Genomic DNA, 260134 nt, shown 5'->3' with positions numbered 1-260134 from the left:
CTGCCTTCCTTACTGTGTTTGATGTGCTCAGCCTGTAGCACAAGATGCTGTTAAGAGCAGTTAGTCTGTGTTTAGCTGCTGACCATAAATACATTATATTCCACAAATAGTAAGCATTTTAATTAATACACATGAGTTTAAAAGCTCTCATATCTGTCTGTAGTGATTTTAAGCGCTCTTATCCTGTGCTGAGCCACGTCTGGGAACAGTCATTTACACCAGAAGAAAAGGACTACAGGAGTGGAGGACAGGAGACAAGTTCCAGCTTTCATGGGTCATGAAATGCAAAGCTGGATCAGTGCTCTGGTTCTGTGCCCAGAGCAGCATAGTTGCAAGCCAGACCTGTAGCAGCGGTGGTACACAGCATGGCAGTGATCCAGGAGTTCTGCCTGTTGAAGGAGCCAGTGCGTATTCTTGGGTCGGTGAAAATTCCAGTGCTTCCTTTTGGGTGGCATTTTGTTATTTATGTATTAAAAAAAAAGAAAAACAGTTAGGAGAGGGCTCAGAGATTTGGAATGTTTTGGTAAGCCCCAGAGGGAGCAAAAGCAGTTTAGTCTGTCAGAAGGTTTTGTATTTTGTCGTATCACTTCTACCTTCTTTGTTTACACATCTCTTCCACTAAATGCTATTCCAGAAATGAGTTTGATTTCCATTTTAACTGTGTGCCTGAGTAAGCTGTTAGCAGTAGAATTGCTACCGATTTCAGGTATGTAGACAAGAGAGAAGAGTGTATAAGAGTGTACAAGGAGGGGACTCAGGAGAACACATTTGCTAAATACCAGATTGAAGATTTGGGAGAGGTGGGTTTTGGGGTTTTTTGTTTGTTTTATCGTTGTGGATGTCATTTTATAGCACAAACATTTTAATATGCTGCCTCCTTGTGGCTTTTTGTAATTATTTTTTCTATTTAGGACTGCATGAGAAAGATCCTATTTGTTGTGATCAGAAAGGAACTCAGTACTTTCATGCATTCACTTTTTTAATGTGAGTCAGGAACACAGATTATTTCAGAGGTTGAACCATTGCTAAGTCTTGAATATATGCTGTGCACATACCTAGAGGGATCAGGCTGATTCCATTTTCTAAAAATGGCCTCTCAAGACACAGTTAAGAAAATAAACATCTATCTCCTGGAGTTGTATATTAAATCCAGAGTTCATTGTGTTGAAGATTAATATTTCTCTGATGTGCTATTAATCTTTTGTAACGTGTCATCTCCTCAGACCTTGTGCTCACAGTCAACATAATTACTTTGTTCTTGTCAGGGCTTGTTTTCTTCTTAAATTTGTGTAGTCATACTTCAAACATAACTCACCTTAGAAAAGACCATTAGTCAAAAAAATTAACTATTTTATTATTTGGATAGACCCTGAGGTCTGCCTATGCCTCATGTCAAAGGATTCCTGCATATAACAGATGAGAAGCCTTTCCTCTCTTCTCCTCCCTCTTTTGCACAGATAGTCCATGGCTGAGCAGAATAAGCTGTAGGATCTGCTTCCAGGACAACATGCATTGTAAAATGAGGAGAGCACAGCAGTTCTTCATGCTCATATGCTGCAAAACAGCAGCACAAGGCTGTATGTTTCCAGCGTGTTCTTGTCCAGACTGAGTACAGGCGAAAAAGGCACTACAGAGAGTAAGTCTGGGGAAGAGGAGAACATGTAATCACAGGGTGTGAGGGAAGGAAAATCAATGCAAGAAAGACAAGCTGATAGAAAACAGGGTTTACAAGGTGAAGAGATAGGAGCACCGTATTTCTGTATCTAAAGAAATGTCACATTCTTTCCTGAAAGATGTTTCTAGAACCCAGCTGTGGGGCTGGACCATCTTATGAACTAACTGGAAGTTTATCTCATATAACCTTGTAGCGTTATACCTGTAATTAGTTAAAAAAGTTAGGTAGTTAAATGTGGCACATGGCTGAGACAAGTTTGCTTCCCTTATGATAGCAAAGGCTGCATGTGCATGGCCACAGTATGTCCTCTGAAAAGTTGCATTCAGTTGCAGTGTAGAATTTATCAGGAATGTGGCATGCCTCATGACAGCCAAGGGCCTACCTAAGTCTTTAATTACTGACTTCTGCTGTCCCCAGAACAGCTGTTCCTTTTCTGTAGTGGAAAGAGGTTGTCTTGTGTCAGAGCAGAAGAAAAGTGCAGCGTGTATCACCGAGTTTTGTGCTCACTGTCAGGTATTTCCCAGTGTCCTGGCAAGCTGGTAGAGAAGGAGGGGGGAGTGAAGTTTATTAATAAACAGCCCACTGAGAGAGAGCTCATGGCAAACAACGTAACCCTGAGCCAGGAAAAAGAAGACCCCTCCATTCTCTCACCACTCCTTTTCCCACCCTTCTGAGGCATTCGATGTTGGCTCCGTGAGAGGTCAGCTGCTCAGGACCAAGGCGGTGACAGCCACAGATTGTTAAGTGACACTTGTAGTCAAGGGACAATATTAGCAAGCAACCAGCCTGATAGTGGAGGTAAGAGCCCACATTTGTGCGCCTGACAGCTCATTTTATAAACCGTTATTGCTGAACATTGGTACCTAGACAGAAGTCAGACCCGTAGTAGGGAAGGAGAAGAGAGTACTCCCAAGCACACACCTCTGTCATGTTACAAAAAAACGTCAACTTAAACACCATATAAAACTCTTGCTGTGTGCTGTGTCCTGTGCCCTGGAGAGAAGGTAAGTACCAGTGCAAGAAGCAAGATTTCAGCTCCAGGACTGATGGCAGGATTGCAGTTTCTTACCGTTTCAGTGAAGAAAAAGTAAGTAAATTAAAACATTCATGACTGCTGATCACTCTCTTGCATAAGTTATTTGGGGGGATTATCCTGGAACGAAGCAACTGCAAAGATGGGGTGTCAATATTAAGCACACATGGTGATTGATGTTGCTGCAGGTTCTGGCAGCAGTGCCTACTGCCCCATTTTTAGCCTGTGTTCTCTTCTGGTTGGTGTATACATGTTCTTCCCGTGGTGACTCTGAATCTCACAGCCGCTACTTCAAACACACTGTAGTACAGGATTCCCAGCAGCATGCTCTGCTGGATGGATGGATCTGTTGAGAGAGTTTTATGGAATGTAAGCAAAAATGGTAGGCACTCCACAAACTGCTGCAACAATCAGGTGATGACCTGTGCTACTGTTACTTGCAAAATGACAGAGGATGTTATGGGCAAAGAGCGTCACTCTTATAGTGTCACAGAAACTTAATTGTGCCTGGAATGAAACTAATTGAACTGAGTTCCACAAAACCCCAATATAAGGCTTAGTAGACACAGGGTCAGATTTGGCACTACAGTTCTCCCTGGTGCTCCATGTGTCCCTGGAAATTGCCTTCACTTTGGCTGTCACCAGAGTCCTCCTCTTCTGCTGGCCTGTCCTTCCGACCCCAAGTATTCTCCTCCTTTGTGCAATACCTCATTAACCCATCTGTCCCTGAACTGTCACAGTTTCCTGTTTTAACAGGATTTCCTTCTAGTGGCTCTGCTTGTGTAACCTCTGTGCTGTGCTGTGTTTGAGCTTCATTTCTTTCCCTTGTCAGAAAATCTTTGTCTTGAACTCAGCTTTCACCCTGTCTCTGTATGTTTCCCTGTGCCCCAGTGTTTGTTTCTGAGACTTGTAGGTGATGCCTCTGTTTCTCAGTGCCCTGAAGCAGGATTCATGAACCTCAGGAGCTTGGTTCTTAGAATGCTTACTTGGTTGTGTTCCTCAGGCAAAACAGCCATCCTCCCTGGTCTGAGCGAGAAATCTAGTATGAGCTGAGAGAATGGCTACTCTGCTGTTCACCTGTGAGTGCTCTGGGGCGGACACAGAGTATTAAATTCTAAGTCCCTCGGACACTTAAAAATTCATGAAATGCAGGCACTGGTATAGAAGGGGTAAGAGCTATGCAGTAGTTTATCACAAGTTTGGGTTTAACTCCTGTTCCTGCTACAGGTTCCTTTGGCATTGCTGAGGGATACAGCTACTATATTTTTTTTCCCCTTGTGTAGGGAATTCCTGTTAGAAGGGCTTGCTGATGAGAGCTCATCTGGAGCAGAGCAGGTTTTCCTGGGATGCAGCTGTGGGCTGCCATTTCACTTTGTTGGAAGCGTAGAAATGCTGAATTCCCGTTTTGTTTCTGTTCTCCAGAGTCTCTGGCGTACTCAAATATTGATGCTCACATTGCAGGCTTATGTTTTTATTCCTTTTTCTCTGGAACAAAGCTAGTTCAAAAGGTGCCTGCCCCCCCCACTACAGTTACTCATTCCCACTTTGGATCACAAATACTGGGGGGGGGGTTAAGTAATTTTTTTTTTAACTGAGATTTTTTAACTGGTCTGGTTTTGCAAGGTTATCTGACAAGAGGTTGCATCAGCACAACAAAGAAGTTACAGGGAACAAGCTTTGGGTAGGAACGGAAAAGCTTCTTAAACCAGTTTTACCACCAGTGAAGATGTATGTGCAATTATTTCTTAAGTAATTGAATCCAGTGTATCTACCAATATACTGGTTTGTGGTCAAGGGTCCCAAGAAGGTAAACAACTTCAAAAGTTGACTCTGTACTGCTACATGCCTTCATGGAAAGTTGATGAAAAGAGTAATTCTTCCCACAGTTACTCATTGCCATGAAATTCCAGTTATTGTTTCCTACCAGGAGGTTAATTCTAGTTGCAGATTAACAATTTGGAATAGGAGGCTTATGTTACTTCCCACACTTGTTTTTAATAGTTGTCCCTACAGCACACATTAACTGGACTTCCCCTTGTTATCGGTCATTCTTTGAATATGTCTAATACTCTAATACCATGCCCTTTCTCAGGTGCTTGACTTCTGGCTGGCAACAGAGAAGAATCAATAGCTCTCAAGTAGATTTCTTTAAACTCAAACAGTATTACAGTATAAAACCATGACAATTTGGAAAATTACAAAGTGCCCTTAATAATTAAAAAAACCTCCGAGCAGCACAGCCTTTTCTTTTGGGAGCATCCACTCAAGGGTGATGGCAATAAGAAAAGATGCCTGAATGTGTGAACTTATAGTCCCCACCACCACCACCAGCCCGCACTGTCTTACTCTAATCTTACTGAAAATTGACTCTAAACTAGAGTTTGAATACAGCAGAGCACCTTTATACGTAATAAAATAGGGACTGGTAGCATGCAGGACCATAGCTTCTGTTTATGGGCTTTATTTCTGGTCCTCTGGTTGCCCTTGGGGATGCCTGTGGACTACACGTAGATATACGTTTGTATCTCTGATGTGGCAATTTCCATTTCCATGCTTTCATTGCTATTCTTTGTGTTGGTAGTTTTCAGACTGTCTTTCTAGACCCTGGAGAACCTGTGGATTGAAGAATTCTGTGAAAGTTGACCAAAGTTACTTTGTAGTTAAAGTCTCAAATATACTCCGTCTGTGTTTATTTTTAAGAACCTGAGAGTAGTAACTTGTTTCCACCATCTGAGAGGGACCCAGCTAAGATCTGCCTTGGTTGATCACCTGCAGGAACTTTCTTCATCTCACCAGGTCCCAACATGATTGAAGATGTTTCTGAATGCTCAGATTTGAGACATCTGAAATCATCAGTGATACCTGGAAAACTGCATGTCTGTGCCTCGTTAGAATGGCAGAATTCTGTGTGCTGCTAGTCAAAACATCAAAAAATAATGTTTTCAAAATGTGTACAGCATTAATTATGAAAAGAAATCCCTTCTAAAGAGCTGTAATATATTTTATTATTTTATTTTTAATTTTTTAAATTCTGCTTAACAACTTAGGGCAGTGATTAAAATGGGTGAAGAAAGGAGGGAATTTTATTGTGCAATGCATTCATCCTTGACTAGAAGTGTTAACTGTGTAGTGTCATGATGCTCTAAGAGGTGCAAGCATGGCAGTCTGGCCTGTGCTGGCCCTTCATGAGCGCTGAAGTGAAGTGCCTCACAAAGCCATTGCTGCAGTTTGAAGCAGATCTGTGAGTTCAGTGGCACAGTTCAGTTGGTATAAAAAGTGTGTTTCATCAAATGTGATTTTTGTGCTCATGTGATTTGACACATATAGGTGTTGCCACATCTTTCTATGATCTGGTCTGGGAGGCACTGTTTCAGTCTCCTGCTGGGACTAAACCGCTTGGTTTAGTTAAAACCTGTTGATGGAGACAGACATGCACATACTAATTTCAGAGCCTGGATGTAAGAGCACTTTGTCAGGGATCTGAAAGACACAAGTAGGAGGTTTTGCTCTTTTTCAATTCAGGCCAGGAATCTGAGTGTGTCTCCTGTGCAATGTCAGTGTCATAACGACTGAATGGATAGTTGAGACAGCCTTTCTCTGTTTTTTCACTGAAAAATAAGCAAGGAAGGATCTAGTTTGTGTTTCCATGCAGCTTTAGGCAAAATAAAAAAATAAAAAATTGTCAGAATGTCCCTAACAACAGCAGAAAAGGATCTCTTTCTCTGGGCACCTGAAGATGCCACAGAGACTCAAAAGTGCAACTGGGATTAATTAACACAAAGCGGAGGACAGGAAATGTGACACATCTCTCTACTTAAATAGCTGGATGTGTTTAGTAATTTTAGTATGTGAACAGGTACAAATAACAAAGCCCTAAAAGTCCTCAGTTGATGCTTTGCTGATCTCTTCTTTGCAATGGGTTTCTCAAGGTTAGTAAGAGGCAGCATGGGAGAATACTCTCTCCTCTGTAGTTAAATAGGGGATCTTGATGTTGAGTCTTGCAACATTCACACCTTCTTGTAAATGCTGTTTCCCAGTTAAGACCAGCTTTTCACACATGACAAGGCAGAGCTACTTTGCATCCCACAAGTCTTTTGCTGTCTGCCAAAAGGATGTGAGGGGGATATTTGTGAGGGTGGAAGAGCTGGGGGTTATGTGTGTGCGGAGTTTGCTGTTTTCATTAAAAGGCCTTGCTGGTCACACCACTTGTCTCTGAGGAGAAGTAACTGTCACAAAGATCTTAATGTTATGATGATGAGAGAAGAAAGCAGTCTAGGGTTTCTGTTGGTTGGATCTTTTAACACCTCTGTCAGAATGTGCCTCTGTACTCCCTGCCTTTCTGCTTGGATGTTCACCTCTTTGCCTTTCATCCTCTCCCCCGCCAGAAATCCTGAGGCTATTACTACATGGCATTTATCATGTTAAAAGCACGGTGATGACACGTGCCAGTCCTCAAATAATTTACTTCTGTGTCTGAAACTAATCGCTCCATTGTCCTTATTTTTTAATTTAACTTTTTGTGTCTCTCTTTTCTATGAGATCTGTTCCTGGGACACACTTATCAGCTAAACAACAGGCAGTATTACTGCGTGTAGTGTTGCCATGCTTCATTGTTTGATTGGTAGGCTTTTGAAAACATTAGCTAATTAATCCTTACTTTGTCATTGATGATAGGTGAGCATCGCCTGCCTAGTTTTATGGGTGAAAAACTGCCACTCTATACTTTGCCCAAGGCCACAAAGTCAAGGGATGACAAGGGGTTTTAAGTGCAAGGGTGAGTTTCATTCCCTGAATGACAGTATGAAGGGTTTATGGCCAGAATTATGAAGAGAGCTTAGAGAGCCTTATGCTGGCTGCATGAGCACATCACAGTTTGTGGCATTTGCTCACATTCCAAGCTTTCGTCACAGAAACCTATCTGCTTTCTGAGCTGGTGGTGTCCCGAGTTAAGTTCCTGCTGAAAAGCAAGGTTCACATCTCTCCTGGAACTAAAAGTAGGCAACAGTTCCCAAATCTGAGAAAAGCCACATCACGTGATTCTGAGGGCAGTACTGGAATGGAGGGCAGTAATAAAGCATGTACTAATGCCCTGTGAGTTTTGAAGGTCATCCTAGTTAATTATAGTAGCTAAAACCAACTTCCTGCATCTGTCAGCAGTTCAAAGCTAATACTTCTGTAAAACATTAGCAGTATATTTTCTTTGTATATCCTATAAAAAAGCAAAATAAAAGAGAAAAACCCACCCAAAGTCCCTCCCAGAAAACCCACATGCCAAAGTTACTGATTTTTTTTGCCACCAGTACTACCCTACAAAAGCAAAAAGAACTTTATGTTGGGCTCTGACTCCGATGCCAGATTAATCTTTCTGACGTGGTGGACAAATGGAGGACATTTGAAATGGTGGTGTTTGATGGAGAAGATGTCATTACAAGGTCCCAGTTTTACAGCGACTTGGTTAAAGCATAGTGCCCCAGTGCACGTGCACGCATGTGGAGTCTGAAGCAGAAGGTTAGCTGTTCCATATTTGGCAGAAATTACTTTTTTAAAGGTCTTTGATAATTTGAGTTTTTCAAGCTTCCTATTCCAAAGAGTTTGCTTGGTTCCACAAATAAACTTTAATTTGAAGATATTCTGTGAGCTCCTGCAAGGAAGGATCAGATCATCCTTGCCATTGGTTTCCCTGACACACACAAAATAATTCTTTGTGAAGAAGCAAGACAAAGGAAACCAGATAATTGCAGCATTCTGTTTGTAGATAGAGGCTGACAAAGGTATAAGAGAAGTTGAATTGACCAGCCCAAGATAGCTGAGCCCAAGTACTGCCTGTACTAGGAAATGCTACCAAATTTTATGGGTCCTACTCCAGGTCCCCGAGCACAAAAAATCTGTATCGCTACAAGGTCATTGCTGTGAGATTCTGTCATTTGGCCATTGTTAAAAGAAGCCAGGTTCTGTCTACTGGCCCAAAATGCTTGTTGTAGTCCAGACAATAATACAGTGGAAGTGACTGGCCAAGTAACTGGTGTCTTCAGCCCATCAGTAATTAGGATTGAAAAAGGGAGTAAGGGGCAGCAAAAACTTTTGTCCTTCATCCTTCTATTAGCATCTGCTTGCAGAGCTCAATGCTGTGTTTTGTTACCTTTCAGAAAAGTGGGCTGCTTAGTCTAGATACATTCTTATAATTAGGAGCCAGTTCTTTCTATTTGCTGCGCTTTCATCTTTTTTCACACAACATTTCTGCACAAACACCATAAAATCTCTTTGTGTTATGACTACCATCTAATTTGGGGGAGCATGTGTCTTTGGAGGAGTTATGAAAAACATCAAGGCTTACTTTATCACTGTTGCCTCTCAAAGAAAATTAAAAGATAATAATGGAAAGGAAACTAAACAAAGTCTGGATTTAAAAGCCAGAGCTTATCGGGGTATAAATCACTTTGAGATAATTCACAGCTTCAGTTGTCGAAGCAGAAGGAGCTCAGCACACATCTTGTATGGCTGTGGTCAAGTCATCCGAGCTATGGATTTGACCAGAACTGCTGATTTCCTACAATAATGCATACTTTTTGTTATGCTCTGTGGCAAAGGTGTGGCGGGATCAGCTGTCCCACCACATGAAAATAAACTCGGAGAAGGCATTAGTCAATTCTCAGACCACTTAGCAGAGTACCTGCTCTTTGTTGTCAGCAGTGACAACTGTGATGATGATGATGATGATGATGATGACGACGAATGCGAGTACAACCTACGTAAATGCATACTTTTATCTATGGGAAGCATTCATTTTGCTTCACTGCTGCCAGCCAGTCTGTCTAACCTTGGGAGGCAGCTTAGGACAGTTGAACAAGACATGAGATGCTTTTGAGTCGAAACTCAGGATAACATTGGAGAAGTTTCTAGACAGGATTTTTTTCTACAGCTGAGCTGCAGCTTCTCATAAATGGGTTTGATTTCAGGGAATGAAATAATAGTTATGAAGACATGAAATGGAAGTGTGAGGGAGAAAAATGCTGCATTCACGTCTTCCATTTCCTCTTTAGGCTGTAATTGTCCTCTCCTTTATCTTTTGCAGTCAAATAATAAAGTGTGAATTTAGTGACAGGTGACACTAGAGAGATAATACAGCCACAGTGTGGGTTTTCTCATCCTCTTCTACAATGCACACCTTCTTTGAAGTGTGCTTAACCTTTTGAGGTATGATAAATACAGATAAGCTCAAGAGTAACACAACCAATTTGGAGGCACAGTAAATAATTAAAAAAAAAAAACACAAACAAACAAAACCAACACCAAACCCCAGACAAAAAACTAAAACAAAAAAAAAACCCAAACAAAACCAAACAGCTTTCATTTAGAAAAAGAAGACAAATTGCAGAAACATAAAATGAACCTAGAAGTCTTTCCAGTGAAAGCACAGGAATCGGTCTCTAAGTTGATTTTAAGTCTGACCATTTTTCTTGGTCACATATCCTAAAATTATCATCTGACTGGTAAAAAATTTCTTTTACTCATTGTTTGTTTCTATTCCAAATTCAAGAATCTGTGAAAGACTGAGGGATCATACATCTCTAGACAGCTGCATTTCATTTCAGTGACTTCCCTCTGGGCAGCTCAACAAAAAACTAAGTGATAACTGAAGCCAGAAGTTGCTTACCTCCAAAAAAAAAGAGGGAGCAGGTTCATTTTGGAGCCCATGCAAAACTGCCGAAGGTAATTTTGATCATTAAAATCTGAGTATACCACATTGGTGATTTCAGTTCTTTTTGCAAAAATGGATTTCTTTTATGTTGCTAGGCCAATGCCTCAAGGTGTGTGCATGTGAATACATCACATACCAGCAAATGGCAGCCTGCAGGTGAAAAAGCCTCTTAAGATTGGATGTAAAAGCTGAGGCAGTATCAGAAACCATATCAAATAGATAAGACACATGCTGGAATTCATGGAAAAGTGAGGTTAGAGAATCACTGAGAATGAGTGTTGTAAAGGCTCAGTACAGTAAGAGATGGACTTGGGTGCAGTCCTCTGGCTCTGTTCAGTGATTTGTAAGGAACAAAGATTTCTGCTGAATATTAATTGAAGTCTGGTAGCAAAATGATGATTTTGAAGATGCTTGCAGACTTGGGCTAAGAACTTAAGATTTGTAGAGGTCCTGCCACTATCAAGTTGGATCTGAATTCCCATATGCAGTTTTGCCTATTCCTCCTACCTAAGTATTTCTGCACCCCATGGGATCAGTCATTTTCCTGTCTCTGTAACATTGATTTCTAAGTGTTGTCCCCAGACAGGGCCTTATCTTCAACGCTGAAATACTGTCTATCCAGGAGACTAGCCAGAGTACCTGGAGACTGTTCAGTATTCAAGTGACTTAATGTCCAGAGCCTGCAACAGCTGTTCTGGTGTCTGAATTGCCAGGCAAGTCCCTAACTGCCACCCCTCCGAAATGTGCATTTTGGACTCTGTGCTGCAAAGACCTTAGGGAAATGTCTCTCAGATTCTTCAGTCAGTGTTTTCTCAGCATGTTTGGAGTAAATGCATAAAACCTACTGCTGTACGCCGTTCAGTTGTGACACCTGAAGTAAGTGGGACAGAGAAATTAAGAGCAGAAGTAAAGCCCTCCATGCAACAAATATAAAACAGAAGAAAGATAATTCAGTTGGAAATAGACAGATGGCACTAATGGATCATTTATTTAGACTCATATTCTAGACTGTCTGGCTTTTGATGAGATGGGAGCAAGGAAAATCACACCTGCCTGCCAATGGCTGTCATTAAAAGTTCTATTAAATTGAGCAGTGGGTCTGCAGCTAAGGAGGCACTCAAAGCATTCCTGATAGTCCGAAAGAAGCTTAGGAAACCGTCAAGTACCTAGGAAGACAAAGTGGAGCTGCAGGAAGCTGCAGAAAAGTCTTCTGAGGTACTTGAGATTTTTCTAAAAGCATTTCTGATTATCCGCATGGGTTTGAGATGCACTGGTACTGGCATAAATAAGGATTCAGCATCACCATGCATGGTGCAGCACCCTGATTTGCACAGAGGTGAGGTAACATTCATTCATGGCTTGACTTTGCGAACGAAGATTTGGGAAGGGCTTTACCCACTCTTACTACAAGCACGTTGATGACTAAAAAGACCAATGTGAGATAGGCAAATCTGGTTGCAAAAAGCACAGCAAAAGGTCTCCTTGGGTAGTACAGGCGGGGCACAATTCTTTCTACATTGTCTTTTCTCCTCCAGACTATTTCTACATGAGTTCTCAAAGAAGTCAATGGCATTATGTATGGTGTGTCTCCAAGTATCCCAATTGGAGGCCAAGGTGGACCACTGATGGTAGTCAATATGGCCAAGGCTAAGGTGTTGTTTCAGGGAGTCCTTATATCTCCTCTTTCGGGCACTTTTCTTGCAGCTACTGGTGGCAAGTTCACTGTAAAACACAGTCTTAGGGAGGCGATGATCCTTCATCCTAGAGACGTGCCCTGCCCAGCACAGCTGCAATTTCAGCAATATGGCCTCGATACTGGTGACCCCTGCCTGTTCGAGGACAGTAACATTTGACACATAGTCAGTCCAATGGATGTTTAGAATTGTACGAAGGCAGCGCTGATAAAAGCGTTCGAGGAGTTGCAGGTGATGACGGTAGATGACTCATGATTCAGACCCATATAAAAGAGTAGACAGTACAATGGCTCTATAGACACTAATCTTGGTTCTTTTCTTCAGGTGTTTATTGCACCAGACTCTTTTATGGAGTTTTCCAAAGGCTCTGTATGACTTTGCTATTCTGTATCTCTTTGTCGATCGTGGCATCCAAGGAAATAATGCTTCCCAGATAGCTGAACTGCTGAACTGACTTAAGCTCTGACTCACCAATAGTAATGTGGGGATGATGGTAATCTTCTTGTGGTTCAGGTTGGTAGAGAACTACTGACTTCTTCAAGCTCACTTCCAGCCCAAAAAGGTCAGCCGCCTCTGCAAAACAAGATGTCAAGCGCTGCAGAGCTGCTTCTGTGTGGACAACAAGGGCAGCACCATCAGCAAAAAGCAGTTCATGGGCAAGGTGATTTAGGGTCTCAGTGTGGGCCTTCAGTCGCCTTAGATTGAATAGGCTCCCATCGGTACGATATCGAATATAAACGTCGTTTTGTTTGTCGATGTTTACCACAGCCCTTTGGAGCATCATGCTGAAGAAGATTGTGAATAAAGTTGGTGCAAGAACGCAACCTTGTCTCACACCATTGGTTATTCGGAAGGGCTCAGAGAGTGCATCGCCATATCTGACTTGGCCTTGCTGTTCCTCATGTAACAGAATAATCATTTTGAGGAACGTGGGGGGACAACCTAATCGTTCCAAGATGAGCCACAGGCCTTTTCTGCTCACAGTGCCAAAAGCTTTGGCGAGGTCAATGAAAGTTACATAGAGCCCGTTATTCTGTTCTCTACTCTTTTCTTGCAGTTGTCTGACAACAAATACCATGTCTGTGGTACTTCTGTTAGCTCTGAAACCACACTGACTTTCAGGTAGAAATTCTTCTTAGCGGGTACTAATCTGTTCAATAGTATTCTTGCAAGAATTTTTCCAGCAATGGAGAGCAGCTATACCTCAGTAGCTTGAGCAGTCTGACTTTACACCTTTTTTTGTATACAGAGCGATGATGATTGCATCACAAAAATCTGATGGCAATTTACCTTGTTCCCAACAGCACACAACTAGCTCGTGATATTTAGCATGAAGTGCTTGGCCTCTATGCTTCCAGATTTCAGGTGGGATTCCATCAACCCCAGCTGCCTTGCTGAATAGCTTTAAGAGTCTCTCCCATGGTAGGGTCTAAATCCAATTCATTTTTCACTGGATGTTGTAGAACATGCTGGATTCCTTCACCTTGGACTACACAGTTAGCACTAAAGAGTGTTTGAAAATGTTCAGACCAATGATTCAGGATGGAGATTTTCTCTCTAAGAAGTGTTTGGCCATCTGCACTAAGTAAGGGGCTTTGAACCTGAAATGTGGGGCCATACACTGCTTTCAGAGCCTCACAGAGTCCTCTGTGGTAACCCAAATCTGCACATAATTGAGTCTTTTCTGGTACGTTGAGCCACCACTTGTTCTGGATGTCTCGAAGTTTCTGTTGGAGTTTGCTACATGCAAGACGAAAGGCTGCTTTTCTTACATGACAAAGTGGCTGAGCGAGGTGTGCTTGATGAGCAGATCTCTTCTTTGTCAGCAATTCCAGGACCTCCTGGTTGTTATAGTCAAATCAGTCTTTGTTTTTCTTTAAGGAGAACCCAATGGATTCTACGGAGGACTGTAGGATGCTATTTTTGATATGCTGCCAAAGCACTTCAGGAGAAGAATCTATAGGATGATCTTCAAGCCTAGTTTGAAGGTTAGCCTGAAAGCTGTCCCTCACTGCAGCTATTTGGACATTATTAACATTGAGCCTTCTCAGAATGTTGCCCCTCTTAGGTTTGGGCTTAAAGTGGAGGTTAAGTTTGCAATGCACGATGTCTGTTTGACATTCTGCACTAGGCATCACACGGGTGTGACAGACATCGCAAACATTTCTCTGGAGTACTAAGACATAATCAATAAGGTGCCAATGTTTAGATCGAGGATGCATTGTCTTCCAGCTGTCTTTCTGCTGGAAAATAGTGTTGGTGATGGTAAGCTGCTGCTCTGCACAGAACTCTAGTAAGAGGCAACTGTTATCATTGCAGTTGCCAACACCGTGCTTGCTTAGTACTCCTTTCCAGGCTTCAAGTTCTTACTCGGGTGTTGAAGTCACCAAGGATTATGATCTTATCATCTGTAGGAACCTTTTGAGTGAGGTGACGCAGGTCGGAGTAGAATTTTTCTTTTTCTGCAGGGTCAGCCTGCAGAGTTGGAGCATATATGCTGAAAGGAACAACATGTTGCTTATTGTGTAGTGGAAGGCATAAGGAGATAATACAATCGGAATGACCTATCAGCAAATTTTCAAGTTAAAGATGATGGAGTTTTTAATCATGAAACCAATTCCAGAAAGACGACTTTCAGTTTTGGATTTACCTGACCAGTAGAGTGTATAGCCAGCACCATGTTCTTTAAGGCTACCTTCCTCATGAAGGTGAACTTCACTGAGAGCAGCAATATTGATGCTGAGTCGTGACAGTTTGTAGGCAATTAGAGCAGAACGGCTCTCAGGATGCCCACTGACCTCTGTATCAAGCATGGTTCTGATGTTCCAACATGCGAGTGTCAATCTGGACACACCTTTGGAGGCAGGTGTATGCCTTTGTCTCTGTCTTTGATAGACCGCAACAGAAGATGCCCGTTGGCTGTGGCTACCCAACCAGGTGGAGGGGGAGATGAGCTTTGGTTAGGCCACCTTTTCTAGGCCTCTCTCCATATGGAGCAAGCAGTGCCCTCCTTGAAAAAAAGGCTGCTTGGTCATTCAGGATGTTGCCAAACAAGACTGTCATCTCCTGGGTCAATCTTGAGCGACCAGTGTCCTGAACCGCCTGCATGCACCTTATCACCTGCCGTTTCGTCCCTCACCTGTCACTACAGAGCTTTGCAAGTGCGAGTAAACCCTTCAGGCCTGCGTAGTGGATTTTTTAGGTGAGGCACAGCATGTGTGGAACTGGTCCCACCCTTTACACCTGAGATTCATCTGCCAGGGCCTAATGATCTTGGATGGTGACAGCAAAGTCCTCAGGTCATAGGTTTGGTTAGAGATTCCTTCTCTTAGATGGAAGGACTTACAAGGCTGAACGAACTCCATCTGCCTGGGTTTGAAGTTAGAGTTGTCCTTCTCCTAGGATGGTTGCCCAAAGGCTAGCGAGCCCATCCTGCCCATGGACACACTTTGTCTGACACTTCAGTTGAGATTTATCTTGCATGGGAGACCCTACCGGAGGCATAAGCCACCACCAGCATAGTTCCCAACCTCACAAGGGCACGCAAGCTCTTTCCGTGCGACAAGGGGGTGTCTGTGAAAGAGACAGGTAGCATCTACAGACACACTAAACTAACAGAACCTTCACCTAAGCAGAACATGAAACCCTGCTGTGCCTGAAAACACAATTTGGAATTTAACCCACAGACAGTTGTTACTGCAGTGCGGTTGGTTTTAATTACTTGAAACAAACAAAACCAAAGAAACAGAATAACACCCACAAACAAAAAAACCCACCAAGGACTGGTTTTCCACAGTTTGTAACATATGCACCCATGGTCAATGCTAGTGGTCTTGTAGAAAATAAAGTGAATACTACTGAATTTGACAAACTCACATGCAGAACAGTGAGGCGCATCAGTAGGAGTGATGGGAATCAGTGGGAACTTTCTGTTTGGCTGGGAATGGGCAGTAGCACATGTGTCATCCGTCTGCCTGGGTGTTCCCATTTGGGGCAGGGAAAGTCTCCTGCCTGCCTTCTCCCCCTCCCCCCCCCCAGCCTCTGGGCCACTTGGGCACAGAAAAAAACAGGTTCAACTCTTTTGGTAGGGTCAGGAACATGGGTTTTATTTCATTGTCCTGCTGTGATCAAGTGCAGGCCCCATTCATATGACTGTATCATTCATTTTCCCATTTCTTGACCCTCCTTGTACCTCACTCTCTGCCTCAAGTCCCCTTGAATAAACAACCTGCCCCCAATTACTTTTCCTGGGATGGTCCCACTTTTACTAGATCCATACTCATACTTGGTATTTATGATATCAAGAAGGAATAATAATGACTTGGTATTTATGATATCAAGAAGGAATAACACTAACAATAGCAACAATAATAATGCTAATATGGCATAATAATTGGTATTGTTGTTATCATTATTATTCCCTTAGAGGGCATTATGGATATGGTTACCTCAGAAGCATCTCCTGAGTACTCCCATGTGGTTGCATGTGATGTCCAAATTCCCTCTTAAGGCCCTGTTAAACACGGGCATCCCTCTCGGCACTGTCTGTGGCTTTTGTCAGCTCCTCACGCTCCCTTATCTGCCTCATCCAGCAATTTCTCATGCCCAGTAGACCACATGCTGGTCTGTTGGCATGACCTTGTGGCAGGACCAAGTCAATGGCTTAGTGATTTTACCCAAAAAGGGAATAGAGAGAGCCCGTGTGAGATGGTGGGGTGTCCAGTTAAGGATTACTGATGGTTTTGCTGGCATAACTGTGGCTCAGTGCTCACAGCTGTGTATATGGGAGCTGTGGGGGGACAGGCCTCCTGTCTAAAATGGATTAACTTACTTGCTAAAGGTGGGAGTGAATGACCCAGAAATATTGTAAGCCAAACACAAAGATGGAATGCAACACTGGTTAGGAATGACTCATAAAGTGCTATTTAGGAAGTGTCAAATCTAGAAGCCTGTCCCCAGCACAAACTCTGCTGTTTTCAGGCTTCGTTACTGGCAATTTCTTCGTATTTATCTTCATTGGGTGGGGTCTTTCAATTATTTACCATTTCAAAGAGCAAGTGTAACTGCACCTCTTGCTAAATTATCAACAAAACATGGAATGGTTTGGATTTAAAGGGTCCTTTAAAGGTGATGTAGTCCAACCCCCTGCAATGAGCCTGGGTTTGGTGACTGCCTGCAGGTCAGGCTGGCTAAACGGCCAGCTGCTCCTTGTTCCTCATCAGGATAACATCTAATACCTGTGCCATGGCATTAGACAGCCACTTCAGCAGAGCAAGAGCTGCACCTTCTAGCCATCGCCCAGCACCAAACATACTGTTTTCAGCAAAAACCTGTCTCTTAAGAGATTGAAACTTACGCACTGTTTATTCATCATCAGCAGCCTTCCAGTACCTAAAGGGGGCTGACAAGAAAGCTGGAGAGGGGCTTTTGACAAGGGCCTGTAGGGGCAGGACAAGGGCCAATGGCTTTAAACTGAAAAAAGGGAGATGTAATTTGGGCAATAGGAAGAAGTTTTCCCCTGTGAGAGTGGTGAGGCCCTGGCACAGGTTGCCCAGCAAAGCTGTGGCTGCCTCATCTCTGGCAGTGTCCAAAGCCAGGTTGGACAGGGCTTGGAGCAACTTGGGTCTTGTGGAAGGTGTCCCTGTCCATGGCAGGGACTTGGAACTGGGTGAGATTTAAGGTTCCAGCCCAAAACCATTCTATGATTTTTATGAAATTTAACTCTTCAAAAGTATTCTGATTCCCTTGTTGAAACCTTTTTCAGCCTTTTACTGTTGCAGTCCCAGGGGAGAAGACTGTGTGAATGTATGGCAATAGAATACACATGTACATAACTGTAATGTGGAATAAGGGGTGGGGAGTTTCTTGATGATACTGGAGCATTTGATCTCAAAAAATCATGGGAGTCATGTGGTGTGGGTCTGTCTTTTCATTAAAGATTTTTGCTTCACTCTAGTGGCTATTGAATCGAAGTGCTGTACAGTGCCAGCTACTGCTCAGGGAAAGCTGAGTAGAGGTTAATGCTATCTGGCCTCAGGAAGGTTCAACCACCTTTTATACATTTTATGTTAATGGTCTCCATTTTGCATGGAGCACTAGCAGTAGCAAGATAAAGTGGAGGTAGCAATATAAAGCCTTCTCTGCTAGGAAGAACAGACAAAGGCACATGTGTCAGGAAGCCTGGAGAGGTGAGGCTGGTATCACTCATCCCTTGGGAAATGATGTGTTGAAATAGCTGTAGGAGAGTTTTGTTGTCTTGTGGCCATGGCCAGACCTTGCTCTTGTAGTGACTGAGGCCTGCTGGGATAGGGTGAAGGAGATGATGCATTGTCAATGTTGGAGTTTTTGCATTTTTACTAATTGCTCAGATCTACTGATGTAGGACATGAACCACAGATCAAGCCTGAGGCTAAGACTAGATCCAGATATACCTATGCTCTGTTTAGAAAGCAAGGGGGTCCAATCTGAATCTTGTGGCTCAACAGCCATGCCCCTCTCATCATTTTCACCTTCAATCCCTGTACTTCCAATTGCTTTTCCAATGCCACTGGACACAAACCCTTGATCTGAGACCAAGACAAGATCCAGTCGAACCTAGGCTCTGTCAGGAGTTTAGAAAGCAAGGTGGGGGTCTAGTCTAAACCACATGACTCAGTGGGAAGATGCTTATGCTTTTTGTATTCTAGATCTCTAATTCCTTTTCCATTTTCATTCAACATAAACTGTCGATCAAGTCTGAAACTAAGAAGATAATGGAGGCTCTGCTAGCAAGGCTGGCTTATACAGCTTTATATTCAGGTTAAAAGAAAAAAGCTAGTTAATAGAAAGAGCTTTATAAACCTCTTCAGTTTTGCAAGTAAATTGTGGTTGCTGTATACTTGTGTACAGAAATAAAGCCTTTGCTCAAGGTGGAAAGGAACAGTGAGGTAGTACCTGAGTTGTTGTTGCCACTTAACAGGCCCTGAAAAGCACAAGGTTTGTCCCTGGGTTTAAGAACTTGGGTATTCTTAAGAAACCTCCAACTAATGTGACCCCATAAAAGATGTAGGTGGAGTGAGCATGTGAGAGTAAGTAGCAGAGGGGGGAGACTGGGGCAATGTGAGCTATTATGTTAGCCACAGTGCTGCAGTGATTGTGCAGACTGGATAAGCTTCAACTGGCAAAAAAAAATGAGACTTTTCTGTGCATTAAAAGGATGTTACACGTGGCAGATTTAAGATGTGGCATAATTCCACCATGCCCTTTTCTTCCTTCTCCTTCCTCGGGTTGAGAAACTAAGTGACTGTAATGAACTGTCTGGGCCATGTTTGAGGGAAAACTCCAGCATTTAAGGCACAATAAAATAACTAGATAACAAGGCAAGATACATGCTTTTTAATTGCTGTTACTAGTTTTTCAAAGGGTGTCTGACTGTTGCAAAGATGGACACTTAGCAGTTGGCGCTGAATAGCAGAAACAAATATACAGAGGAACTGTAACAGTGATAATTTGGGTAAGGTATCCAAATGGGAGCTGTTGTTTCCACTGTGCTGGCAGTGAAGGAGAGCGAGGCGTTCTACATTGAACACTTGTACATGTTTATTTAGTTAAATCAGCCATTGTACACATTGCAGCTATGTATTGTTTGTGTTGTATTTTTCTTTTAATTTTTAACTAATACATGCCCTCATAGATATATTCAATTAGTGTTATCACCATGGGAACAAGATGCTGATTTCTCAACTTAAAATTCACTTCTTCTCACAGTATTCAAGTTCTCTGATAACACAGCAAAAAATCAAAATAAGAGGTGAATAACCATTATGTTGTTACACAGAACATCATCTGCACCGCAAAGAACACAACAGAAATGCATTTCTTTAGAGCCCCGTCCTTGAAGACCATCCTGTGCTATCTCGGTCAGAAAGGAAGCCGTGATGCGGTGGGGAATGTTTCATCAGGGGTCTCGGTTGGTTTGGCTGCTGAAATGTTTTATTGTATTAATTTAGCTTTCCTCCTATGTGGCACCTTGGGCAGGTCGGCCTGAAGGGAGCCAGAACTCCTGAGAGATCTGGGGCTTCCAGCATTGTGACTGTCAAGGAAGTGCCCTTGATCTGAGCACTGAGTGAGTCATTAAGGAACCAAAGGACCATGTAACAGTAGAAGGTCAGATAGGCTTGGAAAAAGCATTACTCTCAGAGGAGAGGGTATCTTATACTGGGGTCTTGTGTATACTAATAAAAACTCAAAAGGTGTTTAAAAATGGTCAGTTTGGGTATATGTATGTGCAGTACACATGCTACAACACTCCACAGCTCCCTCTGCTGCATATGAAGGTGCAGAACACCCACAGTGTTGGAATTCTACTTTCCCTTTTAGGAAAATAAAAGTGTGGACATGCTGTCATGGTTGTCAGTCAGTTAGTTTAGAAATATATATAGCCTATGTAGAGACAGAAAACAACACAGGAACAGAAAATAGCTTATGGACTGTGAGCACTTCCTTGTTAAAAAACTCCACGTTAGAAGGTAAAAACTGCTCGCTCAGTGCTAAGAGGGCTGACAAGCTGACAGGATTATGGGAGGGTTTGGGCTTGCCCTTCTGATGCCACATGCATGTGTTGGATAAGAGGCAATCTCAATAAAACACGGAAACTGAATTACTCTCTTGGTGCGGTAGGTAGGTCTGTCTCCCATAGGTACCTACAGTGCAGGAAATACCACCAATGAGGTGGTGTGGTTGGCAAAGCAGTGCTGAGAACAGGAAACTACAGCAGTTGGGATTATTAAATACACCCTGCCACATGTCCAGATCTAAAAGAGGTTAATCCCGTACACAAGTGTGCTGTACAGATAGCTGCTAGTGAGTTGGTTACCTAAGTGAGTGTTTCGTGGTTTTTTTTAATTTTTTTTCCTCTTTCTGGTAATGTCTAAGTGGCTTTCCAAAGCTCTTGGAAGTATGAATGGCCACAGTCAGCTGTTGCTTTGGGGGAACAGCTGAACTTCCAGTTTTTGAGCTTGGCTTTCAGAGCCTTCACTAGACTAAGTAGCTAAAGTGGAAGTCTTGCGGATGCAGTAGATCTGCAGTGCTTCCTTCTCAGCAAATCTGCGTTTGCCATCGATCATGTTAAGGTTTGTGTTGTGAATCATTCATGGGCAGCATCAACAGAGCTTGTAACCTGTGATGCTACTCGCAGTGGTCGGCAGTGTGCTTTCTCCAGTCCAAGTGCTGTCACTATATACAGGGAGTTTACATGTTAGCTGCTGTGGTGATTATGCATGTACATAGTTTGTTCAAGAGGCCTGTGCGTGAAGTCCTTTCATGGACACAAACGTCCTTTCAGGAAGGCAACGCAGAAGCAGCAGGAAGTGGCGATGTGAACAAACTCCCAGCGCAGCATAGCGAGGATGGTTCGGTGGAAAATGATCCTAGATGAAGAATGCTCTTTGGTCACAACTCATCTTACAGTGTACCAAAAAACTGAACAAAATGCTGAAATGAAAAATGGGGTAAGGAAAAAAAAAAAGAAGTCTCTATCAAGAAACAAGTAGATGTAACTGTGTCTTCTGGTAGTGATGTAGGTTGTGATGTGTGCACATAATGACGGTGAATGCTGTGTAAAGGGCTGGAGGGCTGGGTTGTGGCAGCTTCTTAGTTGTCCTATTTGCAGTCCTCTCTGCAGAGGTGCCTGAGAAGCTGCTGGAGGTGTTGTTGGAGGTCATCCTGTGGTAGTGCTTCTGGTGTGTCTTCCAGCTCTTCTATGTGCACATGTTGGCCATCCTGATCCTTCATCACACTCCTCTTGTGCATGCTGGACTTAGTGAGTGTTGTCCTTAAGCATGGAATAAAGGAGACAAGTGTGAGAAGAAGGAAAAGAAGGGAGGAAGGAGTACACACCACCACATCTCCGCCACTATGTAACAAAAAACTTGAGTAGGGAAGGAAAGTCAGACAGAGGATGAAGTGCAGCGTAGGCCAAGACAAACTGAGCAGCTGGGCAGGGGTCATAGGACATGGAGAAGGCTGAGGGTGGTCCCATTGGTGCACCAGCCAGCCCCTGGTTGCCCTTCTGCCTTGCCATTGGTCTGCTGGTGTAAGTGGTTGCACTTCAGACACACCCATCAATCCAGTTATTAGTTATGTGTTTGTTAATCCTGGTCTAGGAAGACTTCATTGACATGCCACACCATGCCAAGCCAAACCTTTTAATCACTGATCCATCCTCTTTCAGGATTTCTTTCTCTACCAAAGTGGGGAGCTGGACTTTCATTTGGTTACCTGCATAGCTCAAAGCCTCGAATGAAAACATAAGTCTCACATTAAAACACAACCCAAAAGCCTAAGACAGAAGCTACATTGCTCTTCCTAATGTATCTTCTAACATATAGCACTCATCTGCAGTAGTGCAGTTGAATGCTGAGAAAATGATGAATAAATAAACATTAGGAGCACATGCCTGCCATTTGCATCCTTTCAAATATTTCTTAAATGTACTGATCAGAGCAGAGCTTCTTGTCTAAGCTAATTTCATTTTACTAGTATTTGTACCAAGGCATCTCAGTACTTTCTGCGGCAAAGTAGCCCTACTCTATGCTATGCTGTGCCATGCTCGCAACACTCATCCTTTCTCTCTACTGGTGGCAGCTACTACAGTCACCTTTTTCCTATCACAGAAAATACTGTCTCTTGTATAGCCTTTCCTTCTACCACCTCAAGCTGCTACCTTGCAGCACTAGCAGTACTGAGGTGGATTTATGTGGAAATGATGGGTGATGCTCTGGAGCCTTGAATCTACCAAAATGGAAGAGGCAGGGCATGGAGCCACACCAGTTTTCCATAAAAAGTCTCCTTACAGTACACAGAAACCAACCTAATAGAAAAAAAAAAAAAAAAAAGAATTATTTCTATTTTCCTTTCATCTGGAGGTGAGTTCATCTTCACTACCTTCCACGTTATTCAAAGGGACAACAAAATGGATATATAGCAAAGCACTATCAGTTCCTTGTAGAAAATGCTACCTTCATTCCATACCCCTTTTCTCTTACTGAAACACCTACACTGACCAGAAAAAGAGGAAAACTGGGAAAGGTGCTACTTTACTTGTTAACTGTTGCTTCCCGTCGAAGACAAATACATCAACTCACCCAGAGCGCAGACTTGACTCTCTCAGTTTCCAAACTTCGGTCCGTGTGCTTTAACAGTAACTGTACCCATGATTTCCACCTTCATTGAAAGCCTCCCAGGTTTTTAAGATTCTTAAAATGTTTTACATCTAATTCTGTTGTGTTTGCTTCTTCCCTTCCTGCACACACACTTTACATACTAATCCCTTCATAATACAGCTGAGTATAACAACAGAGCATAACTGAGTTTACATTCTGTTTTCTATTTAAACTCTACTTTTGACACAGTCGAATTAGTGCCTAGGTACATTGTGACCCTTCATTTAATACTTTACATTTAAAAGGCATTTTTACCTCTTCAAAGTCCTCTTTGGCCGACGGAAGATCACGAGCTAGGCTGGCATCCCCCAGGTGTTTCTCCATCCTCTCGCCTTGAACTACAGTGCTCTTGATGACTTTGCTGACCTTCCGGCCTTCTGCTGGCTTGGACTGGAACTCAGGGGCAGTAGGCAAAACAGCAGGTTCAGACACGGTCACCTGTAAGGTTAGAAAGCAGAAGTATACTGGAGGTGAATGACATAATGCTAAGAATGCTTTTGGCTACTCTGTCATTCCTTCTTGATTGTGGCCATAGAGAACAATAGGAGCATCTCACTTTCCACACGTATGCATCAAAACAGCATGCTACCTTTCATTTCCTGCTTTACAGCTCCAGAATGAGACATTATGAGGCAGAAGGAATGGCTCTGGGATATGGCTACCCTGCACCACACTGCAGGCTACTGTACCAGCTCACCTGCTGAGGCCAACAGAGTTACACCAAGTAATAAGTGGAGCTCTTGCTGCAACGCCTCCCTGCGTTCATGCAAGTAATACCAATTAGCAGTATTGGTCCATACTTAACATTAAGTTATTCTTCTGAGAGACAAGTCACACTTGTAAAGCCAAGGAACTCTTACAGAAGCAACCAGACCAGAATGGTAGGGAAAGTGACAAACACGATTTTATTGGACAAAATACAGACTTACTGTATATGGGTTCCATATGAAAAAGACTGTATTTTCTGGTACGGCCAGCTAACTAAAACCGAATTACTTTGTTTTCTTGTTACTTTCCTCCTAAAGAGTTAACTCTGAGGATGAATTCTAGCAAGAGAACCACAATTCTGTTCTTAGCATTTTGAATGAAATTCGCTCGTTACCTGCCATTTTCAACTGCAGACCTGCCAAAAGCAAGCCCAGTGGCTAGCTTCTGGCCCTCCAACCTTACATCTGTCCATCCTGATATTGGTAGGGCTACATAGTGAACTAAGACAGGGAAAGACAAAGTGAAAGGTGCTTACCTTTGCCTGTCGTCATTGCTTCTTAATGACCTAGCTCTACAAAGAGTTTGCATGTAAGCGATACTTTTTTTTTTGCCTCTTCAAAGCAGTGAACACATTAGAACGTGAAACCTAATGTAACTGTCTAGTTTTAGAAAGGCTTAGTTGTGGACACCTGGAGAACATTGATCATTTCCTTTCAATGTCTGCTACTCTTTTCCTTAAAGTAAAATGTATGCTAACAAATACAGAATCACATTCTATCCATATGTCATTTAGTACGAAGCTGTTTTCTTTATGAATTCTGTACTTCCCATAAACGGCACAATCCATGTCCTCGTTCCCTCTTTCCACTTTCCCACCCCCACCTTTCTCCGTCTGTCTTTGGAGGCCTTTCCATCTGCAAGAATGGTTTTTCAAGTACCATTCAAACCTCAGTGTTTGTTTTAATGCAAGCAAGGGGTGTTTATGCTGCTTTGTATCATCATGAGGAAAGCATGAGATCTGACCTCTGATTGTTCGCTGTCGCTCTTCAGCACGACCCGTTTTACGACTTTGGAATAGCCATCTCCTTCTTCGATGGCAATGGGTTTCTGTGGCACTCCTTGCATTACAACTTCCTCTTTTCCTGTGCCATCTGGAGAGACGTATCGCCGGATGATCTTTCTCGTGACCTAAAGAAGGAAATAGAGCTTTGTCCCAAAAGACTTAACAAAACCATTCTTCCTCTTAATTGTAATGCTAAATGATCTTGCGAGTCAAGCCAACTCTTAACACATTGCAATCTCTCACAAAGAGAAATTCTTGTTCCTTCCATGCTCTACTCTTACAATTTTGCCATGACTGTGGATCTTGGACAGTAAGAAGGTAGCAAGGGGTGCAACTGACAATACCTTCTTTACCACCGTGTGGCCATGTTCATCTGTGTATTGCTCTTCTGTGACTGTTTCTGGTGGCATTTCAGGCATACCATCAGCCTGTACAACAAAGAACAAAGCTTTATGAAGTGAAGCCTTCATGTGGGTAAGTTTAAATAAGCACTGTCAAAATCAGTTAATCGGTTCAAGAACGGAAAACCAAAAATTACTGAGAAATGTTAGAAAAAACAGTTGTTCTGCAAATACTTAGGAAGGCATGCAAAGAAAAGCAATGCTGCAGTGGCCTGGCAAATATATGCTAGCCTACAGTGTCATGTGTGGGGCTGAGAAGCCTCCATCTGCCTCCAACTGAGGAATCTAACATAATTCGGCATTGGGTTAGCAGCATTACTGTAATCCTTCCTTCAAGAAAAGGTATCAGAATGGCTTATCCAAAGCCCATGCAGTAGTTGGAAGTGTTCCAGTGTCAGATGCAGTATCAGCCAAGTGGTTGTCCCAGCAGCAGACCTAAAGGTGTCACCAGGGCCCAGTCACCATTGGCTCATGCAGTCATTCAACAGTCAGTACCTGAATAATCACCCGGCGACGAACGACCCTGGTAGTGATCATCTCATCCTCATCCGAGCTGGTCTCCAGCCTCCCTAACTCCTTGGCTATTTCCTATTGAAAGCATGGAAGCAGTGCTCTGTTGTACGCAGTTCTAGGAGTACTGACTCATTTTTATCTAAAACTGTCTTTGATTTGAGGCGGGAGGCTTTGGCCGCTCAACTATGCATTAACTCTTTGTTAGTACAGTGAAAAAAAAAAAAAGGATGAATCTTTGTGGTACTAATTCTATGGGACTCTCTTAGTGCTCTTAAGGTTGCCAGGGACAAGCCTGAAAGTTGCAGCATGACATCACTGCACTTCAGGGGACTGGAAGATACTACTAACACTAGCTCTGGAATTCAAACGTATTATGTACAGTTTCTGTATTACTTACACATAAAATTATAGGAAAGCCTTTTAATTCTCTCTACCAGGAGGTAGAGAGTGAAGCAGATAGACAGCAGGACTAACCAGTTTGAACTACAGGACAACAGCCCCAGCACCGGAAAGATCAAGAAAAATTAGTAATGAGCATTGAAGTTGTTCTCTTTCCTGCTTAGGGAGGATTTAGCTATTTAAAGGAAGAGGCCAGAAGGCAAAGAGAACCTGAAAAGAACTATTTGCGAACTGTCAATAGTACACAAGCACCCAGGCGAAAATAAATAAGGTGCGGGAGGAAGGTGCTTCTTTTCAGTGGTTGTTGGTTTACTTTAATAAAAGAACTGAAGGGAACAAGAAGTCCATTATTTTTGAGGGCAGCTTTTCCTACAGGAGCCATCCTACCAAGTCCCAACATAACTAATCTTTCAAAGTCTGAGTTATCGCACACATCTTATATTGAACCTTTTTCTGCGATCCCAGAGGCAGAGCTCTGAAACTCTTCATTCTAGAGGCGGTACATTTGGCAATACAAACGGTAAAGAAAGAAGAGCTAGTTTCTAGGTGCATATCACAACAGGAACAATTTCAGTTAAAGTATAACTGTGTTGCCTCTGCTCCAACTTCACTGATAAACTCATCTGCCCAATTACGCCTTCTCCTTTTCTTCCGCTTCCAACCGGCAAAAGCGAGCTGTTTATTCTTAGACCTATATCTGCCAAGTCATTTACATTCCCTACTAAAAGCCAGTTGCTGTTTCCTTGCCTCTGACATTTTCTCTCCCAACATTGCCATAAGGTTCCTTTGTCTTACGCAACTCATAACCTACCTCCCATAGTTTTTTTAATTCTCTTCCATCTCCAGTCTCCATTTCTCCTTACTGCCTGCACACTACCTAAACATCATTCTCAAGTTCTTTTCTTCTGGTACATCCTTAGTATTCTGCAGTGTACCTCTTTTCCACCTCACTAACTTTACAGTATTTTTCACGTCATTCTTCATGCTGCTCTGGGCTAGTCGTGCCTGTCTTCATAGGCTTTTAACCTTATTCCTTTGTAACTTGCTACACCTGATTTTCACCATCTATTTGTACACAGTTTGTTTCTGCACCTGTGACTTACACTAATTCTCTCTCACATGCACGGACATAACTGTCACAGACAAAAGAACAATAAAGATAGCAGAACTGAAATTTCAGCCTGTCTGAATTTAGGATATGTGGCTTGCTTCAGCTTTGAAAACAACTGACTTTATACAACTGACTACAGCTAACACAGAACCACAGAGGCAAGGAGAAAAGACTCAGTTGCAGTTGGGGATTAATTAGAACAATTCAGAACAGTCTCATCTTAAGGAATGAGCGAGACATAAAGTTTGTTCATGTGTGTCAATTCTGTGAAAGCAGACCCATCGTTTACCTTTTCTAAGGATTCCTCTTCATAGCCTTTTCCAAACTGCTCTGTCTGTTCATCAGTTGACTCTACTATCACTAGACTAGATCTCCTCGGAGAGAGGAGCTCTGCAACCTGGCAGAGCTGAGTGTCCTCAGGCTCTCGGATGATGGGCGAGTCACCTCTCTGAGCAGACAGCAGGGACTGTGAGGACAGCTTCTTTCTCTCTTCCTTCAACATGCCGAAGCAGGTGGATTTCTCGCCTGCTGCATTTCCAGTTACTGGTGCTGTGGACCACTCTGTTCCCGGAGTCGTGATGCTGCAAATTGCAGGTTAGAGGGAAGTTACTACCATGCGGTGCTTACCAGTTGCCATAAATTAAGGCCCATTTTGTGCCAATTCCATATTGTTATGTGCCTGTTTTCTAGCTAAGTCTAGAAATAATCAGTACTCCTTGGCAGTAACTCCAGAGCAATCAGGCTAGGAGTCCTTTTTGTCTTCCCACCAGAGAAAATCTCCAACTGGATGTCCAAATGCTGCACTCATAAACTTGGTCTCCATAAAGTATTTATGTGAGCTTTGCTGTTGCTCCTGTCCTCCAAAACCTACGTATCACCTGTTATTTCCAGAAGGAAAGTGACTGGATGGCTACAGATGGATATGAAGTAACTACTCCATTAATTTCAAGCTATACAGCTGCAGGTGAGGAGAGATTGACCTTTACATAGAGTTCCAGAGCCTTACCCAACAGAAATTTGGTAGAGAATCTTACTTTGTTTGCAAAGTTATTTTCATTGTTTAACATTGCTACGATTTGAATGATACCACAAGTTATTTAAACAAATTATAACACATGTCACTACCAAACATACAGAAAGATAAGACATCTATCAAAGCAGATGTACATGCAGTATTTTCCTGTTGCATATGAGTAATTAACAGACACTTCCAATACTAAGATACCTCTCATCCAACTGAGTTTCATCAAGTAACCTCATAACTCCAGCAGTAGCTTGGAAAGTCACATCTAATTTGCACCAGTCATGACAATATTACCTGCTTCACCACCCAGGATCTTCTTCTGAGGGGACTTCTCCCTTTTCATGTATATTGTTAAAAAGACTAAAAAGACAACTATTTAAAAAATGGTGGGATTACAGCCTGAAAAAAAAGCCAGCCTGCAAAAATTAAATCTTTCCCTTCTGAAACTTTCGAGAGGCTACTGAACCGGTGTCAGCATTCTTGCTTCTTCCCCCATGCTCGTCCTAAAAATTAACTGAGAAAATTGTTACATTTTAATAGTAGGAGTCCAGATTCCTTTCTCCATAACCAATCCCACAAGTAGACAACAGCAGTAACAACACTTACAGAATAACTTGCACATAAATGGCTTTTTATCTGATACGAGTTGGGTTTTGACAGTTTGCTGTGCTCCCCTGCCTACTGCCCTTGAAACAACTATATTCTAAAGTACGACAACTTCATTGTAGTATACATTAAACAGTACTGCTCCAGCTTTCTTTTTTTTTATCCCATTCACCAGATTATATGTATTTTTATATAGTTTCTCTTGGTAGGAATAATAGTAGTATAATTCCTTACGAGTTATTTAAATTTCCAGTCCTGTTTTCCTCCTAGTTCACACTAGACATGAAGGGGAGCGATATTCCTGATATCACTATGCTCATTTAGTGTGTGCAGCAGTGTCTCAAATGTATTCTCTATTCCTCAGAAACATTAATTTCCTCATGGAAAATCCTCAGAAATATTGGTATTTTTCCCTATCAGTGCAATGTAAGTCCTCCACCTTATACTCTGCTTTCCACCTCTCACACTTGCTCCTGTGTGTAAAGCATATCGCAAGCAAAAGAATGCCCCCAAAGACCACTTGCTGGACTCAGCTGCACTTGGAACTCTTGGACCTGTGTCTCTACATCAAAGCTAATCACTCACAGGAACCTCATTTTTTGGAAGGGGATCTTTGGTAATATGCCTATTCATCAGCATGTGACTAGGGACAGTGGGAAGAAAGAAACATGAGCCTTTTCAAGTTCCTTTCCAAATGAAACTGACGCCACTGACAGCCCCAGATCAGAATTCAAGGCTTTGTTGTGCAGGTCTTCTAAATCTATACTTCACTGTGTGTTGCTCCCTTAAGTGCTTTTGCCTTCTCTGTATAAAACCCCATATCTGTTCATTTGGCCATTTGCAATTTACTTCTAAAAATCTAGTTCCTAATATGTGATTCTGAGTTTTGTAAGTAACAATTAAGTTGGAAAATTTTTGCCTTGAGTGAAAAAGCCATCCTGAAGTTAAAGGAAGGCTCCTCTCTGTAGTGCTAATTCCATTCAGTTTACCACAGCTTGCCATCTAACATGTGAGAAATCTATATGGTTGGCAAATACCCCCAAAAACCTCTACATTACATCTCTCTTCTTTCATGTGTACCAGACTGGATCATAGTTTTGTTTGCACAATGACAGACTGACCTGCCTAATCCTTAAGGTTTCCTCCTTAACCTGCAGTAGGAACTAACAAACAGGTGCATGCAATTGGAGGAGAATTCTAGTGTGTTCATTGTTTCAAAGAAAACTGCAAAATCCCCTTATTACACAGAAAAGAAAGAACCTATTCCATCATGGTTTCCTTCTGGTCTTTTGACACTTACAAATATTCCTGTGGTGAAGCAGACGTTTTTTCTGGCACATCTTGGGGTTTCCCTGAGAATTCAGCTTCGACTTGTTCCTTATGTGCTTGTCTCAGGAGCTCGGCCATTGATACTTCTGCCTCACTCCTGGGAGTGCTGTCTTGAAAAGGAGAATAACTGACAGACACATCTTCCTCAGAGACAAGAGGAGGGTGTTCAGTTGGCTCACTGTCTTTACTGTCTTTAGATATTCTGTGGTCATCTTCTTGCTTATGTCTCAAACTGTATACTTCTTCTTGCAGTGCAGAAAACCCTTTAAGAAAAAGAGAGATGACAAATGTAATTACAAGTCTTACTAGAAAGCAGAAAGTCCTTCATGTTCTCCATGCACATTTTAAATCCCTGGATGGAACACATTGCCTGAAACTTTTAAACATCTGGAGTGGGAACCTCTGTAAGTAGCTGAAGGAACACTGGATTACCACTGCTATTGCCAAATAATGAATCTTTTCAGTAACAGGCAAAAGGCAAATCACACAGAAATTTACCTAGAGTCAGTAATCTTAAAACCCTCAAAGTATGCAAGAAGATTCATAACAGGTTTTTCCCAGCTCAGTATGATAGGCTTTAGTTACACATATCCCAACCCCATAACCTCCACCCCCTTATTGATCTGCTTATGGGAAAAAATAACTACTCAGGTATGGACAAAGATATTCACATAGGGCTAGGTGCAAAAACTCACTCATTTACATGCTTGAAAGCATATAAACACCCACCCCAACCCCTAATCTCAAAGCAAGGGCTCTCATTGTGAAAAAAATGTACAATAACATCTGCATTTCTGTTCCATGGGTCACAAGCTTGGGATTTTCTTTTTCCTTATTAGGCACATTCACGAGGAACCTACTGAACTCTGACGAAGAGCTTGTGGGAAAAGATTGTACTGAATTTGGGTTGGAAACAGAGGTATACATTCTAAAAGTAACTGGTTGTAATATTAAAATGCTAATTATAGCAAGTAACCTTCTATTCCTGCACTCTCTTCAAGATGGGATGTTCACAGCTGTCTTAATACTTTACTAAGCTAGTCCTTCAATGTTAAGGATGTAAAAAGATCACCTCCAGAAAAGAAAATTGTCTTTCATGCAATCTGGAGGTGTTTATTTAGTTTGCAACCATTGCTCAAATTTACTGGACTTGGAAACTGAAGAAATCCAACAGCATCATAGCAAAATTACAATATCCTGAATACTTGAATTCAAAGATTTCTCCAAAGTTTTCCTTCTTCAAATTACAGTCCAATCCTAATGAAGCTTCATAACTTTCATTAAAGTACTAATATGAGAAAAAAACTCAACAAACCAGGCACTGGGATTTGCTGTAGTTTCTGACAAAATTCCTTTATATGCTTTGAAAGAATCGCCTGATGGAGAGATCTTATACCCCCTGAAATAGCAACTAAAGCAACATCATGGTTCCGTTCATCCCCATTATCTGTGCTAGCAAAATGGGATCCTAGCATTCAGTTGTAAGAGCTAATGGATTCTCCTAGTCAAATATTTCAGAACAGAAGCTAACACTCAGGTGAGATGATCCAGGCAGCCTGGATAGGGAGACCTTTACCTTCGCTGTGGTCCAATCCTATTGTTTGCTCCATTTCCACATATGTGCAAGTGCTGTGGACCTGCCTGGAGTCAATGCCGCTGGTCTCCATGAGGTGAACAATATCCATGCGGTTGATTTTTGTAAGACATTGGGTGAGATTGGTATCTGTGGCATTAGAATGACACCGTGTAGCCAAGTTAAGAATTTCACAAGCTCTCTCCCTTCTGTTTTCCACAGGGAGGACACATATAGGATACTGACCAACATAGTATCACGTATAAAATACAGATGCATTTAGAAGCATTACTGCATAAAATCTAAAATGAACCAAAGGGCTGACTATAAAAATTACCACTCATTTTGTCTCTTCCTGTAATCAATTTGTTTATAGTTTCCCCAAACATTTTCCAGTTAAGAAAAAAGAGGCATCTGTTTTTCCACTCTTTCTTTGTTATAGGATGTTCTGCCTCACCCTCAAATAAAGAAGTTTGATCTATTTCTCTGAGAACCCTATGTTGTGCCATATTACACAGAGAAGCTTTAAAAAAAAAAAATCTTAAGTATAACCTGTGATCATTCTTTCTACAGCCAACATTTTACCCAAATTCTCTTTTTGTGATTGTAATGAGCATCCGTCACCTCAACTAGCAAATAGAAGACAGTTATATGGACTGTAAGAGGAAACAAACCTGTCGCATGCTTCCCATCCCTTTCGAGCCAGTATTTGAGGAGAGCGTGGCTCTGGTCTTGAAGCGAATTTGGATTTTCAATTCGGATCTGGTGAATTTGCTCTTCAGTGAAATCCAATTCTCTTGCTAGCTCTGAAAAAGAAATCCACCTCTGTAAGGATGCCTTATTCTTTTCTCCCTGTCTTCAATCTATTTTACAGCCATCGTCAGCAAAGTAGATTACAGACTTCTCCAAAACCAGATTGTCTTTGCTTCTGTGTACCTTGTGTTATATTTAGAGGCATGGTTCAACAGTAAGTTCATGACGAAGACAGAAATGCTTACACCTAGAAATCTATGTGAGCTTTTATTTTTTCTGCCTATCGTTCCTAGTTCTGAGAGGCACACACTGTCATTGACCATATTTAGCAGTGATGAGCAGTCAAATAGCACAGTTGCAGAAATAGCACACAAGCAGATAAAAATATTTCTAGATGAGCACCCTGCTCAGCAGATTCTATCCTCTGCAGTATTGAATATTTTAGAAGGCATCATCGAAATCTAGGCAGAGGTTTTCACTTTTCATAATGCCATTTTGTAGTAGGGCTATATTAAAACATAGTACTACTACTCTGCTGGGCTTGTTTCATTTAAAGCAATGTCTACAACAGTTGAATAAAGGAAACTGAAAATACAAAACTGGGAATAACCGATGTCTTTCTGACATAGCACAGCCTCAGACTGCAGTCCACAAAAGAGAAATGTTTTAATAGTCTGTAGCATCTTTACTGTATCTGAAACCAGGACCAGCTTCCTGCCACTGCTTGCTGAGAAAGGTCATCGGATGAGTCAAAACCATGGAGAATTTGTGAGAATCCTACTGTTATTCCCTGGTCTCTGGATTTCTGCTGCTTTCAAAAAGAAGGATTCCTATTTTATTCCACTGTCATCACTACAGGGGCATGGACTTCATTTTGGAGGGTATCACATTTTAACAGGGAGGAAGGAACCCTAACCTCAAAGCATGGACAACATCATCTCCAGGCTGACTAGTAAACTGGTGTAACTGTAAATTTCAACAAACATACAGCAACTACACTTGAGAGTAAAAAAAAACAGTATAGAGTACAATCTTTGTTATCGTTCTTTTCACTGTAACACAACTCATCTTTAACTCCTACAACCTCACTTCTTTCCAAGAGCACGGGACCACTCTAGGGATAGATACAGAACACTGTCGACCCAATTTAATGGGTTTTGTAGCAATTTTTTTTTTTGATTGCACCATTTGACATGGTGCTGAGATTTCTGCCTGACTCCTTTTCTTTGTAAACAATTTTGAGCCAGTTTTCAGCCACAGATACCTGCATTTCACTCTGTGCTACTTTCGCTCGTACCCAGTCCTGTTAACTGATTCAGACCTATTTGATCCACAATGTTAAAGCAATTGCCACAAATAAGACCCTTTTTATCCGTTTTTCTTCAGGACAGTTCTGTAGAAAAGAAGCTCATGTAATTTATCCCTATAGTGGCCTTCCAGCTCAGGAGTCCCAGAACACAGATAATGTTTGTTCCTGTATTCATTTATCTTCTAGCCAGACATGTTGCATTTCACAAGGAAAAGGAGAGGAACATATGCCAGCTCTCTCGCCTGTCTCCATGGAGATGCAGCAAGAGCAGAGGCCTTGTCTCTGCATCCAAGTTCCGACCTAAAAGGCTATAAAAATCTTAGTACCCAGAAGACAGTAAACTACTGAAATATCTCTATCAAATATCTTTAGATAATCAGGAAATCATCTGAAAGAAACATGAAAACAGTGAGGAATGCTTCACTCCTTTCTGGACGACATGCATTTCACCTGTCCAGCTGAATCCAAGATGATCAGCAATGTGGGCCAGTCTTTCCTCCATCCTGTCCTGATCATCCTGTTGATCTAAAGGTCGAAGAGAACCAGAAGTTACCTTTTACAAGTTGAAAAACATTTCCATAGGTGATATAGCCCAAGAAGGGAAAGTGCCATTTCTTTTCTAACCGCTAAATGGGGCGAGGCTATTAAAACTGGTAACTCAGGTGGGGACTGTAAATACCCAGGTTTACCAAAGAAAAGCAAAACCAACAAAAACAAAACAATGAAAGCTTGATCTTTCAAAAAGCACAGGGCCATCCACATTTTCTATTTGAAAATCAGGCTTTCGTGAGAAAGTTTAAACAAGGACTGAAGTGACTGGTGTGCCTATTTTGGCCATGCATTTTATTCTAAAACTTCACTCTAGCAGCACATTGAGGACTTTAAGTCAAGAGCTGTGATTTTCCATGCCTCCTTAGTGAATACCAAGGTTGACAAATTAATTTGGACCAGTGCTTCTAATTCTGTTCTTTCCATCTTAGGGGAAGCTTTGTTCAAAGAGCCCATATGGCACTTAATATTATGGTTTGTATTTGAGATATCGGTAACTTAAGTGTCAGTGATGTTTTCAACAGGGTCATGATACACAATATTTACAATGAAGGCAAGGAAAAATAGGACGTTTGTTCACCTGTCTTCATTGCTTTCAGATCGTTCATCCCATCTCCGAAGCTACTTAGAGGATGGCAGAATTTTAGTTTTGATTTTCCCTGAAAGCACACCTGGATGGCAATATCTCGGATGAAAAAATTGCTTTGCATTAAAGACATATGCATGTTTCTTTTTACCTGCTGATTTCCATTATGGCTACTCAGTAGTAGTACACAAGCAGCGAGAGAAAAAGCAAATGCCAGAAAATTCATACTAAAGTTACTAGTGACACAGATTTTTTTTTGAGATACGGATTATCAAAAAAGTGACCATGAAAAAGTTAATTGTGTAACTTTCTATACCTTTCTTTGCGTAAGAACTCAAAAGAAAATAAATTTTCCTGTCTTTGTTTCAGTTCATGCCCAGTTATTTCACTATTAGTAAAAATTAATGGTTAAGAATAGGGCCAGGGAAAGTCAAAAGCCAAAATGTGCACAACCTGAGCCATCGGTTGGATGGTAAAGCAAGACATATATTGAGAAGTGCTTTGATTATTACAGTAACACTTCCCACAAGCGTTTATGGTTTGCAATCTTGAGATTTGTTTCACAGACAAGAAAAATACAGATACAACACAAAAAAAACAAAAGCGGCTCACTGAGAAAATAAAATGAACAACACAACCAACCATCGAAAGCTTAAAAGAAATGCTACACACATCAGGCGTGTATACACACGTACGGACGCACACCCCCACACACACCAAAGAAAACAAAATACAAGAAGTTTAATTCATGACATGCGTCGCACAGGGAATCCCAGTCGTCGGCAAATACCTTCAGCATGGTCATGGACATTTTCATCAGGGATACGTTCAATCTGAGTCTCTATGGACTCATCCCAAATAGGTCTGGTGTCAAAGATGTCTTCTGGAACTGACTGCTGGGTCTCACCGGATGGCACATTTTCAATAACTGAAACTTCTAGGGCACTACTGCTTTCATCATCTGAAACTAATTCTTGTTCTCTCTCTGACTGTGTGAGTCTTTCCACTAACTTGGACGCTTCATCGCTAATTTCTTCAAAGAATTCTATGGAATTTTTGTAAAGGTCAAAAAAATGTTCCTTACTTTCTTCTGTGGCTGTAGTGCTTCTGCTTTTAACTGGCAACCATGACGAAAATACTTTGGGTCTTGATGTTGTTGCCTCATCTGAGTCTAGCTCAAGGTTGATCTCTCTCTCCCTCTCTCTCGTCTCTGCTTCTGCCTCAGCATAACTCCTAGCTTTTATTGAACGCTTAGTCTTTGGGCCCATGTGAATACTTGCATCGGATTCAGATTTACTGCGGTTATCTTGTCTTATGGGTGGTTTGCCAGTCACATCCAGAGCTTTGGCTGACTCCAGCTTGTGGACAGATGCATCTGTGTACATATGCTGCTGTTCAGTTTTTTGGAAAGCTGCTTTGACCGGGATCTGAGACTTTGGTTTCGCTGGGTCATCTTTTTCTTTGCACTGCAAACCATCTAGGAAGTCATCTGTGGGAAGGCTCTCATTTTCCAACTGTTGCAATGCAGCAGCAGCTGTTCTTACAGGAATTTTGGATTTGCTTTCACAAGAAGGCACTCTCTCCATTACAGCAGTAGGGATTTCAATCACAGATCTCTGTTCCTCTGGTGAAGAGCCTGGGGACTCATCACCCTGTACAGAACTAACTATTCTAGTGACTTTAGAAAAATCTGATTCATTTTCTACTATGGACTGCTTGGGAGAGGTAGGGGAAGGCACCTGACTGCTCTCAACCACGTTGGTCTCTGTTCTGGAGAAAGGCTCAGCTTCAGAGGCAGTGGTTTCTTTCTTTGGTGATTTTGAAGAAGCTGAAATACCCATTTTAATTGGAATTCGGGATTTCAGATCTGCTTTTGTGGTGCCTGTGCAGACACCTTCATCCATCATTTCTTCCGATCTATCGCTACACTCAGATGCTGGGGGTGGATATTTCAAGGTATCCTTTTCTTGTACATCCAAGCCCTCCAATTCTAAAGGTGAAAAAGTTTCTGGTGAGCTCTTCATCTTACAAGATTCTATTTCTGCTGCTTCTTTCACTTCTTCAGATAAAGGAACTTCTTCCTCAGGCTGCTGCCCCATTTGGAAGAAGTGAAAGCTTTCATCTGGATAGTTCCTTTTGGTCATGTCAATGGCCCCACTTCTGGTCATTTCAAACAACTTTCCTTCCTGAAAAAGAAATGGATTCTGTTCACTAAGTGGTGTCCCTTCTTCGGTGGGCGTTCTGGCAGGCGTGGTGTCAGGTGTTGTGCCTTGTGATCGCCTGTCTACCATCAACCCAAATATTTTCTGTTCCTCTTCTTTCACCCGAGCTTCAAAGGCTTCATCATCTTCACGTATTTCACTCCACATGTCAGAATCCACATCAGTTTTAGTGATGACAACTCGACCAACTGATTTCTCTGTTTCATCTCTGATATCCGTAAGGGCAGATTCTGCTAAATTTGTGGAATCCAATGGTGAAGATCCCTGTGACGTTTTCTGAAACGCATCCTCTGTTTTGGGCTCTATTTCCATATATACTTCCTCTGAAAAGCAATACTTGCTACCTGTGTCTCTGCTAAGTAAAGCTTCACCAGTCTGATTTTTCCCTTCCTCGGTAGAACAGCTTTCCCTAGGCAGCAGATTTCTACCAGATCCTACCTTATTTTCAGGGTCAGTAAAGAAATGTTTGGAAGACATGTTCTCATAAGGGCTTACTATACTGCTTTCAGCAGCATCTGCTACACAGCTTTCCAGTTCCACTGTTTCAGCAGTGAGGGATGAATACTCTGGTAGGGGGTCCTCAGCATGAATCTCCCCTGGACATGTTTCAAAATCTGTATCTGCTTTTCCCAAACCACTTCCCGAAGTGAAGCAGTCAGCAGTATCACTTTCAGCCTGTTTGGCACGTTGTGGTACAGAGTACTTGGCGGTACTGTGTCCACAAGAACTACTATCTACATTCTCCAGCACAGCTCCCATTGAAATGAGATCTGTGCATGTTAATGATGAGGTGGCATCAACATCTTTTTTGGTAGTATCACATCGCTTGAGTGTTAGCAACGACTCAACGTGAACTTCTTTTTGAGAACTCGCATCAATGGAATGACACAGAGTACCCCCAGATTGTATGGCTGGGGCATTAGGACTAACAATCTCCCTGTTATTTGTACAGCCACATTTTGATTTGTCAGGTTCTGCACAACCGTCGGAATGACAAGCAGAAGTCGTACAGCTGACCCTGGGGATAAGTGGTTCTTCTTTGTCATCTTCTATCAGCTTATCCCCTTCCACTTTAACCACACCTATGCTGACAGAGCACCTTTCTGAATCAATAGGTTGAAAACCTGCTTCATCAGGGCTAGAGTAGGAGTCGATACTGGATGGTAATGGTGAGGGTGGCTGCACTCGGATCACAGGTTCCATTAAAAGGCCCGAATCGGCCTCTCTTTTCAGCTGAGTCAATTCTGGCTCACTTTCTGAAGAGGAAGAGCTTTTTCTAGATTCAGCTGTCAGCATCACCACCATAGGTATATCTCTGTCTTCCACAGCCATCGAGTGTGGTTCTTCAGCTCTACATGCAACTTCTGAATTGGCAATGGCAGCAGATTCATCTTGCTTACAATCCTTTTTGCAATCTCTCTTCTGTTTTGCTTCTTGTTCCAACTCATCAAACATTCTGATTTTGGTCACCATTTTAAACATCTCCTCTTCAGGGGTGAATCGCTTCTTTGGCTCGCTTTCCAAATCGTGCTCTGGCTCTTCACTGACTTCAGGGATCATGGCTGACTTTCGTACGCTGGACAGTGCCTGTGAGTCTGCTGTTTTAGGTGTGATTTCATAGCTAATTTCTTCAGAACTAGGAGTCTCAGGTGAAAGTGGACTTTTCCCTGAGCTCTCCATGAGGGACGTTTGCTCTAGACTGTCATCATCAGCACTTCCCTCAGGGTCACGGAGAATCCTGGAACGCACCGATGCCAACTCTGGGCAGGCTTCTCCTTTGCTAAGAAGGGACGGCAGAGGACCCTGCCCCAGAATGCCAGCCTTCACTGTTTGTTCTACAGGGCTACTTTCAAGAGAATCGCGGCAGGGAGACTCTTTCATAGGACTGGGCTCCAAAGAATCAGGTGTTTTGTGTGATGAGTTATCTTCTAGCACTGGGCTTGCCTCCAGGGAGTCTTTATGACTTATAGCCAAAGAGTCATCTGCAACTGGGCTAAAGTTTTCATTATCATGGCTACCAAGTGAAAGTTCCAATTTTTGGGGACTTCTAACCACGACACAGTGTTCACAAGTTATATCTTTGTCTTTTGCTAAAGCAGTACCATGTGTTTCAGAAGACTTAGTTAAATGTGCAGTGGTTGCAGATTCTGTATCCCTGCTAATATCTTTCATAATGGAAGCTGAGCTATTTTCTGCAAGCTTATCAGCCTCTTCTTCAGAGGCTGTAGGTACAAGCTCTTCCAATACACAGTCAGAATGAGACTCAGTAACAGCATCTAGCTGCCCTTCAGTAATACCTTTTTCATCTTCCTTTGGAGAGAGTTCCTTCCGAGAACATGTTTCTGCTGTTGTGGGAGCTCCAGCTGCTCCATTAGCTTCTTCAGTTGGCCCATATGTTTTCTTTGGTGAGAACGAAAGGCTTTCAGGGCTTGTTTCTGGAGTTTCTGCCAAACCCTCATGCTTATAACTTTCCTCAGAGCTGATCTGAGGAGTTCCATCCAGCAGGCTACCTGGAGAATCGGCCACACCTTCATGTTTCAGGCTTTCAGAGCTCCCATCAAAAGCAGAGCTTTGCAGAGAAAGAGCAGGCAGGAACCCGTCTTTCCCATACTCTGTGGGAAAAGCAGCACTGAAGGGGCTGGTCAGTACTTGCTCCAAGTTAAGTTCCCCCTCCTCCGTGACCGAAAGGTGCCGGAACTGTTGATATTTGTCATTGTCCTCCAGTTCTTCTTTAATGACATCAGAAAAGTCTGTTGAGGTTTTTCTGTCAGGGCTGATCTGGAAGTCGGCATCTCCCTGGTCATCAGAAGGCCTGCCCCTTCCAACCACTGTATCCTTGGCACTTTCATCATCAAACACCGGAGGGAGAGGTTCACTTGGTTTTTTGCTGCCCTGCTCTTTTACCTGGTCTTTACCAACAGTTTTCTTTGTAGTTTCAACAGTAGATAGTTGCATTCTTCCTTTTCTGGATTGCAGCTCTTTCTCTGTTTTTAATGCTGCACTTTGTTTGTCTTTCTGTTTGTCTGTCTTGTGGCTCATTACTCGCCTCATTTCGGTTTGTGAAACAGTTGTTTTTCTCCGGGTTGTTTCCTTCTCAGGGAGCTGTTGCTTCTGTTTGACAGATTTGTGTTCAAACAGTCCAGATATATTCTTGGATGGGTCTTGACCTGACTGAAAGGCTTTCATCAGTTCACGAACCGACATGGTCTCTTCAAGTCTTTCCGTCTTAGAAGAAGGGGAAACAGTTGGCTGTGCTTTATGCACTGCTGGCTTTTTGACTTGTATTGGTCTTTTGGAAGCCTTCTCAGCAGTGCCTTCTTTGGTTTGAATTCTGACAGGCAGTTTTGACCGCACTTTTTGCTCATCTTCCACTCGTTTCTGAAGAGCTTTAACTTTATCTTTGATTGAGCCAATAGGAGTTTCCTCTATAACAGGGGATACAGCTTTAGCCTCCAGAGCAGCTGTCGGCATTAGGCCAGGTTCCTCACAGCCTTGTGACACCTCCGAAGTGAGCTTCATTAATCCTGGCTGTTCTTCGCTGCTGCGCATCTTACCTTCCTTTTGCTTTGGCTTGTCTCTTAATTTTGTCCTAAGGGGCTTTTTAATTTCTAAGGCCAGCTTGTGTTGCTCCTGCAGACTTTGTGGTCCGGCTGTTGGGGATTCTTGTCCTTCTTTTTCAGAATCCCTGCTTATTTCTACAGCTTCAAATCTCTTCTCTACCAAGTCTTCTTGTAAGGCTGGTGGCTGTACCTTATGAAGAGAAACGTATGCTTTTAAGTCCTCTGTAAGGTAATCTACCATCCCTGCCACGTCTGCCTTCTCCATTTTTGTTGTCCCTTCATCTAGCCTGACTTCTACACATGTAGGTTCGGTGACTTCTGAAGGAGCATTTCTTCTGGCCTCCTCAATTTCTTCATCACTGACAATGACCCATTCTTCTTCTGAAAGTTCTTGTTTGGAAAGGGACTTCTGCAAAACATGTTCTTCTCTGGTATAGGATCCACCTCTCAGAATTTTATTTACTTTTTCTAAGTCTTCTTTCACTCTTTCAACTATTTCAAAAGGCTCTCCTGGCTCCTCCTCACTGGCTTTTCCAAGATCTTTCACTTTAATGGAGCCCAATTTATCAGAAGGGTCAGTTGTCAAGATGGCAGTCATTTTGATCAAATCTTGTTTCATCTCAGAAACTTCAGACAGTAAGTCTGGACTGGCTAATACAGGGACTTCATTAACCAGATGGCTTTTCAGGATAGATGTTTCTGTAGATTCTGTCTCGTCGTCTTTGATGCAAATGAAAAACATTGAAAGTAAAATGGAAATCAAAAATAGAGATTGGAAAATGTAATCAGAACTGACTGAAAATGAGAGTCTTTGGTTGCAGTGGTAGGAAGGTCAACAAAATGGGCCAGGAATGGTGGATCCACAAGATCTGAGGGTACAAGAGCAAAGCAAAGCTAATGGGGGGGAGGGGAGGAACCAAAGGAAAAAAACAAAACAAAACAAAACAAAACTGAAAAGGAAAACGGCAGGAAATAACTTGCTTAACTTTATCAATATAGCACAACCACACATACATTACCAAAGCTGTAACAAAAATCAGGACACCACTAAAAAAAACAAAACAACAGCAAAATTTAAAATTAAAAACAGAAGAAACACAGTGAAGTTACACAAAGATAGGCATCTCAAGATTGTTCAGATGTTACAGATCAATGTTCAAACAAAAAAAAAAAAGGCAAGAAAATAGGGAGAAAGCATTAGAACTGATTGAAAGTCAATTTCCTCTAAGAGAAAGCCAGTGTTAGCAAACTGTCAGAATAACATTGGCTTAACATATTTTTTTTTCTTAATGACAAAAAGTTAAAAATAACTCTACAGTAATCTAAATTATTATCAAATACGTAGAGATCTGAATCAGCTGCAAACCGGCATTTCATCTAAGGGGATTTCACACCTAAACAATGAAACGGTCTTTTGTTTTAAGAGGCATGGTCCTTTCCTTGGAACATCCTCATTGACAACTAAAGAATAGACTGAGGAAAGAGAAGACAGAGGAGAAAAGGAAAGATCGTAAGAAAAAACTGTGAATCAACTTAAAAGTGATTTCAGAGTTTTCAAAAATGTCATGTATGGCAACCAAAAATCAGAGACAGTCACACCAGACACACACATACAACTCATGTAAGGCAAGTTATTTCCATGCAAAACAAAGGTGTTGCAAATGCTGCTGGGTATGTAGCTTCAGTTAAAAAACAATCTTTCTAAAATTAATCACATAAATTAAAGAAAATATTGTAAAATATACTGTGGTGAAATATTTGTCTGTGCTATCAATATACAGTCAGCTGGACGTAGGTAACTCCCATTATGCCACAGCTGCCTCATGAGAATATTTAATCTCAGGAAGGTCTGCTAGAAAATATTTATTGAACAGAATGAAATGCTGGAGGACTGAGGCGAGTCATGAACAGAATGTAATGCTGAGAAATTGTATTTTTTTTTTTTTACTTCTAGTACATCACATAAAACTTGAGGCATTTCTGCACCCTACTCTAAATCTCAAAAGTAGTAATGCAAATATGAAGAACCTAAGCAATATGTAATTATCTGGATTTCTTTGTAAATAATATCCATTTTGCTACACTCTTGTGTTAAATATTTATGACGTCTATTAATTACAGCTGGATCGTGGGGCTTTGCAACTTTAGTAATACATATTTTCATAGATGTCACATGGATGACAATCGCACTGGCCACAGAGTCAAGCCAAGAAGCTTCAGATGGAAATAAAAGGCATATCTGAACGATATGTGGCTGGCAGCAAGAATGCTCACTTGGTATGATGTGGTTGGCCTCCCTCACGTCTGCACTGAAATATACTGTGAAATATTCTAGCTTGTATAACAAAGATGTTCATTCTGCCATGGAAGGTGAGTGCAGCACAACTGTCTCTCAATGTAAAAAGTGTTCGTTAATTATAACAAAAGGGAATGATCGTCCATTTGATCTTCAGGATCACAGCACTATGGTCCTTCCAGTTTAAACATCAGTACACTGCGAATAAATAACCCTCAGAAGATAAAGTAGAAAAACAGGCAAGACATTGCATTTTAAAAAAATAACAAGAAGGAATCAGTCGTTTCCTAACCAGATTTAAGAAATCACTGCTTTTGAAAACGGTTCTTTGTAGAGACGCTCTTCAGACCAAATTTATATTGATGTGTATCTTCATTAATGGAGATCTCTGGCCTCGTGTACCACTCGCCCTCAGTTTTCAGTAATAATTATGGCCTGATTCTGTATTTACGAAAGGCATATATGCTGTACCAAACCTAACAGTCAACATTTCCAGTCATATTTCACCACAGTAAAGGGTGGGGGAAGGGTTAAACAGATGGATTACTTTGGACAGTATCATTTTTTTGCATGGTTGTACTTCATGAGTTTATGAAATTTATCAGAATATTAATTACATTTAAAAGTGATACTGTCATTTATCTCAAATGTGAGGCAAGAATGTGTGTCAATAAATGGGCAAAACAAAAAAATGGAGGGAACGAGCATTCATACAAGCAAAAGAGCAATAGCAGGATCACTAGGGATGTCAAAGGAAAGTAAATGCTTAGATGAACTGTTTTAAACTGTATTACTTGTTAATTTATACATTAAAATGTATTTAATTGCATAGCTGCTTTGGTATTAAATTGTTCTCTATTACATTTTAAAAGTATGGGTGTTATTAGCAACAGCAGTTAATGCTTAGCTCTCTTTCATGCTTTATCCTTAACCATCTTTCATACAAACTCCATTATAACATTTTTTTTAAAAGATAAAATCTTACTTTTTTCTGAAGTCATATCAACCTGGAAGAGCATAAAGGGAGAAATTTAAAAGTTCAAATATAAGTGATACCTATGAAGTCTCTAGTGAAGTAGTAGAGCTTGAGTCAAATCCACTAGATGTACGGAGGACCACAGATTCATTGACTTACTTAAATGGAACCACAATCGGATTAAAAAAAAATGGTAAAAGCATGGCTTAATTTATTTAGTATTTCTATTAACAGAAAAGTGGTTACTTTGCTATAGTTACAGTCAATAGCAGATGCAGAATTCTGCAATATATTCTCTTTAAATGCAAAAAGCAGTAGAAAGGATGCAGACCTTTGAATTACTAGGTATGTTGTTGCTTTGCATTAACTTATCTCTTCCTGTCTAAACCAGAAGTGTCAAATATGGTCATGTGAAGACAGATGTCCCATCTGGAAGGCACCTAGTATGGTTTATGCATAGTTTCACTGTACATGTTCATTCTGAGATGATGATTTGCATTTTCACCTCTGTACTTCGTGATAATGAAAAAAAAAAAGCAGGTGTAGAAATGACTGCAGCCTTACTACTGTCTACAGCAAGAACTAAGACTCAGTGCCACTAACAGCTAATGGTACCTGTATAGGTATAGACTGAAAAAGCCACACAATTTTACTGTTACTCAAAAGAAAACACAGCACTTGCCAAAAAAAAAAAAAACCAAAAAACCCAAACCAAAAAACAGTGTCAGACCAAAAATTCAAGAAGCAAATCTTTAAGTTACCTTGTAATTCCTCTAAAGTAGAGAACACCCTAGACGGTAACCTAGGATCCTTAGGACACTTTAATTCCCTTTACTTTAAGTTTCTCCAAATCAATCTGGAATTATGTCAGCATACTAATTAATATTATTAACATAAAAATGAATAAAGTAAATAAAAAAATTCAAATGGAAGATGGTTTTAGCCATCAATAGTCTTGTGGGTTTGTGCTTTAGTTTCTCAGATTAAAATATAAGAAGTCATCGATGTCTGGAAAAATAATTTTCCAGTATCCTTTATGCTGCTTTAAGGAGCACTGATTTGTTAACAAATTTTGGAGACTTCCCTGGGGATGCAGAAACAGCATTATAGAGTATTAAAGAGTTAGTTTTGTGCTTTTGGTATGGAATCAAATGATAACCTGGTAAGGAATGCTACCTTCTGAATGAATACAGTGGGAGTTAGTTTAAAACTCCAATCCATGCCACAAAATTTCTGAGCTGTTTTGCCGTTCATAGAAAAAAATGTGTGTCAACTCTGGGGAGCAGGCTATTCCCACAGGGCTGGCACTCTCATAATTTCCAGCAGCATAACATCTTCAAAATGTGGGGATGCTTTTCTAATGTTACTCATTTACACAGGGGTCAGACCCCAAGAAACATCTGTAACTGCCAGGACAGGGCTAGGAATGGAGAGGGGAGTTGGCCATGCGTCCCAAGATGCAATTCAGTTTATGCTAAAGGTGCAGAGTTTATGGAAACTCTCCACCTTTTAGTTGGAGTAAACTTGTAACTCTTTCTGTACTAGACTCAAAAATCTATAAGACACAGTCCATTGGATGTTATAAATGGACAAGACTCGGGAATTGCTGCCCTTTCAGGTATGCAGGTAGTGTATTCGATCACAATCTGGTCCCAGACTCCCAATAGCAATGGGGAAGACATCAGTGGAGATACTTGTTATATGTAGGTCTGTTCCTCCAGTGCTGTTCTTCTTACCCACTGCTAACTAGAGGAAGCATATTAAGACTGTGCTGAAAGGTATTAACAAAATTTATACTATGCCAACAATCTACTGGCTCTGAATACTTTAGACAAGCCTAGTAGCAACCCTGCACTATTTTTAAGTTGTGGAATGGTTCTTGGAATCTGAAGAAACAATCCCATTTCCCCTTTTCTGTGCTGCAGAGAATAAAGCTTAAAGAGATATACTGTATGGCTTATTCTTGATCAAAATTATTTCTGTAATTATATTACAGAATATATAGAATATACAGAATTATTCTGTAATTATATTACAGAATAATTATAAAACTATTACAGAACTGTTTTGAAAGCCAAATGAACTATTATAGACCTCCAAAATCAGTGCATGTGATGCAGTAAAACTTTAATTTTAATGCAGGGAAAGTTAAACCCTGTAAATTCCAAATTTTGCACTTTTGAATGTACTCCTCCTCAGTTTTTGTAGCACCGAGCTGACAATTGATATGCTCATTTCACTAGGGATTTTATCTTCCAGGCTCTACGTGTTAGTTGTATTTTAGTAGTATGTGTAAGTAATGACATACTATTATAGCAACATTACCTCTTCTTCTTCTTCTTGGTCTGATTCTGATTCCTTTCAGTTCCAAAATGCCATGCAAAAAGTGAAGGGGAAAACAGAGCAGACAAAATGAAAAAGTTCTAGAAGAGAGTAGGAATATAACTTCCGACAACATTTAAGAGAAAAGAAGGAAATGCAGTATGTTTCTGCAGTTGATTTCTTACATCAAAAAAGCAGCAAACCTAAACAGTTTAAAACACAAAGGCTACAGAATTGAGCAACTTACAACAGAAAGGTTGTTTCTGGGTGTTAGACTTCTAGTGATCCTTCATATCACAACTTAATATATATATACATGCTTCTGCATCCATAAATTAGCACAAATAAATACTTTAAATAGTTCAGAATATTAGTCATTTAAAGTTCAAATATGTTATTTTAAAATTATATAAAAATACTATAATAAAGATCGTATTATATGCTAAAAATGTGAAGAAAAAATGAATAGCAACAGGCAAGATTTTGGGCAAACAGTCTAATACATTCCTAAAAGGCACGCAGCTAATCTGAAAAGGACAGCAAAAAAAAATCTGAATTAGCACAGAATAGCAATAAACTGACTTTTTCTAAGAAAACAAGCACTTCTTAATGTCTGATCTAGCTTAAATAGCAATCAAGCACCCTCCCATGATTTAGGAAAATTCAGCTGCTCTCCGTCTTTTTATTTATAAATACGAACTCACACTAGATTATTCCTCTCCATTTTCTTCCCTTGACCTTGGACCATTTTCTTCCCCAAGCACACTAATAACTGTTACAACAATATTCTGAAGAAAGACCATTTACACCACATGACATGCTCATAGATTCTTGAAAGATTTGATCACAGGTAGGAAGAAAAGTCAGTGTCAAAAGTCAATGTAATATTAAAATCTATTCTAAGAAAATACTTTTGACAGTCCTATAAACTTTCCAAATTCTAGAGTTCAAGTCTGCTACATTTTATTTCTATCACCGCAGATATACAAGGCAGTTAGCTAAAAACACTATGGCAAAGGCCAATTATTTCTAACTGGCAAATGAAAAAAATGACAAATAATTTCAGTCATTCTGTACTTCATACCTGAAGAACATCGTGTGACCTACAGACATTACCCTTACACTTTGTAAGTATGAAAGGTAGTTTCATCTCCTGAGAGGCGTCACAAGACATGGTTAGACAGTGTGGGAAGTCTCTGGTAAAATAAAACATGAACCTAGAGGTACTTGCTGAGTCCCAGGTCCATCTGGGACTAAACAGAATTTTACCCTGAACAGAATCTGGGTAAAATTTTCAGATGAAATAAGATTAGCACAGATCTAGTGCTAACAGCAATGGGAGATACGCACTGCAAATTGGAATTTGGCTCCCTTTGGTCATTCGCTTCTGAGTCATCAGAAAACATTCAATAACATCTTTGAACACTGGCTAAGAGTACCAAACCCAAAAAACTGAAAGGCCTTAGGTGGTATTGATGCTTCTTTAAAATCCCTGATTACGAAGCCTTAATAATATTTTGCCCTCCTACTCATTTCTTGTTTATATTATAATGCTGATGACTACAGAGCAGTATAATTTCACAGTACCTTTGTGTAAATGGGTAAAGTGATGTTTAAATTGCATATGGCTTGATGAACGAGGCCTCTTGTTGATTTTGGCTCCTTCATGAATGATAATCGTCCACAGGGTTCTTGTGTGGTGTCCCGCACCTGGTAGACCATAGACATTTCATCTGTCATTTTGCTATTTTGCGATAGGATTCGCTTCTGCCACTAGAAATTATTTAGCAGAAAGAGGCTAGGTGTGGGAGAAAAAGTCTATGTAGGGAAAAATAATGTGTTTTCTCTGACACCCCTCATCCCCCCCTTAAAATTTCTTTTGTTGCAAAAATTTTTCTCCAATGTATTGATAAATCCTATTCTTAGAATGAAGAAATTTGCTGGAATATATTTATAGATGTGATGATGATTATCCACAAAAGATACCACATCATGGCATACTTTAAAATCTTCTTCATAGTTGTTAGTAGAAACAAGTGTAAGCACTTGAAACTTAGGGTACTGGGGATGTACTTTTAGCTTTTGTACATAATGTCAGGAGGATTACATGTGATATCATGGGAGCAATATGACAGAAAGCATTACCCCAGTCTTCATTTTCTGAGCTAATAAAATTATACAGTTAGATACATGTGCATTAACTTTATCAGACTAAAAATACTAGATGCAAAGACACACATGGTTTCAAACCTCTTTTGGAAAAAGCCATCAGAGAGAAAAATATACAAAGGCAAAGGTGGCTGGGTGGCAGCAGCACTCTCTGCTGGTAGCACAGACCACAGCAAGAGCACTTTTTTCCGTGACTTACAGCTCCTGCAGATCTCCCGAAAAATGCAGACGAGCCCCGTGCACTGTGATGTTTGTGTCACGGGCTCTATAGCACTAGTTCACTTTCGATGAATGGCGGGTTTTTGGCTTGGCTTTTGTTTAAAAAAATTACCTACTCACAGAAAGTTTCTAAAATAGTTCAGTAATATACCCTAAAGGGATAAAATGATGTTATAGTAGGGAATTCAGCAAAATTAATTACTTTCTTTTTCCTTTGTTCTCAAAAATATGGTAAAAACATAACCTGAAATCTCCGAAAAGGAGCCATGCTTTTCTTACTGCACCCCCAAAGATGTTTGCATTGCTGCTGAAGGGAGGATAACTGGTTGAAGAACAGTTATACCTGTATTTACAGCCATATGCATATTTATAAGCGAAGGGTACAAAAATCCCATTTCGATAGATTTCTGCCATTTCTACAATGTTTTCTGACACTTTTTTGCATTTGACGTGTTTTCCTGCAATATATTGAACTTTGATACAGAAAACCAAACAAGATTGAGGTCAATGGCTCTTTAGATTATTAGGTAAAGAACAGGATTCCTAGACGTACCATTTTGGTGCCTGAAAGAATACTGTGGACTCCTTTAGATATAGCAGAACACAGGCACAGATCATTATATTTAGAGAAAAAAAATTACTACATTTTATATAGCCACTTCTGGTGGGTTTGACTAACCAAGTCAACATTTAATCCATTATTGTAAAATACTTTGGGACTGTTCTTCAGTCTGCTAAATTTATTCTGAACTCAGAAAATAAAAATACAATCCATAGCCGATACTGTAACATTACCTTAACAAACAGAGGAAGTCTATTTTCCTTGAAAGCAAAAAAACTGAATATATGATGTTGCCCACTTTTCGTTAGTGGCACCAAATTGCCAAAGCAGTCAACATAGATGGGTTTTCCTTCTAATACCTATTGAATGCAAAAAAGAAGCAAAATGGCAATTAATTGCAGTGGGGTGGTTAGGATTTCTTCTTAAGCATAATTCTAAAGTAGTTTCAACCAATTTCTTAAATTGCTAGCACTTGTCATCACTTACGAGGTTTGTTATGTACAGTTACCTAAAATCTGTGAACACATTTCAGATTATTAAATTCTAAATGGAATACACTGTAAATTTAATAACAGTGTGACACTATAAATGAGTGTTCAGTGTCACGAATCTAGCCAAATTCTCAATCTATATTTCAATATGGATTTTTTTACTGGCTATCATTTTAGTATACTTTGCTCACGTGGTGTTATCATAGCAGTCAAATAAATATTTTCTTCAGCAAACAAATCAAAAGTCCTTGCTTTGCCTGGCAGGATAATAAGCCAGCCAGGAATTATCATGAAGTTGCAGAGGACCTTTTTACCAGTGCAAAAGCTTTCTAAATTACATTACCTATGTGCTTAATCTACTTGAAATAGCAGGGAAACAGCAAGGAAAAACAGTATATATGAGCAGATTCTATTTATTTCAGCTGGATTTGTAAAGGCTTAAAGCTTTTGAAAGTCAAGCCTCAGGTACATGCCTCTCTGAAATGCCTATATAATGATACTGCCTACCTCTTTGGATTGCTGTTGATATGGTCCCTCCATACACTTAAACCTCAGCTTACCACATTTGGAGATACTCCCTTCAAACTGCCAATACATTAACATCACATCCTTACTTCCCAAAAATTCAGCTTGTCATTCAGTTTTATAAGCCCACACTTTATCTATCTGGTCTGCACAAGAAACGCCCATCAGGGCTTCAGGAACAGCAAGGACAAATTTTTTTAAAGGTGGGATTCTCAATCACTAAGCAGAAGAATATGCTATGCATGTAGTTAAAGCACTTTCAATTTGTTATCCCTTCTGAGAAAGATGATGGATCAAGAAAATTGGCATTTAGCAGGCATGTTGCTGGTTTCCACAAAGAAAAGCTTTTGCCTGTCCATCAAAGTAAAGCAGAATATTAATCAAACTTGCTAGTTAAACTTCTTGGCAAGCAAAGATGCTGATAAAATGTGACTACTGTTGACTGCCTTTTTGGTTAGTGATACCCACTTATGGAGTTACTGTAAGTTGAGATTTACCTCCCTGTTTTGGCTTTGACTATCTTCTCTTTTTTCACAACAGCCACTTAGTGTCAGGGTCAAGAATGTAACAGTTCAGCAAAGAACAACACCCTCAAAACTCATCTTTACTCAGACATTCCTCTAAGAGGAAGTAATTGAAAAATTCAAGGTGTCTCCTGGTAGTTTGATATAGAGCTAATTAAAACTAAGTAATCACTGTGGACCACCACAAAAATAACTATGAGCTATTTGGATTGAACTAGAGCTAGCCTGCATCAATAGAACTTAGTTTTAGGGTAACTGAGGGAAAAGTGTGTTTACAACCCCTATTCACTACCTGTCAGCTCCCTGTTGAGTGACTTCAGTCTTTAGTCTTTTAGTACACCTGAAAACCCCAGTGAAGCTAACAAAATTCTTACAGACTATTGCATTTTGTTTAATAAGAACCATGGGTAATGCTTCCTGCTTGAATAACCAGCCATCTTAAACAGATTTCATAATACTTAGGTGGCAGTAGCTGTCTTAGTTCAGAATCTTAATTAAAGAAATGATGACCCTGACATCAGATAAAAGGAAGACAAAAAGCCTGAAACTGCTGGACTAAGTGGTAACTCCCAACTTCATTTTATTACCTGATTTCCTAGCATAAAGTCAGTCTGGTTTCTCAATATACAATTTAAGAGGTCCACCATAAAAAAGCATCTTGGAAAAACAAATTGTTTCTATTTTGTCCTATAGCTTTTCTAAGCTTTAGTCCCGGAACAGAGAGCTCAGACTCAACCAATTCCATATTTACTGTCTATCTCCTTGAATCCAGATTTAGGTTGCAGTCAGCTGAACATAGCTAACCTTCCCACTATCCCTGTGGACTAAGAGATCAGCAAGTGCCCATTGGGAATGGAATTTCATAACTTGTATCTAGCAGCTACTTTTCCCTTACATCTAACAAAAGTCAGAGTTTCCATCTTACCATGACATGTTACTGCATCACGATGGTATTTGTTGGCACTATTATTTTTCAGGACTTGTGGCAGATAAGGTGGCAGAAGAAAACACATTAGAAAATGGAGAAAACTGTTTAAGATCCTTATACAGTACCTCCACATCCCTGCTCCTGGCAACTTCAGCAAAATTTTCTTGTTGTTCTAGAGTTTTATCCACCTTGTCATCTGTCATGCAAAAACATCTTAACCGTGCTTCAATAGGATCATGTGATTTGGCAAACACCACAAATTTTGCCATGTAGGGGACACAAATAATCTCTCTGTATACTTGTGAAGCAAAAGTAACAGATTCTTGGGTCTGTCGACAGTCTATTAACCAAAATCTGTAAAAGAAAATAAAGAGTTGTGTTTATCAGCACACAAAGATTTAAGCAAGATTATGTTTTCACATCTTGGCAGCCTTAGCTGGTAATGATACCAATTTTATATAAGTTAGAATAAAGTAGAACAAGTCGTTACCATTTGGGAAGAACAGCCTAAAAAGGCTCATGGTACCCCCTATGTATTTAGGAGCATGAATCAAAATCAACAAGGAAAAAATATCAGATGCAGACCCTTCAATAAGGTCTCCTGATGCACAAACTCCATGCCACTGCTTGCCTTTCTGAAAGTTCTCGCTTGGCTGGAAACTTTTTTGCTTCTAGAGACATGACTGGCTTTTAAAGGATTTCAGGGGTTCACTTATCCTGTGGCAGTCTCATAAACCTTACCTGAAGATTTATATATATGAACCTTCTCATATTTTTGTGTTTATAAAATATATTACATTTATGTTTATAATATTTAAATAGTCACTGATGGTTTACCAAAATCAAGAAATCCCAGAAATCACCACAATATTCAAAAAATGTTTTTCTTTTTCTATTCAAAGGTTGGCTATGGCATACACTTTGTTTTAATCTGAATTTGATTCCTAATAGTGAGAATATGTGATCAAATGTTTCCTGCCTTTTAAAAAAAAATTAAATCTCTTCTAGAATAAGTCCAGCGGTCTCTGCTTTCCATCTCTTTGGACAGTCTCTGATGATGTTTGAAATGATGATTACTCTTATCACTATCCTTCTAGAGCTGCCTAAAAGGTCTTTGAATTTGTTCTTCTTTATCAAACATCATTATTTAATTTTCATGCAGAATATAAGTAGAGAAGGGTGTAGTGGAAGTGTACAGTTCAGATTTCCCACTAACTGTGACTCTGCAATACGTGCCCTTTACCTAGAGAAATACAGGCTCTTTTTGACAGCTGCTTGCTGACAAACATCTGATGATGAAGAGAGTAATGCCCCATAATTGCTTGTATCTAGTCATATGCTGAGGGTGTCATTTCTCTTCAAGGTTCTGACTACACTTAAACTACAGAGTGGGCATTGCATCCCTTTCTCTTTAGCCCCCTGGAATCTTCCCAGGCATTGAACAATTTCCTGTTTATTCAGTGCTGGACATATCAGGATACAACACATGGGTGTTAGTGAACTCTGTACTAACTTCTGACGTAGCAGGAATGTGGTGAAAGTTTCCTGGATTTTATGGATAAGGAGCAGGAGACTGAAACAGCTTTAGGTATGTGTTGCTTACCCTTCAGGTCTCTAACAGGTGAAATATAAAGCTGCCTTGCCCCAAACGCTTATTTGTCTTCTGCCATCTAGCTTAAAGGTTAACAGTACATTTCTTATGCACAATATAAAAAATTGAGTGTCTTAGGTCATTGTAAATGATTTTGTAACACTGCATGCAAAATCAGAAATTATGTGAGTTTAGTCAGGGACTTCTAACTTTGATTTTGTAAGTTTTTTTGTTATGCATATTGAAGACCAGCGTTATATAGAATCATAGAATCACCTGAGTTGGAAAAGACCTTTAAGATCATCAAGTTCAACCATTATCCCAGCACTGCCAAGGCCACCACTAACCATGTCACTGAGGGCCTCATCTACATGATTTCTGAACACCCAGGGACAGTGATTCCACCACTGCCCTGGTCAGCCTGTTCCAATGCCTGATCACCTGATCACCCTTTCAGTGAAGAAATTGTTCCTAACATCCAATCTAGAACTCCCCTGGTGCAGCTTGAGGGCATTTGATCTTGTCCTGTCACTTGTTACTTGTGAAAAGAAACCGACCTCCACCTCACAACAACCTCCTTTCAGGTAGTTGTGGAGAGTGATAAGGTCCCCCCTGAGTCTTCTCTTCTCCAGACTAAACCCCCCCTAGGTCCCTCAGCTGTTCCTCATCAGACTTGTGCTCCAGACCCTTCACCAATGCCGCTGCCCTTCTCTGGACCTACTCCAGAACCTTAATGTTCTTACTGTAGAGGGGGGCCCAGAACTGAATGCAGGATTCAAGGTGCAGCCTCGCCAGTGCCCAGTACAGGAGGAAAATGTATGTATTTCTGTATCTGAGCCTATTATATTTTGAAGACCCTGAAAGCAGATGTGTCCACATCTGATTGCTACTACCCTTGCCTCAGTGAGTTATGATCATCACTGACTCACTTTTCATTGTAGTTTCTAACATATCGTTTTACCAACAGCATCTTTCTAACACATACACCAGTGGATCCCAGTCTGTGATACATGTACAAGACAAACAAACATGTTCAAAGCAATGGGGAAACATTCCTGGAATAAATTACTTGCTCTGCACCATGTGAAGCCAGGAGCTGCTACTGCTATTTCATTTGGGTACCACCATGACAGAGAAATACTTTAAGATTACAGGGTAAGGTCATAAATTGTCTGAGTTCACTAATATAATTCTTACGAATGAGCATCTGCCTCTTACAAAGTATTGCCAGTGCACGTGAATTGGAACAAGCCATCTCAGGACTGTCAAACATACACAGTTACTTAAGACATACCATGGATGTTGCAATGCAGGCTAGAACTTCAGCTCCCAGAACAGGTCCTTTTCTACCAAAACTACCTTCCTGTTTACTGAAAAGTACAGGTTCTTTAGCTTTTCTTTACGCCATTCAAGCCATGACAACCTTGCCCACTAATATCCATTTACAGATTTTCCCTATACCTTTGTCAAGAAAACTGACTTGTTATTTTGCAAAGATAACAACTTTTCACTATAATAATTTTACTTCTCTTCCCAAAATGTAACAGTGGAAATGCACCATTTTAGAAGCATTTTAGAAGGAGTAACATGTATTGCCTTCTTTCTCAGGTATCATTTAATTTAGTTTCTCTGTGGAGCTGATGTCATTTCTTTTAAATAAAATTCACAGTGTGGGTGGAAAGCATGCTGGAGTTTGACACCTGTAGGATGGAGATGGAAGTCATAAGAGGTCAAAGACACCTCAAAAGCTGATATAACCAACAGGGGGCTTATTACTTACTGTAGATTACATGGTATTATAACCCACAAAGCATACCTTTCAAGTGTGGTATCTGGTCTTACTCATCTGCAGTTGAACAGTAGTGAATTTCATGCTGTGCTTATCTTCAGAACATTTAACAAACACACTGGTTAAAAAACAGGCTGGTGACATTTGAAAGAAAGAAAGCATGTTTGGTACATCAAGGCCCTGCAGAATGATACTTTCCTTTTCATGTGTGGGAGAATTATGCTATGCTGGACTCAAACTGGAAAGGCTACATCATCTGAGAAATCAACATATGCTCAAAATGATTTGCTGTCATACACCAGGAGCTAAAAAGCTCAAATACTAATTTTTTAGAAAAGCTGCAGCTCAGGAAATGGGAAACAGCTATGCCTCAAATTCTGCAGTATTTTAGACAAAAGTATCTCATTCCCAAGCTCATTTTGGACTGCATTTGTCTTACGAATGAGAAAATTGTTCTCCATCATTAATGATATAACTACACATAAACAAGTTAGTGTGAATAGCAGTCAGGAAGCAGCAGCAGCACACAAGGGCAGATGCACTTTCAGACCAGTGCACAAGTGAAGAAATTCAAGTGAGCTTGTCCTTCAGCAAAGAAGGTAATAAATTCTTTGACTGTAAATACATTAACAAATCCCATTTTCTAACTTTCACAGCATTTAAAATAATGTTTTTGTTAAAGCAGACTGTCGAACATTCATTTAGAGCAAAATGAAGAAGTAGAACCCATGAAAAACTCTACCTGAGACCTTGCCTATAATACAAAGAGACCCTATATAATAAAAAATTAGAAACAGCAGTAACTTCTAATATGATCATTAGGATTAGGAAACATCCACTACACTACTATGGATTGTAGTTCCCTAAACTGTCATCCTCGTTGTGGTTGTATTTCATGTGTAGCCCTGCTAGGGACTTACTATTTTAGGGATTTTGACCTCTCAAAACTTGCATCTAGTCTCCACATCTGTTTCTTAAATTAATTTCTAATTCATCCATTTAAACAGAGCACTGCAGGTAGCAGATGAGAGCTAAAATGCACTTTAGGATCCCCTTCTTGTGGACCCTGCTGTTAAAGAAAAAGGTTCAGTTGAACTGAAAAGAAACATACATAAGCAAAGTATCCAACATAATGGGAAGAAAGCCATTTCTGACCTGAGAAAGTATAGAAAAATAATACCCTATTTCACTTATTGTTACAGTTACACTGTAGATTGGACTGCAAGAGCTGATTTCATGTTAACATTCAATAAATTATCTCATTAGATAGCAAACCTAATATAATAGGTTTATAACTGCTCTGGACACTCAACTTGTGTGCTCCAGGAAATTCATTGATTTTCATGGGCAAGTTTTCCAAGATATTTGTAACCATTTGCTAGACTACACACACTAAATGTAATAATTTCCAGGTCATGGACTGCAGCTCCTAATACAAAGGAAGAGAATTCTGAGCATTTCTGCGATATCAATCACACACAGAGTTCAAACTAAAATACATATATATATATATAATTTTTTTATATTAAATTCTGTTTTCAGAAAGACAGCAGTTGAATTTCATCACTAGAGCAGATGGTTAGAAGAGATTTTACAGGCGTTTCTTATTTGTAGGATATTCTGGAAGTAACATCTTTTCTAAGATGGATGCTGAACTACCCAAATAAGGGATTTCTGTTTCCATGGAAATTTGAGTATTTCTGCATCAGGGAGACAAGTGGCATTCAAAAGGAAACCTTTTTTTTTATTAGCTACCTCAAAACTGACTCTCATCAGGGAGTAACGATAGTACACAGGGTAATGGGTTTAAACCGAAACGGGAAGTTCAAGTTAGATATAAGGAAGAAGTTCTTTACTGTGAGGGTGGTGAGGCACTGGAACAGGTTGTCCAAAGAAGTTCTGAATGCTCCATCCCTGGCAGTGTTCAAGGTCAGAGCCTTGGGCGACATGGTCTAGTGTGAGATATCCCTGCCCATGTCAGGGAGCTGGAACTGGATGATCTTAAGATCCTTTCCAGCCCAAACCATTCTATGATTGTGATTACTATTTCAGAATGAAATGAGTATGTCATTTCTAGGATCAGGGCAGGTGGTGACTGCAAAGGACCAATAGCTGAGATTAAAATGACAAAGACATCATTTTCTTTCCGCAGCCAGTAAGGACTGCACAGCTCTGGTATGTAATCTGTCTGGGCTAGGAGGCTACAAGATACCTCGCCAATTGGTTCGCAGCATAAACAAAGGATTTATGTTCCCTCTACTACATCAACTGAAATAGCTTAAAGGAAGTACTTGTTGGGGGGAAAAAAAAAAAAGACATACACTTGAAAGTAAGACTATAAAACTCATGTTTTGATGCATAGGTACCTGGCAGACACATTTGTTGTGAAGGAAACACATTCATTAACAAATGTCAGTGGTGTTGTTCCAGTGATGTCTTCCCACTGGGCAGGGGTGGTTCCTCCTGAAATGAGATTAAAAAACCCAAAATGTTAAATTAAAGCCCAGCGAGTCTGCAACTTTCTTGCTTCTAAAAATATTTTATATTCTTCTGAGTTTTTAATTGTTATGAAACCAGAAATAAGCCCAGATGTGCCTTCTCCTCAGGTCCATGTTATTCCGCTAATGCTAGTAGGATCATACAGGATTCCCCTAAGAAAACAAAGCTCCCAAATGATTTTCAAATGTCTGTCTTGCAGAAGAGTTCCAGAAACATTAGCAAAGGCTGAATTTAGAGGGAGAGATGTAATGTTAGAAATTACTTTTGCTTTGTCTAGACTCTTCAACTGCAGGGCAAAATTGGCCCAGATATAATGCAGTTAAACTCCCTTTTGAAGTTTTCTAGACGATCCTTGCAGATTTACTGTTCCTCCAAGAAACATACTCAAACTGCCCTGTATTGAGGAGACCATTCCTCTCTATTTAAATGCAAACACTTTTTTGAGGGTGACATGTTGTATTTCAGCAGGTACCTAACATCTTTGTATCAGAAAATTGTAAAGGCATGGGTTCTCTGGAATGACTCATGGGATATTTCAGTGTGTAGTGTATCTTATGCTGGGTCAGTATTTGAAATCAGTTTGAAAATTAAGAAAGATGCTAACTTCTAAACAGAATAAATGTATGCAGCTCATTTCCACCTTTTAACTGAGACTGAGACGCTCATCACTTTCAAGTTATAGCAAGTACAAAGTGTTTAATTCCACTATTTTCCTTGAAGCATACTGCAACATTATGTCTGCATTACACTTACGCTGCTAGGCAGAGGTATGTTGGTTTTCAAGAAACAAACTGTAAGGAAAATGCAAAAAACCCAAGCCCAAAATCTATGATTATATTACACATCTCTTGTTAGTCAAAACAACAAATGTTATTTTTGCTATAAAGGAATTGTTTGGAAAGTAATTTATTTTCATAGGCTTTCATCCCAGTCACGTTTTCACCAAGATTTCCATGTGTACCATCAGCCCATGTTGACCAACAATTTAAAGATGCAGATAAAAAGCTCTAGTATTTGCATCCTACCTGTTATGCTGCATAGTAGCCTTAAAGTAGGTGTGTCACCTCCATAACCATTCATGATCCCATCGCTGGAGGCCTTAGGGATGGGAATGGTCATTGTGATGGGTTTATGGAACTTCCTTCTCCTGGGCTCCAGCGTGACTATAGGACTGAAGGTAGCCTTGTTGCCTAAAATCTTCTTCATAAGTTCGGTATGCATAGGTTGAGCCTTTCCAAAACAAAAGGCAATAACAGAACAGGTATTTGAGAACAGTTTAATGAGTATGTAAAGAACTGAGTCTGTATATTGCCACAAAACTCTTAAGCTTTTACACTAAATGGCACCATTTCCCTTGAAAATCTGCAGCCAGAACAACTGACTGCCAGCGAGAAGGGTAGATCTCCCTTTCTCAACTTTCCCCTGCCTCCCTCCTCTTCCTATCCCCTTTTTTGGTGCTTCTCAGACCCTTTACAGTATTAATTTAATTCACTTAACCAGTAGCAAATGACTTCCTTGTCACCTCTGGGGGTTTTGTCCACCTTAGAACAAGCTCTGAGCTATTTTAATTATTCAATTATTCATAGGGGATTTCAGCAAGGACAGTCTTCTGGCCAAGGTAAGCTGTGGATGTGGGCAGCAGGAGTCGGGGATGCAGGTAGGAGAAAAATTTCCCTCTCCTTTAGTAATTAACTGCTAGCCTGCTTTACTTCATGCTGAGAATCTGCAGATTTGACCCAACTATTACAACACTTTGTACTTCTCTGATGCCTTTCATAAGAAGCATTTAAGAAATTATTCTATGACCTGTTATGTTAATATCATCATCAACTAAATTGGGTGCTGTTCCCAAGATCATACAGACAGTTAACAGACAGGAATATCCAAAGCTTTGGCTGTTGAACAGAATTCTTTGTTATTATTATTTTTACTAGAAGCATTCTAGACAACAACCTACAACATCATAAGCTGAATAAGCTGGATCTCCATTCCAAAAAGGTGATTTCACATGGAAAAAAAAAAATAAAAGAAGAAAGAAAGATACGCCCTGTAGTTGTTTCTCTGTACCTGGAGGCCAACACGAATTCTTTTGGTGAGAGCCCCTTCTGGGAAGACTGCCTGCACTTGTGGTACAACAGTGCTGCTTAGCACACCACCCTCTGGTCCGATGAGATTACTGTCCTGTTTGATCCGGGATACCACTGCAAAGTACTGAGGGAAATCTCGGGTGACGATGCGGCAAATACGTTTCTTCTCAAGCTCCTCTGGGGTATCAAGTACTGAGGCCAAAAGAGAAGATGGTCAGAAGACAAGAGTTTTGTACAAACAATACAGTGTATTTCGAAGTACATTCAAGCTTTTCACAGTTTAACTGCAACTTACAAAAGCATTTTGTCTAGAAATCAAAGGGGAAAAGGAAACATACCCCAGTACTTTAAGTTCAGATAAAACAGAGAAATCAAGAAAGGAACAGAACTAACTGAAGGGAGCTTAAGACAGCAAACTCAAAACATTTTGACAAAATCCCCCCAGATTGGTAGGGAAGCAAGCAAAGGGATTGGTCCAAGCCCCTTTCTACTTCAAGTGCTTACACCATGGTCTGGAGTAGCATCAAGTAAACTAAACTCCAAATGAAAAAAGTACGAAAAAAGTACCGAAGTCTGAGTTTAGGTCTAAGTATTGAGTTGGCTGGTTTACTTTTGGAACTTTTTTTGTTAAAAAAAAATCCATCAAAACTAGTAATAAATTCTGCAGGTCCTAGACAGCCCAATGCCATTCTGTTCCCTCCAAAAGCAAGAGTACACATGACTGACATTTCCTTGCACACATGTAGCTGCTTGGTAAGCATTAGTATAATTGACTTATTTTGGAAAGATGTTTGTTACGGAAGCTTTTTGTTCAACACTAAGAAAAGAAGCAGCAAAAAATGTTCAGTGTAGCATCTATTCTCAACTTCATGATGGTGGATTTTGTTTTGTCCCACTACTTCAGCAGAACATGCAAGGGAAGCACAAGCATGCAGCGCACCTGCTGGCTTCTATACTGAAAACATGATTACACTCTAGTGTGACTGAAATGAAGTATCTGGAGAACGCAGTGTCTGAAATACTAGGGTGGTCCAAACATGAGGTGTTAAATAGAATAAATGGTAGAAGGCTATGACCCTCAGTTACAGAAGAAATGTGGAAGCAGAAGAAAAAAGTCACACTGGGTACCTTCATCCATCCCATTCAAGATTTCGTTCAGTTCATCTTCAGTGTATTCACAGAAGTGCTCCTTCCAGCTGTCCCCATTCTCACTGCGCAGGATCACCAGCTCTCGCTCTCTCCCACGCAGAGCAGCAAAATGGGGAATCTCCACAATCACAGGCCTGGCACAGCAACACAGCGCATTAAATGCACATGGGAGAGAGAAAGAAACAGGATTAACAGCCACTCTATTCAGTCTGCTACAAAGTGACCTGGAATTCTACCTGTTAAGCTAGAATGCTTCTGTATAATCCTAAATGAGTAGGTCATTAACACATACTAGATTTTTACAGGGACCCAGTAAATGTTGAAGGACAGATTGCGAAGTGCATTCACCTCTTTCCACAGTGTGAATGGTATCTGGTAAAATAATTAACAGGAAATTTAGCAACTGTTTTGATAATTCATAGAAAAACTCATGCTCATTTTAGTTGTCACTACTGTCTGGGTTAACCTGCACAACTTCATTTCAAAGAGAATCTACTGTAATGTATATCAATAGTGGGACAAATTCTGATCTCAGTTATACTAGTACAAATCAGAATAATTCATTGCAACTGGTAGGCTATTGTATTATGTGCCAATTTTACTTCTACATATTACAATGAATTTATTCCTGATTTACACTCTGGGAAAGATAAAAGAGGTCTGAGGAGATTATCTGGGTTTCTATTTCAGTATAGGAGAAAAGAATTAGCCTTGTTGCCTCACAAGCAGATGTCAATGTATGAATCAGTGTATGTGCCACATATATACAACACCTGCACATATATCTAGATCTACATATATATATATATATATATATGTACTCTTAGAAATAAGAGAGAAAATACAAATATATTTGTATATACACTTCTTTAATTAGAGGACTTCCACAGGTTACCATGTACGTAGTAAATGCCAAGTGTTCTATTATGCTGGTGCTATCCAACATATATGTTGATAAAAAAAAATTTAAAATTTACAGTAGATTCCTTTTTTCTGTCCCCATCCAGGTTGCTTTGCTGCAGACACCAAGCACATAGCTAGGAAGATTTCATGCCAAACAAAAATGAAGGCCACAGTACTTGAAGAAAAAGATACAAACATACCACCAAAACAAAACCACATATCACAAGGGTTGAAAAATGGTCCACTAAGGGTTAGGTATACAAAACTGCAAATGATAGAAAGAGACAATATCATGGGCATAATGACATAAAAAAATCATATTGCAGAAGGAGGAGGAGAATGGGGAGGTCAGCATCCATCAATTTCTTTCATCTCTCCTACCCAAGGAATTTGGTCCCAGGAGGCCCCAGCTGAAGGATTCGGCTGACCAAGCTTTCTCCCTCATTAAGTGGGGGAGGAGCCGTAGGCAGGTGAAGTTTACTGAGTACATCCAAAGCAGCAGTGAAAGAAAGAACATAAATAAGCTTTATGTATTTTTTGTGCCAGAATGCCAGTGCCACCCATCTGGTCCACAGAGTGGAATTAGGCTGTACACTGAATACAGTTTCATCCTAGTGAGGACAATTTGGTGATGAGCAAAATCAGTTTCCTTGATTTAGGATATTTCTTGCTTATGGGAAGGCAAAGGAAGTTTTGGCAGTGAACTCAACAGGAACAGAATTCAGACCTTAGAATGCATCTCTGTAAACAGTACAGTAATTTTCTGATTTCACTGCCAGCACAACATCTAGAAAAACTCTTGCAGGAAGGTCACAGAGATCTGAGAATGAATAAAACTATGCTATGTCTTTCAGGTGAAACATTCTCATCAGGTAGAAGAACCATTAAAAATAAAATGGGAGACACTCTTTAAGATCAATTTGTGTGTGACAAAGATAATGGTAAGACTAAAAGGGACAGCACAGTATTTCTTCTGCTCTCCTTCTTTCTTTCTACTTCTCTTTAAAAATGACCTGGTGGTATAAAGCATCCAATTAATAGCTTGTTTGCTGTTACTTGTGGTATTAAGAGCTAGCCTGTATGTCAAAAGAAATGGTGGCTTGCTCTTAGCATCACATTTGCAGTGTATTAGAACTGCTCTTGCTTTTTAACCATATTACAGGAAAAGTGAAATAACCAGAAGATGTCTTGGGTATGTTCTCCTTTCACACTCCATAGAAACGCAGTGGGCAGTTAAAAGCAACCGATCACCTATTTTCTCTTCCTCAGCTCAATCTTTTAGCAAAAGCACTAACGAAGGTAGTGGCTCTAATGACTGCCCGTTATAATAGGATTTTAAAGCAACTGATTTGTTCCTAAATGGACTGTAACTATTCCTGTTTACAGAGTCACTTTTTTTTACAATTCCTGAATGAAAGGGTTCCTTCAATCATCCACTTTTGGATGCCACAGTTGATAGGGAGAACAGTTGGTAAAACAAAGTGTGGAGAACTGCTGCTTTCAGTTGAAAAGCCCTATGACAAGCTCAGCAGCAGCCACAAATCTGATCTTTCTATGAGGTTTGCAGCATAGGACAAAAAAGACAGCCAAAATCTTCCAGAGTTGTCCCATTGCTTAATTTAGCAATTTCAACCCCAGAAAAATCAAAGGTGCTGTGCTTCCCTGATAGCCCAATTTACTGGTAACACAACACAAGTCTCTAAAACCATGCAGCAGTAACTTGTGTTGCACATGTAGCAGGCTTTACATTTGGGCTTTAGATCAGTGCTGTGCTAATCATGCCTTAGATGCAGATTATTTCCTGGCTGCAAAGGGTCCTTTCCCACTATAATACCACAACACCAAGTAATAGTTCTGTGCAAGGAAGCGCAGTAATCTTAGTGCTAGTGGTAGAAATACCTGTTTTCAAAGGAAAAGGCATAAAAGCTTTGTGAATTGTCAACTAACAACTGATTTGTATTTCACACAGCCGGTCTGTTACCATATGTTACAAGCATCTTTTCTGATAAAGGAACCATTTCAGTGCAACTTGCAAACAAGCAAAAAATAGACTGAAGATTTTCCATTAGGCCAGATGACAGCCCTTACCCAAGAAACTGAGCACCAGAAGGTCCCACTTCTATCAGGCGGCTTGCCAGACCTTCACCTTCCACCACAGGAGGCATGGTGGCCAGTCTGTGACGTTTCACCAACCGGCAAGTCACTCGTGTTGGAGCAGTGCATTTCCGTGGAGGAATAATGATTCGGAGTCCATTGTGTCTGCAGCCTCTCATGGCACCCCCACGAGCATCTACCATGAAACTAACTAGGAAGCTGAAAAATCAGGGGAAAGAAAATTAGATACAAGCCCTATCGAAGCGCCTTTGGTTACGTTCCACATACGTAACAAACTACGTATGTACATATCACTGTTTCTCAAGATGTACAATTTGAAAAAGCCTTTCTCCCATGTGAAGCACCAAATCATGCTAAGGTCATTTATTACATAAACTAACATCTGCTATCTAAGAGTTCTTCCAGAAAGTCATATTTTAAAGTGCTGCTGTTGGGACAAATACCAGCAGTCACTAATAAATGTGAGCACATGTGTCTCTACCTATTAGAGACAAAGTCAACTGCAAATACCACTACTCTGCACCTGCATGCATCTCCACTGTAAATCTGGCACTCTTTAGTTATCTTATTGAAGAATATTATTTATGACTTATGGATATAAAGCCAATTCTGATTGGAGGGACTGTAGGGGTTCGGGGTGATTTTAATATATCTATATGATCTTCTAGTTATTTGCTAAACTATAATTTCTAATAAAAAATGGTTTGGATTTTAAAAAAAATAAATAAAATTTCATTACGGAGCATGTGGATACAATTCATACTACATGAGTGGAGCTAGCACCTAATTATGTAAAAACCCAAAACATCCTTACTGTTTGATTTTGGTGACATGACAATACATGCAGTCACTATGTAAGAAGTTCATTTATGGATTTTTGTCTTTCCACATTACTTTCCACTGCAATACAATGTCCCAGTGGAAAACTTACAGAGGCAGAAAACTATCTTTAGAGAGCCCTCTTATTTTTCTTTTTCTTTAAAAGGGAGAAAAACATTTCATGAAACTTCTTTTGTCCTGAACTTTTAATAGTGCCATATATAACCAACAGGCAGATTTTGACAGATTTGTTACAAAGACTGGGGACATTCTTGGGAAAGGTGTAGAACTACTTCTATTTATTTTTTTTTAACTGATTTATGACTTAGGATCATGCCTGATGTGGGATGGGAATGCCAGATTGCTGGAAGTGAAAGAGTAGATGAGACAGAATGGTACCAGGCCTACTTCTAGCCACTAAAATAGAATCATCACACTGGGAGTCGCAGAAATGCTACTGAAGGACCTGCAATAGAGAAAAGCCCTTATAACATGAGTAACAAATACAGGTATTTTTCCACCGTTCCCTTGACCGTTCTGTGCAACAAAGATTGCATCTATTTCTTGTCCACACAGCTACAAGTAATTTCACATGCTGTAAAAACACAACACTCAACACACCGTGCAAATCAGAAAAATGGGTGATGGAAAGGAGCTACAAGCGCCAGTCAGAAGCACACCATGCACCACGGATGCCAGTCTTTCTCACGCATGCAGTCTCCTATTCTACTGCCATTCATATACCTCTAGGTTTTGTTTAGTGTAAAAGTCTGGGTAGTACAACCATTATCTCATTCCTTAGAGGTTGGTGTTTCTGTGGTTTTAACAAGGGGGGAAAAAAAGAAAATGAAAACATTTTACAGCTTTGATTCTCTGGGGATTATCTGAGAGCTTGGAAGCTTCCTTCACAAAACACACACTTTATACATACTAAAGCACAGATGAAAGAAGAGCTTAAGCGATACTAAATGCTCAATTGTTGCAATAATACTGTAGCTTTATCAAAGTGGTTCTGAATTACATTTTGGAGAATCGGTCCAAGTCTCTATTATGATGGATGCATTTAGAGGTAGTTAACAATACTGAGTGCTGGAAGAAGAGTTTCACATTTTGATGCTAATACTAGGAGCAAGAGAAACACCACCCCCACAATTACCCAAACCTAATGAGTGCACTTACTGAATTAAATTAACATTCACATTTTTCATTGTGTAAGATGTCATGAATACAATTTTTAGGATTCAGTTATTTCCATTATTGACATACTACTCAAGATTGAATACTTTAACAACCAGATAGCCTTCTTTTGCTGTCCATCACTGAAATATTACTGTTAGGTTATCTATCTGTCTCATGTCCTCCTTAGCTATCTCCCCATGTGTCTCAGCAATGCCAAAACCATGGTTAACTGATAGAAGAATACATAGACACAAAAGGTAAGGGTCCAAATCAAATAATCTCCCTTCTGAGCACAATAATGGGTTCCATTGCTTTTAATACAATCCTTTTTCTCCTTGTAGTGACTTCCTTTCAGACTAAGAGATAAGCAGAGTGCTGAAATCGTGGTGCCGTCACATAAAGAACACCTTATACACTTCAACAATTAAGATAACCAGCTTGTGGCATAAAACCAATATAAAAGCCAAAGAAGCAGGAGTTCTCTTTGCTTTTGACTATCTGTAACAAACTTGTAGCTCACCGCATACACACAGTCTTATCCTGTGTTCTCACACCTGTAAAACTCAGGATCTAATACAGATCAACTAAAAATGGAGGGTGGCATTTGTCTCTAGCAAGCACTCAAGATGCAGAGGGATAGCTCTGTGTGTTCAGGCCTTAAAGCTGCAACTCTTTCCTTCAGATCAAGTTTACTGAATGTGCTGGTGGGTCTGTCAGTCAATCTATCACAACATCTATCGGTAATCAATCACTGAAACCAAGCATAGCTCCAAAGAGTGGAAAAACAGGCCAAGGTTAAGTATCACTGGAAAGTGGACATCAAGAAAACAGAATAAAAACAGTAGGGTGTTATTATTCAGGGTAAAAACAGCTGTTTCTATCATAAGGAAGGTCTATTGTACTTACTAAATAATGGACACAATCTAGCAAACAGAAGCGTTCACCACATATACACCAAAAAACAGATTTGTGCTCTATCACAGAAATAGACCCTCAGATTAAATGGGGGACTCCTGAAGGGCTTTGTGACTTCTTCAACTGCCAGACAGCAAATCCAGACAAACACAGAATTCTGTGAGGACAGCATAGAAAGATTAGCGCCAATTGCCTCACTAGATATGGAGAAGACAGTTGACAAAACCAGCTATATACTACGAAATTTCAAAAAAAAAAACGAATTTTGGACAAATAGCATGAATTAGTGCAAAAGAAAGAAACTGAAGGACAAAATTCCTCAGCTCCAGAACCATGGCATAAAAGTCTGAAAGAACAGTACATTGCTAGAGGACTTGTAAAGCTGACCCAAGTATAAAAATATGTTCTTTTTCACCATATCACCCTGTTTATTTCCCAACCATTTGCCACATTTCTTTTTTCATCCACTTATCTAATCCAGTTTCTTCTTCCTTTTTTTTTAATAAGCACATTTCACATACTTACTGCTATACAAAAGGGTCAGACAAATAATTTGTAATAAAGCATTTTCTGAATCATAGCAGCCTCTTTTTCTGGCTATCTGCTACATAACAGGGCATCTGGATGATGACATTACTGTTCCAGGACTAGGAAAGCTTTGGCCTTTTGAAGGACTGTGTATATCAACATGCAAATAATCTATACAAAACGAACACATGACATAAAACATTCTTTCTGAAATGTGTATTTAGAAAAGTAAAAAAATTGTATGACTAATATAGAGGAAAAGTAAAATGCACGTTAATCATTTTGTTGCCCATGCACACATGCATTATTTTTCCCCTCCTTAATGTTTCTTTGGTCAGATGTTGTTAAGTGACAAGGCTGAAATAGGAAGAGATTGTACTCAAATGAACAGACAAAACTAGCAGGATTAAGGCATCACTCTGGGAAGTGGCACATTATCACAATAAACTCCCATGGTCAAAAGACAATAACACCTAATTCTAGCATATGAATAACCCTAAAATCATACAGACTCCTGAAGCTTTGTTGCATGCTGCATGCAGAGAGCCAGTGCTTTGCTTTACCATCCCTGAGAGGTACCCGTTCAATCTTTGCATTGGTCTTCCCTGCTCTGATTTCAAACTTCCTGAAGAGCCTCCTTCTGCCAAGGGTACTGGGCACCCTCTGCTAATGCCAATTTTCTTGTGCAAATAGGGACTTTTGGCTAAGTAGGATACATGGATCATTCCATGTGTTCCAATCGCAGGGAGAACTACTATAAGCACTGCCAACAACTACGTACAAAGAATGAAAGGGAGAGGGCTCATTAAGGAGAAATGCAAATGGCTTTGAAGAGTTCAAGAGGAAAAAAAATAAATAAAAGGGATTAAAGGGAATCAGAAAGCTCTTGCAGGTTATCACCAGAGGAGGAGAAGAAAGAGGGAACCCTGAAAGTATTAGGCTGCTACATGCTCCTTACATACTTTTATGATGATTTATTATAATATTTAAAATTAAAAAAAAAAAATAAAAGAAACTAAAATAACTTATAGGAACTCCATGTTGATATAATAGCTACAATTTTCAAATGAGGTTAAAGATAGTTTAATGGGGGAAGGAAAACCTTAGCAGAGACTAACTGGTTGGGAGAAATGAAGGAAAACTGAGAAGAGGGAAAACAATACAAATAGGAGAAAACATCTGGACAGCTGATAAGTAGGAAAACATTCTTGTGAGACCTTTAATACAAAGGTGGACAAAATAACTGAACTGACTGATCAAGCAATGCATCAAAATAACGTGTACTTTCCATCAGCAAAAGTCCATTTCAGAAGATGTTCTAAACGTCCTTCCCGTAATAACTATATATACTGGAAGCATCCGTCTTTAGCACTGATTTCGGCTTATTCTGGCAGCCCATGGCAAGAACTTAAATTTCAATTAAGTGATGATTCAAAATCAAAGCAGATTATTAGTTAAAGCAGCAAAGTCAGAATTTGTATGTCAAGGGAAACCAGGGCAACACCATGATGATCTTTCTCAGCACTCTTAAAGAAAATGAGGGGTAAATCGGGATTCCTCTCTTTTCTTTTTTCTTTCTTTTCTTTTTTTTCTTTTCTTTTTTCTGTATTTTCTTTTTCCTTTTCTTTTCTTTTCCTTTTTATCTTTTCTTTCTTTTCTTTCATTTTCTTTCCTCTTTTCTCTTTTCTTTTCTTTTTTCTTTTTTCTTTTCTCTTTTCTCTATTCTTTTTTCACCAGCCTCTGGGAAAATTGAATGGTACAACGGGCTGTTAAAAACTACACTGAGAGCAATGGGTGGTGGGACTTTCAAATATTGGGATATACATTTACCAAAAGCCATCTGGTTGGTCAACACCAGAGAATCTGGCAAGAGGGCTGGCCCAGCCCAGTCAGAACTTTTACATACTGTAGAAGGGGATAAAGTTCCTGTGGTGCACATAAAGAATTTTCTGGGGAAGACACTCTGGGTTATTCCTGCTTCAGGTAAAGGCAAACCCACTGGTGGGATTGCTTTTGCTCAGGAACCCGGACATACTTGGTGGGTAATGAGGGAAGATGGGGAAATCCAATGTGTACCTCAAGGGGATTTGATTTTAGGGGAAAACAGCCAATGAACTCAATTATATGCTGCCTGCTATGTAGACTTTTATAGCCCACCAGCTAGATACCTTCAGGTTACCAGCGACCATCCCTGACTTCCCTTCAACCATCATCCCAACAAAGAATGAACTTTGATGAAACCAGACGAATTCTGCGGTATCATCAGCAGGCAACAATCCAGCACTGCACACAGCCTCTCCTGCTCTGAAAGACTGTTACAACATATGTAGCCTGACATCATGAACTCGGCAGCTTTATAGGGATTGGAATGCACTAAGGAATGATCTCTCTCTATTTGAGTGTGTGTGGATGTGTGTATATATATATATATATATATATATATATATATATATATATATATACTGAGACAAGAGTGATGGCCTGATCATGACATGAATGGTATGGAATAAGGGGTGGATACTGTAGCAGTAGCAGTCATTTTTCTCCTTCTTAGTAGCTGGTGCAGTGCTGTGTTTTTGACTTTCAGCCTGAGAATAATGCTGATAACACCGATGTTTTTAGTTGTTGCTCAGTAATGTTTACTCTGACCAAGGACTTTCTCAGTTTCATGCTCTGCCATGGAGGAGGGGAAGCTGGGAGGAAGCAGAGACAGGACACCTGACCCACACTAGCCAAAGGGGCATTCCATACCACAGAACATGCCCAGTATATAAACTGGGGGCAGTTACCCAGCAGGGCTAGATCACTGCTCGGTCAGGCTGGGTATCAGTTGGTGGGTGGTGAGGGCTGTATTCTCTTCCCTTTTTATTTCCCTTATCATTATTATTATTGGTGGTAGCAGTAGTGGTTTTGTGTTATACCTTAGTTACTGGACTGTTCTTATCTCAACTCGTGGGAGTTACATTCTTTCGATTTTCCTCCCCATCACTCTGGGAACGGGGTTGGGAGGAACAGGGGGAGTGAGCGAGCGGCTGCGTGGTTCTGGGTTGTCAGTTGGGCTTAAACCACAACACCTTTTCTTTTCTTTTCTTTTCTTTTCTTTTCTTTTCTTTTCTTTTTTCTTCTTTTTCTTTTCTTTTTCTTTTCTTTCTTTTCAAGAAAAATATAAATAACAAAAGCAATTCTTTTCTAGGAAAAAGTTAGAGACTGCAGGGGAGTCTATACATGCTTCTGTTAAACTCATGGTTAGCAGGTAGATCAAGCATTATCCAATCTCCTCCAATTTAGCAAAATTTACTCATAAATTAGAGAGGATTTTTAATTCTTTTCAATTCCAGAGCAATTGAAAACTACATACTTGCCATATGAAAGGTAACTACATCAAATAACCTTGGCTACAGCATTGTTCTGGTTGAGGGCATATATAGAAGGCCCCTAAATCTTTCAGACTGTTTCCATGCCTTCTACAGAGAGCAGAGAAAATGGTTCCACTCAAACAAAACACAGACGATATGTATGCACTAGATTTATCCGCCTTACAAGGACAAAATGTTGTGGTGTATTTTCATGAAATAGCTGCATATCAGATCTGAGCCCAAGTTATTTATTTTGCAGAATTAACTTGGTTTTATTCTGTATCTGTGCTCATCTGAAAGATAATATCAAGTTGAACAAATAAACTAAAAACTGAACATGTCAGCAGTAGGGAGGGTGGGGTGAAAACAGGTACTTATTGTGTGATACTTATTGTGTGATTTATTGTGTGCCAGGTAGAGAGAGCCTTGGGCGACATGGTCTAGGGTGAGGTGCCCCTGCCCATAGCAGGGGGTTAGAACTAGATGATCTTAAGGTCCTTTCGAAACCAAACCATTCTACAATTCTATGATTTGTGAAGAATCAGTGTCACATAAATAGCTTCATAGAATAGTCACAGTGTCAGGTGGCTGTGAATGCAAGCATGTTAGCACTCTAACACACGTCTTATTCTGTAGAATCACTTGAGGAGCCATGCAAACCCAGCATCTTTGCGAACTGCCTTTCTAGAACAGGCAATAGTTCTGTGAACACATAAACCCAGAGTAGGCCAAATCAATAGACCACCACTTTCATACACTCAGTTTGGGTGCAATTATCTTTTCAGACCAGCTAGGCAGGCACACATGCTCTCATCAGGTAGCAGGGAGCAAGAAAAAGCTCTAACTAGAGCACATCTATCATAGACACATTTAAGAACTTTTCTGCATATATTATCTTAATTTTTAAAAGAAACTGGGAAACAAGGAGATAGCAGCAATTCAGTGTTAGTCGCAGAGTGAAGAAGTAGAAACAATCAGGGTGCTTCAGCCATTGTAAAGTGTTCAGCTGGAGAAGAAAACTGACAAAGTCTAAAATTAAGAAACAATGTCTTGATCCAGCTCCTGCTGAAGTCAACAGCAAGTCATTCAACAAACTCAGTGTGCTTTCCATCAGGCTGCAACTATGCCATACATCAACGAGGCAAAATACACATTCCAGGAGGACAAAAAACATGATCCTACACAGGAAACCACTGGAATATTAACATCTGGTAACATTGTCTTCACTGCACTAGTCAACTAGAGGGAGATTGTGAGACATGGCCTAAAAATATGGGTTTATAGTTTAAGTTTTTATTTAATAATTTTACATTTAAGATGAACATTTAATAAGATTTTCACCTTTATACAGTTATGTTAAAGGAGATGAAAAGGCACTGTGCCAATAAACAGTTTGCCAAGTGAAGGTCATCTCCTTCCATTGGGTAGGTACTGCTTCAGGTGTTCTATAGAGGACATAATGTGCCAGGGATTCAACCACTGATTAACTGAGGTCACACAAAAAATGCATCTGGAATGAAAAAATAAATATACTGGGTCTGTGCTGTTATTCTGCTAGTTTTAATAGGGTGGCATAATTTGGAAAATATGGCTTAGGGACTGCATCTGCATTATTTTTTATATAGATAAGGGATATAAAAGCCTCCCTAAGCAATATAACCGCTAAAACTAAACCTCTCTGCAATGGTTTGGGTTAAATTAGTGGGTGGAGAGGTGCAGTCCTTCCTTTTAATAATATTAAACCATGCCACCAACAGAGAAAATGTCTTGTTAATTAAATCAATGGTTCAAACTATCTAGAAATCTGTAAGAAGCTTTGTTAAGAGTCTTTGTAGTGGACTTATTATGCATCCAGTATTTTTTTCTTACAGAGAACACAGCAGATGACTTACTGTCTATGCAGATAAATACGGCCATGTGTAACTGCTGTTACAGCTACTATGGCCCTGTGTAGCAGTAATTACTGCTAGTCTCTTTTCTCTTGGCTAACATGCATTATCAAAACACTAAAGCATCCTGAAGTGAGGTAAGAGAGGAAAATGAACAGGGTGGGTGAGAAGTGCCATGTATTATAGAAAGAAATTATGCAGAAGTTCACCTGCTGTTGTCATGATCAAGACACGGAGAAGACTGTCTGTAATAGAATAGATGATTTAACATCAAAAAGGAAAAGAAAGGGGAAAAAAAAGAATGAGTTAAATGAAATATTGAAATATCAGAAAAATGAAACGAATTTCTAAACTAAACACATGAACATATACATATATATGCATATTCATTACACATGAAAAGGTAGGAGTCAGTAGTATGGAAAATAAGCCTACACAGACATCCTTGGTTACAAAGGGTTACTACTAGTAGATCAATAAAGCTAGAGTGATCTGGTTTCTTTACACACATTCTCAAACTGGAAGCCAGATACCTAAAATGTACACTTAGAGCCCGAGTACACCTTCAAGAACTAGATTAGGTGAAATGCAGCATGGTTTAGGTATCCACATCTAAAATTCGACCACAATATATCTATCACAGGGTAAGGTATCTAAGGTAATTCCAGCCACTGTTTCTGATAACACAATAAACCATGATTTTCTTTTCTTCAAATGTCCTATTAATATATTTTGTCATCCACTTTCTTCCATTTCAGCATGTTTCTTGTCCTCCTTTTGTTCTGCACTACAGAATGACAAATTTCAAACTTTCACTTTGACCTGTTTAGGCTCTTAGCAATGTGTCACATTGTCAGTTAGTTGTCTGATGACATTTTTTATTATATGTTTTTCTGTTGCCACTTTCTTCACTGACATGAACAGCCACTTGCTATTCATGAAACAGACCCACTCTTCTGCCTGATTGTAACTTTCTGAACAAAGGTCATAAAGGCTACTGTATAATTTGAAATCAATCAGACTTTTAGATTTAAGAATCGCTGCCAGGTCCTGTTTCCGTAACTATTACCCAGAAAATTAATCTCATACTGGAGAAAACAACATTATGGATTCGAAATACAACACTTGAAATATATTTTGTTTACCTTGTTAACAAGGATCCAGCCTCCTTTTTTGCAGATACGCAGCTAAGAATGATAATTCACATTATTTATCACAGTTCAAGCTGCCCACTTCCTCATCCTTCTCCCTTTTTCACTGATGGAAGCAACAACTTCCACAAAGGTAAATTCACTAATAATACCCCAGCTACTTAATTTTGTCCGATACAAGTACTGATACACTTGGATCATCAATTAGTAAAATAGGGACTTGTTTAAAAAATTATATAAAATAAATCAGTATTTGTCATTAAACCAAAGTTTTATCATAAGCAAGTCAGAGTTGGAAAAGCTGCAGAGTTAGTACAAATCTTGCTCTAGAACAAAAAAACAATCATGAACTAAGAGGTCCTTCCTCACAATATGACAATATGTCAGATTTGCCTCTTATCCACCATACCTTTACATATTTGTCAGTAAAATTCTCAGAAATATAAGCTATACAAATAAATTGTGGAAATTTTTTTCACTGTATCACCAGAAGCCAGATATGACAAAAACATTGTTTTGCACATAATTTATACTTTAAATTCTACAGTCAGCCTTACCTTTACCATTCACACTTCACTATTGTGGGGTAAGAACATGATACTGTCAAGCAATGTCTAAATGCTGCAAGTGAAGTCTTTCAGTTCAGTGGTTTTTTGCCTTCCAACTTAATGAAAATATGTGTTCTTTTACAACAGGATATTGTGAGGTATGAGATTAAAACTGAGAAATGCATTTGCATTTATGTAGGCATTAGTTCTGCCTGTCATAACGCTTCATCAGGAAATTATGTGTAATATCCCCTAATATTACTAAGCAAAATGATAAAACTCTTACTGGATATTTAGTACCCAAACTTTCTGGCGTATTCAGAGATTCTTAACATTGCTCAGCATGTTAGATCAGACAGTTTTATCAGAAGTGAATCTGATTTGCTGACAAGTAGTTTAAATGTAGGAATTAATACTTTTTCCTTCAGCCAATATATGAAATTAATTTGGAACCTGCTGGGCATGTAAAATGACCAGGAGATGGTGAGCATTAAAAAAGTGTTACCTCTTAAGAGATATTTACTTCCTTGTTTTTAAAATAGCTGCCAAGGGCCCTAACCAAAGATCTTGCTTTTCTTTCTTTATTGATGAAACTATCAACATACTGAAAAAACAGTTATATTTAAATTTTAAGTGGATGGTTAAAACATTTTCCCCTTCTGAAATTTCAAGCATAGAAGTTTTGGTTAGTTATGCAAAGGGTGAAATATACGTCTGTGAAATTCCACACCAAAAGAACAATTCTCTCTAGATCTACCTTTTTCCTTGGGGGTGTTACACTGTGATCCACTCCCCACTGCAATGGGAGATCAGTAGGAACTCAGCAACAATTTGGGTTTAGCCCCTGAGTACTGCAGGGAAAGAATACTGTCTTTTTTTTTTTCCGGATTGTACAGAATACAAAATTAAGATAATCGGTCTCAAATAAAGTACCATTCAATGCTTTGCTGAGGTGTTACTTTATAAAAACATGGTCTGATTTCAATATGCTTCCAGTGTCCCAGGCAAAACTGAGGCCATATCCTTGCTTTAAGCCACTAACAATGTTTATATTGTATTTCTTTTCCAACACGAAGAGTTGTCTTTCATGACAGATACATACTACTTCAGTGTGTGCACCTGAAATGCCAACAGTGTTGCTAGTTCACGAGAACCTGATAATAGAGCATGTCTGCATAGGAAGGAGGGTGTAGGTCACAAGAGGGGCATAAATAACAAACATACTTGTTTTTCCAGCTAAGTAAATGCAAAAATCTCTCACACAGTACTTCTATGATTATTTCACTTTTAAAATAAGGACTTACAAGCAGAACCCTAGTGGTCAATGTATTTTCCTAAAAAAGAGGTGTAAACAAGAGGCACCCAACAGTTTATGATAACTTAATGACCTGGACAAGTCTAAGCAAGATAAAAATGAAGTGTTGTACAGACTTTTCCATAGGCTAAGTAATCATTACTAAAGATTTATTTACTACAATATTTAGTGGCAAGTTGGTTGGTAATATAAGAAGAACATAATTATTTGTGTCAAATGTCACTATTTTATACAAGGCTGCAGACATTATTGCTCCTATTAAAATCTAGTATCTTATTCTACCACTAGCACCCTGGTCATCCAGAAAGGTCTAAATATCACTAATATTTTTTAAAAAGAAAAATACAAAATGACTGCACATCCAAGAAATAAATGCCACTCTCCTAGAAAGTATCTAGTTTATCCTTTGCAATCACTGGTGAGACCTACCTTTCTGACAGTGAAAAATAACACATCCTTTTGAAACAGTCTGTGAACTACTTAGGGTTTGAATAAACCACCAAAACAATTTTAAAGCTTACATTCTGACATAAATATGGACGCATAAACCATACATAATGTACATATTAAGTATTTCTGTTAGATTTGTTAGTTTGGATCTGAAGAGAAGCAAATCCAAACAGCACTGGTCACAGCCAAATACCCTGCTACCAACTAACAAACTTCTCATACGTGTCACAAATCAGTCAATTTGAAATTGCAGTAAGACAATACTGTTCCTCTTCTAGATCAGGACTGACTGTCATTCCAAATGGGACTCCAATATTATTTTTTGAAAGATATGGACTCTTGCAAGACTGTTGCAAATTCATTTGCGATTTACAGTAAAATCTTTCTCCTTGTGATGTCCAGCCATGCTGCGTACAATGTAGCTCCACAGAAATTAAATGCTTTTTTATGAAATCAGTTTCCTACGAATTCACCTGCACATGCGTTGTAAAATCTGACAGCAGGACACAAGTGTAGAATTTAGTGTAAAGAATAAAACTACCTAAAATTCAGTATGTGAGAGCACTTAAAACAAATGCACCCAGATTTTGAGGCAACCAGGATAAACTTTGTAAGTATGAATTTGTCTGGGCCTGCATTTTGACTTCTCTCACTCTCTTTCAGTGAGTTTGCCCAAAAGAAAAAAGCTGACAAAGAGTCAGTTGTGAGAATACACAAATATAGTGGACAAATAATTGTAAAGCACATGATGTTTAAGTTGCTTGTCGATTCCACAGTTCATGTAGTTAAATCATGACAAATACTAGAGCTGATGCTTACCTGAACTATTTCACTAGCATAGGAAGTACTAATCACCTAGATCAATTAGGCCCTTGGTCTCAATTACCGACTTTTAAAAGGCACTGTATTTACATCTCCATAAAATCCACACGAATGTACGAATCCATGTGTCAATAATTCATTCGTCTTGAGCATGACCAAAAGCTCACTGACTTGCAGTTATTTCAGTGGATAGTCTTGCCACTCAGTTCTGCTTGCTCATCAGAGCCTAAGAGATCATAACAAGTTACTGACAGCTCTTAGTGGCACTGAATTAAAATATGACTCCTGGTTAAGCATCAGTTGAAGCTGCTGCTACTGCAGGTATTCTGTTTCTCTTTTTTTTAGTATAAAGCTAATTGAGACACTCACCCTGAATGAATAGGGCTGGAAGAAAGAGCCACATTGTCCAAGTTTTCAGGGCCCCAGCTTAAGCGATATGAATTCCTTTCAGCTTCTTTGACCAGAGTTGTTACCTTGGTAAGCAAAAAACATCTCCTTTTTACTACAATAAAATCAATTCATCAACCAAATAATAAGAAGATATATTTTGCATAGTAATGCCTAAAGCGTTTAAACATTTTTAAAGAGAACAGAGTAATAATAGCATTAAGATATTAGAAACCACTTACTGGAACATTTTGTACTTGCTCAAAGTAATCATATGTCAGTGTTTCCAGTGACATGAATGCTTTGATTTACCAAAGGGGCATTTCCCAAAATTTGTTTGCCTGTTTGTTTAACTGCAAGCACACTTCTTTGAGGACAATGGCCTTGAGCTCGTCAAATGAACTCAATATTTAGCCCAATGGCTGTTAGCATAATTCAAAAATCTGTTAACCTGGAGAATGTTATGAAGACAGTCCCTGTACAATATTCACACAGCTTAGCCAGTTATGTTGGAATAGAGTTTAATACTGCACAGCATAATACACTATGGAAATTAGATTTATATTAAAATAAAGAAGCATACACAACATGGTATTATTAGTACAATTAAAACTGTAATCTTTTTATATTTCTGTGTTTATAAGTGAACTTAAAGAGAATTTGCTTACCTGCTGGCTGGGGATTACAACTGTGTCATCGATCATGGCACTGTCCCTCAGGTAGGAGGCATGGCTCAGTGTGTGGGACCTGTCTGAACTGAAGGATCGCAGGCTGGTAGGTTGGCAGGATGCCAGAGCAATGCATCAGCAGCACAGATGATGTTGTAAAGGTTTCATGATAGATCGAGTGGGAGAATGAAGAAAGCATGCTATTAGCAATATGATGCAGCTTCCAGGGGGAGTAACAGTCACAGGGGAAAAAACAGGGCTTTACAAATCCGTGGCATGCTACCTTGCTGACCAAGGGCCACTGGTGACTGATCAGCTTCAAAATGCAGAACCTAAAGATTAATCTAGATGACAGTTTATTTTATATTCACAAATACTTTATACTTGGGTTTGTGGCATGATAGTTTCCGTATAATAAAGAGCATTAATTTCTTTTAAGTAAGGCTCTCCAAAGAAGTTCTTTGTCCAGCAAGTCACAAAAGCACACCACTATGGAAAACCAGAACGCTAGTAACTAAAGAAAAGCTGAAAGGACCCTTTCTGAAGCTTTGTTATGATCTACTCTCTCCCTTTAAGACTGTAAACAAATAAGCTTGATGTTGTCCCCTGGAAGGTACACACAGCAAGGTGAATTGTGGCCAGCTGCAAGCTCCTGTGTGAAACAAAACTCATCCTCAGTATGCCAACAGCATCTTTAGAGAGGCAGTCCAAATGTGAGCAGTGTTGTCTTTGCAAGTACACACAGACCTACAGAAAACTGGTTGCTATAGCAATGGGAGATGCAAGGCTGTAAATAAGCTGCTTCCAAGCACTGGCTCAGAACGTAACTGCAGTATATGTTAGCAAAAAAGGCAAAAAAAGACAAATAAGACACCACAGAAGGACATATTGAGGTAAATGGGGTTTCTGCTACCAAACAGCACTAGTTTTGTCCTTTAAATATTTACCAGCAGCAGTATTACAATAGTGATTTTTAAAAACAGATCAACCACCTTCCGACGTTGTATGTGTACTCTGTGATGTTGTTCTGTATCTTGAGGAGTATAGGACCTATCACTGAAGGAAGTGGTTTATTTTTCATGGATTACACAACCATGAGTAGTATTTATCATGACTAATGCACTGGATCAGAACAACAGGCCATTCATCTCAACACATCAAATTTTAAGGGATAATTCCTTAGCAGCAGTTAGCAGTAAGAAAGTCGTGTACATGATGGACGCAAGATTCAAGTGCTTTAGGTGCAGGTCTTGCTGGAAATATTTTACCATCTGATTCAGACCAGCAAGCCTTTTTTAACAACAGCTACACTCACTCCATCAGTTTTTGATGCATTTTTAGAAGGAAATGGTTCTCTTATTTTTATTAACAATACATGACATTGAAGAATAACCAATGCTATTCATCACTGACTTATACCAATGGCCTATTTAGCATACTAGATGGAGTGTGCAAAACTGAAAGCAACGATAAGTATTATACAAGTACGAGCCTTAGGAAAGTCTTGAGAAAAAGAAACCAACAATAAATCATCTCTTACATGTCATGAAACAGAATCCTGACTGAAGAGTACATTGGTTAAACATTTTAGTGTGAACTGGGTAGGGAGAATACACCTTGCTTGTTCACAACACGAGTACTTCAGTGAACATTTGTTCTTCGGTTGAAAAATAATCCTCAGTAGCAGACCCCATTTGCCATCATTATCCTTGATTCACTGCAATGTTTGACACTTCCAGAACTGCTTTTTTGCACCATGCAATGCTTGTAAGTGGTTCGCCATCCAAGTTGTAGGTTCTGCTATTCACCTAATGTTATGTCCCAGACAGATACTGAATGAAAGGAAGCATGTACTAGATCTGGTTAGTTTTTCTACCTGTAAGGTGATTTTGTCTGTATACTCCTGCAAGTACCCAGCACTGCTACTACCACCACTACAAGTAGGCCACTATGTGGTACCTGTATGCAAGCTCCAGTAAATATCCAATATATTGAGGGTATGGACTTTATCAACAGCCATGGTATGCACAAGCATGACTGTGGCCTGCAATACATTAGAAATTTTAATTTTGTCCTACACTTAATTTCAAAACTAGCCTTCAGGTGACATCGCCCCTCTTCTGTGTGCTGCACCAGCTAAACCAGTAGTTAAAAGGTTTGTGCTTCTGAGGCTTAAAAATAAAAGTACTGACTCAAACAAGAGTCCAGATACAGAAGAGCAGTGGCACAGAACAGAATTTACTGTTTATTATTGTAATAAGTCTTCAGGGACCCTGAAAAAAAAAAACCAAACCACAAAAAACCAAAACCTAAATCACAGATACAACTAATGTTTGAATACAGGGTTTTTTTCCCAAATCTGTTTGATAAATCTTAATTCACACGGTTTGTTGGGTCAATAGTACCTAGCCCCAGAGACTGAATTTTGGAATCCAGGAATGCCACAAAGCTCCTGAACATAAGAGTATGTCTTACCCATATTAGGTTATGCACAGGCATGTGTCAGCCACCTCTTCTAAGCCCTGAAAAAAAGCCTAGGTGGTATCCAGAAAATAAGAGCAGCATGCTCTAGCCAAGTTTCTAATCTGGGTGACTGAGAGACCATGTTGCACTACACAACCATTTGCCAGCCTAGACAGAGCTCTAGCAATTGCTAGTCCACTTGAGTGTATCTGCTGTTGTGGGAAGTGCATGTTGTTTCAGAAGCTGGGAAAAGAGCCTGGTATAACTGAAAACTGACTAAATCAGCCTTGAAAATATTTCTCAGTAAGACTGAAAACCTTCCTCACACCTATCATAGATCAGAAAGGTGGAAGGGTCGTAAAATGGATCAGAGCCTTTTCAAATACTGGTGATCTGATATGGCCTGATTCAGCCCTGGCTCTTAATATGCAGAGGGAGAATCCAACTGGTGTACTCCATTCTCTTTAATTTTTATTCTATCGCTATCTCTCCATGTAGACAGCTAAGCCTCCCAGCAGCATGGTGACAGCCACCTCCCAGCTGTTGTGATCTACTGCAACCTTCCTGATCCTTGCTAACAGTACCTTTACAGGAATCAAGAAAGTTTCTGCGGGACAGTTGCTGTGCCACACTGTGACCTTTCTAGACAGAAAGCACTGCTGGATCCATATTTCCCACTACATATCAGACTCCTTTGAAACTGTAACTATCTCCAACTGCAGTGTCGTTCACTTGGTTCTCCAGATCAACTTTCTGGCATACAGCAGGCCTCCAAAATGGATGAACAGAGACAGGTGCCATAGAAGGATACAGAGACAAGAAGTTTTCATGCTGTGTAATACCTACCTGGGCATGGTGCTAATGAAAGCATACAAAAAAGAATGAAGGGGACAGAAAAATAAAATAAATAGGGAAGACGGTTACAAAAGAAAAATACATGTTTTTAAATCAAATTGTTTAATGCATAAGATTACATGAGTCTAGACTGCTAATACTATTTTGCTCTACTGAATTTCTTGAAAAATCAAAGCCAGTATAATACAACAAAAATCACATCAACAGAAAAGCAAAAAAAAAAGGTGTCCCTGTGAAATCTCTTACAACCAGTAACCTGACAGTGACAGAAAATGAGACCATGGAGTCAGAAAGATGTACTTTTTTCTCTTATTCTTTCTTCCTTCAGAATTCTACTTCATCTCAAAATAATCATGCTTGATACAGGATGTGAAATGATTTTCATACATCACAAAATAAAACACATCAATTACATGCCAGTGAAAATCTACTAATATTCATTGACTGTACTTAAAACCTAAAATATTCTAAATGGGAGCAGAAACTGGCTTGACACTTGCCTGCCCAATCACTTCTATATAACTTAAAATAAAATTTTAAAAAATTTCATTACCACTGACAGGGCATGATAAAAGGTTTTGATTTGTAAGCATTCTGCTGTAGTTCATAAACATACTCCGACATTTAAAAAGCCACACAGTCACTTTGTTTTCAGTGGATTCACTGGAGCTGTCTAAAAACCAACAAAGACTCCAAGCTCATAAGACCTGAATGCTGAGGGCTTTACATGCTGGGAGGCAAAAAGAACTGTTTCTTGACATCTTTTCTTCCCGGAGCAATTCATAGCCACTGAAGTAAACAGAATGGATCTGACTGATTTCACTGAGCTTTGTAAATACTTCCAGAATAAAAATTAAGACTGGAAAATGAGGTAGGTTAAAAACTCCTTCTGTTGCTAAGACCTCAATTTTTATTTTTTTTTTTTTCCCCTTTAGTGAGCCCCAGTTCTGAAGGCAGTAAGCCTGAAGACATTACTGACTTACACTAGACGCTGTTATTTTCAAATAGGGATGTCTGGGTAGCCTATTGTAAACCAGAACTGTGGGTGTTAATCTGGCAATATGAGTCCACACTTACGCTCACTAGTAAAGACTCTCCTCCTGAAAAGGGAGCTCTGTTGGTCTGTTTTTTTTTATACCATAGTGTCATTCTTTAAAATAATTAAAATAAAATAAAAAAAATTAAAGTCACAGGCATTATTATTCCACAAATGCATCTAGACTTAAGTTCAACTTCTCAAATATAAGCAAATGAGTAAGTTTTCTGAACTGAACACACAACATTTTATTTTTTTTTTACAACATCAATACTGTGCTGTGCCAGCAGAAGGAAAATTATTCTCTTTCCTGCTACTTCAACTATGATGAAAGAGAAAGAGTTAATATGCTTGCTGACAACATACTCACTGTGAACCCGATGTGGAATGACCAAGTGCATTGCTCCTTTCCTTCTATCTATAGCTAACGAACTACTCTAAAAAAACAGCTTACCTAATGCTAAAACACCCTCTCCACCTATCCCAGCCATCCTGACTCATGACCAGAAAAGATGAGGATGAATCAGAAACCCTCTCCATAGACAGCTAGACTCTTCTTCCTCTGCCTGACCACCAAGACAATAAAGCAAGCTATGCCTTTTCAAGAACCAAATAAGAATCACAAAGTCTTCACTAGACTCTAAGTCCAGTATTAGTGCCAACTGTATGCACTTCTGGACTGGTCTGGAAATATTCCTCCTGACCAGACTTTCTTCCTACAATGTGGCAAGTGCCACGCTAACATACCCAATAAAGAAATCCTGACAAGTGCATCCCATACCTCTCTTAGATAAAGAACAGTCCCCAAGAACAGGATTTCAAACATTTAGAACAAAATGTGTGCAGAATTATCATAAGAAAGGACGTGTTCAGGCAAATACCTGTCAGATCGTCCTCCTTCCAAGCTGTACCTTAGGTAGTTCATACCGTCTAAGAACTGGCTGCTTGGTAAAGAGTCATCTCCTAGTTCTCTGAGGTCTTCTGGTCTAAGGTACTCTCCTCCATCTCCTGTCATGGTGTCATCACCTTTAAACCAATCACAAAGGGACAGAGATAAGCACACACACAAGTTTATTTCATTTCCATGCTGGAATCAAACAGCCGGATGGCACAATAAACAGGAAAGCAATTTCCACTCAGGAAACACTGCAAATCACAAGCAATTAATGTATTTAATGAAATTGGCACATCAAGTGAGATTAAAACAATATATTGAAACAAAAATGATTAATGAATTAATCTTATTTTTTGCTGTTGCACTTACTGGTTGGTAAGGGGCAAATTTCTTTGCTAGTCTCTAAAGCATGGTCTCTCTGTTCCCTTACCCATTTTAGCTCTCTGGGCACAACTATGATGTGTCACAGCCTGCCAGTTTATGATTAAATACAACCACTTACTTGCCTAAACCACGTATTTTCAACTGAAAAGGTGTTTTCTGTGGCCTTATGCCTGACAGTTACAAATCCTAACTTAAACTTCATTGTCCAAACTCCACATCATATGAAGCTGTCTCACCCATGTTCCAATATCCTTTTGTGATCAGCAAAAATATTATTTCAAAAACATGTCAATATCCAGAAACTGAAAATAAGCTCACATGCATAGATAGTAATGATTATTAATCAGAAAAGTACTTGAAAATGAATAAAAGCCTAAATGATCACTGGTTATCTGACATAGTTACCTTTTTGCATATACTCTTAATAAGAGGGTTTAGGTTTTTTTAGGCCCAAAATTCTTTTCCCCAGGAAATTCTGTCTATGTGAAGTCACAGTCTGCTTTTCCCCAGCAGACTAACAAAACAGCTCACATTTCTTTTCTTTCCCATTTGCAACACTGTTTCCACAGCTTCTGCTTGGAGATTTCAGGTTTTCCCAATGGTTAACAACTGCAGCATGAAACTGCCACAGCCTTGGTGTGGCCCACAGAACCACACAGCATGACTAGAGGCCACCAGGATCTCCACAATTTCTCATTTTCTAAGCTGCATGGGCAAACGTCAAGAACTTGAAGCTCAGTTACATGAAGGAGACTACAACTGTTACACAGGAAGTCTTCAGGGGCTACTCATTCCAGCTGCAGTAATGCACCCTGGCATGCTAAGAAACACAAAGGGTTGCAAAGGGTAGGTAAGTAGTACCCGTGCTGTTTCAAACAGAATTCATTTGGGCATCAGGACAGTTGCCACTTGTGTTATTTAAAGTCTTAATAAAACAATTATTGTTACTGCTTCTATTTCTGGTAGACCACCTTCCCTCCACCAGATGTCCAAAATGTTATTGGTATTACAAACTATAGCAGAGATGCTCACTACAAAAGGAAGAAATCTTGATATCTGTTTTCATGCAAAAAAAATCCAAAAAGCTTTTCTAGCTTGATGATTCTTCTAATAAATAATTAATTTATAATTTCTCATCTAAAACCAAGTAACCTTTGGGGGCTCAAGATTTTTTTGTAGACACAAACACCATATAGAAAAATGAGGCCTAAATCTTTTCAGTGTAACACCAAAAGCTCTTGAAAATTCCATCTGCCCATATTAAGAGGGAGAAACTGGCACAGTTTCACAGAAAACAATAAAATGCATTTAGTCATTGCATGTTTCCTGTCTTCTGACAGATGATGCCTCCTGTTTCCTGGGAGTATCACATTATAAAGCACAGGGCTTAGTAAAAACTTGGAAGATATTAAGGCAGTGCTGTTAATCAAACAGCAAAAGAAATTTCAAGTTATATTTCAAATAAACTAGATTCTTATAATCATGCCAGACATTCCATCTATACTAGAAACAAAGGCAAAATCTTCACCACTTCCTTCACACCCACATCCTTTAAAAAACAAATCCAAACTCCACTCTTATTTCAGCTTTGGCCTCTCATCTGAGAGCTGTCAATAATGGGTCTATGTAAAACGAGCTAGTGTATGTGATGTCAAACACAAACACTAATCAGATTATACATGAGTATTTCACAACATCTTCAGACCTTTTATCTGCTGGTATTACAGCTTACTTGCTAGCATACTAGTATTGAGCAAGTGAACTAGAGGTTAAATTCACTCCCTGCCAACCCCTTGTGCCCTTCCATCTTTCCTGAACGAGATGAACTCCCAGAACAAGTAGCACCTCCTAGTATACGAAAGGAAAAAAAATACGTTCTTAAGCCTAAATGACTGTGCAGTAATAACATTTCATACAACTGCAGTTAACCATGTGTCTTACTTCCTGCTTTGCAGGGCAACTGCACCTACACAGAGGGAATTACTCTGAGTCTGTGTAACAAGCACACATTCATCCTGCCAGTAATACTGTGTTGTCATTAAAAAACTTTAACACAGCCAATTCCTGAGCCTCAGTGAATTAAAAAATACACAGACATGTTATCTACTGAGAAGAAGCTATATATTCATAAATGTTACATATTCAGCTGACCATGAGCTTCTTTACACAGCAAAGCTTACCAGATGGTGGTTTTATGGCAGTACAAGAAATCGTCTTTTTTAATCAGGCTAGAAACCATTCATCTGCCATCACATTCCCCATCAAATTAATGACAGCAATAATGAATAAGCAGTCTGTGACAAATACAGTCCTTGAAGTTGATGCTCCATGATTTGCAGTGGCCATCTATAAAATTACAGGCAGATTTTGATGAGTCAAATCATTTACTGATTTATCTTCTATTTAATTGAATTAATTTGCAATAGTAATCCTGGTCAGTATGAGAGAAACCACAGGTTCAGACCCCTGGTGTGTGCGCTTGGCTGAGGAGCCACTGGGGTGAGGCAGACAGGCAGGCAGGCAGGAAGGAAGGAAGGCTGAACTAGAAAGTGACAGAAATTGAACTGATGTTTTTAAAGCCAGATACAGTTATGTGAATTTGTCAAAATTATTCTTTTCTCTGCAGCATGCAGATGAGTCTACAGCTCTCCACATAAGTGCCACTCCTTACCAGTAACAGATGGAGAAGTGACAGCCATGGCAAGCACAATTTTTTATGGAATATATAAGTCCTGAAGCATCTTTACAGGAATGTGTAACACAAAATTTCTCTGACACTTTCCTTGGACACTTTTGCTTCCCTAAAATCAATCTTCTGTTTAATGGTCCGTACACACTAGAAGTTTCCCTGTATTACACTTTGGCCAGTACTTTAAATTTCTTTATTGTTAGCCAGTCAGGAAAACAGGGTTTCATGTGTGGTTTCATATACTGATACATGACCTCACATGAATCATCATGGTAGCTGCTGGTAGCTCAATTCAGCACTTGCAGAAAGATAGACAGTGAAGCAAATGAAAAAAAAAACAGACCAAAACAAAAAAACAAAACAAAAAAAACACCCACAAAACCCTGTATGTCATGTCTACCCTCCACTATCTGTGTGGAGGGGAAGAGGCCTTGATTTTGTTTTCTCACAAGGTAACCAGCTGCAAAATGAATTTCAGTATTTCACAGGTAGCTATTATGGTATTTATAAAGTTGGTACGTTGGATCTAGGTAGCAAAGAATAAAAGTGCTGCCTTTTAGAACTGGACCAGAACCTAAGCCACAGAAGGTTTGGAAGGTCACTGATACTACCTGGCATGCTGAAAGTCTGAGGTGTGGTGGGACTACTACACAATGAACAGTCAAACTGGGACTTGAATGAGTTCTCTGCATAGACTCAAGAGGAGCACTAAAGCAGATCCCACACAGAATTCTGGGCAGGAAATGCCATTAAAAACACCCATATTCTCACACACAAGTCATCTTTCAGAGCCATGTTGTTCCAGGGAACAACAGCCCAAGATGTCTGCTGCCCACAGAATGGGTAATGATCCTCTGACTGGGAGAGCTCCCTTTGCCTACAGAATGTCTGTAAGTACTGTCAGCAGACATAAAATCTTTAACTAATGAAGATTAATGCAAATGTAAAAGCAACCAGTTCTTATCAATCATGAATAGGAATAACATCCAGCAGCTTTAAGGACAGATTTAGATCAGACGGATAAGACTAATCAAAAATATATTTCCCACTTTTAAAATGCTGATTATGATTTACTTCAATGAACAAGCTATTGCAGGCCTCCCCTATAACTTCAGTCTTTGAAGAAAATAATCAAGTGCTCAAAACTGCTCATAAAATTACAATTTAGGAAATAACACACAAGTCAATACAGCAATGTCTCCTGGTCATGCCCACGTTATTCCTTCTTTGCACTAACAAATGTGCGTCTGTAGTTTGGGTCACACCTACAAATGCCACTGGCATCATTTATTAGTGCTAATCTGGTCAATTCTACTTTTTGTCAACAACATGGATGCAAATAAAAACCAGCAGTTTCTTTGAAACTTTTGCCAACATTTTTGCAAGCTAACCACAATCTCTTATTTTTCAACTAAAATGTTCACAAGTCAGCAATCTTTAGCAGTTCTACCCCAACAAAAGTGAAATAATTTAATTTCTTCCCAATTAAAATATCAGATATTTAAAAAAGGTGTATTCTCTGTGAAAGATTTCAATGAAACAAGCCAAGTAAGACTTTATTATATTTTTTTTCACATTCTTAGCAACAATGTCAATTAAGTTAGAAGACAAAAACCAAACAGCTAACCATTATATTGAGAACCTTCTATATTGACAAGACATGAGGGTCCCTTCCAACCCTAATGATTCTGTTATTCTAGATTTCCTTTTGTTTGCATATCTGGCACTTAAAAGAAAACCAAACCAAACCAAACCAACCCTAAAAACAAACAAAAAAAAACCCACAACAACAACAACAACAAACAGAAATCAACTATCACTTTGCTGGGGGGGGGGGGGGGGGGGGGGGGGAGTAATCTCAGCAACATCACGTAAACAAAAGCAGCTCTCCAGAGAATAATTTTCCTTCATCTTGGACGACCTTCTTAAAATGTACCAGCAAGAAACTGCATAATAAACCTTACATGGCATCTAAGCATACATTTTTCTAGGAAATTAGAAGTAAGCAGTGGTATAATTTCTGTGCAGGTAATAATAAGTAAATTTTTAAAGAACCAGTTCTTATTCACCAGCAAGTTGTTCCTGAGCACAGACTTCATTAAAGAAGGTTTCACCTGTATTCTCAATACACAACTTTTGATTCCTCCTGTAAATCTCCTCCTTTGGCTACCTTTTATACTACTGGTTATAAGATGTTTAATTTAGAGTGTGAATTAATTCAGTGGTGTTACTCTGACTTCACCATGTTTTAAAGTGAAGGAACGGCAACTTACTTAAGCCTAACCCAGAACAGTCAAAGGCTGCAGCTTTAACTTCCAGGCTTACTTAAGAAAAGTTACTCCTTAAATCTTCCAACTACTTAAGCCACTAATTCAGTGGAATTATGTACAACAGCAATGTATTCTGCCCAGACATAACTGATCCTTTTGCACACATATGCTGTAGTGTTAGTGTACTCTAAGACCATGTGTGGAGGCACTTGGGAAATACACTATCATATTTTACCATTTCCTGCTGTTATAGATACTAATAAGGAATTCAGTCTGCTTATCGAAGTGCAAGCTGCAGTTACCACAAATATGAAACTATACACTTTGACAATATTCTTGGGTATCAGAGCATATTATCATTTAATAATAACAACATTAGGAACAATAACTAGGTCGCCAGTTAGTTCCAGGCAAGCAAAGGTAGGTAAAACAGATAAATGTGGCATTTTCTTCACAGCTCCCAACATGCCAGGCAGAGCAGCTTATCATTATCCCATTCTACAGTTGGAAGACCAGGATAACTGGAGTAAATTCCACAGAGTCATTTGGGAATTATCAACAGTGACAGAGACAAATTCCTGAACCTTACTGGCGTGTCTGTCTGTAAAATAGTAACTCCTCAGTCCTTTGCGAGTCTGTGTCTGAACTGGACTTACTAAGCAGGCTGGAAATTCCCTTTGTGGATTGTTTCTCCATGCTGGAAAAAAAATTGTCTATACTGAAAACTTCTCTTTATAATAACAAAATTGATTTTTTTTCCTTGCTATCAGGTATGGATTAGCTGTGAACTGCTTTCTGGTATTTAAGATCACATTTTTCATGTCCTTAAGTGATGCACAATTTACAGATATGCTACCTTGTCACTGCTGCACATTCATGAAGGCACAGCAAACCCCACTTTTACAGAGATACCACTCCTCTGAATATGTTTGAATGATGTAGCATCATGATTTTGAGTAAGCTTTAAAATTAAGAAGGAGAAAACAAAGCAACTCTGTAAAGGTAAAACACAACAATCTGGTAGTGGGTCATCACTGTATTCAGGCATTAACATAGATTTTATTTTATAAATTATCTAAGGACATGTAATGATGCTGTTTCCATTTTCAGAAACACTTCAGCAAATTCAACGTCCTCATCACCTTTTCTCTAAGATGACTTCATTATTTGTAATTTTTTTCTAAAGAAAGAAAGTTAAAAACAACCCAACAAACCAACAAAAATATCACCTTGTGTCTCAAGCAAGCATAGGGTTGGCTCTTTAGCAACTTTTAGACAAGCATGCCTCAGGAAAGAGTAATTTTTTGTTCTTTGGACATTGTGATTCCAGCTGATTTTTGAGGCTCCACTGGCTATTTGCACATGATTGTTCACTCAGCATTTGTCTATCCCTTCTCTGAAATTGAAATGTCAGCATTAATTACTGTGCAGTGGGAACTGACCTTTAATGGGTAGCCATCTCAGGGCCATGCTGCTTCTGACAATGGTGTCTCACCTTCTACTTCAGCCTTTCTACTCCCTACTACCTGCAAAAATAGTCTGGCCGAAAAACAATCTGTCAGAACAAAAAGATTAATTTTCAGACAGATGAGTTCTCTGGGTTGGTTCACCACATGGTGAAACATTTGTGCTGACATAACGGAGGATGTGGGAAAGTGCACCAGCCAGAACTTCAGCCTCAAATAGACAGTGAAACCAGAGCTTTTGAAAGTTAACTGGACTGAGAAAAGAGCAGGAGATGAGCAGGCCCAAACAGACACAAATGAGAGCTCTTCAACAACCTGGTTTACTGGTTGCTCTTGTATCCTCTATATACAGCCCTTCATTATTACACTATCTCACATGGGAGTCACAAAGACAAACCATCCACAGCCTGTGCATTCCTAATGCCAGAAAAATAAAGCATGGAATGAGTACAGAGGAGCAGCTACATGCTTCTCAATACAACATTAATATATGGGAGAATAATAAGAAAAAAAAAAGATTCCTGCCTTTTCTAGAACTTCCTGTGTGCCTACACTGACTCAGCCCTAACAGAAACATCTGCTTGTGCTTAACAATTTCTTAACGATTGTTGGAGCAATCCCAGGCACAGCTACATGTTGGGCAGAGAAGAGATTCAGAGTAGCCCTGTGGAGAAGGACTTGGGGGTGTTGGTCAATGAGAAAATAACCATGAGCCAGCTTCAGTGTGCACTCACAGCCCAGAAAGCCAACCGTATCCTGGGCTGCATCAAAAGGAGCATGACCAGCAAGTCGAAGGAGGTAATCCTGCCCTTCTACTCTGCTCTTGTGAGACCTCACTTGGAGTCTTGTGTACAGGTCTGGTGTCCTCAACATAAAAGGGACATGGAACTGTTGGAACAAGTCCAGAGGAGGGCCATGAGGATGATCAGGGGACTGGAGCACTTCCCATATGAAGACAGGCTGAGAAAGTTGGAGCAGTTCAGCCTGCAGAAGAGAAGGCTGCATGGAGACCTCATAGCAGCCTTCCAGTAACTGAAGGGGGGCTACAAGGATGCTGGGAAAGGGGAATTCATTAGGAACTGTAGTGATAGAACAAGGGGTAATGGGTTAAAACTTAAACAGGGGAAGTTTGGATTGGATATAAGGAAGAAGTTCTTTACTGTGAGGGTGGTGAGGCACTGGAATGGGTTGCCCAGGGAAGTTGTGAATGCGTCATCCCTGGTGGTGTTGAAGGCCAGGCTGGACAGAGCCTTGGGTGACATGGTTTAATGGGAGGTGTCCCTGCCCATGGCAGGGGGGTAAGAACTAAATGATATTAAGGTTCTTTCCAACGCTAACTATTCCATGATTTTATGATTCTAACTTCACTGCTTCTGCAGGTGACACTAAAATACATTTCACAAGATGTGTTGCAGCAACAGCCCTTTACTGCTGTAAGTATCCCCCAGGTGCAAATGGCTTCTTCAGTGGCAACAGCTTTAAAGAAACCAAACTTTGTAGCAATACAAACAGCTAAGCCAGACACAATGGTAAAAATTCACAGGGTTTTTAACACAACTCTGTCCACATGAAACACTTTTGCTGACACAGGTATTTCAGAAATCAGAACACTCAACAGCTAGTCCTGGGGGAATCTGTAGGGTAATTCCCATCCTCAAGGAGAAACTATATAATCTTTCTTGCAAGATCAGGCCATCCTCTTCTGAACAGTGATTGTACTGCAAATGCACTGAGCAAATAACAATGGATGATTATCCCTCAGTAGTTTTCATCGCAGACTATTGTAAAAACACAGTACAGTAACGCACATGTGCATGTGTGCATTCTATGGTGGTGTATGAATAAACTGCTTAATAAAACTGTGTTGATACATCTTTGGCCTTGATGGTCACAAAGCAGGAAACACTTATTAATGGCACAGAATATTTAATACACGTAGGACCACATAACAGGCTTACAGCAAATGAGGTAGGAGTTTTCTACAATCATGTTTTTCCTAGCCTATGAAATTTCATTTTTTTCACTTCTTCCATGTTTCTTGCACAAAAGCTTATGAATCCAATTTCATCGCATCTGTTACTGGCATGCATGCTTCTCTTTCCCTTACAATACACAACACACTTCTACTTAGCTCTGATACTTATCAGCTCAAAAACAGTAATAAAATTTAAGAAAAAAAAAAGTGGGTTTTTTTGTTTTTTAAAAATATCTGATTCTGTTCAAAGACTAGGGCTTTTTTTCAGGTAAAGAAAAAGGTAAAGAATTCTGAATAATAATACAAATTGGTAAACATACAAATGCTATATAAAAGTTAAAGAAGAACTAGTGGGACTCTCAGTCCATTCAAAATATTTTAAAATATTTTTAGAGGAGGACCTCACATATCAAGTGAGCTATTTGATAGATTGTAAGGTCCTTTATTTTATATTGCAAAGATTGGCCATTGCACTTGATTTTGTTTTAGGAATATGAATACAATATTATTAACCTAATATCAAACAACTCTGAAATATAACTGCCTCCCAGGCAAAATACTTATCTCCAGTGATAAGCAATGGAACCTGAAATACTTATTTGCTCAAGTATTCTTCTTGTGTTCAGCTTCATAATTGTATAATTGTATAATTATGTAATTATAAAATTATATAATTACAATTACAGCTGGCAGGTTTACTATGTCATGTTAATTTATTTCAGAACATATTGTGTCACTTTAAAGCAGCTAGAATTACAGCATTAAAGAAATCTGTTCGCTAGCCTCTTATAAAGACTACACTATCACTGAAAGTTTCATCCTTGTTATTAAACCAGTTCTGCAGTCTTCCTGCCCCCAGCCATTTTAAGTTCCTGTGACAAGTACCATCTACATTAGGAATTTTCACAACATCCTGAATGTTTTGCCTGTAGAAACAGGCTTTACAAGGACAATAGCATGAAGTGCTTTAACTGACCAACCTTAAAAACCTGCAGTGGGATCGCAGAGGCATACATCAGTGGAAGTGCTCAGTACTGAGCCTTGAGCAGCAACATGCCAGAGTACCTGCGCTGTATATGCTGGCTATTGACAAATAGGAGATGTCAGATGGTAACAGAAAGCAGAGAATGTTAATTCAAAGTACTGGAGAGCATTAGTCATGCCGGATGGCCACAGTAAGTTCTGCCAACATATTCCAGATACAAGTAATACACCTGGGATTTTCTTGCTTCCTTTCTTCCTCCCACCTTTCAGGAAACACGCACACAACCACACTTCAAAAGTAACAAAAAGGAGCAGTGTTAGGCACCTGGATTAAGCAAATTCATGTTGCTTCAACACAAAAAATAAAACAATCTGAGTTAAACAAAAACCAGAAAGTTTGTCAGTCTTACTCCAGGAACTTCTGCTAGCAGCACCTGTGCCATTACATGCTTCACCATCACTGAAGCGTTCATCATCAGAGTGTTTAAAAGCTGTACAACATACAAATTGTTTTGAACAGACTTTCTGAATTTAAAGACAGTTAAATAGTACTTTAAAAGACTGGAAGAAAATTCAGCAAAATGAACACAAGGCTATAGAAATGTTAAGACCAATAATCACACGCATACTTGCATGTTTGTCAAATAGGGGAAATGTATCAAAACTACAGCTGAGAAATAATTTCCCTAATCATGATGCAGCAGAAAATAATTTTTTTTTAATCACACTTATTTGCTTCCAGTTGCAGCTTTACAAGCATTAAAGAAAAAGTAGTAGTTGTTAAAGCCTAGGCGTCATAGCTTCTCAAGAGTGTAATATATTTATCAGCATAAATCGCATCTTAAAAAGTAATACGAGCAACTTAGGAACATGAATGCCATTAACATCCAGTCCCATTTAGAACCATAAGTGCATTTATATCCTTTGTAAAAGAAAATAACCCAACCTTGCAGCCTGTGTTACTAAATCCCTACGTCTTTCTGAAACTAGTCACTCTACCAATTATTTGCATGAATTAATAACCATAAAATGGCATATGTAAGATACTGTAATATTAACACTGACAAGAGTAAAAAAGAACTTAGAAAATTCTTGCAAATGTGTGTCATATTATAAGATGCCTGTGATTAAAATTTAGAAGAAGTCATTTGTGTCCTTTTAGAAAGGGACATTTTAAAGCCATTTCCTTCATTCTGTGCTGTATAAAACCATGGTACTTCATCAATCCCTCCAGTTCACAGATACTTTCTTGGGACTTACAACATATGTACATACGGGCAGTACAACATATGCTTCCTGTCTGCACATACAACAGACTCTGAAATCAAAGTGACAAACCTATTAGCATGTTGATACTTCATGTCAAAACGTACCTGAGTCAGTCGTGTGTGCCAAAAGCTCCCTCAAGGGAAAAGTCTCCTCACCTTCCACCTTATGTATATTTACACATATATTTCCAATTAGGCAGGACTCTTAGATATATGTATCTGCAATAGGTGGCATTGATCCAAAACATTTACTGATCAAATTCCTCTTTCTGGGAGGGTCAAACCCAGCTCAATTTGAATTGATCTACCCAGACCTACATGGGACAGCTCTACATTTGAATTCTAAAATCTCAAGTCGAGAAAAGTACTGATTTGTTGACTTGGCTCAGATAAATATTTTCTGAAAAAGATATAGGGGTCCAGAATTTTCCTTTGGGTCAACTTCAGGCATTTTTATTCAAATGCCACAGTGATTACATAATTAAAAAGGCCATTACATAGAACTTCATTTCAAGCACTACAAAATGAGGATGGCAAAGTACTTCAGCAGCTATCTGGAGCCTGTGTTAAGTGATATGGAACAGGAATTTAGCAAAGCTGCTCACCTTCTTCATCTGAAACATCCAGGACCTCAGTCATTGTCTCAGGTACATTTAGCTTGTGCTTCTCTGTCACAGTCTGCAAAGACAGAATCATCAAGCCTCAAATTAAACACCCAAAAGAAGCAACAAAGCTTACAGCAGGATATTTGCAACAGCAACAGCAGTGGGATCTGCTAAGACATTTTATAATGTGCTTCCTCTTCCCGTAAGTTTCTTTTTCATTTTTACTCCAGAAGATCCTATTCTTAGTGCTGTATGTAAGGTAACATTTATTCTGGCAGAGAAGTACAAAAACATCAAGATAACGAGCTGGTCAGAGGAATAAAAGAAAAGAAAGCTCTCAGCATTGATGCACGTAGAACAATTCAGCTTGATGTTTCCAAGATGATTTTAAAATGAATTAGGTAATGTCTACACAAGAGCTTCAGAAAGTTGTATGTGGCATATGGAAATTATTAAATCATAAAGCATTTGGAAATGAAGTTATGAATGATGTGAAATTTTTAAACTACAAAAAGATGTGAGGGATTTACACAGATCACTTGAAGCATTTCTCTCCCCCCCCAAAAAGTGACTACACTGCATATTAATGATAGCCTTTTCATAAGTCACGGATATTCCCCCAAATCACATACACATCCGGGATAAAAAAAAGTTATTGGAAGATTTTGATGTGTTTTGTGCACCTAAAAGCTTAAAATATTGTGATACAAAACAAGTATGGATCAAGGACTGTTGGGAGGACACTGCTTAAGCCTGAGAGCACTGGAGGACTTAATAAAGTGCAGTGATCAGAAAAGCATTAGTCACATTAGAAAAATCAGTATTTCCCTGGCTCCACCCAGATCCGGAGTCCACTGAGCTGAGGAGCCGTGGAGGGGTGTCAACACATTGTCCTTTCAGGTATGTTGGAGGAGATGTGCCCCTCTGGCATGGAAAGGGATGTCAGGAGAATGCATCTTGCAAAACTCCCACCCAGGCAGTACTTCATTCCCCACTGGAGATGGTATCTATTGAGCATAAATTAACATTACATGCAAAAGTAGTGAAAGAGGGATAATTAATATTAGCCATATCCCAAGTTCCTTATGCAATATGCTTTTGTGAAAACAGCCACTGCCATTGATTTCAAGCAGGGAAGTCAATAGCAGTTTTGGTTGCACAAAATCTACTAGGTATTTCCGGATTCTGTTTTACTGTTCTCTAACAAAGCAACAAAGACGCATTCTTGGTTATTGTACCATACTGCACTTTTATAAATAACAAAGTTACCAACAGTGCAATTACTTTGGAAATTTGTTTTAAAAGCTTCCTTTACTTCTTTTAATTCTATTTAAGTGTGACAGAAGTTTTCAATTCACCCTTCTGAAGCACGGGGAAAGAACAATACCCTTCCCTTCAAATGGCAATCCCAATCAGGCCTCCTGAATTCCCTCTTACCCATGATTCAAGAAAATTCACTATTTCTCTTTCAGCATTTTTCATAACACATTTTGTGTTGAAAGCTAGTTTATACTCACCCAATGCCTTGACCAGTATGACTTCCCCCCTCCCCTGCATTTCCAAGGCTTTCCTCAGAGAGAAATGTCTGCCAGGAATGGCAGATGGGGAGTACACTCTCATTCAGGTAACACTGACCTCATCTCTTCAACAATACAGCATTAAGTTAACAAATACATACTAGATTAAAAATAAAATCACTGACACTGGGCTAAAGGAATAAACGCAGGTGAAGTTGGCTGTGTATTTTTCAGGTGAAGTGGGAAGTATAATATGTGAGTACCAATTTACTGGCATTGTAATTGGCATCTACACAAAGTGTACAGCAACAGTTTCTATGTTCCCTGAATAAAATAACTGAAAAGTTGGGGCGGGGGGGGGGAAGGGGTGGGGGGGGAGGGGGGAGAGGAAGGAAACGAAGGCAGGAGGAGGTGATCAAATTCTGAAGATAGGGAAATGAAAGGGTCTGCCTAAGAGTCACAAATGCTAGGTTTTGTTTGTCTGCCGTATGACCAAAATTTAATTAAGAGAACTTGGTATCTAACCTTAGTTTATTCCAGAACTTGGAAGTTCCCAACTTACCTTTACATACATAATCCCTTCGACTGGAAGAACACAGATGTGAAGGGATACTACAATAGTCTACAAGCCACAGGTATAGAGAAATGTTGTACACGGTCTTTTGATTAACTTACCTCTGCAGGCCCTAGTAGCTAGTAACTAATAATATGATATCATTTATCATGATATCAATTTATTCCTAAATCAGGTTTTTACAGGCCCCTATATAACAATCTGGTCTCTGACTAAGGCTCACAGACATTATTTATTCATACAGAAGTAATGATATTATATTTCTGATTTTCAGTCTAGTCACAGAATATTATTACATATTTTAACAACTGAAACAAAGTTTGGAAAGCAGAATTACAAGTGTGTGTGTGTGTGCATATGCATGTTTTAGAAGAACAAAAAATCTCTGGAATACTGAACTCAGCAAGAATCATGGATTCTACATCAATTCCAAACCAAAGTTGCGAATTAATGGGTTTTAATTAACTTTTACTATAATACTAGATGGGGTTTGTTTTGTTTTGTGGTTTTTGTTTTGCTTTTTTTTGTAACTGATAGGCACATTGGAAGTGTCAAATACTCCCAAAATTTAAAATCTATATCTTGCCCCACTTTGAAAATTGCTCAATATATATTTCTCAAACTTCATACTGTTCTGTTCCACTAAGAATTCAATTACTTGAATGCTTCTGTATTTAAGACAGATTGTAAAGCCAGATTTTCAACTGGTGACAGAATAATCCATGTATATAATTCAGGTATATAAACCTGTATGTACATTCAATGGCAGTATACTGTGAACAACCTCAAAGCTCCTCTTACATTCATTTGTTCACAGGAAGACTAGACCTGTTTGTGTAAATACCCCAAAACTTAATTGCATAGCCAAACTTTGAAAGTCTGGCTTATTCTGATTTATTTCCCATATATATCTAATCTGTGAGTAAATATAAGTGCAGCTTATTCCCTCTGTTGCTTTATATTCATGTGGCTGCACTGATAGTAACACTATTGCAAGTGACAAGAAAACTTGTTCAAAGTTAGACCAAAAGCCTTGGCACTGGAGACTGTTCCTCATCTCAAATGCCAGTGACTTGAATGTCAATAAAGCATCAGCCCATCTAAGATCCGCCATGCATCACTCAGCTACAACCTCAGAGAATGAGGTAGCTACGGTGACAGCACCTTTTTTCAGTGCTAAAGGCTGTGTTCTGGTTTAGCAACACCAATCTCAACACCATCTGGGGAACTTTATTGCAGGGAGCGCCTCTTATTTAGCTGTCCTTTTTAGGACTTGCTCTGAATTACATTTAATCAACATTCCCCACCATGAACACCACCACCAGAGGATCATATTCTCTATATGCCTAAAGCACAGGATTCAGACAAATTCATGCTAAAAAATTTGCTGACTTTACCAAGGGTTCACACCTGACTTGTAAGAGCAGTACTTTGCACACAGACACAGTTCAAGATTTCACATTTCTCTTACATGCAAGCATTAGAGGTCAAGTAAAGTTTAGTATCTGATTCAGTCCTAAACCCCACGCATCTGGTATCTGGCAGAAAAACACATCACCTTAAATGTTTAAAAAAACATTTATCCAAAGTAAATAACTCACAGGTGTCTCTTCATCATGTAATCCCTGTTATTACAAAGTACCAGATACTTATATATGACAAGGTATGAGGCTCCACAGTGCAACACAATAGGAAGGAAGTTACCATTTATATGAGGCATAAATGGGAAAAGTGTGTCAGGACACAGCAAAGGTGACAGCTGAGGCTAAAAATCATACTTTTGCAGAGCTAAAGTTTCTCCAAAAATTTTACATAGGTTTTCTTTTTCTAAATCTCTGAATAGATATACAGGTGTTTATGTATGCACATGTGTGATGTGCTATTTGGTTAAACAACATGAAACAACTACTATCAAAACTATCAAAAACGTCCAGTCTTTATGAAGAGACTTCTGGAATTATGCTGGCATTTCTTGTCCAAACCTGACTCAGTCTGACCTTTGCAGGTCATTAATAAATTATGGCTCACTCTATTTGTAACCTTATGCCGTGTTACTTTTATTCCATCTTCCTCTGCTCCTATCAGTGGGCCTGCTGTCAGCCCATGACAAACTCAGAATTATTTTCCCATTTGTTTACCTTTGGAAGACACTTTGGATTTCTTCCTTTCCTTTAACCCCCTCCCCAGTTGAAAAGTGGCATCTTCCAAGTAATCTGTGGATTTTTACAGCTCTAAGCTCCTAAGTGACAGCTAGATCTTACATGTTTTCTAGACTGCTCATCTCCCTTGCATTAAAAAAAAAACCAAAACCACAAAACAGTATGACTTTAAAATAGCGTTTCAAGACAAAATGCAGTAATGGAAATTCAAATTCAAATCAATTTCTTAAATTATGCTCTCTTTCTAATTTTCTCCCTTTCTACCTGCTAGAACACTTATAGATGGGAGGTAAAGGTCCAAGAAGATAAAACCTTCCCCTCCCAGGGTGTCAGAATATATTCATTTTCCCTGGTTTAAAGTGACAGAACCACCTTGCTGTTGTTCAGCCAAAGCTATTCACACGCCCTAAAGTCAAAATACAGACTATTAAGAGTGTGGAGGACTCAGAGGACTGAGCACATAAGGAAAAATTCTTTTGTATTTTGTAAAAACGGTATCTATTTGAACTGAAAGCGACTTGAATAACACAATTGATGTGATTCAGAGCCATCTAGTGAGCACCTTTAAGCTTGGCACCAGTCCATCACTGGTACACCCCAAATGCTAAGAAACTTGCTGTGGTGTGCTGCAATGGTTGAGTCTCAGTAGGTGTTGGAAGTGTAGAAACATAAGGAGAGAACGAAAAGGAGACGCGAAAAGAGAAACAGAGAAACAGGACAGGACCTGAATGACAACTCACAAACTTCTGGAAAGTCTGGGTTTGCAGCTGAGACCATACCTAGAAAAACGTTTTACTCTGCTTTTGAATAGTTTTCCATCTGTATGCACACCAATTCTGTTACCTAGCTCAGTGAAACCTGTTGTGCTTAAAAGATACACTGAAAACATTAGAGCACTTTTGCAAGAATCCAGCAAAAAAGGAAGCAGAGGAGGGCTAAAACCAGAAAACAAAAAAAAGGACAGAGATACATAGAGAGCCTGAAGGAAGAAGAGAAAGACAACATTCTGAATAAAAGAGAGACATTTGAATTCATCTGCAACTCACAGTTGTGGTGGTAGTAATCTCCTCCGTTACAACCTTCAGCGTATCGACCACTGAGATATATCCCAGCCGCCTTGCAATAGCTAAGGCAGTGTTACCATTCTGGAGAGAGAAGAGAGAAGGGGGGGAGAGAGAGCGCAATGAGAGGGAGGATTGTGAATTGAACCAATGAGCTCACTCTCAATGTTGCATGAGCCAGCATTTCCATCCAAAACAAGGCGCAGCCTAGGAAAATCACTGTTTTTTCATCGGTACATCTGTCTTTGTAACTTCTTTAAGACTATAACCCTGATTGCCATGGTAACACAACACACTTACATCTGCCTGCTATGCTAACTAAAAAAAAAACACTGTATGGTTTAACCCTTTAGTGCTCAAATTTCACTATACACAACTTGTCTGGTCTGCAGAAGTTTGTTTTATTTTGCATAAATGGCTCCACATCAGAAGTACTCTTATTAAAAAAAAAAAAAAAGTATTTGAAAATATTAGTTTCACTTCCAGTTGAAACTGTTAAGTCTTTATCAGGTACAATTCTCTCTTTGGGGAATACAAGATTACAACTGTATTGTCAGCATACACTTCTATTCCTCCCTACAAGAAAAATGCCATGTCCAACAAAAGTACATAAAAGCTAATCATTTAACAAACTCAAACTCAACCTATTTAAGGTTTGGAGTGGGAAATTAAAGTCCATTTAAATAAACTTATTTGCCACTTAAATGTCTGTGGTAACAGATGTGCCATTGATCAAATGGAAATTAAAATGATAATTTAGTACGTGCTTAGGCCTATTTATCTCCATTTCATCACCTGGTCCCTCTGTCACTTAACCTTGGGAGTGGAGGAAGGTATATGTTCCTTAATTCTTTATAAAAAGCTCTACACAGAATTGTTTTATGTTCTTTTGTACTGAATAAAGGACAATATACTGGCCTACCAGGGGAACCAATGAAAGCAACTATGCTGCTCTTTGCACTGAAATGATTTTTGTGATATCACCACACAGTGCGCAGGTTATCAGCCTGAGGGCTTCTCTCTGCTTCATTATTGGCATTAGTTATCTATAATTTAGGTTACTCTATCTCAGGAACCCTGAAGCAACACACCATTTGTGGATTAGTGGCACAGAATTAATAGACTAGCATCTTCACAGCACAAATAATTTGCCTGCTACTGGCACTTGCACATTAACTGCTCCTATGCCACTCTCATATCCCCTTGCAAGATGTCTCAGGTTGAAATTCTCTCTAATCTCAAACTAGAGGTAGCTATGTGAGGACAAGGACAGATCTAGTACCTGTTTTAGATCTAGTACCTGATCTAGACTATCAATTGAATACATCCACCAATACCTACAGCTCCAGAAGCTAACTACAATGGTTTCTTGCATGACAATCTGGTGCATAAACTGCTATTTTGGATAACTTCATAGATGATTAGTCAGTGTGATCATTCCAAGACTAAGCAGGGTACTAGGGCTGATTTAAGCATGCACAATGTATGTACATGGAAACCCGATCCACTCTGGGGAATGACATGAGTTTTGGCCATTCTGGCTGCATTTTAAAGGTTACCCAATTAGAGGTAACTAGTAACAACACCAACATGAAATAGGACAGTTGCATTCCTGCTGACTGCAGAGCAGGAGCTGTGCCAGAGGTTACGTATGGTCTTTGAGGAGGCATTAACATCAGTGAACTCAGTAAGAACCTGAAACAGATCCAGTAGATAGAAGGAGAGAAATTTGGGGCTACACCTTCAGAAAAGCCCAGGTTCTGATTTCCCCTTAATTCTTCTGGAAAAATCCTTATTGAGATATCAATTTACAGATGTGTGAGGCAGAGAGCAACTGAGCAAGCACAGCAGAGGTAGGTAGCTGTGTCCATCCTGACCCTGCAGCTCAGAAATCAGTTTTCCCACCTCACTTTTAAGCTTAGGGCACAGTGAGTGAGATGTGATCTGAACTACCTTAAAATGATAAGGAAAAGAAGAGGAAGTTACATTTACACATCTGACAACCAACTGTATGAGGAATACTTTCACCATAATAAAGGCTAAGCCCTAAAAAAGGAAAGAAAAGAACTGTCCAGGGAAACAAGTTCCCACTGGGACTTCACAACTTACAGTGGTGATGGCATTGGGCTTGGCCCCATGTTGGAGAAGGACGTTGATGATGTGCGTGTGGCCTTGTTGAGCAGCTTGGTGAAGAGGGGTGTACCCATTCTGTTGTCCACATTGGTTATGAAAAGCAAAAACGAAAGAACAACAGCCACCAGTAATTAGATTAAACACTTCCTCTTGCTTGCTTCCATTCTTTTTGAGGTATCTCAAAAAGAAATTATGCCATCAATCAACCAAAGGATAATAAACCTTCATTACTAATAACATTCCTTCTCCAGATTAATGAAAAGATAAAGGAAGAAAACACTTTTATTCACAAATCATCTTTCATCTCACAATATAAACAATTTCTGGAAAGACAGATAATTCCCTCATTTCCTAAATCATAGGGAGAAACAATGAGGAACAGTAAAGTTCAAGTGGCACACAAAAGACATAGGATCACAGCTAAGGCAGAGAACATGCTTCTTACTCTTACATATTAGTGCAAGATTTGCCTTTAAAGTATTAGAGGCAATTTAAAAAACATAATTTTTAACAGCAATGATTTGAGACTATTTGCTTTTAAAAGGCTAACAACACATACCTATTACTAATGTCAATCAATTTTACCTTTGCTTTGCCTTCAAAAGGCTGGAACAAGCTGTAATTACACTTAAAAACATGTACACAATGTCTGTATTAATAAACACACTTATCTTCATATACTTATCTGCTCCAGTGATTCATTCTAAGGTGATAAAACACAGAAAGTTAACCCAAGTGTACTTCAGATAGTTGATCTGAGATGATATTGTGTAAGTCCAGTCAGGCAGTTTATTTACAAAATTATTTGCAATTGGCTTTGAAAGCAAGCAGAGAATAAACTGGAAGAAAACACTGAGTTGATCTCACTGTACACTTACGTAAAGCCTAGGGGCAGGCTCTGAAAAACACACTCTGAGAGTTCTCTCTTTTGCAGACAAACAGATGCCAGGAATGCTTTGTGCTACTCATTAAATAGTGATAGTTCAGAGCTGTTACAGTTCTTATATTTATGCATGCATGGACTACTAAGAAATAGCAGGAGGATTTTACAGTAGATTGTAGTACAAAGAAAATTCACTAACATTACTTAAATATTAGTACAGTCATTCAAAAATAGAATTCAGCCACATTATTTTTCACTGGAGATGCACAAAGCATCATTCGGGCTTTCTCTACTCTAGTTAAAGACTAAGCTGCAACAGAGGTTACTTATTCTTTAACATGCCTATCCTGAATCCAGTCATGATGGATTTTCTCTTTAAACTCAGTCCACAGTACTAGCTGACAGATGGCCAGTATTTTTATTGCTCCCTAGGTGTGAGATTTTGGAGAACCACTGCCTCACACACTCATACAAAGTTGCCGACATTACTGAAATTATTCTAAATAAGTGAAATAGCCTCAGAATCTGGCCCAATGGCCCCTTAGAGAGTGAGACCTAATACTAAAGGCACTGTCCCTTCAATTAGCCTCCAAATACCTAAGCTGAATACCTTGGCAGCTATCATTTGGATCCTGTTAGCATTTGCTTCATTGATTTTTACCAGCTGTTTTTCCTAGTATCATTGCCTGTTCTTTTGGAATCCCTGGGTTTTGCCCATTGGTGTGGGGTGATCTCACCAGGGATGGGCCAGCATCTTTTATTTATTTACTTTGCTCTTTCTTACCACATTAAGCTGTGACCACTAAAAAAATCTACTTGTACATTACTAGTACTACAGTACTTGTACAGAGCTACTTTGGGAAAAAAATCCAGGTCACAGCTGGAGACAGCAGCTGGCCACAGGAACCAGCAGACCACAAGCCTGCAATTTTCATTGGATCTTACTACTAAGTATGTCACCAGAAGTATTAATAGGCCTCTTCAGATTGATCCCAAAACATTCAATCTGAAACTAGTAGTGACTGCCTCAATTCTGCTTTAATTAAGCTGAAGCTCTGCAGCTCCTAAGTTAGCCTCCACTTTCTGGTAAGGGTAATGGGATGGTATCTGAGATGCAATATGCTGTTGCTGTCACCAGAACCTCTATGTGTAAACTCAGAAGACAGACAATTCTTGCTACAAAATGCATCACATTCAGCTGTTGATGTTCAACTGCTGAAGTCATCAGATTTTGTTCAGACCTTGGCTACAGGCAGTCAGGTCCAACATGTCAATAACAGTGTGCCCAGATTTCCCACCAAAAAAAAAAAAACAAAAAACAAACAAACACCAAAGCTGCATTCCCACACCACAGCTGCTTCCTTTCCCAGAGTTACACCACCCACACACTGATCAGTGGTAATTCTTCCCACTCTTTTCACAGCAGTTTGGAGAGAACCTGGCATCACCCTCAAAGTGTCTGAACGGTTACTTACTAGTTTGGCAGCACACAGGTATAAGCCATGTGTAAATGAAATCAGAAACAAGCGCACATTTCTTAGTTTCCAAGTACAAAGAAAAATAAACAAACAATGAAACTGATTCTCTTATCCCCTTTTTTCATACTCCCAAAGAGTTAACTGACTTTTTTGTTTTGAGCACTACAGGATGAGATGTAGCAGTGGTCCGCTACAATCACCACTCACCATATTCTGACACCTACCACGCAACAATTAGAGTTTCCTAGTGAAAAGGTAAGTATTCCTAGTGCTGTGTTACCAGGCTCATAATAAAGAGCAAAAGCAAACAATGAAAAATTCTTTACCTTTGTTTTAGCATTGACATTTGCTCCCTGCTTGAGAAGAAAATTCACCATTTTGATGTTTCCATAGTGACATGCCACAATTAAAGGTGTATAACCAAGCTAAAATAAGAGAACAAATAAATAAAACTGCAAGCTCAGTGGAACATTCCTTTTACAAAGGTAGCATCCTTTGGCACACTGAAGACAGTAGCCACTTCATGATTTACCTTTGTCTGAGCATCTTGGTTTGCTCCATATTTTGTGAGTATTTCAGCTACGTTCACTTTATCCTCTTGAGCTGCAAGGTGTAAAGATGTCAGTCCAGTCTGGACGTGGAATATACAAAAAAAATAGAAGAAAAATTAAGCTAAAAATAAGAATAAAGTCTATTTTACATGAGGAAAGAAATCTAGATTTTCCCACTCTCTCATCTTTAAAACATAAAGAGATCCTAACTATAGCTTCCAAGTATGAGTGGTTTGTTTTTTTTTTTTAACAAAGTAGGGTTGATGTTTCTCCTATAAGTACATCACCATAATCACAGAGTAAACTTTCAGGCATCAGTGATCATGCGTGGATTTTATACAATAATGTCACTTGGGAAGCTGAGGAGCTCATTAATATATTAGGGAAGTACATTCGCTTCCCACTCCTCAGACAGGAAAGGAAAACTTAACAACTGCAAGCACAAGTCAGAGAGAAGAAAATAACTCCAAAAATAAATCCTATTCAAAGATGCCAAGGAAGTGGACACAGCTTTTAACTAAAAGCTCACTGTGATCATGCACAGAGCACTTGCCTGTGAACAAGGCAGGGAACAAATTCTGTAAGAGAAATGTAAATCACCTTCTTTCTCATTAGTTAAGTAGCATAACACAGTGAGAGACCTGAACCTTCTGACTTGTATGAACAAAAGCTGCAGACTTTTGACCTTAAGTAAGACTTACATATACGCCAGGATAAATCTAGTGACTTATAAATATCTACAGTAATGTGGTCTTTTTTTGAGGAATTTGTTTTCTATGAAAAACCTGTAACGTACAACCATAAAAAATAAATAGCAAAAAAAATTGGAAAGGTCCTCCATAGGATTTTTCTCCCTTGCTACTGTGCTAATAATGTTATTTTGTTATTTGCCAGATACTGTCAGTTTCTTCCACGTGGAAAGAAGGCCGAACGGTAAATGCATGAGGAAAAGCACCTTGCAAAAGCACTGAACTATTTTAGACTGCAGCTCTCTGGTATCTGATATATGTTCTGAAATCTGAGGGTTGGAACTAGATAATCTTTAAGGTCCCTCCAAACCCAAACCATTCTGTGAATGCATAAAATCTACCCATGGTCCCACAAACTCCCGAATTTTACATTCTTCTTGCTTTGCATCTAATGTAAAATTTCAGGAATATATGCAAAACACTTGAGAGACGGCAAGGTTGCAGTACCACAGAAATACTGCAGTTATGCCTTCCTGAAGGTTCAGAAACCATTTTCTCTTTGTCTGCCTTTCCTCTTCTAACTTCTCTACCAGAGAACGGTGTTGCATCATTTTCCTCTGGTCATGGCAAATAGCTGCAGCTCCTCCTGTGTGTTTCCCAGGGCAGCTATTAGACAGTATGAGTTAACTGGTCAATCCATCTGCCAGTCCTAGAGATCCTCTTCTCACTTTTAGTCACTCCTGTTGTCACTTCTGCAGACTCACAAATACATACACAAGGAAGTGAAGCTGAGTATTTCTGACAAGCTGACATTAATTCCTACACTGCACTTTGCATCTTACGATATAGTCCCATGAACAGTACTTTGTCTTCGGTTTGTACCTTTGTTGCCAGCTGGATATTGGATCCTTTCTCCAAAAGCAAGGTCACCATGTCAGTGTGACCTTCTTGGGAAGCCAGATGAAGCGGAGTGACTCCCTGCTTGGTCAAAATGTTGGTCTCAGCCCCATAGTTCAACAGAGTGGTCGCTACTTGCATCTGATTCTTCTTGGCAGCAATATGGAGAGGGGTGTATCCATTCTAGCACCAGTCAGGGAACAAAATGAGAATAAAGTTAACACCGCAACAGCCACACAACCTAAGAAGCCAGGCACCACAAAATAGTATTCTTTTATGTTACCTATTACTACTAGAGATGAGAATTCATTATATTTTCAAGGCCAGACATGGCCCACATGGCCCTTCTATTGCATTGCTTTCTCCGCCTGTCAGCATCTAAACCAGAACAAAGCCAGCCTTTGCTCGGGTGGGCAGGTCTGTTCAGCTGATACTTCAGACAACCCAGGGTTCGGCACCTATATTTTGAGTGACTTATGTTGTAAATATTCACTTTTGACTGATGAGCAATGTTCTCTGTGATGGGTGCACAGTCTTCGCTGCATTATGCTTTTTCAGAGCATGTGGGTAGCGGTGCGTTTCCATATGGAGTTTTGATATGTGTGTCAGTCATGGAACCAGCTAGGAACAGCAAGAGGGAGGGAGGAATGAGATTTTTTTTGATCGAATTAACTACTTGGCTGGGTTGGATGGGACTTGGAGAAACCTGGTCTAGTGGAATGTGTCCCTGCCTGTGGCAGGGGGCTGGAACTAGAGGTCTTCAAGGTCCCTTCCAACCCAAACAGTCTGTGATTCTATGATTTAGACAAAGCAGAAAGGTATTGATGGATCTTTCTGGCAACTTTCCCACCTTTAACTGTTTAAGAGCAGGCTTTGCAGGGAATGCTCTGAGTCACAGCAAACAGCCCCCCTTGGAGGTGTTCGTTTGGCAGGCCTGTGCACTTCTTTAAAACGGGATCTCTATCAAACTAACCTACTGAAACTGTCGCTTGTGGCTCTCCCCATGCACCACACCGGACACCGCAGCCCTGAGAGGCGCATTTAACCGAGGGGTACCGCGGGTGAGCGCTCGGCTTCCCTCAGATAGGCGGCACGAACACACTCACCTTGGCGGTCGCGTGTGGCGAAGCGCCCTTCTCCAGCAGCAGCAGCGCCACCTTCTGGTTGTCGTAATGGGCCGCGACGTGCAGGGGTGTGAGGCCGTTCTGTAAGGGCGGTTACGCCATTAGGCGGGAAAGGGGAGGGGGTGTGTGGGATGTTACGGAGCCGTTAGTTCCTGAGAGGAACCGGAAAGGGGGAGCGGAGGGGCGTTAATGCGGGAGAAGCGGTGAAGTGGGGTGAGTGTGGGCCGCAGGTCTCCCCAGAGCTAAGCAACTCCCACAGCATCAGAGCTGGTGAACTGCACCCCCCCCCCAGTTTATCCATTAGGATTTTGAGAGTTTGGGCAGCTCAGTGGAACTGGCACTTCCTGAGCCGCAGAAACGTGTCCACCCTCCTGCCAGGGATCTCACACACCCGGTTTTCACAACCTAACCCTCACCCTTTAGGGAACGTGACCCTCACACACAAAGCCAAGGCCACCACACAGCCTCTTTCTGTGTGCATGTTTCACACAGTTCTTCCCCAAGAAAGAATGCAAAATGCTGCTGATATTTTTCTCTCATTTCTCATTACTACCTTGCCAGCTGAGTCAGGAGAGGCACGACGCTGTAGCAGGAGCTTTGCCACTTCCAGACTCCCGTATTTGGCTGCCACATGCAATGGTGTGAATCCCTTCTGAAAAATTACAGGAAATAAAGAAGAGATGCTTGTGTTAAAGGTCAGGCTGACAGCTCTCTAAAAAAACTATGAAGACTAAGCACTCATTATTCCTATATTCCTACCACAAAGAATCAATAGCCGTACCTAGAAAGAGCATCATCTCTTGAAAGCACATTAAGAAGCGTAAAACAGAAGAAAATACTTTCCCTTGTGTTATTCTTCCCTACATACATGCAGTCAGGCTGGCAGACGCCCAGACATTTTCTCTGAAAGAGACTCTACTAGCAACATGCACTCTATTGTCTGCTGCGTGTGGGCAACAAAGGCACTTGTTCAAATTTCTACTCCAAACCAGATGGACTTTTTAGGTTCACATGATGACAGCTTCAGAAAGAATTTCCTGTATCGCTTGTTGCCAGCAACAATGAAACACCATCTAAATTCAGTGAGAAATGCTCCAAACTTTGTACTCCTACTGTAGAGGAAGTAAAATTATTTCTGTTTGGACCTTTGTATCCATACAGTCACCAAGTTCTGCTGCAGCCCCTAAACTGCAGCTAAAAAGTTCGCACCTGACTCAATGGCAGTGTTTTTGGCAACATCAAACATTGTCTTTTAAAGAGAGTTCTTTTCTATTTGTTTTAATAATGTTTGTCACTACAGCACAGGTGTAAGGTCTATGTCAAAACATGCTCTTTGTCTGTTCTTTTTAATTAAAAAAACAAACAAAACCCCAAACCCAACACGTTCATAAGGAAAATTCCTGGAGGCAAGACAGTAGGTGGCAGAATAAAATGCTGCCCTAACAGTAATTCCAGGGAACTACAATGATCTATTTTCCTGACACATAAGTGATACGTAATGTTATTATTTTTATTATCATTACAGATATGGACCTATTGGAGGAGTCCAGAAGAGGGCCACAGAGTTGCTCTGAGGGCTGGAGTATCTCTCCTGGGAAGACCGGCAGAGAGAGCTGGGCTTGTTCAGAATGGAGAAGACTCCAAGGACACCTTAGAGCAGCTTCCAGTGCCTAAAGAGGCTGACAAGAAAGCTGGAGAGGGGCTTTGTACAAGGTTATGTAGGATAGCACAAAGGGTAATGCCTTTGAACTGACAGAGGGGAGATTCAGATTAGACATTAGGAAGAAGTTATTCCCTGTGAGGGGGACGAGGCACTAGTACAGGCTGCAGAGAGATGTGGCTGCCCCATCCCTGGCAGTGTTCAAGGCCAGGTTGGATGGGACCTGGAGCAACCTGCTCTAGTGGAAGGTGTCCCTGCCCACGGGGGCTAGAACTGGGTGGTCTTCAAGGTCCCTTCCAACCCAAACCAGTCTATGGTTCTATGATTAACATCTTATTCCATTAATCCCACCTCAAAATAGTTTCTGTCAGGAATGTCAAACATTCCTGGTTCACTAATTTGTAGATGTTTGTAGAGAGATTTTTCTAGTGGACTACATCTTCTCCTATTCATAATTATAAAATGCTCCTGAAGTCCTAAAGCAGTTACCAAAAAGCAATATGGGAAATAAGGAAACTGTTTAGTGTATTTTTAGCCATTCTACTGTGATTTAACAGCTGGATAAAAGGAGAACAGCACACATTCCCACTAATCCATGGATCACAATTTGAAAATTGCTGGTTTAGTCTTCCAAACCCTGGAAGACACCCACTGTTCAAAAATGTTTTAGCTCCAGCTGTAAAACTGGGTGTACTTTCTCAAGACCTAAAACAATAGTGAGAATTAAGTGAGTCTCAATCACATGTGATAAATTTGGAAAACATGTCTTGGCACATAGTTCTGTTCACAGCTGTCTATTTTCTTACATGTTTATCACTTTGTTAGGAATGTATTGGTAGACATTTTTTGCTAATAAAACATGAACAGTTCTGCAGACTTGTTTCTTTATAATCCCAGACAAAATGGCCTGTTGTGTCATATGGCACCTCATTTATAGAAGCACTGGAGATAGATTCAGCATTATTTGTAGCTGGACAGATGCTGACTTCTATGTTTCAGGAACATTCCTTTCAGCTAGCAACACCAGAATTATTTTACTATTTAATTAAACAAAGTATTGAAGAATAAGCGGGCCCATTCATTTAAAAAAAAAAAAAAAAAAGAAAAAAACAAACAAAAAACAACTGTTAGGATGATAACAATCCTTTTTTTAAAAATTTTGTCCAAAAAAGCCATACCTGTAACACAATGGGAAAGAGAGAAGCAAGGTATTTGTGTACATTTTAAACCTGCTGGGGCCATATATTTATCATGATCTGCATTTGGCTCTACTGGGAACCAAATTCCCAACTTCAGAAGACAGCAAAATGTGAAAATCATTACTTCAGTCTAAAGGTCACTCCAGGATCACTGTTAAATAAGAATAAAAGACCCAAACACGTTCAACTTCTCAGTGTGAAAGTGCATTCCTCATGAAACAGGCATGCGCTGTGCTACTGGCATACAGACATTTTGTCTTACTTTGGTGGACATGGAGTGTGAGGCACCTGCCTCTAGGAGAACAGATGCAACATCAACTTGTCCCTCTCTGGCAGAGATGTGCAGTGGAGTGTAGCCATTAGTAGTTGCAGCATCAGGGTGGGCCATGTGCTGTAGCAGAAGCTGGACGATCTCCGTCTTTCCCAAGCGAGAAGCAATGTGCAGTGGAGTCTGTTCTTCCTACAACTCAAATCGAGTAGATAATTAGCATAGGTAGAACTTAACACATAGGTAGAACCCTTAACACAACATCGCTGTTTATCCCACAGATCCAGCTATGCATCTGTCTGGCAAAAATCATAGGAAGTAATGGCCCCAACTGATCACAGGATAATCCATACCTTGTAACATCATACTAAGCAATAAACTATGGGACGATATTTTCCAAATGAGCTCTCGCTCAGAGACTAGCTGGGCATCAGTCCACTTGTGAGAGGTGATAAGTGATAGCCTTTACTTTGCTTGTGGCAGGGAGCAGTCGGTGTGTTTTGTGTTATTTTTAACTTTTTTCCTTCCCCTACTAAACTGTCTTTATCTCAATCCAATAGATTTTCTTGTTTTCACCCTTCAGTTCTATCCCCCATCCCGCAGTAAGTGAATGACTGAGCACAACTGAGCTGCTGATAGGGTCAGCCCACCACATGCATTCTCTTTGGAAGATTTATGCATGAACAGGTTAATGTTTTCAGAACTGTTTCTGGGTGTGCTAAATACTGAATCAACAGGTTTAAAAAAAAAAAAAAATTTGCTCCTCCCTAGCTGCTCTGCTTCAGCAATGTTTCTGAGTACAAGAAAGCCAAAAAAAAACACATTTAAGCAGAACACCTACCCTGGCTCGGGCATCAACCAGGGCCCCATTTCTCAGGAGACAGCGAACAACTTCCACCTGCCCAGCACGTGCTGCCATGTGCAATGCAGTTTCTCCACGCTGCAGAAAAGCAAAACCATTTCAGTGTTCTAAACCTCCATGACAAAACAGAGCTCTGACAGTGTAAATTCCCCCCATGTCAACACATGCAGAGACCTGCCTTTCCATCAGCTGAGAACCTGGCTTCCGACCCTGGCTTATGGAAATTCTGCAGTCACACATGTTCCTCAGCTTTCTACGTAACAGTGCATCAGCTTGTGTGCTGTGCAGGAGAGAAGAGTATATCAAGCTTGTCTCTCTCAAGAGATTGCGAGGCATGTGACCCTCAAGATGGAAGGGGATATTTTTCCAGATGGTCTCTTCCTGCACACTGTGTGGAGCTGGAAGCATTAAAAGGCCTTGCAATGGCTTTGCACAACTGAGCCAGCATATGAAAATGTGTAAAATCTGTGCTCGGCAGCATGGCTCTGCCTGCAGGCTATAGAAAGCATCTTGTTTGGAAAAGCATGGAAAGTCTTTTGTAGCCCACAGAATTTGGAGGAGAATATGAAATTTTGCAAAGCTGACTGGAGTGATGTGGAATTTCAGATCAGGATAACGATGGCTACAGGATGATACACATTTACATCATTTACTTTTTGCACAGCTTTGCCAGGCAAAACTGGAATTGAGTATTTCTTGACAATGGAGTTTTTAGCTTAACTCTGCACTGTTCAACATTCTCCAGGATCACTGTCCTAAAGTGGACTAAAATAGTCCCTGTGCAGCTGGTACATTAGGCAGCGAGACAGTTCCACAACAAGGAGCTTTGCATTTATCTATATGTTATGACATAACACCCCTGGCAGTGTTCAAGGCCAGGCTGGACAGGACTTGGGCCAACCTGGTCTAGTGAAGGTGTCCCTGCCCATGGCAGGAAGACTGGAACTAGATAACTTCCAACACAAAGCAGGCTGTGATTCTACGACAACACAGCAGGATCGACTACTTCTTAGTGTTAATTGTTCCTTCTCCTTACTCTAGATCTGTTTTAAGGCTTTTACCCCTAGCACTACCAAGTTAAACTGCAGCTGGCACAATGAACACCCTGCTGTGTTCATTTCTCAAATGGACGAGATCGTTTGCAGCAGAATCAGCAATCATGTCTTTTTCTCCTTCATCTACACGTAGGAAAAGAAGCAGCCTGAGCTTGCCTACTAGTATGAACTGCTAATTTAAGCAAATCCTCTTCACCAGGAGTTGATTTATCTTGTCATTTTAAAATTAACATTGTATTAACAGTTGTGATTAGTCAGACAGCAACAAAAAAATCCCACAGCCCTAGCTACAAATTTTAAAAGAGAATGTCATTCATATAAACTTCATTACCTGAAGAATGATCTGTTTAAAATGCAAATAAGGTTTACATTTCACACACTATAAAGATCAAATTTCTGTAAAGACCCTTTTGTACTTGAATTAGCAATGCAGTTTAGTTTTTGGAAACAGTTAGCAATTCAATTGGGAACTCCAGCTTACCAAGTAAAACCCAAGACCCCTGTGTAGAATAAGTTGTAACATGTTAAACTGTGCATACAGATGTCTGGTAACACAATACGTTTAATTGCTTACAAGATGATTCCTTGTTGGCTTTCACATCATCAATAAATTTTTTATATAAAGATTATTACAAAGTATGAAAGCAATAAGAGACTTTGTCAAGGAAAGTCCATTCAAATGATTCAAGCAAACATCTCAGTGTGCTCAACATCTTTCCATATTAGATTTTTCTAATTGAGAGAAAACTCATGAGTCCACTACCTGGATTACTAGATTTTTGTTGGTTTGTTTTTGGAAACACTTATCTATAACCTTATTGTCTGGTAAAAAGCTGCTGTCAAAGGATAGGTGGTCATAAGTTGACTGACAAATTTGAACAGTAAGATACCTGTGAAATACAGCTCAGAAAACCATCATGTTCTTCTAGTTGTTGTTATTCTTGGTAACTAGGCTATTTTTGGTATCCAAACACTGATTTCTATGATAAGTCAGGTTCTGCATTTTGTGTTACCTCCCAAAGGTGACATATTCTAGATTTAAGCATGTTCTTTCAAAAGGCATCACTTCCTGGAATTTCCTGTGTGAGAGGAACATCTTGAATTTAGCATTTTTCCTTTTTGTTTAATTGTTAGAGTTTAAGTGTCTTATACCTTTTCACTGACACAAATGATGCAATTTCATGGCAGCCAGTAAAGCTATGCAAGTAGAAATTAGAGCCATTTAGGCTTAAATTTCATCCTTCAGAATGGAAACACAGTCTTCCCTGTGCCTTGGATTATATGATTTTGTGATGTATTTGATGAGCTTTGCCTGTTTCTAAGGGACACTCTGCCTACCCTAGAAGAATACATGAAACCACAGATGGCTTATAATGCATAGACAATTACCATTCCCCAGCTTCACTAAAGGTGCTGGAATAATTTGTCCTAAATGCAACAAAGTCATAAGGAATCATTAAAATGTGACTTTTGGTTGAGCTATAGGGTAGGCCAGATCCTTTTTGGAGGAAGTATTGCACAGATGATTCTAGTCAAAGCCATACTCACAATGTTAGTGACATCAGGAGAGGCTCCGTTCTGCAGCAGAAGGAGGACTATGTTCAAGTGGCCCATAAATGCAGCCACGTGTATTGGTGTGAGGCCAGACTGCAAAACAAAGCAAGAGCAGTTTTACTCCTCTGCACAGGCGTAGGGAAGGGGCTTCTTCTTTTAAATAAGACATAAGTGAAAGGCACAATAGGAGAGAGAAAAAGGAAAGCAAAAAGGGGAGAGAGAGAAGGAACGCTTCTTCAGGACATGAAACATTTTTCTACCTCTGTTATAGCCTGGATTGAAGCCCCATATTTCACCAGGAGTTCCATGACTTTGATGCGATTTTTCTTGCAGGCAATGTGCAGTGGAGTAAAACCATTCTGTGCAAAAGATAGTCATGTTAGTCAAAAACATGCAGCTACGCTTTTCACACAGCTCCATGCTGGTGCACTGGGAGCAGATGTGTTAGAGTACCAGAAGCATTTGTTCTTTAAGCACAACAGGTTATGAATTACAGACATTTCCCAGTAATCTGGGGCAGAAAAAAGCAGCAGTGCTGCTTTCTTCTCAGGCAATGGAGAGAAACTGAACTTCCACCTCCAAAAACCAAACACAGACATGACTGTTCTCATTTCCTAGTGTATGCATGCACACATGTATGTACGTGGTTCTGAAGGCTGTGCACATGTGTATGTGAGGATGACTTAAAGTGGTTCCCAAGTTTGCCTAATACAAGTAACATGTAAGAAATCATAGTGATCAGTTTGAATCACTTAGTGTCTTTGGAAACGTACAGAGCATATTTGATACCTCTCTAGGAAAGGGACAGAGTACTTCTGGATTGCACCTTACTTTGTCATTTTAGAATATCTTGTAATCCAGGCACCTTATTTATTGATTTTTACATTTATACATGCATTTACAGTACACTGTTTTCATGTTTGTGTGTGTGTGTGTGCACATTCTGTGAGGTATCTTAAATAAATGATCACTCCTTCAGCCATGGTTTCATGATACAGTGATCATTCTTGAAGTATCTGTGCCCCTTCTTCCTTTAATTCTGCCCTGCTGAGTCATGAAGCAAGGGTGCAGTCCTCATCCGGATTTAAAAATAAATGGGGCAGAGACAGGAATGAATTAGGAAAGGAACATCTTAAATCAGGAGTGCAACCTAGCATTTTGTACTGTGAGACAAGAATTTTAGTGTTGTGATTGCCATCAGTACACACTCATTTCTTTGGAGATGCTTATTCAGCAAGATTGGAGCCCAAATCAAAGTATAACTTCATTCATATTCTGAACTGCACTACAGGCTTTGACTTCAAGATTTTTCTATGTGCTATTATAGTTAATGCAGGTTAAGCATGTGCCTAAAGCTAAACAAATACATTATTCACCACATGTGAACATTTTAGTAAAAAGCACACGTAACATTTTGGATAATGCTGAAAAACTGCTGTATTTTCTAACGAAAAGGATCAGTGTTGCTAAACAATCAACTAGCAGTAAACAAAACTCATCAGTGAAATCTTGGCTTGTAGGAAGGGGCATGTGACATATTATTCTGCAGTCAGTTTCTGTTAAGGGAAATGTTAATTACTGGTTGATCTGAAAGTGCTTTAAAGCAGATACAAATTGAAAAAGCTAAGAACTCATATAATGCTTGTACCCTCAAATCATTTTGCAAATATTAACAATTTTTTTTAAACCTCGCTGAAAATGAATTATTTGTAAAATTTATTCCATCCCAGGACTCTATTGAATATTATTACTACTATTAGCCTTCTACAATTTCTAAAGAAGGAATCAAAAACATTAGCTATTTTACCTCCTGCACAGTATCTCTCAATGTATTTCTTAGGGGGGTTACAGTTTCAGAAGTTTCCATTTTTCCACTTTACTGCCTGAGCTGATTTCATTTCACTACTTCTACTTAAGTGAGGAACAGTTTGTTAGGGGAGAGGAGAAGGCAGAAAAAAAACACCCGTATCACTAATAGAAATTACAAGCATCATTTAATGTATTAAAAACTATAAACAAACCAGAGGTGACAAGTCCCTGATGTGAGAGGAAACTGGGGAGGGAAAACAGTCTGGAGGAAAGAGAGCAGAGAGATGGCAGCCTGAGGGTGTTCTCCTTTCATTTCAGGTGTTTCTCTGGGAGGAAGGGAGAGGAGGGAAGGAACAGGTGTATTTCTGGTTATGGAAGAAAAGAAAGACATGGGGGCTACCATATAACAGGGAAGGGGGGGTAGCTGAGGAAAGTACAGCTAAAGATAATGAGAAGACTGGCAAGAAAAACAGGGAAGGATGAAAACAACATCAAAAAAGGTCAAGTGAACATGATACTGAGAAAGACACAACAAGAAAAGCTAAGAAAAGGAAGGATTTGCAGGTATAGACAGGCTAAGAAAAATAAGACGGCAGAAGAAAATTGCGTCAACATACAAAGTCAGTTCCAAGGAAGTAAGGGAAGTAAGGGACAGGAGGAGCCTTCACAGTAAAACACAGGGTCATACTTAAGGCAAGAAGCTGGGGAAGACATCAGAGCAATGGAAGTTCTGTGGAGGCACTGAATACAGCAGGCAGTTGCAGACATCTTGCCATGCAGAAGTATGTCAACTGTTCAGTCTATTTCTTCTCCCCCTGCGCTGCCACCGACACCCCCCCCCCCCGCCCCGCCGACTGTAATATATTGGTACTGTAACTTTCATCCATCTAACAGTTCATAGAGAGATTTCCCATTAGTGAAAATTGGAATCTTGTATGGGTTGGGACAGATTAAAGACACTTGAAAGCTTCAGATGTTCCTGAAACCAAATAGGATGTTTTTCTCTCAGTTAGGGGACAGGGGTCTGATCAGTGAGTGAAAGGAATCATACTTGTTTTCCTGTAAGCATCAAAAGAACTGGTTTTTGAAAAGGAAGAAAAGTAGCACCTAACAGAGGGGAATGTCATAATTAGATAAATGCAGAAATATTAGCTTTTTATATTTTCTCTATGCCAATTAACTTACTGATTTGGGTGAAAGCTTAGAAATTATTTGTGTATCCTATCACATAGTATGGAAAACCAAACTATTAATGCAGTAAAATACCAATGCCTATGTTAGCAGCAACTAGAAATGGCTCTGATTTTAGGAACTCTATAAACTGCCAGGCTTGACACTACAGCCACTTCTCATGGGACATGTTCCCTGACTAGGCCTAGGTTACAAGATATAATAGTGGCAACCAGCAGGTGGGAGAACCTCTGTTGTAACTGCAACTATTTGAGGTTGTTGGGAGTTTGCTGATAATTCTAACTTCGCTTTACTGGTAAGAGCTACTCATCTGCCCTGGAAAACGTTACACAACACAGATGGGACAGGTTTACCAGAGCACGAGCATTGGGATTTGCTCTCTTGTCCAGAAGGAGTTTGGTGACACGATAGTGGCCACAGTGTGCAGCCACATGGAGGGCAGTCAGGTAATCCAGTGTGACATCGTCCACAGGAGCTTTGTGCTGCAAGAGGTGTTTGACGCACTCCACATGGTCCCCCTGGGCTGCCATGTGAAGGGGAGAGAGTCCATTCTGTGGCAAAAGAAAACAGAACAGTAACTTCCAGTAACTCTCAGATTGTGGCACATATTAGAAGGATGCCATTATGAGTTTGCAGAATCCCCCTCTCACCAAACCAGAGACACATCTCAACAGACTGGAAGAAAAGATGGAAAAAAAAAAAAAAAGCTATAGCCACCCTTTCATTCCAGTAAATACAGACAAATTTAGAGGAACATTATATAATTAACTAAAAATCTGAATTTAATCAAAGCAGAAGAATCTAAGGGCCTTGCCTCATGATTTAATAAAACATACCTTAACCTTTAAAGACAGTTTTGGGGATACTCATTTTAACACTAAGACACAGATTCCATGCTAATTAGAGGAAAAGGTCCTACTTACCCATCATGTTTACTAAGGAGCTTTTTCTTTTTTTTTCCTTCAAGTGTACAATGAAAAAATTAATTATATTGAAAAACCCAATCCATGAACTGCTGGGAAATGATACTTTCAACCACCACCATAGTTGGACCTTTTATTCAAACCATAACACTTGAAGGGCAGTGGAAGCAGAACCTTTGTAGCCCTGTCTGGCTTTAATACATCTTTTTGTAAATATGGAAGTCCATGGAAGGTAAACAATTAAAAGGTAAGAGAATTATTGCTACTAATATGTAAAAATAGTTTTAGTATTTGTATATTTATCTGTCTCCAGTTTGTAACCATCTGTTTGAGTTGGAGGAAGTTGCATTTAAATCTAATTTCATTGGACATGCAATAAGGGACATAAAAATTACTGCACACCTAAAGATAGATTGTAACATATAGACTTGAACAGATAACTGACTTGGTGTGCTCAAACTGACTCTTTGAGCACAAACTCAAACACTGATTCAAACAGGTATGCTCACTTCAAAGGAGAGAATTATTCACTAGTGCAGTTCTGCTCTGCTCAGTCCTCAACACAGTGGGGAGGTCCAGATGCTGCCACAGGAATGCTGGTAGTTTGTCCTCACCAGCAACATCTGCCTTTGAATAACAACATCTGGGAATCCTGCCTAGAGAGTGCACAATATATGTGGCAGGGTCTGTTCTTCTGAGCCTCACTGCCTCTTAGTGAAGTGAGGGTGCTGACACATGAAATTCACCTTCTCCCACCAAAGGAATCAGTGAAACGATGAAGAATCTTTCCCTTACAATTCCTATCTCCCTGTGGACCCCTCCTCCATAAACAGATGACGTGGGCTAGTTGGTGCTATTAAGGATGAATAGCTTGAGCACATCCTTATTTGATAGGCTTGCAACCCAGAAATAACACCTCCTGAAGATTATCAAGAGAACTATCCTGAGGCTCCAATAAGGATAACTATGGATCACAATCCACTAAGTGCCCTTGTTTGAGCAATAGGATGAGGGAGTGGGGTCCAGTAAACAGTACAACAGTCTTTAAAGCGTTATTTGTTTAGCCCTCCTGATCTTCCAGGGGACCACAAGCATGTCATTACAATACTCTATTCCACTGGTTTACAACTAATGATAAGAATTGTCTGTCAGGCACTCTGAAGTGCTCTCAGTGGGGCTCACTCTTACCCTACAAGTATCTTCCACTGATTAGTTTGACTAAAGTGACAGCATTTGTAGGAAACAATCCTAGACATCTGCTTTTCAGAAACCATTAAGAACATACTAAAATAATTTTCCAACTCTGAAATAGTCCATGAAAACAATTAGGAGAAGCTGCAAGCCAAAGGTCCTAGTTAGCTTAGAGGAAAGATTGGAAATCTATACCAGGAATTGTCCACCAGGAGTGACTGACCCGCCTTTCTCATCTAAGAAAGCTCTTAAGAGGCAATAAAAGCAAAGCGCTTGCTGTAGCACTGTATACCATGTGTTTAGTATGATGTTACAGAGAGGGGCAAAGAAGTGTATAATGTTTCATGTATTTGGAAATTATGTAACAAAACCTTAATCTGGATCATTCTACCCATTAATACATTTCCTTTGGGAGAATAGGAATGTTCCTGTCATCTTCCTTGTCCTTTCAGTGACATTAAAAATGCTGTGGAAAGTTACATAGACCTGTTAACATATTCTAGCAAGACGCACACCTTGGTCCGTGCAAGCAGCGGGGCACCGCGTTCCAGGAGCAGCTCCACAACTTGGTCATGTCCACTTCTTGCAGCACAGTGGAGTGGAGTGAGTCCATCCTTAAAGTAAAAGGAGGGAAAACAAATGAGCACATCCCCAACTGTCCATCCTAGCACTCTGAGGAACACTGTTCCAGGAATGCAGCCCCACAAGCATGTGAAAAAGCTCTTTTTTTTGACTCCTAACTGAAGCTGGCTCCTCAACATGAAGTTTCATCCCTGTTGTTCCTTGCACCAGTAAAAGTCACTCTAAGGTTACAGTTTCAGAGGGAAGCCCTACTATGTGCTGAAATCTCTTACCAAAGAGGATAATGGAAGCATGAATTGCCTCCTCCCCTCCTTCTCCTCTGCACAGCTTTGAGATTGTATTGCCTCTCCCTGGAAAATATATGCTGGGCCAAAGATGCTCCATTAACCAACACTTGTCCTTTTGATTGCATTTGGTGCAGGGATGAAACAAAAAATGTTCATACTAAAAAATTTATTCTAGAATATTTTTATTTCTTTTTTAACAGGCAGCAGAACAAAGAAAATTTCAAAACAGAGAAAGAGAAAAACAAACAGAACAAATCCTTTTGTTTCTGAGATTGAGTGGTGAACAAGAAGCTAACAATTCCCTGCTAAAATTGCTCTGAGACCACCAACTCCACAATATTTTTTCCATTGTGGAACACTACCCTATACTGAAAGGCTACTCGGTATGATCACAGCAGTGGTAGCAAAATAAGCGTCAATGAAACATTTTGATTGGAGAGTACATTCTAGGTAATTCTGCCACAGTTTACACTTTATGCAGAAAAATACAACAAAAATAAGGCAAGTAAAATGGTTGCAAAAAAAAATTGTTCTGAATGACAAAGAAAATGCTCAAAATACAGAAACCCACATTTTCATCTCCTTAGACCTTGATCTTGTTCAAGCATGTACTCAGAGAAGTCAATACTCATTCATAGAGATAGGTTTATAAAGGTGAAGTAGTAATAGTTTTTAAACACAAGAAAAGCCTTCTCCTTTTGAGACACATTGCCCATGTCAGATGAGGGAGATACTATCATTCTAGGGTGCTTTCTGAAGAATCCAGTAACAGGACAATTAAAAGATGAACATATTGATCAGACTTTATTACTTAGAGGTTAAATAAGTAGCAAAAAAAATGGCCCTAAGTATGAGCTAGTGACCTACATAGCTTCATACACAGATGTACTGTTTGATTTGCTGGAGTTTGGAGGAAGTCTATGTCACTACATTATTACTTGCACTACTATAATCTTTAAATTAAAAGTAGCTCTAGACTGCACAGTGCCATCACAATTGTAACACCATTCACGCTATGCAAACCTAACCTTCTGACACTCTGCAAAAGGTAGTTCCAAGAACCAGATCCTCAGTTTCAAAAGCACAGAGCACCTTTCTGAATTGGCAGTGCAACAAAGCTCCTAAAAGTCTGCAGGGAGGACTTCTTCTCTGTTATCTATGTTCCCAGTGAGTTTTCAGAACCACTGAAAGGGCTGGGTGTGCCTTGATTGATACTCACTATCATAGAGGTAAAGTCATCACTAAATCCCATGGAAGCTTTCAATGAAATTCAACAGATGCAAGATCAAATCTGCCAACAGAATTCAAGGTTGCTCAGCACCTGGCCAACTGGGTCAATGAAAGGGAATTTTTTCTGTGCTGAAGCTTCAAAGAGCCCCAAATCAAGTCTTTATATGCACAACTGAGGTCTATTTTCATCTTGCTGCCAGAGGCATTCATAAACATAATTCCCGCTAGCATTCTTAAGGGGAGAATATACCCCAAAATGTATTTCTAGGCAAGATATTTGAGATTTCTGTCCAGTTTCTGACCTTTTGTGCTCTACATTTTTAATCAATGTGGGAGGTTCACTTTCCCTACCTGCATAGTCACTTTCATGTTATTTGATTTAATAGTACAGAAATAGAAAGGAAGAATTGTGTGAACCCTTCAGAAAAACAGGACAAATCCCCAGAGGAAGAAATCAGAATTAAAGCACAAGGCAAAAAGCACATTCACAAGGAAGACCTCCACAAGGAAGTCTAGCTACAATAGAAATAAGAACTAAATCATTAGAAATCATAATTTCTCCTCTGTCCTTACAATTCTCTCTAAAACAAGGGACAAAAAATTGCTGTGTATCCTATTCTATCCTTTCATAGCTTTTATAAATGCATCATCATTTACTGTCTGTGCACTTCTCAGCAGGAGCATGAAGCAAAATGCCTTGCATCTTTCCATATAGCCCTCTTCTTTTCCCTCTTTCTGCCCTGGGGAAAATATTTCTATATTTAATAGTTTAGATTTGATTTTTGCTCATATATTTTCTTCAAAGATGAGACAAATTGCAAAGACAGAGCTGTTGTAGTAGAAGGATTAGTACATAACACAATGAGCACAAACTGACATTAGCCACTATTAGGAGACACACTGGTGCACCAAGTAAGTCCTCTTCTGCACCGTTATCCACCTGCAATAAACCTCAGTGCTCTGAAATCTATTGAAGGAATTTGCCTATGCACTTCTTTAATCATTCCATGGCTAACTGGTACATCACAAAAATTGAAGAACACATACTGAACAAAATATCAAACACATCATTTGACAGGACATACAACACCGGGCCAAAGAGACACAGACTTGGAAGTACAGATAATCGATATTCCATAAACACAAAGGCTGCCATGCTGGGAGAAAAGGAATTCAGCAATTTTCTATTTTAAGAAGCCCAATATTTATCTCCTCATCCCAAGGAGTACATAATGGAGATAAATGGAATTAAATGTTTTCATCTGGCAAATGACATCCTGCACTGGGTGTTCTGTCTTGCACATGTGGTACTCTGCTGGTTCATGCTTTGCAATGTAACCAGTGGCTGGATGACTGTTAGATATGACACTACAACCCCCTCTGTGTGTGTGGAAGCCACCAAATTCCATCTCTCATAATTTCCTCTTAAATGGCTTTCAAAATAGAAGGTAAATTTTTTTCCTTGAAAATCAATCCCTGGTAATATTTTAATCAAAGATAAATGAAGATAGATGACTGGGTATTTTCACAGTGATTAAAATACTTTACTTCAGCTTTCCAGAGAGACTGAGATAATAAGAAGCTATGCTTACAAGAGATTCTTAATGGGAAATCATGTGGGCAGCGTCTCAGTAGAGGGGCAGCTGCACACACTGGTGCTTATTCGAATGAAGGCCGATAGCACATGAACATCAAAGCCCAAATTATCAAAGAATTCTTCTAAACTGCAGCCACATATTCTCATTTTTGTAAGGGTAAACAAACTGTTTACAGTATTCTGTACGTTGGACATGCAAAATTGTCTGAATTGTCTCCACAAATAAAGGCCTTTTCTTTCCTTCATTTTTCATTACTACTAAATCTCTTCTCTTTAAAAATGAACAAGGCAAGGCTCCCTCTTGCTCAAAGCTCTCAGAGTCTTGGCAGAATTAAACACGCTTTAAAGCATTCCTCCAGGTCTGCCATCCAAAGTACAAATTTAAAACACAGCAAAAAATATATCACATATTTGCTTAAGTCTGAAGATACTAACTTAAATCATTCTAAATAACTATCTATATAGCTTGCTTAGATATTCTGCACATCTTTTCCTTCTTCCTTGTAAACTTTGTATGAATTCACTACATTTTTAATAGCAAATATCTTCATTGTGATTAGGTATTTATAATTTGACATTGCTTTAGAAATGGCAAGAACTGCAAATGAAATATTAGTGCTCTGTGCATGCATATAGACTCAGAGAAAATGTCACAGCAGCATTACTGCAGAAAAAAAAAATACTGTAAATGTAGCACAGTGCCAAGTGAGGATTAGGATCCTGCTACAATGGCTTTAAGGCAGGAAACTCACTGCTATGTGGAAAGAGCAGAGTGCAGGGCCTGTTTTGTTAGGATGCTTACATACAAAAGGAGACATGATTACAAACAAATCTCAGGAGGTTCCCAGAAAGAGTGTTAAGGGACATTCACTTCAGCACATTCACCAGAAAAAAAACAACTCCACCAACACCAAAACAACAACAAAAAAAAAATCTGAGTTCCACACCCCCACCACCCCCCCCCCAACTCCTTCCTTTTCCCATCTCTATGACCAACCTTCTACTTCTTTCAGCTCCAGCTGAGCTGAAAGCTGAGCTCCTTTCTTTTTCAGGGCCCTTCTCCAACCCAACTGGCACAGCAGACTTTGTTCCCACCATTACCACATCTACTACCCTCTCCAGGTCCAGCTGCCACACTCCAGGCACACAATATGTGTACTTTCCCCACACAATAAGCTTTCATTCCAAGACTAGATGCTCTGTTTCATTCTAGGGATTTTTTTACAACTGTAAATATTCTGGACAAGAACCTGTGAGAGGAGCCTAAAGAGAAGTCCCAGAGCAAGAAAAATTTCATTTCAATGTTTGCAAGAGTCAATAGAAAGAACACAAAATTTGTGACAACTTCAGCATCTGAGACAGGTGAACATGCTCCTCACCCCCTTCTAAGCGTGTTTGCATAGACCACAAAAGTGGAAATACCAGTAAGGTAGCAAAGGCCTGTGAATACACTGTATTTCAAAAGTAAAAAATCATGCAAATCTGAAAAAGCCTCACATTCTTGTTTTGTTGTTTTTTTTTTCCTATACAATTTATATAGAGAAATGATAAAAATACAGATATTACAAAAACTGCATTCAAAAAGAATACACCTAAATAGTAACATTTCAATGCCCTTTCAATTACCCTTAAATAGTAACATTTCAATGTCCTGCAAACCCTTACTGTTACTACTCTACTATATACTTTATTTTTTTTAATAGAAACATCTATATTTTGGCCATGCTGAAACTGCTCTGCCTTAAATGCTTAAAATAATTCTCCCTGTAATAATCCTTATAATGGTTCTGGAAGGCTGTAAATCCTTTCCTCCTCTCAAAGTGAGAGTTGGTAATTGCCACATTTCTCTTGACCACATCACCTACATTTAATCATAAATTGAGCTTTCCACCATCTTTTGGAGATGTTGCTTTAAAGAACAAGTTCCTGATTCCTGACCACAGCCTGTGGCTAAATATAACTGGTGTAGATACGGAGTTTCCATTTTTGCTGTAGATACAGCATAAAAGAGAAATGAAATTTCACATTTAAAAAGCTTATCTAGTAGCTAGTTGAGGAAAATGGTAAAAATTGCCAAAAAAAAGGAATTAAATATTATTTTAAAATAAGTGCAGCAAGCAGATTTAGTAGCGAGTCTACATCTTCACACTCTACTGAGAAATGCAATAAAATTTCAGCAAATACAGAAAAAATAAAAATACGTAATTCCTGCAATAAGCAGGGCTTTCCTTTGACATGCAACATTAACTATGGAGCAGTAGGACACATGCATAACTCCCTCCCTTTGAAGAGGGAGTAATTTTAAAATTTTTATCTTTTTTTTTTTTTTGACAACATGGGCTCCTGATGGATCATTCCAATGGAACACTTCCAAACACAGAAGGATTTCACAGATCAGTTCAGCGAAACTGAGGCTCATCTAAAATCTGTTGAAATAAGGTTTTGCATCTTAATTTATGCATCATCAGATGGCATGTGATGAAGCAAGTTAAAATTAAGCTGAATGAAAGCAATGAGTACTTTTTTAACCACAGAGCTTATTTTGATTTGGCAATGGAGACCAAGAATAAAAGCACAAGCTATCTGACAATGAAAGATCCCAGTAGTATATTTAATTCCACCCTTTTCTGTTTTTACTGGAATAATGCAGGTGTTCCTCAGAAGAAATGAAAAAGTGAGTATGGAAAGGCGAGCATGTTAGTACCGAGATGGAGGAGGCCTTTAACATACAAAACACAAGTATGCATGGCATGCAACACCCAACCTACCTCTTCCATACCCTACATACTCACGGCCATAGCAAAGCACACAAAGCATGCGGACAAAGCCAAGGGAAAAGAAAAAGACACTGAGACGGTATAAACAGCTGGCATGAAGACAAGATCACGCCACAGAGATGCTGACGGCAAAACCAAAGCTCTGGAATCTTCCCCCCTGTCAAGTACAGACAGACAATCACCACCATGTGCCTTTGAGCAGGAAGAAGGCATAGGATGAAAGCAAGAGGAAGCTGCTGAGTCTGTTTAAACTGGGATATGTGTGTGCTTTAGGATACCTTCACGGGTTTTCACAGTTTTCTTTGTGCTGATAGTTTTTGAGCTAATGTAGCAGCTGATAAAGGGCAGGAAGCCAAGACAATGAGAAAACTCTAAAATTAGCACCATCCACCTAAACTGGGCAAATTCCTATTCTTCCAGTTTCATTCACAACTGCACACCAATCTTTGCGGGTAAGCGGAGAAGGGAATACACCTTGACCTCTCAAAATCCAACACATCCTTTATAATCACCTGTGCCAGCTTGTCTGAAGCAAGTAACTAAATACTGAACAGGAAATAAGTGAATTCAATACTCTCATTCCACAGGCCAAATGGGCCATTCCTGTATGACTGCTCTGCTTATGAGTATGCGGAATACCCTGAATGCAGTGTGTTACTACCCTTTCAAGCCTCTTTACCGTAAGCTTTTAGGCACCTATTGTGAAAAATTTGACCAGGGATGATTTGTTGCACACCTTCATGAGAAGCAGAACTTAGCATCATCTTTACAGTTTTAAATAGGCAGAACTTTGTAGTTTAAAAAAAAAAAAAAAAATTTAAAAGACAAGAGAGACGTCATTTCATAAATAAGCAGAAATCAAAATCATAATCACATACAGAGTTCCACAATAATCACAACCGTCTTCCTATCTTATCAAGCAACAAATGGCTGGTGTAATTAATATCAAAGTGACTGCAGAGGCTGAATCAACCAGAAAGGTAGTTGACTGCAATATCCTCTACCTTTCTACTTTGTTAAACAAAACCTCTTACATCCAGCTCTAAACTCTCTGTTCTAAAATACTCTCTATTACTTGGAGACACAATTTTGCAGATCAGTAATTAAAGAACAGCAGCTTGCAAGAACAAGTCTTGTGTAGTTCAGTCCACATAACTGACTCCAATACCCCATTTGAAATAATTAACTCTGCCCATATAAATTGATGGCTTTTTCTTTTGTCCTGGTTGATTGCGAAATCATCCATAAATAGAGAATACAGTATCAATGTGGCACTTCAACAAGACAGCTGGAAGAGTCACCTCATTCTCTGCAGTCAGTTAGTTAGAAGAGGCGAGTGGCTGCTGGCACAGAGCAGGTTACTTGTTCCCACTCTTCAATATTGACTCTTCAATAAAGAGTGACTGGCAGCCCACTACAGCAGTTTTCATAAGGCATGCTATGACTGACACACATATTGAGGAGTCTGGGGGATGAAAGGCTTAGCTGAGTGCAGTCCTTCCACTTCCCACTGCTGTGCAGCACACATGTTCTCATGTCACCTGAAGCTCGACCCATCAACAGGCTTATTTCCTCAGAATGATCAGTTTCATCACATTTTTACTTCTATCATGTAGGTACATTATACAGAGACTAAAACAAATAGTATTTCTGTCTCCTGTTGCCACCAATGTCTGTCATTCCTTAAGCAGAAAGCAGTCTACACAAAACAAATAATCTGAAAACTAAAGGTAGGATTCCAAATTAAAAGAAAAAAAAAAATCTTTATAAATTATTTTTTGGAGTGGCAATTTATATTTTGTTCATGTTTCAAAAAGTGTACACTTGTGAGGATCAATTTTTAACATTTCTGGAGCTGTGTTAAGCTGAACTTTTGGGGTTTGAGTCATTTATAACAGTCACATCTAAAGTCTCACTTTCAGAACAGGGAACAAGACACAATTACTGAGGTTGAATTCCTAGCAATGAATTGTCATGTTCCCAGTCTCTGGCTTAAAAAACAACAAGGAAAAAAAACAATCCCACCAAGCAAATAATCCCAATCCATTCCCAAAAAGGGACAAAATCATATTCAGGGAATAGAAAGACTCACCCTGGTTTTGGCATCGATCTGCCCTCCACGATCCAACAAGAGTTTCACCATGTTTGTGTTTCCCCTTTTAGAAGCCACATGTAGTGGGGTGATTCCATTCTACACCATGAAAAGAACAAACAATGAGCAGGATGAATTTGAAGGCATATAATGGTGGTGAATTTGTGTTCAGATCACAGAAGATGAGACCATCACATTGTAGAGAATAAACAAAAAATATGCATGAGCATCAGAGCTAGGCATACACTACAGAGTTAGTAATTCCTTCCTAAGCAAAATTTGCTTGGGTTTTTTTAATAAACAAAGCAGCACATCTGCCAAAGCAGTGAACATCACAGTCCCAGGGTCAGACAAATAGACAAACATATATCAGAGTTCCAATGAGTCAATATTCACAAAACACTGATGCATTTAAATCATCGCAACATACACAGGGTACACAAATGCGCGACTCCTACATGAAGGAACTTTCCCAGTGTAATGCCAACAGCATAAAGGAGTAGGTCCTGTTTAGGGTGAAAGTCCTCACAAACGTTTGTATGTGAAAATAAAGTAGTATAGTAAATACTTAATATTGAAAAAGCCAATAAATCCTCATCTATTTCTGGAGGACGCCTAACTGACAGAAAAGCTGAAGTGAGTTGGCACATTCTGAGAATATCAGTTTTATGGAGCTAGTCAAAGGAACCTGCTTCCTTCAACTGGGAATACTGGTTGCTACTCAACTCCCAGGGTCCCTGGTGCATTGCACTGAGGCAACCTTAAAGAATTACTAGAAAAAAAAAGACATCTTTTAACACAACAGAACAGAACTTCATTACTTTACTGCTCACTTACTCTTGACTCAGAATTATACAAAGAGACACTCCCACTTTCATAGTAAGAAAAGAAAGAACTCCATACCCTTGCTGTGAAATCAACTGCAGCTCCTCGGTTTAGCAGCAGTGTTGCCACATTGACATTTCCATAGTGCGCAGCTATGTGCAAAGGTGTAAAGCCACTCTACAGAGGGAAAGAGCGCTCATTATAGAAATAATTTTATACAAGACAATTGGCTTCACTAGAACTGGATTTTAAAAGCTGCTGGTAAACAGATAGCGCCAATTTTACCCAGTTCAGCTGTAACATAGCACAGTCTTTCAGGCAGACAGTACAGTTCTCACATGAGAGGTTATCAAAAGTGCTTCATTCCCCACATCAGTCTGCTGAATCAGTGCTCAATAAAGTAGTTTTCATCACAGAAATTATATATGAGACATTATTATTATATTAGGCATTATTATATATATTAGCCATTCTTAAAGAAAATAAAGGAAGTTTCCTTATTACAATCTGGAAGCAACATGGGTCTTTTGGGCTGCATCTGTTTACTGGTTTTGGATAAATGACAGCAGAAGTTGTTGGGACTCTTATTTTGCTGCTCTTAGAATTAGAAACATTGACAAGATATTTCCTTCATTATTTTTCTTTTTTTTTAAAAAAAGCAGCAGTTATTCAGTATGTAAAACAAGAATTTGGTGTACATGAGAAACATGTACATTATAAGAATATAAATAACAGTATAAGAATCTTAATTATTTATACTTGTACACAATTTGGATCTCAAGTGATCTGGAGAAGCCTTGCCATCTTTACATCAGAAAAAAACATTCCAGAATCTGTATGAGAAATGTAATATCATCTTTGGTAGCTAAACTGTGATTATGTGCTATCCCTTAAAGATTTTTCAAATCTTTATTGAAAATATCTTACTAAGAACAATGGCAAAAGCAAGCATATGCTCTGAACAAGTTTCTTCCTTGGAAGATCTGATTATATTTATTATTGTAAAAGAAGGCAAATGAATATTACCATTATTCTGGCTGAGCCAGACACCTTAATTTAGTTACACTAAAAGAGTGCATTTTCATAATTACTGAAATAGAGCTAGAAAAGCATCTTTGTCCCCTCAGCTCCATTACTTGCTTCACACTTCCCTGAACTCATGTGAATTCTCAAAAGTTTACTTCAATAGTGACAGAAATAAATGCTAAGACAAAGGATGAGTAAAAACAGGTTTGCTGAGCCACATACCTCTATGCATTTAAAAAGAGCCATATCTTCACTTTTAGTGCTAAATAATAAAGAAATACTGCTAGAGGGCAGAGAAGATAATTATAAGTAACAGAAAGAGTAATTAAAAATTTTGGATCTCGGTACCTCAGTTGTCCTATTCACCATCATCTGATGCAGCATGGTTTGGGAAAAAGAGGAACAATATTAAAGACTGGCTGCAAAATGAAGAACAATGTTGCTTTCTGAAATGAGTTATGCTGTTAATTATGGGAAAAGCAATTCAAGCATGCATTAACTTTATACAACCTATGTTCCCATGGGCAACAAACCAGTACCCTATTTAATAGGGAAGCAGTGCTTCCACTTCCTTTCCAGTGTCTTCTGGTTTACGAGAAAGCTGGTTACCAAAAAAAAATGGGAGGAGTAACTAAGAAGCAGAAAAAGTAAGTAGTTTGCAATTGCTGTGTAGCTAAACACCAGTGATACTGGTCAAGCAACTTGTATTTCCCCACAGAAGAAACTACCTTTAACCATTAAGGTGAAGGCAGTCAAGTTTCTTGCCCATCGGCACTTAGCTGCATGACTCTAGGGCAGCACCCCGTTACCTTGGACTGCACATCAGCATTATGGTCATTCTGCAGCAAGAGCGCTGCTGACTTGGTGTCATCTTTCCTAGCAGCAATATGCAGAGCAGGTAATCTCACTTTCCCCTTGGTGTCATTTTCCAGAAGGATGGCCACTGCCTGGTTGTGTCCTTGTTGCAGTGCAACAGCGAGAGGAGTGAAACCATCCTGGTAGAGAAGGAAACAAGGTGTGCTCAGTAAGGTGAAGGATGTGCAAGTTCAGTGATTTGCATAGTGCTGTTCACACACAAACATTTGGTAAGCACCTTACCAGCTGTCTTCTACCTCTGCACCACTGTCTCAAGTGAAATGACACTGGAGGCCCAATATTTTAAGCCAGACAGGATTTCAAACATGTCAGAAGCACACTTTTCCACTTCAAAGTAGTCTTTTTTTTTAATCAAGTTCAAGCAAAGGATCATTCTACAGTACCCCTAATTACTTCCTATCTTAAAACAGGCCACAAAATATATTTTTATCAATATTTTTGTAAGGATTACTGAGCACTGAACAAAGTAGATGCAAAAAATATCCAGGGAACCTGTTTCTGAATATCTCACGTCTCTGCAAAAAGAATCGCTTTGGCTGCATTCCCTGCTGTTTCCCATTCTAAGTTATACATGGACTATGAGTCAAGAAAGCCAGGTCATGTTTAGAAATTTAGTCTAATTTGAAGCAGGAAAACATTAAATTATTTGTACTTTTTTTTTGGGGGGGGAAAAACAAAATCAGAAAAATCTCTCTGCTTTTCAGTCATGGTTTCATCTTGGTTTCAAAGTTATTTTCAAATTGTCTTGCTTCTCTACATATGCCCCAAATTGCCAGTGTTTTAAAACATGTCACACAAACACAACTTGCTATTTCAGCTCAAGTACTGCCTGCTTTTGTATCTTAGGAACAACTGAAGAGTTGATTATAGCCAGAAAGTGAGAAAACTGGTTTGGATACACTGTAAAAGGCACAGGAACGAGACAGAATTAATTTGGAATAGGAAAATGAAAGATGATAAAATAATAAAGGACAAGTTAGGAAGGAATGAGAGGTAACATATGCTGAAAGAAACATCTGAAGAATTGCCAAAGCAATTTTTCCCTTTAGTAATCTAATAACATTCACTCCCTTTGGTGTAGAACTCTGGGTAGGTGCATTGCAACAGCGATACTACCATGGTTTCTTTCTGTAACAGAGATTAAATTCTGTACAGTGAATTAAAAAAGGGTGAACAGCTGACAAAACAGCTGAACTGTAAAGATAATTCTGAGATTGGGGCTACATTAGGTGTCGAAATGGCTTAATGCATTTGCCTTTCACCTTTGGGAACATGAGAGCAAATCGTGGATTAGAGACCCTATGAAACTGAGCTCATCCTTACTCTCATTTTGTACGTATACGGATGTAAGTGTGAAAGGAAATGAGATATATCCAAAGGCAGTGCAAGTTTCAAAGCTTCAAAGAGAACATCATCCATTTCATTTGCAACACTTTATCTTCCACCCTTCTTAGACACAACTCTATCTGCATCCCTCTCCTATTGCTTCTGGAAAGGATGACTGACCACAGCTTGGAGAAAGCATTTCATTTCCCCACCTCCCCACACTGAGGACAGCCAGACCTTGATGCTAAACAGAAGGTCCTTCTCCATGTATCTGGTTAGCATCCTTTTATCAGGCTGACATCCCACCTTATTTAATATATCATTTTCTCCATTCTGTTCAAGAGACTAACTGTGCGCAGGTGTGAAAGCAGATAGTGGGTCAGACCATCCTTCTGTAACATTAAAATCACTGAGACCATCATCTCAGCAAGACCTGAAACCAAAACTTACTGAGTTCAGTCATAAGGGAGTAGAGAGCCACTACTTTCCAATCCACAAAAGTGAGAGGTGACCTTTCCAATGGCAGAAGACAGACTTGGACTCAGTTTCAGAGTGGGGGGGCATTTGATTTTTTTCTCTCCCCTGTGCCTTTTTTAAAAACTATCGGACTATACTGTGAGCTCCAGTGACATCTGAATGTCTGCATTCAAGTAGAGACCCCATTAATTATAACAATCTTGGTCCTGCCAACTAATGAATGAATTTGCAGTGCACTTGACCATCACAGCCAGTAAAAGTCACTGGGAGAAAATCTGCAAGCAGGTGACCCCAGGCCTCAGCCATGCCGGGCTCCTGGAGAGCCCCAGTTCCACCTGGCTCCCTCACAAGCAGCGTATTTCTGCCACATTGCCTGGCAATCACATGGGATTTCATACTTCAGAAAGCTGACATGTAATGTGATCGCCATATATGCATGCCATGAGAGGATTATTTCAGGAGCTGTAGCCAAATGGTACAGTATCCATTGAAAGAAGAGACAGTATAGCAGCTGTTAACCTTAGTGATTCGGTTTAAAAGAAAGGAGAGTGAGCATAAATGGCCCATCATTTTAAATTCATGCATTTCTGAAGGCAATCCAGAATGGGCATGTTTATGTGCAGAATAGGGAAAGTAATAAACGTGAGCAAAAGCTCTGGCAGGAGAGGAACTTTCCTATTACCACTTAACATGGCACATCCATATCCCTAGAACAAACAAAAGCCAACACGCTTTTCAGCACATATCCTCCTCACTCATCCCTTTGGCTTGGTATAAAAGAACATTTGGCAGAAAGAGAAGAGCAGGAGATAGAATGAGCACAGGCCTCATGACCTAGGAGTTTTTCCCACTGCCCTTAAATCTCCTCATTTTCAGAAGGAAGTTCTTACGATTGAATTCGTCTTCAGATGGGGTCACGTCTCTTACTCTGGTGTTCACCTTGCTTGCACTGAAGTTACTGCGCTTTACAGCACTGCAGTTACATCCAGAACCAAGCAATTAATACCATCCTTCTGCACATTTATACCCTGTGGCCAACAGTAGAAATAAAGTGCCCGAGGACAAAACAGCACTTTGCCTGCTGAGCTCGCTGATGTGATCCTTGTTAGTCATTTGATTTCCAACTTATGCTAATCACCAAAAGTGACAAATATTCGTATGTTACACAAAGTCGCAGGCAAGCCTCAGAAGCAGAATAACTTGTCTGGGCAATTGCTCCTCACTTAGGGGAACAGGAGCAGGAGGTTAGACTAAGAGACCTCTTGGGGCCCCTTTCTACTGTGGAATGGTTCTGGGAACCTGGCACCACAGAGCCCCTACTCATGACCTGATCTAGAAGGAAGCTTGTCAACAACTGACTGTTGATACTAATAATTTTTATACTACTTTACACTATACACAGGTACCATTCTGGACACAGTCTTCATAATCCTAATCATGGCGTCCAGATTATGTTCCAAACACTTTGTAGCTTGCTGAGAAAGAAGCTGAAGCAAACCTCCAAACTACCTTTCCCCAGAAGACCCCTTATTCAGCCAAGAGTGTGAGATACACTCTATAATATTCAATTCACCGATTTTTGCCCAGAATTTTTGCCCCTGTTGCTGAGGTGATGATACTTTTAGGTGCTTGAGACTTCATGGGTTTTGTTGAAAACATAAATCTGTTCAAATGAAATGCTGTACCTCTCCACTTACACTGTGACTTATCTACTATCCACTCCATTCTTCTGACCACCCTGGCCTCCTGTAATTTCTACAGCCCTAGGGATCTCTCTTCAAAGCCTCCATCATTTTTCAGAAAAGTGTCCAGGAAGTGGGTATGAGAAATGGGCACAAACTGAAGGTGAAAATCCTGGGCTTACTAAACTTAGTGGAAATTTTGCTGTCAAATGTACCCAGCTGGATTTCATCCCTTGACTTTTTACCACTTCCAGAACCATTCACCCTAGTCATCTGTGCATGCAGAAAAAAAGAATAAGATTCATAAATATAGCTCGTTTGAAATTAAAGTACAAAAGTTCTCAAAATACTCCATTTGAAAAATCTTTTGGCTTTAAGCAATCTGGATGTAAAGGCAAAGGAAAATAACAGTGTGTAAAAAAAAATACACCTCACCTCAGTAGCTGTGCTTTGGTTGGCTCCATTCTCCAGGAGATACTTCACCACTTCAATGTGGTTCTCTTGAGCTGCCATATATAAAGGAGTAAAGCCATTCTAGGAAGAACATACAAGGAAATATTATCATGAAGAAATAGAATCTACCAACAATAATGAACTCCAAATAAGTATAAAGCTAAAAATTAATTTGTGGTTTTTTTATCTGAAATGTTTTAAGTATGTAAGCAGAATAACTTTGTGTTTTTTAACTTAATATAGTAATGTTTAACATCGCTTAAACCCACAAAACTCTGTGTTTTCACACTAATTTTCTTTTGATACATATTTTAGGGAAGCAATGGACACACTATTCATACAGCTATTCCTTGCTGATAATGCTCAGGGACTGTAAAGCTGTCAATAAAGTTTTGTGAGAGCTGACAGGGAAGCAAGGGTTTCTTCCATTTGTTACACTAAGCAAAGACATGATCCCCCTGAAGACCATAAAGCCAACACCTCATGACAAGCTGAGCAGAGATGACAAAGGCTTAACATACTACATAAAATTTTGTAATACATAGAACATTGCAAATCATCAAACATAAAGGAACTGAACCTTGCAAAATAACAACTGCCTTTCTGACAATAAAGGAGGTTCATCTCTCATTAAATTATAAAAATGCATCAAAATGGCCGAGAGTCCTTAATCTGCTCTGGATAATGCTCTCGTTAAAAAAACTCTTCTAAGTTAATCAAACTACAGGCAAAATCATTAGAAATACAAGTCCTTTCTTCCCATTAAAATACTTTAATGCAAACAATTTTAATTAATTAGCTACAAAATCCTTATGAAAGGAAGGCATGGAAGTGAGCTGTCTGCCTGATCAATAACTCTTCTGTGAGTTAAGACTGTTAAAAGGGCCCTAGAACAGCCTTTCATATCCTGTAGATTACCATATAAGATAAGAGGACACAATTACCTATGTTTCTGACAGCATTCTTCTGTACTGGAATGGCACTTTTAGCTAGAACCAGACTTCACACTTTTTTTTAAATTATTTTTTATCTCGCATTCTATGACAACAAATGATAAGTCTGCATTTACATAAGCGGTCAGAATTGATGCATAAACTGTGATAACCAAGAGCCTTGTTTCAGAGAAGCCAGTATTATTCTTTCTAGCAAACTTGCTGTGGAAACATTCCAATAATTTTCTATGAAATGACATTTTTCAGTCACTATATAATACAGTTATACAATAACTGTATTATGTCTTCACAACCCCCCTCTGCATTAACAAATGTCAAAGATTGCTCAGGCAATAAATGTCATTTATGTTGTATATGTCATGTGATATATGCCACATATGTTATAGCAAGTCTTTTAATACTGCTTTGCACAATATTCTGGCACTTCTATCAACAACCTTGGGACAGAGAATTAAAAAATAGCACTCAGAGAACAGCCAGCAGCAATGCAATGCTAAAACCTTGACACTGAGATGTATTTTGAATGGCACTGCACAGTCCATAGCAGGTATTATCCAGTATTCTCAATAATGATTCAAAGGATGGAATAGAGTGCTCTTATAAGAGTTACAGACAGCACGAACAAGATGACCTACAAGTACACCACCCAACAGGATCATAATTAGAAAAGTTCCTGTTATCCTGAAGAGAAGAGCTGGAAAGGTACCACAGTAAGGACAAATACAGGTTTCTCCACTGCTGCAGAAAAAACAAACTATGCAAACATGGAATGACAAGAAGAATTCTGTAGATGAGGACCTGGAGGTCCCAAGAGGTCTACCAGAGGGCCATTGGTCAATGAGCTCATTCTGCTGTAATAAAGACTTTTGTTGCATTGGTGTAAAAATACATCTCCCTATGGAAGCTATTTTTCTCAAAGAAAAATCTCCAGGCATAGAGACTGAACTGGCAGTGGGAATTATGCACAAATTGGTTTCTTTTTGACTTTGTACAGAGTAGCAAAGGGAAAACTGCAGGCAACTGAGTTGTCTCACTGTTTTGGTTTTCCTTCCCACTCCAGAAAGAAACAATATGGCAACCTATTAGGAATAACTAACCATTATGAGGTACTACCATGAGTAGTACCATTCCTACCATGAGGTAGCAATTTTCGACCTACCTCATTGGTATTCTAATACTAAAGTCTAATGTAGCAGTTTATTAATTGGTAATATGTGCCATTTGTAAACCCCTCCTAGCTGATTATTACATAGCTGAATACAAGGATCATACCGACTAATCTAAACTGGGGGAATATGAGATTTTTCAAGCCCAGGTAAATCAACTTGCTTAAAAGCTTTGAAGAATCTTACTTTTTCTAATCAACTCAAATCCCTAATTCTGGAACACGATCAGGGCAATAAATCCTGGATTAGGAGACATAAACAATATGCACATGACTTCGTAACCATTGTGCGCTAAGTAGTACTAAATGCTTTTCCACACAGAGACCCAGCAGAGTGCCCATTATATCAAGGATATCCTCCTCACGTGCTATAATCATACCTGAAACTACAGCAACTCGGGGAGGAAATTCTTGCACATAAACTTGTAGCCTTTTTTCTTTTTCCCTTCAAGCTTTATTTATAGTGTAAACCTACTGTGTATATATACTTTTTTAAAAATCTGGTTTATTTTGGAAACTGCAACACCATTCCAAGGTCTATATGCAAAACTGCCTATACAAAAACACACTGGAAAAGCTTCCCCTGAATTTCTCCCCCTGGCTAGGTCAAGCCTGATTTTTCCTGCTGGCAGGATCAATTCCACTTTCTCCATAAGGATCTGGTTTCAGTGCTTCTAATTGCAGTGTTCCCGAACTCAACACATCTGGCTCTTGGACAGAAAATGCCTATTTTAGGATTTCCAATATTAAGGGCTCTCCTTGGCAGGGCTCTGCCTGATGGAATGACCTGCTAGCCCTACTGCAGCTCTTCCTTCTCATTTTTGCCCCAGACCCCAGGACTTGCATATGCCTCCTCCCATCCTGAATAGTTTCTATCATGTGTTTATCTGTCTGTATCCCACACAGCAATTTCTGTCTGGCTCAGACAGTCCTGCAGTTAAAGGGAAATGCCCACAACAAATGCATATACTTCTCTTAGTTTCCTTTACTCTTGTTAATCTAAAATCCCCTTCCCTCTTTCTCATCTTTTACTTTCAAAGACCTATATGCCAATACTTGGTCTCTCTGTTCTGCTTCGAGAGATATTCCAAAGCTCAAGACCCAAGATCTCTGCAAACTGAAGAAAATGTATTTCCCTTAGACTTCTGTTTCAATACCCCAAAGCAGCTTCTACTGAATCCACAACATTCTGGTTAATGGTTCTCCATGGACATATTGCACAGGAGACTGACCTCTCCCCTTAGCACATGGAAGGTTTACTGGTACACATACAGAAGGTTTACTGGTCCAGGGGTGGGAAGTCTTTATTTCAATGCATTTTCCTTCAGCTTTTGAACCCAATCTCTATAAACACAGTCCAGAATTAAAGTCAAAACACTAACTGTGGCATACAAATGTGACCTGGAAAAGGCGAAATACATTTTTCCTGAAAGCCCAGCTGTGTAATTATGGTATGTCTGTATGTTTACGCTTTGTATGTCATCTGAAAAATAGAAATTAATGTTGTAATGATATACAACATACATTTTCAAACAATGATTCCATCAGAGTATTTGTAGCGAGGACAGAGTACTCAGATTTTATTATCCTTACAAATGTATACTGCAAAATGTTTACTACTATCAAATAAAGTTATAATGAGAAATTAACACTAAACAAATAGAGTATCTTTTACACTCCATTCTTTCTACTACATTCACTGACTTACTTGCTAATTTGAGAAAATCAGTAGCTCTCAATGATTCTTCAAGTTATTAATGCAAATTGGCAAGTCTACATATGACTCAGAATTTGTATAATTAAATTTTGCCGAAGCCCTAATGAAAAACACAGTCTGAAGAAACAGAGGGATTATTAGAGCATTTAGAAAATCATCCAAATAGTTGTATGGCTTGGTTGAGCTTTCTTGTATGGCAGGCTTTCAAGGAAAGCCTCTTTGCATGGCAGTACCCAGTGATCACAAACACGCGTCTTCCAAACTGATCAGCAGAGCCAATGTGTTTGAGTGACAAGTTTGTCCATGAAGATCTGGCCTTAGTGTCTATATACTTACAGTATCTATGTGCCATACATCCACATATATCTCTTCATATTCATACTGATAAGGAAAAGAGAGAAAATCATGATATATTATCTCTTCCCTCAGCTGGCCTCTTTGAAGATGAGACATGAGAGTTCACAACATATCCTGTGATTAAATAGGTCATGTAAACCCAGATGCTGTATTAGAAGATCACCAAGGTTACCAGGGAAGATGAGACGACCAACATCTAACACAATTATTTATATATAGCAAATGCTCATTTCTACTCACTCTTTGAGATGTCAGAGGGTCAACACAATCATATTGCCTGATCCAGACCTCCTCTGCCTCTCTATCTCACTCCACGGGTTTTCGTTTGGTGTTTTGGTTACCTTCTCCCCCCCCGGTTTTGTTTCACATCAAGGAAATTAAAAGGTTGTTTGCTCAATGTTATAAATAAAAGCCAAATTAGTTAGGATTTTTTTGCTACCCTACTTCTCAAGCAACATTCAGAGAAGATCATGCTCAGAAAATACTGCCCATATAACAGCTCAGTTTCCTTTGGGTCACTTTAGAGTTTCAATCACAGGACCTGGCACTTAACATAAACTATGAGAATCCTTCGTGTAATTGCTCTACTTTCCTCCCTATGCCCCCTTCTCTTCCTGCTCATTAGAATTTAAGCCAGTCCCAAAAAATAACTGATTCTGGCACAAAGGATGGGACAAGGGTGAGACAAACTTAATCTAAACAGCTCAGATTATAAAATTTTCTGATTTATGGTCATGCATTAATATACCATTTTATTCCATAAAATAATGAGAATTTCTGGGTGCTTTAAGTTCAATAACCGTTTCAGTATTTTTTCTATTATTTAGAATATTGCTTAACTTCCACAAGAATGGCAAGTTCCTGATTTAAATTTTTATGCAGTGATATGCCACTCATCTCCGTTTTCCCCATTTTTCCACAGACATTGGCCTAAACTAGTAATATCTACATCTCACCTTAATAGTTAAAAGACAGTAACTCTACCTTCACTCACTGTTTCCCTTAATCTCAGTCTCCAGTAATCTCCACTCCAGCAAAGGCTATTCTCTCTCAAACAGGAGAACTTTATGCAGGGAAGAAAAAGGACGGAGGCAACAGACACAAGTTGAAAACAGGAGGGACTTTCTGAACATCAGGAACACTTCTTCACTGTGAGAGTGACTGAGCACTGGCACAGGTCACCCAGAGAGGATGTGGAGTCTCCATCACTGGAGATGTTTAGAAGCCATGTGGACATGGCCTTGGGCAGCCTGCTGTGGGTGAGCAGGGTGGGCTGGACAAGATGACCTCCAGAGGTCCCTTCTAGCCTCAACCATTCTGTCATTGAAGGAAAAATCCTATAATGATCCAAGGAATTAACACCAATAAATGAAATACAAGAGTTACAAATAAATGCAACACTGCAAGCTAAATTAAGAACACACATCTTGATAGAACCATCAATAGCACAATTCTGGGAACTTTGTTGTGCATTATGCTCAGAGCATTATTTTCAGCCATTCTAAAAATAAACTTTCCGTAACAGGATTGTATCTTCACAGGAGAGATTCTCTGCCTAAAAGGGTGAATTAAGGATAGATCAAGGTACCTACTTTAACTTTTAAAAGTTGCCTTTTTTGTTTATTTGCTATCTTACATCAAAATCCATATTTTTTTTTTTACATACATATGTATTTAAATATGTTTGTATATACACACATCCCTATATATAATCTGTAACTTCACCAATTACATTTCTCTGTTCCCTTAAAATACATCATTTTCCATAAACCAAATATATAATCCACATTAAAACAAACATATAATCCATATTCTTTTTCAAGAGAAAAAAAAAACCTCAGAAATATTTTGACTATTATATCTATATTTATATTCAAGCAAATATGCAATAGTGGAATCTGTGAAGATATGCTCAAGGGAAATTCATGGCATGTAATTTTAAGTTGCCAAATTTAAGGCGCCTGAGGAGTATCATTTTGCTATGCAGTAAAAGGCAAGTGGGCTACTCCACGCAGAGATTGAGAATATCCAAATCAAGAGCTGACAATTTAAGCAGTATGAAATTGGGAATGCAAAGGCAGATGGAAGGAACTACCCTTTGTCACGTCTATAACTTAGGATGATTAGAAGTAACATCTTTACTATCAGAACTGGAAAAAAAAATTGACTGCACTGTTGTGATGCTGACAGCACCTGCATGGAGGGAATTTTTGTTCTGTCTATATTCACATTATGAGTGAGAAAGATTCAGTAAAACCACCTCGTGGGTACATCAACGACCAGCTAAATTAAATACTGTAGATTTCTGGTACTGATGAAAGCACTTTATGTCTTCTGACCAGATTCTCTCCTCTGTGTTTCAAAAGGAGCAGCACATTTTCCTGGGGTATCATTTGCTTTTATAAGAAACTTATAAAAGTGCTAGCAAAAAAGATGACACTCAAATCAGATGGATGCATTTGTGAGCACAGAATTATACAATATAAAGTGGCACAGCTGTAAGGGCACAAAAGAGCTACTAGATTTTTCTCTACTGTGAAATTATTCAATCAGTGCTATTTAGGTGACAATCCTTATGTTCATTACCCACAGCAGACACTGAGGTCTGCTGCGCCCCATAGTCTCTAAAGATTAAAGCTGAAAAAAGCATTTAGGAAAAAGGCTGGAATTACTGGATTGGGGGGGGGGGGGGGGGCTGGTAAATCTACTTTACTAGCTTCGTCAGGGCAGAGTCTTGGTTTTGCCTTCCAAACACAGTACAGTAAAAGAGTCCCACATCTCCATATCACCGTGCCGCTTCTTCTGCAGGTGACACCAGAACCTGAGGTTCTCATCAGGTTGTTTTTCCTTTGCTATATGAATCACTTAGGGAAATGGGAAAGCCCCACATAAATGCTCCAATACTAGCAATCACTATCGTGTTCACACTCTGTTACCCACTAATTCTATGTCAACCTGTAAGTACCGCTTTAATGTTACATGCACAGGCATCCCGCTCAACTCCACTTTGAGGGCTCCCTGAGATCACACTTCAAGATCAGGAAGAAGGTTGTTTATTACTAACTGGTAATCACTGTAAGAGACAGGCAGCTGAGACTTAGACTAGTTTAAGGCAGGACGAATAAATATCTCTATTCTTTCATTGTTCTTAATGTATTACTTTTGTTTACATCAAAATCCACATAATCCTTCAGAAGGCATTTCTTCCAGTTAAGAGGTAATCGGCCTGATCCTTTATTATGTTACCAGTAATGAACTGCAGCTAAATGACTCCTCTTGATAAACAGAATCTAAATATCTGTCTCTCTAAATATACTGATATAAAAGCAGAAAGCCCAGTTGGTGGAATTAAAGCCTTTTGCCGTAATGCAGCAGAAAATACTCTGCAAATTACGCTCCATTCTGAAGGTAAGATTATCTTTACAAACAGCAGGGAGAACAACCTCTGCTAAAGCAAATCCGAGGGCATCCTGAGAGAGACAAGCTGAGAATCACCTAAATCTCCCTTTGCTTTTGTGGTAACATTGAATATGGACATTCAATGAGCTCTTATCACTCCTTTTTGGGAAAGCATATTAAGGCTGGAAATTTTGTGCTACTCTAAGGATTGCTTCAATCTCATGGAGAGTCTGGATAAGAATACTCTAACAGTCATGACAGCATCTTCTCTGTGTTGAAATAGGAAGTGGCAACCCTAAAGGGGGCAAATTTAACCAAAAAAAATTCTTGGCTAATGAGCTTGCAATGAGCTTAGAGCAGGGTATTGAGGAAAGGAAACCAGAGGGCTTTTAAATAACAAGATCAGCTTGGGGGAGGACTGATTTACGTAATCCTTACTTTCTGTATCTGGGTCACTTTAAATAATCTAATGATTAAAATGTAGCTCCTCCTTTTCTGAGGTCCCCTAAATGAAGCAGCACTTCAAGCACAACCTTAGCAGCTGACAGGCAACACATTCGATTCTAAACTCAGCGGCAAAAAATTTTAAAAGTGAAAGGAATTATTTCCTTCTTAGTGACTCCAGGAAATGATAGATCCCTTACAGTTACTGGAGTGAACTATATTTCCTCATTTTATCTTTCACTTTTCAACTCTTTGCACCTCAGTCACTTGACACTTGTCAAATCCCCTCATCCTAGGAGGTGCAACTCCTTGCATGAGGCTAAGTTTCTTTGACCCTGTTTAGAGGAAAGGAGGGTCAGGATGGATCCATTCCATAAGGGATCCATGGTCACAACAGATCAGCATCATTGCCACAGGGACTCAGTTATTGAGACTATTGCAGTCAGGGTATTGTCACATTTGGCAGGCTAATACTCCAGTTATCAGACGTCTCTGATGTCTATACACAAGTCAGAGGATAATCTGACTTCAAGAGAAAGTAACAGGGATAAATGATAATTTATCAAAGAGAAAGGTTGGACTGGCTAAACCTGGTGCTATTTCTTCCACCTGAGAAAAAAATGATCAAGAATTGGCACAAGAATTCCTAACATGCCACAGAAGCAGACACTCATTGAGAGGAAGATTACAAAAAAGCATTACTATTAAAATACACAAGCAACAACTAAAAACAGGTTTGGGGTAAAGAAGCAATCCAGCTCTGAAAGGAAGACACCACTGGACTCTGAATGTGAAGTACCTACAGGATCGCCCAAAGAAGTGATTACACATTACATCATTCCATGGGATGACCTTGTTCTGCTCTGCAAAGAAATGTAATCAAAGCTCAGAGGAACGGGCTGGACCAACCCCAGTAGATCCGTTACTCATTTCGTATTATAGTTCGCACCATTCTGTCCCCAGACAAAATGTTGTTTTAGCAATGAGTGCAGCTTCGTCAGATTCTATACATGACCAAAAATCAAGGTAAAATCTAGAAGAGAAATTGCAGAATTTTTTTTTTTTTCTCTTGATAACCCAGATCTAGTTCTTCTAACGGAACTAGGAGCAGAGTCAACCAAGTAAAAGCTTTAGAGATACACATATATTTTCTTCAGCACTACTTGTAGCAAAAGGCACTTCTAATTGAGCCAATTGCACACTTGTCAAATCCTAGGTGGAATTCTATGCTGAAAAGGGACCAGCAGCTTCTAGATCTCTGCCTGTTTCTGGGTGTGCCCTTATTTAAGCATTTGCTTGCAACACACTCAGGGAAGATGTCAGCTCTCAAACGATATGCATGCGGGTGAAAGTGGAGTCATTCAATTAGTAATCACTGTGCAATTAGGTTTTGTATCAAAATAGAAATTACTTTTCTAAAAATAGCAGCAATGACATATTAGTTCCAGAGGAACAGACTTTCTAAAAGAGGAAAATGAACAATGTAACAGCTCTGAAGCCCAGCATGAAACTGAAGGGCAAAGCAATCTAACAGAAAAACAAAATCCATAAAATCAAAGGCCCAAATGCTTAACAGCCTCAAATAGTACAGATGGGATTTGTAATCTCAGTGGTTACCATGTTTTTAATAGCATTTTCTGAGATAATTCTGTTATTTTTTCATTGCAAGGAACTACAGTGTGGTGTTTCAGATGTCACTGCTGGTAACTTGATAAAGACCAGAATTTATGCAATTTAATGAAGAGAAGGAAAGGAAAAACAATAAATTTCTTTTATCTATCAGTTTATTGGCAGTGAAGAAGTTTTGTCACTGTGACAAATTGTCATCACTGGAAGTGAGAATGACCTTGAAAGATACCAAGTTCTTTAAAGAGGAAGTTATGGAGAAACCTAAGTAACTTCACTGGTATTAAATCACTAGCAAAAAATCGCATTTAGGAGGGGCCTAAAAAAATAAAGTGTGAAATAACAGAGATACCAAGGAGAGAATGTAATATACCCTTAATACCAACAACTGTTCCTGAAAGATTTCAGAGTGACAGTACAGCATCTATTTTAAAAAATGTAATTGAGAAAAAAAATATAAGAAAGAGAAACAAAGCATTTCAGCTATAGTTTCTCACTTTTTAATTCAATTTTACCTTTAAATTCATATTTTTGTTCATTTCTGACTTTCCTAAGTAAGTTCTTTCCTGATACGACTTTTTCTCTCCACCTTCTCACCAATGACATACTTCCTCAAAAAAAAAACCTTAGTATTTGAGTATTCAAGCATATTCTGCTCATTCTCTCTTCCTATTTCTATATAACTTCATAATTTTCTTTTATGACAACCTCTAGTTAGGCATGCTTGAATCTTTCTGGATCTTTTATCATAAATCACATTCTCTTTTTTATTAATTTTGAAGTTTGTTTTCCTTCTCTTTATTTTTCTAATGTTTATTTTCCATGATGATATATGTGTTTCTTGAGTACATTAATGCTACTGTGAGTAGAAAGGCAGCATTCATTATCCTCATTCCATTCATGAAGCATAACAAAATTACTTTTTTATTTTCCAAGGAAAGCAGCTGGCAAATCAGAATTAGAACCAAAATCTTAGGAGTCTGCTCAGAGCCCTAACTAAAAAAATACATCCTTTCCACCCATCATATAAACAACATATGTTCATTCATATCCAAATTACTAGTTACATGGGAACATGTGTGTGACTGCTAACACAAATACTTTTCAAAGTGCTGAACACTCTGAATAAAAACTACCTAAGTACATTTAATATTTGCCCAAAAGGAGACAGATCTAGATCCATATGACAGAGCGGTCCCTGCCAGGGACAACTTCCACTGGAAATGCCACCTCAGCAGCAAAAGCCTCTGAACATCTCCTGCCTGAAGCAGCTATTGCCCACCTCTTCTGCAACAGATACCCAGAAAGACACAACCCATTGGCCATCACAGCTGGATCACATTGCATGAAGGACTCACCCTCCTATTCAAGTCAACAAGACTTGTTTTATTAAGACAACATAGCATAAAGCCGAGTCATAGATAACAGCACTTGCAATTCAGACTTCCTGGAGGCAAGGAGGCAGCAGTACTGGAGAAAAAATGTCCTCCATTAGATTGATTCAATCAACTCAGGTAGCAAATACCAGTTAACAAGACTATGTACATCACACAGGATATCCAGTGCGAACAGTAAGCACATTTAAAAGTAGAATACTACATAAAATTGGCCACACTGGATGGGGCTTGGAACAATCTGGTCTAGTGGAAGGTGTCCCAGGCCATGGCAGGTGGAATTGGAAACAGATGACCTCTAAAGTCCCTTCCAAACCTAACCAGTCTGTGATTCTATGATAAAACAATACCTGTGAAAACCATTTCCAATTCTGTACAATTTTTTTCATTTATTTTTCCTAATTTATTGAGAAAAAACCTTTATGAACACATTCTTTTTTTTTTACTGCTAGTTCTTGACAGGAGTATCATTTTTACAATACATTCTTTTATCATGGTCAAAATCCTAACATTAAAGACATTATCTTCTTATCTTCTTCATATGAAAATGCTGATGAAAGTATGAAGAAATCATACAGTGATGTCATTACAAAAGGAGTTTGTTAATTTTTTGAGTAATGGAATTACAACATTTCCTATCTTTAATAGAAGTAGGCCACGAGGATGATCAGGGGACTGGAGCACCTCCCGTATGAAGACAGGCTGAGAAAGTTGGGGCTGTTCAGCCTGGAGAAGAGAAGGCAGCGTGGAGACCTCATAGCAGCCTTCCAGTATCTGAAGGGGGCCTATAAAGATGCTGGGGAGGGACTCTTCATTAGGAACTGTAGTGATAGGACAAGGGGTAATGGGTTAAAACTTAAACAGGGGAAGTTTAGATTGGATATAAGGAGGAAATTCTTTCCTGTTAGGGTGGTGAGGCACTGGAATGGGTTGCCCAGGGAGCTTGTGAATGCTCCATCCCTGGCAGCGTTCAAGACCAGGCTGGACAAGGCCTTGGGTGATACAGTTTAGTGTGAGGTGTCCCTGCCCATGGCAGGGGGGTTGGAACTAGATGACCTTAAGGTCCTTTCCAACCCTAACTATTCTATGATTCTATGATTCTATGGGGAGTGTTTAACCATCAGTTGCCCTGAGAGAGCTCTTTAGCTGTTGCTTTGGGGTGAAAAGCATAATAAAGAAAATACTTTTAAAATCTTGGAGTCAGGCACCTTAAAGATATTTTCAATTTCTCTTTCTTTTATTCTAAAATGTAATGAAGGTACAGACAAACATCCATTATATAAACCTATTTGTTCATCTCTTGCTCTCTGCTTTACACTGTCCATCATAGATTTGTAACATCAAACAGCGAAAAACCCCTCCAGCTACCAGTTTCTCAGGCCTGAGAAAGCAAAATGTGGTGCCAACCAGACTTTGGATGGACTCTGACAACTCAAAAACTTTTACCAACTTCTCTATGTTCCTAATGCTCAGGGAATGTGCTACAGAAGAGGATTGAGAAAAGCATCTCACACAGGCCCAGCTATCCCTCTTGAAACTCTCTGCAACCAAGGCAGCTCCTAGCTGCACTGTTAAATCTGATCACCTCTTCTTGTTCTGCTCATGTATCTGCTGAGATTAAGCTAAGGGCCGTTATCTTGCCTACAGGCACAAAGTGCTAGGAGAATTTAATTTTGAAATTAATCAACCCCTGAAGAGTGACTTGTTTTTCTCCTTGTCTTTGTTTACACCATTACTACAGAAATGGTATCTGTAGTCAATGAATGATACACTAGGACTCAGAACACTGTTAGCTCCATGATTTACTTGAAGAATGTCACAAGCTGACTAGATGCTTCAGAAAGACGCATGTTCTTTATCACATATAGTCCTCATCTGTACCATATGCTCAGTTCCTCATAGCTACAGTTGCCATTGTTAAGGTAGCATTTACAAACATTGACCTAATTATTCATTTGATAAATTGTTCCTAATCCTAAACAGAGGAAATAATACACTCAAATATGCGTTAGGATAACATGGTCAGTTATTCCATGGTGCTAATAGCATGCCTGTTTGATAGGGCAGAGGAGATAGAGACAGTTAGCTTGAAAAAATGACATTTGTGTCCCCAAGGAGGCCACAGAGATGCTCCGGGGGCTGGAGCACCTCTCCTATGAAGACAGGCTGAGACAGTTGGGCTTGTTGAGGAGAAGGCTCTGTGGAGGCCTTGTTAACAGTCTTCCAGCGCCTACAGGGGCTACAAGAAAGCTGGAAAGGGACTTTTTATAAGAGCACAAGGGGGAATGGCTTTAAACTGACAGAGGAGAGATGCAGATTAGGTATTAGGAGGAAGTTCTTCCCTGTGCTGAGGCCCTGGCACAGGTTGCCCAGAGAAGCTGTGTCTGCCCCATCCCCGGCAGTGTTCAAGGCCAGGTTGGATGGGGCTTGGAGCAACCCGGTCTACTGGAAGGTGTCCCTGCCCATCACAGGGGGGTGGAACTGGATGAGCTTTAAGGTCCCTTCCAACCCAAACCAGTCTGGGATTCTATGAAAACAAACCATCATCTAGCTAGTTTGCATTATGTTGTTCACTGCAACTCCAGCACGTGTCCTTTCTAGCTCTGAAACCACAGAAGGCAGGCAGGTGCTATTGCAGCCTCCCTGAAACCAGGGACAGGGGAACTGGTCATCAATCAGTCCCTGCAACAACACTCTCCGGTACATTTGAGAAGAGCAGACAAGATTCCTATCAGCAGAAATAACAGGGCTGTCTTAACAATTGGTTTGCCTGACAGGAAAAGGTGAAATTCCTCAATTTAAATGCATGTTTCAAACTTCAAAATTCTTTCTGATCACTTACAGAAAGAGTTCAGAATCCTGGTGTAAGCTCTCTTCAATTTTTTAGCCAACAAATTACCATGAAAAGCAACGGTATCAATCAAGTCTTCAACAAACTGTCTTCTTTATTGATATAATGCAGTATTTTTACAATTTGAAACATTTTAGAAATTCCTAGTGTGCTTTAATAAATTGTCTCAGAAATATTTCCATCAACAACAATGCGAGTTTCTGTATCAATGGTATACAGTTACTTCAATTTGTTATTTACTTTTATTCTACTTACCGGTGAATGCTCCATAAGCATCAATTTGATTGATTTGTCAGGCTTGGACCTTTGGAATCACTGACTAACATCTCAGATCTATCTTGTAAAATCTCACCAAGTAACATTAGAAGAGAGAAGAGGAAACGGCATCATACCTGAGACTGTGCATTAATATTGGCTCCTTCCTTAACCAGAACCTTGACAACTTCAGCTTGGCCTGCTAAGGATGCAATGTGCAGGGCTGTATTCCCTTTCTGTTATAGGGAGGGAAAAAATAAAAGACATGACCCCTTCTTCAGGAATTACTTCAACCAGCAATTCTTTATAACATTCATTTTTGCAGCACAATTATACCTTACAGTTCCATGATATTCCATAATCATTACAGGGGTAGGACTGGGAGCTGCAGCCATGAAGATTTCTTGAATGGCTGTGAAACAATAACATCCTAGCATAACTTTTCAGGGAAATTATGGAATGGCACTGGGGCACAGGACAAACTTCTAGCTAAGGTTTAGTCCAGCAGGCTAGCAGGTTTTTTTTCATTCAGGTCCAGAGATCATGTGCTGCAGAAGGCAGCTGAAATCTGAAAGTCCTAAAATACAAGCTGTGAATCACATATAAAGTGAGATTTCCCAGTACAAGACCCAAAAGGAAGATCTGACTTAAGTAACAGAAACCAGCCTCTTAAACGCAGAAGATAAATCCTTTTTAATTTTCTCTAATAGGCATAAAAATGAAAATGCATCTTTTTCAACTGTTTTAAGAGATACACTGCACAACAAAAATAATCTCTCACAAAACAGCAGCAGACCACTGCTTTTCTAAGAGCCTTGTACTTTTTCCAGGCCAACCTCTCATCCTGGGAGCACTATTTAATTGGCTTCATTAAAGAATCAAGGTTCTCAAAACCAGACCACACCCCAAAAGACCTTTCTAGAACATGATGATTTTACCAACAGCTTCTCAGAGAGGGGGGCTTAAGGAGGTTTTTGAAGGAGGGAACTTCTGTTTTTAAATCAATGCTGAAGATCACAAGTTCAGCAAGAAGTCCTCTGAGCTAAGGACCAAGCATTAACCTTGATGGAGATGCTGTGCATCAGAAATCATAAAAGAAAAAAAAAAAGTATAAGAGAGCACCACAGGGGCACAGTGGTGGTAACTAAATACAAAGGCTGAGCACAGACACCCAACCTAGACACTACTTTCACAGTCCAACTTTCACAGATTTTAAAACATCTAATATTTTGAGTTATATTCACTCCCTCTCTAATGGGGACCTACCCTTGGAAATAATGAAAAATATGGCATTAGTAAAACTTTTAACACTTCCCCTGTAAAAAGATAGTACAAATAATAATCTTTGCCTCTTCATTTACTACCCATGAGATTCAGCAAAGAACACAGACTCGCAGGCCACAACAGAAATCGCAGTTTAAATATCAGTGAGGTATCTTCTTTTTTAAAAATTTTCTCCCACGTATTTGACTTTTCCTTCTTGTGAATAAACTTACAGGCAGACAGGAATTACCTTGGTGGCAGAATCCACAGCTGACCCTCTTTCCAGTAATTCTTGTACCAGTCCCACATGGCCTTCTTTAGCTGCCAGGTGCAGAGCATTGAGTCCATTCTGTAAGCACAACGGCCACATCCATTATAAATATCAGTTCTGAAGATACACATTCCTACCTTACCCTGGTATAAGAAGAAGATTAGTAGCTTGATTACTATTACATCTCTCAGCTGACTGTCTACATAAGTCAGATATTTCAGACTCAAGTTATTTAAGCCAAGGCACAGTGCAGAAAAACTCTCCAATGACATTTCTCTCAGAGCAACAAAGACATCAAAAAAACACACTTTGCATGTATCCATAGGGGATTCCTTCCTTTTGGATAATTTATATTACCCCACACTACTACCTTGGGTATCTCCATGGAGCCCATTATTTCAAAATTTTAGTGTCTGTCTGCCTTCTCTTTAACCTTACCTAGCTCCACTGAGGTATTACCAACACAGAGAAATCACAAGACTTAACCAAACTTACACATAATGTATCTATTCAATCAGGATTATTCCAGGCTGAGGCAGCTGTCTTGAACTCTGGATTCTCCTCCTCTCCTCTGGGATAACTGGTATCAAACAGCAAACCAGAAGCACAAGCAGACCAAAATGGTTGCTGGTTAGACATGGCTTGCAAACAGTATTGATCCTTGACTTACTACCTCAGCTGGTTTCTGATGAGCAAGTCTTCATTAAACTTTGAGATTACAGTATCTCATTCAAAAAGGAAAAGAAAATGAAAAAAGAGCTATGGTTTTCAAAAAAAGCAGACTAAGAAAGTCAGCATCTAAACCCCTTTCACATTAAGTACAATTAGGATACTATATCTCTTGCAAATTCCAGCCATGTAAACCATACCTAGCAACCCTAGGTATACCCAGGTATACCCTTCCTAGTATACCTATTCCACTCAAGGGAAAAAAAAATGACAGTCTGCTGTAGCTGTATTGCCAACCTATTTTTCATGGTCCTACAGTATTTTTCAAGGCACATCAGGCAGGTGATAGCAACAGATACTGCCATTGCCCTCAAGCATTCTCTTTTCCATATTGCAAGCATCATAAGCTATACTCAGGTAGCTAAGTAACTTGCAGCAAGCGTAGCACAGTGTGATTTTTATCACTTTATTTGCCTCTAAGCATTTCATAGTCATTTAAGTTTTAAAATAAACAAGCACATTTCTGGTCTCTTATTTGTCCATCCACAGAGGCTGCTCAAGCTTGTAATTCCCAGTATGATCTCAAAGCACTCAGCACTTCACAGGACGCATTGAAGGGGAGTGGGGCCGATGGCTGCAGACACAGCAATCTAAATGCATTTCTGAAGTAACTCTACTGAATTTTACATTTGTGTAACCAGCACAGGAAGACTTTGGGGTTAAATTCAGAAGTGCAACTATGAGCTGATGGAAGGCTATATTCATAACCTGCCAGAAGAAGAGTACCCTTATGCTGCCTGATAGCTAGGAAATGTTAATGGGAAATTTGGTTTCAAATCCCATTCTGTAGGTAAAGCAGCAGCAACCAGATCTTACTTATTACAGAGTAACACTCTTGCTTCTAAGCTACAGAGGCAAGAGGTAGCAACAGTGCCATGCCCTGAACTAAGGGTAAGTTCTTAGCCAAAATTATGTGGTGAGGTTGACCATAATCATTGAGATGAGGAACACTGCATATGTCAGTGAATTTCTGTAGACAGAAAACATCTCAGAAAGCTCTAATTTTCCTTGTTTTTTAATCTCAGCTGGGTATTAAATAACCATCACTGCTACCTACAGTGGTTGAAAGCTTTGAAATAGTATTTTGTGGGAAACACACCAAGTTCTTCTCACTGCTTGAGAAAAAAGACCTGGTCTCGTACCTAATCTCCAGTTCAGTCATCAACATTTTCTATGAGTATGAAGGGTAACACTGACTCCTTACAACTTCACACAGCTGATGTATTGCTGTTAATGTATTATTAATTGCATTAATGACATGCCATTAATACTTTTTGCCCTTTGTGAGCAAACTGAAATCCACAAACAGCAGAGACTGTCCCAGTGCTTAATCAGTAGCAAATTCTTATAATACCTGTATTCATACCTCTAAGACACATATCTAGTAATACCAAATTAAGCAGCTGAAAGCTAATATTATTGCACAGATTATGTAAATTTCTTTGCAATGTATGACTGTCTTCATTCATTAAAACAAAGATAAAATGAATACATGAGGTCAAATAAAAAGGCTATGGGAAGCAACTACAGCCTAAATACAGCTCCTACTGTAGACATTCAAATTCTGTAATTCCCTTAATAAAGTAAGCTGGGGCAAGCAGAAGCAAACACTGTATTTTACATGTTGAGGGCCAGAGCAACTGAAGTCTTAAAGCAAGCTTTGCTCCTCCATAATCAGAACAAATGCTGTAATTATTTCCCACATGGCTGATCCCTGCTATTTATGATGACGGAAGCTCAGATTTAATCAATGCAACTCCCCCGTTTCCTGTCAACTAGATTCTTCTTGTTTAGAACAACAAAGACTTCCACACTTGCCTTTTTCTCTCCCATGCCTACCAAAAAGCTGGGAGGGGGGGAGATGAAATTAGTTGTCAGCCAAGCAAAACTGTATAGCATAGGGACTGCTCCTGCCACAAACCATACATATACCATACCTTCATTTCTTTTAGAGGCTCATCTGTAATTCTGACTCAGAAAAGAACATAATACTAAGCTTTCCAAGCCTGGCTCTAGTGTTTCCCTGCAGAGCCCAATTCCCTCAGTTCTTTTTCTCCTCTACCACTGAGCTAGATGTATCAGTGTTTTATAACCTGTAGAGTGCTCCAAATGTGCACACATTCCACAGCACCTATTGTCACCCTGCATATTTTCACTACACCAGAAAAACCCACAGATTCCTTGTACATCACTGAAACCACCAACCTTTTCTAAGGCAGTCAAAAGTCAGTCCCTTTTTTCCCAGAATACAGGCACTGAGCTTCACTGCTGTTGTCTGAAAATCACACAAGGAAGTCCATGCTACTTCTGCCTTTGCCTTCAGTGGCCTCATGGAGTGACCTTCACGGAATGAAAGTTCTTCAGCTGCTACCTGGTTTGGTATCAATCCTGCTGCGCCATTTACTCCTTATGAGACATCAACCAGATCATTTACTTCCAGCAGCAGTAATGGCTTATTCCTGCCTAACCCTGTTATGCCAAAGCAAACTGACTCGGTGGAAAGACAAATTCGTGGCTGAGTATCAGACAAACCTATAGTTCAAAGAACATTTTAAACCAGCAAAATCAGCACTGCTATCAGAAGCGCTTCTGCTTCTCCTGTCCTGTGTGCATTTCTATCACCAGCCTCCTTTCTGCAGCTCAGGTCCCTCAATCACTTGGTCTGAAGCTGCACACGTACTTCTGACAGCACAGTCTGACCACCAAGCCAAGGCATGGCCAGGATCACTTCTGCAGTGGTGGTACTGATTTATTAAAAAGATAAAATACAGCCCCAGCATCTGTCTAGCATTGCCACAGCTTCACTGAGAAGCTGTATACCTAAGCTACAATATGGGCACAGCAGGAGTTTTCACACCTTCTCCTCTAAGCTCAGTTGTGACAGGTACAGACCATAACCTGGTGGTCCTAGAAAGCTTTACCCACCTTTTTCTGGTGAGGCTTAGTGAGATGTATAAGAAACATGAAAATGTGCAGATGGGGGAAAGAAACTGCTTGAAGGAAGTGGGGAAAAAAAATCTTTAAGTACATAAATATTTGCTTGTGTTACTTCAGTATATAATGGTCTATTATCTGTTTCAGTATAAATCTGTTTTGTTAATGTTTCAACATTCTCTTGAAGCATGAAATGTAACACACTCTGACCAAGTTCCCTCAGCTGATGCTGTGTTCACAGGTTTATATATATATATATATATATATATATATATATACACACACACTAACAGGCCAAGAGCAAAGCATAAGTTACAAACACCATAAAAATTAAGACGTTATTGTGACTAACTCTGCATGGTTGTGCTAACTCCTTTACATGTTTTGGTAGAGCTTAGAAGGCATCTGCACTCACAAGCAGAGCCAGAGACTAAAAAGCAGTATCACAGCCTTTGTTAAAAATCAAATACTTTTCTCCATCTCCTTAACAGATGTCAGCCTAAGGTTGCTGCAAAGTTTCTAAATAAATCTCTTAAAAAATAGAAAGCCCATGGGGTCAACCTCTTTTCAAGGAGGACTTGGGAAAGCGCACAGTAGAGAGCTGGGCATGGTCTTATCAAGTCTGACAATCCATTAAGTTTTTTCCCAAAATGTCACAAAGAAATAAAGTGGATGCTTAAAAAAAAAAAAAAAAAAAAGAAGAAGAATTTCAGATTATGAAAATTCTCCCCTTCATGCTGCTTGTCCTGGGTTCAGCAGTAGCAGTCATGTTTCTTCTTCTTGGTAGCTGATGCAGTGCTGTGTTTTGACTTTCGGCCTGGGAACAGAACTGATAGAGATGTTTTGGTTTGGCCAAGGACTTTGTGAGGCTCATGCTCTGCCAGGGAGGAGGGGAAGCCAGGAGGAAGCAGAGACAGGACACCTGACCCAAACTGACCAAAGAGGTATTCCATACCACAGCACGTCATGCCCAGGATGTAACTGGGAGTTAGCCGGAAGGGCTGGGAGTCTGCAAGGTTGGAGGAGGTATCGGTCGGAGCTTGGTCGGGCTTGGGGGAAGAGTTATCGGTCAGCTGGTGCTGAGGTGTTGTATTCTCTTCCCTTGTTATTTCCTTTATCATTATTATCATTGGTGGTAGCAGTAGTGATTTGTGTTATACCTTAGTTACTAAACTGTTCTTATCTCAACCCGTGGGAGTTGCATTCTTTTTGATTCTCCTCTCTCCGTCCCTCCAAGAGCAGGGGGAGGGCAAGAAGGGGGGGGGGGAGACGGACACGGACCTCGATTGTTGTCAGCTCGGCACCACTCACTGGGAGTGAGTGAACAAGTTACCTGACTGGGTTTAAACCACGACATTGCTTTATAGCTTACGAATTCATAAAAATGAATTAACCCACCGAATGACATCAACACGTGATACTGGCTGACCCTATTATGCATACAGTCTATAGTCAGCACTGCTGGGAGTGTTAGCTGCTTTCCATTTGGACTAAATGACAGAGCAGTTAATAGCTGGCGCTCTTTCTCCCTGTAACTGAAGTGAAGAAGCCAACAAAACAAGAGCAAGCCAGAATGATTGACATTTTATAAAGCCTTGGAGCTAGGGGCCATCCAAAATTATCTAGTATTTGAGTCCTGTTCTGTTCGAGGTAGCAGGCTTAACACATCCCTTGTGAATACAGAATTCTTCAAAACAAATGCCAAAATCCATCAAAGTTTTCCTTCCTAAAAAGGAAGTCAATGAAAACTGACAAGCCTGCAAAGACAAGATGGGAAAACATTCCTTTATGTTGCTTGTTGGATTACCACTTGTGTTTCAAAATACAGCATGCAGCTGATGAACCCTTACACTGGTCAGATTTTGGGGTCTAATTTCTGCTAGAACTATGGGCTGTAGAAATGCATACTGTAAAATTAAAGTCCACTTTGCTACTCAAAAGCAGCAAATGTTCAGAAGCAAGTTGTTTTCTCTCACTATGTTAATAAGTAGAAACAGCAACCATGTCCTAAACTAACTTTGTTTATACCATAAGGGAAATAGCTTTAAAGGAATCAGACATTTCCAATGGTTACCAGTTTTCCATTCTACAAAATACCAGCAGTTAGATTTTTGTTTTTAAAGGAATGGTTTTTAGAACAGATGAATTCTGTCCCCTAACATTTCTAATTCTCCCACAATAGATGATGATGCTTGAATTCAGATTAACGTATGCAATTCCATGCTAATTTAACTTGATATGAAGGTAGCATGCAACAAAGCATAGTTAAGTAATAACTAATTATTAACTATGTAACTGTATTAATAATTGTAACTAATCCCTGTATTCAGCATATCCAGAAACTTTAAGTTCCATCAGATTTTGGAAACAGTTAAATTGGGCAAATACTCTGATTTCCTGTAAAGACAGAGCTCTGTGAACTTAGGATGAGAGAAACAAATGCTAAAACTGAAGAAAGCATCTTCTTGTGCTATCTGTGTTCAGGAAAGCTTACTCTTAACATTAGGTACTGTTTTCTGAGACGGGATCTAGTCTAAAAATAGTATTAAACTGTGGAAAAAAAAAAGTCTTCAACAAGGGTTCATTTTTGGAAGAGCATTCTGATATCTCACTCTTAAAAATAAAATACACCCCCTGTGTTTTGCACAGAGTGTGCTAGGTTTTCCCCTCAGATAGCTGGAACAAAACCACATTGACACTTCATTCAAACCCCAAGAAGGAGGAGGAGGAGGAATAACTGTAAGGCTGCAGTAGCTTATTCACTACTATAAGCTTATTCACTACTCCCTAACATCTACAAGAGTCGTCAACTTCACTCCCAGTAAAATTTACAATATATCAGTGATGCTTAATAAATGGAAACTAAGGGCCTTAGTTACGAACAGCAATTTTATATGACACCAGAATCAAGAGTTTGCAAGAAAGTGAAGGGCCCGCTCATGGCTCAGTGGATAGTGAAGGCCAATAAATGGGGCTCACTTAGACATGAGGATCAAATTTGCAGCAAGGGAGTTCCTTCTTTGAACTTGGGAACTCCCCACAGAGTAATCACTGTCTTCAGGGAAGCAGATCAGCTAATGCATGGAGGCAAGCTATTCTGGGTAAAATTAGAGATTAATTTTATCCATAAATCTGATGGGGTTATTTTAGCTTGTTGCCGTTCTACTCAAGTTGAGTTCTATTCTACTTGAGTTCTTTTCAAGAACTCAAAACACCTTACACAGTCTAGAAAATTTCTGAGTTAACTCAGATGCCAGGTTAAATTAACTAAGTCACATTATTATGGGATTTTCATGTTTTGCACACTCGTCAAACAGCTTTTTAATCGTAATAAGCTCAGTTATAAATCCAGCTTCAATCTTATTCACAGTGTAAACCCACAGATTCTGAAAGCTTGTGGCATTCCAACCTATCACCCAGGAAGGCTTCATCTATTTCAAGCCATTAAGAAATTACTCATTGCATTCATCTGGCTCTGATTTTGCCCTTACGGTGCAAGAGGAGCTTTGCCAGCCAGCTGCAGGTGGGAAACGCCTTCTCAGAAGACAAATTTGCAGCAACCCTGGTCATATTCCTTTCAGAGCGACCAAGAGAATATGACCAGTGGAAAAAGAATACCTGTAATGTTTCCAAGTAATTATCATATTAACTGGGCTCTGTCCTGGGGGTGATCCTTTTCGTTCATATAACCAAGACATAAAATTTGCTGGATCTATTTGAATACAAGAACTTGAGACTAGATTTACCCTTTCTTAGCTGGTCAACTTGAGGTTTACTGGGTTGTGCCCCATATAACTCAGCAAGCATTTTCTTTTAAGGGCAATTTTCTCCTAGACAGTAAGACAAGATTCTTCTATGTGTCTTCAACAAGCAGCACATGCAAAGCCCCAGTTCTCACTCTGCTTGGCACTAAATTCCTTGGCACAGACAACCAAACTGCTCTCCCTTTGTGTCCTAACTTCTACTTGACACATGCCTACCTTAATCACCTGCAGCTTTTCTCCAGCACGGGAGGTAGTATCTCAAAATATTTTAGATTATTTCATTTCTCATTCTTCCATTTACTCTTAAAAACAAATAAATAATGGCCATAATTATGGGTGGTTTAGTGAGTGCTGACATTTTTCCAGTCTGAATGTTAGCATGTAAATATCAGAAATGGAGTGGGGATTTTTGTGGAGGCTTTCTTGGTGGTACTGATAATGTTTGGATAGTATAAAGCTCCAGTTCAGGAAACCAGCCTTGTTCAGATTAGCATTTAGCTGCAGACTTCAATTAAATTAATTAGGACTTAAATGTAGTTCAAAAATTGAACACACAACTAATTTTCCATAGAATTAAGGACTTGGAGATCTTGAGAATACCAAGAAAACCTGTCAATCTATCCATCACACCCTAGGTTCCTGTCAGGGCTGTGCTCAAGCCCCCAGCAGAGCTGACAAGCTGCCTTGGCCAGCTCTCCCCATGGAAGCCTCAGTCCCTCCCATGTACCACTTCCTGCCTCAGCCTTCTCCTGCTCCCAGTGGGGCACCACAGCCCAAAGGCACAGTGTCTGCATGTTTTGTCTTCTCTGGAGGAAGTTCCTGAAATAGCATCAATCCACAGGCTATCCAAGAAGACGGATTTTTTTTTTTTTAATCTCATCTCAGAGAAATACAGCTACTTTAAGCTAGATGCAACCTGAGAGCCAACTAATACACATATAGCATAGGTGATCAGGGAACCAGGACACAAGTGAAACTTGGGGAGGGGGCGCGGGACGGACACACAGGTCATTTAACAGCATAGGCACGCTCACATTGTTCCCAAATGTAGCCAGAGCACGGGAGTTTTTCTTATAACTGTTATGTACAGGGGAATTGGAACTAGATCATCTTAAGGTACTTTCCAACTCAAACCATTCTATGATTCTATGATATGGGAGTATAACCAGGGATGCCTCACTAACACCACCTTTCATGAACAGTTGTTATTCACAGAAACCTTGCTCAAGACAGACAGCGCTGTCAATCTATGTCAGGGCAGCATGTTCACAGCCTTCTCTGCCCCCAGACTTCCCTTGAATACATGCATCTTTTTACCAGGAACTCTTCCTCTATACAGCAATTCCACTGTTGGAGCCAAACCGAACAAACTGCTGCCAACAAGCTGAACCTGACACTGTAGTCTGTGAAGGTGAAGAATCTTGGAAGTTTCTACTTACACAGTGCACTAGAATTTTAGCCCACCTCATGACGTACAAGGTACAAAACAGAGCTTATGCAACATCTCTATTGGATGATTTACTGATTTTCAATGTTGTTTAAAAATAACTTTTAAACTATTTTACTTCAAAAATTCATAGCTATTGCCCAGTTAGTGATAATTTTGATTAAATATGGCTAAGAATTAGGGCAAAGTTGGACACCACACAGCCTGAGCTTCCATGTTCCCCCTCAAAGAACTGCCATTGATTTCACCAGTGTGTCAAGACATTTTTCAGGACTGATGCAGATGCTTACTTGCATATTTCTTTTAAGTTACAGTTTTTTAAGTTACAGTCTTTCTTTTAAGTTACAGTCTTCTTAAATTTTATGGTACTAGTCACTTAAATAAATGTTGCAAATGTAGGTCCCTAGGCTATGAAGTACAAGTAATTTCATTTACATGTCTCACTCACAGAACAGCCAAGCTAAAACATGATATACACGTCAGATCAATGGTGAAACTTGAACAGTGTATTTTACAGCAGTAATAACTTCCCTGAAAGGGAAGGTTGCATACTGAGCAGAAAATTTAAGTCTCTTTTTATAGCAATATGTAAAGCAACTTCTGTGTTCACTTCTGGGCCCATCAACACTAGAGACACTGAGGTGCTAGAGCAGGTCCAGAGAAGGGCAACAGAGCTGGTAAAGAGTCTGGAGCAAAAGTCTGATGGGGAACGGCTGAGGAAACTGGGGGGCTTTAGTCTGGAGAAGGCTTAAGGGGGAACCTTATCATTCTCTACAACTACCTGAAAGGAGGTTGTAGTGAGGTGGGGGTCAGTTTCTTCTCACAGGTAACGAGTGATAGGACAAGAAGAAACAGCCTCAAGCTGCACCAGGGAACATTTAGACTGGATATTAGGAACAATTTCTTCGCTGAAAGGTGATCAGGCATTGGAATAGGCTGCCCAGGGCAGTGGTGGAATCACCATCCCTGGAAGCATTCACAAACCATGTAGATGAGGACCTCAGTGACATGGTTTAGTGGTGGCCTTGGCAGGGCTGGGGTCATGGTTGGACTTGATGATCTTACAGGTCTTTTCCAATCTACCTGAGTCTCTATGTTATGGATAAGATTGACCAGTGATAAAAACATATTTATGTTTTTCTGAAGCAAGGTAAAAGCCATGGCTACTCTCTAGAGACCCGAGGGTAATTAGAATTGTAGTGCTAATCCAAGCGAGATACAAGATTTTCATCTGCTTGGACATAAGTTAGCTAGTCAGCTGGAAGTACCACCCACTGAATGTTTATTCACTGGCTGAGATCTCACAAAATTAGCAAGGGAAACTTCAGACTTCCACGTTTCCATTAGAACCAGAAATTCACTACAGACTTCATAATTAGACTCCCAAAGCATACCCTAAGCTTTGACTATAGTTCTTCACTAACTTCACTAACAGCTCTCCATACACAGGCAAGAATGAGGAGCCCAGAAAGGCTTATACAAAGCTTTATTAAAACCAGCATAATTTTACAGACATTATGAGTTTCCTGTCAAAAGATACCACTGAAGAACAAGACTGAAAACATCACTTGAGGTGAATCAAAACATCTGTGTGAAGTAATTTAGCTGGAAAAAAGTAGTTTTGAGTTCTTGCAACCTGCTCTTGTGAACTTCTGCCCTTCAAATATCTTACCTGATTGCATGTGTTAATGTCTATTCCACTTTTCAGGTATTCCACTACTTTGTCCAGATTGCCAGCTCTGGCAGCTCGGAGGAAGCTTGCATTGCTGTCAGACTGTGGAAAGATAAGAAGAAAACAAATCTTTAGTTAATTTCTGCTTAGAAGAGAGCACAACTTCATCCCCAAGGAAAGGGTCCCACATTTTATCCTGGAGAACAAAATTGTAAAGAAAAGTGACTTTGCATCATATCTGCATTAATTAGCATACACAAATTTAAGGCAACAGTGGCACAAAAACATGCAGACCTGTCAGAGTGAGCAAAATAGTGCTGAAGTTCAAAATCTAGCAAGAAGCAAAGAAAAAACCTGAAGTCATAGTAATCAATATCAGTAACATGAAAAAAAAAAAAAAGTACATTAACCTGCTAGCCATAGTTCTCTGGGGTTTAAATATATGTGTGTGTGTGTGTAAATATATATATATACATATATATATATATATGTGCTCAAAACTCTGGAAAATAATTGACCAATCCTATTATCAGCCATGGCACTTAAGAAAATACACACTTGGCCTTGAATTTGTACTTGGCATAAACATTACATGACTATAGTGCATATTCATTCATACACACACACGCACTGGCTTAAAAGAGTTACATGCTGGAGAAAAAAAGAATATCGAAGAGCAAAACAGTCCTATGGATGCATTTTATCACCTATAACACAGAAGTAGAGCATATTAAAGGAACAAAGAAGTCCCACCAAACTAGGCAGCACTGCGAGTGCTAATATGCTTCTAACCATACACCCAAGCAGATGAAGTACTCAAGCCTGAGTATCTAAATCCTGGATAATGTTGTAAATATGCCCACTCTTAAACTGCCTGCATTCATATTTTCACATTTAAAGCTCCATTAGCATTTAGAGGTTAAAAATAAATAAAATCATGTTTTTATTTCCCCACTAGCATGTGGGATGTGCTGTTAAGCCAGGGAGTGTGAAATGTGTCAGCCCACTTGCCTTTATCCACAGTTATGGCATGAAATTACATTGGCTATTTGAAAACCAGCACATACTTTTGGTACTCACCCACATGTGAACCTACATGGAGGTAAACGCAACTGCAGATATGAGGAGAAAAAATAAAGTCATGCAACAAAAGTAGTGACTAAACAGAACAAACACTTCAGAATGTGCACATGGATAGCAACAATTTCCATGCTTAGAATAAGTAAATAGAGTAGGAGTGAGTTTCAAAAAGCAGATAAATAACTGTAAAAGCCCATTTTGTGGGGAGATGATTAAAGAGTCACAGGAGGGCACGTATGCTGTTGGACCAGCACTGAAACACCTCCGACCAACCATGGTCCTCATCTAATTTCCCCTCCCCATCAGGAACACCAGGTGAAAACCATTCTTTCACATCCTAAAAGACTATCCTAAAAGCCTCCCACCTTCACTTTATTAATACTGATGCAGTTTATTAATACAAAACAGTTTATTTCAGTCACCCAAGTCATTTCAGTGCCTTTATACAAGTCACACTCTACTTATCATGCTATATGAAATCACTTCCCAATCCTCACTTCCAGACTATTTTAATCTGCAACAGATGGATGTCATCAAAATGATTCTTACAACTGCGCTACATACCAAGATAAAAATATTTCCTTTTAAATTCCTTTCAGCAAACTTCAGCACATTTTCCATGTCTTTCACCATTAGGAAAACAAACTATAGTTTTTAAACAGGCAGCAGGGTGAAGGGGAAGGCAGAGCAGGAATTCAAAGTGGCAGAATCCTTTTTTATAGCTTCAGGCTTCAGTTAGGAAAGCGTCTGGTTGAAGCTTGACGTGGGAGCTGATTCTGACAGGTGCTTGAAAGAGATCTCTTTTAAGATTGAATGCTAGCTGTTAGAGCTGTACCCTCTCCTGTGAGGTGTATGCGCACAGAAAACCATGAAATTTTAGAGTTTAAATGGCCTTGAAAAATCAACTGTCTTGGTAAAAACATTAAGAACAAATATTTGAGTGCTTGAGGGGTAAATCCTGACACTCTTAAAATTAAGCCCTCAATAGGACACACGTTTTGCCTTCTTTTTCACCATCTTTTTTTAATATGCTTTACTATTACTACAATAATTTACCAGGCTGAAAGTGCAATCATAGAAAAGTTTGGGTTGGAAGTGACCCTGAAGCTCATACAGTTCCATCCCCCTGCCACACCTTCCACAAGACCAGGTTGCTCTAAGCCCCAGGCAGCCTGGCCTTGAACACTGCCAAGGATCATCTCCTCTTATACTTTTAAAAGGTGAAGCAAGAATGATGCAAGAAACGAACATCTAAAACTTTAGTTTTATTAGGGATGAATCAACCATTGCTTGTCTTACTTTCAGGCAGAGTAACATCAAAGACTGAAAACATGAAAGTCTCAATTACTGCTGGAAGCTGAGACTGTAACTAAGATCACAGGACTACATTCCATGTGTTTCTCACTAAGAAGATGCAAGCCGTGCTTTCAAAATGGATTCTCATTTCCTTGATTTGTACTTTTGTTTACCTCCAAATCGAATTACTGCAAGGCATGTTACTTAAAGACACAGCACTTACACCTGAATATTGATCACAGTGAAGAATATGAGATTCTTGTCTACATGAAGAATTATTACGAATTAATGTTTCATTATTAACTCCCTGTACAGGAACTTTTATTCCAGAAGCATCTGTTGCTGCATAAGTTCTCACTCTGAAATAACACTGCTTAACTGTATATAGAAAAGGAACAAAATTACTAAAATCCCAGTGAAACATGATGAGATCTTGATGCTTCATTCAGATATTCTGGAAAATCCTAGCCAACAGGAGTTTTGGATTTTTATGCATTTTTTTCCCTGTACCAGGTACTGATCTCATATTAGATAAATATGATTGTACCCACCTCTTCCTAGTCTAGCCTCTCCTATTTCAGAATAATTTCTCACAGACTTGCCTGATGTTCTCATTTAGATAAAACTTGAACACACGAATTAAAGACATGAAGTAGCAATTCAGCTCCTTTACACACAAATTCACATACAAACACCAGTGAGGATTATTTAGTGTTATTAGGAAGAAGTTCTCATCCTTTGAGGGCGGTGAGGCCTTGGCACAGGTTGCCCTGAGAAGCTGTGGCTGCCCCATTCCTGGCAGTGTTCAAGGCCAGGTTGGATGGGGCTTGGAGAACCTGGTCTCATGGAAGGTGTCCTTGCCCATGGCAGGGGGTTGGAACTGGACGAGCTTTAAGGTGATTATTATTATTGAACCTTAAAAAATCTGCTATCTTTTAACTTAACTTTTCTTTATTAACTTCTGACTGAGGACAGATCATTTCAGTCAGATATGAGAATTTTCAGAACACTATAAAGAAATAAACTACTATGCGAAAAAAAATTTCATAATTTTAAGTACACTCACAGCAAAACGCAAATGTGTTCTTTATAAGTACCTACTTGTCAGACACTGCATAATAAAATTTAAGAAATGATCAAGAGAATATATTGAGGGTTTTTTAAATGACTGAGAGGCTGTAGATTCAACATCTTTCTTCCTAATTGCAACACCAGAATTGTGCCTGAATTTGAAACTTACAGCTCAGGGAATCTCATTAATTTGATCATAAATGGAAATGGGTATTTTACCTTCCCTTCTGATTCCTCCATCCTCACTCTTGTTGCCCTTCCTGTCCCATAGTATGCATATCACATTACTTGCTGTGTGTAGCACACACCTCATTCTTAAAGCGTTTTATAGAGTTATGAGAAAATAAATAATAAAATCGTATGCTGTACCAAACTGACAGGAATTTCTCTACATATTCAAATGTGCTGGTGAAATCCAGCTTCATGCTTACAGAAGGAAAGACAGGGAGTAGGAGTTTTCAGTTTTCAAAAGATAGTTTTCATAATAACATTACCCAAACCATCCAAATACTTGCTTGGGATCATCTCAAGAGCAAAATTATTCCTGCAGGTTGGCTTTATTTTTTTCCCCTCTTCAAATAAGGTGAATGATCCCAGGATGTACATAATCACAAATATCTCTACAGAAGAATAGAGTCTCACAACAAGGCCTACTGAACAATTGCCATCTGTTAAATACAGTTTATTAATTGAATGACAGCAAAACCAGAATTCAAAATTGATATATAATAACTATACAGTAGTTTTACAACTTAATTTAATATTTTTGGTTTGCATGTGTATTAAAGTGTATATCTGAATACTAACAACACCTTCTGACCTACCTTTCAAGCATCAACTCTGGGACATAGTGCTTTGATTTTATTGAGAAAAATTATTTAGCTATAACTTTTGAAGGGGCTGGCCCTGATGAGGAGGTGAGCAAAGTCTGCTACTAACATGTATGCTTTATATAAAGCAAGGAACTCAAATCTTTAGCAGTTATAAACACTTCCACGTTGAACTGAATCCTGTATTGTTGCATGTAAAGTCAGCATTGAACCGAATCTGTCAATACATCGTCCTCAGGGTTATCCCACAGTGCTAATGCCATTTACAAACTCCAGAGTTATAAGACACTGTTTGGCCAACAGCTATTTCTATAATCAGTAAAATGCTGATGACTTGGTAACTCTTCTTCATTAAAAAGATCTTAATTGACTGGTGGCTTATAACGTTAATATACTCAGGTAATGCCTGGAGTTGAGAATTCAGCTCACTGCAGAAGGAAAGCTGCATAGTCTAAACAGGTTTTCACAGCTGCTCGAGTTTTTCAGTACTTAAAAGATGCAGAGGGCAAAATGACAGGTATGGAAACACTTTCCATTCATTTTTTACTACGCCATACTTTCCAAAGTATCAATTTATGCTCCTACCCTTGAGACTACCACTGAATCTTGTCCCAGTTGGCTTGGTTGTACTCTGATCTCAAAAACCATCTGTTCCAACCAGCCATCCTTCAATTGGGTGTGACTCTAAGAGCGCACAGAGGAGGTGTTACCAGCACCCAACTCATTTGTCATGTACCTACTTTTTGCGAGGTATGGTAGCTTTCCCCATACCAGCACTCAAACACAGAAGATGGGACTTCAAAATGAATGTTTTTTCCTAATGGAACAGCTTCTGTAAAATGTGACAGCTAGTTTTTCAGCACCTCACATTTTCTCTTTTGTACCCCAAATTAATTTTTTTATTGAGCTGAAAGTGCTGCTCATCTCCAAAAGGCATCACAATGCAGCAATGGTCATATTGGGAATAGCAAGCCTAAGATGCAGCTATGACTGCAAGAAGGCAAAGGATTTTTTTCATTAATTTGTTTAAATTAAACTAACCCAGCAGAGTCCCAGCCTGCGGCTCTGGTACACATGCCAGAACATGAGCTAAATCTTGCACTTGCAATGGCACAGGATCAGGGATCTAACAGTGGTAAATGAGTTACATAAGACAACAGTTACAATGGAAACATGTTTTCCTAGCCTTTAATGAAGTAACATTCCGGTTCTGAAAGAAAAGAAATACAATAGTGCTTTACTTTCAAAGCAACGTCATTTGCTTATAAAAATGTATGTTTTCCTCCCATGAATTTACTGGAAGACATGAAGGAAGATAGATTAAATCACAGTTCTTAAATGAAAAAAAAAAAAAAAAAAAAACCCACCTCATATAGGAAATGAGACCCTGAATCACAGGAACTGTTAAGTGTGAACAAGAAGACAAGCTTCCAGAGACAAGAGATCACTAGTAGCAAGTTAAATATTCTCTGCAAGATGTAGCTAATAGCACCTAGCAAATAATTATTTTCATGTCAGGGGTCTATTTCTCTATGCTGGTGATGTTCAAGGGCAGGTTGGACAGAGCCTTGGGTGAAATGGTTTAGTGGGAGGTGTTCCTGCCCATGGCAGGGAGGGGCTGGAATTAGATGATCTTAAGGTCCTTTCTAACCCTAACTATTCTATAATTCTATGATGATGGTTATAAATCAGAAAAATTAAAATATTAAGTAAATAAAATTCAGCTGAATAATTTAAGGTGCTTTGAGTATTTAGGGCAATTAAGTATAGAATGTCCTGAAGGAGCTGGAGAAGCTGACACCATTTCTATCAGCACTGAGCTGGAGGTTCCCTCACCATGATGTTGCATACAGTATGGACATGGGCCTGCACTTTGGCATAAAGACTGTTGTTATTTACAGAAAAAAAAAAAACAAACCAAACCTGTGTAATAACAAGATGGTTAAATAGCTACAAGAAAAGAAGCTTTTGTGCTATGTACTGCATATGACCTAGGATTGAAATATTCAGTGATTTGAACTCAAAACTTGCTGGCACATATTTAAATGCAGAAAATGACTGCCTGACACAGAAACCTGGGAGAGTTGCCTAGATTCAGAAGTGACCCCTTCAGCATGTCCTGTGTTCCTCAAAATTAATAGTCTCCCATTTGATCTACTAAGGGATGTGTAGAAGTCAAAATTATACAGAGCCAAAGTAGGTGGGAGTAGGCTAATGTTGTTTATTATCCAATAAAAGCTTTCCTGTGTCAGACAAGGAGGTTGCAACATAACGAAGATATAGTGTGCAACAACAAGACCAGAGATGGAAAGAGCCAATGCAAACAAGAAGCTAAGAAAATAAAACTAAGTTGAGGAAAGCATTATGACCTACACACAGCACAAAATAGCAAATGTATTGTAATTAGAATATATTTTTAGTAACTGTTGAATTGAAATGTTTTTTTCCAGTAATTTTAATATTTGTATATGACAGTTTTTTAGCACTTTCAAATCTTACTACAAAGACTGTGCTCAGAAAGCTGCATTTGATATTTTAAAAGTTTCTTCTTGTTGTTAAAAACAAATATCTATTTTTTGAGTAACATAAGGAGAAAACGATGCCTGGCTAACAGCTTTATCTGAGTACCAGCTCCTGCTACGATGCTTCAGACAGACACACCTGAAAGTTACTACATCCTTATGGACCCATCTGATTTTTACCAGTGGAAAAGCCAGGCTTCAACTATCCTATCTTCCGATATTGATGGGAAAATTCCCTATTATTCGTAAGGGATGACTTTCAATTCATGCTCATGGTTATATTTCAACACTTTTAACTCTTTAGCCAAGTCCTCCTTGAAATTCCAGAGCTTGCAAGATACCAGTAGGGTACCAGCCATCCAGCCACTTTTCTTTCCACTGGAATGTACAAATAGCTAATCAGTCTGGCTTCATTTTAACCAGGAGAAGAATAAATGACTATATTTGGCAAAACACTTCAAAATATGCTTAATTTTGAAGGTCGAGCTGAGCTCAAGTTAATAGGTTTCAGTTACTTGCTAAAGGATGGATTTAAACACCTTCTTAACTGTGTTGCTGAGTTTGGACCAATATTATCAAATACAGCAGAGGCAAAAAAGGAAGAGAAAACTAATGTAAAATCAACCCTTACTGAGCCAAGGAGCAAATGTCTTCTATAAACCCTTTATGATACATAGCTGCCACAGACATCTGTAGGCATCCCCCCACTCCATTAATTTGACATAGTGGACTTGCTGCCAGATCTCTTCTACTATCTCAATGAAGGATTTGTGAGAACTGAGGCAAAACCACATAGTTTTCTATGAAACAGAATAGAAGGAAAGTCTTTTGCATGGCTACATGTTCCTTCAAATGCAGTACTGGAAAGGACATAAGGTATTTCAGTTCATACTGACTTTAAAATACAAAGTAACATCAGAAATTGGGTTCTAATCCAGAACAGCACATCAGTACTAGCTGAACTTGAGGCATGTGTTATCCCTCATGTCTTTTACTAAGCTTTTAAAATACTCTAAGAATAGAAATATATTACACTATTGTTTAATGGGAAAAATTCCTGTGCTGAAATTTGTGTGAATTTACTCATTTACTCATTTCCTGAAACAAAGATTCAGGACATGTTTAAAAGATCCACAGTACTCATCTTAGTTTTCCTATGTGACACACATTTACTGAAGTCTTTTAAATACTGATATGGAATCAAGATTTCCACTACAGGAACTGAGTAATATTAAAGGAAGAAAAGAAATTTAGGATCATCTGAGTGTCATATATTGAGTTTTTGAGGTGTCAGGAACAAGTTTAGAACTTGGCAGGCATTTAAATGGTTTCCATGGCAAGTTTCCATTACTGATGATGTTCTGAAATAGAGAGGTAATAATGCTGGAACATCTCAAGAAAGAATTAGGATGCCATTCCAATGGTATCTAGAAGAATAATCACTAGGCTTAACAAAAATGTAGCCTGTAAGTGAAGTTTATGACAGACTGTTGACAGATAATTTTATCACTCTTTAATTTTTCATCCCGTTCCACCCCTTGTCTTATTGTCCAAGGGACTTTTTCTAAGACAAGAAATTTGTTAACACCATTAGTGCTAAAAATCAAGCAGCTTTGCTTATCTGAACACCATTAACCGATTGCCTATTGATTCAAACTTACTAGCATCATGAACAGAAAAAAATTATTTCATGTTCCTTTGAGATGGACTAAAATAGATGCAAACAAAACGGGTGTTACTGAAATGCGGCAGCTTTTAATTCAGTGCCACTTGAAGGGTATCTAAACCATGCAAAGCCCTTGTCTTTGTTAACTGTGACATTTGCTGTTTGTATATTGGTCATGACATTAAGCACTCATTGTGTCCCCATATTTCCCAGCTAAACACTACCTGTAAAACAAAACAACAGCAATCTTGGGCCTAAATTTCCAACAATTCAGCCAAGAGAGGAACAAGTTTCATCTAACTTCACCTGTATAAAAGCTACACCTCCAGTTCATACAGGCCACAGAGGCTCTCTATGGCATCCACTAATAGTAAGAATGAAAAGGGATCCTTCCTAAAAGCAGTTTATCTCACTTGAAGTGTCTAAAATAAAGAGAATGAATAGCTCTTTGGCCACATTTTCCACTGTGTGTAAGACCCTTTTCTAGAAGACTGCAATGATCTGGCCTACTTCAGTATATAAAACATTCTGGTTTCACTCCCAGGCACTTGCTCATAGCTACGTTTGCTTAGAAATGGGAGCCTCTCCTGAAATACAACATCACCCAGCACCATGAAGCAAGACTGCAGCATATACTATATACTTTCAAGAGTAAACATGAAGGTAATTAAATACCCAAGTAAAGAGAGAGATGAGAATAAAGAGAGACATTAAAAAAAAAAAAAAAAAAAAAAAAAAAAGAATTACATCTATAATACAGGATAAAAGAGTCTTGATTTTTTAATGCTGCTATTATTTCAAACATGAATTCAGTATCAAAATTTCAATCCCTATTTGAGACAGTTATTTGGCATCATATAGTAAATCCAGGATTGTCAAACCAACATTTCTTCAACAAGACAGACCTGAAGCAGCAGACTGTATTGAATTTTAGTTTAGAAAAGATTAGATTATGAAGAGCAATTTTGCCATTTGAGTTGGCTGAACACCAACTGAATTACTATGACCCTTGTACCTGATACAAGATTCCTGGAGTCATCACATGCAGCTTGATGTGGCACTCTTTAAGAAACCACAACAGTGAGCATGGCTACAGCTATATAAAGGCATAGGAAATGCAAAAGCTAATGAAGTTTGATGCTTTGGGAGAAAAACAGTATATAATTTCTCCTTCAGGACAAAACTTCGCTGACATTTCTGAATTACAATTTTTTTTCCTTTTTTTTTTTTAAACCATTTTTTAAGGAATCATTTTGTATAATAATAAGTATAGTGAGAGTCTATAAAGCTTCTTAAAGAAATACAGCAATCTTCCTTTGTAATCCATCAAGCACTACAACATGTGAATCAAGACAGATATTCTGAAGGGACTCTGTCAGTCCCTACCAAAGCTATATAGAAAATCAAGATCTTATGATTAAATGTATCAAAGACATTATCAAAATGCTCAATCTCTGCCTGCTATGAGAAGCTCTGAATGCTGATTGAAAAGTATCCAGGAAAAAAAAAAAAAGGGAGGTAAAGAATAGCCAAAGACCACATGCTGCTCTTTTTGTTAATTCAAGCTGAAACTGCTTATTGAGAGGAAAAATCTTGTCTGAAAGCTCAAAGAAATAGTTTAATTTCATGTTTTATCTCAAAGGAAGTTTTATTTCTGAAGAACCGGTGTGACTGCGCTGGCAGCAAAATACTCAGTAAAACCGGTCAGAAAATTTCAGCCAAAATTATTTCCTAGCAAAAAAACAAAAAAGCAGCAAAATTAGTTTCTGGGACAAAGCAAAACTTCTCAAGAGCTGCTCCGCTCTCCCTTGCCCCCCTTATGAACACCAAACTCATCCCAACTACATTCCCTACAATACACTACAGTAATTAATGCAAGTGCAAAGTGTAATACTGACCCGAGAACAATTCTATTTTAGAGCAACATGGAAGAACATATTATTTGGATATACAGACATTAAAAGTTTTCTGATCTTCTTGTTCTGCCAGAAGTTTTGACACTACCTCCTTTCCTTTACAGTTTTGAATGAAATAATCATTTAATAACAAATTTCCCAGAGGATGAAAGAAAAAGAAGAGGCACTTCCTTTGCCACAGACATTATGCAAACGTTTACCTCCATGATTTTCTTCTGGTATACAAAATAAATGCTGACATGGCTGTTACAGTCGTTTACTGCATTATGCCTAATTTGAGTCCTGCAGTATGAGCCCCCTGCCTGTGCCTGCTCCCACTCACCATGACCCTCATCTGAGTATCGTTCTGTGGGTCTTGGTCTCAGCTGCAAATACAGAAAATACCATCACACACCAGGCAGAAAACAGCTTAAAAAAAGTTTCAGAGTTCAAATTCTGAGAATGATCTGTGAAGGATCAGTTCTAGCAGACATGTAAACCAGGATAATTGATTACATCCATTCATTTAAGGGCTTGTTTCACTGATGTTCTCACTAAATACACCCAGACTTCTTGGTAGCTGCCAATACTTTGAAGTGACTGCACAGCTTAATGACAGATGCTTTTTAATTACAGTCAGCCACAATAGCAATGCAAACCATAAGCATGGACATATTTAGGGTTTAATCTAATAATCTCTTATTATTTATAATAATAAATAATCTCTGTATTATTTATAATCTCTAAATATTTAGGGTTTAACCCTAATAATCTCTTATTATTGCAAGCTATCGAGTAAGGCTGAGCAAAAAGATCTTTTTCAAATCTAACATGCATAACCCTGATTCTAATTTTTCCATTTGATTATTGTTTTCTTCAGCCAAGACTTACCACGGCTTCAGGATCTTTACTTTCTTCACTGTTGCACCCATAATAGTCCAGGATTTTATCCAAATCTTGTATGTTCCCTTGTGTTCTTACACCCTTATCTGAATGACAAGACTGGCAGATCGGTGCATTGCCCATATCAGCTCTTCTGCTAACTCCAGCAAGTGGGACTGTCCTTGCACCACGGAGGGTGCCCAGCATTTCCAAAGGACAGCTGATGATCTGGTAGGAGGATCCCTCTCCCGAGCCACTCGTACCCAGCTCCATGTGTCACGGAGAACCCGAAACCTCAGCAACTGCAGGCAGCCCTCGGTGACCATTTCCAATTCGGGTGATGCCAGGTCTATTTTTACACCTACCAGGCCAGCTATGCATGGAAATGGCATCGCAGTGGGGTGCGGGGAACTGCTTTCCAGCATCCAGCCTGCCCAGCACACAGAACTGAAGTCCCACCGAGTGAAATGTGAGGGCTATTGAGTTCCCCTGTTGCATGCCTTGGAATGTTTTCATTTTTCCCCTCCCGCTTTCGCTGTGTTTATATGAAACACTGCATTTCAGAATGTTGCTAATGCATTCTGAGCTTCCAGCTCAAAAACATGATTCATTCAATTTGCACCTACTTGATACTTAAAACACAAGACAAAATGTTGAGTACAGATTTCACTCCAGCAATTCACACTGTATTTCATGTTCATGTAGATAATAAGTGTGATGAGCTCACTTTTGAATTGATATATTTCGCAGGTTTGATTTCAGAGGAGCTCAAATGTATCCAAAAAGGACAATCTCTGACAGCAGATAACTTTAGCTTTAGCTGATGGAATTTTTGATCTTGTTCTGAGGTTTTATTGTTTTGGTTTAGGGTTGGTTTTAGGTTTATATTTTGACAGTAATTACTAAAAACAAAACCCAAAGCAAACAAACAAAAAACCCACCAAAACTGAGAATAAGGACATTCCCTCTAGGTTTGATTTAGTTATCATGATTGTAGCCAGTAGGATAAACATCATTTTGAGGGTTCTCATGGGAGACTTCAACCACCGTGAGATCTGCTGGAAGGATGGTACAGCCCAGCACAAGCAATCCAGGAGGTTCCTCGATTGTGTGGAAGACAACTTCCTTCTGCAAGTAATAGAGGAGCTGACAAGGAGAGGTGCCACGCTTGACCTAGTGCTCACCTACAGGGAAGGGCTCATTGGAAATGTGATGCTCCAGGGTAGCCTTGGATGCAGCAATCATGAGATGGTAAAATTTGAGATCCTCGGACTGTGAGAAGAGCGTGGAGCAAGCTCACTGCCCTGGACTTCAAGAGAGCAGGCTTTGGCCTCTTCAGGAACCTGCTTAGTAAGATTCCATGGGATACAGCCCTAGAGGGCAGGGAGGCCCAGGACTGTTGGTTGATATTCAAGGATCACCTGCTGCAAGCTCAGGAGTGTTGCATCCCAACCAGAAGGAAGTGCAGCAGGAGGGCCAGGAGACCTCCTTGGATGGATAAGGAGCTCCTGAGGAAAATTCAAATGAAAAAAGAGGCTTATAAAAGGTGGAAGCAAGGACAGGTGGCATGAGAAGAGTACAGGGATGTTGTCCAGGAAGCTAGGGACCAGGTTAGGAAAGCTAAGGACCAGTTAGGATTAAACTTGGCTAGGGAAGTGAAAGATAACAGGAAGGGATTCTATAGGTACACTGCAAATAAAAGACAGACTAAGGACAATGTGGGCTCTCTCCTGAAGCTATCAGAAGAACTGGCTACCCTGGATTTGGAGAAGTCTGAGGTTCTGAATGACTTCTTTGCCTCGGTCTCCACTGGCAAATGCTCTGACCATACCACCCAAGTCTTGGAAGGCAGACGCAGGGACTGTGAGAATGAAGAACTTGGGCCCACTGTAGGAGAGGACCTGGTTCAAGATCATCTTAAGAACCTGAAAATGCACAAGTCCATAGGACGTGGTGAAATCCACCCGCGGGTCCTGAAGGAGCTGGCAAATGAAGTTGGCCCTAAGTCACTGGCCATCATATTTGAGAAATCATGGCAGTCAGGTGACGCTCCCACTGACTGGAAAAAGGGAAATATAACCCCCATTTTCAAGAAGGGGAAAATGGATGACCCAGGGAATTACAGACCAGTCAGTCTCACTGCTGTGCCTGGCAGATCTTGGAGCAGATTCTTGGGGAAGGCATGCTAAGGCACATGAAAATCAACAAGGTGCTTGGTGACAGCCAGCATGGCTTCACTAAGGGGAAATCCTGCCTGACCAATTTGGTGGCCCTCTATGATGGTGCTACAGAACTGATGGACAGGGGTAGAGCAGTTGATGTCATCTACCTGGACTTGTGCAACGTGTTCGACACTGTCCCACATGACATCCTTGTCTCTGAACTGGAGAAATCAATTTGATAGGTGGACCACTTGGTGGATAAAGAAGTGGCTGGATGGCAGCACACAAAGAGTTGTCAATGGCTCAATGTGAATGGTGACCAGTAAGGAGTAGTGTCCCTCAGGGATCAGTGTTGGGACCGGTCTTGTTCCAACATCTTTGTTGGTGACATGGACAGTGGGATTGAGTATGCCCTCAGCAAACAGCCCAGACCACAAAGTTAGCTGAGAAATAATTAGCAGTTTCCAAATGCTTCAGGAGTAGCCAGTGTTGGCAGTGGGAACGGAGACAGACTGTGTGTCTGTACGTAACAGAGTCCCATGGAACATACAATGCACACGCAATCCTTAAGTGGAACTGAGAATGTATCTGAAAAATTAAACTCCAAATTCCTCAGAAACAGAGCGCTCCTCTAACAATTGTAGCATCTAGCCAATGTTTTTCTCTTTGGGGCTTCAAACTATTGCTAGTACTGCAATACACAGCAGCAGCTGTCCCCAGCATCCTACTGATTTCTACCCAGTTCCCCTCCCAGCAGTGACGGTTATAATCAGAGAGCACCACCTCTCCCCAGTCCTCTTTTAAAGACTATGAATCAGTGTAGGGTTCTCTTCTGTGTTAATTACCATTAGGCAGATTTTACATGGCTCTATAATTTCTCCCTGACAGCCGAATGCTCCGGGATAGGATCATTCAGCTTCTTTGAAAAGCCTCAGTTGCTATGATGTTTAACAGATATGAATACATGCTGGACAGACAAAAGTTAAATTCACTGTCACTTTTGGTTATGTCTAATCAGACACTTGTAATGGAACTGAAGGAAACCTGAACTACAAAATGTCTCTGTCAACAACATTTTTGCTATCAACTGGGCAAATTCAAGAAATGGAATATGCGATCTTAACATTCAGGCAGCATGAACTTCAACTACAGAATGACTAAGGAACAGGTAAAGGCTTCAGCTCATGTTAAAATTATAACAATAAAACATACTAAACACACATATTACTTCCTAGCCATGGGCAGGTTCAGATACAAGCTGGCCATGCTAAGAATGACCATAGTCCCAACCACTGCAACTGGTTCCTAGAACACTGAAAGCAGTCACCACCCTGCAATTGACACCACTGACATTCCAGAAATTTCCATGCCAGGCTGGCCTTCTGTCATTAGCTGATACTGATTGCCTTCACCTCTTGCCAGGTATCACCCTATGACAGTAAGGTGTGTATACATTGCCGTAAGTTATCCGTGTAGTTATAAAAAATAAAAGGATACAAGAAGGAATCCAACCAAATGCTTGACTTGACCAAAATTCATATAACCAAGGTTCCAACATAAACTGGAACTAAAAAACCTTGGCTAGCGCTATCTATTTAATGTCAAATGAACTTACTAGAAAAAAAAGAGAGTGCAACAAAGCATCAGTTCAAGGGGAAAGAATGGCCAAAACCGAGCAGCATTCTTTTGAAATAATGCTTGCATATAGCAACAATCTATGTGGACATCTGACAGGAAGCAGTGGTCAAACTCTGCCAGAGCTTTTTAACAATATCACTGTTGTTTGACAAAACAGTTCAAAGCCATTAGGGCAAATTATTCACAAAGCAAACATGTTCATGTTTTGCCAAACTTATGTTAGGATGTCTTATCCTAACAAAGCGCATGCCTTATGATGTAGGATTCAAAGCCTTCATGAAGGAACATGTGGCAGTATCTCTCTCAGTTCCCATGCTCTTTTTTGCTGTTGTTGTTTGTGCTGCAGATCTACTGAAGAGACTAAAAAGGCATGGTTTCCAGGCATGAAACTCATCCCAAAGCATCTTAGTCCTCCTCCGTACACCAAAAAATCAGAGCCTGCTCTGTGTTGCACTGCCGGAACTTTCTGAAGCCCACAGCCTTGCATCTCTTCACAGGGAAGTGGAACTGTTCAAAGAACCACCAGTAGGTAATTCATGGAATCCACTCTTTTTCCCACACTTTCATACAGCCTTTCCTCCTAGCAGCGTAGTTGACCTTGTTACAACACTCACTCCAAACCATAGCTACTCCCTTAACTTGAATACCTTCAGAAACACTTTAAAGTACCTGTTGAGAGAGTGAGCAGAGTATCTCCTACACTCAAGCATGGATGCTAGGATAGCAAGCAGCTGCCTGAGACAGGCTCCCTCTTGTCCCCCAAAATGTTGATACTATAGGAGAAACATCAGAAGAACTCAAAAGTCCAGAAACCCATCTTTTTACTCCAGCCCATACCTCACACTCGTGCTTTAAACACATATACACGCCTCACACAAAAGTGGGAAAAAAAATAAATTCCTGCTGTGCTTCATTTTGAGCGTTTGAGTTTGCCACAGTACTTGCCGCTGAACACCCCTCTCCCTCTTGGCACCATTCTTATGCAATGTCGTGGCTCATTGTAACAAGCTATTGCTCAGTGAAGTATTCCATCCCTATGGGGAATATTATCCCAGTAACTTTTGCACTTTTGTGCCCCCAAAATGATGCAAAATGATCAGAATTCACCAAAAAATGCAGACCAGCAAACTCAAAATCCTTGGTGAAGACCATTGCTAGTATAATGAGCGCCCTACAGAAGATACAAAGACTCCCATCAGGTGCCTCCTCTATTTCAATTCATGCTGCAGGCTTTGGGAAATATTCTGCTCTTATCATCTGAACTCTCCCTAAGCCTCCAACAGTCACCATAATCAGCTTTTCAGCAGCACAAAGCCAGTCAACAGAAAAATTAAAGCATTCAGTTGAAAGACTCCTGCAAATTGCATCTTGCAAGATCTTTTCCATTAAGCACAACAAAACATACCTTTAAATTTCATACAATTAGTCATTAGTTACATTTGCAGGAACCCCTTTTTGTTACATTTTATACTTCTTTATACTGTTTTCCTAATCGTGCCATTTAGAAGAGATACAGCTGCAGATAAAATTAAATACAGTTGAGTAAAGATATTAATTTTTAGACTGGACTAAAATCCCTCACATAATTTCTTTTTGACAGACATGAGGTATATCATGTTAAATAATACCTGTTCTCAACAGCATCAGATATTTTAAAAATATTTTTCTCAGATGTATAGTTGGCTTGGTTTAAATGTCAGCATGAGACAATTTCTGGCTGAACAACTACTCCCTCCGTTGACAAGATGCATGTATGTGTGATTCTTGTTGTGGTCTGTTTTATTTCCAGTTTGCTGTATTGAAAAACAGTGAACCAAGTCGAAGGAGGAAACAGGGACGTAAAACACTTAGAAAGTCTGGAAAATTAAAAAAAAGAGTAAACAAACCCCAAAGATACACACAAACGGTATTGCCTGAGCCTATATAAAACACTAAGTGAAAAAGTAAGACCCTTTACCATCCAAAAGATGAAAGTTAAGCAGAAAATAATATTGAAATAAATGGTTTTGCACATGTAACACTTCATTTCTATTACACTTACACATGCATTATTCTTCAAAATGTCACCATGAATAAAAGTAAGTATAAATGACTACAGTGTCATCACCAACAAGAACTTAACTCTCCTAATTACAGTGTTTCTTCTGTCACCAGTTCCTGTTTTCCCTTTTCCAAAGATTACTGCAGTAAGTGGCATTGTTGTTAAATATCTGACTTTCCTACTACTGGCCATCAAGAAAAAACATGCAATATAAAACCACCAACTTGCAAAATCTCAGCTAAGACCTCAAAGAGTGAGAAGCAGTGAAATCAAAGCCAGATGGAAAGCCAGTTTTATAGGATAGTGTTCCATGGTCCAGGACCGGCAAAGCTTGTGTCTTGTGAAACGAAGCAGGACTAGGGACAGTCACACACCCCCTAGGTATGCCACAACAACAGCAAAACTGCTCTGAGGAATGCTGCTTTATTCTCTTTTGCCGTAACTGTTAAAACTTAAGTTGGCAGCAGAGGTTTCAGCTGTGCCCTAGCATAGCACAGTAGCTAAAACAACAATTCAGGAGGTACTGCAAGAACATTTAGTGCAGCAAAACAAAAGACAAAAGTGAAAAATTAAGAGAGAGAAAGAGTTCCAAGTATTGAGACAAACCACGACCTATGCGTTGCTAGTTACATTTGCCCCCCAAAGTCATTCTTGTGAAATCCTCCCCCAAAGAGATATTTCCTTTTACATTTTTATGGTTAAACATAGTAATTAAAAAGGAGAGAGAGAAAAAAAGACTGTGCTGGGACCTATATGTCTCCAGATTTCCTGAACTTTGAAGTGTTTCCTAAATGAAAAGTCTTAGGGATTCTTCTGTAGGAAGGTCAAGCACAATGTGGGTCACTTGTTTCTGGTAATTATCTTGGGTCAGCTCTTGAACTCACAGAGATTACAGACTAATGATTCCTGCCTTTGTATTATTTATGCCCTTTTATGTTTTACAAGAATGACACCAATATGACCATTATTTCCAAAAAAAATTGTTGTTTTCTTTCTTCTGGCATCTACTGTACACTGGTCACAGAGGCCATACCAAATAATTCCTGAAACCCTGGCAACCTTTATGAAGAGGCAGCTGCCTACCACAGGATTTAGCAGCAAATCTTTTTCAGCTTGAATAATCTGAGTCCAATCAATTGTAAAAATCTATTCTGAGCCATTCTGAACAGAACAAATCATTTTGCTATGCTGTAGTATATGGTGAATCACTCATCACATTGAGCATAATGATCCTCTGGACAGCAACAAAGAGCTCTTACTCCAAGTAGTGGCATATATCTTTCTATCCCTGCAAGAATGAGCTAACAGGTAAACGGGGTTTTAATCAGCGCAGCTGCAGGTCCTGCAGTACTGAAGGGACACATGTGGCAGAACTGGAAAAAGATTGTTTTGTGGATAGGAAAGTTTATAACAAAGTAGTTTATAATATATACAAATAAAATTAGAAAAAAAAAAAGGCAATGCAATCTCTGTTATTCTGAAGTATTTATGGCTCCCTTGTGAATTTAGAGTGCCCTTCCTCAAAACACAAGCCACCTGAGTCTTCAGCATTCCACAGATAAAGTACATGGAACAACAAAAAAAAAAAAGAAATATCAAAGTGCAGACAAATCATACAGCATACTTCCTGACAGACCCTCATATACTGGTTAGTATATGTACTTGCATAAGCAAGTACAAAAAGTAACCTTTTTATTCCACTATTTATAGTGTTTAAATAGGAAATTTATTGAAATACAATATTAACTAAACCATTAGCACTTGGGTTTCCTGCAATTCACAACACACTGATTTATATCATGCTTTTTTTCACACCTATTCACATTGGGTGAAAACATCTCTTATGAATTCTGAAGTAACCAGGAAAAAAGTTTTATTTCCCTTCTACAGATTATCAACTGATCAATATGCAAATTCCTAATGAAGTTGTTTTTTTATTAGCATGTAACAAGCTACTTTCCTGTTTGAAAAATGCAAAGAAAGAGCATATTTATTAGGGCATCACCCTGAGATTCTCCACTGGATGCCATATTTGGTATCTGTGACCCAGACTCGGCTTGCTTTCTTTTCATTTTGGCTCATGAGAGGTTAATCAATTATAATAAAACAGAAAATCAAGAATATGAAAGAGAGACAATGGTAACTGCTTTCCTCTGAGATCTGCTATTTATTAATAAACTAATCTAACATATAAGGAGCAGAAAGAGAGATAATACTTCAAGAAGTGCTACATATATATTAAATAGCATAGAATCTTATATCTGGAACACCAGTAATGCAGATTCTAATAAATTTCCTCATATTAAGCAACTTAAACATTGTTTTTTATTGTAACAGCAATACTGTTTGAAAATAGATTTTTTTTTCCCCTTAAAAAGTTATCACAAGCTTTGATTATTTTTACACTATATCTTCAAACAGAAACATGGTCTGTAACTAACTTCTTCCCTAGAGCTCTGTTGTAGGAAGGATGATGAAACCTACTTAATAGTTTAACATGCACAAAATGTCATAGCTGGTAATTCAGATCTATACAGTCTTATCAGACCTTCTGTGGAACTAGAAAAATAATATTAATTTTTAAATGCTAAAAAAAACCATACTTTATTTTAGTATTAAATACATGTTGAAATTGTGCCTGTATAGAATCATAGAACGGTTAGGGTTGGAAAGGACCTTAAGATCATCCAGTTCCTACCCCCTTGCCATGGGCAGGGACGCCTCACAGAAGACCATGTCACCCAACGTAAAATCATTCTTTATTAATACTGCTTGAAATTACTGGGTATAGAAGTATCTTCTTGTCTCAAAGCCAGCTACTGTCCAGAGTTACATTCTGGTAAGAGAAAGGGGTAGACTGCGGCCCTCAGTACCTAAGAAATGCTCCAAGAAATACAAAACAGAACACAGAAACACAGGTTTCAGTATCACCTGTTGGCTTAAGGATGAAGAAAGAAAGAGCATCAGATGTAGCATATATACACAGCTGTTTTTTCTGCTTCTATACCTGTCAATTACAGCGGGAAAAAAACCCAACATATTCTTAGGGAATCCTCAAAGAATATGACATTTTTGGGTAACACTAAACCCCTGATTCTGGCTTTTACTCTCCATACTAAGTAATGGTTGCTAGTGTACATCATGACATAGGTTCTTATTTGCATACCAGTAGTTAATTTACTCAGTTTGGGTTTTATTTTGCAACCTGTGCCTATCTACTATCTCAGGGCCCATTAAATACATCTGGTATAACAAGTGTTTCTACTGATCTGCATAAAAAATACTTTTCTCTTGAATAGCAAGATATTTGCTTTAGTAAATTGTTCTTTATGATTACAATAGAGTAAGTACAAGTATATCCAGTGCCATTGAAAGAAAAATACACCTAACCCCCCCAATACCTACACGAATATGAGCCAATGCACACTGACAGATACACATACATACGCACACATATACACACACATTGAATATATCTGTACAATGATAAAAAAAACCCAGCTGTGCAAAGTAGACTTACATTTAGTTGAACTATAACCATAAACCACAAACCACTGAAGTCTTTCTATTTGTACTATTATAGCTTGTGTTATACGTACTCAACTAACCACGACACTAGATGCTTGAAACAAAACAGAATCCAGCATCTCTGGCTCCATGTTTCTGGCTTTAACAAGCTGTTAAGGCTTTGGTGCAGATGAAGAGACATCCTCTTTGAAGCAAACTCTACACAGCTTCTCCTTCCAAGCTTTGAAGAAAGACTGAGTCATGAAATAGAAAGTTATATGCTATACTCATCAAATGTCAACAGTGTTTGAAAGCTTAGGCTTATATCATTCCTGTTGAATATTTTTCCTTTCCCCACACTAAAGTAGTATGTAATAGATTATACATAAAAGATGACAAACTTCCAAAAGCAATTCTCAACCATCAAAAGTGTTTTAACAGGGTATAATCAAGAATTTTGGTTTCTGTACATGAACAACAATTTGTGCCTTATTAGTTACATAAAGCATCCAGATGAGGGACAGAATAGCATGAAAAACAAGTATGCTGTGAAACTGAATAAACTTTCATTACTGCAACCACATACACACTTCTAAATGTAATTTTTGAGATCTTGTCATTGAAAATACATCTTCATAGAGAGGAGTCCCATAAATGCTATAAAACCTGCCCTTCGTAATTCATGATGCTGTGACATGCACAATGTTAATGGTGTACATACTGTGACTATTAAACATGAGAAAATATCCAAGGTTTTAAGAACATCTTTGCATTATCACATGAAATAAATACACAGAAAGAGATAATCAAATAAATATTACTTTTGAAGTTAAGGTATTAATAAATTCAGGTAAGCATGATCCAGGACAATGCCTTTTCCTAAAAAACCTTCTAAAAAACACCAACACAAAACTCTGAACCAATAAAAGGGAAGAACTTAACAGGTAGTCCTAGCAGACAGGATTCACACAAAAAGCACCATCAGGGAGCAACAAACACCCAAATGTCAGTTGTAATGCAAACATTAATTACCCACCCCCTTTCTCTAATATCTCTCGAGATATTCAATGGAAAACATTCATCTGGCTTGCTTTGAAGCCATAAGCTACATAGGGGAACACACGGCCTCCTCTTCTTGAAAGGATCCACATAATCATAGAATCATAGAATAGTTAGGGTTGGAAAGGACCATCTATTTCCAATCCCACTGCCATGGGCAGGGATGACTCACACTATACCATGTCACCAAGGCTATGTCCAGCCTGACTCTGAACACTGCCAGGGATGGAGCATTCACAGCTTCCTTGGGCAATCCATTCCAGTGCCTCACCACCCTAACAGGAAAGAACTTCTTCCTTATATCTAATCTAACCTTCCCCTGCTTAAGTTTATTACCCTTGTCCTACCACTGCAGTCCCTAATGAAGAGTCCCTCCCCAGCATCCTTATAGTCCCCCTTCAGATACTGGAAGGCTGCTATGAGGTCTCCATGCAGCCTTCTTTTCTCCAGGTTGAACAGCCACAACTTTCTCAGTCTGTCTTCACACAGGAGCTGCTCCAGTCCCCTGATCATCCTCATGGCTCTCCTCTGGATCCGTTCCAACAGCTCCACGTCCTTCTTATGCTGAGAACACCAGAACTGTACACAATACTCCAAATGAAGTCTCACAAGAGCCCTGCTCTTGCAAGAGGGGCCGGATCACCTCCTTCAACCTGTTGGTCACGCTCCTTTTGAAGTAGCTCAGGATACGGCTGGCTTTCTGGGCTGTGAGTGCACACTGAAGCTGGCTCATGCTCATTTTCTCATCAACCAACAACACCAAGGCCTTCTCCGCAGGGCTGCTCTGAATTTCTTCTCTGCCCAACATGTAGCTTGCTTGGGACCCAGGTGTAGGACCTTGCACTTAGCATGGTTAAACTTCATCAGGTTGGCATCAGCCCACCTTACAAGCATGTCAAGGTCCCTCTGGATCCCATCACTTCCCTCTAGCGTATCAACCAAACCACACAGCTTGGTGTCGTTGGCAAACTTGCTGAGGGCACACTCAATCCCACTGTTCGTGTCACCGACAAAGATGTTGAACAAGACCTGTCCCTGCACTGATCCCTGAGGGACACCACTCGTTACTGGCTTCCATCTGGGACTGGAACAATAACTGGATTTTCTCAAAACCCAATAATGCAATTTTTAGAAAAAGCATAATTATGACAGAACCAAAATCAGATGCTAGCAAACTCTATGAATATCACAGAACCATAATGGGTTGGCTTGGAAAGGGCCTTAAAGATCACATAATTTCGGGACAGTGACAGGGACACCCTCCATTTTAGAGTATCTTTTCACATCTACATTCCTTTTTTCCAACCCTGTTGTGTCACTGTTACAGCTCATTTATTCAGCCTTCATGGCTGAACACCCAAATTTGGCCCAGAGGCAATTACAAGATGGAAAATAGGTCACAAGCCTCCACAAACCACTCCCCTCCCCAACGCCTTCTCTCAACACATCATTTCCAGCTTTCCTCTCTGACCACATCTTTGTAACACCAAATGGGACAGAGACATATAAAATTTCAATTACATGCAATGGAAAATGAGTATGTTTCCACAGAGGTAAGTGCAGTTGTTAATAGCAGGGTCAAAACTAGATTCCAATTTATCCAGACTTGACTTGTTACCCTTCTTTTTGGAGAGCAGTACTTCTTTCAACCATCAGCCTGAGCAGGGAAGTCCTATGAACTTGTTTAAGTACTTATCAACAGAAAAAAATATTGCTAAACTGGTCCTTAGCCTTTACTATGTTGGCTGAAAAAAAAAAAAGTTGGAAAAAAGAAGAAAACCCCTGTGGCAGTTCCGTCAGCCAGCTTCCCTACAATCCACAGCCTCATCCATCAATGGTCACATATCTGGAAGCAGTAAGGCCATCAACATTTCTGTCCCTGTGGGATGTTTCCACTTCACACTTTTTAATTCTTCACCCCCATATTATATTATGTGCTATTTCTGAAAGCACATTTTATACCAGAGATTTTTACCTTTTCTAATTCTTCAAAAGGCATCACACTGATGGCATACGAACATCTTGAGTTCCTGACATTGGGGAAAACCACCTTCATTTAATCCTTTGCAAATTTCTCTTCAATCCCATTTGTGATTTTCAAGCTGTTTCTGCTCCTGTTTCTGCAGAGCTGTACTGAAATTGAACAAATGGTCACAAACTGCAACTGAAAATATAAAGCTCTGGGATGGTTATGTAATACAAGGTGAACTATCTACTGTTGGAAATCTGCTGGAAAAAATTCTAAATCTCTTGGAATCATTAGCAAATCTGTCAGGGATTCCAATGAGTTAAGATTATAGTCTATACTGTTACAAAACCAAGTGTTCTTATAAAACCTTTACTTACAGTTCCCTATCTCTAAATTAACCCTGTCCACCTCAAAAACTGTTTCCAGAAGGAGGCTGGTTCTTCTCAAGAGCTCTATTTTCACAACACGGACTTTTCATACTGAAATTCGTTTGGCATTAAAAAAAGATCAAACAATGCTTCCTGTATCTCAAGCTTCTGGACCAATAATTGTTACTACAACTGCGGCAAGACTACAAAATAATGATGGTTTATTGCTCAATATAAGAGAATATGTACTGCTAAATCACAGGTTGCTCCAAGCCCTGTCCAACCTGGCCTTGAACACTGCCAGGGATGGGGCAGCCACAGCTTCTCTGGACAACCTCTGACAGTGCCTCACCATCCTCAGAGGGAAGAACTTCTTCCTAATATCTAATAGCTAAACTGAGATAAATGGAAAACTGATGTTAGTTAGCTTTTTCTACTATCCACATACTCCTCAGCTGAAGCAATACTTTCATTCTTACTAAGCTGCTAGTACGGAATTTCGTTCTGTTCCTTCACTTAACCAAAGTCACCAAACAGAGACCAAACCCATGCTCAGATTTACATTAAGAGCACTGTACCAACAGGTAAAAACAAATATGGAGGGAGAAATCCTCAGTAACTCAAGTGAGACAGGAACCTACCACCCTGCATCAGTCATCCTGGCACCTTAGAAACACAGAAAAGATGGCTAAGCACGTACTTCCTCCAGCCTTGGAGAATTCATGCTGCAATGCAGACCTGGCTCTGTGCAGAGTTTTTAATTATTTCTGATTTCTCCTGTTTGGGACATTATATTCAAGGCTTCATCATTCAGCACTAGGCTACACCATGCACTACTTCAGGGAAACAGCCCTACTAAAGTACATATTGCTGGTGCCTGTACCTGAGGAAAAGAGAAAGTAATGAATCAATTATTACCCAAGAAGTGACCAAGCAGTTTATCTATCTTTCAGACAATGCTGCAGACTTTATGTAGTCCTTGTAATAAACAAGAAAAGGAAAGAAAATACAATGCAGGGAATTTTTTTGTCATCTTAAAAATAGCCCTGATGCCATGGTCACACACTGAAGTTGCTGTTTGTCACCCGCAGCGCAGATAGTGTGGGTGCTGTGTTAGGGGATGAAGGCTCCTTCTGTACAGACACAGCACAGCAACAGCATTTAGAATACTGTGTATTTCATCTAGTTGTTATGGAGTCTCCAGGCATTTCTTTCAAAAAATTTTGCTGTGATACATCAGTTGCTATTGCCAATGACCATGCAAACTAATGTCTTTTTATTATTTTTATAAAGCCAATTCACTTTTTCATCTCCAGCAAACACCATTTTGCAAAATGATTTCATACTCATTAAGCCAAACTTGCTCTGCACACAGCAGCTCAGCATGCCAATTTAAGGCTCACATCAGTGTTTCAGAATTACTGAATCCATCCTGCAGAGTCATGTCCCTCTACCAAAAAAACTGAAAAATATCTACCCATACATCATTTTTTCCATGAGCAACAAGTAGAATTAAGAATGCAGGTCTAAATTATCAGGAAAAAAAAGAAATCCTCATCCTTCCTTAGGTTACAGTAACAGCATCACTTCCCTGTTTTTTAAATATGAAACACTGCAGGTTTTCCAGGTGGAACTGAGTCCTGTTGCACTGTGTCATGGCTTAAGCCCAGCCAGTAACCCAGAACCATGCAGCTGCTTGCTCACTCCGCTCCTTCTTCCTCCCCCCTGCTCCCGGAGGGATGGGGAGGAGAATCGAAAGAATGTAACTCCCACAGGTTGAGATAAGAACAGTTTAGTAACTAAGGTATAACACAAATCACTACTGCTACCACCAGTAATAATAATGATAAGGGAAATAACAAGGGAAAAGAATACAACTGCTCACCACCTGCCGACCCGAGCAGCAATCTGCCCTTCCGGGTAACTGCCCCCAGTTTATATACTGGGCATGATGTGCTGTGGTATGGAATACCTCTTTGGTTAGTTTGGGTCAAGTGTCCTGTCTCTGCTTCCTCCTGGCTTCCCCTCCTCCCTGACAGAGCATGAGACTCAGAAAGTCCTTGGTCAGAGTAAACATTACTTAGCAACAACTAAAAACATGGGTGTTATCAGCGCTGTTCCCAGGCTGAAAGTCAAAAACACAGCACTGCACCAGCTACTAAGACAGAGAAACATGACTGCTACTGCAGAACCCAGGACAATTGCCAGCTGCGCTGGTTTGGAGCAGCGGTGCACCTTTGCTAGACATCTTGACATAGCATAAGCCAGAAATAGTAAATAGTTAAAAATAAGCTTAAATTATTAAACCCAAAACAGCCTAGAGAGGTTTGTAATTACAGTTCTATCAGCTGCAGTCGTTTTCTACGAGCCCAGGGAAATAAGAGCTACATTCATTTCAGGTGGTGGCTGGGTCTAAACAGTGGCTTTATTTTATATAAGGAAATAAAGAGAATGCAGAACTAAATTATCAGGGAAAAATCCACACCCCTCCGCAGTTCACATACAGTAATAGCAGCTCAAGTTTTCATGGCCTGATCCAACCATCTTAGTCTCCAGTGATTTTTTCAGTACACATGCTAAAAAGAAGACAACTTCTTTAATCTAGCCTTACTTCCCTTCACCCTTCTTTTCCTGTTCTTTCTTATCCTCTCTTCCTCAGAAGGGGAACAGAGTCCACAACACAATTCCCACCAGCTACAGTGGGAATCTTGATGGAGGATGAAAATCACAGAATCAGAATTACAGACTGGTTTGGGCTAGAAGGGACCTTAAAGCTCATCCAGTTTCAGTCCCTCGCCATGGGTAGGGACACCTTCTACTAGACCAGGTTGCTCCAAGGCCCATCCAACTTGGCCATGAACACTGCTAGTGAAGGAGCAGCCACAGCTTCTTTGGGCAACCTGTGTCAGGGCCTCACCACCCTTCATAGGGAAGAACTTCCTAATGTCTAATACAAAACTCCCCTCCGTCAGCTTAAAGCCAAATGTGTGCTTGGAAACCTATTTAGGCTCAGTTCCCTGAAACTCTCTCTTTTCTGAAGCCCTAAGCAGCTAATAAGCATACTATATAGTGAAGAGGTTAAAATTAACTCTTCATTAGCATCAACAAATAGATGGTAATTATGGGCTTTTTTAAAAAATTACAGCCTTTTGTTTTCAGTCACTTCAAAGGGCAGCTAGCAATTAATCTATATTGATCCCAATGGGGAAAGATCAATAGAGTATCAGCAGCCCCTGAAAAGCTGTCAGTAGAACACCGTATCTATTTACAATATATGGAAATTTTCTATGTAATTACTGAGAGACAACCCTTAAAACAGTGCCAACACCTTAATATTTTGTACAGCATCAGCTTCATGAACCATCTGAAATTCACTTAATTACATTTGTCTGACTGCAGTAATTCATATTATATGCTCTAATACTATATATTATTGTGAAACAGCGTGGAATATCTACTCCTACTTACACCTGAGCAACTCCATGGACTGGTGAGGAAAAGAATGTTGATTTTAGTTGTCTAAGGCTACAGGGGTACTAACGGGTCACTAACAGGAGTGTTCATCAATGTTTAATTAAGTACAGGAAAGTACTTCTTGCAAACTGTGCACCCTCCCCTAAAGAAGCAGCTTCCAGTCAGGGAGGAGAAGTCTGACATACATTCAAACAAAACTATCCAGTGCCACAATGACTGCACAAAAAAAAAAAATTGCTTGGGATCCATGCAGAGAATAGGAATTATTTTTAAAGAAAACCTCAAGTAACACATACAACCTCAAAAAGTAACACTAAAGATATTTTGTGAACATAGAGAGTCAAGTCAATACAGTACAAAATTCATTTTCCTATCAGCTGCAGTAATTTGCTAAAATTCTGAGAAAGAAACAAAATTTTAAGTTTGGATAAAGTTGATGACAAGCTTATAAAAATGCAAAAAAAAAAAAATGCTTACCAATTCAAGGTAATTTACAAACCATTTTGTTAGGATAAGAACAGAACCTGTGAGGAACAAAGTCTTTTCATTGCACCTGGAAAATGCTACAGGACTGATGATGTTCACCTACAACCCACAATTCCCTCTGATGTCACAGGACCTTTTCCTAAAGAGACGTTCAGGTCTCTACTTTGGAACACGTTCTATATTTGGACATCATACAGGAATTAAACATTAGACAGCATCCCAAACTGTACACTGAACACTTCTTTCCATGTTCACTACATTAACTAAACAGGAAGAATTTCAAAAAGATACTTGACCAAGAAATACATATTGATAAAAACATATTTGTTTAAATTCTGAAGCAATACTAATGCATGTGCTTGCAAAGAAAAGGCTGAAAACCCATTTCTATCACAGACAGATCCCAAAACACATGCTCCAATTGGGCTGTGAGTCTTTGCTGGAGAGGGCACCATCTCAGGGCAAGAACTGTTGCTTGAATGGCAATGATCCTACTATACTGCTTACAGACATACTCACTGTTTCCACACCCTAGATGCTCTGTATGTTGGCAAATACATACACCAGGGCATAGATCCAAGTCTCGCCATTAAGGTATGATCTCTCAACGCTCATATGCCACTATTAATCCAGGTGCCAAACCTTCCCCAGGAATCCAATGGAAAAAGCCTGAGGGACTAAATTATAGAAGCCAGATTCCTAAAAGCTTGACATGTCACAGTTTAACATCTGACATCTACATTAGTTTTCCAACTCTTGACCTCCACTTGTAAAATTTCCCTTCACACACTTATTTTTAATCACTTAACACAAAACTCCCTGAATATACTGTAATAGTTCTTCTCAGGGGTGCAGAAAACACCACCAATTTAAAGAACATAACAGGACATTTCATGAGAAGGTAACCAAACCCAAACAAGAAGCCACAGAAGTTTGTTTGGTATAGTTTCCTTCAATGTGTAAATGCTCTGGTTTTTTAATCACTTATAGTTCCCGATCAGTAGGATTCACGCTTCTTAAATTTGCAGAAAACAGGATAGGTGGAGTCACCATAGGCAAGTGCTATCATTTCTCCTCTCTCTTGGTTGCTCTTTCTGAAGTTCAGCAAAAATTCTTTTTCCTGAAATAGGTGGAGTGAGAGATGAAAACTTTTGGGCACTTTCATAATTCCATAGAAACAATCACATTATGAGTCAAGCCAGCCATAAAATCCAAAGTGTGGACCATTAAATTGGATTGCATCAATCAAGCTTTACAAAAGGACTGAGCAAGCCATGAGCACATTCTAATAGAATCATAGAATGTTCGGGTTGGGAAGGACCTTAATATCACAAAGTTCCAACCCCCCTGCCATGGGCAGGGATGCCTCACACTAGACCATGTCCCCCAAGACTCCATCCAGCCTGGCCTTAACACTGCCAGGGATGGAGCATTCACCACTTCTTTGGGCAACCTGTGCCAGTGCCTCCTGTTCCTCCTCCTGTGGACAGTATTTAGCTCAATGGACCTATAAGCCTGATGGTTTACTTCTGTTGGGGGAAGGAAGCTGGGACAAAGAAGCAATACCCGTATCTGTATCACTCTGTCTTCTCATGTCTAGATGAGAACTGTGGCCCCAGCTGCCAGCAAGGAGCGGTGCAAAAGCTACCAGCAAGCAGCAGCTTTGGAGGCCTCAGTAAGACAGATGTCCCCACCCACTTATTCCTCCTCGCCTGCCTTCTTGTGAAGTCAGTAATAGGAAAATTATTACAACTTTCATGAAAGCATGGTAATATGGATCAGTTTCCCTCATCCAACCCATGGCTTCCTGCACAAGTAGCAGGCACGAGAGAGAGAGAGAGAGAGAGAGAGAGAGAGAGAGAGACCAAAGATGAAGACCACTCCTGTGCCTACTATGCTGGCTGCTATGAGGCGAGAAGTACCTGTGGGTGCAATGTATGTGCTGTGTAAGACCCAGGCTCAAGACCAGGAATGCTTCCCCTCACTTAAATACACAACGAGCAATCATCACCACTATCTGTATTTATTTAATGACACCCATCTACTAACCTATCCCACAATCCCATCTATTGAGACAAGTATTTTCTCCAGTATTCCAGGTATGGACCAATTCAGTATAAAGCCGTGAAGAGCTAACTCAAGGTACCAAAAACATGCTTAGGTAAATGATCTATGTTTTGTCTGTATATGGTTTATTAAGGCCAAATAAACCTTGCCTTTCAAATATAACCAATAAAACATATAAATCATGGTATGGCTAGACAGCAATACAAAAGTGAGCAAATTTAAACTTGCAGTGAAGATTGGTCCTTTCTCACCAGAAATAAAGGACTTTGAGAACACCAGTCTTCACTACAACCCCTTGCTTTATTTCAGAATATTGTGTATTTGTTGCCAGTTTAATTATGGCAATGAGTGCAAAAGTCTCAAATAACAGTAAGGAAATAATGACACTTGGCACTCTGGTGACAATCTGTGTCTGCATAAAGGTGAACAGAGCTTAATCAGAAATCACTTTAGAGTCCTACTTGGTTTACCTCACTTAGATTAAACCTACAACTTTAGATTAAACTGAGTACCTATCTCACTTGAGAAAGACATACTGCACAGGACATGCATGCTAAACACAGCAAGAATCCCCACACCGCAGAGTACTTGGAAGCTTCAGCAGTGCTGCAGTCACAGAGACATTACCCCTCAAAGAGGACACCTAGAAAGTGAAGCAGCAAACACCCATCATGAAATGCAGTGCCATCAAAGATGCTCCATTTTACAGGGAAGCAAACAGTGGGGCATTATTTTCATGCCCAGAAATATCTACATAATGAAACCACTAGTTTGAGATACAGAAGGTAAACAAACACTCAAAGGGCATCAGGAATAGGCACCACCTACACAAATGCTGTTATGAAACACCAAGATTTTTTTTTTTCATAGCTGAAGAGGCATTTGAAACATCTAGAAAACTAGTTGAGTCACAAAGATTTGTTTGCCAAGGCAACGACCACAACATTGAGCAGATTCAGTGCTAAATCAAAAACAGTGGGTTAAAGAAGCAATAAACCTTGAAAGCTTCAAGTGTACAGAGTTTAAACAGTGAGAGAATTTTGCTCTTTCTTAGCTCAATACAAACTCTGTGCCCATCCTGTGGCATGTTCAAGCTGGGTTTGGCATTCATGAATCAAAGCAGTACTGGGCAAGAGTGAGGAATCATAGAATTGTTTTGTTTGGAAGGGACCATAATGCTCATCCAGTTCCTACCCCCTGCCATGGGCCCAGACACCTTCCACTAGACCGGGTTGCTCCAAGCCCCGTCCAACCTCCAGCACTAGACCTCCACATGACTTCCTCCCAAGGACACATTTTTCCAGCATGCCCAAGCTCTCATTAATTCCCCCATGCCCTCCTTTCCTTGCTGAAGCTTTGGCCCTTTCCAAAGGAATGACCTTTTTGGCTATGATGTCCTGAGGTAAAGACTGGACTTGATCTGAAAGGTCTTTTCTAATCTAGTTGATTTTATGATTCTACCAGCCTCGGTGCAGAGCCCCCATACCAGATACCAAAAGTATACTTGGAATTTCAAATGGGCTTTTCCACTTTTTTCTGAGATAAACAAGACATCATTTTCTACGTGAATTTTGTAATGTGAGATTTCTTTCTGGCATTGTTTGCGAAAAAGGAGCTGGAAATGTGAAAAAACATCAGCTATTGAAGAAAAACAAAGAAAACTCAGTCCACGTCAGCTATGAGATGTGTTGACTCTTCCCCATACGCATCTGAATTCTGCTGACAGCAGCAGCTCTTTATTTCTCCCTTCACCCTTGTCTTTCCACAGATATTGTCTGGCAGCAGCAGCAGCTCTGTGTGAGCTTTGACCAGTTTCAAATGAAAGACAAAACTGTTTCCCAATCGCTTCTGGTGAGCAATGGGGAATATTCCAGATGCTGTGGGACATTTTATGCTAAAGGATGCTGAATTTATGAGGCTGGCCTCTAAAAGAAGAGGTGTAAAAGTTTTTTAACTTTTTTTACAGCTATGTTTTCAAATACTAAATAAATACCCACTTACTGCTAGTAAAACCCAGAAGCTGAACTCTATCCTCATCACTGATAGTAGAAGGGTAAGAGGCATCAGCTTCCTGTACTTATACATTCAATAATGGGTTTTATTTGGCAGTAAAATCAAGTTTTGATAACAGCTTTTTTGTTTTGGGATTTTATTTTTTGTGGGTTTTCTAAAACCTTTTAAACACTTGTCATATGCAAAGCTAGGAAGCTCTGTCTGCTTTGAAAAGTATTTTGACAGGGAAAAGCAAACGTGTTACATTCTGCCAGGGGCTAGGAAGCCAGATTCCAAGGCTGTAATTCCAGCTTTGCTACTGACCCAGTGAGTGACCATCACATAATCAAGCTGTCTCCCTTTCCTTACTTTGCAAAAGACAAGCCATATTCAGCTATCTTCAAAGATACTGTGGCAAGTGGGGCTGGGCCTTACATATCCTGAACTTAGGTATAATGGAATTAGTCATGCCTAAATTTCAATAAAATCTACGCATTTTAAGCCACGCACCTCCTGTGTTAGCACCTGGCTTTAATACTCCTGAGACATTCAGGTATCCATGCAACTATTCAGACCATTGGGTTGGTTTTTTTTTTTTGCTTACACACATGTATTTGCATCAGTATGTGGTTCTCAACTTTGCAAGAAAAGACTGCATGCACAGATGTGAAAATTTCTCATATGAATGCAAGATGAGCAGAGATGACTTCTCAACCAGTTTAAAAAAATCAATTAACTCAGTCTTGGAAAGAATACAAGAGAAGGTCTTGAAATTTGTCTTCAGCCTTGCAAACACCTGTTCCCAATTTTGGGGTGTGGAATATATCTGTTCATTTTTAGAGAACTACAAATGTCGAAGGACTGCAAAGACATTATCTGGGGAAGAATGCTACTGATGCTGGCTCTTTTCAAAGCTCTGCTAATAGCCAGGGAACTGTTATTGTCCAGAGCAATGTCCAGACATGATGACAACTAAGAACATTATGGTCCTGAGAAGCACAGAAGCTACAGCCTTTGTAATGCTGCTATCAAGACAGATGATGATCACATTGCAAAGTATCATAAAGCAAAATACTCAAGAGAAGAGGGAAAGCCACACTAGTCCCACAGCATGCAGCACCCCTGGAAGATAGCAGAAGCATGGGACAGTACAAATAGATGCCCAGCATGCTGGCAGAATGTAAGACCTAAAGTCATGGCCCTTCATTATCCTCTTTTGCATAATCAGGATGTTCCAGGGTCTAAGGCAAAGTTTCCATCCCAAGGCCGAATCAGCACTCCATGCATACAGTGTATCAGTACATGGCTTGAATCCCAATGAAGTTTGAAAAGACAGCTCACAATACCTTATGTCAGTATATTCCCCCCTCACTACTGTTCCTACAAACAAAATGGATCTCTGTTGTGCTGAAAGCCCAGACACTGCAGCGCAACAGCTTTTAAATAAAACACAAAGCTGGGACCATATGCACCATATGCAGAAAGCGTTCAAGGGCTAAGAGCAATCAAAAAAAAAAAAATTCATAGACATTTCATATTTTATGGGCCTGCACATACCATTTGCTCATAACCTCCATTTTCGAAGGAAATCCCCAAAAACTGAGAGGGTTCTGCACCTACTAGGAGACAGTCATGTTTTGCAGTAGAATACTGATTTTTCTGCTGCAATTCAAGTGACATATATATATAAATGTATGCATTGTATATCTAACCTAAATTTCTGAATACAGATATTATATGTAACATATATATTTTGCGTATATCACAGTGTATGCACACAGAGTTATATATCTAACATGCTCTACATCGTGCATTCTGCCCAGCATAAGGGTGTATACATGCAAACATAAACAAACTCATCCTCATGTTGCTGTATGTCTCCTGCAGAAGGAGCAAGAGGATGGATGCTCACCCTAATCTGCACCCCGCACCATGGGAGAGGCAAGTTTAGGGTGCAGCTATGCCCTTGTTTATGTAACAGCAAGGTACAGCCGCAGTAAAAGGCACACAGGAGCCAAGGCTGTTATTGAGTATTAAGAACAAAGAAACACAAACACTGAGGTACTCTCCATATTTTCTAAGCAAAGGTGTTCCCTAGATGGGAAAATCTGATTAGGAGCCTGCATCACCATACATGATCACTAACAAAAATGCAGCCTGAGCCTGTCTACTTGCAGTCAGGAATATGTAGGAAAAGAGACAGCAGCAGGGGAAGTATTCATTCTATCTAGCTTTAATTAAAGTAGTAGAATACACATTTGAATCAAACATATTCATTAAAATCAAGAAAAATAACAACTTGCTGTGATGAAGTAACTGAGTGCTGGGTAAACATGAAAAAGCCCCTCCAGCAAGGACAGCCACACATTAAATACTTCTTTTTTAAAAAATAAACAAGGGATGTTTTGCATAGAGTTTTGCAGTCAAAAACATAATCACAAAAGCTACCTTATGCTGCAGTGCCCCATTTAGGAGATTAGGACAGTAATCCCAATCTGCCCCAAGCCACTCTGCCCCAGCACCCAAGCACTGCACACATGAGAAATGACATTCTTGTTTTGACAGAGAGAATCCTAATGCAACCTAACAAACCCTTCCAAGGGAGCCATTTAAAAGTCAGGAAGATCATAGCCAAAGGTCCCAGAGGTATCACACAGCCTTGGGAATTTTAATGAAGTCATGCAATTTAGAATATGAAAATCCACAAGATTGAATGTAAAATTAATTCAACATTTCCCAGGTATGCCAAGGGAGCAGATGGCTTCTCAATCCTAGAGATTTGCCAAAAGGATCTATAAATTCAAATGTTATGCTTCAGGACTCTGTTCTTTTCCTTTTTACGGATAGATGTCTGTATGCATGCAATGTAGCAGAAAAGAAAAAAGGACAGATGATGCCTTTTGAGATGATCCCTTCCAGAAGAATACTATAAAGAACACATCCAAACATGGTGTCAGTGAATGAGTTAATACACATCACACTCTAGAGATAGAAGAAAAGAAATGACAATGAGGAGTCATTAACACAGGCACCCCCGATGTAATACAGCCCTAAAGCTAACCTTAACAGAATCTTTGGGGCTTTTAATATTTTCTCCACTACTGTATATTATTTGTGTCCTTGGAAACTAAAGAGTGAGCTGGCAAATAAACCATCTCCTACTGATTTTTTTTTTTCTTCTATTATTCTCTTCTCCCCTCCTCCCCTCCCCACAAGGCTATCAGAGATGCCATTCTACAGTTTTAACACAGAAAGAAGAGTTAATTATAAATTAGGAGTAAACCTCCCCAAAGGCTGAAACATCTAAATGGATACGCCTTCACAGCATCAAAGACTGCCACCAGCAACAGACACAAAACCCAATAGACTGCAGACTGGCGTTTCAGGCCCTGGCTAGAAAAAATACACCTGCAGCGGCAGTGTGAATGCACTGAATCACGGCTGCTCACACAGGGTCAGTACCAGCTGCAGAGTGAATCGGCCATCACACCCAGCATCACAGGACAGGGCTCACATGCAGCATTTCCCACTGCTGGGAATGTGGGAAGTGGAAGTAAAAACAATGGGGAAATGGAAAAGAAAAGCTGCTGTGAAGTACAGAAACACAGCTTCATGCTGCAAAGCACAAATACAGCCACATCCCTCCACAAGTTCTTTGGCACCTTCCCTTCATCCCCCAAAAAAGGGCTAGAGGTGCATATCCCCATTGAGGAGTAAGGTCTTTCAAGCCTCCAGCTGGTCCAAACTGCGCCTGTGGCCATTCCTATTTGCCTGGTCGGTGTATAGCTGTGGGCTGCCACGACTGACAGCACTTGAATTACAGGGCTGCAGAGAGGCTAAGTCCACAAGGGATGGGAAGGATGCAAATGGTAAATAGGATACGAAAGGTTAGGAAAATGAAGGGGAGAGCACTATACATGGCAATGAACCCCTGGGAAGGGCTGCACGGGGGGGGGGGGGGGGGGGGGAAGAGAAAGGGGCTGTTTCTCCCCTCATACCTTGCGTTTCCGATCTGCCCTAGAGATTTTCCGCTGCCTTTTCCTTTCCTTCTCAAGGTTTCTCTCCCTCTCTTCGAGTTCAGACTCTCGAACTTTTTTAATGGAAGCGGCTGCGTGAGCCATTTTGGAGAGGAAATCACCAGCTCCCAGGAAGCTGTTTCCACCACACCAGGCTATCCAGGTGGTTTATTTTTTTCTGCAAGAGCACTGGCTGCAAGCCAGAACTTCACAGTGTTAATCCACTCTGCCTCCTCCGGCACCCCAGAAAAGGTCACAGCTCTGCTCCAGGCTTTGCAGCACCCATAACCCAGGAGCACTGAGAACCAGGTCCACACACGCAGTCAGGTCCTCACACTCGCAGGCTGAAACCACCGCAGCTTAGCTGCCACAGTGAGGGGAAGGCAAGCTTCAGGCTTAGATGGGGAGGAAAAGAAAAGAAATCAAAAGAAGAAAAATCGGCCTTTAAACACATATCACCAAACTGGGAAGCTCTTCTGGGATTCCTTCAGGCAGGCTGTGTCTTCTGACTGGGAAGAAGGCTCTACTTCAGCATCACCGCCAGGCGGGGGAGGGGGCGCAGCTGCCTCCTTCTGCTTGTCACATTGCCTTTATGCAGGGTGAGAAGAAAATGGTGCAGTCTGACTTACTGACTTGCTGCGCTGCGACCGCCTGTGCTGGAGCCCTGGATACGCTTCCCTGCTTCTTTCCTCCTCAGGATGTTCCTTTTCGATAGGAAACGGGGATGAAAAGCTGCTGAGTGCAGAGCGAGAAGCCTCCGCCAGCTCACCTGCAGGCAGGCAGCGGGGAGAGCCGCCTGGAAACAGCTTGGCGATATTCAAGCCCTCATTGTGCCGCTACGCAACCACGTGAGGCTGCATCAGGCGACCTGCATGAAGCGGCGAGCCAAAGGCAGCGAGGAGGGGGGCTGCTGCTCGGGAAGCAGGCAGGCTGAGCTGGGTTCAGCCTGTCCTGTTCAGCTCAACTCCACACAAGTAAAAATAATGCCAGCGAGCACGCTGTTCATTACTATTCAATGCTAAAAGATGCCTTCAGATACTTCCTAAGACAACCTGCATTGATGATGGGGAATTATTATAGCTGTGGACTAACAGAGACCAAAATGTAGAGCAACAATGTGTGGCTAATTAGTCTCCCCTTTCTCACCACGAAATATTTTTTGGGTTTGGGACATTAATTTATACCGTTAGTATCAGAGACAAACCGGTCAGATGCTCCCTCATTGCTGAAAGCTCTACTCCCACCTCCCTGGGTAACTGTTATCAAGTATCAAGCATTTATTCATCAGGTGTAGATAAAAGGAGCCTTTGAACTAGTTCCCAGCAGACCTCTGATCACATTTCAGCTCTCTTCAGCACCACTGATTGGGCCCTTTCGAGGCAGGTCCTGAGGGAGAGGAGGGCTGCAGAGCTTCTGTGCAGTCTGCATCCCCAGCTGAGCCACCCCAGAGCAGCTAGGAATATGGGAGCTCACTAACAGCATCACTAAAGATCACCAAATCGAAGAAACAAATCTCTTAGCCAAGTTTCCCTCTGCAACATATTCCTTGACTTCAGCCTGAACGCGACTGAACGGCCACTAAACCTGAGCATTATAAATTTTGCTGTAACACAGCACCACCAAATCAGTAACAGATATCCCCTGAGCTCCTCATGTGACAGCTCATAGACCAAGCCTAATGCCCACCCCACATGATTTTTACACCCACAAAACTGGTTGTTTTCAGTTAATACAGACCATTTATCATTACCATGGAAATAGTCATTATTGATGACTTCTGGTTTTACTGTACGTCTTCACTTTGAGAATTTCACAGATTGCAAAACCCTAATTTTCACCAAAAAAAAAAAACATCAGAACTGAGCAACTGATAAGACCAAATGAAATTGTGAATATTCTTCAGAAGATCACTGTTAAAGACCTTCAGGTCAGTTCTGTGAGTTCGTTATTATGTCCCATAAACATTTTCCCCTTATCTCAAAGACACAGAAAAATATTTTATCATCATACAGAAAAAAAAAAAGCAATTTTCAATAGGTTATTTTGGAAAGAACATATCCAATCAGGGGAGAAGAACATCCAGTATATGTCACAATACTTGACACAGCTAATGTCCCTGCAGGAAATCAGTGTTCTGTTTTAAGCCAAAACAATTTTCCTACTGAAAGTAGAAAATGGCTTGTCATTGTCCTGTGTATACAGATCTTCATGAAAATAAATCCTTTTGCAAACAGCAGGCTGAAGATTACATTTTCAAGATCTGTTGAGTAAAAATGGAGACTGAGCAACTTCCCCCTAAACACAGAAAAGGCACTATGAAGCTGCTAGAGAAGAAAAACAGAACATCCAGCACTGCTACCACAAACAGCATGTAGGAGGGGAATGGGAGAGTTGGCAGATGGCCAGTAACATAAAAAGAACACAGGACCAGAAAAAGGGTGGTTTTTTTCTGAAAAGCATTTGTTATCATCAGCTCTGAATGCAGAAACATATAACTCATGAAGTTCAACAAATTCCCATTTGATATAATAAAGCTTCCAAGACTTCAACCTGTGCCATGTCCTGTGTGACCTGTGACTAACCTCACCTTGAGAACCACCAACATATGGGCTCTTAATTAGGGTTGCATCTCCTATCAGCCTAGTTTACACACTGGCATAAATCAACTTCCTGACCTGATCTCCTCATTTCACAGTCTCCAGGTTTTCATTTTTTAACCTGACCCACAAGGACAGACAACAAGCTCCTGCACTGCAGTGCTTTAGTAGCCATAGCTATGATCACGTCTTGGTTTTAACAGGTAGAGGGACTTGATTTACTGAGCAAATCAGAATTTTCTGTCTATAGAAACCCACTGGATAAAAATCAACAGTTGTTGAGTACAAAAGGAAAGGATGTAAACAATTGGTTATTGTCGTGGTTTAAACCCTAGCCAGACAGCTTGTTCACTCACTCCCAGTGAGTGGTGCCAGGCTGAGAGCAATCAAGCCCCCCACCCCCCACCCTGGGGCTCTCCCCTTCCCCGCTCCCCTGAGGGATGGGGAGGAGGATCGAACGAGTGCAACTCCCACGGGTTGAGACAAGAACAGTCCAGCAACCAATGTACAACACAAATCACCACCGCTACCACCAACTACAACAATGATAAGAGAAAATAACAAGGGAAGAGAATACAATACCACCGGCCAAGAAACAAGTCCCACCCAGAAGCCCCTGTCCTTCTGGGTAACTCCCAGTTACCACCCACCCCGGGCATGACGTGCTGTGGTATGGAATACCCCCCTGGCCAGCCTGGGTCAGGTGCCCCGTCTCTGCTTCCTCACGGCTTCACCTCCTCCCTGGCAGAGCATGAGCCTCACAAAGTCCTTGGTCAGGGTAAACATCACTTGGCAACAACCGAAAACATCGGTATCACCAGCACTGTTCCCAGGCTGGAAGTCAAAACACAACACTGCACCAGCTACGACAAAGGAGAAACATGACTGCTACTGCTGAAGCCAGGACAATTATCTTCCTTGAAGCATATCCCCTCCACAGAGGTCCATCTCATAAAGATGAGATTCTCTCCCCGTAAATCATGTGGGCAGTTGCAAAACCAAAACCAGGCATAGAAATAATGCCCCAAAAGAGTGTGACTCAAATCTGTCCTCATGTCCCAGAGTTATAAAAAAAAAAGAGGCTGTGATGGAGTGGGAAAAGTCTTTCATGTATCCAAGACAGAATGGAAGCTGTTCTTCCCAGCTCTGAGTTCCTAGCATCTTCAGGAAATAGGCTGGAAATCAATAGTGGTTTCAAACAGCTAGAAGTGGGAAAAGGCTGTCCCAGGCAATAGTTTGGTAGACATAAAAGGTGGGCAATTCAAGTTTTTGCTGGCACTGTGGAAAACCCTTCCTGATAAAGCAGATTCTGTAGGGGAATTAGGCTCCCTCCACAGTGATACAATGACCAACTTGTTCATAATATCTAGCAAGTACATCTACATGTTGGTTTGCAACCATATAACAACCACCATCTCTGTCCTTAAAAGTGCTGCTGTGGCTTAAATTTCTCCCACTGAAAGGCAGGATATGTTAGGCCAGGCTTGGAAATGCACATGGACAGCTGTCAGTGGTGTAGAAACCAAAAAGCACTGACTCTGCCCACAGGTACAGATGTCAATGTCTCCTCTCTTGTTATTTCAGCCAAGTGAAATGTCAGAGGTAGGAAACCTTGTCCCTGTGGTTCAGGAAACTCTTCTCCAAATGCTTCCTCTTGAGGGATGAGGAGGGAGTATTTTTGATTTTAGTGGTGGACTTGGCAGTCCTGTTGAACTTGATGATCTTAAAGGCTTTTTCCAACCCAGTTGCTTCTATGACAGGAGCATAAATATTTGAAGTGTCAGAGGAGCCTAACAACATACTTAATTCAGCCATTTAAAGCGATTTGGATAGATTTGGCATATTGGCATATTTGGCCATTTCACTATGAGGGATTACACATTCCTTGGAAAAAAAAAAACGGGGGGGGGGGGGCAAAATAATTCTTGTGGAGGCTAAAAGCACAAAGCTAAGTGTAGCAGTATATGCTACATTTATAAATTGTTTCCCTTCTCATTTAATCCACACTCTTATTAGTCACACACAGTACTAATTGTCCTACTTCTAAAGGTACCATACACCTGGAAGTGAGTTACCAGTCACAGCTCCATACTGCCTAGGTTTCATTTTTTATTTTCCTGAAAGAAAAAATATTGAAGTTAAAAAAAAAAGGCTCTACACTCTCTCACTCTCATGTTACTGAATATGTGAAGACAACATGTTCCAGAAAGCTCAGAGCTGGAAATAAGTGTTTCTGAAAAGATATATAAAACCATCTTCAGGCTTTTTTTCTGTACCCTGATTATATCTATTTATTAATTGAAAAGCAGTGATACAGAACAAGAAATGAAAAAGGGAAAGCAATGGCAGTATGTTAACATAAATTAGACTAGTCTTAATGTCTCTCCCTCTTTTCTATTATACCACCTGAGCAAAATTCACAGTGCTGACACAGGTAGTGGGTAGTGCTAAAAACACACTACAGATAGCACAGTAATATTGGCAATACCAGCTGTCACCGTCCTAGCTAGCTAGGTCGTGGCAGTTAAACCTCAGGTGTAAAGGGTGGGGCCAGTTCTGAGCACGCTGCCCTCACCTAAAAAAGTCCTCTGCACAGGCTGGAAGAGCTTACTCTCACTTGCCTGTATGAACAGGCAAGGGTCGAAACGGCAGGTGACAAGGTGCATGGGAAGCTGCAGATCCAACCTTGCACGCGGGCGGACCAGCACATGGGTCGCTCGAGATTGCTCAGGAGATGACAGTCCTGGTCCGACACTTCCTGATTGCCTAAGCACCCTTTTCCAACCAGATTTACATATTCCACATGCCCTTGGTCATCATGCTTGTAGTAAGCGTGGTTAAAGCCCTTCCCAAACCTTCACTCGTAAAGCCAAGCCATCATCATCATCATTGGCAATACCATACCACACACACACACGGTGGCTTTCTGTCTTGGAGGTGTTCAGTTCAATGCTGAAAAACTTTAAATGTAATTAATCATTACACCAGGGAAAAAAGATACTGCTTAGCTACCCTCATCTTGAAAGAGTTACTGAAAACATGCATCTACTCTTAAAAAGTTATTTTTCCTATATTACAGATGAAGAAATGGATATAGTATGCTTACATGTCTGCTCTTAAGAATGTAAGAGCAATCACTGTGGGAAGAGACCAGTGATTCTGTCTCCAATAATGGCCAAAAATCTGGTACCTAGTAAAAGGCATAAGAGGGAAAACATAGCTGATATTATCATAGAATCATCATAGAATGGTTGGAACTGGAAAGGACTTTAAAGCTCATCCAGTTCCAACCCCCTACCACAAGCAGGGACACCTTCCACTAGACCAGGTTGCTCCAAGCCCCGTCCAGCCCTGCTTTGAGCACTGCCAGGGATGGTGCAGCCACAGCTCCTCAGAGCCACCTATGCCAGGGCCTCACCATCCTCATCAGAATGATGGACATCTGTGCTAGACATTTCAGTTTATGTAGCCATCCTCACAGGCTGTTTTCCATTAACTAGTTCAGTCTCTCTTTGAACCCTTCTGAATTTCCAGCATCCATGAGATATTAAGGCAGAGTTCTGCAGTTGAACTACACATTCAGAATATTCATTGTCACAGACAACTGCTTACAAGCCATCAAAGAAGACAAGATAAAATAACTGCCATTCTCAAATCACAAAAGACCTTACAGTCATCCTTTGCTAGCATCCAGGCTGTGCCATGACAAAGCAATGCTTTGCACACACCACCAACTTTCAGAACACCTAGAACCAGGGTTTAGAAAAGACCCTCAGAGCGTGATGTCCCAGGTTAAATAAATAGCCCAACGATGACGCAGAGACACTCCAGCTATGTCTAACTTGGAAATTCAAGAGCATTTTTTTTAATCAGAATCCTGAAGAAACTGGAGAAACAGGACACTTCTGGCAAGAGTGCCCATTTTGCAGGTCTTTTGGTGACAGCTAAGCCTAAATATTGCTCCACTTAGTTTTCATATTGATTGAAAATATTGATATCACATTCTATTTTAACTAAGGCAAACAGGACCTCACCCAATAGCTCACTAGGGGCAACAGCAGACATTTTACTGATTTAAATGGACTTTGGATCAGGACCACAGTCACTTAATTCAACACTGCAACATGGCTTCTCATCTTCCTTCCCGTCCTGGTCTTCCTACCCTACCTTCTTTTGGCTTTAATTGTGTCTGGCTTTGATCTTGTGGGAACAGAAGCTGCTATTAATGACAAGAAGGAGCTGAGGGATCATCCTGAAGATGTTTGCAGATCTGCCAGGTCTGATTCCCAAAACACACAATACATTCCTCAGGATCCCTCCTCACACTCCCTGGTCACTGTGCTTACCTCTGCTGGAGCTGCTGCAAAGGGGCTCCTTCCTGTTCAGGTGCAGTTTTCCAACCTGTCTTCTGCTCTGCTGATACACAAGGGCAGCCACCCACAGCTAAAGGCAGCTGCCTGGGATCTGCATTCACACTGCCCACTCCCCAGATGCCATCTAGTGCCATGGACAAGTGGTCCAGCACCTTGTGGGAATGCACCTTCCCTAATCCTGCCTCCTCTGTGTAACCACATATAGTTTCTCTTGCTGGAAGACAAGAAAACTGAAGGGAGCAGCAAAGACTTTAAAGCATTTGATATTTATGATAAAAATAAGTGGTTTTCTTTTTCTTTTTCCTTGAATGCCTTCCCATTAATGATCTGGCCTGTTCTCAGAAGGCTTTTTCCCACCTTTTTTCTGAGCATTTGCATTACAGCCAGCTACTGCCAAATCACTTTAGCTCTCGGAGACAGAGCATATTTCAAGCTCAAGGGCAGCAATCTGAGAAAAAGTCAGAGAAAGCAAGTTATATGCCGAGAGATACTTGAATATATTTCTTTTGTGTCCCTGATGGATCAATCCCACTGCTTGTGATAAAAAGCCCTATTACTTGTTTGCCCAGAAACCAGTCTTAACAATGAACTGCCTGAAGACTCAAAAGGAGAGCTCTTTATTCTAACCCCACTGACTTATCTGATACAATAGCTCACTATGTTCAGAAATAATCCTGTATCAATCATATGGCTGGACTATACTGTTTTATGTAGTATAACCGATTTAACAGGAACATTTCTTTATCTGGAAACAGAATTCTGTTATCTCAAAGCTAAGTTTCATGCTATAGGGAGACAGAAATCAAAATAATTTTACAAATGATAATGATACAAAAAATAATTATGCCTGGGCAACAAGAGCATGTAACAGGAAAACTGATTTGGTTGCCACTGCCTTGGAAGCCTGTAAGCCAGCATGACCCAGATCTCATCCACTTTAAATCCCTTCAGTTGCACCCTGATGCTGCACATAATCAGCTCTGCTTAAATATCCTTGCTGATACATGTAAAAGTGCACCTCCACTTTAGTGTTGGGCCAGGTCACATGGATTCACATCAGAATGGGCCCTACCTATCTTGAATTAAAAGATTACATGTCCATAGCTATCAAAACAAAGACTTAAGTGACTGCTGCCTAAACAAACATTATTGTATGTGTATATGTACTATATATATTTGTATGTGTAGCAATCTGACCCACAAAATGGACCTTCCAAAATACTGGGTATCAAAAATAAAGTGACTACACATAATCAAGCATAAGAAAGATTCTAACTACACAATCTCAAGTACATTAGCAATAACCTGCCTTAAGTAACAACCTACAGAAGTCCAGTATACCTGCTCTAAAGCTAGTAATGCTATTTCCTTTTGCTTGTTTGATGAAATAAAAGTTAGATAACATGTTGCTTCATCGAATACTTATGGCAAAGAGATACATTTATTTATATATATATATATAAAAAAGACATTTAAGATGTCTTTCAAGCACATTTTCCTACTGCTTATAACAAGAGAAGACCTATCTGCCACTTGTTTATAAAAACACAGGATAAAATTTTGGATTCTCAAAGACTATTTCAGACACTCCCCAAATTAAAAACCATATGAAACACAGTAAGGTATTAACCCCCTTCTTCTGAGCTAGATGTTTTTCACTATTTTCTCACCAAAGAAGGAAGGTTGAGATGCCTTTACTTTCAGAGTGTCTCCCCACACCCAAATAACTTCAGGGGTCCCAATGTCATAGAATCTTAGAATCACAGAACGGTTTGGGATGGGAGGAACCTTAAAGTTAAACTGGTTCCAAACCCCCTGCCACAGGCAAGGACACCTTTCACTAGACCAGGTGGCTCCAAGCCCCGTCCAACCTGGCCTTGAACACACCCACGGATGGGGCAGCCACAGCTTCTCTGGGCAACCTGTGCCAGTGCCTCACCACCCTCACAGTAAAGATGACCTTCCTCATCATCTAAGAACTTCTTACTTATATGTAAGGAACTTCTTCTTTATATCTATTGTCAGATCAAACCAACATATAGAATAGCATTACTATGTAGAGTGTTCTGGATTCCACTACCCTACACACAGGCGGATAGTTGATAAGGACAGTAAAAGGATGGAAGGAATTTACCACAGAGGAAATCACAAGGAGGAGAGACTTCTCCTCCTCCAAAACACTCGGGCACTTTTGGCAACTCTCGCTAGGGGAGCAGTTCTCGTTTTAGGGGGCAGTGGAGCGGAGGGGAGCACAGAGGGCTGGCAGCCAAGATGGACAATGCCAGGGATGCGGCCCCGGGTGTGAAGCATGATGGGTGTGCAGGGAAGCACAGCTGGAAGGGACCTTAAAGCTCATCCAATTCCAACCCCCTGCTGCGGGCAGGGACACCTTCCACTAGACCAGGTTGCTTCAAGCCCCCTCCAACCTGGCCATGAGCACTGCCCGGGATGGGACAGACACAGCTTCTCTGGGCCACCTGTGCCAGGGCCTCACCACCCTCAGTCTCCTAATATCTAAAATAAATCTACTGTCTTGAAACACTGAAAATATTGAAATCTTAAAACTAACAAAAAAAAAACCCAACCAAACAAACAAACAAAAAACAAACAAAAAAACCAAACAGGATATATATATTTGGACTAAAATCCTAAATATAGAACAATCTAGGTTCCAAATCCAGAAACCCAGGTCAGATTACTGTGGCATACCTTTCTTTCTGTTGAAAACATGAAGTCAAGCTAAGCACAAAACATTCACCCCACCAGAAGAGTCTGGGAAAATGAATGGGAAACAATCCTCCTCTCCTGGTCAAGTAATGCTTAGGCATCTGTAGGTTCGCATTTTAAGTTACTTCAGCATGACAGCAGCCCGAGCACAAAGTTTAGGGGTGGCTAAGATATGCCTTTGCATATTTAGATACAAACACTGCAGCAAGCATCCGGGTTCGTGTAAATATTTAGTCTATTCAGGATATCAAAAGTAATTCTTAACCGTAGTCATGTTTTCCTCTGTAAATTTCTGAACAGCTCTGAAACAGTTTGCCAAGGATGGCTGGATAGGGTTTTATTAACAATCTTGTAAATTCTCCTGTGGTAATATGCTGAAGAAAACAAGTTGTTATGCACTGACACCAATTACAAGGAGGTAGTAAAGGACTAACTCCATGACAGAAAGGTCCTACTGTGCTGATCCTGTCTCCATTCCACTGCTCTATGACCAGTGAGGATAGTGTAGACCAGGATAAGACACCTTCAGTTATGTGAAACAAAGCATTCCTCAGAATTGAAAGAGGTGTGTGGCACACATTACCATGAATTTGTTCCTAAAGTGTCTTCAATTTCCATTAATTCCTGTGGAAGATGAGGATGAAGAGCTTGTCTCAAACAGCTAACAAGAATGGGTCCCAATTCATAGCTACAATAAAGACAATGCTCTGTTTAATCACCATGTTCCCTTTAAAGGCAACATCTTTCTAAAAGGAATAAATTCTCAATAACACTGTATAACTTACTGGGAGCCTTGGGAATAAAGACCTTGAAAAAAGGAACCACTTTCCCAGACAACCTCTTTCTATTATGGAGATTTGAGAATGCATTGCTGAGATCATTACCAAAAAATGTATCCTTGCTAAAGTAGACTATAATTTGACATGCCTGATGTAATTGGAAGCCTTACTGTAAATCAGCTGAGTTCAGCAAATGATCGCCCATGACTTATCACTACATCCTTAGCAATTTTACATTTCACCAAGACAGTAGCATTAAAACAATGAATAAAGAGTACAGTAATTTATCAATTTCCTCAACTTACCCTGACAGTCAAAAAGGGGACACGCTTGGAGCCCTGGAAGTTTGCAGTATGTAGAATGAAATTCTCCTAAGAGCATACACAGAATCTTCTTCGAAGACTGGACATCTGTCTCATCGTAGTGAACAACGGCTGGAATGAACTAGAAATATGTCTGCAAAACTCTAACCACAACTGACCCTCACCTGCCAGAGGAGTTCCAATTTGAGCTGGCCATAACTGTTTGTATACATGTGGCAGATGGGTGGATGATTTATTTATGTGGGCTAAGGCTGTGCTGAACATTGGGAAGGCATAAAGGCCACAAATGGAGACTTCACATTAAAAAAGAGGACACAAGGAATTGTAAGTGCCCTGGTCAGGACCAAATACATACTTCTCCCCCACCTTTCCATCACAGCTCAATTTAGCATACTTAAGGTTCTTACAAAGTGCAAAACAAGGTTCTATCTCCGCAATGTGCAGCTCTGGATTACAAACAGCGTTTTGAAGCCACTTCAGGGCTTCTGGAGCACTTATGAACAGAGGCTCTCCTCCTTTCTCTTCACAGAGCTGCCAGACAGAGAATACCTTTCAAGGTATTGCAGGTTCTGATGAAACTAGCAATTACAGAAGATGAGTTTCCAAGTAGGAGTTAACTGGCTTGTAGGGAAAATCCAGAAGCTGGACTTTCCAGTGAGAGATAACGAAGACAAATACTAGCTAACATTTAGCACATCACTGGGGATGTGAAAGACCTAGATTCAAAATCCCAGGTGTCCTGTCACCTCAGTGAATAAACGGCCCAATTAAAACACTGTTATCTATGTCAAGTCAAACAGTTCCACAAAAGGAGGATCAGACTAGTCAGGTACTAATATATTCATTTGGGAGTTCAAAAACCTCTGTGAATCAATAAACCCCCAAGTAAAGCCTGACTACCAGCCTCTTAGTGGGCACTTGACACTGTGCAATAGAGCATGCTGCCCAGTCACCCATGTGACTCAGTACTCAGTCACCCAATGAACCTGCATGGTCAGGTGTAGAGGCAGGAAAGGCACATCAGCACACTGTGCCCCATCTTTCAGCCTCATGCTGACATGCTTATCTTGGCCCTATTGGTGCTGGCTTGGAAGACACCATTGCACAATGCACAGCTATCCTGAGACGTCTTTTCTGTACCAGAGGAAATTATTTGCAAACTTTTCAAAAATCCTAAACAGAATAGTAAAATCTCTAGGATTCACCTCTCCATAACTGCAACCAGCCAGAAAAGAGGATTTACCAGTCTGCTGCACTTCTTTAGTTGCCATCTCTTTCCTTTGAGGACACAAGAATGCATAGAAAAGAATTTTCTCAATAATAATCAGTCTCATCAGCTGAGACTGAAATCTATGTTCAGCTAATACTGGATGATATTAAAAACAACAGCAAGCACTCAAAGCCTATGCTGTAGTACTGTTATGTTTCTCTAATACTAGTAGGTTTAGATCCTACAAGATCTGAAGATTCTAAATACTTTTTAATTCAGGGAGGTTAAAAAGTCTAGGTTCAAAGAAAAGCACTACTGCAAACTTAAGCAAGGGCAATTCTGCTCTCAGCCATTCCTGAGCCATTGCACATTCTTCTCTCTAGTTCACAATATTCAAGTCCCCCTTTGAGGCACTACATTCATACCAAGACAAAAGGACCACTTGGGCAGAAGGATGCATCTCAATCTCAAGCATGCCCAAGGGATGTATGAACTTCACTAGCTGAGCGGAATTCTAGCCTCAGATTCACTCATGTCTCTGCTGAGATAAACAATAGTTTCTAAGCGCCCTTTTGGTCCTGGATCCTGGAAAAGAAAGCTTCATCTCTGCCTTTCCACAGCTGAACTAGACCTTGCACACCCTCAAGAGTTTCTGAAGAGAAATGGTTTATCTGGGTGTGCAGAATTTTTATGATAATTAGAATTGCAGAAGCATAATGCAGGTGCCCCCTGTTCCTCCCCCTACAAGTTTACACCCCAAGCTGGGTACAAAAACACCTGATCATTTGCACCATCCCTGTATGTATGTAATTTTAGAATTATTACTAAAACTAGAAAAGTGATGCAGAGTGGTATCACACTTTACATATGAACAAGAGGTCCACGTCTTCGGACAAGGGAGTTCAGATTTTGAAATGCTCTTACAGCCTTAACAGATATAACAGAATGTTAAGTGTATTTTTAAATAAGGAGCAGCAGAGAGGAACCGCAGGGTAGAGAGTGTAACACCACTCCATCCAGGAGTGCAGCTGAGCCTGGGAAGGGGGAAGAAAGGTTTGCTTTAATGCTTGTCATTCTGTTTCCTCCTACTCGAATCTGTTTTAATTGGCAAGAAATTACTTCCCCCCCCCCCCCCCCCCCCCCCCCCCCCCCCCCCCAGTAGAGCCTGAGGCCACTGATGCAGCCAGCTCCGGTGAGCACCACACGGTGGCACTCCTGCCCGACTCTGCCCGGCACCCAACCTCAGCTCTCGCAGCAAACGCTCTCTGCTCTCTAGTTCCCACCTTGAAGCAAGCAGAAAGAGGAAAACCAGATACCAAACTATTCTGAAAAACACCTCACAGAAGGCCTGCCATAAAACTAAGGAGAGGACTTGATGATGACACCCAAAGTATTTTAAACACGCTGCTCTAAGGACATCCTGCAGGCAAATTGCTCTCCCTGGAAGCAGCCTCACCCGATACATCGCATTTCTTTACACTTTACACTGCCACAAGTACAAACTATTGCACACAACTCAGCATGCTGCTCATTACAGCTATCCCTTAAATTAACCCAGTGTTAACCGCTGTGTAACACATGTTCACAAACACGTGACCTCGACATATATGATTTTAATTACATTTAAGATTAACCCCTCTGCTTTCACCATCTTCTGTTACCACCCAGGGAAGAACAGAGTGCCTCCTGCTTTTCTGCACCATGGTACCTTTCTCATTTATCCAAATTTGCTATAATGTTGTGCTTTAGTACTGCCCCATTAAGGAAGTTGCATCATACAGTGTAACTCTGCATGTACTACTCACAGGAGCATTAAATCCGAGAGTTTCCAAGCAAGAGAGAATAACAGAGTTTCTTGCCTACCATCAGGATAAAAGCATTTGGAATTTAATGTTGTCTTTCTATGCACAGGAAGGACCAAACTTCCACTTTAAATGCAAAATATATTCATTTTTAGCCATCAACACAAGTGCCTCGGAGAATAGCGTTTTCCCCAACCTAATCATCTCCCAGAGTAACAAAGAAAACTGTGCCCAGAGAGGAGAGAGAAGAAACTGCAGTGACCTTTGAGAAGTCTCCTGCTGTCTTTTGCTTTGTATTAGCTTAGCTTAGCTGCTGCTGTGCAGTCAAGTGGGGGGGGGCTGTGTGTGAATTAATCATGCATCAAACTGCATATGTGTGCAGGAGTAGTCACTTCAGCTGTCGTTTTGTAGAAGAAAGTAAAAAATATCTGATCACTGGTATTTTGACTTTCAGTTTCTTCTCCCCAGTTCATTTAATAATGCTGTTATAAGCAGCTCCTATGCTGGGAAAAGCAGGAACCTGTGTGACAGAAACACAAATAGCTTTGGCTGTATTGTATATGTGGTCTCACCTCCGACATCATCTTAATAGGCTACATCAGCATAATAGGTACTTCACCTAGCACCACAATAGAAATATAACAAAGGTGAGACGTGTGGGGGAAGATGTGGGTGGTAGTTGAGGAAGAATACGGCATTGGATGGGAAACAATGCAAGATCCTGTTCATTTTAAAGAGCATAAAGAGGCATGCCTAGGGCCATTTTTCTGGTGTGTTCTCTGCATCATTACAGCCCTAAAAGGGAAAACAAGCCCAGAGCTGAACACTAGATATTCACTATGAAAAACAAAAATTATGAGGCTCCTCGATGAGGCTTCTGGAGTTGCTCTTTGCTCTCCTTTCTTGGGAGCCTGTCAGCAAGTTGACTGCATGACAAAAATCCTGATGAATGGCGGATCCAAATCCCAAATGCACCTTTTTATTGCGAAGGGCATTGCTAGAAGAGCTTGTTGTGCATGCATGTACTGTGAGATAGTCTGTAATTAACGATCACATACTATATATTCATGAGACCTCTGCTTCCTTCTGTGAGCAGGCCCAGGCACCAAGCATTTAAGAAACACAGCTCGGAGCACTTATTTTCTCCTTGGGCTCAATGGGTGGCAGAAGGATTTTCATTCTGCATTATAAACCTGATTACTGAAAATGAAATTAATTAATTTCCTCACAGGTCTTTCTGTAGTTCTGTTATCTATACATATATAGATATATGTCCATAATAAGTACAGATGCAGATATTTTCAAGAACAGCTTTGTAAAATGAAAAGCACTTATCTTCAAATCACAAGGCCAAATGTATCCTCTAATCTTGGCTGTGCCTACCAGAAACACTTTGAATATTGTTTTTCAGGATATAAATATTACACATAGCATTTGTAAGTCAAAACTAACATTTCTATTGGCTTCATATCCTAGAATGGGTGCTTGGTCTTTCTACAGGTCCCTGTATCACAAGTCAAACTGTCAGGTAAAAGGAGGGAACACATAACTGCTGGCAGTCTTTGAAAACCTAAGTTTTCCAATGTGAGCAGCATCACACAGGACCTTTGAGAAAAACAAAGTCAGAATCTACATCTCCAGGGCAGCACTGAATTTCCTAAACAGCCATCTCTCCTCTCTTCCAAGGATCTGTATAAGAGTACTTTCATTTATATTTTAATTGCAAAGGGCTTTAACATTGTGTATTCGATTGTGTATCAAATTATAGAGATGGAAATTTTTTGATTCCTCTGATAATCCATTACTCATTGTGACATATGTACAGAGTGCATTTATTGATGAAGACAATGTCCCCTAACTAACAGTTATCTCCATAGGAATGAATCCTCTTGATCTAAACAGAGGTAAAATTTAACATTCCTACCATCAGATATGGGACATACCAACTATATTAAGTCTCCCTGGTTTAGGCCTCTCCTTATTCATGCTTGGCAGCAAGCAAATCTTTTGAAGCTCCTCTGTGTCCCTCAGTATTTCATAGAATCCCAGACTGGTTTGGATTGGAAGGAACCTTAAAGCTCATCCAGTTCCAAACCCCTGCCATGGGCAGGGACACCTTCCACTAGACCAGGTTGCTCCAAGCTTCGTCCAACCTGGGCTTGAACACTGCCAGGGATGGGCAGCCACAGCTTCTCTGGGCAATATTTCTGAGCTCACAAGCAAAAATCACCCATCTGTAAGCACTGTATATAATGGCAATTTGTTGCCTGCCTTCCAAACAAGCTCCTAGATTAAAAGGTCATCTACTGACACCTCCTGATGCCTTCTGGCAGTCAGTCTCATGTTACCTCTTCCTCAATGCCTAATCCTTTCCACAAAGCAAAATTTCCCCATACCCATTCCTCTAGCCCCATTCAACCCAGAGTGTGCCTGTCTCAACCTCAGCATCGGGCTTTTGATGGATCCACCTCCAGGCAGCACTTCGTATTTTGTAGAAAATCAGTCAGCTTGGCAGCAAGCCTCATCCTTCCCAAATCCAGACACCTTCTCTCTTCTTGGTGGCAGCTACACAGTATGCCGTGTAGCACAATATCCCCACATTTTTCAGTGAGGGCCCCTGCAGAGTGCCTGCCACAGCTGCTGCAGCCTGCAAGTGTGTTGACAAAAGGCAGGAGCATGTGAGCCAAGGCCACACTCTACTTGCTGCAGTCAATATTAGTAGCTGTGTTCTGCAGAAATCAGTTACAGGCCTTAGGTCCAGCTGCCATGCCCATTTCCTGCCCTGATTCCATGGAATCATTAATACCAGTTAACATGGATAGTTACTATGGCGAGCACCAGTCCCCATAGCAACAGAGCCTATCATTCTGCAGCTGGAAACCCAGAAATTGGGCAAAAAACATCCTGGTATGCTCTGCCAATTGACAGCAGACAAGCAGAATGAGGTTTGCAGGATTCCCAAAGGACCCCCAGAACAAATGCTTTGTTAAATTGATGCATGCCTTGCCACATCGTACACATCTGCCTCTCACAGCTAATGTAGGCACAGTGTGAAGTACAAACCCAGCGTGGAGGAATTGTGTGCAGGGCTGTAAAGGGAACAGACACTTGCAGTGTGTTTCTGGCTCAGCTGCTGATTTCCTGTTTTTCTTCAGGCAAAACATACTGAAATTCTGTAAAAACATGTAAACTGTTCTCTGTGGGTTTGCCAAGCACTCTGATAACTTCAGCAGATAAACACGTCTACAACAGTCATCTGATGGCAGATGTGTTATTATATTAACGCACATAGCCAAAAATGGAAACTTAAGTTCCATGCACCTACCACCATGCAGATTAATATTTTTAGCACAAGCCTCCACTTCTCACCACCCTTTTTTAATTCCTTTCTCCAGCAAGTAGAGGGAAGAAAGTGATTTTTCCCCTTTGTTCCTAACATACAGATAGTAACATACAGATAGTACCATAAATGATTGACATTTCTCCTCTTCCTATATAATATTGATTTAAAATGTACCTGCAGTCAGGATTCTCTTGCCTTAAATATTACGTAAATTATTTTTTTTCTTTACCTGTAGAAGCCTGTTTCTTCTCTTAGTCTCTCTTTACACACACACAGACATTCGTACATATCAGGAAAAAAAATGTATATAGATATGAAATTAGATTATACCATTAAAGTTGTGTTTTAAGCCCAGCTGGTAACCCAGAACCACACAGCCGCTCGCTCACTCCCCTGTTCCTCCCAACCCCATTCCCAGAGCGATGGGGAGGAGAATCGAAAGAATGTAACTCCCACAGGTTGAGATAAGAACAGCCCAGTAACTAAGGTATAACACAAAACCACTGCTGCTACCACCAATAATGATAATGATAAGGGAAATAACAAGGGAAGAGAATATAACCGCTCACCACCTGCCGACCAATACCCAGCCCACCCAAGCCGAGAGCTAGCCTTCCTGGATATCTGCTCCTGGGTATCTGCCCCTACTGGGCATGACATGCTGTGGTATGGAATACCTCTTTGGCTAGTTTGGGTCAGGTGTCCTGTCTCTGCTTCCTCCTGGCTTCCCCTCCTCCCTGGCAAAGCATGAGACTCACAAAGTCCTTGGTCAGGGTAAACATTACTGAGCAACAACTAAAAACATCAGTGTTATCAGTGCTGTTCCCAGGCTGAAAGTCAAAAACACAGCACTGCACCAGCTACTAAGACTGAGAAAAATGACTGCTACTGCTGAACCCAGGACAATTACAAATTTAGATATGAAATAGATTATTCTATATGTAATTAATAATTAAATGTATGGCAACCTTCCTAGTGAACCCCTCTCATTTTACACACAAGAGTAGCTATCATTTATCACTGGTACCTATCTAGTTGCTACATAAAAGATCATGGAATCATAGCAATATCTTCATGTCTTTCAAAGCTACACTGTTCCTCTTAGAAGCCTCTGCTAAATAACCACTGACAAGAATAAAAAAAACAGAGCTGTCATAAAGTACAGCAAGAAATAAATCAGCTTGCTTCTAATGGACCCAGCACTCAATCCAGAAGAAAATGAGTTTTTGCAGCTTTACCAGCTCTATTAAACTATATGCCTACAGAAGCCTGCTGTAACAAGATTCTTAAAATGCATTAGTAAATTATAATTAGGGATTTCTTATCCCTTTTATATGCTTATGAACTAAAATCCTGCTAAGTCAAAGAAAGGCTTCTATTGACTTAGAAAGCACTGGAGAATCTCAGTCTAATAATCACTGATGCCAATAGAAATTGTGTTTGTAAAGGAAAAATGAGAAGCAGCCTTCCATATCTTGAAGGGGGCCTACAAGGATGCTGGAGAGGGACTCTTCATGAGGAATTGTAATGACAGGACAAGGTGTTATGGGTTTAAACCAAAACAGGACATTTAGGTTAGATACAAGGAAGAAGTTCTTTGCTGTGAGGGTAGTGAGGCACTGGAACAGGTTGCCCAAAGTAGTGGTAAATGCTCCATCCCTGACAGTGTTCAAAGCCAGGCTGGACGGGGCTTGGAGCAACCTGGTCTATTGGAAGATGTCCCTGCCTGTGACAGGAGATTGGAACTGGATGAGCTTATGCTGTTTTCAGCCCAAGCCATTCTATGATTCTATGTTCTACCAAGGAGAAAACTTACAGAATTTTCCTTTAGAAAGGCTTTCACAGGCCCAAGCATGAGCAAAAAAACCTCAAAACAATGCAAACTTCCTGCTGCAGATGGGTTTGTATGGAACTGTCATTCCTGCCAAGGGACTTCCCTGGAGAATTCTTCTGAGCCATCACAGATAAAGAGAACAATCCAAACATAGAAGAAAATGTTTCTTCTTAAGCAAAGGCATTACATGAATCCACACAAGAACACAAACAACATGCATGGGAACATCATTCTGTATACCAGGAGAGCATGTGGAGGAAAGACAGCTCAATCTGAGCAGCAAAAAGTGAAAAGACAGCTCTATTTCAGAGCAATTAATGACACATGAGCTCATAAGGATGAATTAAAGACAATCCGGAAGCAGTGAGGTCAAGTACTGACAGTGCTTAGCCACATCACTCAGCTGGCATAAAGAATCTGCCCAAAGTGGCTTATAGTAAATGTTTCTTACCATACATCCACATCACCTAAGCCTATTCAGCTAACATGAATGCATATCCTCCTGCATGCATGGATCAACCTACATGGTTAGACTTGATCTTAAAGGTCTTTTCCAACCTAGTTGAATCTATGATACATGCCCTTCAGTGACCTCAGTGTGTCTCATGGCTCAATTCTCAAGTACAAAAAGGACAAGACTTAAAGCAGTTTTGCAAATTAAATTAAGAATTTTTAACATTAAAATGAGTTTTCCTAACTGCAGCAGCACTGTGACAGCTGGCTAAGCTTCAGTAACAGTATCAGTGCTCTAGTTCATAGAATCAGAGACTCAAGTAGATTGAAAAACACCTTTAAGTTGATCAAGTTCAATCATTACCCCAGCACTGCCAAGGCCGCCACTAAACCATGTCACTGAGGGCCTCATCTACAGAGTTTGTGAACACTTCCAGGGATGGTGATTCCACCACGGCCCTGGAAGCCTGTTCCAATGCCTCACCACCCTCTTGGTGAAGAAATTGATCCTAATATCCAATCTGAACCTCCCCTGGCACAAACTGAGGCCATTTCCTCTTGTCCTTTCACTTGTTACTTGGGAGAAGAGACCAACCCCACCTCACTACAGCCTCCTTTCAGGTAGCTGTAGAGAATTATAAGGTACCCCTGAACCTTCTCTTCTCCAGACTAAACTCCCCCAGGCCCCTCAGCCATTCCTCATCAGACTTGCGCTCCAGACCCTTCACCAGCTCCATTGCCCTTCACTGCACCTGCTCCAGCACCTCAATGTCTGTCTTGTAAGAAGGGGCCCAGGAATGAACAGAGGATTCAAGGTGTAGTCTCAGCTGGCTACGCTATTTCTAATACAGGCCAGGATGCTGTTGGCCTTCTTGGCTGCGTAGGCACAAGCTGCTGATGTTTAGCACCGTCAGTCAGCACCCCCAGGTCCTTTTCCCCCAGGCATCTTTCCAGCCACTCTTCCCCAAGCCTGTAGCGTTGCATAGGGCTGTTGTGACCCAAGTGCAAGACCCAACACTTTGTCTTGTTTAACCTCATACCATTGGTCACAGCCCATCAATCCAGCCTGTCCAGAGCCATCTGCAGAGCCTCCCTATCCTGCAGCAGATCACTCTCCCAGCCAACTTGGTGTTGTCCGCAAATTCACTGTGGCTGCCCTCAATCCCCTCATCCTGATCATTGATAAAGATATTAAACAACACTGGCCCTAGCACTGACCCCTGCAAAACACCACTAGTGACTGGTCGCCAACTAGACGGGATGTCATTTACTCTTTGGGGTGGTGGTTCTCCAGGTTTTGCATGCATTTCTGTGTTGTGACCTTGCACAGGTCATTTTAGTTTCATCTTTAAGTCAATAATAAAGTATAAAAAAAAGAAAAAGTCTCAGATACACACCATTATGAGAACAGTAAACAAAAACTTAATGTGTCCATCTTCAGGCTACATGCATCCTTCTTACCTGATGGTTTTTGAAAGAACCACCCAGAGTCTTAAAACACTTGAAATGAATAATTGTTCTAGACATCTCCTATATGCTCCGTAAGTATAGAAGTAATTTACCTAAATTCCATATTATCTCTAAAACAACAAGTGTGATAGGACATTGGTTAATCAATAAAAAAGCAAATTTAGAGGAATATTTTGTAGCAGCCAGCATGAGAACATAATCACACGGAGGTGAGGAACAGACTGTGGGATGCTCAAAATGAATTTCCATATCTGAGGACAAACTTTGTCTCTGAGGCTTTTCTCTCACCAGTCAGTGGCTCTACAAACTCCGACACAAATAACTTACTGGGGTGCACAGAGAGAGCCGGCAACCCAGAACCACGCAGCCACTCGCTCACTCCCCCCCTACTTCCTCCCCAAGGAGAACCAAAACAGTGTAACTCCCACAGGTTGAGATAAGAACAGCCCAGTAACTAAGGTATAACACAAACCACCACTGCTACCACCAATAATAATCATGATAAGGGAAATAACAAGGGGAGAGAATACAACTGCTCACCGCCCACCGACCGAGATCCAGCCCAACCCGAGCAGGGATCTAGCCCTTCCAGGTAACTGCCTCCAGTTTATATATTGCACATGACATGCTGTGGTATGGAATACCCTTTTGGCTAGTTTGGGTCAAGTGTCCTGTCTCTGCTTCCTTCTGGCTTCCCCTCCTCCCTGGCAGAGCATGAGACTCAGAAAGTCCTTGGTCAGAGTAAACATTACTTAGCAACAACTAAAAACATTGGTGTTATCACTGTTCCCAGGCTGAAAATCAAAACCACAGCACTGCACCAGTTACTAAGACTGAGAAAAATGACTGCTACTGCTGAACCCAGCACAGAGCCTTTGCAGTCAGGTACCCTTAGGCCATGCTCAAACTTTTACTCTAAATTGTTCTCAAATCATTTATGCCATTTAGCAATTACCAATAACAAGAGTGGCATATGTATAACAAATGCTAACAAATAATTGTAAATAAAAGTAATTATAAATAATAAATCACTGCAGTAAGCGATCTGTTATGTTGACTTGGGTTTTTTTAACAGAGGCTTTGCTCAGTTTATCCCTGCTGTGAGGGTAAATAGACTCTCTGATAGCTGGCCAGCTGTGGTGCAGAAAAGCTACTGGGGTCACTTAACACAAGAGTCACAACTTTACCAGCACCAGGACTTCAGGAGTGGAAGGTTATAGCAAATTCCTATTCTTAACCTGAGAGGTTTTGCTGGGGGTTAAAAGCACCAGCAGCTCTACAAACTGACAACTCTATATCCAAATGGAGACAGAAAGAAGCACTTCTCAGAACTGAGCCTGAAATAACTGGCTTCCTATCCTGCTCTGCAAGCCTGTCTGAAGCCTGATACGTCTATCAAAGCCAGAAACAACTGATCTATGAGGCTTTTGGTGCCTGGGGAGAAGGGAAATGTTGGTGTTTGGGATGGGCGTTTGCACATTATTTGGAATCAGATCATCAAATCACTTCACCTAGAAGCTCAAGGGCTTTTTAGATATAACTTTCAGTCTGTCCATGTCTGAAATATTTTTCTGTGGTTAATAAATACTATTGAAAATGGCTTGTCAACACAACTCTCATAATGAAGCATCTTACCTTTGGTCACAGAAATATTTATTTTCCACTGAAAAAGCAAGCCTTGCTTATAGATAGCAAGGGGAAAAAAAAAAAAAAAGAACAATCAACCAACCAAACAAGAGAGAACAGCACAAAAAACACCTTCCACCATGCTGAAACATCTCTGCAGAGAAAACTATTGTTTCCAACAACACTAATCACTGCCAGTCAGGACGAAAAATTAATGAGGAACCTAGAGATAGAAAATTAAAAATCTCCAAGCAAAAACTGTATTTGAATAGTCATCTCTGGAGCTATGCAAGCTATGCAGAGCACCTCAGAACAGCCTTCACTGGGGCATAAACAGCCACACAACCTGTGAGTCTATTTATCTCCATGTTGCTTAACATGTTTTAAGTTACCTGCTTTGACGTCACTTGTTTCGTTGCTTCACCTTGATTTGCCTCCAGGTGGCTCTAGAAATAAACACTGTTTTCACACTTTTCCATAAAATTACCATGCAAGAAACATGCATAATGGACAATGGTAGTTTGGGCTGCAACAACTTGGAAAAATAATTCAAAATGCACATATCGTCATAATATTTTTTTCAGTGTTTGCAAGAAGCCGTCCCTGGTAGACATCCTATTAAAAAAATCAACCTCAGGCTCTACGGCTTAATCTGGATGTAGTTGAAGCTCTAAGCCAGGGCACTGGTAACAAGACATACCTTCTTCCTAAAAGCAGCCCCCAGTGCAGCCTGATTCCTCATTACAACACCCTCTGGTTTGTGCCAGGTGCCAAGCAGAGAAACTGCTTGACAGAATGAGCCACAAAACATACCAGAGTTAGGAGAAAGCTATCTGCCACCACAATATACCTATTTCTTGTATTATTTGTATTTATCACACAATTAAGTCCTTTATATATATATAACATGCCAAATAATTGACTATCATTATTAATGATATTATTGTGTTAGATCAACAGAGTATGATCAACGGGCTGGCTCCCAGCCAGGCATTTCCTTCTCTTACAAAGAAGCCATAAAATGGGATCCTAACAAGTGGCCAGCATTGTTCTGTCTTTACCACTTTTATGAACAACATCCTGGAGAAGCACACATTAACAAGGGGGAAAATGCCACTACTGACAGAGAACTTCTGAAGCTCTTTAGTTTTCATCCATCACTGTCTGAAAATTCCAATCATCAGAACATCATGACGCTGGACTAGATCGCATCTCAGAATGGCAGAAACACCGCAGACCACTGTGCTCTGTAACCTCCAATGAACCATACTTTGCTGGGCCAGGTTTAAGATGAAGGCTAAATGTACATTAAAGGATTTAATTTTCTTCCAGAAACAGCTTTACACTACACAGCAGCTTTACACTACACTGTAAAACACAAGATGTGACAACAGACTTCGCTTTGATGCTGAACCACTCTTCTAGGAAGGATGCACATAGAAAATGAAATTGAAACAGTCAGTGGATAACCTGCCATACTTTTATATACCATTAAAATTTCTTATGTCACACGTAAAATAAAGCCCCATACCCCATGCTGCATGGGCACTGACTGTGATACACACAGGAATGCTGAGCATTGAGCCCAGTGCAGGATCAAAGTTACAACTACTAAACTGTTTTCCCTTCTATCTTTTTCCCATTGAAAGTATATTAAGTAAGAATGGAGCTTGCAGCTTTTTTACAATTAGGAGATAAATTATTCAAAGGTGAAGGTGTATCTTCAGGTAGCTACAAACTAGGAACGCTTTTCTAAACGTTACAGGCTGAGCTACTGTAACTGGCATTCCATATTTTTGTTTCATTTTAAAATTACACTGCAGCAGGCATCCACAGAAGGCCATCCCACTATTATCACTCAATGTGGATCTGTTGGGGAAGCCAAAGGAAACACCTTGATTAGAGTTCGATGAGGACCTGTCCTTTGAAGTGTCCCTACAGTAGAAGGGATAATTAGGACAGATTCTTTCTATATCATTTCATTCCTCTGAATGACCATTTACAAAATAGAGATATAACACTGCAGTCATTTTCTTCCATTCAGGGGCAGTAACATCACTGATCCAAAATTTGGTCAGTCTGTTGTAGGAGTCTTAAATAGTTTTCCTTGGAAGACTAGGGTAATTACTATAATTCCCTGCAGTGTTACTGACATGGCAAAACCTCAAGAGACTGGAACTGGTGACAGAATGACGACAGGCTTAGGGACAAATAGTCTCTTTATATTGATAAACTGGGTGCACTCAGTGCCAGCCTATTGTAACTAATGTTTGTTTCCTTTGTTTTTCCTTATTATGCTTATATTTACATACTAGAATACCAGTAGCAGTCCAAGAGATTGCTAACCAAGCTATAGAAAACAGAGTTATAACTCAAAAGAAACGAATTATAGCAAAGGTTGAGTTTTGGTTCAACAGACCTTGAAAATCCCTGATCTGGTCACCTGTGTGGTTTGCACCAAAGTCCTGGAACTAAGAAAAAACCTCCAGAACCACTATTTGGCCTGAATTCAGAAATTACCTGCATCAGTTCTTGGGTTACTATGCACAATGCCTCCGACAATATTAGCCCAATCATCCCTTGCAGAAAGCAAGCCCTATATTTTTATATTACCTCCCCAAGACCCACTTCTAAATCTCTACCTACACACAGGAAAGACATTAGCTGTGCTTAACTTGCAGCCTTTCCAAAGGGAGCAATGCTTACTTGACAGTCAGCTGCACATACCTGTATTTAGTCCTGCAAAAAGGCGACCATGGCACTAGACAGGCACATTCAAAGCCCTTGGATTTTCTATGATTCTGTGACTTTGAAGAAGGCTCTGTTGACCTACCTACAAAGCATTTCCACCCCTTGAAATGTTGAGTCCATGGTGGTTGTCACACTTCTGCAAGACCTGCTTTATCTGATTGTCTCCTCTGCCTCCCAGACAGCTGTGACGCTGGCTTAATGCTGCCTGCAGGCCTCAGCTGAACTGGAACTGGCCAACGGCTTTCTGCTGACTGGATCTCAGGGAAAACTGGATCCCAGAAATACCTAGGGCACCTTCGATAACAATGAAGTAAGCTCTGACATGAAGGAAATAATGATCACAAGGAGCAGCCAACATGATTTTGGTCAAATAAATTACAATGGTTTGGGCAGGTTTATTTTAATAAGACCTTGGGAATGGACCTTCACAAGCAAACTGGTATGGAATAGATGGAGGGAAAATTACAAAAATAAGGCTGTTTCCTAGCAGAACAGAGAAATTTCTTGGGTCAGACACATTCTTTGCTATGTGTGTCGGATCCATGAATGCTGGAGATCAGATACTGGATTAAAAACAAACAAACAAACAAACAAACAAACAAAAACATGTATCCAGCTCTTACATACAGAAATTCTGAACCTTCAGAGGGTGAGTTGAAGCTTTTTTTTGGCAAAATTTTTGAAAAATATAGGGCTATATCATTCCTCCAAATCATTTATAAGGTAGTAACCTTGTATTACCTATATAAAGTACTATTTATCTAGTAACACCAAAGTCCTGAATACCAGTTAAATGCAGAACTGAAAAAATAACAATGCTTCTTGAGTGGATTAACCTGCACAGTAAAACTATGTATGCTATTTAGAACAAGCCTGTTAGCTTCAAAATATCTCAAAAGGCAAATTTTGCAAACACTAGGTGTCATTCCCAGGAACTAGTGCCCAAACTTCATTTCAGAAAAGAGTAAACAAAACAAAAGGGTTAAGATTAATAAAGCCACCTGAGATGTGACTGTTCACACATTGAGGACTTCCTAATGAATATGAAGAACTACAACAAAGCATTTTTCTGTGAAAACCCAAGAGTCCTCATATTGTGACACTGTTGAAGGAAGATACTTCAAAGTAGTGGGAATTGCTCCATGGCAGCAATGGAAGACTACCCTCAGAAAGGATGTATTGTACCATTGTGCTTACTCGGAATAGGATTTTGTAATCCTGGACAGGGATCTCCATGTAATTTTTGAGCACAAATTGCAGGCTGAATAGGGTTGATGTCAGAAACCGTAGGGAAAGCCTCAGAAAAGACAACTTTGCAGAAGTTTAAGCAGCTTGGAAGGTAAAACATTGGTGGGAAGCTCCATGAGTCAGCAGAGGAGTGGATGGAATCAGATTTGCCCTATTTAGCATACTGTCAAAAACCTGAGTCCATAAGGTGATTTCTCAAGGCCTTCTACAAGTCTGTTTTAGCTACTTATTCACTGCTGGTTTCAACTTCAAAAATCAGAACTAGACAAAATTAGACCCAAAAGTTTAAAACAAGCACACATCCATCTAGAATTCAGCTGATCTCAGTGGAGCTTTTCTGGTTTTCTGACAGTACAGTGATACAGAAATACAGCTCTACACTGACACCCTTCCCCATGATGCAGATTTCATATATTCTCCTGCTTCAATTTGTAGTGTTTCTGCAGCCATCTATTCATTTTATCAGTTGGTATTTCCAACACAAACACAGAGCATGTGTATCTTCTTTCTCCATTTGTCTCTTCAGAAGTGTTGCCTAGTTCTATATTAAAATATATTTCCTCTGAAAATAATCAGAAGAAAAAAATCTAAGCCTGCTGCAGATATGCTAATTCCAGCGTACATCTTAGCTATGAAGCCTTTGATTGGGACACTTGTTCCAAGAAAATTACCATGCAACACAGAAATTACCAGAGATAACACAAAGGATGAAATTAATTTTAACATTTTAATTTTTTTTCCCTCCTTTATTTCCAGTCAGAACAATGACAGTTCTGTTACATGGATTGCAAAATGGGGACTGGTGGCTTTCACCAACCAACTACCATTTTCTGTCAGGTGAATATTGGTACCATCTAAAGTGGTTTTTGCCCTGCAGCATAAAAATAGACAGCAGTTCTTTGTTGGTACACAGAGGGTGTACCAAAGTCAGCTGTTGAGGTTCATTAGTTTGCAAAGGGTTAATGTTTTAAAAAGCCTAAAGATACAGCGGCTCTTCTTATTCTGAAAAATGAGGTTTAAATAATGCTTGAGTCAAATTATACCAAATTTGTCTCTTGCCAAACAAGCACAGAATTCTATTCATATTATTAAACTGCCTTATAATTTATCTCAGTAAGCCATGTAGCTGATACATTAACATTTATGAAAAAAGCTGCAGCAGAGAGAGATGCTTCTTTAAAAGCTAAAATGCCTCAGGCAGCAGATCCTTGCCCCGCAGATCTCACATTTTCAATGAAGCAGATGTAGGAAAGAAACAGCAGCAGCAGAAGCTGTAGGAGAGGGACTGAGAGCCTTGAGAGCCCAGTGTGCGCAAGAGCACTGCTTATTTGATCTTTTGCCAACATTTATGTTAAGGAATACAAATAAAACAAAGAAGCAAGCCCTCCCCACACCAACTCTGCCCCTGGCAGGGCAGAGTTCTGCCTGGCCACAGCACACACCAGCTGCCTTAGCTGAAGGTGATCATGTTCAGCACCAACAGAGTTCAATGCAATCTGTGCAAATCAGAGTTTCTGGCCAGTAATTCAATTCATTTGCAGGCCAGATTGCCTGCCAGGCAGCAAATTCACAGTAAATTTGATATGCAGAAAAGCTCTACACTGCACATAGCCAGTCATCAAAAACAACTATTCGCTATTTATTTAATTGTAATTTCTAGAACAACAGAATTTATTCCACTTTCCACAAACATTACTGCTCAGAATCACTACCCTTTAGCTCTAATCCATAGCATTGGTGCACTAACCTACAATCACCGTTTTATGCTTTTAAAGACAAATACCTGAGAAATACAAGCGCATGCTTTCATAATGGGGCCTACAAGGATGCTGGAGAGGGGCTCTTCATCAGGGACTGTAGTGATAGGACAAGGGGTGATAGGTTTAAACTGAAACAGGAGCAATTCAGGTTAGATACAAGGAAGAAGTTCTTCTGTGTGAGGGTGGTGAGGCACTGACACAGGTTGCCCAAAGTGAATGCTCCATCCCTGGCAGTGTTCAAGACCAGGCTGAACAGAGCCTTGGGAAACATGGTCTAGTGTGAGGTGTCCCTGCCCATGGCAGGGAGTCAGAATTGGATAATCTTATGGTCCTTTCCAGCCTGAACCATTCTATGATTCTATGATAACAACATGAGAGATGCTTTCAGCAGTCTTAAATGGTACAAGAGCACTAAGGCCACAACTGACATCCAGTATTCACAGGACCTTTGGGTCACTGTGCTCCTCAGCTGGAGCAGATGGGAATGTCATCTTCAGACACCACCACAGTGAAAGCAAGGCATGGATTTAAGAACTTGCCAACAAGATGGAATATATACAAAAATATTCTTCTACAAAGATATAATTTTAATATTAAGATTACAATGGTATATTATTAAGGGAGAGAGAAATGGACACCTAAGGTAGAAACTAAGGTGAAATATCCAGGTTTATTCTTCAGCGCTAATTCCATCCCATTGCCCCCACACAGGGATCACATGATGTGTGCTGGACAAAGGGGTCAGATGCAGAAACTAGTAAGGTGTAGATCACACCAGTACACACTCTTACAAGCTCCTCTCCACCACACTTCCTGACAAATTATTTGCCTCATATTCAGAGGTGCTGAACGTGACATCAACAAGAATCCACATACATCTCAAAGAGCCAAAATAATCTAAACAGCCACACAGGAGGAGCTAAATGAAGTTCCGTAAGAACTGAATACCGTTCTCTGTATTGGGTTTAGGACTTCCATTTAGGCCACCTTGTAAGAATGTTCACCTTCCCTGTTCATAATGATAAATCCTTCATACTCAACACCAATTTTCCATGAGACTGCAGCTTTTTAAATCACTGCTCTTCCCAGAATCATCTTCCAACTCTCACTCTAACCAGTTCCCTTTAATGACTGCTTTCTATTCATCCTAACTACCTCTTCAAAAGGCAAGTTGATATCATTTTCCCTTGGAGCTGAATCTCGAAAATTTTGCTCTGATTGTCTACCTGGTCCCAACAACTCTTCTTAGCAGAACTAATCATTTTCTGTTAGTGAGGTATTTACTAATTTCTGCAACAGAAATATTTTAAACTGCTCTCTTTTGGATACCCTGTTTGCTCTATTTTCCCTCCATTTCTCTAGCTTCCATACTTAAAGTACTCTCAAAATCTGCTCAAAATCTGCCATTAATTCAGGTTTCTGAGGACACCATGTTTGAGAATATGTTTGGAGGAAGAAATCTGATTTTTGCTGTATAGCAGTGTTCTAAAGGTCACCAGACCTGATTTGTTGTTTTACAATAATGGATAGACTGGATTTCAGTTTTGCATTAATATGCTAATACCTGGACATTTTAGATTTGATCCTTTGTTATTTTTTTATTTAGGCAAAATTCTTGTGTGCAGTGACAGCCTTTCTTGACAAGGATAGTCATCCACAGGCCACACAGATCTTAGTGACAGGTACAAACATTTATTTACTTAACTTCTTCTCCTAGTAATTAGCATTCGTAAAGCCTTACACTGAGTATATATCACCATGAACTTTGTTGTTTTTTCACAAGCAATAAAATAAGCATTCAAAGAAAAGTAGTGTTTTATCTTCTAGAGCAGCCCATGTCTCCGGAGCTGTCACAGGGTAGCAAACAAAATGTCCCTTGCAGTGTCCAGGAAATACAAAATCCAACTGAATACAACGCTATGGTATGTCACCATTCCCACTGCAAGTTTGAAGAGTAAATAATAAGCACCTTGAAGCTTCATTGAAGAGCTGTTGATGGCAGTACCCCCTGATGCTGTGTGGTAGAGGGCTTTTTTGTCCTACACCTGTGAGACTGTGAATAGCTTGGAGCCTGCTTCTCCACAGCTACCAAAACCTGACCAAAGCAATGAAATTTCCTGGGTTGTCCGTTCCAAGCAGAGATTTCTCTCTGCTGGCCAGTCACAGGGTTTAGGCAATAGTGGCATGATTTTGGCTCTATGGGACTCCTGGAGATCTGTTCCTCTAAGAAAAGCACAGTTTTGCAGCCAAGACCAGCCTTGGGATTAATTCAATGAGGCTCATCAAACTGAGATGGATTTGAATTCCACTTCCAAAGCTGGTACCAGTTTCTTATATGCTAGTCTCTAACAAATTCAGCACAGAGCTGCTCAGTCCTACTTCAGCAAAGCATTTATGTAAGTGTGTACATCTGATACATTTTCAAGCTGAGACTAAAACTCAACATTTTGCTAAGCCATGACCCCAAGCTCTGTCACTGAATTTTTCACCTTGGAAATGAAGACACTGCTTCCCTCTTGACACTATTTGGAAGGCTTGATACACAGTTTGGGCATTTATGTAGAAGTAGAGAGCATATTTTACAGCAACAGTTTTAAATGGCACAAGGTATTAACATAGGTGAGCTGCAGAAAACCCTTGAACCAAACTACCTACAGGGAAGAACCCCACACACTCCACCATCCTCACTAAACACGTTTTAGGAAAGTTGGTAATTATTTCTCAGCATTTCTTGGTCTTTCTTATTTGTACCTGTCATTACCTCTATCCAAAGACAATCCCACTTCTTGCCTTTATAACAACAAAAATCAGTTTGTTCATACTTCACTATGAAAAAATACTATGAAAAAATACTACACTATGAAAAAATACTATGTTCATACTTCACTATCAAAAAATCTCCAAGATACACTCTTTGTGCTAAAATGACATAGCAAAATCACTTAAACATCATTTACCAAAGGGAATTAAAAGGTTGCAGCCTGAGATTTAAAAAAAGTCTCAGTGACACAATATTCCTTAAACCTGGTGCGATGAGAAGGTTATCCTTACTTAACAGTGTGAAAATCCTCCACACCACATTTCTGGGTGAAAATTTCTGTCTGCGACAGATATACATAAATGTCTACTGATTTTGCTACCAGGTCATATTAAATAAATGTAGCCAAACTGATACAAACCCTTCTGAAAACTCTCTGAATTGCCTTTTTTAATGTAAACCATGACAATTAATATGTCTAGGGATTCAAATTAATACGCAAATGCAAATACAGAGTAGAAAGTAAGAAGCTGAAAAGTCATGCCTAAGCTATTCTGAGCAATAACATCTTGCTAACTGCAATGCAGAAATAAGGAAAACTAGTGAATAAGACATGCTTTGAACCATCTATTCATTAAATACCCAAAGAAATAAAATATCATGCTGTATTATAGCCTTTCTCTTTTTGAAAGCAACAACACAAATTAATCAAAGTGCCATTTACCCTGTCTGGCATGTCATCAAATAAAACATCACCTGAATTAATTAAGCATTACTGAAATGACATCGCTCACTGTGGAGGAGCTGAAAGTTTTGACCTGCCCCAGTCACCTCTTCTCAACAGGAGGAAAAAGGGATTTTGCAAACCAGCAAGCAGTATTATTTTGGATACTGTGAGTCCAGTTTTTCCCTCCTGCATATCAAAATCCAAAGTGAAGCACCCAATAGAAAGAGTGAGAGACTAGATCATGTAAAAAAAATATTCAGAAGACAGACTTCCCACAACTCCAGTAACCAGAACTTCTTAGGTCACTTCTTCGGTCTCTGAAGACTGGATTTTGTAAATCTGTGACGGAAATACGAGTAGTCTGTTAAAGTACATCTGAACAGGCTTTTTGCAAAGAGAGCAGGACTAAGTGTGACAGAGTGGCTGTGTGTAGAAAAAAAACTGTGCAACAGGAATGTAATCCAAATGTTACTACTGTATGTCAACTTAAAAAACCCTGGGGGAAAAGGTACAAGGTAGCTTTGACCCCTAGAGTGGGGAAAAAAAAACAACCTCTTGCTAAAGGGTTTCTAATAGGCTGAAGAAAACAAAACAAATGGATAAAGACTGGCAAGTATATAATGTCAAGAAAAATATCAGCAAAGATAGGGAAGAAAGACAACCTCAAATGCATTGGGTTATGGCATGGAATAAGGCCTTTATCTCAAGTGGTTGGCCTATAAAGACATTTCCTTCTGATGCTATCCAGACTCAACAGACATGAATGAATGATATCTCCTGATAAACCAGCAAAAAACCAGCACAACTTCTTCTCCTAGCCGTATACCTTTTAACTCCATGCTAAAATAGAGAACTTGCTTGCCTCTACTCTCATAGCAGAGAGTTACTCCAAAAGCTCATTATTCAAATAGTTACAGGCCTAAATTTAATCACAGAAAAATTACATTCTGTTTACTGCCTGTGTCAATATTTTCATGTCTTATAAAACAGGTCCCTTTTCCCAAGCCTCCTCAATGGCCTTTTCTGACCTTTTCCAATTTGTTCTAAACTCTGGCTTATCAAATTTTACCTATTGTTACAGATGAGACCTCAGCAGTGTTATGTACACCACCACTGCCATTCGCTTCCTCTACTGAAAAGACTATATTTGATATAATCATAGAATGATTATATGGCTATAGCTTTTTATATGGCTTTATATTTATATGGCTTTATATATGGCTTTATGTATTTATATTTATATGGCTTTATATTATATGGCTTTTTATGGCTATGCCAAAATTGTATTGTCTTTAGCTTCCAATCAACTATATTACATTAAGGTGGTTCTCACCTTTTGACTTCCAAAACATCAAGATACAAGACTGTAACAGAAAATTTGATGAGACCATGACTGCATGATCTTTTGCACTAGTACCTTCCACCCTTTTCTATAACATCTCTTTAGGACTATCCATTCCTCCAGTGTTCCACACTTCTCAGCCTGCCCGTTTAATCAGCAAGCTCCTATTTCTAGTGTAAAAATGAAATTATTTCCAAACATCAAACTCTGAGGAAGGCATCAGCCTTCTGGTTCAGGCTTATCTGTCAGATTCCCTTCAAGTACCACTCAGCAGCATTTCTCCTTCAGCCTTACTGCCAAGATAGCAAGTAAGTTCTACTCAGACTGAGTAAAAACATTAAGACTAAACATGAAAGCAGAGATGTTCTAGTGCTTCACCTATATCCATAGTCAAAGGGGTTATGGACAGAGCTGGTTGGGAATTTCCCCATTAAAGACGTCTCATTTATATTTATTCCTACTCAAACAATGACAAAACTGTCTCATTTGCTTCCTGTCTTTCATGGTGTTTGTTCAGCCCAGGAGCCTATGCTTCCTGCCTTCAGGCTACACCCTTTTGGCTGTCTGGAGTCCTGGAAATTTTGGGATTTCCACATCCAGACATGGTTCAGACATGGTTCCTGATCCCTCTTAGTTACTAAAGCTGCCAGAAGTAAACAACAGCTTTGAGTTCAGAGATCTAAACCTGTGAGGGGTGGAATGTATCGAAACTGTCAGAGATCACGGGAAGGAGAAACTACAGCTGGCAATTAAGAGTGACCTGTCTCTGACAGGTACTTGGAAGATGTTGGAACTGGCAAGGAACAAGGACGTCAGAACTGGAAAGAGGATGTCGATAAGAAAATCAGATAGACCTTTCACCTGATGTAACTGCAAGGCAAACACAGATGTGCTTGGCTAATTGCTTGAAAGCATATAAATATCATGTAATCTTTGCAATAAATGATCCAGCTTGCACTCTACCTCTGGGTCCATGCCTCTATCCTCACATAAACCCTTCTGTTACTACACAAAGAAGGGGCTTGTTTTTGTTTGGTTGGGGTTTTTTTATTTCTTCTTTATATTCTAAAACAAATGAGATATTTTAAAATATATAATTGCAACAGAACATTAATTTCGACAATTATATTGTTACAGATGTAAAATTCCTCATTGGTTATCAGGACTGAATGAGAGGTGGTCTCACCTGTGACAGCCTGCAACATTATTCTGTCCTTTCTGCACTGTTTCGGATGACAAAAGACATTTCTTCAAAATGTTTCTAGCTAGAGGCAGAGGCAGAGCTCTGGCAGCTGTGTGAGCTCTGCAGTTCTTCCTGCATGAAAGGTGAACTCTGAAGCCTTGGAAAGGTGAGAAAAACCACACATCCATTTTTAATATCATATTTGGTCGTGTCCCTGAAATCCAAGAGCTCCTTCAGGCCCTGCTGAAAGCTCACTGCTTTCTGTGAACAGTTGCCAAGAGAGACATGGGCAATTAAGGCCTTATCCCAAAGTATGTTTGAAAACCAATCCACAACTTTGTACTCTTAGTGGGAAAGCAAGTGCTCAGCATCATATTAGGTCAATCCCTGAATTTAACTAAGAAAAGATATTGTGCTGTTCTGTCTGTCTGGCAATTCTTCCTGGTTAATAAGACTATTCCAAAATGGAAAGCACCTACATCTTAAGAAGAAATGTTTAGCATTATGCTCTTGCCAGCAACATATCCATTATACAAACCAAATGAGTTAATACTGCTGATAGTTTTAATGTTGTTTCTGTACATATCAAGATTACTAGAGAACAATCAAGCAGAGCATCTAAATATAACATCTACATTTCTTATATTCAGAATGAATGCTGAACTCTTCACAACCAGCGGGCTTTATATGAATGATATCATATGTATAAAACCACATACATCAACACAAGCATCAAACGGAATCATAGAATGGTTTAGATTGGAAAGCACCTCAAGATCACCTAGTTCCAACCTCCTGCCATGTGCAGGTAAGCCTTACATTAGACTATGTTGCCCAAGGCTTTGTCCATCCTGACCCTGATCACCACTTCTTTGGGAAGAAATCAGCAGAGATCTCATGTTTATAGAGCTCCCAGTTGGTAGAGCTCATTAATACTGGCCATTTCAAAATTATACCCGAAGAAAAGAGATGCTGACAAAAAAAAAAAAGCCAAAAACATATTTTTAGAAACAAAATGTAATTCTTTTCTAAGAGCTATCCATTTTTGGACATCAAGTTATTTTCCTAAAAGCCTTTCCATAACTGTTTCTTCTGTTGGTCTCCATTTTATTTCACTGAAATTATATTATGTGCCACCTATCTGACTGTGAAACCTCTGCAGTGAGTAAATTCCCAGCTATCGAAACATTTCTTCATTTAGAACATCTGAAGAAATATTTCTTTATTCAAGCACACACTGAAGGCATTTAACAAGCTAAGAAAGAAATTCACTGAGCACTACCTGGAGTGATACACTGCATGGCTGGAGCAGACAAAGGTCTTCAGTGGTTGCTTGAACATAGTTTGTAGCCAAACAGGAAGATTTATGTCAACTTTAACACATTGTGAATGAGATCAACATAAAAAAAAGTAAGTTTCTCTCACCTCTGAATTTTTTTGTAAGACAAAATGTATTTTAAATGGAATTTTTGATTTTTGTTCAGCAATACCTATGAGTTACAGAACAAATATTTATAGTTGTATTCATGAGAGCAAAAATGAAACAATACTTTTAAAAAGACATTTAAAAGAGGGAAAGTATCATACTTCAACATTTCTTCCTAAAGTCTTCAAAGTTTTTTGGAACACACTGAAACATGTACTCTGAGTGAGCTTTGCAGTGGACTTTTTATAGCACAGTTCTTCTGGCCTAGACTTAAAAAGCATGTTTCTCCATTTTGCAGCATTAGCAATAGAAGCTATTCTTTGCAACCCTCATTTTCTTTTCCCAGTTGCTTCTGGTGTTTACAACCACATTCCTGTATGTTTCCATTCCTCTTTCATCCATGCTAACCTTAAAGCTATTGTGTCATGTTAGTCTTAATTTTTATTATGAATTTATACAGAATTTCCTTATTCCTGGAAAAAAACAATTGCTCACATATTGACTTCAGTGCCAATATTTCAATGATGATATCACACTAGGCAAGAGAAGAACTGAATTTCCAGCAAAATAATGGCATATCTAATCAATGTACTTGCCTATGTACAATTCTGGATTTCTTCTTACACATCATTAACCGGAGCTCAGGCAACCTTCATGAAAATTCTGCTCTTGCCATATCTTGCAAGTTTAATAATTCTTGCAAAAAGGAGCAAGATGCTTCAGTGCTGCCTGAGACAGAACCCTGAGGTCTGCTTCATTATGGACTAAAGCAGGGAAAATACATCCCTGCATCTTGGCAATGGCATAAAGTGAAATACAAAAGAAATTATGATAGGCAGTCAGAAGTGAGAGCTTCTTTCTGATATAAAAATAAATACCTGTATGTTCCTACAGCTATCTGTTTGCTGAGGTTTACAGCACAAGCTGGGAAATGGCCTGATAATAGTATGTTTTCCACAAATATCAATATATACTAATGATCGTCATTACCATCGCAATAAAACCATCCAGATAATTTTACTAAGTAAAAAGGACAAATTTACCAGAGAAGGGTTGAAGACTTGGCCCTGGATTTATCAACCCAAGCTCAAAGGATATTGAAAATTAGCCCTAAGTCAGCTATCAATGTAGCTACCTGTCATAAATATCAAGAGTAAAGGAGGAAATAGTCAACTCATTCCCGGTGGGCTGAATCTCAATGCTATTAAAAGGCAGTCAAAATTACTGAAGACAGTAAAATCACTGAAGTCAATGGAAATCCTTCAAGCAAGCTTTGACTCAGGCGCTATAAATGAATTGTGAGTTCGGTCTGAAGGCAGCTAAGATAAAGGGCTGCTTTCCCAGGCACATCTTCAGGTGTTAACATTAACAGCCACCTGAATGAACCCCAAATAATTGGTTTAAACTCTGAGAAAAGAATTTGGGCTCAGAAGGTCTTCAGGTGAAAAGTACACTGCAGGGAGAGGAAAGAGAAGAGGCAGGATATTAAAAAGGGAGATGGATGGGGAATAAAGGCCCTGGAAGCTTGTCTGATGATCTTATTCTATAGAGCACATTAGCCACAATGACAAAACATGCTGTTTGAGAAAATGACTGTGTATTAACATCACCATCATTAGAAGGGCAGCCCAATGTCAGCTGGTTGAACCCTGCACTACAAGAATGTAAAACACACTCTCGTTTTATTTGTATTCCTACAAATCACATTTTAGACAGAGAAAAGCACCAAGTAATTATGTACTTTTCATACTGCTCCAATAAGGGGTTTTTATAAGTACATAAGAGTGAAAAAGATCCAGAAGTTTCTCTCTGATGATCTAGTCAAGCACTGAAACTGTCACACAAAACCAGCTCCACCTTCTCTCCCCTCCCAGACGCTCATTTCCATCCCTTCCCATCTGATCTCCTCTGCAGGAAGGAAGCAGGGAGCTCCATCCCAGATGAGTTTCTTACTCCAGTCCCCAGGAAGGACAAGCTACCTCCAATTCAAGCAGTGGCTGTGACATCTCACGCCGCTTGTCAAACTGTGGCCTCGGAACACAAAAACACAAACCCATAACCCATTTATTTCAGAATGTATTTCTAAGGCAGATTAAAAATGCCAAAGATGTGTTTTGGACTTTGGAGACTGGAAACTATTCCAATTGGAAGGTTTTATTTTCCCCTTGTGTTAACTAGGTCTTCTCTTTTGGGGAGATCAACTACATCTATTTTCTCAGGTAGTCTCAGCAAAAGGTTAACCATTTGTTCTTTTCTTCAGGAAAACAATTTTAAAAGATTCATCATCACATTAATCATTCCAAAAGGATGGATAGGGAGAAAATAACCAAAAGACCTAGCCCAAATGTCACCCATGAGAGTGATCCATTGACTCTAGTCTCCAGCATCCACACCTGACACATAAAGCTTCCATGACTCTAAATTCTTCTCAGCTGGTTTGTAACTGTATCTTTGTTACTTCAAATACATCAACAAAAAAGGTGACTTTCACAGTACTGTATTAATGAATGTATCCAGTTTTCATCTGGATGAAACTCCATTGTGCAGAAGCGATTTTAGCAGGATTTTCTTCTTCATTCACTAAATAAATTGGGTAATCACTCCATGTAACTGGTGTATAAATATGAGCCAGACTATATTATTTCTGTTCAGAGGTAGTGACTGTTTCATAACAACGATTTATAAGAAAGGCGTGTTGTACATCACCATCCTAATTGCTGTCAACTCCATTTCAAATGGGTTGCACTCCTAAGCTTGCATTGCAAAGGAACAATCTTGCATCCTAAGTATACATTAGCGCATAATGAGTTCATGGCAGCTGTTTTACAACTGAAAGCCATTGCCTGCTGCTTCTGTTGGGGATGTTGCTGTGAAAAAAAAGCAGTTACTCTGATAACCCAGGGGGAGAGAGGTGGGTACAATGCACAGCATCAAATATAATTAATCATATGCCCCACACACTTCTACCTCCAAGCACAGCCACAGTGATTGCAAGCTCTGCAAGAAAACACTTACAAACACTCAGAAAACACCCTCTGCACCATTAGAAGCAGTTAATTAAAAATAAATGCAACAACAAAAGCTGGGCTCATCCTTCAGGCAGGGAGCACCAGGTACAGGAGGAGGGCACCCTCCCTCCTCTGCTCTGAAGTGCACTAAAGGAAATATGTAGCTCCACTCTACACTTCATCCCTTTAACTTGAGTTTCACAACACGGTATCAGTAGTTCCAATGACGAAGTGTGAGGCCATGATTTCTGCCCGGAGGAGGGCTGTAGCAGGGCAGTGACCTTTAGGCAAGGTGCACAATTCCCATCTTTCCATTTCCCTTGTTTTTATGAATGCTGTAGTCATCATTCTCTCTCCAGACTGAGTAAAGCAGTCAAAGCACAAATGGAAATGCCAGCTCATAAAGCGCCTTTCTTCACTGCTTCAAAGCTAATGAGCATGAATCATAGATTGATTGGAAAATCTGTGCCCCTTCCAGCACTTCTGTCTTCACCATGCTCTGCTGTGTTGCATAGGTGCAACAGCAACAAGAGGCCAGATCCTCAGCTGATGAAAGCTCAGAGCCTCACCAACTGCCACAAACCTACAGTGACACCCAGCACAGACTATGGCCCACTGTGTTCAGCTGCCATGCACCAGCAAACAGGCTGAGAGAGGGTGCAACACCACATACACAAATGCATTTGTACACAATCCATAGCTCCTCATGCATTTGTACACAATCCATAGCGCCTCACGATGTTGTTACTCACTCGTTTTTTATTGGATCATAGCAATCTATCTACCAACTCAGTCAGATGAGGGTTTGCAGGATAAATAACTGCCATTGTTTCTTGACATTTACACATTGACATCTGCTCTCTGATATTGAAAGCTGCCAGATGAATTAGATATTTAAAACATTAAAAACAGAGTGACTAGCAGAGTCTTTTGGTCACAGAAAAGCAGCAAATTTTTAATACAGTAAGAGACAAATAAAATTCAGAATCACATCTCTACAGAAAGGTACAAATTGTTTTTAAACATCAGTTCACACTTATTTACATATTTCAAAATTATCACCCGTGTTCTTTGCTGCCACAACCACACTGACACATACTTCAGTTGCTGCCTTATAAAGAAAGCCTTGTAGTGAAACAATTAGCAGATTTAATTGATCATGAAGCTAAATTGTTGCAGGACTCTGTGCATTCCTGGTGACAATTTCAATCCACACACTCTACTCAGTCCAGTACTGTATATATATATATAAGCACATGCTGTCCAAGATGGGATGAAACAAGTAACAGCAACTGACCACGGCTGAAATACTTAGCCTACGGCAGAAACCTATATACTGCTTAACCTGCAAAATCATTTCCAACTGCAATTTCTGCCATTTGCTCTATCATTTCCTTAGAAGCTGATCCTATTCTCTAGATAGTACTTCATTCACAAACTAAATTTCCAAGTGAGCTAGCTAAACTGAGGGACAATATAAGCAGGTTACAAATTGTTTAGCCACAGGTAAACAATAGCTGGAAGCTGCCACAGAAATCATTGGACCATAGAATGGTTTGAGTTGGAAAGGACCCTAAGATCATCCACTTCCAACCCCCTGCCATGGGCAGGGACACCTCACACTAAACCATGTCACCCAAGGCTCTGTCCAGCCTGGCCTTGAACACTGCCAGGGATGGAGCTTTCACAACTTCCTTGGACAACCCATTCCAGTGCCTCACCACCCTCACCGTAAAGAACTTCCTACTTATATCCAATCCAAACTTCCCCTGTTTAAGCTTTAACCCATTACCCCTTGTCCCATCACTACAGTCCCTGATGAAGACTCCCTCTTCAGCATCCCTGTAGGCCCTCTTCAGATACTGGAAGGCTGCTATGAGGTCTCCATGCAGCTTCTTTTCTACAGACTGAACAGCCCCATCGTTCTCAGCCTGTCTTCATATGGGAGGTGCTCCAGCACCCGATCATCCCCATGGCCTCCTCTGGATTTGCTTCAGCAGCTCCATGTCCTTCTTATGTTGAGGACACCAGAATTGCACATAACTGAGTAGGCATCTGCTTTGCTCCCTAAATTGCTATGTGCTCAAGGAATACTTTGATTTCAAGAAGGTTTGAGGAAAACTAATCAATGCCCACATGTTTAACTTGCAAAGCCTTTAAGTATACACTTACAAAAGACAAAGATGAATTCTTGGTGATTCCTACACAGCCTAGGAATAGTAGCAGTAAGTTCAAACTTTCAGCTCAGCAATTTCTGTCACCAGGAACAAACAATCCACTTAATCAGCCAAGAGAGATTTTGAAATAATCAGTTCCTGCAAATACATGAGGATGTAGGAGCCCCCAGCCATCATCTTATTTTCTTGGCCTCCCTCTGTTTCTCACATTTCAGAGCTCCAGGGCTCCCAGTGTCTGGCCTAAATATCTACATGCTGCATATGTCGGTCTCAATTTGCAAAGTGGAAAAAACTTCCCTAGCCAGAAATACCAGATAAAGCATTGACACAGCATGCCCAGTGGTGGCAGGGACATGACTCTGCAAAAAACTTGGCATGTCTAGCAAGGAGGTGGAAAGGCAGGGGAAAGAGGCAGAGAACACAAGAGGATCCTGACAGATCCCGAGACCGCTGCTTGAGCCAGGTGAATTGCAAGGCCTCCTGAAGAATGGAGGTTGCCTGAAGATGGAAATGTTCCAGTGCTGGCTCAGTAGGGAAGATTTTTAAAAGCAAAATAAAATAAAGAAAAAAATCCACAGAAGATGTAACATAACATTTACTACAGATATATTTGTAAGTGTATAGCCTTCTCAAGAACATATATCTTGTTATTAAAATCCTTCTCTCAGCTACTCTTCCATCACTGACACACTACAGCATAACAAGCAGACAGAGAAGCAGCAGGACAGAACATGTTGCCACCTCCAACAGGGCCTCAGTGTCCCCAGAGAGCCATGACTGGCAGCAAGGCTGCGAGATGTGCAAACGTGATACAATACGTGAGATTCTTGACAGCCCCTGACAGCCTGCAGGGAGAAAGGGAAGCTGGCTGGGGACAAGGGGACTCACTTCTCTGACTCAACTGTTTTCCAAACACTGGTGAAAATGAGCAAGAACTGCGAAGGAAAAATCAGGAGCCCAGGATGCCAGGCATGTGTATGCAGGCTCAACACATCACACTGTTATGTATAAAATTCCCTGCTCTTATCCAGATGATTTCCTCCTTGTTATCTTCATAGTATTTGATCTGTGAGAGGTAGCACTTAACTCCATCCCTTTGTAGACTCCTATTACTCTATGAAAAAAAAACAAACCATGACATTTTTAAAAGCAATATATATTAACTTTAGCGCCCACAATGAAAATTTAACCTTCTAAGTAGTTGTGCCAATTCTCAGACTTGTTCATTGCTTGTTCATCAATAAATACAACAGAGCGTGGCAATGTTTGAAGTGATCCTGTTACACTGAAACAAAAAGCCCTAGGAAAGCCCAGCCTAGACATGTGGCCGGTACCCCATGCACTGTGCCTTACACACTTCATGATGCTAGAAAAACAACCACAGCAGCACAAAATGCCACAGTCCAGGTATTCAGCTGTATTGCTCCTCATTATTTTCCCTGTCTCATTGCTGTAAATAAATGGAAATTATTCCTCCAGAGTGTCAACCACCATGGAGCTGCTGTGAGAGAAGCCCAGGATGTTGTGCGGATGCAATCATCAAAAGCCATATCCCACTCTGCTGACATAGAGTGGGATAAATACACATCATTTTTGGTTTGTTACCATTACACATAGCAGCTAAAGATAGAGGGGATGGGCAAGGAAGGAGAGAATTAAAAAATAGACCAAAGCATTTGTAGCTATGATGTTAGTTTTATACCTGGCAGAAAATGTGCCTTTTAATAGGAAGAAAAGGCAAAGGGAACAAGCAAAACCTGATCTCAGTAATGCGAGAGTATCAGTGGAACTGCATCATATTTACAACAGTGCAAAATATGTTGAAATGGTAGTGCAGACATTTATGAATACGTCTGATTTGATACTTAACAAACCTGTTTCTTAATTCCATAACCTCTGTCTCTTACATCCATGACCTAAACGTAAGTTTGTCTTTTTCTTCATCTACTCTCTTCTTTCCAGAGCCAATTCTAGCACCATTTCTCTGCTTGTTTAGATTCACATAAACTGGACTAATTGCAGTCCAGCTGCAAGAAGAATAAAATCTTCCAGACTTACAGAAGCTATGTTACTAGTAAAATTAACAATATCCAACACCAGTGAGAGTTGGGTTACTTTGTAACTACCACTTTAGTTTTATGATAAAGCCTTTCAGCTATCTTAGTCCGGAATGAAAGGAAAGACTGTGCGCTACCTCATTAGCTCTTTCTGCAGGTGCAGTTTACTGTGCAACGTCTGAAGGAAAACCTTCTTTCTCCTGAAATTAGAGGATGTGGTCTCTCTTGGAAGCAGAAGCATGCTCTGGTTTCATATCAGCTGGGTCAAAGACTACAGCAAAGAGTTTTCCACTGAATTTGGTAGCTGGAGAGTGAAATAACCAGGTAAACAAACATTTTAAAAGACCTAAATAGGAACGTATATCATCACTTGAACTGCTGTGTAATGATATTACAGCACCATAAATGATATAGGTAAAAGCACAGGAACGTGGGAGTGGGAGGCACCTCCTCAGTTGAATCCTGTCCAGCGAGATGGTTGAGAAATCACATCTCATTCATAATTAATCAAGTTTCTCTTGGCTCTGGTTAAACCTTAGAAGGCTAATGAAGACCTTCATTGCCTTTTCCTCTCAGATAGCCATTTGCTTTAGCACCCCAAGGCCAAGCTCTTCTAGTTTTTGTATAAAATAGGCTCTCTCTTCCAGCACTCCCTCTGTGCATGTCTTCTGTAAGATTGGATTCTTATCTTTGAACACAGGTGACCAGCACTGCACTTTTATTCCAAAACAGGTCTTAATTACCTTATGTATGGAATGAATGGTCTTAAGTAATGAAAATTAATTAAAAGCATTAGATTGTATACTGTAATCATTCCATCAGCAAGTATACCCTTCCACCAGGAGTACCTCATCTAATACATCCAATTTAATTTTTTTCCACAGGTACACTGAAAATAGGAGAGAATGCTCAGTTTAGGAAAAGAAGCCTCATTCATCTTCCTTTAAATCTGCTTTATAACTTCCTCCTAGTCTTTTCCAGTATAAGCCTGACTCCAAGCCTTTAATTTCTCTAAAAGAATGAGCAATATAAGTGCCAGGACTGGGATTCTGCAATAAGCTTTAATGGATTATTTTGCCATCAATCCATCAACAGGGTGTGCTTTAGGATCAGTGGAGTAAGAACCTGTGGTTTCTGGAAGCCCCTTTTACAATCAGTGCTTTTAAAGCTAGACATTCTAAACTCAAAGGGTAGATTTAGATTGGATATTGAGTTGTTCCCTGTGAGGGTGGTGAGGCACAGGAACATGTTGCCCAGAGAAGCTGTGGCTGCCCTATCCCTGGCAGTGTTCAAAAGGCCAGTTTGAACAGAGCTTGGAGCAGCCTGGTCTAGTGGAAGGTGTCCCTCCCCATGGCAGGGGTGTGGAACTGGATGAGCTTTAAGGTCCCTTCCAATCCAAAACAGTCTGTGATTCTATGATGTAGGAATGTGCTTCATTTTCTACATCATGACCAACAGCAGTTGTTTTTCATCTGAAACACTATAATGAAAGACACACATCCTTGAGAGAAATTATGGGAATTTGGCACTTGGACACTTTACAATTCACTTGGCAAAATGCAGAAGGTCTCAAAACACTCATGTATTATAAACTCATTTCACTTGCTGTGCTACTGCTTCAACACAAATGGTATATCAGCTGCCAAGATGAGAGGACTGATGCACACCAATTGCTGCTCTCATCAGGACTCCACATGGTTACAGCAAAACCAAAACAAGGCCATTTCCCTGCAGACTGCACCCTATGCTCTACAACACTAGACCTGGACCAAAACAGAAATTTAGCATGATTTTTCCCCAGGTACACAGATTTCATCATATCCCAGTTAGCATGTGGAGGAAAACTGGATGCAACCCTACCGATAGACTCACAGACCTATTAAAGCAGCCCACTAACTCACCAGAACGTAAGACCACCAACATCACCACAAAGACTAAATTTGGGGCTGTATGGGTGGCAATTTTCTTAATTTTACTAATATTTTAGCCTTTTCCAATCCTGAGCTAGGATGAAACTGAAGCTTCTTCATTTTAAAGTGCATGTGCATAAAAAAACACCCTGGGGTATGGGTGAAAATTAGAGAAAACCCTACATGGCTTCCCAGCTGATGGTCAGAAGATCCAGCTGAACGCTGCATCCAAGATGTGCTCCTCTCTGTCTCTCCCAATACACAGATCAAACTCATCTGGCTCAATTAATATTTAATCCTCCACACAAAGGGGATCAACTTGCATGGAACAGATAGAGGGCATGCTGGATGGCGCAATGCAGCTTTGTTCAGCAAAAGTAGTTCAGGACCTGAAAACAGGCTACATTACTTTTGATTCTGGAGCTCTTGCCACATTGCCCTTTCATCTCTGTTCCTGAAAGAAATTGTGCCTACCTAATCAAAACACAGAGTCATTCAATCTGGAATTCTTGTATGCTTGGCTATTCCAGTATGCCTCTTTCTGATAAAAATAAATTTAAAAAAAAAAAAATCTATTTCAAGTGGTAAGAAAATAATTGTTAGAAAAGGAATATTAAAGCCTGGAATTGTGTTTCTTCACAAAGTCACTAAAAGGGTAAAGCTTCATGAGAGCTAATCCAGTACCAGACCTGAGGCACAACATCTATTTGCATCTGAACTGAGTGATCAAGAATTTTTTTTTCATGTTTGTCCATTGAAAATGGCCAATTAATATTTTCTAGTTGTAAAAGATAATTTGGAAAAGATACCCAAATATTTATTGGTTTTGAAACACAAAGATGTGTCACCTGTTGGAAGATGCCAAATACGGAGACTCAACACAACAGAAGCTTTCTAAGCATTCATTTAGCAGCAGTGGCTGCTGTTTCAAACTTGAAGGCCATGGGTCACTTTGCTTAGAAAATGGCAAAACAAGAAAGCATGGATGAAAAAGAAGAGATAGAAACACTATTTCAAGCTCCAAAAACCTCTCCCCTTGTATGATGGATTATCTAACAGTCAGACGAAAACACTGGGTATACAGTCAATCATTTGAGTTTTCCTCCCTCATGTTGATTTACTGCCCCAGCCAAACAAACCTTTCAAATTCAGAGGGAGGACAAAGTAGATATTCCCTTGCTGCTTGGCTGTGCTTAAACACAAGGCTAATGTGCTATATAAAATCTCCCACTGTGTGGAGATCCAGGCAATACTCCAGGCACAGCAGGGTGGGGTGAGGATGTTTTTGTTCAGTTTCTTGCTTCAACTGGATTATCTCATGCCTTTACTGTTGTAGGTACAGGATCTTCCCTTAGTGATAAAACAAGGCTGAATGGCATCACCTAAGCGTAAAGCAGCTTTTCTTCACCAGGTCAAAATCCTTGTGGCAGTCCCTGAATCAGTGTCTGTTTGCAATGCTGTGTGTTATTCCCATTTGTAGCAATTTGCCTTGCTGGTTGGTTAAAATGTAAATTAGATGCAAAACAAGGGGCGAAGAATTTATCAGTGAATATACTTGGCACGTATTAAATTCTTCCTCACCCCACAGGTAGTCCCACACATTTAATGGGGGATACCTCTTCCACTGATGAAGATCAAAGAAGGGGGGGTGTGGTGTGTGAATAACTGTAAACCAGTTTACGTCATAATTATGCAGAACCACAGACATATTTCCTCTTCAGGGGGAGAAAAAAAAAGTGAAAATAAATAGTTGCCTAGAATTAGAGCCATTAAATTATGTCAAACAGGGGAGTGAAGCAGCAGGTACACTACACCTTGCACATCAATGAAAGACAGCAGACGTGCAGAGCTGGGCTCTGGGTGTGGCTGGACCAGTTGTGTTTTACTCAATTCATTATTTTCCCTTAGCATCACTGACCTACCACAGACAGTACAAAAGCCAGCAACATGTCTCTGGCCATGGTTGTCCATAACCTGATCTAAGAAACACCTCTAAGTAAACCAAGGGTTTATATGATGAAAAACAGATGGGAGCACAAGAGCCAAGTCAGTACCATCGTGTGTGGGGTTTGTATTTATCCTGTCAAGACAAAGCGCCCTCTTTCTTAAGGGCAGCACAAGGAAACCTGCCCCAAGAGGCATCTGCTGCCCAACAAATGAAATCAAACAGAACCCCACAGCCAAATAAAAATAAAAATAAAAATAAAAATAAACATAAAAAGGAAAGAAGCCTTCTGCTGATTTACTCATCACAATGTTATCGCTTCCCCTGTCGAGACAGGGAGAAGCCCTGCACTCGGGGGGGGAGGACCAGCAGGTTGGCTACTGAGACACTGGCCACCACCAGCGATAACACCCTTCCCTGCTTGTCCGACACTAAATACCTCGGCTCTGTACAGGCTGCTGCATCACCCACTTCCCCACAGCATCGCCCCACAGCATCACCTATGGCCCCACAGCCCCGGTCCAGCACCACAGCCCCGCCCGCTGCCCCGGGCCCCACCTTTTTGGGCCTCTTTCTCCTCTGAGCGCTACCGTTGCTCCTCTCGCCGCCGTCGCTCCGCTGAGCTGCCTCCTCCTCATTCATCCTGGACGACAGATTCCCCGGCGCCGCGCCGGGCCGTGGGCGCCTGCAACCGCTGCCGAAGGTGGGGCCGGGCCGGGGCGGGCGCAGAAGCATTGCCGCGGCAGCGACGGGCGGGGCCCTGCGGAGCAGGGATAGGCCGAACCCCCGGCTCTGCCCCACTGCCGAGCTCGCCTGGGGAGCGACCGGGCACAATCCCCGCGACAACGGGTGGCCCCGAACCCCCTTGGACAGAGGGCTGGGCGCTGAACGGAGGGGCTTTGCCTCTGGTCATCCCCACTCAAAACGTGCGCTCTAAGGGGAAACTGAGGTACTGGCACAGGTTGCCCAGAGAAGCTGAAGCTGCCCCATCCCTGGCAGTGTTCAAGGCCAGGCTGGATGGGGCTTGGAGCAACCTGGTCTAGGGGAGGGTGTCTCTGCCTGTGGCAGGGGGCTGGAACTGAATGAGCTTTAAGGTCCCTTCCAACTCAAACCGTTCTACGACTCTATGATTTTATTTCATCAGCAAGAAAGAACAAATATTGACCTCTCCCAGCCCTGTGCGCATGAGTTGAGCTGAGGTTTGTAATTTCCTTTATGGAAAGAGGAACCAAGAAATGGAGAGATGTGTGGAAGAACAAGGCTCAGAAAAAGTATTTCCAGCAAGAGCTAGTTGTGTCCTCCTTCCTGAGAGGACATCAGTGCTTCTCCCTCCCTGGCGGGGGAGGGGGGGGGGGGGGGCAACATGGGTGAACCCCCCAGCACTTGCCACATCCCAGTGTGCTGCTCATACACACCCTCCTCATTCCAAACCCATATATATAACAACCAAAAGATGCTCCACAGTCAGCATGACAATAGTCACGGCAGTTGAGATGGACACAGCATAAGGTGACAGTTTGTACTACTCTAATAAATTACCCCCTTCTCACTTGGAACAAGCAACACCACAACAGCCACATGTCATGTGAGAACAGCAAATGCATTCTTCTACTACTTCTGGTGAAGTCATTAAATATATATATATAATATACACCATTCCACATGCAGCTGAACAAACCAAATAACATCCTCAAAGGCTGGGGAACAAAGAAGTAAAGTCACTTTCATTCCTCACTCAGCAGACGAGAGGCTGAGGAAAGTGGAAAAGACCCAGCACAGCAAGAACACGTCCCATGGCCATGCTGGCTGCTAGCACAACAAACATTTGCACCACTAAACCAGAGCAAGCAGTGTAACAATCCCCAAGTCCCTTATTGTTCCTTTTTTACTTTAAGAGTGACTTACTTTAAGAGTGACTTCTTTGTTACTGCCAGTAGTAGTAAATTCTACCCTAAAAAGAGAAATAACTGATCTAAAGCAAAGGGAGCTCCAACTCTTGAAGGCGGCAGGTGCTGCGCAACACTGCATCTGTTAGGATGTAATTAGAGCTGCAATCACAGTCACAGTGAGTATTCTGGGGAGGAGGTAAACTAGTAATTTGTTACCAGCACTACACACTCATGGAAATCATTTGTGATGAAACCTGTAAAGATGTGGTTATCTTTTTCTTTTACAAATCAGCCTAGTCCACACATATGTGCTGGGTTTAAACAAAGAGGTCATCTCCTCTTTCACCTTTTAGTCAAATTTTGCCCAAATCCATCTCCCTCCTTGCCCTTTTTTTCCACACAAAACTAAAGCCTTTTATGGTCTTTGATACATTTACTCCCACTAATAAGAAGCGATCCTTGGATTAAGGCAGATTGTTGAAGTCTGTGGTGGTAGTATATTGTGCTTTCTTCTTACAATCATGTTTCTTGCAAAACTAAATATAAAATTACAGATGTTTCTGACTGTAAATATGAAGACAACTTTAATCACATGTGATGATTCTGAAAACACAGAGACACAACACAGTTGAATGGGGTGAAGAACACAGCGTCTTGCTCTCAGCCAAATCCATCACTTATCCTTTCCCTGGAAGAGGTGAGACTTGCTACTGCTTTGCTAAATCTACATTTATTTTGGTCTTCAAGCTGGAAAAGAATAAGGAAACAGGGTTGCAGGAGAACTCCATGACAGCCAGGAGAAGGAGCAGATTTTCCTGAGAGACTTATGACTGAAGGCTTGATGCCTTGTTATGAAGTCGCCAGGAGTCACTAGGAGCAGAAAAAGGCCAGGACCCCCGGGAGGCAGCCATGGCTTACTGCAGGCAGTGACGTGTGAGGAAGAAGTGAGAAAGACACACTTTGAGGATTTTCAGTTTCAATATATACGTTTTCTAGTTCTTCATACCCTATCTTCTCAAGTAGGTCCTTGTCAGGGTAAAAACACAAAGGGAATTAAGGAGTGGTTAGCTACAAAGCCAGGCTGCAAACAGTATAGGATCACTCCTGTAATTATCCATCACAAAGCTGCACATTTCTCACCCCATCTTTTCTTTCTTTCCATCAGCACAAGAGAGTTCCACCACCACAGTACTCCCTGTGAAATCAAGTATACTGTGTGACAGTGCCCGCAAACAAAATAAAGGGAAAGCCTATTTGTGACAACTATCTCAAATGCTTCTCAATGAGAGCTACAAAACCAGCTCAAACCCACAGGTACAAGCTTCCTGAAGGACCACCACCTCATGAACCTTCATTACTCTTAGTTCAGGTCCCCAGATCCAGGGCATTCCCCTTTGGCAATGCAGTTTTAGGAGCAGTTAAAGAAAAAAATGCTCTTGCTCAGTCCTAACACATGAGTACTCCTCATTTCCCACAATCCCAGAAATCCAGCATGGAACCTCATCAATCTAACCACTTAAGACATCTCAGCTGCTGGGAATGGACCACGGGTCTCATAACTGCACCAGCTCAGGTATAACAACCACACAAGCAGTCTCGGAGAAATGCCCAAACACACCAGTGACTGCTAACTATTCAAGTCTGCTGAAGGCATCCTCCCTTATTTAAAGCAGTGGATTGCGTTTCCTTCACAAAGCAAAATTTATTAGCTGAAAAAAACTACATAGACATCATCAAGCATGTCATATGAGGAGTTCCACAGGGAGTAATCTTTCACTCAGTTGTAACAGGGCTGTAGTCACATCCATTATGACCCCTCAGCTGTTTATAGAAGCTCCAACTTCAACCCATATCTATCAACCTTCAGAACCTAGTGCAGGACTCGTAATTTATGACCAGGCAGTTCCCGTGACTGAGGGCTTAGATGATCAGGTGTGGAAGCTTCCCACGGATATATACTGCCGGTCACAGTGTTTTGAGGCCATATTCATTGCACCTAAGTCCAGGTGCTTAGCCAAAACACTTTAATCCACCCAATAGCTCTGTTACATTCCAATGGAACAGCCTTTCATGTTAACAGTGCACATTTACCTCCCTCCTTACAGCTTTGGGGAAGGGGATTCCATCCCAGCTTAAATTTACTTTATGGAGCTGAAAAGAAAATATACTCCAAAAGTGTGAAGCAACTCCCTGACAGTTCTTCAGCCAAGTGCTGGCCAGCCTCCCCACTGCCAAGGAGCTTCTTGTAGTACATTAGCAGTAACAGCAGTAGTATTAAATTAATCCCTTTCATTGGGTAAGTACAGTTAGTCGGAAGCACTTCCTTATTGAGTTTTACTTGAGTGTTTTCCAGACTTAGGACCCTCACTCCCAAATGCATTTGCGTAGGCACTTAAGCCAAAGCCAAAAGGGAGCATTACCTTTACAACTGTTGGCAGGTGTCATGAACCTGCACTACGCTCTGGGATGCTGCAGCTGGACCATGGCTGCCATGTAATCTGTCAGGCTTCTAACCATCTCCGGCATGTCGACACGGTCCATTTCTACCACAGAAGTCATGCTTTTGAGAAGAAAATAATCTTTTTCTTTTTCCAGAGTAATTTCTTAGGATATAATTCCTGGTTCCTTCCACAATGCTAACATTTAATCTTAAAAGCCAGTGGCAATATCCCACTGAATTAACAGCAGCAGATCCATTAAAAATAAAATGTTTACAATCCCAACGTTAAAAAAAAACAATGAAAATTAGAAACTTATAGCTAAAAACTGGGACTTCTGTCTACACCTTAACCTTACTTTATATTCTGCACCTTTGCTATCCGTACTACTAATACTACTACTAATAATAATTTTAAAAGCATTGTCATTAGTCAGAACAATTCCACATTTTGGAAACTGAATGCTCAGTGGGATCTTATCAACATGTATAAATACCTGACGGGAGAGAGCAAAGGCAACAGAGACAGGTTCTTCCCAGTGGTGCCCGGTGACAAGAAACAATGGGCACAAACTAAAATACAAGAAATTTCATTTAAGCATAAGAAAAAAAACCTTTTAATGTGAAGGAACTGCTTAACTATATAGACTATGAATTCTCAAACCTTAGAAATACTCAACACTTGACCAGACGCAGCCCTGAGCTGAGACAGGGATGGGGGTAGACAATCTCCAGAGAGCTCTTCTCACCTCTTGACCACTCTGCAATGCTACAAACAGGATGTTGACTCTGCTGCTCTTTGAGGAGTTTATTGATTTTGGTATTTGATAAAAGCATTCAAATACTCAGGTGTTCCAGCTGAGTAATGGCAAATATTATTATCCTTAAAATGGTGACACCAATATTTTATCAGCTGCTTCTATGTTTAGTATTCTAAAAACCAAAACACTCTACCACATGTGGTATGTGCTCTGTATCACTGCTGCAGTATGCCACAAATGGTATCACAAATCAGATGGTATTTTATTGGCTCACCACTACAGGAGTTTCTGCTGGTTACATTGAGCTGAACCCTCAGCTCCCATCTGTCCCACCCTGATAAGGGAAGGACAATGGAGTGCAGAGGGTAGGGATGTAAAAGCCATCCACGCTTTGTTACTGAGAACATTAAACCAACTTGGCATAGGAAAGAGCTAAAGGATGCATTTATTTAGCTGTGCCAAAATGTCTGACCAAGTTATTTCTATGATAAAATGAAGTGCCAGCTTGACCTCGTGCTCACCTACAGGGAAGGGCTTATTGGAAATATGACACTACAGGGCAAGCTTGGTTGTAGCCATCATGAGATGGTCAAGTTCAAGATCCTCAGGACAGTCAGAAGAGTGTGCAGCAAGCTCACTGCCCTGGACTTCAAGAGAGCAGGCTTTGGCCTCTTCAGGAACCTGCTTAGTAAGGTTCCATGGGATATAGCCCTAGAAGGCAGGGAGGCCCAGGACTGTTGGTTGATATTCAAGGATCACCTGCTGCAAGCTCAGGAGTGTTGCATCCCAAGTAGAAGGAAGTGCAGCAGGAGGGCCAGGAGACCTCCTTGGATGGATAAGGAGCTCCTGAGGAAACTTTGAGGGAAAAAAGAGACTTATAAAAGGTGGAATCAAGGACAGGCAGCCTGGGAAGAATACAGGGATGTTGTCCAGGAAGCTAGGGACCAGGTTAGGAAAGCTAAGGACCAGTTAGAATTAAACTTGGCTAGGGATGTGAAAGGTAACAGGAAGGGATTCTATAGGTACACTGCAAATAAAAGACAGACTAAGGACAACATGGGCCCTCTCCAGAAGCTATCAGAAGAACTGGCTGCCCTGGATTTGGAGAAGTCTGAGGTTCTGAATGACTTCTTTGCTTCAGTCTCCACTGGCAAATGCTCTGACAACACCACCCAAGTCTTGGAAGGCAAATGCAGGGACTGTGAGAATGAAGACCTTGCGCCCACTGTAGGAGAGGAACTGGTTCAAGACCATCTTAACCTGAACATGCACAAGTCCGTGGGACCTGGTGAAATCCATCCACAGGTCCTGAAGGAGCTGGCAAATGAAGCTGCTAAGCCACTGTCCATCATATTTGAAAAATCATGGCAGTCAGGTGAAGTTCCTGATGACTGGAGAAAGGGTAATTTAACCCCCATTTTCAAGAAGGGGAAAATGGATGACCCAGGGAAATACAGACCAGTCAGTCTCACTGCTGTGCCTGGCAAAATCTGTGCCTGGCAAAATCCAGGAGCAGATTCTCCTGGAAGGCATGCTAAGGCACATGAAAAACAGCAAGGTGGTTGGTGACAGCCAGCATGGCTTCACTAAGGGAAAATCCTGCCTGACCAATTTGGTGGCCTTCTATGATGGTGCTACAAAACTGATGGACAGGGGTAGAGCAGTTGATATCATCTACCTGGACTTGTGCAACATGTTCAACACCGTCCCGCACGACATCCTTGTCTCTAAATTGGAGAGACATCAATTTGACAGGTGGACCACTCGGTGGATAAACAACTGGCTGGATGGCCGCATGCAAAGAGTTGTGGCCAATAGCTCAATGTCCAGCTGGAGACCAGTAACAAGTGGTCCCCCTCAAGGATCAGTGTTGGGACTGGTCTTGTTCAATGTCTTTGTTTGTGGCATGGACAGCGGGATTGAGTGTGCCCTCAGCAAGCCTCCAGCTCAATGTCCGGCTGGAGACCAGTAACAAGTGTTGCCCCTCAAGGATCAGTGTTGGGACTGGTCTTGTTCAATATCTTTTTTTGTGGCATGGACAGTGGGATTGAGTGTGCCCTCAGCAAGTTTGCTGATGACACCAAGCTGTGTGGTTCAGTTGATAACTGAATGGAAGGGATGCCATCCAGAGGGACCTTGACATGCTTGTGAGGTGGGCTGATGCCAACCTTATGAAGTTCAACTATGCCAAGTGCAAGGTCCTACGCCTGGGTCAGAGCAATCCCAGGCACAGCTACAGGTTGGGCAGAGAAGAGATTCAGAGCAGTCCTGCGGAGAAGGACTTGGGTGTCAATGAGAAACTGAACATGAGCCAGCAGTGTGCGTTCCCAGCCCAGAAAGCCAAAGCATGACCAGCAGGTCAAAGGAGGTGATCCTGCCCCTCTACTCTGCTCTCATGAGACCTCACCTGGAGTCTTGTGTACAGTTCTGGTGTCCTCAACATAAAAAGGACATGGAATTGTTGGAATAAGTCCAGAGAAGTGCCATGAGGATGATCAGAGGACTGGAGCACCTCCTGTATGAAGACAGGCTGAAAAAGTTGGGGCTGTTGAGCCTGGAGAAGAGAAGGCAGCGTGGAGACCTCATAGCAGCCTTCCAGTATCTGAAAGGGGACCTATAAGGATGCTGGGGAGGGACTCTTCAATAGGGACTGTAGTGATAGGACAAGGGGTAACAGGTTAAAACTTGAACAGGGGAGGTTTAGATTGGATGTAAGGAGGAAGTTCTTTACGGTGAGGGTGGTGAGGCACTGGAATGGGTTGCCCGAGGAACTTGCGAATGCTCCATCCCTGGCAGTGTTCAAGGCCAGGCTGGACAGAGCCTTGGGTGACATGGTTTAGCGTGAGGCATCCCTGCCCATGACAGGGAGGTTGAAACTAGATGATCTTAAGGTCCTTTCCAACCCTAACTATGCTATGTTTCTATCTTGCAGAAATGAGCATTTTTACATGCTGGTATACGACTCTTAATTATTTCTTCCCTCCCCCAAACAGAATCAGTATCCGAGAAAGTAAGGTGCAAAGAAAAAAACAAAAAAAAAACCAAGGAGACCAGAAAAATATTTTTACCCTTCTCAACAGATAATCAAATTATACCTTTTAAACCTGGAAGGCACATTTTGTCTTTTCCCCCTTCTAGTTTGCTGTGTGTAAAATTTCTGAGTGAAATCTCAGTCCTGATAAAGACAAGGGGAGTTTCACTGCTGCCTTCACCCAGCCAAGCCAACCATCACTGTTCCAACACAAATACACCAACTAATATAATGGCCACCCATACGGAAGAAACAACCTGGGCTTTTATATACAAAACCTGAAACTCAGAGACCACAGCAAACCTTCACTATTTTGTTTAATGCAAAGGGGATACAACCTAACTTCTTCACTCAATTCTGTGTGTGCTCCTAGGTATGAAAGGATTCATTTCTTGACAGAGACAGAGGGGATGAAACAACGAAAACATCTGATTAGTCAATAATGGTCCCTGAGTGGGACCGATCATTCCAGACATTTCCTACCTCAAGCAAAATGCTGGATACAGTCTTACTGGCTTTTTTATACCTAGTTGAGGATGGATCCAGGGAAGAAGAAGAGGCAAACAATCTTTACAACAAGAAAAGCTGAGGCTCTTGCCCAAGAGAATGGGCAAAAATATCCCAAGTGTGAAAACAAACAAAAAAATCCCAACCAAACAACGACAGAAAACAAACCACACACCCAAAACCAAAAACAAAACCCAACAAACAAACCAGCACAGTGACCAAAGAAGTGGATAAGTATTTGTTTCTACTGATTCTGATTGTAATGTCCTACAAAACAGATTCCTTCAATCATGTGTCATAGTTTTCCATTTAAAATAACCTGTTATGTTGTGTTTATGAAATACTGGAATGTTACAGAGTTTAAATCTAAACCATGCAACAGAGCAAATTTTCTTTAATCTGTGGTCAAGACTAGGTTGGACAGGGCTTGGAGCAACCTGCTCTAGTGGAAGGTGTCCCTGCCCATGGCAGGGGGTTGGAACTGAATGAGCTTTAAGGTCCCTTACAGCTTAAAGCATTCTAGGAATCTGATAGCCATGACTGGCCTGGTAATGGATCTCCTCAGTAGCCAAGAAATATCATGTTTGAAAAGGAGACCCAACAAAAATTATATTGGTACCAAATCCCTGCTGCAGTTTACTCCTGATTTACAACTTCAGCATGCCAGTGAGCAGTGGGAAGCAAGCCCCTTTCCACCTGCCAAGCAGTGTGTTTTGATCACTCACTTTCTTTTCCTGAGCTTCCTAACTCTGGCACAGCACAACACCTCTCACTGCAGGTTTCTACACAGCAGAAAGACAGCAGATATTTCTGTGGTGAATACATTTGGGTGACTTATTTTCTCAGGTGAGGACCTGTTGTTGGGATCAGCCTCATCATCAAAAGACAATACCTGTCTGTGGGTTCTTGGTGTACAGCAACAACACATAGTACCCTCTTATCATCAGTCAAATATAGCAGAGTTGATGATGCATTGTAATATTGAAAATGTGTATTACAGCAAAGGTTCTTCTTCCAAAGGTAAGTATTTCCAAATCGGGAAAATTTCACATTTGAGTTTGATACTGTCAAAAATGTGTATCTGTGTTTAAAAAATATATAATCATTTGACTCTTTCTCTTGTTGCTTCTATCCTCTAGAAAAGTATCATTCCATGGAAGTGGCAAGGAACTATCAATATTTAAGATTTTCTGAATGGGATTCTCAACAGCCTTTAAGCACTGATACAAGTCAATCAGCTCAAATAAATCTCAGACTACCCTTTCAAATACCCATTAAAAAGTAATGCAGTAAGCTAATCTGACACTATCTTTTTATTTTCTGCCAGAAAGGGAGCATTATTAATGTCAAGCCACCAAACTCAATAGACAAATCAAGGAATTGTCTCAAGAAAGAATCAACTTTGAAACTACTGGCTATTCTAATGAAACACTGAGTTACTTTGTCTGTCAGTAGTAACACCTGCTATTTGTTGGGGTGATACAGTATTTTTAACATTATGTACATTCTAACTTCCAGCCAAGCTGTGCAGAGGTACTATTGTCCACAGAGTTTGAAGTTCTCCACAAAACACATCTGTAGTGAAACCAACAGTCAAAATGCAGATTTAAAACCGGAGTGGGGAGAAGAAATTCTTCCTGTGAGTGTGCTGTAGATCAAGCAAATTAAAATCTACAATCTGACCGCTGACTGCACCATTTTCTGCCCAATGCGAGCTGCAAATTGATTGTTTACATTATCCATTCATCTGGTACTTACAGCTGAGTGCATGTGACCTCACATAACGCCTCTGTCTAGAAGACATCAAACCTGGGCAAGAGAATACTCTAATAAGTACCTTGCAATCATCATGCTGGTCATATGCCCCATGGTGATTGCCATAGTAACCAGACACGTACCATGGACACTTTCAGCTTGGAACTTTCTTTTCTTATGCATTGAGTCTTTGTTCTAGGAGTAATTGTTACTTTATGTTTTATTTCGGACAAAGGAGGTTTGTGTTCATTTGGCAAAGCAAAGATTATCAGAAATCAAATCTGCTATCAAGTTACAACACAAAGGAAAATTAGAATAAACATTTATGTCATGGGTTCTATAAAATACAATATCTTCACATGCACAAAGTGCAAGAGAAACGTGTCATATTTTCAGCAGAATGTAACAAAATAAAGAGCAATGATTGTTATCTCCACCCTTTTCTTGCTAGGTATGGCTTTCATGTGCTTATAAAATATTTTCATCAAACTTCCACCTCTTGGATTTAATTTTTATACATATGTACTGACTGTCTCAAGATGAACTTGAAACAATCATCAGAAAGAGTTCAGCTACTTCAGATTTCACATTCACACGCTTTGAATGAAAAAGCACAACAAAAGTAACAGGATTGCCAACACCAGGCGAGTGGAACTGGAACTCAATCTGGGAGCAGGACCAGTGGCATAGAAGGAAAAGAGAAATGACACTGAGAGGTTGAAAGAGGGGATATGGAGAGAGGAGTCCATGCTTCCTAAAGCATTGTGTTCTCCAAATCCTATGGGAAACATCAAGATCTATGATCAACACATGTTTTGAAACTCTTCAGATGAATCGCAAAGTGGCTCACACACAGAGCATGAACCTGCTGCCATTGTTACCAACAAGGAGGAAATGGTTGTCTACTATTCCAGAAGTAAGGAAAAGTAAATAGCAGTGGTACTTATGTAATGCTAATTCTACCTGTATTGGTGCATTACATAGCCAAATTATATCATTGCAAATCTGTTATTTCACTAGAACCTCCTGCCTCAGTTTCGATGGCCAGACCAAGGGATCATTGAGAGAGACAGAGTAAGGGCATCTTTTATCCCATTTGCAGATTATTATTTTTTTAGAGAAATGGGAAGACATGGTTTTAGGGCACTGTAGGATGGCTTCATAGCTAGGGCAACTGAACTTCACACCAGGTAGCATGCTTCATGCTGCTACACCTGTTCCTGGCATTGTACTTAGCACAAGACAGATGCTTAGAAAGAAGCTGTCTGCAGGGAAGGTTCTCATTTTTGGATGCCTATCAGAGATCTTGCAATCTTTTCTTTAAAGGGTTAAAAAAATCTCAGGCATAATCAAAGTCAAGAAGACAGTTAATAACTGGGGATCAGGGAGATGGAATACACTTACTCTGAAAAACAGAAGTCCCTATTTTCCTGAACTAAGGGTATAAACATAGTCAAAATCTTTGAACATCATTTCTCTCTCTCAGCATCCCATCTATTGAACAGGAGTAATTGTATCTCTTCAGTCAACAGAAATGCAATGAAAATTAATTAATTCTTTTCCAGCATTCTGGATATTACTTTGATGAGCACTATAGATGAGCCCCCAAGCTTATTAATTCTTTCTTCATGGGAAGGGGAGAGGGAAGGCTTTGAACAACATATTGTAAACAAGGCCCAGGGCCATGAATCAAATTATGAGAAGAAAACAAGCTATTGAATAGCTGTCTGTTCAATGGTTGCCAATCTTTTTTTTTGGCACCCAATATAGCAGGAGTCAGTGGAAAAAGTGTTACGGGCTTCAGTGTAACTGAAGATTGTGTCACCATGTATACACATGACTGGGACATGGTTGCAAAAGCATTGTCTAACTTGGTACTCTCAGTCAGCTCCTTTAGGTGTAGATTTAAGTGTGTGTATACATACATGTGTATATATATATAGGAGTAAGGACTCAACTATAAAAACAGGATCAGAGTGTGAGACATTCTGATTTGACAGTCACTGCCATTTTCAGTGATCTCATATCTTAGGTACATAGCTTCTACTTGATGGTATATCAAATCCATCATTGGAAACCTATTTGAACCAGGAAAGGTCCAGCAAAAGTTATTTCAGAAGGAAAAGGAAATGTTAATTAACAAAAACTATATATTCCACAGGCAAAATGAGGAACTATAAGCTCTTCTGACTTAATCCCAACACCAGTTCCTTTGGCTTTTATTAATCATTACTAGAGCAAATCCCTGACACCCTAGGAGCTTACCAATGAGCTCTGAAGCTACTGCATCAAATTGTCCATCATACACCAGCCCCCAGGAAACACCACACTGCCATAGGGAAATAACTAAACACATCCTATCATAAACTGATTCTGTAAACTCAAGAGAGAATTATTAGCACAGTGTACAAGAAGAGTTTGAGTCTACCCCAAAGCAACAGAAAGGACTCATGCCCAAGGTGTCCACTTACCGTACTGAGCTCTGCGTGGCAGTGGCGATGTTCTGCTAAGTCACTTAATCTTACTACTCTTCATGATATTTTATTATTATTATTACTATTAGTGATTATTATTACTCTCACAAGATAGATTCCTGCAAGCTATTCCACAGTCCTGTTTACCTGGGCCTAAGGACAAGGAGAAAATACTGTGTAAGCCTTTGTTGGAAATGGGACTGCAAGCATTGGAGCACCCATTGCATGAGTTGCCCTCCAAGCCACAGTCTCAAAGGCTAACACTGGAGAAGAAAATTCTCCTGTCTTAACTAAGGAAAACATAAAATATTAAGAAGGTGTCCCTGCCTGTGGCAGAGGGTTGGAACTAGGTAGCCTTTAATGTCCCTTCTAACTCAAACCAGTCTGTGATTCCATGAGAAACACCAAGATCCTGAATGACAACTCTTCTATGATCGTCTCCCCTAAACCATTTCTCCTGTTCTAAGCCTGACTACACTGGCATCTTCCTGAACCCCGTTTTTTCCTGCCACAGTGTTCCACTTGGAAGTGTTTTAATCAAGTATCTGGGACAACTTCTTGCCTTGAGTGAATAAAACACTTCCTCTAACATTCAGAGAAAAACTGCATGTCTATATATTTATTAGCAACAAAAACTGGAGTAACATTTAACAAAGAATTTATACTTCCTTTACTGTAGAAAGCCATTTCAGCACATCAATCTGATATTCTTCTACTGAAAATACATCTTCTTAAAAAAATATTCGCTTTGGAACTGTACCAACACATACTCCATGAAATAGATGTTTAAAAAAGAAGAAAAAACAAAAGAAACTGTAAGCACTTCCTTTTTTCACCCACAGGTATTGTACCTTGAAAAAAAAGAAAAAATTAAAAATAACCACTTTCTCAATATTAGGGGAAAAAATTTACTTATGAGATGTTCTTTTTGTGTTCAGATAAGACATTTGGAGCAGAGATATGAGTAGGTCCTTGGTTTTGCTCTTATGTGTTAGGCTGAAGATAGACTCATGCCCAGGCCATGGTAGGATTTTGTGCTGTTGTCACAAACTGTGACAGGTGAAGTTCGCCATGCCTCAGTCATCTAAAGTCAACAAAAAGACTCCACAGGGGCTGCCCTGAGCTACGTTGGCAGATTGCATGGAAGAAATTGAGTTTCAGATGGCCCTTTTAGGGGTCTGTCCTCAGCTGGGTACAATGTTCAGTGAAGGTTCAAGGCACTGAAGCATTTATTCACCTCTAAGTGCTTTTCTGTACTGTGGCTATCTCAAAATGCATGCTGGAGTGGTATAACTATAAAACAACCTCATACAGCAGCCTGCAAGCTAATCTATCCTCCAAATTAAAGTGTAAATCAAGAAAAAATCAGATCTGAATAGTCCTTTATTGCATCTAATCACCGTTAAACTGTAAATCTTTTTAGGTCAAAATCCTCAAATATGGAAGAAACAAACACTTTTCATTCCTAGAGACAATGGACACTTACTAAACTGATTCTTATTTTATGATCCTACCATTTCTGTCAAAACATGTAGCTACGGGCCAAGCTGCATTGGAGAAGGAGGACTTGCTCATGATATGCAACAACTTCACAGACTGGTTTGGGTTGGAAGAGACTTTGAAGCTCATCCAGTTCCAACTCCCTGCCATGGGCAGGGACACCTTCCACTGGACCAGGTTGCTCCAAGCGCCGTCCAGCCTGGCCTTGAACACTGCCAGGGATGGGGCAGCCTCAGCTTTTCTGGGCAATCTGTGCCAGGGCCTCACCACCCTCACAGGGAAGAATAAGAATTTCTTCCTGATATCTAATCTCAATCTCCCCTCTGACAGGTTGAAGCCATTCCCCCTTGTCCTATCACTATCAGCCCTTGTCCAAAGCCACTCTTCAGTTTCTTGTAGGTCCACTTTAGGAAGCTGCTCTAAGGTCTCCCCAGAGCCTTCTCTTCTCCATTCTGGACAAACCAGCTCTTTCAGCCTATCTCCAGAGCAGAGGTGCTCCAGCCCTTGCAGCATTTCCAAGGCCCCAGCTTGCCTAATTTGCAAGTAAATAATATTTAAAAATCCTATCAATTATGAGTATTAATTATAAAAATCAGTTTTAACATTAGAAGGTACTTTACAAGACAGAGCTCAATTTTTGAAGCTCACTGGAGAGACCATCTTTTCTAGCTGATGCTTCCTCCAAAGAAATTGCCAGTACCCTGAGTATAGCAGTTTTAACTCCCTGTCTCAATAAGGAAGCTCTGGCAGGGAAGAATCTCCAGAGTGCTGTTTACCTTGGAACCGAACATGGCTTTGGGGAGGCAGCCATGTCCAGAGCAGCCACTCACACATTAAAACATAAAATGGAACAAATAAATAAAGAATACCAACACAAATGCTGGAGAAATGTTAGTCTGACAAAGCTCTGGAAGCTCTGAACAAGATGCAGGATGAATTTGTCCATAGGGAAAGTCCAAAAGTTTCATGGTATAAGACACCTGTCATAAGAAATGAAGGAGGTGAGCACGAAACCCAAGGTGAATCTTAGGCAGAGGGCTTCAAAAGCTCTTCAGAGATTACTGTTTGTGTGACAGACACCCTTTCACTCCAAAGCAACAATAAAACAGCCTCTGGAAAAAGATGCTATCAGCGTATTCTCCCAAACCAGACTCTGGCTTGCTGTTTAAATCCATACTTGAATCCACTCTTCACCCGAAAAAGTACATTTCCCTATAGAAGCAAGAGCTAAAATTCTGCTAAAACCTACATTAGTTCAAGAGTGGGGAAGGTGACCTTCTTCCCATATTTTTGCACATCATATCCCAAATCTTTTTTTCTCCCTTCATAACTATTATCTAAAATCAATGCATTTATGAAATACCATTCCAGTGGGGGGAAAAAAAAAATAAAAAATTCACATTCTGGGCAGTATACACTATTCACCAAAAGTAGTTTGGTAAATGGTCTGTATTTTGGTAAATTAAAAAAAAAACAAAAATCTGTATCTTGGGAATATCTAGCTACTTTTCTTTAAATATGACTTTGGAATAGTTGCTATTTTACTGTAATTCTGGTGGTATTTGACAGCAGTTATAACATGGTATAAAACCCAGATCAGAAAGTCCTAGA

General features: G+C 40.2%; 1 protein-coding gene across 21 annotated transcripts; it reads right to left on the bottom strand.

The window, feature by feature from the left end:
- Window positions 1–21511: 21511 nt before the first annotated feature.
- On the bottom strand, window positions 21512–244885 carry ANK2 (ankyrin 2). 21 transcript variants are annotated; one of them, XM_057428326.1, is made up of 51 exons: window positions 172571–172749; window positions 161320–161421; window positions 150753–150851; window positions 149377–149475; window positions 135061–135159; window positions 131074–131259; window positions 130613–130636; window positions 129317–129415; window positions 128414–128512; window positions 120364–120462; window positions 118088–118285; window positions 114995–115093; window positions 114729–114827; window positions 112105–112203; window positions 111258–111455; window positions 108690–108788; window positions 108119–108217; window positions 106998–107195; window positions 105408–105506; window positions 105202–105300; window positions 102491–102589; window positions 100367–100465; window positions 95071–95143; window positions 93608–93688; window positions 83416–83560; window positions 78181–78283; window positions 77495–77598; window positions 73049–73084; window positions 64127–64351; window positions 62420–62518; window positions 61115–61269; window positions 59967–60178; window positions 58925–59129; window positions 57767–57863; window positions 52146–52374; window positions 49786–49911; window positions 48190–48312; window positions 46606–46638; window positions 44290–44311; window positions 36017–41728; window positions 34542–34616; window positions 32704–32835; window positions 32033–32179; window positions 30428–30719; window positions 27787–28078; window positions 25970–26062; window positions 25418–25501; window positions 25034–25198; window positions 23558–23740; window positions 22283–22374; window positions 21512–21912 (listed from the first exon to the last, which is right to left on the bottom strand). In XM_057428326.1, the coding sequence occupies exons 1-51, from the start codon at window positions 172703–172705 to the stop codon at window positions 21741–21743; spliced, it is 12033 nt and encodes a 4010-aa protein (XP_057284309.1). In that variant the 5' UTR covers window positions 172706–172749; the 3' UTR covers window positions 21512–21740. The 21 variants fall into 21 exon arrangements, with proteins under 21 accessions (XP_057284309.1, XP_057284294.1, XP_057284291.1 ...); XM_057428311.1 differs by lacking the exons at window positions 22283–22374; window positions 36017–41728; window positions 73049–73084; window positions 93608–93688; window positions 172571–172749 and adding exons at window positions 81490–81501; window positions 244728–244885 and having other exon boundaries at window positions 78181–78268; XM_057428308.1 differs by lacking the exons at window positions 22283–22374; window positions 36017–41728; window positions 93608–93688; window positions 172571–172749 and adding an exon at window positions 244728–244885.
- Window positions 244886–260134: the final 15249 nt, after the last annotated feature.

The sequence above is a fragment of the Pezoporus wallicus genome, unplaced genomic scaffold (genome assembly GCF_028554395.1).
Source record: "Pezoporus wallicus isolate ANWC-B61680 ecotype Strahan unplaced genomic scaffold, APGP_CSIRO_Pwel_v1 contig_6312, whole genome shotgun sequence".
Taxonomy (NCBI): domain Eukaryota; kingdom Metazoa; phylum Chordata; class Aves; order Psittaciformes; family Psittacidae; genus Pezoporus; species Pezoporus wallicus.
This window is presented reverse-complemented; position numbering and strand designations above follow the sequence as displayed.

Bases quoted from the DNA above. Each gene is read 5' to 3' on its own strand.
- ANK2 (XM_057428326.1), bottom strand. From the start codon at position 172,705: ATGGGCAATGCACCGATCTGCCAGTCTTGTCATTCAGATAAGGGTGTA. The intron at 129,416-130,612 runs GTACCGAGATCC...TTCCCTCTGTAG, and splicing joins TGGTGAATAGGACAACTGAG to AGTGGCTTTACACCTTTGCA. The intron at 105,301-105,407 runs GTAAATCATGAA...CTCTTATTTTAG, and splicing joins ACCAAGATGCTCAGACAAAG to CTTGGTTATACACCTTTAAT.